This window comes from Crassostrea angulata, chromosome 5 (assembly GCF_025612915.1).
Source record: "Crassostrea angulata isolate pt1a10 chromosome 5, ASM2561291v2, whole genome shotgun sequence".
In the NCBI taxonomy this organism is placed as follows: domain Eukaryota; kingdom Metazoa; phylum Mollusca; class Bivalvia; order Ostreida; family Ostreidae; genus Magallana; species Magallana angulata.
The window spans coordinates 40,230,871-40,467,587 of NC_069115.1; the positions used below are offsets into that span (position 1 = coordinate 40,230,871).

The 236,717-nt window shown below is 34.2% G+C and overlaps 11 protein-coding genes across 19 annotated transcripts; 4 read left to right on the forward strand and 7 right to left on the reverse strand.

Annotated features, from left to right (window-relative positions):
- Positions 1–1,537: 1,537 nt before the first annotated feature.
- Positions 1,538–45,507, reverse strand: LOC128186155 (dynein axonemal heavy chain 5-like). Of its 2 annotated transcripts, XM_052855898.1 has the most exons (61): positions 45,115–45,507; positions 44,337–44,383; positions 43,949–44,041; positions 40,727–40,822; positions 39,447–39,515; positions 39,285–39,329; positions 37,323–37,710; positions 36,967–37,132; positions 36,714–36,807; positions 36,320–36,418; positions 35,876–36,057; positions 35,259–35,580; positions 34,922–35,017; positions 33,770–34,033; positions 33,599–33,664; positions 33,241–33,470; positions 32,854–33,005; positions 32,344–32,551; positions 31,944–32,116; positions 31,388–31,644; positions 30,174–30,206; positions 28,792–28,995; positions 28,316–28,396; positions 27,686–28,209; positions 27,219–27,518; positions 25,761–27,114; positions 25,239–25,411; positions 24,694–24,872; positions 24,136–24,323; positions 23,432–23,869; positions 22,871–23,170; positions 22,188–22,431; positions 21,306–21,844; positions 21,058–21,168; positions 20,539–20,661; positions 19,911–20,153; positions 18,533–18,826; positions 18,155–18,248; positions 16,875–17,023; positions 16,437–16,591; positions 15,420–15,573; positions 14,987–15,151; positions 14,385–14,573; positions 13,960–14,116; positions 13,162–13,658; positions 12,641–12,946; positions 11,321–11,578; positions 10,974–11,168; positions 10,425–10,580; positions 9,853–10,035; positions 8,254–8,497; positions 7,669–8,114; positions 7,089–7,256; positions 6,001–6,276; positions 5,503–5,667; positions 4,885–5,079; positions 4,311–4,573; positions 3,862–4,018; positions 3,252–3,593; positions 2,747–2,873; positions 1,538–2,373 (listed from the first exon to the last, which is right to left on the reverse strand). In XM_052855898.1, the coding sequence occupies exons 1-61, from the start codon at positions 45,221–45,223 to the stop codon at positions 2,087–2,089; spliced, it is 13,812 nt and encodes a 4,603-aa protein (XP_052711858.1). In that variant the 5' UTR covers positions 45,224–45,507; the 3' UTR covers positions 1,538–2,086. The 2 variants fall into 2 exon arrangements, with proteins under 2 accessions (XP_052711858.1, XP_052711859.1); XM_052855899.1 differs by lacking the exon at positions 30,174–30,206.
- Positions 45,508–48,074: 2,567 nt separating this feature from the next.
- On the forward strand, positions 48,075–52,661 carry LOC128186265 (uncharacterized). Of its 2 annotated transcripts, XM_052856063.1 has the most exons (3): positions 48,075–48,140; positions 48,721–48,850; positions 50,998–52,661. In XM_052856063.1, the coding sequence occupies exons 2-3, from the start codon at positions 48,725–48,727 to the stop codon at positions 51,490–51,492; spliced, it is 621 nt and encodes a 206-aa protein (XP_052712023.1). In that variant the 5' UTR covers positions 48,075–48,140; positions 48,721–48,724; the 3' UTR covers positions 51,493–52,661. The 2 variants fall into 2 exon arrangements, with proteins under 2 accessions (XP_052712023.1, XP_052712022.1); XM_052856062.1 differs by having other exon boundaries at positions 48,721–51,115.
- A 24-nt stretch (positions 52,662–52,685) lies between these two features.
- On the reverse strand, positions 52,686–57,800 carry LOC128186267 (uncharacterized). The gene is made up of 2 exons (XM_052856064.1): positions 57,700–57,800; positions 52,686–54,974 (listed from the first exon to the last, which is right to left on the reverse strand). The coding sequence occupies exon 2, from the start codon at positions 54,971–54,973 to the stop codon at positions 52,784–52,786; it is 2,190 nt and encodes a 729-aa protein (XP_052712024.1). The 5' UTR covers position 54,974; positions 57,700–57,800; the 3' UTR covers positions 52,686–52,783.
- Positions 57,801–104,834: 47,034 nt separating this feature from the next.
- LOC128184737 (uncharacterized) lies at positions 104,835–129,426 on the reverse strand. Of its 4 annotated transcripts, XM_052854314.1 has the most exons (5): positions 129,192–129,426; positions 123,574–123,694; positions 120,952–121,077; positions 110,233–110,259; positions 104,835–109,781 (listed from the first exon to the last, which is right to left on the reverse strand). In XM_052854314.1, exon 5 carries the CDS (start codon positions 109,755–109,757, stop codon positions 108,687–108,689), a length of 1,071 nt encoding a protein of 356 aa, XP_052710274.1. In that variant the 5' UTR covers positions 109,758–109,781; positions 110,233–110,259; positions 120,952–121,077; positions 123,574–123,694; positions 129,192–129,426; the 3' UTR covers positions 104,835–108,686. The 4 variants fall into 4 exon arrangements, with proteins under 4 accessions (XP_052710274.1, XP_052710272.1, XP_052710276.1 ...); XM_052854312.1 differs by lacking the exon at positions 123,574–123,694; XM_052854316.1 differs by lacking the exons at positions 123,574–123,694; positions 129,192–129,426 and adding an exon at positions 121,330–121,659.
- A 5,907-nt stretch (positions 129,427–135,333) lies between these two features.
- Positions 135,334–138,482, forward strand: LOC128184371 (peptidase M20 domain-containing protein 2-like). The gene is made up of 6 exons (XM_052853814.1): positions 135,334–135,963; positions 136,486–136,634; positions 136,736–136,878; positions 136,989–137,143; positions 137,231–137,471; positions 138,056–138,482. The coding sequence occupies exons 1-6, from the start codon at positions 135,598–135,600 to the stop codon at positions 138,190–138,192; spliced, it is 1,191 nt and encodes a 396-aa protein (XP_052709774.1). The 5' UTR covers positions 135,334–135,597; the 3' UTR covers positions 138,193–138,482.
- A 9,480-nt stretch (positions 138,483–147,962) lies between these two features.
- LOC128183290 (cleavage stimulation factor subunit 3-like) lies at positions 147,963–184,683 on the reverse strand. The gene is made up of 32 exons (XM_052852241.1): positions 184,438–184,683; positions 183,989–184,090; positions 183,524–183,619; positions 172,659–172,691; positions 172,330–172,427; positions 171,897–171,998; positions 171,525–171,651; positions 170,650–170,808; positions 170,280–170,361; positions 169,035–169,144; positions 168,494–168,610; positions 168,221–168,295; positions 167,926–168,069; positions 167,339–167,441; positions 166,964–167,130; positions 166,556–166,660; positions 165,416–165,560; positions 164,588–164,682; positions 164,311–164,371; positions 163,698–163,824; positions 159,120–159,272; positions 156,823–156,931; positions 154,338–154,480; positions 152,695–152,879; positions 152,158–152,246; positions 151,579–151,719; positions 150,912–151,082; positions 150,522–150,662; positions 150,015–150,166; positions 149,429–149,631; positions 148,918–148,971; positions 147,963–148,629 (listed from the first exon to the last, which is right to left on the reverse strand). Exons 1-32 carry the CDS (start codon positions 184,477–184,479, stop codon positions 148,547–148,549), a joined length of 3,714 nt encoding a protein of 1,237 aa, XP_052708201.1. The 5' UTR covers positions 184,480–184,683; the 3' UTR covers positions 147,963–148,546.
- Positions 184,684–186,500: 1,817 nt separating this feature from the next.
- LOC128184206 (transcription initiation factor TFIID subunit 13-like) lies at positions 186,501–189,194 on the reverse strand. The gene is made up of 4 exons (XM_052853577.1): positions 189,070–189,194; positions 188,852–188,918; positions 188,169–188,266; positions 186,501–186,991 (listed from the first exon to the last, which is right to left on the reverse strand). Exons 1-4 carry the CDS (start codon positions 189,091–189,093, stop codon positions 186,815–186,817), a joined length of 366 nt encoding a protein of 121 aa, XP_052709537.1. The 5' UTR covers positions 189,094–189,194; the 3' UTR covers positions 186,501–186,814.
- A 78-nt stretch (positions 189,195–189,272) lies between these two features.
- Positions 189,273–191,142, forward strand: LOC128184207 (cytochrome c oxidase copper chaperone-like). Its single transcript, XM_052853578.1, has 3 exons — positions 189,273–189,463; positions 190,578–190,673; positions 190,951–191,142. The coding sequence occupies exons 1-2, from the start codon at positions 189,354–189,356 to the stop codon at positions 190,660–190,662; spliced, it is 195 nt and encodes a 64-aa protein (XP_052709538.1). The 5' UTR covers positions 189,273–189,353; the 3' UTR covers positions 190,663–190,673; positions 190,951–191,142.
- Positions 191,143–192,523: 1,381 nt separating this feature from the next.
- On the reverse strand, positions 192,524–195,120 carry LOC128183542 (dnaJ homolog subfamily B member 13-like). The gene is made up of 7 exons (XM_052852596.1): positions 194,965–195,120; positions 194,538–194,644; positions 194,223–194,384; positions 193,944–194,101; positions 193,538–193,670; positions 193,250–193,421; positions 192,524–192,981 (listed from the first exon to the last, which is right to left on the reverse strand). Exons 1-7 carry the CDS (start codon positions 195,030–195,032, stop codon positions 192,828–192,830), a joined length of 954 nt encoding a protein of 317 aa, XP_052708556.1. The 5' UTR covers positions 195,033–195,120; the 3' UTR covers positions 192,524–192,827.
- A 152-nt stretch (positions 195,121–195,272) lies between these two features.
- Positions 195,273–224,441, forward strand: LOC128183541 (cilia and flagella-associated protein 47-like). Of its 3 annotated transcripts, XM_052852593.1 has the most exons (60): positions 195,273–195,543; positions 195,643–195,797; positions 196,031–196,238; positions 196,373–196,419; positions 196,543–196,771; positions 196,959–197,128; positions 197,367–197,509; positions 197,874–198,134; positions 198,437–198,595; positions 198,982–199,186; positions 199,555–199,707; positions 199,993–200,096; positions 200,425–200,507; positions 200,785–200,985; positions 201,322–201,434; positions 201,845–201,978; positions 202,115–202,225; positions 202,540–202,670; positions 202,932–203,054; positions 203,413–203,622; positions 203,818–203,886; positions 204,181–204,360; positions 204,681–204,962; positions 205,237–205,251; positions 206,313–206,520; positions 206,946–207,144; positions 208,419–208,510; positions 208,936–209,068; positions 209,291–209,390; positions 209,722–209,896; positions 210,018–210,270; positions 210,605–210,832; positions 211,148–211,370; positions 211,613–211,808; positions 212,205–212,302; positions 212,617–212,733; positions 212,969–213,103; positions 213,220–213,483; positions 213,764–213,781; positions 214,931–215,201; positions 215,440–215,691; positions 216,032–216,171; positions 216,559–216,681; positions 217,250–217,373; positions 217,661–217,857; positions 218,099–218,242; positions 218,441–218,559; positions 218,685–218,739; positions 218,834–218,982; positions 219,326–219,473; positions 219,672–219,847; positions 220,085–220,192; positions 220,345–220,561; positions 220,682–220,838; positions 221,052–221,280; positions 221,434–221,702; positions 221,991–222,162; positions 222,412–222,573; positions 222,938–223,106; positions 223,344–224,441. In XM_052852593.1, exons 1-60 carry the CDS (start codon positions 195,394–195,396, stop codon positions 223,560–223,562), a joined length of 9,675 nt encoding a protein of 3,224 aa, XP_052708553.1. In that variant the 5' UTR covers positions 195,273–195,393; the 3' UTR covers positions 223,563–224,441. The 3 variants fall into 3 exon arrangements, with proteins under 3 accessions (XP_052708553.1, XP_052708555.1, XP_052708554.1); XM_052852595.1 differs by lacking the exon at positions 213,764–213,781; XM_052852594.1 differs by lacking the exon at positions 205,237–205,251.
- A 961-nt stretch (positions 224,442–225,402) lies between these two features.
- On the reverse strand, positions 225,403–235,502 carry LOC128184114 (nucleolar and coiled-body phosphoprotein 1-like). 2 transcript variants are annotated; one of them, XM_052853459.1, is made up of 7 exons: positions 235,359–235,502; positions 235,152–235,213; positions 234,790–234,879; positions 228,962–231,464; positions 227,764–227,856; positions 227,527–227,613; positions 225,403–227,391 (listed from the first exon to the last, which is right to left on the reverse strand). In XM_052853459.1, exons 1-7 carry the CDS (start codon positions 235,467–235,469, stop codon positions 227,233–227,235), a joined length of 3,105 nt encoding a protein of 1,034 aa, XP_052709419.1. In that variant the 5' UTR covers positions 235,470–235,502; the 3' UTR covers positions 225,403–227,232. The 2 variants fall into 2 exon arrangements, with proteins under 2 accessions (XP_052709419.1, XP_052709420.1); XM_052853460.1 differs by lacking the exon at positions 227,764–227,856 and having other exon boundaries at positions 235,359–235,497.
- Positions 235,503–236,717: the final 1,215 nt, after the last annotated feature.

Genomic DNA, 236,717 nt, shown 5'->3' on the forward strand with positions numbered 1-236,717 from the left:
ACAAAACAAAGTTAAATATACATCATATTGTTTATGCATTCTAGTCTGTAGCTCTTTTTTGTTTCTCATTTCTTATATATTTTGTGTTTGTTATATGACTCCTCATGAAAAGTGAATAAAGCCACATTATTACATAAAAGAATTTTGAAAAATTGTGTTGTCTGATTTTAAATAACAAGTTTAAAGAATGGCTTCTTTATCTATTCTTATTTTGTCCTTTATAGGCCTAAACTTATATATCTAATTTTGTAATATTCTGCATTTTGTGGAATCATTGAAACAAGTGGGCATTAGGCAGGAATAATTTGTCCTTTGGGTACTAGAATATTTGTATTTATAGGGCTTGAATTGAGGGGCCAACATGGCTTTTTGCATTTCATGTTATTTTAAACCATTTACTAATTGACAGCTATTTACCATCTTTTAGAACTGGAAATATGTTCCCTATATTAAATAAATACACTGAAAACAACGTTGTACACTCCTCAGCACTAACGTGCCTCGGTCCATCCAATATCTTGACAGAAATTACCGTAGTTTTCTGATTAAAACAATCACAGGTGTTGCTGTTGACGAATAAAATTGGAATTGCCATTTATATATTAAAAATCTACATGAAACTAGCTGATGGTCAAACTTTTTCATTGTAAGATTCAGTAGCCTTTTTGTAAAATATAATCTTGTATTTTTATCATATGAGGTTGAGAATACATAAAATTTTGTTCCTTTTCATATTAATTAGTCTAGAACAATTATGACGTCATAATTGTTTGATGAATCCTTTCCCGTATTTTAGGACTTTAAAGGAATTGTGTAGAAAATAAAACAATATTTTGACATTCAAAATCAATAATTACGGAAAAAGTAGTCCCACTACCTATATTCAATTTGACATCATTTTAAAGAGAAGGTTAAGAGCTTGTATAATGATGCATTTGGAAAGACTCTATAGGCATTCTAGATATATTTCATTAGTGAAAAATGGACTCAACTCTGAGATTTGTTACTTTTATCTTTCATATTAATTTCATATAAAATTGTTGTTTAAAACATCGTGATTTTTTATCATGTTTATAAGAAATCTAAGCTCGGTACACCGTATGAAACAAAGATATTGTTATGAAGCATCATTAAAGGAATTTATATCTTGAATTTCATAAACCTGTTGGCACCTTTCATATACTAAATCTTGACCTTAAAATTATGAAAACTTTATTGTACTGAGATCGTTCAAGGTAAGGGGTTATCGTCAAATGAAATCTGAGGAACGCTTTGGTGAAAACACTATTTTTTGTGAAAGATGAAAAGCTTCAGACCACATACTGGCCACAATGCAGTAAATAAATGAATTATTCTCAAAATGAAAAACATTCAAAAAGACCCTTTTTTTCTTCTTTTCAATTTGTTCACCGTCAACAATGAAATATTTCTTCTCAATATTTCTTTCTGCAGCTGCATCCATCTTGTCCTTGCACAAATTTCCAATTTCTGACGATAATTGAATACAACATTAAAAGATTAAATGACCAACACTCCATAATGAGTTATATTTTATTGTTTCAAATCAACACAAAATTCAGCTTTTCTTTATATAAATGTAAACATGTAACAAAACAACATTTCTTGGTGCATGTATAACAACAAATGGAGTAAATTAATAAATTAAATAAAATATAAATAATGGTCAGAAGACAAATCCGTGTTAAGTTCGATAATTCATGTATATCATAAAGGGAAAATATTTAAAAAAAGAACACACCCAGAAATAATCGTACAAAAATACTGCTCTGGTTAGGAATATTACTGGACGGATGGCTAAAATATTTAATAATATTTAAAGAAAAACAAAGTCTCTCAACAATGTCTTGCAGACAGTGTTCATCGAATTTTCTTTCAAATATAATATATATCATATAGTCCAGGTTTAGCAGATACCGGTAAATATATTATATATGTATCACACATTTTATCAGGGGAAGTCAATCAGAAATGGCAAAAAAGAAAAAAAATCCACACTGTAGTGAAAAAGAAAATTTTTTTTTTTAAAGTTCACGTATTAACAATATTTTGAAGTTGGATTGCAAGTTTATTTGATGTCGCACAACAGAGCGACACCACGCAGGATCCAGTGGTCGGGGTTCTTGTTGGTCTTTAGAAGCAGCGGGAAGATGTAGGTCAAGTCGGTACGACGAGGTTTCTTGTAGACGGGACACTCATACAGGTTTGTGGCCTTGCTGGGCTTGTCCACGTTGGTGGCAAAAACGTGGGCGACCGGGAGGGGAGTGTACAGGACCTTGGGGGTGGGCTCTACCAGGCGACAGTTCCTGCGGTCCCAGCCGGCCCCATCCAGGAACAGGCCGTAGATGTACACACCTACAAAAGAAATAGTCATCACAGTCATTAAGAAACAGTTTTGAAAACCACATGGTCCATACTGAGGACTTAAAGATGGAATCCTTCTCTGACTGTCATTTTGAAACAGTTTCAGTAAGTTTATAGACACAGAGGTACTAATCTTTATTATTTCCATTATTCTGAAGATGTTGATGCAAAAACCAAGCTTTTTTATAATGGTTTTTTTATTAAATTGCTCTGCATTTGTCTCTTCAATCCATTCAAAAATTTCTGTCTGCTTCAGTAACAAGGGCCTTATTCAGGACTAGCTTTGATAGGTACACTTTTTTTAAAGATCTATTAAATCAGATTCCCCTGGCGGTACAGTGCTGGGTGTTGATTGGCTACTGACCTTCGTTGGGCGGGGTGTGAATGTCCTCCTTCATCATCCTGGTGATCTCGTTGTCCAGTACCACGGCGTCCAAAGCCCAGCCCTTGTGGGCGCGGGTAATCTCCTGTCTCATGGCAGTCAGGAAACCCTACACAGACACACAAACAGATAGTTAGTCATACATTCTCACATGATGCACAATATTCAAACCTACATCATCTCTTGATGCTGATTAAAAATCATGTAGTTAAGTTTTTGACAAAGAAAGCTGTCATCTCAATACCAAATACGCTTTGAGAAAAAATTATATTACTGTAAACAAAGTTTCTTTATACTTAAATCTAGCAAATATACCAAGCCCTGTTTCGTTAATTATGTATCTAAACATTCAATTTTTTTTTTTACAAAATATTGCGATGTATAAAAATGTGTATATTTTAAACAATACCCCTACGATGTATATGAACATGATTCCTGAATACCAAGTTACTCTGTTATAGCAAGAAAGCTACAAAGCTTGAATTACCTGAGGGTTGAAGAATCCGGTCATCCAGAAAGAAGTGGGTCGTCCATCAAACAGCCAGGTGGAGAACTGCTGGTTTCTGTCCAAGAGGTCGGTGAACCAGAACCCGAGGGTGGCCGACTCCCAGGAGATCTTCTTCCAAATGGTGGGGATACGGGCGTCGAACATGTTGTCCAGCGCGTCACGGAGGTTCTCACTCATGATGATGGTTCCGTCGATGGCCAGTTTGAGGTCGGACAGGGTGGTGCGCACTAGGGTGATGACCCTCTGCATTCTGTCGATCTCCTGGCGGAGGAAGATGTTGATGGGCTGCAGCATGCCCATCTTTCTCAGCCTGTCTTTGACCTGTAATTGGTAAATCCGATTACGTCAATCTTGGTCAATAGAAATCTTTTTGAAAACTTTACATATATAATATATCAACAAGCTGTTGTATGGTAAAAGTTAGAAAATTACAAACAAAACGAATTTTTTTTGTACATTGATGAATTAAAACTGTGTACTTATGTTGCATTTTTAAAAAAAAAAAAACAATGCATCTAAAACAATACATCTAAAACAGTCATGGATAAGAAGTTAAGGTTTTTTTGATTATGCGGTACACTCCGCGTACCTCGTGTGGTACATAGTCCTGTGGCAGCTTCTCCAGCATGTCGTCGGCCAGTCTGTACACCACAGCTTCTCTGGTCTCACCGCCACCACCGCCGGCGTCTTTTGGCTGAATGTCCACAATGTTGGAGAGCATGGTGTTGGATGTATTGGTCTGGTACCTAGTAATAACAAACAACATGATAGAAATATTCTCATTGGTTTTGGATAACGAATAAGCAAGAATTTATGAAAGAAAACAAATGAAGAGAAAACATAAGAAAGGTATCTTTTGAAGCCATCAGAGTCAAAAACACTCATTTTATTTTTAAGTTCCTGGCATAAACTTAAAATCATGAAAAGCTCACTTTTGCATGGATTGAAAGTGTGCTCATTGCAAGTCTTTTCACCCTGGAGTCTAAATTTAAGTTAATCTGAAAACAAAAAAATATGAAGAAACATGTAGATACTCACGTAATGTCTGCATTGGAGTGAAGACCGAAGCACTCTGGTGAGTCTCTGAGGGGCAAGGTCTCGATGTAGGCCCGGTACTCGTCCAGATTCTTACAGCGCGGGATCTTGTAGCCGGTGTAGAACTGGAAGCTGTCCGAGAACATGGCCTCACTGAACCACACCTTACAGTACGTGTTCAAAAGTCGCTTGTCATAATCGTCTGTGACACGTCCTCCATACTGTACCTCACCTGCCATGTATCTGACTGTGTTCCAAGAAACACCCTGTAGGACAGAAGTCAATCATTTAGAGATCCTCAGAATCCGGCTTAGTTTAACTAAAACATTACAGTTACTAGCTTTACAAATAAAACTGTCAAAAATTTGCACTTAGAATTTTTAGATGAATAAAATGTATAAGTAAAACAAATTCATAGTAATATGTAATGTAGTAAATCTAAAACATGTATTTCAGTGGCTAATTAACTAAATCATAGTTTTCTAATTTCAAAGCCCTTTGAATTAAGTTCATTAACTATCACAGAAATATACATATCATGCAAATCTCAAACCCCTTATAAAAAAAAAAAACCCACCTTCTTGGGGTCTATGTCATCCAGATGGTTCTGAATAAATTGGACAGTGGAAGTAAAGTCAGCCTGGTTGAACTCGTAGGGGATGTTCCATCCGATGGGTCCGAACTTCCTCCTCTCCTGGACGGTGGTATGGAGGAAGGCCACCCCGTACAGCATGGGCTTCCACTGCGGCAGGTTGGTGTACTCCAGTTGTTCCTGAAAGGCAGCCATCACAATTACCCATTAATTACTTCTTTTTTTTTAAAGTATGCAAGATAAAATAGCTTTCACTGCATACAGCTTTAGTTACATCAGACCAAAAAAATCACACTTTCATAGCTTTGTTTTTCTAATCACAAGATGTGATAATTCATGACCACATAAATCTATTGATTTTTTTTCTTCAGTTAGGTGTTCAAACTTTAAACAACTGCAGATTTTACTGAAGTCTTAATCAGGAAATACACATATCATCAGACGTATCCAATCAAATTGATCTGTGTTATCTCTAATAACTTATCTAATTATTTTTTTTTCAGACAGGTGGTCAGCTTTAAGAAACTGCAGCTTTCACTGCAGTCCTAGTCAGAGAACAAATGAATTTATCAGTTATTCAGTAGTAGAATACATTTTGATTACCTGTGTGATGAGGGCATATGTCCTCTTGAGTCCAGCTTTGACACCTTGTGGAGGTTCATTGGTGAACTTGATGGAGCTCTGCAGGAGATTGATGGGGAACTTCTTGTGTTCCTCAGTGGTCATCCATAGTCTGAAGGCATCGTTCACATTCTCTGCTGACGTAACCTAAACAGAAAAGATTACACACATGCAGACCTTATAGAATTTAAAAGCTATAACATTAGGCAAAAGCCTTCATAACCTTTCCCCCTGACCAAAATACTACCAAATCCAGGGAACAAATGAAAACGAGATATCAAACTTAGTTCAAATTTAATATGGGCATGTATATTAAATATTCAACAATAAAGGGATTTTACGTCATTATATTTAGATTCATGGGAATAAAAAAATCAACAATTTAACTTTCCACTTTGGCATAAGCATCAATTAATGATTCCCAGGACCATGTAAAGTAAAATAAAAATATATAAATATTAAATATGGGCAAGAACTCACAGAATCCAAGCATTCATCCATGAAGTCAAGTCCAAGATGGCAGTTCTGGAGGAGCACCCAGGAGCCGTCCTGCATGGAGGAGGAGATAAGACGGCGGGCGTGAACCTCCTGCCCTTGTCCCATGGAGATGTAGCCACACTTGATGTTCTTTTTCTTGGCCAGGGCCATGATGTTCTCTGTCGGGTCAGAACCCATGGACAGGAAACACACCATGGGAGTGCGGATGTTGGATTCCTTCCACATTTCCTCCAAGTTTAGGATGACGCTTTCCGCAAACTAGAAAATAAAGTTTTATCACCTTCTACTCCGTAGTATGGATTGAATAAAAAAAAACATTAATTTATTCAAATGAAAATCAGATGTGGATTTTACAGTGTATGAATGATCATTTCTACAACCAACAAGAATAGAATTCCTGGGTCCCCCGCCGTTCAAGCAGTATACTAGTATCGAGTCTATCGACCAAGGCTGATTAAGGAACTTGACCAAGATATTAGTGGTATAAACATTTGGTATAAATTTAATGAAAATCCGTCAAAATTTGTAGGCATGAGAGCGCTTACAAGGTCAATTTTTGGATAAAACAAAGTCATTATTGTGGTCAAAGTCCCATAACTCCAACAAAAAGTATCAACCAATGCTGATTTTCGAACTTGACCAAGGTATTAGTGGTATAAACATTTGGTATAAATTTAATGAAAATCCGTCAAAATTTGTAGGCATGAGAGCGCTTACAAGGTCGATTTTTGGATAAAACAGAGTCATTATTGTGGTCAAAGTCCCATAACTCCAACAAAAAGTATCGACCAATGCTGATTTTCGAACTTGACCAAGGTAATAGTGGTATAAACATTTGGTATAAATTTAATGAAAATCCGTCAAAATTTGTAGGCATGAGAGCGCTTACAAAAAAGTGTGACGGACGGACGCACGGACACACGGACGCACGGACCCACAGACACACGGACCCACGGACACACGGACACACGGACCCACGGACGGACGGACGCCCGGCATTTCTATGTCCCCGCACCGCGTTGCGGCGGGGGACAATAAAATGAACTAAATAAGACATCATAGGCACTAACCCTGGGTCCCATTGCCTCTGCAATGTACGTCTTTGCCATTGGAATTGTTCTGTCTGGGCACCAAGATCTGATAAGGAGCAGTTTCCGGAATGTCTCTAGAGTAGTGGAGTAGCCGTCAGGAATGGTACATTCCTCTGGGGCATCTTCATCAAACCATGCTTTCCAGGCCTACAAAAACAACACAATGCATTACTGTAAAATCATGCGTCTCAAAGCAAATAGTTTTTTACTTGCACATCTCCCCCGAGTAAATCATTATCAAATTACAGACAGTAAATAACAGTTTTTTAGAATTTCTCAACTTTTCTAGACGTTTTAAAAATGCCCTCTTTTGACATATAGCATAAAATCAGAAAGATGGACAGGAGTAAATCCCCATTTTATTTTAGTTCTAAAAGATGTTTAATCGGGGTTTTTTAAGTTTTGCAAATACAAGCTCAACTCTTGTTTTTTAAATTGCAACTTACTGTCATTTACTTGAACTTGACTTCCTTGTCATTAATTTAATTGTTCAATTCTAGAATAGATAAATCTCCTTCCCCAACAGAAACCAGAATTCTCTTGATCCAGCGAGCCTCACCTTGTCATTCCTGGCCACTTGACCACAGATCTGGCTGAACTGTCCCAGCTTGCTCAGCTCCACCAAGTTGAGCCAGGTGATGTCCGAGATCCACTTCTTGGGTTTGGGCTCCACGGCATTCAGATCCAGGGCGGCACCTCCCTTGATGAACGTCTGGAACTCCTCCATCCGGATCTTGCCCTGGTTCAGCTCCACCTTACAGGTCAGGAGGGTGGTGTACAGGAACTTGTCCACCTCATACAGGCCCCGGGCGGTGTAGCGGAACACCTCAAACGTCAGGTACTCAATGATGTTGTTAATACGCTTGCTGGTGATGGGGGACTTCTGGGAGTTGTGCATGGACAGGTCGAACAGCTCCAAGAACTGCTTCAGGGAGGTCTGGTACATACAGTTGACCATGCTCATCTCCACAATCACAAAGTACAGGATACTGCCTCTGTTGGATACTAGAGAAAAACAACACCAATTCTTTTACATTGTCGACACCAACTTAAAGCTGATCTTTGAAACGAGAACTTATGAACACAATTATTTGAAAGCCTTTTCTTTAGATAAAATACTCATCTTTTTATTATTTTCACTCACCAGGTCTGAACTCCTCACGAGCCGAGTTGATTTTGATCTCGGTCTCAGCAGCCACCTTGAGTTTCTCGCTGACATCTTCTGCTGTGGCCTTGGTGACCTGCAGTACTTGGATCAGGGACTCATCTTCCACCAGTGAGCCCTGAGTGGAGGTCAGCCTGTACAGAAGGTTGTCTTCCAGCTCCTGCATCTTCCTCTTGTTGGCTGTTACCTCTTCCATCAAAGACACTCTCTCCTGCTCCAATTCCTGTAGGATTCATCAAAGGAGAGAAAAAATTTACATACATTTATATAAAGAGCAGTAGGGTACTTTTTTCTAGCAAGTAATCAAACCTATTTCAAAATTCTTGTGAAAAGCAAGGCATATATTGCACACACCAAAAAATCTATCCAAGCTTGACTCCTAAAATCTAGAATTATTAACAACTAGAAAACTGACCAGTCAGGAAGGGCCCCGCTATGACAATTAATATAGAGAAGTGAAAAAAACTTTGAATTCCATCCTCTTTATATTAACAATGATGAAAAATAAATGCCCGGCAGAAGATGTAAAGAACTGGAATATATAGAATCTCGTGATTTGTAGTTGGATATGATTTTCATCCAACAATTAAAGTGTTTTTTTCTTGAGCCTTAGTGAGGGGATAAAACACACAAGTTGGATAAAAATCATATTATACTACAAATCATGAGATTCTATTTATCCCATATTTTATACACCGCAATCAATGTTTACACTGTTTATAAAACTCTACATTATTTTTACTTCATTATGCCTAGGCAAATCCCATTGGAAAGTCACAACTGTGGAATATCAAAAAAATATCCAGTGAGTCATATCCACGGGATAAAGTGGGTTAACATGGGATGAAATAAAATTTGTTAAAAAAACAAAGAATTGATACCAATGCAATGATACCTAGGCTTTGCCTCTATTCAATAAAACTATCATAAATCATTGTGTACGGTATTTTAACCAAAAAAAATATGAATATTATATTTCAAATCCATATTTCAAAGAATGTACACAATACTACACATCATTCAAAATTGACCTTAACTTCAAAACAAAGTTCATTTGCAGACACAGGCAGTGCAGTTATTAATCTCAATGTGACAGATAAAGATAAAGCTTAGGATTTTCTTCCTGTGGAAGGTTAATTAATCCCAAAGGACAAATATTGCACAGCCTTCCATGTATACAATTGTAACATTCTCAGCAGTTATCTCTCTTTGCCCATTCATTCTCAGCAGTTATCTCTCTTTGCCCATTCTTCTTATGCATAGTTAGGAATCTACCCCACCACCCCAGCTCCAAACCAGAAGACATAGAGAACCAAACTTAGCATCAAAATATGTATTTCTGCCTACTGAACTACCATACCAAATTTGAACTTGATTGGGCAACCATAAAAAAAGTTATTAGAAAAAAAACAGGAAATTTGTGGACGGAAGAGTGACAGACGGACGGACGGACAGAAGGACGGACGGACAGAGTGATTACTATAGGGCACCCGCAAATCCTTGCGGGGCCCTAATAAAAAAGAGAAGAGATGTTAATGATATCAACTTATATATGTTGCTTTCAATTCAATTCTGTACCTGTTTCTCTGTCAAGATGACAACACCTAGCAGTTGGTCCTCCAGACCTTTCATTGTGACAGTGAAATCTACGATGGAGGTGCGGGCGGACACTTCTGGGGTGTAGGTGGGGTTACCCAGCTTTGTGGTGATGTACAGACGGAATCCGTTCATCACATCAACCTCCTTGTCTCCCACTTTCACCTAGGTAAGAGAAAGAAAAAGATTTTCTTAAATCAAATGGAACTATCATAATTAAAATTTTTACATACTGTTGATTGCTTTTAATGACTTTATGAATGCAAAAACCATTCACCAAAAAAAAATTATAAAGGCTTTTAATGAAAACATTATTGTGGTTCTGTCAAGATAATCATCGATTTAACTTCATTACTTTGTAGATTCCACAGAATCAAACATTCGACAAAGTACAGCACATGACAACAATTTATCCTGGTGGAGTCATTTTCCAATGAACTGACTTATTCTTGAAACTGTATGCTTTAAACCATAACCCCCCCCCCCCCACCAAATTAATGCCAACAAAGAACAATGAAAACCCACAGAAGGCTAACTGTGAACAAACTGCTTACCTTGAAGGTGGAACCTGACTTGATAAAGTTCTTTTCCAGCACGTTGTCCAAGGCGGGGTCTAGCTCCTCACCCACGTCCTCAATAATGAGGGGTCGCCCCAGGGACAGGCTGTCCTCAAGGTGGGCTCGGAAGTACTTGTGGTTGAGGGCGGTAACCTACAGAGATGAACAGGTGTCTACAGGTACAGGTATATTTGTACATTCATTGCTTTTTTTCCATTACTTTGATCATTCCAATATATGTATAAATGGTATGATCATTTCTTAAAACCCATGTAAGCTAGGATGTCACTCTATTTTTAAATCTATGAGCCTTTATTATATATGCAAGATCCACCTGAACTTGTTTTTTTTTAGCTGAATATTCTTGATAATCTAGAAATGGTTTTTTCATAATAGATGGAAAGCTAATAATACCTTCTTGATAAAAAGTAAAATACAATTCATAGCCCCTTGGAACAACACATGTAAACAAAACACAAAAAAATATTCCTCCTTACTCCTCCATTCAAATCCCTATATTGTCAATCAAATGAAACACTGGCCTACCTGCAGTTCGTTCTTGCTCTCTCTCTTCTTGATCCAAGATTTGCCCTGGCCCTGTGGATCGATCAGCAGGGGGAAGCGTGAGGCTTTGGTCACGATCAAGCCGTTCTGAATTGACAGCTCATCATTGGGCAGACCTTCCAGATTCCACTCAGAGATAGTGGCATTATCCACCAACATAGACACGATATTCAGGTCCTGCCAAAAAGTTAACAGAGTTTCATTTTGCTAGAAATTTTTGTTTTATTTTTGTTTTACGTTTTTACATGAAATTTAAACTTATTTCAAATTGGTAAATTTCTAACTAAAACCTGTGAAAAAAAAAAAATCAAAAAACAAAAAAAACTAACATCACTGAAGGGGATTTTCTGGGCAATCATCTCTTTCTTCCAGTTCTTCAAAATGAGGTTACGGAACTCCTGGTTGAAGGGGCCGGTGTAAGACAGGAAGCCTGTACAGAGTAGGACGTCGCCCACCAGTCGGTGGATCTGGGCCTGGAACCCCTTACTGGCCTCAGTCCATCGGATTCTCTCCCCAGACAGACCCTGAATCAGGGCGGTCGCATTGTTCATCTTTCTCCTGCAGGCCTCAGCATCATCCACTAATGCCTACAAATTTGAAAAATTGTTATATTTCAAGTATTAAAAATAAAAAATGTGCAGTCATTTTCATGTAATTAATGATTTTCTTGTCAACTTTAAAATTTTTTGTGATGATATTTATATATCATAATATCGGCACACATCATTACCACAACTCCAACACTCCTCTAAAAGAATAGCTGCAATAATGTAGCCCTCTCCGATTTTTTTATATCTGATGTTTACTGGAGAGGGCTACAATTCCACAGGATCTCCGTAATGGTGCAAAATTAAGTTTTTAATGCGGCTGACTTCGGTCTGAAAAGATCGATTTTATATTTGTCTTCCTTGAGATAAAATGATTTTCTAATTCAGGTTGAACAAATTAATCATATATAAATCAAAACCAGATAAAATACATCAGCATGTTTACCAGTCGTCTTTTTCAGCAGCCATGACAGTTCTCGCGTGATTTTATGGGATGTACGCTTGGAGTTTTGATGGGCTTGATAACGCAAATGTCAGTGTTAATAATTGATCTTACCTCGTTATATCACTAAAACATTATTTAAGGAAATGGTATATAATGGAAAATTCATATTTACCGCGTTAATTATGTTTATAATAGGGGAATTCCTATATTCAGTTCAAGATCCGCTCCTGAATTCTCATTGGCTGTCCCAAAATAAAACCGGTCAAGGTCAGTAGACATGGCGGACAAATTCAACTTTCGTTGTTGACATACACGAAAAGTAACCGATATATGGACTATACTTGATATTTTTGGATTAATTTATGCCATAGACATCTACAACGTTTGAGGTCAGGTAAGAAATGCAAATGTTATTGTCATTTATAAACGATTTGAGACGAAATCGTTGCGGGAGTGAATCACTCCCGCACTTGCACCATTACGGAGATCCTATGGAGTTGTAGCCCTCTCCCAAAAAAAAAAAAAAAATCGGGAGAGGGCTACATTATTGCAGCTACTAAAAGAAGAGAGGAAATGGCTGCTATCAACTGCTTCTTTCCCCCTTCTACCTCTCTCTCTCTCTAAGGTAGTGAATTATTCACGACCGAACTTCTCACCTGTTTCTCTTTCATGGCCGCGTCATACATGGCCATTACAGCTGCCAGCTCCTTGTTCTTATCGTCAAGCTGAGCCTGAGCTTCGTTTAGGTCCCTCATGGCTGACTGTAGACGGGCCTCCTGCACTGCCAAGTTTGCCTTCAAAGGCAGGACTTCTTTGTTGATGCCGTAGAAGAAGGCCATGGCTTTGGTCCAGGAGCAGAGACCGGCTACGTCACCACAGACTTTCTGGGCGGTCTCTAGTGTGTAGTCCTCCATCATCAGGTAAGGCTGTAACAGCTCCACTGTCTCTTCATTAATTGTGTCCTGAAGTGAGTGTATAGAAAATCAAAAACCAACTCATCATTAATGGTTTGCATAATTTTAAACATATATTTATATTAGCATATCCACATTACAAAATAAAGTATCCACATCTGGTGATTTTTTATTACTATATAATTATATAACAGTATAAATATCTTAAAGAGATTAATATTATTTGCAAATTTTTAAGGGGTGTGTTGAACAAGTATAGATACCTTGTTAAATGTCATGAGACCGTTCAAGAAGCCACTGCTGCTCATAAGTTTCAAGGCATCTGACCATGACGGCTTGACACAAGGTCTCTCTGGGTCCTGTTGCACTGACTCCAGACGTTTCTGGAACAGCAACAGCACACAGTCCATGATCCTCATGATCAGGTGGGGGGGTTTCCCCAGCTTCCTGACCGTGGAGATGTGGGCGGGCTTGATGGTCTGGAGCGCAGCCTCGGCCTCCTCCAAGGCCGGCCTTGCTGCCTCCAGTTTCTCCTCAGCGGCTGCCTTGTCCACGGAGATGGTGTCTACGATGTTCTGGGCCTTGTCCTTCACCACCTGTACGTTGGCCTTCACTTTCTCAGCGGCCTGGGCACTGACGGTCACCTCAGCCAACACCTGGTCGGCCTTCTTGGAGGCCACGGCTAACTCCTTCTCCTTCACAGCCAGTTCTTTGGACAGTTCGTTCACAGACTCTGTGGCCTCCACTAGTTTCTTCAGACCTAGCAAGAGTCCACATTGTGTATACAGATGGACCAAAGTGATTAAAAATGTCTTCTTCTTAATTAACAGAAACTGATAATGTTAGCTCATGTTTATAGAACCATATAATTATATAAAGATATGGTAGTTGTTACATGTAATTCGTGATATTATTTTAATAAATTCATTTATTGGTCTTCTTCATACTTAATGCAATACACACATACCAACACATCTTAATAACAAAATCTTTTTTTAATTTTGCTAGATATTATATTAAAGAACAAGGAACAATTTAATGTGACACTATCAGCAACCTACCAGTATTCATTCTCTCGGCCAGAATTCCAATCTCGCCTTTCTTTTCGCTGTAGATGGTCTTGTAGCCAGCGATGAAGGACAGATAGGACTTGGGGGTGACATACGTCTGACGACGGAACCTCTGGAAATACTCAATGCACATCTCTGCCACAAGATCCTGTCAAAACATACAAATCATGACTGCATTTGTACATCCATCATCTAAACACTCCAACACACTGCTTTACACTTCTCCACGTTACTTTACACTTATAGGCCTTACTACTTTACATTCTTTACACTTTTCACACTACTTTACCATTCAGCACATTACTCTACACTTCTACACTACATAAGAATTCTAAAAGGAAACAGCACCTATACCTAATTAGCTGCTATAGTTAGGAGTCTTTTTTTTTGCTCGCATTTCTACTATAGATTCATACCTGGAACAGACCCATGGTCCCCTGGACAGCGGTTTTGACAGCTGGGGTGCAGGAAATGTCAAATTCTGCCAGGAAATGGTTGGAGACGGCAATCAGGGCATCCTTGGGCCAGCGCTGGAACCAGTTCATGGTACAGCCAGAAATCAGCCCCGGGAACTTCAGCGATCTGCTGCGGAACTTTTCTCCAACCTGTCGGCGAAGGGAGATAACGTGCATAAAGTTTAATATATTTTTCAAAGTCTTCACACTTTTTTCAGTTAAATGAATCCAAATGTGTCACAGAAATAAGTAATTACAAAAAATTGTTCTTTTTATCTAAAACTATCCAAAACATTTTGTTAACAAAATGAAGAGAGCCTATAGCCTTGTTATATAGTAAAAATGCTCATCTTGAGTTCTAGACCTAATGACTTACAGACTTTTAAAAAACACAGACCTGACCTTTAAATTTTGGTCAAGATAACTTTTCTGTCATGTTGTAATGACCACTGTTATAGTCCCAAAAACAGATCACAAGATAGATGGTTTACAGTTTACAATTATAACAGTTTTACAGCTGTTTACAATTACAGTTTACATTTATAGTTTTACAGTGTACATACAGGTGAGAAGCAGAGAGCCACGTGAAGATTCTGTCGACACCTAGACAAGTAATAGTCATACAGGTTTTCATTAGTGGGAGGACGGCGGGGGAAATCCTTCTTCATTTCTCCGATCAGTTCTTGCAAGATCTCATCCATCTCATCTCTGGCAAACAGACCAGAGACCTAAAAAAGAAAATAACCATGTAGTCAAACCTAACTTTTTCATGAAACTGTAAAAAAAATAGCAACACTCAATTGCTAAATATGCAGAACAATAAGTTTCAAACTACTCAAAATAATTACTTCCTAACTATTACAACCCCCCTCTTCCACTTCCCCAACTGACAAACTTTTAGTCCTGCCTTCCATAAAAAAGATCTGATAATAAATTCTTTTGAGCCAAAGTTTTCTTTGAGGAACCCAAGGAACCCTCTCTGGTCCTCGAACTCACCTCTCCAGAGGACAGAATGTTGTTCATGTACTCCAGGAAGCCTTCGTCCTTGATTTCGTTGTCTGTGAAGATGAAGGTGATTCCCTTGCCCTGCTGGCCAGCAGTGCGGTACAGGAACTTCAAATCCTCCAGCAAGTTGCTCACGTTGTACGACCTACAGAACACAACTCAGTATATCATACTTTCTATTTCCTCCTCTCGTTTTTTTAACGTTGCACCCCGTCTTTCATCTTCTCTCCCTTTCTCCTTGTACCTCTTTCTCACCTCTTATCTCTCTCTCCTCTGATCTCTCCTCTTTCTCTCATTCATGTTTACTACAGAGATTTTTTAGTGGCAATAAATGATTTAGAGTCAATGAGTAGTTTTACAATAGTGTCTGACAGTTTACTAGAGTGAAAATTGTGTTTGCAAAGCAATTGTATCACTTTATGCTGTGAAAAAAAACCCAGACAATTTAGCCTCCATCATGGTACGAATAACTGCAAAGATGAAACTATATACATGCAAGAAGTTCAGTGGTTTGGGTTTTTTTAACAGGCCTTTATTCACCAAAAAAAAAATTTTTTTTTTGGGGGGGGGGGGGGGGTTACATTTTATTTTCAAACAAAAAGTATGATATATCATGACACATATATTGTTACTTGTGAATTTTCTTAACATAATCAAATGCAACTATTTCTTTGGTGAAAGCAATGATGAACATTGAACATTTTGTGTGTGAAACACAACAGACTCCCCATGATCAACACAACATCGTCAGTCTTACCTCCTTAATGTTAGCAGTTACAACAAATCAAAGTTCATGGTTCTTACATCTCAGCTTCATCACCATTTCAAATTTTACATTATGCAATTTTTAGATGAATTCATAAAGACCAATGACCATTCTAATCTCATCAATATTCTCAGATTAAGAATTGCATGACTAACCATTGCTTATGGTTTCATTTTTTCAAATCAGATGAAACATTTTGCAGTTTTGGCAGAAATTAATTTTTTCTTTTAAAGTGTTTTTACCTGGATAAGGTGATCTGGAAGTTTTTGTAGCCAGCAATGAAGGATGCCAGTCTGGTCAAGCTTTGTTTACCGGACCCTCCCACACCCACTAAGAGGGCGTGGCCTCGTGGGGTACGGATCACTCGTGAGATCTTCACCAGATTGGTCATGGCGTCCTGTGATGTCAAAAAATAATGCTTGTTAATTTTCATTCCATAACTTTTAATACTTCAACATATTTAAATACAGGTTACTTAAAAAGGGTTGGAATTTTATAAAGTATCTATCAAAGTTTATAAAGTATCTATCAAAGTTCTATCAATATCCAACTTTAAATTCTGTAAAACACCTGTGATCATGCACAGATTAACATTTTATTCTTTAACTTGCATTGCATAATGAAAAATACCCTATATCATGAAACATTTGAAAAAGCAGAGAATAACCCATCCAACTCGCCTTGAAAAACACGAGATCCATTTTGGCTCCTCTGATGCTTTCATTGTACAGTTCTTGGTAGGACTTCAGACGCTCGGCCAGGAAGTCGAGTGAGGGGATAGGCTCGTAAATCTTGGGGGCCTCCAGATCAGCATCATCTGCCTCCTCACCTACCCGAGAAAAGTGAAGCGTTAAAACACTGTGCAAAGAGGGATGACTCCAAAAAAAAAACAAAAAAACACAATTCTTATGCACAAGCTCAAAAAGTGTATAATATGTATATATACATATATGCATATCAAACTTCGATATGTTGAAAGATGAAAGCTACAAAATGGAAGTTGTTCCCCATGTTAAATGATAACATTGATTTTCTTTTTCAAAGGAAATTTATTTAAAACAATCAATGATGCCAATTGAAGTTATCAAAATTCATTATAAACTGATTATCTTTTATATTTAGAATGATTTTGGCAAGATGTTTTTATTATTCAAACAAAAAACTGATTACACAACAAAACAATTGTCTTGTAGTGAGTGACATCATGCTTAATAGACTTAACATGCATTTTTTTTTTCAATATTTTGTTTATATCAGTGTGTAATAAACTGGACATACATAATTTTTAAATTGAATTATAATAAACATAAATTCACATTCACGTGAAGATAAACAACATTACCATCTAATTGTATAATAATAGCTAAAACTGTGATCCATTGTGTTTACAGGTATATGAACAACATTGACAATGATGTTTGACAGAAGAGTGAGAAATCTAAACTAAGTCTCTACTCTACGTGATTGAGATTTCTTTTTACTCTGCTTCTTGGATTTTCCTGGGAGGAAACATCATAAAATATTGTTAGATCCACTACTTGTGTCTTTATATACACCATGTCAAAGTAAAATGTTTCATGACACACCGATTTAGCTTTATGAAAAAAAAAATCTTGGTACACAATTCAAGTGGAAGTTAATCTTGCAATTTTAATATTATTCAATTAACCGATACAGTTTTAGAATAATGAGCGATATGAACACAACATACAGCCAAAATTTATTCCTCGCTTAAGAATTTTCTCTTAAAACTAAGAATATCAACAAATCAAAGTACTATTAAAGTGTTTTGGAGAGTTGCATTTTCTTAAAATTAACCATTTACCAGTAATGCTACAAGACTTCATTCTACACTAGATATTCATAAAAAAAGAAATGATTCAAATGACAGTGAAAACATTTTAAGTTAAAACAGAGCAGAGCCGCACCTGTCCACACTGTAACAGAGGGGGACATTTACCTGTAGGTTCAGGGGCCTCACGCAGGAAGTCTACAAAGTAAGGCTCAGCCTCCATTTCAGCCACAGCGGCCGAACCACATTCTTCCTCCGCCACCTACAAAGTAGGTCATCATTTACAGTTTGGATGTCTGTTATAACTTATATAATACTATTTAAATATGATCCTCCATTATGATAGAAACATGGCTTCTTCCATATGAAACTATACATTTGCTTATTTGATTTTAGCCTTGATAAAAGTACATGTATTTATCAATTTGTATTAACAAAAAAATTATCCAACGCAGATCTCATTGTTTATTTTGCCCCCAGTTTAATTGACAAAAAAGACCCAAAAACTAGAAAAAAAAAAGATGTCGAAATACCATCAAGCAGTACCTGTTTAATCGTCTTCTCAAACCAGTCCTTGTCAGAAATGTCTACGAATCTGTCCACGATGGTACGGAAGCACTCGTGTTTCCATAGCGACATCATTTTGCCAGCATTGTTGATAATATCAGGGGTAGTGTTCAACATTCCTTGCCAGATTCGGCTCAAGTCACGCAAGTTGAAGACATAGTGGAACTTGGCGGGGGTGGGCAACATCTTGACCTTGACCCGTTGCCACACCTTTCTTGTGGCAGGCACAAGGGAGTTAACCAGTTCACAAACCTCCTGCGGGAATTCTCTCCCCTGTTAGGGCAAAAAGCAAAATTATTATTCATAGATTTCAGAGTCAGATTTAGAGTATTATTTTAATCTGCATTAATTGCAAAAATTTTATTTTTTTTTAACTTTTTAACTTTCCACAGTAAGATTTAGAGTATGCAAGATATTTCAATCTACAATAATTACAAACTAATAAATAAATATTTTTTAAAACTTTTCTGAATTTCCAGCCTATCTGATATCTATGGTTATAATATCATCATACAATATTACATATTGGTCTATACAGTTATAGATCTAAAGTCAGGAAAAATTAAAGCGACCCTCTATTTGTCAGAAACCATAGAACTAATAAAGAAGAGAAAAAAAACAGGATAAATTAATGATAAATTGAATTTGATAACTAAAATAATGTGCACAATATAGGTGAGAAAATTCAAATAAAGTGTTTCAGGAAAAAAAATACCAACAACATAAAAATTACATGCTGCACATATTTCAATGAATTAACATCTTAGAATGACATTCCATCTGTTCATGCTTCACAATTTGTGCAGTAATTGATATTGATACTTGTATATGTCCCAGCAAAAATGATAGCATTGCATATCTACAGGTATTTCATAATATAATTTCAAATTTTGATACACATATTACCTAATAATAATGGATTATGACATACTCTGACCACAGGAGTTGTCATTTGAAAAAAAATTAAGATAAAGAAACAAGAAATGGTGGGTGGAATGGGGGAGGGTGAGGTGTTCGAGGGAATATAAAAATTACAACAAAGTGAAAAATTAATAGAACTTTTACAATGTAAATGTGTTAAACAACTTGGATACTCAACATACATGCTGCAATTAAAAAAAATAAAAGACAAACAAATTAGACAGGGTTATTTTTATTACATGGTAGGATATTTAGTTAATTACATAATCTATCAAGAGTTTTTGGGGGGGAACACAAATTTGACAATGGATTTTTTTTTCTTCAAACACATATATATAATATATATAATACATGACCTTCATCGACCATTTTTATCAATAATTAAATATAAATACATAGAAACTTTTTTTATCTTTGATTGAAAAGGAAAACTTACTGTAATGAAATATCCATTGCCGATGGTTTTGAAGATCTTGTCAATGGAGCTGTTTGAGGGCAGGGTGCAGTTGAAGATGTTGAAATGCCTCTTCAGACGGGAAGGGATGTCATTACGGCCTCCACCGGGGTGAATCATGGCTGCGATCATCTGAATGTCCACGATGTTGGTGAACTCTCCAGGCTTCTCCAGGTTGTAGAAACCCCTGGCCTCCATCATCTGTCGAGTGATCTCATTGGTCACCTACAAAAATTAATGTTTCGATCAAGTGATCTCATTGGTCACGTTCAAAAAATCATAAGAAAATCATTGTAGTAAGCTATAATTTCAACGGATGTCTATAAAATGTCAAAATCAAGCAATATCATTAGTCCTTTCCAAAAAGACAATGCAGTATCAAAAATATAAGCCATTTTGAATATCTTATCGCCCTTTTTAATTGGTCCCTTTCTATTATAATGCATGTAAAGACAAATTCACAAACTAAAGAAATCTTAGTTCTTTTTAGATGTAAAAGGCAGTACGGGTAAGAGAGTTTGATACTTTGGAATTTTCTTTCAGAAGAAAACTGTAAAGTACTCATTTTATAAGCTTGCTGAATGAGTATAAAATGCCATGGAGATAGTACCTGATCTCCCCACTCGTTGATGATGGGCATGTTAATGTCATCAACAAACACGGTCATCTTCTTCCCCGCCGGTGGTCCGTAGGTGGTACCCATCCTCTTGTCCACATAGCTCTCAATGGTTCTCTGAAATGGATAATAACAGTTATGAAAGAACACTTTTAATAGGGGCACAGATCATTGGAATAAGCTTGAGTGAGATTTAAGCAACTGCCTCTTTTCTTTCCCAAAGATGAGTTGTTTGAGTCTTTGGCATTACATTTTCAAATTAGACAGTCCCTTTTCCATTAAATGAAGTTAATTTGACATTGTGAAATATCTAGTTGAGGTATTGTAGGTATTTGGTAATGCTTCTTTATTCCCCCTGATATAAAGTGTGTTGAACATTGGATAATGCCTCTTTCCCCAAGAATTGAGGAACTGTGAGCATTGAGCACTGCCTCTTTTCCCTGCATGATAAGGTGTTTTGGACATTGAACAATTCCCCTTTTCCCCCCTGGATTGAAGTGTATAGTGACTTACCTGGAACATGTAAGGGGTACTAGCACTGGAGAAGTTGAAGCTCTTAAACATGTGTAGCTCTGGGTCAAATTTACCACAGTATCCCTGCACCATCACAGTTTTTGCTGTACCCTATCCCAAGATAAAAACAGACCAATGATCAAAATTGATAATTCGGTAACTTACAAACTGGTCACTATAAAAGAAAGAGACAACGACGCACAAAACAGAAAACAGAGTTAAGAAAATTGAAGAGAAAGTCTTCCTACCTGTTCACCAATCAGCAGAACAGCCTTGCCCTGTTTGGAAATGGTTCCGATGAGGTAGTCCGTCCTGACATTGTCCACGTTGGGGACCAGGATTCCGGTGTACTCGGGGATAGAGTCTGAGGGGTAGACATACTCGGGCACCAGTCCTGACCAGTGCTCCCAATCTCCGGTCTCTCCGACCATGTACTCAAAGATGGTGTCATCCCCGGACGCTGGAGGAAGGGGCAGGTTGCTGACATTCTCTTTCATCCAGTCCTCCATCTTCTTCCTGTCTTCCAGCTCCAGCAGAGCTCCCAGGGCCCACATGTGGGCAAAGATGATGATTCTCTGAAGATGGGGTACTTTAATGTCTTTAGCCTCCTCCCCTGAGGGAATCAGGCCCTCTAACAAGTCACAAAGCTGGCGGATGTACATACACTCCAGAATTTGCATCTTGGGTTCGTATTTCTGAATGACCTGCAGGTAGAGCTTGGGGAAGATGGATTCACAAGTCTGCATGATTGTGTCTTGTTGGTTGGCTGGCCGAGTGTTCAACCATCCTGTGAGAGAAATAATTAAATAATTCAGATTTTCACAAAATATTTATTTCCCAAACTTATCTTATTTTATATTTTATATATATCTTTTGCACAATACCTTATAATGAGGAACAAAGACTATCAAGTTAGAAAATCGTAAAAACATTCTTCTTTTCTAATGAAAATGAAATTTCAAATTCTATATTTTTTTTTTTTGGAAAATGAAGATATACATTGCTATGAGAGCTAAATGCGGATGGAAGATAATCACTGATGATTCCGAGTAAGGTAATATTGAATGAAATATTTTCAAATACTAAAAATAAATCCAAAGTTTATTGAAACAATCTCCAACTGCACCAACCTTTAAGGATGGGCTCCCAGTCGAGGATGGAGCTGGACATGAACACCATGCCGTTCCTGGACACAGTAGCGGGGGAGGCGTTGTCGATGTTGTGTACCTCAAAGATGATCTTGCAGTTTGGAGCCATGGGGATACGGTCTCCGTTAGCCAGGGTCAGGGTTTTATTGTCGTCCAGCACAGAGTTCAAGTTCTCAATCCAGATGGCATCTACAGGGCCGTCCAACAGCAACCACACATGCTCACCCTGCAGGAGTTGATAAACACAAAACAGATTTTAATTTTTTGTAAGCATTCTGGCCTCAGAGCCATAAAACCTAAGACAAGTTTATTTCTTATCTCAGCCTCACATTTCTCGGTACATGCTCTTTTGTAAAAGCCAGACTTCGATCAAAGATGTGAGCGAGATAAAAAATAAGCTTGACTTAGTTTTATGGCCCTGGAGCCTACAGTTAAACAAATATAGTTTGGGGTGTTCATAATAATTATCATTTTTGAAGAAACACTTAGTATCAACTCTGTGTCAAATTTCTGCTCAAAATAACAAATTGATACCAAGGCATCATCAATTACCCAATCATCAATATCAAATATTTTTTTTTACATCTGTGTGGTGTGCTTTTCAAACCAACCACAACAATGTTAACAACATTTCACTCGCATGTAGTAGCCCCTTGGATTCTGACCTTCTTAGTTTTGTGGGTCCTTCTCCACAGAGTGGAGAAGATTCCGTCGGTCCAGTCATTGGTGGCTACGTCTAGTCGACCAAACATCTGGGGGGCGCTGATGGCCTTGGGGTTCATCCTCAGTTCCTTGTGGGGCTCTCCACAGTCTGTCATAGCCTTCATCAGCATGTGGATACACTTGGTCTTTCCGGCTCCAGTGGGTCCGAGGGTCATCATGCCGTGACGGACACGCTGAGTCTCGAACAGCTGGATCAGTTTCAGTATCCAAGGGGCGTGGAAAATCAATCCCGCTTCCAGCACCTACAAACATGCATTCAACACTTTAATCTAAAATATCTTTTACATCAATTTTTACTTCAGCCATTAATTTTTTTCTTAGATTTTATCCTTAAAATCAGTATCAACAGTACTTTAAAAAGTGTTTTTTGTTTCATTACAAATTTCATGACCCAATTTTTTCCTTAAATTAATCATTAAGCCATCCAACTCTTTCTTACAAAATGTGTTTTTCTAATTTACATACTCAACATCATTTCAAAGTCAAAAGAAAATAAAACGTACATTTTTCTCAATGGCTGCCTCAATTTCTGGGTATCCTGCTTTGTCAAGGGTAATTCCCGGGAACAAGTCATCGATGAGAGACATGAACAGAGGTTCGTCCTCATCCACCAGCTTAGATAAGTTCATGTCACGCAACACTCTCATCACGATCACAGTTTCTGCGTCCTCTGGATTCGCTCGCTTGAATGCTCCCAAAGTACGTAAGACAGACAGAATGTTACGCAGACCGAAATCGTAGTGGACCTGCTTAGACAGCTGTTCCTCACACAGTTTGTAGAGGGTGAAGAATTTCTTGGCCAGAATGATGTTCTGCATGAAACCACAACTGGCAAGCTTGACGCGGATGATGATGGCTCTGTCAGGGACCATCATGGCCACTGTACGGAAGTTGATCTTCAAATTCTCAGGCAGCTCCTGACGTCCTGCGTAACCTGGATTCTGTGTACACATGAAAAGAAATAACATATCAATTATTCAGTTTCTGTTTGTAAATAACTTAATTAAACTAATTTTTGTTTGGCTAAAATTTGAAGTTCATACGTACACATATAAATGTTTAAGCAGATGTCACTATGACTTGTGTTTAAAATGTACAAAATTGAAATTCAGTAAAAATTTTATTCATTTCAAATCTTAAAAAAAAATTCATTTTGGGTTAAAATGGTGAAAATATGATTATTTTCTACTTCCTAAAAGCCACGTACCATTGTTAAGAAGATGCCAAACTCTGGGTCCATGTCTACATTGTCTCCGTCGGTGAAGATGAACTGCGACTTCCTCTCCTTCTTACAGAGCAATACAATGGCAATCTGCTGGGCAGCCACGGACAACACAGGCAACTCAATTCTGTTGAACTCGTCAAAGCAACCCCATGATCCTGACTGGGCCAATCCTATCAATAGAAATAATCGTATGAAGTCATTTTCATTTAACAAAATTTTACTATAAAATTCATTAATATCGTTGATTCAAATGCATTGGTTCTAAATAAAAATTTGTTGATACTCTGGATTAAAAAATAAAGTTTATACAAAGACCAGTCCTTTTTTTCAATCTTAAACGTATTAAAAAAAAGTATATATATATACTTTTATATATACTATATACTTCATGACACTTGATGAAAAATCTTATATCCTTCTTCAAAGTTTTACACATGTATCTTAAACATAGTCTAAATAAAGTCCAGGCAATTTCAACCTTCAAAATTAAAAAAACCTGGAAAGTCAAGCAGCAGCTTGTTACATAGAAGACCCCCTGACCTTTGTAGATACGCCCCAGTCCTCTGTAGTCCATCTGATCGGAGCAGTTGAAGACCACCACGTATTTACCCAGACAGCGACCCATGTCTTTGGTGGTCTCTGTCTTTCCTGTACCAGCGGGACCAGCTGGGGCACCTCCCAGGGACATACCCAGGGCCTGAGCCAGGGTGATGTAACATCTGAAATAGTTCAAGTGCAACTATGAACTAATGCTATAAACAATGAACTTATCTAGTAATCTTATAAAAAAAAATTAAAATTATCGTTTTCACTGGTATATTTTTCAATTATTTGTGTTGATACATTACAAAGACAATGACAGAATGAGACTAAGACAGGTCCTGGAGCCATCAAACAATACAAGCTCATTTATGATTTCAATCTCACTATTCCACTACATATTCTTTTTCTAAAAGCGCGACTGAGATCAAAAGTGAATTTTTCCAAGTTTGATGGTCCTGATTCCTGCTCCATTGTGACCAAGGTGAGACAAATCTGCTTTGCGACTGAGATGTGCATCTCCTGACCGAGATACAATCTTTTACCTGTCAGTGAGGGGGGTGATGACCAGACGGTCGGTACAGCCCAGGAACTCGTTCATGTAGGTAAAGTCTACATCTGTGATGGAGACCAGACACTGGTCCGTGTCCTCCTTGAAGTAGAAGCGGGACTGCTTCAGCCACTCAAAGTCGTTGGGCGACCGAATGTGCATCTTCACCTAAGAAAGGATGGACAAAATAGTTAACAACAGAGGTTACAGTGGTCTCCCATTGGTTCATTTAACCTTAATTTTGCACTATCTATCAAAGTTCTTATCCCTATGCCATACAACAATTTTTTTTATTAAGATAAAAATTCATTATTCAATAAGGGTATCTGACAATCACATTAATTAATGAACTTAAAACATAATCTTTGAAAAAGGTACACACTGTCAGGTAAAGCTTATTACACATATTAAAAATTATGTGTGTAAGTCCCAAAGAGAAAAAGTGCTACAGATCCATATATTGTGTTCATTTTTCAAATTTTTACAGAAATATAACTAAAAGATATCATTTTCTTACCAAGTCATCAAAGATGTCTTTCTGATGGACATGCACTGTAATGAGGGTCTCGTATTTAGTTCTCTCAATTTTGGTGAGCTCAGTGGTTGTCATGGCAATGAGCTCGTTCAGAATGTCCAGGAACTTCTGATTGGTGTTCTGCATAACTTTCTTGTCCACTCTAGCATTGTTCAGAGCCTCCTCGGAATCTCGGGTCCACAACATCTGGAGACCCAACAAACCGATCTGGGATGGGAACATGTTCTCGAACTCAATGAGTTTGAAGCTGGGATCTCCGATGCTAATGGCTGCGGATCTGGTGATACTGTGGAGAGACTTCCTGGAAATACGGAGCAGGTCTCCCAGCCAGATCTCCACGTTACCCTGAGCCATGACTGGTTCCTCCAGAGGGACGTTTTCTCCTTCCTGGGAGTTGAGAGCAAGAATCTTGTCGTACACCTTCTCGTCGAAGCTCACAGTCTTGGTGTTGTCAAACACGCTCAACAAGTGGGCTTGGATGGTGTGAGAGTCGCTGGCCTGACCCAGAATCTCCAGCAGGGCAGGGTCAGACACGAAGAAGAATCGGGGGAAGACCAGACGCTTCTTCTCCAGGTATCCAGTCAACGACTTCTGACAGATCTCCAGCTGTTCCAGAAGATGAGGCAGGAGCTGACTCAAAGTGTCGTCTCCCACGCAGCACTGCACCACATTAGGAATCTCGTGGGCCCTCTGCATGATCTTCATCCAGGACTTGTCAATGTTGCTGAAGCGCTTGGCTTCCTGAGGCAGCTGTTTGGCAATGTCACCGCCCACAAATACAGCCTCCAGGTAGATCCACAAGTTCTGCACCACCAGCCAGTTCTCAATGATCTCAGTCGTGCCGGTCAGTTTCTGGACCCACTCCTGGATTTTGGGCTTGAATGGAGCATTGTATCTGTTGCTGAGGAGGGATCCCAGCACCATCAAGCTGTCTTCCATCAGTGCCACCGTCTCGGAGGTGGTGTCACCTTTCAGGAGGAGCTCACCCCTGGTCTTGAAGCTAGAGAACTGGAAGTCCTGGGCACTCCAATCATTGACCACTTGCTTCAGCTTGGCTTCAATGTCCTTCTCTTTCACGGCCGAGATACACACATCCTCAATGTCCTCTTTATACTGTAACAGGGGAGCCTCAATCAGGTTTCTGAGCAGGAAGTTGTCAGCTTCCACATCAAATGTGTGTCCAGTGATCTGAGCGATGCGTTCCCAGTGGCGAGGCATCATGGCTTTGTTGGCCATCATCTCCAGAAGAGGACAGGTCTCGTTGAAGTCATCAATGGTCTTCTTCAGCTCCTCATAGGCCTGCCATTCCTTCAAAGCTTTGGGAAGCTTACGGCATCTAGATATCAAAAACAGAGATTAAACATTGAGCAAAATCTTTTTTATAACAAACGTTTCGTGAAAAAAAAAAATCATCATCTAAAATTGAAATCAAAGACAAACTTGTTGCCAAAATCAAGCAGCTCATTGTTGATCTTCTCGATATCTATCTCAACCCATGGGATATCCTGATATCCGTTGACATTTTCTAGGACGATGTTGTAGAGCTGATAGAGTTTCTGTAGAAGGTTCAGTTCTTTCCTGATTTTCTGTAGTTCTGGGTACTGGGTGACAGTCAGACCAAACAGCTCCTCACCCCCAGAGTATGTGGTGTACTTCCTCCATAACTCGTCGAATCGGGCCTGGTAAATGTTCAGTCTATCTGATGCTTCTCGTGGATGAATGCCGTCTTCCATGGGACCCCTGAGGAGAAGAATAGAGAAAATGATTCAAAGTGAAAAGAGAATAAATAAAACTAAATCATTTAATAAAAATAATTGGCATTTATCCATTTAACGCCACTTTCTAACTTTCTTTTTCTACTGATGTTTCTTATAGAGAAAGTTATTTGTGAATGAAAAAATTCATACTTAGAGTCGTAGTCCCCAACAAAGACATCATTGTCTTTCTTGAACTGTTCCACTCCAGCCAAAAGGTCAGACTTGAATTCGGGCTGAATCTTCAGCAGATGGTTCTGGACTTGCTGTGACTGAGCGATCAGCTTCTTCCAGCCGTAGGACAGGGTGTCCACTCTCTCAGCATTGCCATCATTAAAGAAAATGTTGTACTTGTTCAGCATGGCGTAGCTCTCTTCCATGGGAGTGATCGTCATGTCGATGCGGATCTCTGCCTCCCGAATCTCGGCCAACGCCGCCATGTGGGCGCGGACATCGTCCAAGTCCTTGACGGGTCGAGACAGTCGCTTGGTGAGATTTTCGATGAAGTCCAAGATCTCGTCCATCTCATGGGCACACTTTTCATTCAGGGCCTTGGCGTAGGCCATCTTCCAGTTCTTGGCCTCGGTGATCAAGGCCAGTTTGAGTGGTTCCGTGCTCAACAAGGTGGCTCCTACTCGGTAACTGGGTTGCATCTCTTCCTTCTCCGTCTCGAGTTTCTGTAATAAAACAACATTACTATTACTACATCCCTTTCTTCAAGCAATCAATTTGGTTGGACACCATATCCCAGACTTTCCGGAGTGTGTGGTTTAATAAAATTACCTGGTAATATCTGATCTGGGCTTCAATCTCAGTAAGTATAGGGTTGGTTGTCATGAATTCTTTGACGGTGGCTTCTGGTTCCTGTAACACAACAGAAAATCCCCCATTAGTTCAATATCCATGTAATCTCAAAACAATCTCCCAAAAGTTATTCATCAAATAATTAACTGTTCACACAAAAAGATGTCTTTTATAATTAACTAAAAATCTGCATTTGTATAGGCATCTTAGTTTTGTATAAAATATTACAAAAATATCATAACCTCTTTCATAATTTTTTGCTTTTTATAACCAAACATAAATTTTTGCATTGGCATCTGAACTTTTGTATGGAACATCTCATAATTCTTTAATATATTATTCTAATTTTTTCCCCTTATTGGGCTAAATCCAAAAGAACTCAAATATTCTCTAACCAGACACCAGGTAATATGATTAATAGCCCCCAGCAGCTGGTCAGGATCAACTATATCTACCTTATCCCAGAGGTGGCTATCCTTGGTGAAGATGTCGAGCACTTCTTGGGCCTCCATCTTGTTCTGAGTGATGATAGAGTTGAGCTGGATCACGATCTTGGTCACATCTTTGTGCTCGGCGATGATTTTGTGCAGTGGCTTGATCATGGAGTTGGGCATCATCTTGGCCTCCTCTCCTTGGTCAGCTGCCAACTGCTCCATTTCCTGTGTGCATGCAATAATATAAATAGGTCAAGACACAAATTTCTAAAAAAAACTTGATAGAAACCAAAAATCCATCAACTGTCTGATTATTAGGTAAATAAATATTTGTCTTTTTTTTATCAATCTGAAAAAAACTATTGTTTGAAACTAACTTCCATACATTTGACATCATTTATTAGAATATTTTTCATTGTTATGTAATATTTTTCACTGATTTATATATCATTAATCTGAAGAAGAAAAAAAAACAACATCCATACATTTGATAAGTTCAATATCATATTTAGCCATGTTTAAAATTTTCATTGTTTGACTATTTCATATTATTCAAATTATTTAATATCATTAATTCTTTTGAAACACTGCCAGGCACAATTAATTAGAGACAAAAAAAAAATTAAAAAATAAAGCTGAAAAATAAAAGATTTTTTTCATTTTTTATCCCAATATACAATTAAATAAAACTGTTACGATGATTAATACATAATGTAAACTTGATGGAAAATGTAAATCAACATGGCGATGAGGACATCAATGCCATATGCTACCCAAGATCAGTAACGGCAAGCAGATGCTAAAGTTAAAGCTTCCATACACCCCTTCTTCTTGTTACATGCGTCAATAAAACATATATCTATATTAAATTATATATTGGGGACACAATTCTACTTTCATTTTCCAATTTTCTTTTAAAATTTTCATGACAAATCTTAACTGAGCAGAAGAATTCTTGTATCATGGTGAATTTTTACTAACATGACTATCAATATGACTTTTTTTTCTATATTGGTGTTAAATCCTCCATTTAGAAAATATTTACATAAAATAAAAGGAAACAGAATCATCGAAAAGAAAGGACAGTTAAGAATGTATAATTAAATCTAACACATATTTCATGCATCAGCATATGTCTCTAAACTAATATCCATTAATTTATCAACTACACCATATAGTTTAACTCTGAAATTTAAACATATGTAGAGAATAGCTAGAAGTGTTATGAAAGGGTAGACAACTGTGAAAAAAAAAGGTTGTCAGCGTGGAGTTTTCTCCCTTTGAATTTTTTTTTTTTTTTTTTTTTTTGTGTGTGTACACTTAACCCCTTCAGTCCGATAGCACAACATTAATATAACATTGCCTGCCCCTTAGTGTGTACAGAAGCTGTGTAACACATCTACCTTTCCTTCACCTCGTGAGGACCTCTCAGGTATCTAGGACACGGAAATTCAAATCATTAAAGTGTCAAGTACTTCTTCTTTTTTTAAATTCATATCTTCTAAAACATCAAAACTTATTCTACCATGAAATTAATACATATTAATATAAATGAGATACAAAGTAACTGTATTTAACAGTTTTTAAAATCATCTAGATGCTAGAGGCGAGCTTGCAGAAAGCTTCATACGTTTACTAAAAAATTATTAATTCCCCCATTTCCATGCTCTATTCTAATTCCATGCATCGTATTAGATTATTTTCTTATATTCATACTGACATAAGACAGATTCTCGCCAAATACCTATCTTGCCACCACTTTATTTTGCGTGTTAAATTGTGGCATTTCACTGCAGAGGCTTGAACAGCATGGTATTTGGCGATTTTTCGTCCTTGGCCAGTATATATATTTAGCAGAATATAGCTGTCATACCTATTACAATATTTGTATACCACATGAATTATGGTATACCAATTACTGAGAAACTGAGATGAGTCTGAATCTAGTCTACAGACCTATAGATATCTACAAGTATCTAAGCTTACATTATTATAATTAATATGTATACACATTATTATAGGAGACATATATGTCTTGGTGCTTCATACAGATCCTGTTCCTACAAGAAACTTGCTAGTTACAGATTGACTAAGTCTTCTTCCCGCTAAGATTCAGAATACCTGATTTTGGGATATGTGTTGATTTACAAAAACAGCTGCTTTTTCTTTCTGTCCTATAATTCAGGTTAATTTGTGATTCAGTGATAAGATAATGTTTCCAAAAAAAAAAAGTATAAAGAAAACAATTGTACATAAACACACAAGCACTCTTGCATGAAGTTCAAAAATTCAGATACAACAGCCCCCCCCCCCCCCAATAAAAAGTAAACAAAATAAACAAAGAATCCATCAAAATCTGCTTCTTACCTTGCAAATTCTCTGGTTTTATGCATTTAAATTTATTATTTCATTACTATATTTCATTCACAGCCTACACATGCACATTTGTTTTAATTTTTAAACAAAATTTGAAAAATTTTAGATCTGAATTTTAGAGATGAGAATTGCAATCAATGGATAAAATTTTTTCAACCCATTCAACCATGGACACGAAAAAAAAATGAGCGCACATACACACACACAGATATATACACACAGCCACACACATCACGCGTACCTTTTGCTGCTGTTTCTGGTGGTAGATAAGGTGTTCCCACTGGGGAATGTCCTGGGAAGTCTTCAGTATCAGCTGCACCGCCTTGTTGAGGGCGGACTGAAGATCATCCAGGCTGGGCTTCAGGACCACGTTAGGAATGGCAAGCACAATGTCGGCCCGGAACAGCGGGGGCTTGGAGTCCATTTTGTCAGCATCCTTGCTGTACTTGTTGAAGATCTGGAGTCTCCTCTTGATGGCGTCCAGCGACAGACGGGTGCCTGATGGAGTTAGCAAAAAAATATCCCGATATAGCACACATGGTTTTACTTTTTTCACAATCCTCGGTGCAACTGATCTTAAAATCTTATATACACAATGTTTTAATATTATTATGAAAGACAAATAGGAATGAAAGGTTGCTTATATATAAGTTTCCTTCATAAAAATCTTGGAATTTCAGAAAAATTTGCGCAAAGTTTTGAAAAAATTTTCACAATCACCATTGGAACTATTATTTGAAATGAATAGATCATTGGCACTAAGTAGTTTCTATAAGATTGTGGGCTGTTGCTCTTACATTTGACCAGGGCCTCTGTGTTTCTCTGGGTGAAGTAATTCAGCAGGGCGTAATAGCAGTCTGTCTCAGATGTTCCTTCACCCTCAGCCAGGGCTGCTTTCTCTTTGGCATTCAAGTTTCCTTTCATTGTGTCTACTAGCTCATACACAGCCTTTTCTACCAGCTGGCTTTGACTAGAATTGAAATTTCAGCAATGTTTACAACTCACATTTGCTATGAAGAAAGAACTTACAATTTTGCTGCTTCAGAGAACAAATTTCATCATCCCCTCCCCTTTCCTCACACCCTCCTTAAAAACCATTCTAAAACAAAAACAAAAAACACCCTTCTCCCCACTGCAAAAAAAAGAAAGATTGATTATGCCATTTAATGAAGTCACTAGCGGATGTCATTGGCTTACTTGGCGAGTTGTTTGGAGGCGCTGTCTACAGCGCTGGCGGTCAGCTCCAGGAACTTGTCCATGGTAACGGGCTCGTCCTCCGGGAGGTCACACAGGGCGGTGACAGACATGTCCTGTAGCACTGCCTCAATGCGACAGTCCAGAATGTCCTTGACTGTCTTGGAGAGTTTATCCAGCTCGCCCATCACCTTGTATGTGTTTTCTATGTCTGCAAAAGCAAGACAATGGGGCTCTTGATACTTGTGCATCTTTTAAAATTACTTCAGTTTCTGATTTTCTTCATCACTTGCTTATATAGTGAATCATTTTCACTACATAGATTACTTGAAACTTGATTTTTTTATAACTTGGCTTTTACAATTACATGAGACTTGCTAATAGGCATGATTTTTCTCCCTCAAAGATTTATTTTGAAAAGGTGAACATGCAAAGCCAGGAAAAAGTAACATGGTTGAATTATGGATACAAATTAATATTTCAGAATACTAAGTGAAAGAAAAACTTTCTTACAGGCTTCCACATTGAGAGCTGTCCATGTAAGGGCAGTAACTCCTGGAAGAAGTGCCTCCTCTACTCGGTCACAGAAAGGCTTCATTGGAGGCTGTAACACGGCTGGGATCTCATCCCTAATCCTCTTGTATTCCAGCAACATTTCCCTCAGACTATTCCAATTAAAAGCAATGAATGAATGTAAATTCAATACAAAGCCAGTTTAACAAAGAAGGAAAAAAAGTTAAAAAGACAATGTATTAACAATTTTAGAAAAATTCTAATTCCTTTATTTTTTTACAAAAGCAATAAGTCATCACATAATATGCCTTTTCATCATGTAAACAGAGAGAGAGAGAGAGAGAGAGAGAGAGAGAGAGAGAGAGAGAGAGATCTGTTATGACTTACGAGACTGAATTGCTCTTGATTTCTTCTTCCTTGACAATCAGGGCCTTGGCCATTTCTGGAACCTCTAGTTTCAGAGCCTGGAGACACTTAGACTCCTGGATCAACTCCAACACTTGGGGGTCAAAGTTAACGTACAACTGGTTGGTCTCTGGGTGGCGGACCAGCAGGGAGGCATTGAGTCCCCCCTTAGCGGCCTCCACAGCCCTGCACCAGCCTCTGTGATACAGCATCTGAAAGTTTCCCAACATTTCAATTATTTTTAAAGTACATTAATAAGTCAATGAATTGCATGAAATAGCATAATTGATGAAAGTATTTTTGTGCAAGGGAAAAGGCATTTTATGTTCGTTTTTCTTACCTCATACTCTAACAAAACTCCAGCCATTTTGTTGTAATTCCTCACAATTTTCTTTGCCTCTGGATGCTGCAATTCAAAATAATGCGTTCAAAATTTACATTTGGATGTTGTAACAGATTATCAAAATTAAATACATGTCAAAATTTCATCATCTAAACACCAAAAACAAACCTTCAGAATCTCGGGCTTGGTCTTGAATACTTTCATTGGGTGTTCAATCTTCCTGTATAACTGTCTTGACCAGGCGATTCGGCCGGCCACTGGGGGCAAGTTCCTGGGAATCAGGGGCTCAGCCTTGTACTTCTGGTACGCCTTTCTGATGGCCTCCAGATCCTTCCCATAATTCATCAGGACCCGCATGTACTTCTCATTCATGTCCAGCTCTGCTCCTCCAATGCTCTCAAACTTAGTCAGAAGTTCCACTGCTTTCTCAGTCTGTCACAGAAATTGTTACATACTATGCTTTATTTGTTCTCTATTGTTAGTACTTTCTTTGCCTTATCCTGTCTCCTTCTTTCTCTCTTTTTTCCCACCCATGTATGTTTCTTTTTCTTTCCTACCTTTCTTTCTCAACATCTTTTAACCTTCTCTCTCTCTCTCTCTCTCTCTCTCTCTCTCTCTCTCTCTGAGCAAAACATGCAACTGTGATTACATGTACAAAGACAAGTGGCATTCCTGTCAATTTGTTTTCACAACATCTAACCTTTTTCATAATTGTGGAGTATAGATATACTGAGAAATCTTACTTGCATACTATCAAAGTGTACATGTGAATACCATCATACAAAAATCATAGAAGCACAATACATGTATTTATATTCTGTCCCTGATAAATTTCTTATCGATCATTGATAATCAAAACTTGAAATCAAAGGTAAAAAGAAAAAATTTCCAGGTTGGAAGTTACTCATAGTAGAAAAATGACAAATTCAGAAAATCTCAGAGAGATTTGCATGGATGAGATAGCTGACTTTACTACCACAATAATACAGACATGTATAGAAGATTCCTCAAAGTGATACTACATTTAACGAGAAACTTACCCTCACTCCCTGATCACAAACAATTATTAAAAGATATTAACTTAGGTTCTCCTCAGAACTTGCATATCAGTATTTGTATTTACAACACTAGTCAACAATATAACTCAACTTTTGTTTACTATTGAAACTTTTGAAGTTTTTCTTTACAAATCTGTTTGACATTTTTCTTAAAAATTTCTTGAAAATTAATATAAGTATAAAATGAGCATTAGAAAACATATCATTCATGAAATGAATATTTTTTTTTTTTTTAGTTTTTGTTGATATTTTGAATACTTACAGTTAGAGACCTAGAAAACCAAGAGTCCATGAAGTTTTGGATGTTTGCTCTGAGGGCATCAATCTGACTACGGAACTCAATGTAATCTACATCATACTAAATTGAAAAAAAAAACATGCTATTTCAAAACATGATTTATTTTCATCCAACTAAACTTTTCATCTCATTTTGGAAAGTAAATAATATTGTTACAAGTATGAAATTTTGCAATGTTATTCTGTATGAAACAAAAATACAAGATCTTATTTTTCATACAAATATAGGAAAAAACTCATGCAGGTTATTAATTTAACTTTACACCAAATTCTTGTAACTGAATTATCTCCCTTGTCATTACCTCTGTTTTCCTATGGTCAAGGATGTTATAATTCTTCTTCTTGGTGGCGTCTACAATTGTCTTGTACTTGACAGCGATGGTGTCGATCCCTTCAATCTTGACTGTGTGAAGGCTAGAAAACATCTCCATCGTGTTCACCATGTCAGCTATCTTCTCCAGACGCTTGCAGAATGTGTCAAATTTACCAAAGATGTAGTTCTCACTGAACTCGAACTGCCGCTCATTCGGGTTCTCTCGGAGCTTTTCCTTGGTTCTCTGGAACTGTTTCTGGTACTCCTCATTCAGTTGGATGCACTCGTTCAATCTCTGCAGGAGCACTGGTCTGTGATAGCAACAAAAAAATCATATTAAATAAATGCAGGCAAGATTTATTTATTTCTACAGTTATCTGTATATCATTTATATATAATTACTATTTTTCACTGACATATGGCATGATCTTATTTCACGGTCTTAGACACAGCCCAAAACCAATTTCAGATTAAGAATTGAAACACCTAGATACTGACTTTAAGTCTTTTTTGAATTTCTTAATTAAACTGACACACACTTTTTTCTACATTTACAAATAATTTTGCATTTCAAATCTGTTGTTACATAAGGGTAAGTAGACGTACCTTGGGATTTCCCAGATTTTACTGACATCATGCATAATGTAGGCCTTGCAGGTAGTGATCATCTGATTGGTGACCTTGACAAAGAGTGAGGTCATTCTCTCGGAGGTGTTATAATACTGAGAAATACTATAGATCATCCTGATGGCATTCATCAGGCTTGGAATGTGTTCCACCATTGTGGCCTACAATAAAAAAAACCATTCACATAACTCCTCAGATGGCAAAACAATTTTTTTAGTACCAAATTTTCTTTACTTCAAAAATTGTTACCCTACTGGCTTAAGACTAATTCTTGCCAAGTACAATTCCTTGCAATTGCAAAGAAATGTCATAATTTAACAGGCAAAATGATGCGGTTGCAAGAAAAGGGTACCAAGCGAGAATTAGTCTTTGGCCAGTAGCTTTGGACAGTTTACTTAGTAGCTGTTAAATATAGGTACTTACAGGTGTACATTTGACCAATGGACCAAAGAACTTGTCCAAGGTGTACAGGTACTTCACATTGTCCTTGGCTTCATTGGCTGTGTCTGTGATCTGACCATCCTGTGATGTAAAAGAAAAGCATAAATATTTAAAGGAACAGCAATGTCTAAGATAAAATTCAACAAAATTGTCATTGTTTTATGAACAAAGAAAAATTAAGCATTAATATTTTACTCCATTTTTTTTCATTTTTTGAGCATTTCGTGAGCAAGTTCATATTATTCTAGTCAACACTGCTTCTATCACTGAAGCTCAACACCAAAAACAGACCTTAGTTTTCACTTTTTTAGTAATGCAACTTTATCTTGTATTTTCAGAGTTAACCAATAGAATAAAAGAGAAGCTTCATTCTTACCAACTCCTTCCATCTACGGAGTGACTTTGACTTGGCAACTTGGAGCACACCAACTACAGCTTTACAGCGGGGACTCTTCATTTGTTCCAGCAAACTACAAAATATATCCAAAGTTTATTCTCATATCCTATTAAGTTTTCAAACCCACTGCAATACAAAGCAAAATTAATAACTTATTTAATCACAATCTGCCTAGCATTATCATGGATAAGATCAATGCTGCTTTGCTGTTCTTGAGAATCTTTCTGCATACTTGTTGAATTTGGCCATCCTGCTCTTCCAGTAAGCCAACTCAGCTGTTGGACCAATGTCGTCTGCTTCTCTCCTCATCTGCTCCGATTCAGCCAATACCTGTTCAATCTGCTTAGACCATGTGGCCAGGAGATTCTCAAACTTTTCCAAATATTCAGTGTTGGCAGCTGTAATAGAGCAAACAATTCTTTCTCTGAAACAGTTTCAAAATAATAAAGACACCAGTAAGAAAAATATTTGCTTTTCTTTTTCCCTGAAACATCGGTTTTAAAATCATATATTTTTAAGAATCTATGCCATTAATGCGCAAATCCGCTACAACTTAAAAATGGTTAAAATTAAACATTTTATTTATACCTGCAGCCTGGTAATCTTGAGGAGAAGCAAAGCTATCCACGACGTCCCCGATTCCGTTCTCTGCCAGAGTGACCTGTCCCTCCATGTTGTCGACAGCAGACAGCAGGTTGCTGATGAAGTTCTCCAAATGTTCCAGGAACTCGTCCACTTGGGGGGCAGTTTTCTTTTCTGCGTTTTCCTCCGAGGAGGAGGGCATGGAGATGGTGCCCCAGGCCTCAAGCGACTTGAGGGCGGGCAGGATGATTTTGGACAGGTATTTCTCCATGCTATTGAGGACGTTTCCTCCGGTGGCATCCACCATGCCAAAGTTGACCTCCTGTGCAATGTTGGCAGGGGTAATGGCCTTTGGAGATGTTCGTAAGAAGTACAAGCAAATGCCATGGAGACCCTACAAAAAAATTCATTTTCTTACACTTATCTTTCGAACATTTTTGCATTTTGTAGAAAAACTGGTGAGAATGAATGCCACCATTGTATCCTATCAACAAAAGATTTTTAAGAAATTACATTTGAAAAGCAGAATAGTTTATCAATGTGTAGATGCATTCTCGCATCTCAGAGGATGTATTCATTTTTAAAAATTCTAAAAGCTAATGTTATCTTTTCAGTAATACAGACAAAGGAGATTCAATGACCGACGTAACATCGTCATAAAAAATATCAAAAGTAATCAACCCTTTACAAAGCTTCATTGGTGAGAGCAAAAAAGTCACGTTTTAATATTAATTGAACACCCAATAAATCTGGATTCTACTTTTTCCCCACCATTCTGATTGCATGTTTAGCTACAGTGTAATTAACGACCAAACACGGCTGCTTTCAATAACCTTCTTTGAATGTATCGGAGGTAATTCATAATTCATTTAGTCCCCCGATTGAAGCCTTTACATCAGGTATTTAGCGGCTAGCATATTGATTAACAGTGTCACAGCATTCCCCCTTATAGAAGAGGCAAAAATATCAATAATTTCTCTACCCCTGGTGTTGATCAAAATCTGCCTTCACTCCTGACAACTCAAACTTGTGAACCAATCTTTGATACCAATGACCCAATACAGTAATTCTTCTCTTAAGACTCTAGGGACTACATAAAAAGCCAGGTTTCTTTTTTTTTCTTTTACTACCAAATCTTTGACTCGATTGGATATCACTTATCTAAAATGCCAAATCAATAGAAAGCCCGTTTTTCTCGGTAGGCATTGCATTTAGTGGTCTCTAAGTGCTTAACTTCCACTATCGGAAGTCCGAAACAGTTCGACAACATGTCAATATCAAAACACTTGGGCTATGAATGGCTTTTTTATGTGGGAACTAATTGATATTCTATGGTCTAGCTCTGTGCCCCGAGTCAGAATTTAGTTCTATTGACATGTTGTAATAAAGGAGAAGAGATCAAGAGCATCCTTGCTCGGCAGAGTCATCTAATATTAACAGGTTACCTCTACTATATACATGTCCATTCCCCTTATCCCAATCCAACCCCGTCCCCTACCCTCCTCCCCACTTCCCTTCCAATTTTTTTTTTACTTTTCAGCTATAAAACATGAGATTTTCTATTGACAAAGAACAAAACACAAACATGAGTATCTGGGATTAAAGGTATTTTAGATGCTAATTGGAGCACTGCATTATAAGATCCTTATTTATTCATGAAATCAATCTGTATTTGTTCTATCAAGACGGGGTGTTTCAATGAACCATGCTTTTGTTCCCTGAATCTAGTCCACTGCTTTATTCAGCATTGATTTTGTTAAACTGTCTTTTAGTACTTCATACACAAGGCTTTTTCATAAAAAGAAGACTCTATTCCGGCTTTTTAATTTGATCGAAGTGTTTCCTTTTTAATTTGATTGAAGTGTTTTCTCTTTAAAAATTTTTCCTCTCTCTATTCAATACGGAATCTAACATCAAAGCAATGCATGCTGATAAGAAAGATTTAGATATACATATATTTATCTATACCTCTGCATCTCCTGGGGTTAAAAAGAGTTTTTTCTGGCCATTTCCCTGATGAAGAAAAAAGACAAAAAAATTATTTCAATTCATTGTTTGTAGATGGGAATAGATTACCGGTATATGATATTATAAATATCAAATTGTAATCATTTCCAATCATGAACTTACTGCGTCTTGATAGAAGAAGATAAGTTTTCGTGTTCCATTCTCCTTGAAAAATGGCTCAATCATGTCAAACTAAAAGAAGAAATATAGGCATCATATTTATAACAGCAAATCAACATGTGTCAAAACTCTCCAACAAACATGCTCATAAATTTGGACAAGGTACAGAATACTTTTTACAAATAAAATTCTATTCATTTAATTCAACAAAAAATTGCTGTAGACACATCTTTGGGGAAAGTGGAGTGACTGTTTCGGAGAAAATAAATCTTCAAATCCTAACCACAATTGTCTTTAATTTATAGAATGAATAACACTTTAACAGTCACAAAATATCATTTCTGAACATTTTTTAATGACTTCTCTCTATTGATTTTTAATTCATGATGCACAATTGTGTCAGGTCAGAATTCCTACATGCCAAATTTGCTAGAAATAATCATTCCCACTTTGAACTCCAAACCCAATTTACTCTAATTCCCACATAACCCTTTAGCAAACAAGTAATGACAGAAAAGCAAATAGAGACATAAGAAATGTATCAGATTTCAACAATTTAAGCGTTAAACATTTAACAGTTTTCAAACCCAGATTTAATACACCTTAACACCAGGTAGATATATAGACCAAGCCCTTCAAAGTGTCACAAGATAAATATTGACCCAAGCTATTTGGAACTGTTGAGTCCACTACTGAACTATTTGATTACCGGCCCAATCCAAACTCAATCCGATAACTCTGTCTGTGATGAACACAGAGTAAGATCTTATGGTCATTGTGAATCAGGTGGCCATATATCAACAGAACTGGAGAGTCGTCTCTCCATAGAATAACATTTAGGGCTAATTCGAGGACATGTTTTCTTAACTTCTTCAGGACAAGAGCCCAATACTCCACACATTCAATAATCTTCTATTCTCAACCTGACACATCAGTACTATCATTTATCTTATTCTAATGACAATTTTCAAACGAGTTATCATGTGGAAATAATTTCCATATACATGTACAAGAGCTTGAGATATGTTAATTTATTCTGTAGTTATATATTAAATTTCTCGCCAAGTTTCTTCGAACATATTTATCTATTAAGTTCCCTAACTAAATATACTTTTGACTTATTATGATTTTTTATCCATACAAATTACAACTCCACTAAGAGCGCTTATTTTTTTTCCCTTAAATTAACCAAGTCTGTCAGACGTTTAACACAAGGACAGTGAAAGAATGTTGGTGGTACGAGGGAATATCAAGGAAAAAAGAAAAGATTCATTTTTACTTACCCTCTCATCTCCAAACAAAAAGTCTTCCACAGCACTGACTTCTAGGTTCAGGGCATTTGCCAGTTGTTGGAACATATGCTGGTGCCTTGCATCACACTGCAAAATAATTCAAAAGATACAGAGTCTATTCTTGTGTATGAAAAGCATGGTTTATCATTATTAATCGTTATATCATATATCTGTTCATTTTCTTTACAAGTGTTATTTAAATGGTTACTAGTTATTTCATCTAAATTCAACTTGTGTTTTTTCACAATACTTTTACAGTCCTGCATGTATGTAGTGTTGTCCCTTTTTTTTTTCTTTGGGGGGGGGGGGGGGGGGAGAATCCCACAAAGAAAGTAGCAGTTGAAGCATCATATAGCCTCGATTGTTGTCAAAGCATATATGAAATACCTCTTTCATAATAGAATAAAAGTTAAAACCCTAACTTGACTCTGATCAGTACAGTGTATAATAAAATACCTATTCACTGGCAATTCAGACCATAGCAAGTTTATTGCCTATACTTCAAAAATAAAATAGGTTGCATTGAAGGAGGTTATAAACTTGCTATTGGGTATTCATAGCCAGAAAATATTTCATATTTACATTATGTTTTGGTCTTATATGCATTTGCATTGGGTTTTTTTGAGTGGGGGGGGGGGGGGTACTTTCTGTCCCCTTCCTGTTAGTTTAGTGGTTAACTTGGCACTTCCACTGGTTGCATTTGCACAAATAGGGACTTCATATTACGTAATCAAATCAAAGTTTGAAAACCAAGTTTATACAGGTATACAATGGAGGTTTTAAAAGATTAACAAAAAGCAAGCAATAGTTGTATTCTGAAGTTGTTCGATTTTTAGGACCTGAATGAAATGTCTGTTAATAAATTCATCAAATGCAATAAATCTCATTCAATTCCAATGCAGACACCATTGATGTAATGTGAATAGGGGAAAATCACTTGCATACGAAAATGCCAATGCTGGTTTTAAAAAATATCTTGGCCAATATTTTTTTTCGGCCTTTTAATTTTGATGCCTTTGGTTATCTGATTATGGACCAAATTTCTGTGTACCGGTAAAGACCATCACGATTTTTACTCAAGATTAAATGCCGTTTAGTTTTAAATACATGCATTGTCCTTATATAAAGTGCTTAAACTTTAAAGAACTATAAACTACCAAGGTATTTTTTCCACTACAACCCTATCATCTTACAAGGTTAAATTGAATTTTCATCTTAGTCCTAGAATTGAACCCTGCACTGCATATCTACAATATCAACAAAATAAATCTATGGAGCTGTATTAATCTTCATTTTAGCTGTATTACAACCAGTTCTAAATGAGAGATTTCTCAACTCCAGGATTAATGAAGGTTAACAGCCTTCAGTTTTTTTTTAAATGGCTGGCAGATTTGGACCAAAACAATAGGCGGCTTAACGTATTAAGACGGTAGGTGTGCGAGTATGTGTGCACCCTTAGAACCGGTCTATGATGGCATCTACTGCATATATGTCTATAACGCATTTAAAAAGATTGATAAAGAGCTGTGTCCATGGCTACAATACAACAAAATGGGGGCCCCTGTAAAGTTCAACCTACACGCAGCGATATTATCAATCTCTAAGCTACCTCCTGCATTTTGGCACAGAAATAACAATCGTCCATTTTTCATATTATTCAAGAACAATTGCATTTATAATTCTAAGCCGAATCATTAAATGGAAAGATTAATCATGACAAATTTGTTACAAAAATTTCGTAACTTGGCTCCAATATGCGTCATGTCTGATCCAAAGGTTTTTCCTGCTTCTCAACTATTAATAAATATGATACTTGTATTTACTTTTAAAACAAGGTTCTTTTACCCAAGGTTAAAAAAACTGAAAGACACTTAAAAGACTGATACAAGGTTGCATGCATTTTAAAATTGCTTCTACTAGTAGGACTCTTTTATTTCTTTTGATTGAACCTTTATAGATGAAATTAAATTACTTCATTTCCAACCCACTGAGAACAATTCGTAGTTCTATTTACCAAGGTCTACTGGTAGATCTTGAAAAAAAGAACAAAAGCTATAGCTAATAAATCTAGTCTTAGCTCTGAACTTAAAACTTCATAAGAGAAATCTTATGCACCACTGACTGGAAAAAAAGAAACATTTCGAAACATTATCTAGATCTAAATAATAAATCACATGAATGATTTTCTCTGCTATTAGCTGCCTATTTAAATGAAAACTAAGCATTGAATATCCTGGAGTAAAGTTTGACAACTACTTGTCTTGGAGAGATATTTTTTAAAAATTCAAACATGATTGAAAATACATGTACCTGTGAAGAAATGCAAAGAAAAATGAAAGCTTTCGAACGAAAGACAAAAGTTAACTCTCACTGGAAGAAAATTGGTTTCTCCGGTCTATCTGGACAGATTTTGTGTTACTTAAGTAAATTCACACTTCATTTATCAAAGCCCTTTGTTGGTTCACAGAAAGGGTAAATATTGACTCAAGATTTAACACAATCAATTGTAAATAAAATCTAGACATACTGTAAAATGGTCTTTTTATACCCATTGGTAATAATCATTATGCAATTTTTTTTGTTCAAGCAAAGGGCAATTGAGAGCATAATTTCTGTATTTGATAGGAGGGAAATGTATGCGGACTGAGATCTCCAAATGATAAACCAACGCTACAGACCAAACATTAGCCGAGGTATTAATGCTGCTATAAAGACATTGTTAACTCCAACAAAAGAATACCAATATTGATTTGCGAAATGTCTAACATCGTAAATGTGTCTGCATACCCCATATACTCAATACATGGTCATTTCACGTTGGCTAGAGACAGGGTAGTTTAATTTCACTCAAGATTTCCATTCATGCCGTTTTCTCAGTGATATTTATTCTCAAATTTCTGACGTGGGATAAAAGTGGATAAAGCTCGCAATTTCAACAGAGAAATAAAAAGCCAAAGAGCAGAGTAAATACATGTATGTAATCAGGATTCATCCATTTCTTTATTATCTCCAGGATTAAGTGGTTTGGGTCTTTTCAAACCAACCACATGCATTTACCTCAATTTCATACAGCTTTGATAATTTTGAAAAGTTTCACTATCAGAAAACAGTTACATAAAATTGAAGTGGGGGATTTTACATACAAATAGCACATTAAACTGTAAAGTTCTATCACCTAACACTATACCCCCGTGGTGAGACTTTCATACATACCTGCATTTGTCTTTCTTCGCGGTTCTGTTTTGCCCGCTTCTGCATCTCTTTCATGGCCTCACTGCTGAGGACATTTTTCTTTTGCTGCGTAACCTAAGAAAGAAGCATTTTCATGTTTTAGTTTTCAAGACATCAATCAGGCAAGATTTTTTGGGCCAGTTAGGCAAGCTGTGGAAATATATTTTCTAATACTTAATTCTACTTCAGTCAGGCCACATTGATTTCAATGAAAATTGATGATTCTTTTGCATGTATTCATCTCTTTAAAAAAATGTTTTATGGTAAAGCTAGACGTTTTATCAAAAATTTGGTTTCAAAAATTAGAAAAGATCATCTATATTCTTTCATTTAACGTTAAATAAATTTGATACGTGTGAAAAAAGCAAACCTTTGGTTGCGCTGCTTGCTTCGCTGGTGGTTTCTTCTTTTCATCTCCTATTCAACCAGAAAAACGCATATTATACCAAGAAAAATATGTGCTTTCTCTTTGAGTCTTGCTTTAATTAATATAAGATGAACCAAGGAAAAACAAGTAAATGATAAATTATTCATTGTACAGGGTAGATCAAAGAAAAAAAGGTGCCAAACACTCCATTTGCTGTGTAAACTCTACAAAAGGTGAATAAACTATAAGGTATGCAGTTTTTTCCTTCCTTGCAGAATCTGAATTCAATAAAATCAGATGTTTAGTCCTAGGCTTCTATCTACAATTTACAGTAGGGGTGCAATGGATGTAATAATTCTTTTCATAGACTATTCTTTTAAGTCTTAGATACGCAACAACTCCAATGTGTTACCAATATCTAGACACCCATTCTCGATCTCTCCCATTAAAACAAATTTAACTGTGAACTGACAGAAATCCTCATAACATTAGAATAACTGTCAAAAATTTTAAGTTTCCAAATGTCAAGAATCCATCAATTCTATGGCATTCTTATAATTTAGGCTCTAATGTGTTGACTATTTTGATATTTGAAAATTGTATAAAGATTTACACATTTGATTTTGAAAAATGTTAATTCCTTTGATCAACTTCTAAAAATTAACGCAAAAATTTGTTTTCTCTCAAAAAATATTTTTTCCTCTGTTTCCTTTATTCAAATAAATACCCTCGCATACATCAAAATAAAAAAAAAATCTTCAAGGGGGTCTATCCTACATACCCTTCACAGATACCAATGGGGGTGCCACCTCTTGGTCAGGCTTGGGGCTGGGGGGTTTAGTGGACTCCTTTTCACTTGGTCCCCCATCCTGTTGCTCTGTATCAGCCATTTCGTAAAATGCACTGCTACAATAATCCTAAAGTAAACTACACTACGATCTACCGATTAGACGGGCGACATCCCCGTCCTTCACAACTTGAAAAAGTAACAGACCGTTTCCGGTGAGCGCGTATGAATACTCGCAACTCGTACGAATATCAAATCTTTTTAAAACGTGACCAAGTACGCTTCAAAATCAATGAATTTTCTACATAAATGTAAATGTACTTCTGACCAACAAATAAGCGTCTCTGTGGCAGATATTGATAAGTTTCACGAAGACCTTAAATGAACTTTTATCGCGGAGTAACATCCATAACGACAAGGTAGCGTCGTGTCCATAGAAACATGATGCTAAGGAGTAAGGTGCGCGAATATTCGCGGGAAATGTCATTATGGTGAAACACCATTACGTGAGATTTCTTTGTAGCATACATAAACACTATTGTAATTAATTTGTTAGATTAATGAACAAGTAAAGATTAAGCTTAGATGTTGTGTGGATTTTTTTTTTCACTTTCCATTGGCCTTGCTACATGTGGATTTAAAAAAATGATTCGACATCGAGTCACCCACGAACGTATAATTTATAGATTCTTACGTAATTTGAGAATCGAAACTATATGGGTTGTGTAAGCAAAGAAATTAATATTTAAAAATTTTGTAAACTGATATTTTAAAACACCATCGCTTGCGACAATATGCTTTGTAAAAAATATTTCTAAGACGGGAAGAGTTGTCATTCTTCACAAATATAACATTACCTTACAAAAGAACTTGCTTCATGTAAAGGCTTTAAGCCCATCAAGTTAACGTTGCTTTAAAATATGATATCAAGTGCTACAGTGAGACAAATTTTGGTCGCATGGAATATATTTTCGATTTGGATAGGCAATACACATCCTCTTTAGGTGAAAATCTCAAAAAGTTGGAAATTATAGAGTATACCCACTGCATGCATATAAATTCAATCATTCGATCCTGAAACGAAGTCGATGCACTTGTTGTATCTGTACAGTAATGCCAGTTGTTCAAAGGTTTGACCAAATGGCATGTAATTATGAAATTATTGGTCTCAACAAGAAATCAAACTTCATCCAAAATTCTCTAAATAAATTATATCCACTCACAAAGACATAACTTGGTAAATATTTATTGATGATTTAATTTTTGCCATCTTTACTCACGATGGAGCCAAATTTAAAATTCCACAAAATTGAATCAATATTTCAGACTTGAATTTATTATCTTTTTTTTTTAACACAGTTACAATATGAGTATTAATCTATTTTTTAATAAATAGATGTACCGGTATAACTGTAAAGTGAGTACTACATACATGTACCAGTAAATTAGAAAGAACAAAAGGCACTGTACATATACATATATATTTACATTATCCAGTGTCTTGTCTGTGATAACACTACGTATCCATTTTGTACTATATAACCCATAATACAAATGACGCCAAATTGAGGCGCCGGCAGGGTTTGCTTATTTATATTTAAAGATTTTTAAATCGTACGATGGCGTGATCAAATCTATCATAAGCCCTTCGGGCTTTGTTGGATTTGATCACGCCCCGACCAAATTTATCACCTCATAATACTCAAAGAATGATTCCTTATATAAACACCTGCTATGTTTTTACATGTACTTCTGCTGCAACTGCAATGCACATACAAGGCTGCAATATAGTTTTGCAAAAGTCCTTTTGTACATTTATTATTTAATCAAACAACTATCGAAATATTTAAGACAAAAATAAAATCATACAAATGTGTGAACATTAAGATTTTACACATTTTACACATTCAAGTACATGTATTATACTTCTTTGCATCAATTTGAAAATATAAACAGAAAATACTGTATACTTCTTATTTTTCCCTCACTACTTAACTCCACTGTTTTGCATCAACTCACTAAAATATAAAATTCTAAACATCAATTTCTTATTATAACTTCAATTTGCTCAAAATTGTCTGCAAAATAAAAGCCAGATCTGCAAGGATCACAATAATTTTGTGCGAATATTAATTACCAGCGTTTATTAAAAAGGGGTCTACAATACACTATCAGGTCTGGAAAGACTGCAAAGTAATCAAGAAAATGATGTCCTTTTGCAAAGATTTAATTTAAAGAGATACATGTAGTTTAAAGTAGATGAATTGACAGGGAATTTATGTTTCTGGCAATCTTTTTTTTTTACTCAAACTATGGTGCATGTACCTTCAGATAATTTTGTAGAAATATTTCTATGGCACATGCTCTCCAAAATTGACAGTTATGTACCAAGTGCTTTCTTTGTAGATAATTTTAAAGTAAAAACTTACGCTTCGTTCATCCTTTTTTTTAATGACCACAACCTAATTCTAAGGTCAACAACCCAAAAATTTAATTGCATGCTCTTGAAGCTGATATGCTGCCTAACTTTTCCATGATTGGTCCTACTGAGTAAACTGTATGAATTTTCTAGCTGAAGATTCTGAGTGGGAACCATAAAATGGTTTCACCTTTTCAAAAACATGTTGAATCAAATGTTCTGTCAACTTTTTTAATCAACGATGTTTTCAAAGAGCTTCCAATGACTGACTATTCTCAGAAGAGAGCATATATGTATGTGTGGTAAAGATACTATGAGGTATGAACAGTTAATATGATCAAATCACAAATAGGAATGGAACCCCCCCCCCCCCCCCGAAAAAAATTGCAACCAAACATCAATATCACAGTATACATTTACTTCCACAACACTTGAAACACATTTGGAGTTTGGCAGCAATAAGATGTCGTACTCTCTTTATTTACAGTCATTTAGGGTATTTCGGGTCATCCCGATTTTCGGGAGTCATCGGGGTTTTCCATACACAGTTCCCGTTAAACGTTACAGAAAAACGAAATATATTGCAGTCACGTCCATCAAGGTATGTTATATGCATTCACACAGTTACAAAGGAAAATATTGAAAATAGATGTCTTAATTAATACGTTGATTAATTGGCTTATGTGTCCCGACCAGAGAATTTTGCATGTCAAAAACGGAGACATCTTTTTTTCTTCGATCATGTGAAGTTTACGTTTGATAAAACATTACGTGTTATATACTGCTGGAAAGGAAATTTTATACGCTTTCTAATGCAACTAAACAAATTTTGGTTGCAATAAAATCTATTGAGGTAGTGGTGTATTCCTAGCCCCCTTCGGTTTAGGTTATTTCGGGTCATGTGCGTTTTTAGAGCCTCGCGTTTTCGTATGTCACATGTCGATGTTTACATTGTGCTTTTTCAATATTATCATGATTATAGCTTATTCGTATGTAGAAAATTTGTTATACTAAATTAAACATTATAAAAGTAATCATTTTATTAAGAAAAATCCATTTTTTTGTATGTGTGTATTAAATAAGTTGCTTCGACCTGCAATTTTTTTTTCAATGACAATGTACATGTAGACAAGTGGTGAACAAACATACTAAGCCCCTACATACACATTGCTTATTTTCAGAAGAATGGGGAGAACTAGAAAGAGGAAGGAAATTTGGACACCATCTAAAAGTCCTGCTCAGAAATTGGCAAAACAAATATCAAGAAAGTACAAGTCTCCCCACAAGGTTGCCAGGAAAGCATTGTATCAGGTATTCAATAAGCAATTATCTATTAGAAAAGCTGCACGGGAACATAATATTTCATACTCATCATTGCAACGTAGAACAAGTGGGTTGGTAGATGTAGAGAAAAAAAGAGGCCCAGAGACCATCTTCAACAAGTCTGAAGAAGAAACAATGGCAAAGTATTTGTCTGAAATGGCACAGCGTGGGATGGGTTTACGCCCAACCGAGTTCCTAGATTTTGTTGAGAACATAATGAAAAATGACAAGAGGAGAAAGACCTTCAAAGATGGTCGTCCAAGTTGGGACTGGTATTATGCATTTATGAAACGCAACAAACACATTGTTCAAAAGCGAAAAGAAACGCCTCTTGAAATTTCTAGAGCTAAGGTGACTACAGAAGAAGTGGATGGTTGGTTCCATAATTACAGAATGTTTATGTCAGACAACCATTTGATGGACAAACCAGAAAGAGTATATAATGCAGATGAAACTGGTTTCACGATGGGTTCAAAATCTGGTGAGGTCATAGGTCCTGCCAAAAAAGTCCAAAAGGAACCAGTCCCACACGTAAGTGGTGGAAGAAGTAAGGAACGAGTCACTGTTATGTACTGTGCAAATGCAGAGGGCAGTATCCTTCCTCCTTTCTTTGTTTTTGCAAGACCAAAACCAACTTCATATGACTTGTTAGCAGGTTCGCACAGGAATGCTCGAGCAGAGTTCACAGATAAAGGATGGATGGATGCGGAGACTTTCAGGAAATTTATTCATCATTTGCATGCACATGCTGTTAAAGAGAGACCAATAGTGTTGCTGATAGACAGTGTTGGAAGCCATGTTGACATGGAATCCTTTTCTGCAGCCAAAGAATTAGGAATTGAAATATATCGATTGGTTAGAAATGCTACCCACCTCATGCAACCACTTGATGTTGGAGTATATGGTCCCATGAAAAAAAGTTGGTACAAGCACCTGAGAGATCACACCAGGCACCACCCAGAAGACATGGTGAGGAAGCAAAATTTTGCCAGACACTTACAGGTTGCTTTCATGGATTTTTACAAGCCAGTAACCGTCCAAAAGAGCTTTGCTACATCAGGTGTCTTCCCTGTAGACAGGTCTGCTATCTCCGACTTGAGATTAAAACCTTCCTTGACATATGAAGAGGCCACATTATCAGTGGATACCTCTACCGCCTGTACACCAACATCTTCAAGAGCAACCACATTTTCCTGCGGGTCTACTGAAGAGCATTCAGGTTTAGATATCCTTGCACAAGCTGCTTCAGCTGTTGATTATGAAGCATCAGGAAATTTGCCATCCTCCATTCATGAACAAGTTTCACCACTAATTGTGTCTGCAGTTAAATTACCTACCATAAGAACAAAGACGGCTAAAAGGAAAAGACTTGCAGATGAGCTACCAGACAACCTTACTTCTGAAAATGGCATAAGAATGATGGGACTGAAATCACTCGAAAAAGCTAAGAGTTTCGCAAGTAAAGAGAGGAAAGCCAGGGAAAGATATCTGAAATCCAAGGAAAATGTAAGGAGCAAAGGCCAGAAGACAGGCAAAGGAAAGCAGAGAAAGAAGGTTGTTACAACACAGATGACATTAGAAGCGACTCGTTCTGATAATCAAGGTCCGTCCACCTCACATACTGACACCAGAGCAAAGGAGATTTCAGAAACTGAACGTTGTTTTGTGTGTCATGCAGATGAGTCAGAACCAGGAGATTGGATACAGTGTGATTTGTGCCGCAAATGGGAACATATCTTGTGTATTCCAGCTGCGCATCCATGGGACAAAGATGCAGCTGTTGACGAATCTGTTGAGTTCATATGCCACAACTGTACATCTATTTCATAGATATCATATGATATTTACCTGCTTGTTGCCAACCTCCTCTTGTATAACAATATTAGTGAATATCTATTTTTTTTAAAGTTTATAATCTGGATTTTTTTCCAAGCCACACATAAAATTGTATATTTGAATATTCTCTGCTTAGTGCATGACATTATTTATAATGCAAAGTATGTTTTATATAAAATATGATACAATGTAAAATCAAAATCAGAATATAATCTAAAAGATGGTTGGGGGGTTATTAGATGCATTAAGAATATTCTTTTTCTTATAAATCTGTATGACTGTATTTTTTTCTTTTACAGGAACCAAACAAGGAGATAATTTATATCAAAAACTGTGTAATTAAGGGCTATCATGAGTATAAAGTAAAGCCACTTGTGACAAGTGATTTGGAACTTCAGGTTGACAGAGAATATTCAAATATTCATGATACAGATGCATGTGTAGTCTGGGTGCCAGAAAATGTTCCAGAGAACCTGGAGAATTCAGTGAGTGATGGGAAGAGAGGCCTGAAATTACGTGACATAGCAGGTCTTCCATGTGGTCATGTTCCGAGAGGTTTGGCGAGTGCCTTTAGGTATGTGATGGATGCTGGAGGTGTAGTAACTGCAATCGTTACTGGTGAACCATTGCCCAGTTTTCCACCCTGGCCCCATATGCTGGAAAAAGGAGGAGGTGTTGTTATACCCTGCCAATACAAAGTGTGTCCCAAAAACTTCCATGCAGCATTGACTGTTATAGAGCAGCATATTGAAAATATGCCTGAAAAGTCTGTCATTAATGTCTCTGTGTCATAAATTGTGATTCTTTTATCAAAGTACATTTAACGAGGCTGGGGTGTCGTAGCATATTTATCTCCTATAAATGAAGAGCTATATATATACATGATATATAGAAAATATAGAAATTGGTAAACATTTTAGAAATTTTTCTTCATCAAATAATTGTTGACACATTTATAGACCATATCTTATTTTTTCAGCTAAATTTGATGGTTAATTAAATTTTTAAGACAACAACCCCCAGCCTCCTTAATAGAATGTGAAGTTGTTTTTATACATGTATGTCCAAAGTAGGACCTTTATTTTCAATGTAAAAGTTTACATACTAAGTTTGACATACTTAGTCTTAATATCATTTTAATTAAGATGCACATAAATTTGAATGTGAGAGAGAGAGAGAGAGAGAGAGAGAGAGAGAGAGAGAGAGCATGAATTTGCCAGACTTATGAGAGAGAGAGAGATATGCACATTTCCACTGAAAGTGAGGGGTGTTTTACAATGTAATACCAATGTGCTATATTATTACTATTATGTTTATTTTGTAAATCTATATACTTTTTATATGTTTATATTTTATATGAGTCCTAGCAGGACGAATTTACTTTTTTTTGTTACTGTATAATTTTTTTATAGCCTTTTACCATGTTTACATTCCTAGTCATTTTTCCGTTATTTAAAACCAGGTGTTTCCATTGTTATTTTTTTTCTTTGTTAAAAAGTCATTTTATTGAAATAAATAATGACATAAATGTTTGCCTCTGAATTAACAATCCAAAGGACATAATTCCATGGTCTTCAAGCTAGATCCGCCCCACATTACACACGGTCAATATAGTGTGTTGATATCAGCTTTCACCGTGAGCGATTTCCCCCACAAAAAATCATTTCTGTTGAAATAACAATTGGATATTAGCAAAACTAACTAATTTTGGTCATAAAACAACATTAAATGTAATTTTTGTTTTGTTTTGCACACGTTTATAAAGTGACCCGAAATAACCGGAAGTGACCCGCAGTTCCTTGAATTGAAGGTCTAAATAAAGCTCCCACTGCGGTCGTTTTATCAATGATAATCGCAATTTGGTTCGTAAGTCTTTTCAATCAAACAATAAACTTCTTAATAATGCCCAGGTTCATTAATAATATTCGTTTGTTTATTTAATTGCAGTAGAAATGTAAAAAGTGGCCCGAAAAACCCTAAATGATTGTATCACAACCAGAGCTCAAGATTTTAACAAAACTAAAAATAGCATTTTAATATGTAGAACACGAAGTGAATTTTCTTTGATTGAACACCAAATTATACCTAATATTCATAAAATCTGTCATAAAGTTCGTCCTCTTTGAGTATGGCATTTGCAATTTCCAATGGCAAACAAACGGACACCTGGGTCTGCTTCTCGTTGCTGGCAACACATGGAGCTTTCGCCAGATTTACCATTATGTGAGGTCCAAACTGATCGTCTTTTTCCTCAAACTCTCTACGACTTAACTGTTGAATGAGTGAGGATATCTTGTTATACTGTTCCTCAAATCGATTTCTCTCTGCTTCCACTTTTCTGGAATATTCCTCCCTCATAAATTCATCGTCTCTCAAGGCTATACATTGGAGATGATCAATTTGTGCCATGTGGTCTATCTTTAGCTGCATGAGTTGGCATCGTTTTACAGTTGGGTCTATATAATGATAATGAACAGATCTCGCTTCCATTTCTTGTTGACATCGTAGGTTTCTAATGCGATTTCGGTCAACAGAATCTTTCTCAACCATTTTCGATCTGAATATACATTTCATGTCCTGAAGACAATCAAAATGGTTCCGCTCTAATTCCATCATATCCATTTTCAGCTTTCTAATACAATCTGTGAGCGATCTTGTGTTTAATGCACTGTTGCTTCTGTAATTTATGTCACTGTTTTCCCCGTGCAAAGTTGAAAGATGAAAACCTTCCAGCCGACCTTTCACTCCATTGTTCTTTCTTCTAATAGTTGTCGCATGAGTCAAGTTACTGTCAGGATTATGAATACCATTCGAGTTCCATCTTCTCATCACACTCCTAGTCAATTCATTTTCATCTTTCAAGAAGGACCTTTCTTTATTATAATCTATTTCAGCGCAATAGCCCTCTTTGGCCTGACTGCTTCTAGAATCACACTGATCCTGCAAAATCTTGTTACCTACAAGAGGACTCACGCACACCGTAGGAATATTATTCTTTCTAGCAGTACTTGTCTGGCTTTTCTCTCTGTCGTCTGCTCTCAAAGTAATATCATTGTCCTCTTTGTCCGACTTCCCATCTAAATCAGATTCCGAGCTATCAATCAAACTTATTACCACATATTCAACATCAGACCCTGTTTCATCCTTCTCAACACCCTTTTTTGAAAGTCCTTCAGCTGTCACCACCTTCTTCGCATTTGACACTTTTGACTTCTTTGAATCATGTTCATCCTTTTCTACATCACTGTCCTTTCTCTTCTGACCAGTACACACAACATTTGCATTAATATCAGCATAAGTTGTTGCTGCACTGGATGTCTTTGATTCAGCAGGTTCTGTACTATGATTGTTCTCAGTATCTGATGTTGAATCTATCACAATGTAATCATTTTGAACTAGATGTAAGGATTTCTGATCAGGGTCCAAATCTTCCTTGTTTGATGCTTCAACTTTTGAGAAATTTTTCACAGTTTTGTCTGTCACAACAGTATCTTCTCCAAACAACAAAGTTTCTTCATCAAAATTATCATCTGAGTCTAACTGACTGTATATAAACTCATCCAATCCAAGAATGTCTTCTGCAAGTTCCACTTCTTCATCATCATCTTCTTCAAGAAGAAGTGAAGCTACAGGCGTTGTAGTGGAAAGGCCTGCAAATCTTCCAGGTGTTCTTTCCTCCAGTTTAGAATCTTCTGTGGAAGCCTCTTCACCTGTCATCTGCTTATCTTTAGTAATGTAGGACTGAGACAAAATGCTGTCCATGTTGATTTTGCTCAGCTGTGTCTGATTGAGGTTTTTCAAGGAATCCTCCATTTTTAACCTGGATGGTCCTTCAGAACTACATAGACTATTTCGTGGAAGACCACAGAGCACTGTTACTTCTGATAACAAATCTTCATACTTCATCTTCCTCAATTCTTCCAGCTCAGCATCTTCTTGATCCCCATCTTCCTCCACTTCCTCTGTAGCTCTAGCACATTCCTTATCTATTGAAGCAGGAGCAGCCATAGGACAGAGCCTTTTTGGAACTATTGGAGTACTGTGAGCTCGCATTGTAAATGTCATATCAACTTTAGAAAGATGAGGTCCCAGTAAACTGGGCGTACATTTATCGTCAACAGCATCTTTAGTCGATGGGGTATCCACTAGACTGGCTTCGTTCGCCTTTATCGGAGACAAATTTAAAGTCTGATCCAGTGTTTTGGATTGGGATTCATCTTCACACAGACTCAAAATGGAATTGTGCAACTCTTCCAAATCAGATTCAGACCCCATGCTACAAAGGTCAATATTTTATATTAAATCAAAGAATTAGATGTTAATTAAAGTATGAGTTAACATTGGCTCTTGCTTCTAATGTAGGGTCAGGGCTAAGAAAAAATCATTGAAGTAGCCCAAGAGGTCTAGTGTCTGAAAAGGTTAATGTCAAACCTTGTTTTTAAACAAAGTTTGTATAAAGTCATGAATTTTACAATTTGGATTCCTCTTATTATAGGGATATTTCAAACCAAAATTGGTAACAACTGGCTTTGTAGTTTGTAAGAAGTTAAAATATAAAATTGATGCACAATTGCACAATGACAAAGACCAATACCAATAGGTCACCTATGTGACTCATGTGACCTAAAAATCTACACTCTTATAGTACATAACAGTATATCTCACACAATGTACTATCATTGCTATGCAATCACACTTGTGTTAGTCTTAAGCATTCAAAATATTTCACTTCGATCTTCACAAAATTATGTCTCCCTATTCCAAACAAGTGGCCCAGGGGCCACATCATTCACCTGAGCAATATAGCCATTCTGATCAAATCAGCATTACAGTATCAAAATTAGAATATCTTGACAATTCAGCCCCCCCCCCCCCCTTTGTGGCCCCACTTTTTTTCCAGGAAATAATGGTTTGATAAAATTTTGATCTTGAAGCTTTTGTGCTATGTTTGGTTGAAATTGGCTGATTTATTCTGGAGTAAAAACTAAAAACGTATTAAAAAGTTTACAGACAGACGGACGGACAGAACAACGCCAGGCAAAATATTATCAGGAAAACTCACTTTAACTTTCAGCGCAGGTGAGCTAAAAATGCATTTGTATCAATTTGCAATTATCCAAAGAAATTCAACAAAGAGCCCTTTCATGCAATGCTAAAAGATTTCATTGAAAATGTATTACCCTTTGTGTTTGGTTTATTTTTAGGCTTTTTTTTGGGGGGGGGGGGGTTATTATTATTTCATTTTTGTTTTAATTTGTATAATACCGGTACAAATATAAAAGTGTTGTCAAGTTAAATTGATGGGGGGTTGGATAATAATATGTACATATATATAAGTACCCCCCACTGCTAAGCAGATTGGTACATGGAACTAAAAGTCTGTCTAACAAACATTAAGGGGAATTCACATCTGGTAAATTAACTACCAGGGTCAATAACAATTTGCAATTTTAATAAGTAGTTATATAAACTACATTGGAATTAATTAATCAAAGGGTCCCCTCCACAACTTCAAATCAAAATTTTATTTTATTTTGTATAATAAAAATGTTTTTCTGTGCATTTTGAATGTTAGAAGTCAAGTTACAAGCTAAATACAGAGGTAAAAATTGTATGTAAACAAAGCTTGACTCTTATATTTGTTTACAAATAATGTAAAGTAAGATTACTATTTCTTTTTACTTATGGGAAAAAATATAACATCATTATAAAATAATGATTTGATGTGTTCATATATACTACATGTATATTACAACAAATAAGAATCTATACCAATACAACATATATGTAAACAATAAAAAGACCAATGCTTTGTTTACAAAACAAAGAATTCTATAACTTTGTATCTTGCTTGTAACTCAATATTTGACTTTAAAATTTTGATAAAGCATTAAAAATACCCATACTAACTAATCTGGACAATAAAATTGAAAAAAAAACTTGAAAATTTTAAGCTCAGATCGTGTCAAGATACCTTTCAATAACAGTTAACTCTTTTGGTGAATTTTAAATTCAATACAATAAATAATGTTAAAAAATTTTCAAGCATTATCATTTGCTCCCGTTTTTATCAATCATTGAATGCTCTAAATCCTAATACATGTAATACTATATCATTGTGATTAAATTAAAAACCATTAATTGATGAATACATTGGCTCACTGCATGAGTACTAAACTGAGTTTCAGCTGACATCTTGATATTTGGAGTCATATGCCATCACCTGTCCAAATATCATGCCAAGCAAAATCTCAGTCAAGATTTACTGTGTGCAGGCAAATATTTTAGAAATTTGAAAGAAAAAAATACCATAAAAATTAAGTCCAAGGACAATAACTTTGAAAAAATGAAAATTATTCACTGGCCGAAGATTAATTGTTATTGAAAACTCAAAAAGAAATAAAATATGAAAACCTACAGAAAAATCGAATGACACATTGAACTGTTGAAAGCCAATCAGATATCATCTGAAAATTACTCAAACATACCATGATTTGTAACTTATAAATGCCTTTTTAAATTTGCATAAACAGTTATAATTTTAACTGTGTGTATTGCTATAAGTGATGAAGTGATGAAGTTATTAGATATCATACACTAATGTATAAACACACACTGATCTGTAAGAGGTGGGGGTATATATTCAAACTTTCCAATATCTTAGGGCCTGCATGCCCCAACTGCATCCATATTGTTCAAGATGTTGATAAATGGTCTATCCCCTAACATTTGCTCATGATCAAATGTTTTCTCAAATTGTAAACACTGACGCTTTTCTAAAACATTTAAAAATAAGTTAAATTGTACAAAATCCTTGCAAAATAATTTCAGTCGGTATCATTGTTATTTTTGATACACCTGTCCATCAACTTCATGCTGCATGCATGCTGACGGTTATGGTAAATTAGGTAACGTAACGGTCGTTTTGGAACTGGAAATGAAGTTTGCTACGTGTTGAGAAATTCGACAACTGCTTACTTTTTACCATGTTTCGGACTTACCTTTCCCTTTTCTCTCCCTCTTTCCCTTGACTTACTTCGGAATTTGGACGTCTGACACTTGATATCGTTTGCAACCTCTGTCAACACTTCCAAAATATGGCGCGCTACTTTCGGAAGCGGTGTTGCGTGAATTCGGCCTCCTGCTGCTGGACCAAAGGATCGAGGGGGGGGGGGGGGGGTCGAGTAATGACCAACACTGTTTCTGAATAGCGGGCCTCATGTTATGCATACTGGTCCTTTTGTCATCTTAGAACCGTCTGAATGCAGGCACAGGAATTGGTATGGTCCACTTTTGTTCCGTTTGAGGGTTTTTTAATGGGGGGCTTTGTTTTGTTGGGTTGTTTTATTGGGGGGGGGGGGGGGTTACAAAATACAATTGATGTTGATGTATCAATTATGATAAAATGCTCAAGTTCAACATTCTTTATACACTGTTTACTACAGACATTGAATACAATTGAATCTTTGGGAATCGTGATCAAGCTGGACTGATTGAATTTGATATTATTTTTGCATGGCATATATATTTACATAGGAAAAAAACGGCGTTTAAGATATTGGCGGTATATTTTTAATCTTTTTAAAGTAGTTATGTGCCAAGCGAAACAATCATATTTTAGCGCAACTTTACGTTGCAGAAATGACTACTGTACTTGGTATTTTTTTTTTATACAGTGCATTGATTCCAAACGGACATCCCATTATCATATCCGTAAGAAAAGCATGTGTATCAAACGGTACATTAGGATGATTGAAAATGTCATTTGTACCAAATGCTATTAAACAATTAGGCTAAATGTAGAAAGCAGAGAAACCATCCTGGTCAGAAATACGGAATGTACTGTCATCAATTATGCAAAGGAAAGACAAATGCCTAATAATAACAAATTTCCAAAATTTAGATTAGAACTATTTAATAAATCATTTATTCCTGATACTGTCAGAAGATGGAATGCCCTAAGTCTTAATACAAAGGAGGCAACCTCTATTAAAATATTCAAAAAATGTTTATACAATGATACGGTAAAGCCAGAGAAACATCTTTCATTTGGAAAAAGATTTTTAAACATAACACATACACGTTTGAGACACAACTGTATTTTAAATTCTGACTTATTCCGCTGTAACTTAATAGCCAGTCCAAACTGTTCGTGTGGTTTATCAGAAGATGCATACCATTTGTTTTTTGTCTGTAAAAAGTATACAAGAGCTCGGAATTCTCTAATGAATAAGCTATTGACATTAAGTTACGTACACATTATAGATGCACATTTATTATTATGGGGGGATGATTCGTTGACAAATATACAAAACACTGAAATTTTCAAGACAGTACAAATTTTTTTGAGTGAATGTGGTCGTTTTTCAAAAAATGTTTGAATTTATAAGGTGATATTATATATGCAGTAGATTGTTTATTCATGTATATTATGTTTATCCATGTATATTTATGTGTATTCAAAATTTCAATATATTTAATGTATGGCAATATTTATAAAATTTCATTACTAGGAGAGGACTATCTAAGTTTTAGAACTTGTGTCTTATCCTTTTGATTTATTCAATAAAATATGTTCAATTCAACAAATTTTGAATTGTGAGGGTAAAACTTTATACATATCCGATTTTGGTAAAATCATTGAACCAGGGAGGAAAAAAGGACCAATTTTGAATTTTTTTTTCAGTGAACGATAGACTACCAATATTTCACTTTAACTATTAATTTAGTAATTAATTTTTCGTATACTGGAATAGACTCGCGACCATACCCGAGAACTTATACAATGCACACCAAACAGTTATACATGCAGAGTAGCAACTGTACGAATTGGTACACTGTGATTTAAGTGTAAATTAAGAAAAACAAAAAAAAAACAAATAAAAAAGAATAATAGAAGTCTTTTCCTACAAAATCTATCTATAAAACAATCAATGTACAACTATTTTGATTTCTATAATCATTATATGGTTTGTTCCCGTTTTGCACACATCTGTAAATTAGGTATCGAAAAAATGTGTGCGAAACGGGAATTTGACCAGGTGAGATAATTGCTTAATTGCTATAGTCTATATTACAGTTCCTGCGAGGGCAATTGACAATAAAATAAATAAAACATATCTACTCGCAATTGATATCTACATTTATTTTATGTTACAATATTACTTGCATAAAATCACATAATAATTGACATCCATATTCATGAATTTGATTTTAAACATCAATTTGGTCATGAACAATTTTATTACTTTTTTTAAACATGAATATTGCAAAAATGTTGAATATGTAGCGCCTTTGTTTAAATTACTGCCTATAGTAAGTACATGTACATGTTAAAAGTTTGAAGAGAAAATATCATATGTTAATATTTAATAATTGCTTTTGCTGACATAAATGGAGGAAATGTGTCTAGTGAAAACGCTGCTAAATATTTTTCATTTATGTTGTGGCTTGAATAATCGAAGAAAATAGACAAACTGTATAATGATAAATCGGCAAATTTTATATGCTTCAAAAACTGTAATCATCTAATCATTATTTTTTTCATCAGTGCGCGGAAATTGAAGACTTTTTAATTATATCATTATCTTTATTTTATCAAACGAAAAAAAAAGGTGATAGTAATTAGTTATAAAACACAACAAGATATCTGTATTCTTCTTGTTCTATCGTTAAGGCGCTGATAAAACACAGGTAATCAAAGTACTGAAGTACTGACGGGAGTTGATTTTATCGATTATCATTTATTTTAAAATCAACTTATCTTGCATGGCAATTAGTTTCTAGTCTGTATTTGAATTACGCACTTTTTTATTATATGAATTTTAGACTTTTCCTACAAGAATTTCGAGAAACCCCATATGAATCATGTTGTTCAATATTTAAAGATAGATTTCAAACTATGTATAAGTAATCGAAGCAATTCTAAAAAAAATTATGGATCCATGCACTATTGATATCGAACGCTATCACTCTCGTTCAACCAGACGCTTGGCTGTCTCCGTTAATCTCCGACACGCAAGAGAGCCTTGCTGCTTGTCGGAGATTTACGGAGACAGCCGAGCGTTTGGTTGAACGAGGCTATATTAAACTCTGGCGTAGGAATACATGAGACTATAAAGATATCTTAGTTGTTCGTATTATATAAAATCTGACTATTTTCAAAGTGTTTATTGATAAGTTTCCTTGAAAAACAATGCTTCAGCATACATTACATCGAATTGTTTTATTATTTTCATGAACAAGAACTAAGTCTTCTCAGCGGCGATGATTTGTGCTTAGGTCCAAGCACTGTTTCACTTTCGGTTTGCCAGAGTAACTGCATAGGAGAGTTGAATAAAACCAACTCCCAAAAATCCAGGTAAAATCTTCGACCGAAAGCAGACTATAATTGCTATTACAACACAAATCACACCTATTGTACTATACCCAATTATCAAATGTGTGCAAAATGGGAACCCATTATATTTTACAGCCATTAAATTGAAACATTGATTAATTGTGATTAATAAGCATTCAATGATTTGATCGCAAGTCGTACTTGTTCTTTTGTAAAACGCAGCCCTGAAAATAAGCGGATTAAAAAAAAATTCCGGGGGAGGGGTTTGTGAAGGATATTATGTTAACCGGTGTGTGGGTGTTGTATAGCAGTTTTTCCCCCATAGTAGCTTTTCCCCCCGGAAAACCTACTATATAGTAGCCTTTCCCCCCGGGGGGAAAAGCTACTATATAGTAGCTTTTCCCCCATAGTAGGGTTTCTCCCTCACGTTTTTGGTTCAGATTTTATAAAAAATATTTATGGAAATCCAGTAAGGATTAAAATCAATGTTTCTACACTCCCAGGTTGCATACTTGTATATCTGCATTCATCTGTACAGGTTAAGTTTCGTTTTGCCGATTTATTATTTTTATAGACAATGCTGAAAGTTGAACATGTGTGTAATGGAATTACACATAGAACTTAATTTAGGTAATTTAGGTAATTTATTGAAATTTCTTTTACAAGTTATACACTTATATGCATAATTCTATGTTTTGAACTTGTATTAAAGGAGAATGTTTTAAGAATTTCTTGATAAATTTATCAGACTGTTTGTCTGTTTGTGAAAATTTCATCCAGGCTAAACCTCTGTTTTAGAGAAATTTTGTTTCTGATGTTTCAGAGCCCGATTTTTAAAATCCTATTATAATAATAATAGTGCATATTCTTTAGGGTCCAATGTCTCATAAACTAGAGATGACCATATCACCATATTTTTATTGTGGCAGTGGTTTACCACTTGAAGATGACTCTGAAAATTTCAGCCCTTTATATTTTTTAGGGCCCCATATCTCAAAAACTATAGAAGACCACATGAACATATTTTTACGGTCATTTGAAAGTAAAAACATCATTTAAAAATACACAATCACTCATATATTTCTTTATCAAAATGATTGAAAATTACGTTTAATTCTGCTGCTTTTTTTCAATTTTTGAACAAATTTTTTTAAAAGGGTACGCGGTTAAAATTCATTATTCTTCAAAACATTTAATCACTTCATGAGATGACTAATGATATAATAAATAATTAGATAAATAAATCAATTAACTTTTATTCATAAAAGGAGAAACCAAAAATCAAAAATATATTATTATAACCAATCTAAGCACATATACGACTTTTTTACTTGTTAGTTGATTAGAAGAACAAGCTTATATTTAATAAAGTCAGCTCATCACAATAGATGTGTTGGTTGTTTTTTTGGGGTTTTTTTTTTATTTATTTTTTTAATTACCCTTGTTTAATTGTTCGAAGAAATAATATGGTACACAAGTAAATCTTTATTGTAAAAATATGAAACAAATAGTATAAATTTTCTATGTAATTGAATCGTATATCTTGATTTATATGGCATCGTTTTCAAAAATGTATATTTATAAATCACGTTGCAAAAAATCAGCAAATAGTGAGTGACAATATAAACATAAAGTTAGTTCAGGCTCCATTTCACATTTTCAAAAGTAACCAGCAAAGATACCGACATTGTTCTGGTTGTGAAGACATTTCATTGCTTTTTAAAATGTTTACATCATAATATCTCGCGTTTCGTAGAAATGTGCTTAAAAATATGAATATGCGTGACTTTAAAACGAAATGGTTAACACTAACTTTACACATGCTTTTAATACATAACTAATATACCCCTTAACCATGATTTAGAACCCCATCAATCAAAGTAAAATTAAAACATTTCAGTTTCTCATCATATCATTGCATCCTGTCTCCCGTTTGATATTTAGAAGAAGAAATATATAATTGATTTTAAGACCGTCAATTCTAACGGTATTAATTTAAAATTGATAGCCTTTTGGACGAAGGGAGTAATTTCCACTTTTTATTCCCTTCCTCTACAAAATTAAGTCAAGATTGGTCAGTTAGTTCCTTGAGGGAAGCTTATAAATTGATGGTAATACATTGGAAAATTAAATTTCCAAACCGGCGTATTTTCACTCAAATGTGTTCTCACATATTCATAACGTCGAAGTCAAAACTGTAGATAAGCATCGATTAGATAAAAAAGATTCGAGGTATTCCGATATCCATGTAAATGGTGTTCCAAAAAGGGGTGAGAACAGGTGAAATAAACGACGATGACACATGCATGTTATGAAGGCACATGCTTAGTTCATATTTGGGGTTGAAAAACCATGTATTTTATTCTATGTATTAATAAATGACATAATTATCCTTTTTTGTGAGAAATTAATATCATATCAGTTATTGCAAATTATTGTCACGAATGGTCCGCAATAAACATGGCCGGAACGTAAAAATGGGGGAAAATCCACTATATAGTAGGTTTTCCGTGGGGGTAATCTGGCTATAAAAAGGGGGAAAGCCCACTATATAGTCAGCTTTCCGTGGGGGAAAAACTGCTATATAGCTATTTTTCCGGGGGGAAGAACTGCTATATAGCCATTTTTCCGGGGGGAAAGATGGCTAGTGGGAAAAGGCACTATATAACATGGGCTCAAAGCCTATTTTCGGCAATTTTACTGTAAATTAAGATATTTGATGAATTTTCCGAGGGGGGGGGGGGGGGGGGGCTTCGACCTACTCTAGATCCGCACTCGGAGTTGACTGTCGTGTCAACTTCATCTGAAAGTGGTAATAAAAATACCAAAATAGACATAATGAAATTAACTTAAAGAATTGAATGAATTTATAGAATGTTTGACAATTGTTGAATTGTGTGGAAGATGTGAGATAAAATTGTCCCTTCAGAAGCGTAGCATCAGTTGGGGTTTGGGGAGGGGGGTCGGGGGCGTCCCATTCTTTTTCGTTTTTCTTCGCAGCAAAGATTTTCCTTTTTACATATAAAAAAGTGAATTATCAAAGAGTTGCACCCCCTCCCCCTCCCCTGCGAAGAGTTAAAGCATGACCCCTCCCCCAACATTCAAAACAACGATATATACCTACGTGCCTGCCCTTGTATGACAGTAATTAAACACGTACTAATTTAACGTGTCATATATTCCCGATCTGCTATAATTTTTCCTTTTCTTTTAATATATTCTGCTATAAAATTTGAGATTCTTCTCTATTACTACTCTATTCTATGGAACGCCAAATTAACATATATTCAAATATTTGTACCTATCTTCAAATAATTGTACCTATCTTCAATTCAATTGTACCTATCTTCAATTAAGTTGTACCTATCTTCAATTCAATTGTACCTATCTTCAAATTGAATTAGAGATAGGTAAAAATCAATTATACCTATCTTTAATTCATTTGAAGATAGGTACAATTGAATTGAAGATAGGTACAAATGCAATGAATTGAAGATAGGTACAATTGAATTAAAGATAGGTACAATTGAATTGAACCTATCTTCAATTACTAAAATATTGGCAATAAATAATGAATACTCCCTGTATAGTACGTCATTTCCGTTACGTCACAACTGGCGCGAAATAAAATCGGGATCGGGATGATAAAATAGGCAATATGATTTTGTCAACTTCTCGAAAGATTGAGCCTTAAAACAAACAAAAACTCATAATAATTGTTACCGCTTTAATAAATAGAGTGATTATCAACTGAATTATACATTCTTTGATAAAATTATAGAAAAAAATAAAGCCAGTTTTTTATTTAGGTATATAGTGACCCTAACTACGTCACTGCCCTAACTCCGTCACTTTTGGGGTATTCGGGTATACAATGTACATGTTTTTGGCTTACTTATTGATATACATGTATATTTTAATAAGTAAATGATGCCTTTTGCAAATATATTGCCCACATATATATATATATATATATTTATTTCTTCTTTCATCTTCGTTGTTGGTGCTTCCCTCGTTTCCCTCCATGTTGAAATGTCTTCAAGGGAGCGTTCATTATTTTCAACAAAACACAAAACGAATTGAACCTAGGTATAATTGAATTGTACCTATCTTCAAATCCTTTGTAGATATGTCTGAATTGAACCTATCTTCAAATCAATTGTACCTATCTTTAAATGAATTTTACCTATCTTCAAATGAATTAGAGATAGGTATAATTCAATTGAACCTATCTTTAATTAAATTGAAGATAGGTATAATTCATTTGTACCTAGGTATAATTCATTTGTACCTAGGTATAATTCATTTGTACCTAGGTATAATTATTTACACCTATCTTCAATTCAATTGTACCTATCTTCAAATAATTGTACCTATCTTTAATTCAGTTGTACCTATCTTCAAATGATTTGAAGATAGGTACAATTAATTGAAGATAGGTGCAATTATTTGAAGATAGGTACAAATATTTGAATACATGTTAATTTGGCGTTCCATACTATTCTTGTATGCCATCGACAGGATATATACATGTACTATTTTCGTAGAAAATGTAAGCATTTCAGTCCAGTGTGACTGCTTAAGGACGTTGGATCCTGCGATCAAAAGTCTCTATGTTTTTTTCTAAGGTATTTTTTTAACATCTACACACATATCTAAACCAAAATTCAAATCAAAATTTTGGGGTCTATATGCTCCTTTCGGTGCTACGGTGTATTTGATATTACCTTTCTGCACTGAAAGTGCAAATTGCACATAAATCGCTTTTCCCTCTATAATTTTTTATCGAAATGAACCATGGTATCAAATACTTTACATTATTTAGAATTAATAAAATTAAAATTATCATAATGAAAAAGTTTGCAATTTCTTCACCTTATTGATATTTTGACCTTTTTGCACTGAAAAAATACTATTTTAATTCGTAAACGATTCAACATGCAACTAAATAATTTAAAAGTCTCAAACTGTTTCTCATATTATGACAGACTTGTAAAAAAAAAAAACCTTAAATATTCAGAAAATAAAACCAAAAGTATGGGTATATAATGTAAATATGGCATGAAATAAGCTAATTTTAGGGGAAAATTGGAGTTGATTTTTTCTTTACTTTAATGAAATATCACTTACACATGCCAATATATGTCAATACAAATATTGAAATATTGTTGAAACATGTTTTTTGAAACAACATGAAGATATCCCAATGCATAAACTATCTGAAAATTTGGTCTGCACGGAAAATAAGAAAGCTAAAATTACGGTACTCTAAAACAACTGAGTTATGAAAAATGTTCATGTTCTTTTTAAAAACCTTCCGCCACAAAATATAGTCCCATACTATACTCTGTAAATATGGAATTTTTCCTTCACTATTTAATTCAGTATAGTTTATTTGGCATTGTAAAAAAGGAATTAACAAGTAGAAGTCATATATGACACAGAATTTTTAGACTAGAGGTGACCCAAAATGGCTACCCAAAATCAGAGGATCGAACCTCTTTAAAGGACAGAAATACCTAGTATATAACCAGTTATCAAGAGGTTTTCTTAATAATCGAGTTATTTAACCACTTTACAACTTTGGTATGGTTCAATCATATATCAATACAGTTATGGTTGATTATAATACATTTCATTATCCTCCGTCGTAAATTTTTCGTGGATATTTGGGAAATGGAGTCTGCGCAAATTTTGAACTTGCAATTTCTATGCTGAAATAAAAAAAATAACAAATTGTTTTCAGACTCTTTCTTGATTTTGTGTATGTTTTTATGTAATAAAACAAATGTTAAAAGTGTTAGCACAATGACATAGATTCCGATTTTATTGATTCACATAGTAAAACAGCAACATTTAATCTGATGTTATTGATCCACAAATTAGTACAGCAACATTGATTTTGATTTTATTGATTTACATATTATATATGTACAATGATGTTGATTTCAACTTCATTGATTCAGACATTAGGCCTATAGTACTATTAATGTGCATATTAGTACAGTGGTGTTGATTCCGATTTTATTGATTCACATATTAGTACAATGATTTCAACTTTATTGATTTACACATTATGCCTAGTGTCCTTTCCGATATATAAAATGAAAGTATATAGTCATGTTGTATATTTTATTTGATAAAATGAAATATATCGGTTAATGTACATATTAGTACAGTGGTGTTGATTCCGATTTTATTGATTCACATATTAGTACAGATGGTTTACTTTGGTTTGGCATTTATGGAGGGTATTCGTGCTCAAAAATCCAGACATGTAAACTTGTAAATCCGAACATGCAATCGTGTTGATGTGTGAGCCTGAGCATGAATATGTGTAATTCTGATCGTGTAACCTATAAAACTCGGGCATAAACACGTGTAAGATTTGACTCAGGTCCTTCGCATGATGCACATTTTGCAACTTTATTGTTTACATTAGTTAATTAAACCTTCAACTTTGCACACTTTCAATCCGTAGTTTCTGCGTTCGTAACTTCAGGCTCGGCAATAGCACATCTGACATGATACAAATTGACAAATGTAAAGTCTACAAGTTTGTCGAATTTTGACATGACCTTATATGGAAGCAGTGACGTCAGTGATAGAAAAAGGCTAGCTGCAGGTAAAGGCATGCCGTAATTGCCGGAATAGGGACGGAATAAATAAAAAAAATATATTAGGTAAGCCTATAATCATATCATCTCTGGATAACAAAATTTCATAGAGTATTAATTTTTTGGAAAATTAAATTATGAGATTGGTGTACATTTTATCAATAGAATGTATAAAAGATGCGAGTAAAGAATTCGATCGGCTTCAGATATCCTCTTAGAACTGAAAAAAATTAAATTTAATGACTTTGTTTGAATACACGTGTATAAAGATATATACGCATTTTTATTCATAGGCGTCTGAACCGGGAGGGGGGCTTAGCCCCCCCCCCCCCCCCCCCCACTTTTTTGCCAAGTTAGACCTAACCATTAGGAACATAGCAACAGGGAGGATTCAACCCCCCTACTTTTTCCTCGCAACAAACAAAATTAATCCCTAAAAGACCTTAAAGAGAATGAAATATTAATAGTGATATTGAAAATTAGAGTCATAGTAAGTATACTAGCACACCCCCCCCCCCCCCCACCTCCACCACCACGCATTAGGAATTTCATGATTTGGTGGGGGGGGGGGAATTGGGCAGGTAAGATTGGAGTTATTGGTATACCCTCCCCCACGGATTAGAATTTTCATGATTATGGGAATTCTTGTCAATATTTTTCATGATTAGTTTAGCCCCCCCCCTTTCAATTTGCTTCCGACGCCACTGTTATTAGAGTACATGCAACAAATTGTTAAAGTATAGGCCTCGGCTGAATTAAGAAAATATCTCCAAATGCATCCTTATCGCTACCACAAAGTTGTGACAAGACCCCCCCCCCCCCCCCCCCCACGCGAAAAATTACACGGGGCCCGTCAGCTGAGTTGCAAAGTTATCGATAAGAAAAACAAACTATTTAAAGACATTGGTTTTGAGATTGTGATTACCCGGTAATATGAGACATAAGAAGCGACACCCTCTTTAAAAAAAATGAATAAAAATTCCAAAGATACGGTTAACTGTCGTGAAATTAAAATGTGTATAAATTATTTTAAGAAATGTTTCTTTGCATTTTCGGCAATATATAGGAAAAAAAGCCTATCATGCAGGTAAAAATTTACATTTTTTAAAAATTATTTTAAGCAATTATTACGGGATTGAGTATGACGTCCTGAATGCCGGTTCAATTGTTACAGAATTTTATGCTCCGTGTATATATTTTGTTTATATTTTTATATATCACTTACCCAGTATATTTTGTGTATATTTTATTCATATCAAATGCTATTTTAATAATGTTATGTTCTTTATTTGTAGATAAATTATTTTGTATATACGTTTTTAAAATAGAAAAAAAAAAAGAAGAAAAAAAGGGAATATTCAAATGTCACAATAATGATTTTACTTAATAATTAGTTAATATTATTTTTTATGTCGAAATCTTTAATTACTTATTTCTTTAATTTTCAAATTAACGTCAATTGTTAAATAAGCCTCACAGGACCGCTTAGTATTTTAATTACATAATTCAACCTGTTTTGACATCTTACCTGGCACCTGTGAGCGTCTTAATTACATAATTTGAACAGTGGTTATTAACACTAATTATAATGATTGTTACCTGTTCGTTTCATTTTTATCCACGCCCATAAGTAATTAAATATCCAATTATATTTTATATTTCGGGATTAACTTTATGGGCGTGACTTTGTAATTATCGTCGAAATAAAACCAAAAGCCAAACGCAAATTGTCACCTTTGACATTTGCGATCTAAATTAATAAACTTTATATTTTGGCCTTATTTCAATATTTGGTTTTATTTCGAAGGTAAATATATTTTCATTTTATGTTATTTTTAATTGTCAATTTTAAGAACTGTTTATATTGTGAGTTTAACCTTTGACATTTGCGATCTAAATTAATAAACTTTATATTTTGGCCTTATTTCAATATTTGGTTTTATTTCGAAGTCCCCGAAGATCCTTTATTCCCCGGACCTCAGCAAAGCGAGTAAACACAGGACAAACCCTGGTAACAAGTGGTGGAGAACCGATTTAACACAGATCCATGGAATTCAAAGACTGGGATGTGAATTCAAACCTGATGTTTCTAAAGGACTATGTGACATTGCTATAAAAGGTCAGTCATTCAGGATGAAGTCAGGAACTGAAAGCTTCACTATGACGAAGTCCTATTGACATACTAGTACTAATATGGATACAGCTCAGGAAATGAGGAATCGAGTTTTTGACCATGGATAGTTACTGTTTTAAACCTATCACATTTTGTATCTTTTTCCATTCAGTCATGCAGTTTTGGAATATTTTTTATTACAATGAAATTTAGTTTAGATTAATTTCGAAGTTACTGTCCTTGGCAAACGTAGGAAACAAAATATTTTCAGATCAATCTACGTTCATTGCATTAGTTTATTTCTACCCGATATGACCTGATTACTATGATAATTTCTGTGGTAATAGATCGCCCCATAAACTTCTCTGAGTTTTATGTGCCTACCATCAAAATTTATTCTTTCCTACTATGAAATGTCTTTATTTTATACGTCAAACATTAAGTAGATCTTCTACTTTTCATATGTGCTAGGGTTCTGATCAAACCCATGTAATTGGTTTTTCGTATATAATTCATTCATTCATACTTTGGCATCCTTTCTCAAACTTACCTATTTTCTTTGTAGGCAACATGTTCACCTTAGATTTGTTTTGTCTATGGCTAATATTTACAGTTAAAGAAATCGGTCGGGGTATTGAATATTTGTAATATCCTACATTCATATGTTTCATTCAAGATTCCCAGTGCGTGAATCATAATTGTATATACAGATTCCAAGTGCGTGAATCAAATTTTCATTCAAGAATCCCTGTGCGTGATTCATTGTTCATTTTCAGAATCCCAGTGCGTGATTCCTTATTCTAAATGCGTGATTAGTATTATGTCACGATGAATTACAAGTGTGTAAATTAATTGAGCAGTCGTAGTTCCGTTTTCCACCTTATGATAATAATGTTACTAAATTTTGCTTCATATCCCCAATGTGTGGATCATACTTTCATATGCGTGAACTGTAGTTGTATTTTGATTTTCCACTGCGTAAAGTAATTTGGAATTTGTAACTTTGTTATTGGTTCCTTTCATGCTTCAAGTGACAGTAACTATAGATTTGATCTCGATATTTACATTCATCTTTGCAATTCCTATGTTCTTCTTAAACTATATTCATATTCTTTTCAAAGTTGATTACAAGTTTTTTTTCCACATCTAATCATATTGTTTTACTACATGATAAGGCAAATCAATCATAATGTTTATAGTACTTCGGTATTTCTTTTTAATATGTATTATTATCGTGTTATTGTGTACTATGTCAATTTCAAACAAAAGCGTTGCAGCAGAATTATTAACGGACATTATCGTGGCTTCCAAAGACTTATTTCCAATGGACATTACGTTTATATAATAAGCTACACGTGTGTCAAGAACTGTGCGATATCTTTAGAAGAACCTTATTCAATGTGATTGTGATGGACATTCGCCACAAGATGGCTAGTAACAGTGTTTCATGATCACTTGAAGTGTTTATTCATATATATTCAGTGACGATTAATTTATTTCAATTCAAGATATTATACTTTTCATTCAATATTTATACTATAATTCATGTTTCAGAGTCGACTATTCCTTGGATTGCACATCGGAATTTCTATTGATGTGTATATCCCTTTTAGACATATGATGTTTTATTCTTTAATATGTCACATAATATGCTCTGCTCATTTATTTCCTTGTTTGTAAATATTGTGATGCCAGGAGGCATCAATTTGTTCGAGCAGGAGGAGCATTGTTACAGAATTTTATGCTCCGTGTATATATTTTGTTTATATTTTTATATATCACTTACCCAGTATATTTTGTGTATATTTTATTCATATCAAATGCTATTTTAATAATGTTATGTTCTTTATTTGTAGATAAATTATTTTGTATATACGTTTTTAAAATAGAAAAAAAAAAAAAAAAAGAAAAAAAGGGAATATTCAAATGTCACAATAATGATTTTACTTAATAATTAGTTAATATTATTTTTTATGTCGAAATCTTTAATTACTTATTTCTTTAATTTTCAAATTAACGTCAATTGTTAAATAAGCCTCACAGGACCGCTTAGTATTTTAATTACATAATTCAACCTGTTTTGACATCTTACCTGGCACCTGTGAGCGTCTTAATTACATAATTTGAACAGTGGTTATTAACACTAATTATAATGATTGTTACCTGTTCGTTTCATTTTTATCCACGCCCATAAGTAATTAAATATCCAATTATATTTTATATTTCGGGATTAACTTTATGGGCGTGACTTTGTAATTATCGTCGAAATAAAACCAAAAGCCAAACGCAAATTGTCACCTTTGACATTTGCGATCTAAATTAATAAACTTTATATTTTGGCCTTATTTCAATATTTGGTTTTATTTCGAAGGTAAATATATTTTCATTTTATGTTATTTTTAATTGTCAATTTTAAGAACTGTTTATATTGTGAGTTTAACCTTTGACATTTGCGATCTAAATTAATAAACTTTATATTTTGGCCTTATTTCAATATTTGGTTTTATTTCGAAGTCCCCGAAGATCCTTTATTCCCCGGACCTCAGCAAAGCGAGTAAACACAGGACAAACCCTGGTAACACAATACAGACTCACTTTGTGAAGTTGTCTGATAAAAATTTTCTGGAGAGCTAGTATAATACAACTTTACAGTCACTTGTGAAACAGCTGCAGGTCTGTAGCTCCCTGTCTAAAAATACAGATGGACGATCTTTGAGCTACAGTGCCTCCCATAGTAAAACTTCAATTTACGGCGCACAAAAATTTGTGCTAGTTTTTTTTATTTTTATTGAAGATTGTGTTATTATTTATCTTTCACTTACACAACAACAAAAAGTATAAATATATGTAAAGTAACATAAATTTTTCCGCAAAAAATTACCAAATCCTTGCAGGTCGTTTATTCTAACTAATTCAGAAAAATAACAAGAGTAAAAATGGGGTACTCTATATGCAATGTTTTTGCCCAAAAATGACTAAGTTCAACAGCTGATATTTTTATAAATTATCAGAAATCAAAATCCTAGCAATTTGCATACTTCTGATATATATGTATAAATGATCTGCAAAAGAACAACTTCCTATCTTGAGAACTGTTCGAAGCGTTATCGGTACAATAAGGGTACCTTTTTGACAGCCACTCGGCCGTCTGCAATTTTTACTATTTCAATAATCGGAAACCCGGTTAAAAATTCACTCTCAAAATTCTTAGAATTCAGAAGCAACGGAGTTACATGGGACCTCACGGCGGTCTTCGAACCCCATGCCGCTCAAAATATATTTACCCCCTTAGGACATTTCTTGATCCGTCTCATTTCTAGAAAAGAGTACGCATTTCAAAAATAAGCACATTCGTCACATCGGCAACGATTTTTTTTTTCTACATGAACCTCTTCCTGTTTGGTCCAGTTTCAATCATACCTCAATTTTTTTTCTAAAAATAATACCGGTGTTTTCGATAGAAAGGGTGTCGTTCATTAAAAGCTTATTGCAACAGTTTAGCTGAATATTCTGTTTATTTTTCGTTCATTCCGGTCCGGCGGTTACGGCATGCCTTTTCCCGCAGCAAGGCAGTTGCCATATAAGGTCATGTAAAAATTCGACAAACTTGTAGACTTTACATTTGTCAATTTGTATCATGTCAGATGTGCTATTGCCGAGCCTGAAGTTACAAACGCAGAAACTACGGATTGAAAGTGTGCAAAGTTGAAGGTTTAATTAACTTATGTAAACAATAAAGTTGCAAAATGTGCATCATGCGAAGGAACTGAGTCAAATCTTACACGTGTTTATGCCCGAGTTTTATAGGTTACACGATCAGAATTACACATATTCATGCTCAGGCTCACACATCAACACGATTGCATATTCGGATTTACAAGTTTACATGTCTGGATTTTTGAACACGATTACCCTGGCATTAAGTCTTTTTCATAAATTCCTTATTTTCCGCGGATATTTAAATCCTCGATTCTGCTCTCTTGTATCAGATCGCAAGAATTTAAAATCGCGAGCAGCAATATTTTGTAATAGTTCAAAACTGTCTGAAAAATAAAAGCGAAACTTTCAAAATCCACAAGGGCTGCTTTTTATGCGATTTTGCGCAGATATTAATTTTTCGTAATGATTCCATTTTCACTTTAGTACAATCATTTTTACTTCGCATGATTTATTTTTTATATTAGTACAGAAATGTTGATTTAATTTTATTGATTCATATATCAATACAGACATTTTGATTTAATGTTATCAATACATATACATGTATCTTTATTAGTACATTCATACTGCTTAAGATTTTACTGCCATGTTGATTCCGATTGGGCTGAATCATATAATAATAAGTCGATAGCTGACAAATTAATTGATTTTTACATTAGTAAAGTAATCATGTTGATTCTATTTCATTGACTCAAATATGTGTATAGGTATAATAACGTTGATTCTGATATTCCAATAGTTTAAAACATCAATAACGAAATCCAATAGGCCTTGCTATTTACAATTAAGATAACTGGATGCTCGTGGCCATTTTTAGACTTTATAAATCTCATTTATAAAAAGAGCATTGCACATAGATGTAGGAAAATACTCAAAATTTATAGAATTTTTATACCGGTAATACTTTATAGATTAACAAATGATATAAAAGATGATATAAAAATCTACCAGGTAGTTCTGATGGTTAATTTAATTGTTGACCATCCAGTCTCCTTAACGTTTACACCTAAGTATACATGAATGTAGTACCGTATATATAAAAGTTTGATCAGTACCCCATCCACTAACAAGAGGCCCATGGACCACATCGCTCATCTGAACAACAGTTCCTAGTATAATCTTATATAAGTTTTTTAAAACATTTTACCGATATTTCTATTTTAAACTTTAAACACCTCTTGGGACCCCTGTATTAGTCAAGAGGTTACAATTTAAGCATGAAGAATCTACATGATCTTAGGCTGCTTGCATTGTAATTTCACAAATTGTAGCATAGTAGTTCTTTAGAAGGAGTTTATTTAAAAGTTCCCCAATATATTTCTATGTTAAAATTTGAACTCCTCATGGGACCACAGTATTGGTTCGAGGGTCACAATTGTAACAATTTAGATTCTACATTATTTGAGGATGCTTGCATATTGTTGAATTGTGTGGAAGATGTGAGATAAAATTGTCCCTTCAGAAGCGTAGCATCAGTTGGGGTTTGGGGAGGGGGGTCGGGGGCGTCCCATTCTTTTTCGTTTTTCTTCGCAGCAAAGATTTTCCTTTTTACATATAAAAAAGTGAATTATCAAAGAGTTGCACCCCCTCCCCCTCCCCTGCGAAGAGTTAAAGCATGACCCCTCCCCCAACATTCAAAACAACGATATATACCTACGTGCCTGCCCTTGTATGACAGTAATTAAACACGTACTAATTTAACGTGTCATATATTCCCGATCTGCTATAATTTTTCCTTTTCTTTTAATATATTCTGCTATAAAATTTGAGATTCTTCTCTATTACTACTCTATTCTATGGAACGCCAAATTAACATATATTCAAATATTTGTACCTATCTTCAAATAATTGTACCTATCTTCAATTCAATTGTACCTATCTTCAATTAAGTTGTACCTATCTTCAATTCAATTGTACCTATCTTCAAATTGAATTAGAGATAGGTAAAAATCAATTATACCTATCTTTAATTCATTTGAAGATAGGTACAATTGAATTGAAGATAGGTACAAATGCAATGAATTGAAGATAGGTACAATTGAATTAAAGATAGGTACAATTGAATTGAACCTATCTTCAATTACTAAAATATTGGCAATAAATAATGAATACTCCCTGTATAGTACGTCATTTCCGTTACGTCACAACTGGCGCGAAATAAAATCGGGATCGGGATGATAAAATAGGCAATATGATTTTGTCAACTTCTCGAAAGATTGAGCCTTAAAACAAACAAAAACTCATAATAATTGTTACCGCTTTAATAAATAGAGTGATTATCAACTGAATTATACATTCTTTGATAAAATTATAGAAAAAAATAAAGCCAGTTTTTTATTTAGGTATATAGTGACCCTAACTACGTCACTGCCCTAACTCCGTCACTTTTGGGGTATTCGGGTATACAATGTACATGTTTTTGGCTTACTTATTGATATACATGTATATTTTAATAAGTAAATGATGCCTTTTGCAAATATATTGCCCACATATATATATATATATATATTTATTTCTTCTTTCATCTTCGTTGTTGGTGCTTCCCTCGTTTCCCTCCATGTTGAAATGTCTTCAAGGGAGCGTTCATTATTTTCAACAAAACACAAAACGAATTGAACCTAGGTATAATTGAATTGTACCTATCTTCAAATCCTTTGTAGATATGTCTGAATTGAACCTATCTTCAAATCAATTGTACCTATCTTTAAATGAATTTTACCTATCTTCAAATGAATTAGAGATAGGTATAATTCAATTGAACCTATCTTTAATTAAATTGAAGATAGGTATAATTCATTTGTACCTAGGTATAATTCATTTGTACCTAGGTATAATTCATTTGTACCTAGGTATAATTATTTACACCTATCTTCAATTCAATTGTACCTATCTTCAAATAATTGTACCTATCTTTAATTCAGTTGTACCTATCTTCAAATGATTTGAAGATAGGTACAATTAATTGAAGATAGGTGCAATTATTTGAAGATAGGTACAAATATTTGAATACATGTTAATTTGGCGTTCCATACTATTCTTGTATGCCATCGACAGGATATATACATGTACTATTTTCGTAGAAAATGTAAGCATTTCAGTCCAGTGTGACTGCTTAAGGACGTTGGATCCTGCGATCAAAAGTCTCTATGTTTTTTTCTAAGGTATTTTTTTAACATCTACACACATATCTAAACCAAAATTCAAATCAAAATTTTGGGGTCTATATGCTCCTTTCGGTGCTACGGTGTATTTGATATTACCTTTCTGCACTGAAAGTGCAAATTGCACATAAATCGCTTTTCCCTCTATAATTTTTTATCGAAATGAACCATGGTATCAAATACTAAATACATTATTTAGAATTAATAAAATTAAAATTATCATAATGAAAAAGTTTGCAATTTCTTCACCTTATTGATATTTTGACCTTTTTGCACTGAAAAAATACTATTTTAATTCGTAAACGATTCAACATGCAACTAAATAATTTAAAAGTCTCAAACTGTTTCTCATATTATGACAGACTTGTAAAAAAAAAAAACCTTAAATATTCAGAAAATAAAACCAAAAGTATGGGTATATAATGTAAATATGGCATGAAATAAGCTAATTTTAGGGGAAAATTGGAGTTGATTTTTTCTTTACTTTAATGAAATATCACTTACACATGCCAATATATGTCAATACAAATATTGAAATATTGTTGAAACATGTTTTTTGAAACAACATGAAGATATCCCAATGCATAAACTATCTGAAAATTTGGTCTGCACGGAAAATAAGAAAGCTAAAATTACGGTACTCTAAAACAACTGAGTTATGAAAAATGTTCATGTTCTTTTTAAAAACCTTCCGCCACAAAATATAGTCCCATACTATACTCTGTAAATATGGAATTTTTCCTTCACTATTTAATTCAGTATAGTTTATTTGGCATTGTAAAAAAGGAATTAACAAGTAGAAGTCATATATGACACAGAATTTTTAGACTAGAGGTGACCCAAAATGGCTACCCAAAATCAGAGGATCGAACCTCTTTAAAGGACAGAAATACCTAGTATATAACCAGTTATCAAGAGGTTTTCTTAATAATCGAGTTATTTAACCACTTTACAACTTTGGTATGGTTCAATCATATATCAATACAGTTATGGTTGATTATAATACATTTCATTATCCTCCGTCGTAAATTTTTCGTGGATATTTGGGAAATGGAGTCTGCGCAAATTTTGAACTTGCAATTTCTATGCTGAAATAAAAAAAATAACAAATTGTTTTCAGACTCTTTCTTGATTTTGTGTATGTTTTTATGTAATAAAACAAATGTTAAAAGTGTTAGCACAATGACATAGATTCCGATTTTATTGATTCACATAGTAAAACAGCAACATTTAATCTGATGTTATTGATCCACAAATTAGTACAGCAACATTGATTTTGATTTTATTGATTTACATATTATATATGTACAATGATGTTGATTTCAACTTCATTGATTCAGACATTAGGCCTATAGTACTATTAATGTGCATATTAGTACAGTGGTGTTGATTCCGATTTTATTGATTCACATATTAGTACAATGATTTCAACTTTATTGATTTACACATTATGCCTAGTGTCCTTTCCGATATATAAAATGAAAGTATATAGTCATGTTGTATATTTTATTTGATAAAATGAAATATATCGGTTAATGTACATATTAGTACAGTGGTGTTGATTCCGATTTTATTGATTCACATATTAGTACAGATGGTTTACTTTGGTTTGGCATTTATGGAGGGTATTCGTGCTCAAAAATCCAGACATGTAAACTTGTAAATCCGAACATGCAATCGTGTTGATGTGTGAGCCTGAGCATGAATATGTGTAATTCTGATCGTGTAACCTATAAAACTCGGGCATAAACACGTGTAAGATTTGACTCAGCTCCTTCGCATGATGCACATTTTGCAACTTTATTGTTTACATTAGTTAATTAAACCTTCAACTTTGCACACTTTCAATCCGTAGTTTCTGCGTTCGTAACTTCAGGCTCGGCAATAGCACATCTGACATGATACAAATTGACAAATGTAAAGTCTACAAGTTTGTCGAATTTTGACATGACCTTATATGGAAGCAGTGACGTCAGTGATAGAAAAAGGCTAGCTGCAGGTAAAGGCATGCCGTAATTGCCGGAATAGGGACGGAATAAATAAAAAAAATATATTAGGTAAGCCTATAATCATATCATCTCTGGATAACAAAATTTCATAGAGTATTAATTTTTTGGAAAATTAAATTATGAGATTGGTGTACATTTTATCAATAGAATGTATAAAAGATGCGAGTAAAGAATTCGATCGGCTTCAGATATCCTCTTAGAACTGAAAAAAATTAAATTTAATGACTTTGTTTGAATACACGTGTATAAAGATATATACGCATTTTTATTCATAGGCGTCTGAACCGGGAGGGGGGCTTAGCCCCCCCCCCCCCCCACTTTTTTGCCAAGTTAGACCTAACCATTAGGAACATAGCAACAGGGAGGATTCAACCCCCCTACTTTTTCCTCGCAACAAACAAAATTAATCCCTAAAAGACCTTAAAGAGAATGAAATATTAATAGTGATATTGAAAATTAGAGTCATAGTAAGTATACTAGCACACCCCCCCCCCCCCACCTCCACCACCACGCATTAGGAATTTCATGATTTGGTGGGGGGGGGGGGGGGGAATTGGGCAGGTAAGATTGGAGTTATTGGTATACCCTCCCCCACGGATTAGAATTTTCATGATTATGGGAATTCTTGTCAATATTTTTCATGATTAGTTTAGCCCCCCCCCTTTCAATTTGCTTCCGACGCCACTGTTATTAGAGTACATGCAACAAATTGTTAAAGTATAGGCCTCGGCTGAATTAAGAAAATATCTCCAAATGCATCCTTATCGCTACCACAAAGTTGTGACAAGACCCCCCCCCCCCCCACGCGAAAAATTACACGGGGCCCGTCAGCTGAGTTGCAAAGTTATCGATAAGAAAAACAAACTATTTAAAGACATTGGTTTTGAGATTGTGATTACCCGGTAATATGAGACATAAGAAGCGACACCCTCTTTAAAAAAAATGAATAAAAATTCCAAAGATACGGTTAACTGTCGTGAAATTAAAATGTGTATAAATTATTTTAAGAAATGTTTCTTTGCATTTTCGGCAATATATAGGAAAAAAAGCCTATCATGCAGGTAAAAATTTACATTTTTTAAAAATTATTTTAAGCAATTATTACGGGATTGAGTATGACGTCCTGAATGCCGGTTCAATTGTTACAGAATTTTATGCTCCGTGTATATATTTTGTTTATATTTTTATATATCACTTACCCAGTATATTTTGTGTATATTTTATTCATATCAAATGCTATTTTAATAATGTTATGTTCTTTATTTGTAGATAAATTATTTTGTATATACGTTTTTAAAATAGAAAAAAAAAAAAGAAGAAAAAAAGGGAATATTCAAATGTCACAATAATGATTTTACTTAATAATTAGTTAATATTATTTTTTATGTCGAAATCTTTAATTACTTATTTCTTTAATTTTCAAATTAACGTCAATTGTTAAATAAGCCTCACAGGACCGCTTAGTATTTTAATTACATAATTCAACCTGTTTTGACATCTTACCTGGCACCTGTGAGCGTCTTAATTACATAATTTGAACAGTGGTTATTAACACTAATTATAATGATTGTTACCTGTTCGTTTCATTTTTATCCACGCCCATAAGTAATTAAATATCCAATTATATTTTATATTTCGGGATTAACTTTATGGGCGTGACTTTGTAATTATCGTCGAAATAAAACCAAAAGCCAAACGCAAATTGTCACCTTTGACATTTGCGATCTAAATTAATAAACTTTATATTTTGGCCTTATTTCAATATTTGGTTTTATTTCGAAGGTAAATATATTTTCATTTTATGTTATTTTTAATTGTCAATTTTAAGAACTGTTTATATTGTGAGTTTAACCTTTGACATTTGCGATCTAAATTAATAAACTTTATATTTTGGCCTTATTTCAATATTTGGTTTTATTTCGAAGTCCCCGAAGATCCTTTATTCCCCGGACCTCAGCAAAGCGAGTAAACACAGGACAAACCCTGGTAACAAGTGGTGGAGAACCGATTTAACACAGATCCATGGAATTCAAAGACTGGGATGTGAATTCAAACCTGATGTTTCTAAAGGACTATGTGACATTGCTATAAAAGGTCAGTCATTCAGGATGAAGTCAGGAACTGAAAGCTTCACTATGACGAAGTCCTATTGACATACTAGTACTAATATGGATACAGCTCAGGAAATGAGGAATCGAGTTTTTGACCATGGATAGTTACTGTTTTAAACCTATCACATTTTGTATCTTTTTCCATTCAGTCATGCAGTTTTGGAATATTTTTTATTACAATGAAATTTAGTTTAGATTAATTTCGAAGTTACTGTCCTTGGCAAACGTAGGAAACAAAATATTTTCAGATCAATCTACGTTCATTGCATTAGTTTATTTCTACCCGATATGACCTGATTACTATGATAATTTCTGTGGTAATAGATCGCCCCATAAACTTCTCTGAGTTTTATGTGCCTACCATCAAAATTTATTCTTTCCTACTATGAAATGTCTTTATTTTATACGTCAAACATTAAGTAGATCTTCTACTTTTCATATGTGCTAGGGTTCTGATCAAACCCATGTAATTGGTTTTTCGTATATAATTCATTCATTCATACTTTGGCATCCTTTCTCAAACTTACCTATTTTCTTTGTAGGCAACATGTTCACCTTAGATTTGTTTTGTCTATGGCTAATATTTACAGTTAAAGAAATCGGTCGGGGTATTGAATATTTGTAATATCCTACATTCATATGTTTCATTCAAGATTCCCAGTGCGTGAATCATAATTGTATATACAGATTCCAAGTGCGTGAATCAAATTTTCATTCAAGAATCCCTGTGCGTGATTCATTGTTCATTTTCAGAATCCCAGTGCGTGATTCCTTATTCTAAATGCGTGATTAGTATTATGTCACGATGAATTACAAGTGTGTAAATTAATTGAGCAGTCGTAGTTCCGTTTTCCACCTTATGATAATAATGTTACTAAATTTTGCTTCATATCCCCAATGTGTGGATCATACTTTCATATGCGTGAACTGTAGTTGTATTTTGATTTTCCACTGCGTAAAGTAATTTGGAATTTGTAACTTTGTTATTGGTTCCTTTCATGCTTCAAGTGACAGTAACTATAGATTTGATCTCGATATTTACATTCATCTTTGCAATTCCTATGTTCTTCTTAAACTATATTCATATTCTTTTCAAAGTTGATTACAAGTTTTTTTTCCACATCTAATCATATTGTTTTACTACATGATAAGGCAAATCAATCATAATGTTTATAGTACTTCGGTATTTCTTTTTAATATGTATTATTATCGTGTTATTGTGTACTATGTCAATTTCAAACAAAAGCGTTGCAGCAGAATTATTAACGGACATTATCGTGGCTTCCAAAGACTTATTTCCAATGGACATTACGTTTATATAATAAGCTACACGTGTGTCAAGAACTGTGCGATATCTTTAGAAGAACCTTATTCAATGTGATTGTGATGGACATTCGCCACAAGATGGCTAGTAACAGTGTTTCATGATCACTTGAAGTGTTTATTCATATATATTCAGTGACGATTAATTTATTTCAATTCAAGATATTATACTTTTCATTCAATATTTATACTATAATTCATGTTTCAGAGTCGACTATTCCTTGGATTGCACATCGGAATTTCTATTGATGTGTATATCCCTTTTAGACATATGATGTTTTATTCTTTAATATGTCACATAATATGCTCTGCTCATTTATTTCCTTGTTTGTAAATATTGTGATGCCAGGAGGCATCAATTTGTTCGAGCAGGAGGAGCATTGTTACAGAATTTTATGCTCCGTGTATATATTTTGTTTATATTTTTATATATCACTTACCCAGTATATTTTGTGTATATTTTATTCATATCAAATGCTATTTTAATAATGTTATGTTCTTTATTTGTAGATAAATTATTTTGTATATACGTTTTTAAAATAGAAAAAAAAAAAAAAAAAGAAAAAAAGGGAATATTCAAATGTCACAATAATGATTTTACTTAATAATTAGTTAATATTATTTTTTATGTCGAAATCTTTAATTACTTATTTCTTTAATTTTCAAATTAACGTCAATTGTTAAATAAGCCTCACAGGACCGCTTAGTATTTTAATTACATAATTCAACCTGTTTTGACATCTTACCTGGCACCTGTGAGCGTCTTAATTACATAATTTGAACAGTGGTTATTAACACTAATTATAATGATTGTTACCTGTTCGTTTCATTTTTATCCACGCCCATAAGTAATTAAATATCCAATTATATTTTATATTTCGGGATTAACTTTATGGGCGTGACTTTGTAATTATCGTCGAAATAAAACCAAAAGCCAAACGCAAATTGTCACCTTTGACATTTGCGATCTAAATTAATAAACTTTATATTTTGGCCTTATTTCAATATTTGGTTTTATTTCGAAGGTAAATATATTTTCATTTTATGTTATTTTTAATTGTCAATTTTAAGAACTGTTTATATTGTGAGTTTAACCTTTGACATTTGCGATCTAAATTAATAAACTTTATATTTTGGCCTTATTTCAATATTTGGTTTTATTTCGAAGTCCCCGAAGATCCTTTATTCCCCGGACCTCAGCAAAGCGAGTAAACACAGGACAAACCCTGGTAACACAATACAGACTCACTTTGTGAAGTTGTCTGATAAAAATTTTCTGGAGAGCTAGTATAATACAACTTTACAGTCACTTGTGAAACAGCTGCAGGTCTGTAGCTCCCTGTCTAAAAATACAGATGGACGATCTTTGAGCTACAGTGCCTCCCATAGTAAAACTTCAATTTACGGCGCACAAAAATTTGTGCTAGTTTTTTTTATTTTTATTGAAGATTGTGTTATTATTTATCTTTCACTTACACAACAACAAAAAGTATAAATATATGTAAAGTAACATAAATTTTTCCGCAAAAAATTACCAAATCCTTGCAGGTCGTTTATTCTAACTAATTCAGAAAAATAACAAGAGTAAAAATGGGGTACTCTATATGCAATGTTTTTGCCCAAAAATGACTAAGTTCAACAGCTGATATTTTTATAAATTATCAGAAATCAAAATCCTAGCAATTTGCATACTTCTGATATATATGTATAAATGATCTGCAAAAGAACAACTTCCTATCTTGAGAACTGTTCGAAGCGTTATCGGTACAATAAGGGTACCTTTTTGACAGCCACTCGGCCGTCTGCAATTTTTACTATTTCAATAATCGGAAACCCGGTTAAAAATTCACTCTCAAAATTCTTAGAATTCAGAAGCAACGGAGTTACATGGGACCTCACGGCGGTCTTCGAACCCCATGCCGCTCAAAATATATTTACCCCCTTAGGACATTTCTTGATCCGTCTCATTTCTAGAAAAGAGTACGCATTTCAAAAATAAGCACATTCGTCACATCGGCAACGATTTTTTTTTTCTACATGAACCTCTTCCTGTTTGGTCCAGTTTCAATCATACCTCAATTTTTTTTCTAAAAATAATACCGGTGTTTTCGATAGAAAGGGTGTCGTTCATTAAAAGCTTATTGCAACAGTTTAGCTGAATATTCTGTTTATTTTTCGTTCATTCCGGTCCGGCGGTTACGGCATGCCTTTTCCCGCAGCAAGGCAGTTGCCATATAAGGTCATGTAAAAATTCGACAAACTTGTAGACTTTACATTTGTCAATTTGTATCATGTCAGATGTGCTATTGCCGAGCCTGAAGTTACAAACGCAGAAACTACGGATTGAAAGTGTGCAAAGTTGAAGGTTTAATTAACTTATGTAAACAATAAAGTTGCAAAATGTGCATCATGCGAAGGAACTGAGTCAAATCTTACACGTGTTTATGCCCGAGTTTTATAGGTTACACGATCAGAATTACACATATTCATGCTCAGGCTCACACATCAACACGATTGCATATTCGGATTTACAAGTTTACATGTCTGGATTTTTGAACACGATTACCCTGGCATTAAGTCTTTTTCATAAATTCCTTATTTTCCGCGGATATTTAAATCCTCGATTCTGCTCTCTTGTATCAGATCGCAAGAATTTAAAATCGCGAGCAGCAATATTTTGTAATAGTTCAAAACTGTCTGAAAAATAAAAGCGAAACTTTCAAAATCCACAAGGGCTGCTTTTTATGCGATTTTGCGCAGATATTAATTTTTCGTAATGATTCCATTTTCACTTTAGTACAATCATTTTTACTTCGCATGATTTATTTTTTATATTAGTACAGAAATGTTGATTTAATTTTATTGATTCATATATCAATACAGACATTTTGATTTAATGTTATCAATACATATACATGTATCTTTATTAGTACATTCATACTGCTTAAGATTTTACTGCCATGTTGATTCCGATTGGGCTGAATCATATAATAATAAGTCGATAGCTGACAAATTAATTGATTTTTACATTAGTAAAGTAATCATGTTGATTCTATTTCATTGACTCAAATATGTGTATAGGTATAATAACGTTGATTCTGATATTCCAATAGTTTAAAACATCAATAACGAAATCCAATAGGCCTTGCTATTTACAATTAAGATAACTGGATGCTCGTGGCCATTTTTAGACTTTATAAATCTCATTTATAAAAAGAGCATTGCACATAGATGTAGGAAAATACTCAAAATTTATAGAATTTTTATACCGGTAATACTTTATAGATTAACAAATGATATAAAAGATGATATAAAAATCTACCAGGTAGTTCTGATGGTTAATTTAATTGTTGACCATCCAGTCTCCTTAACGTTTACACCTAAGTATACATGAATGTAGTACCGTATATATAAAAGTTTGATCAGTACCCCATCCACTAACAAGAGGCCCATGGACCACATCGCTCATCTGAACAACAGTTCCTAGTATAATCTTATATAAGTTTTTTAAAACATTTTACCGATATTTCTATTTTAAACTTTAAACACCTCTTGGGACCCCTGTATTAGTCAAGAGGTTACAATTTAAGCATGAAGAATCTACATGATCTTAGGCTGCTTGCATTGTAATTTCACAAATTGTAGCATAGTAGTTCTTTAGAAGGAGTTTATTTAAAAGTTCCCCAATATATTTCTATGTTAAAATTTGAACTCCTCATGGGACCACAGTATTGGTTCGAGGGTCACAATTGTAACAATTTAGATTCTACATTATTTGAGGATGCTTGCATATTGTTGAATTGTGTGGAAGATGTGAGATAAAATTGTCCCTTCAGAAGCGTAGCATCAGTTGGGGTTTGGGGAGGGGGGTCGGGGGCGTCCCATTCTTTTTCGTTTTTCTTCGCAGCAAAGATTTTCCTTTTTACATATAAAAAAGTGAATTATCAAAGAGTTGCACCCCCTCCCCCTCCCCTGCGAAGAGTTAAAGCATGACCCCTCCCCCAACATTCAAAACAACGATATATACCTACGTGCCTGCCCTTGTATGACAGTAATTAAACACGTACTAATTTAACGTGTCATATATTCCCGATCTGCTATAATTTTTCCTTTTCTTTTAATATATTCTGCTATAAAATTTGAGATTCTTCTCTATTACTACTCTATTCTATGGAACGCCAAATTAACATATATTCAAATATTTGTACCTATCTTCAAATAATTGTACCTATCTTCAATTCAATTGTACCTATCTTCAATTAAGTTGTACCTATCTTCAATTCAATTGTACCTATCTTCAAATTGAATTAGAGATAGGTAAAAATCAATTATACCTATCTTTAATTCATTTGAAGATAGGTACAATTGAATTGAAGATAGGTACAAATGCAATGAATTGAAGATAGGTACAATTGAATTAAAGATAGGTACAATTGAATTGAACCTATCTTCAATTACTAAAATATTGGCAATAAATAATGAATACTCCCTGTATAGTACGTCATTTCCGTTACGTCACAACTGGCGCGAAATAAAATCGGGATCGGGATGATAAAATAGGCAATATGATTTTGTCAACTTCTCGAAAGATTGAGCCTTAAAACAAACAAAAACTCATAATAATTGTTACCGCTTTAATAAATAGAGTGATTATCAACTGAATTATACATTCTTTGATAAAATTATAGAAAAAAATAAAGCCAGTTTTTTATTTAGGTATATAGTGACCCTAACTACGTCACTGCCCTAACTCCGTCACTTTTGGGGTATTCGGGTATACAATGTACATGTTTTTGGCTTACTTATTGATATACATGTATATTTTAATAAGTAAATGATGCCTTTTGCAAATATATTGCCCACATATATATATATATATATATTTATTTCTTCTTTCATCTTCGTTGTTGGTGCTTCCCTCGTTTCCCTCCATGTTGAAATGTCTTCAAGGGAGCGTTCATTATTTTCAACAAAACACAAAACGAATTGAACCTAGGTATAATTGAATTGTACCTATCTTCAAATCCTTTGTAGATATGTCTGAATTGAACCTATCTTCAAATCAATTGTACCTATCTTTAAATGAATTTTACCTATCTTCAAATGAATTAGAGATAGGTATAATTCAATTGAACCTATCTTTAATTAAATTGAAGATAGGTATAATTCATTTGTACCTAGGTATAATTCATTTGTACCTAGGTATAATTCATTTGTACCTAGGTATAATTATTTACACCTATCTTCAATTCAATTGTACCTATCTTCAAATAATTGTACCTATCTTTAATTCAGTTGTACCTATCTTCAAATGATTTGAAGATAGGTACAATTAATTGAAGATAGGTGCAATTATTTGAAGATAGGTACAAATATTTGAATACATGTTAATTTGGCGTTCCATACTATTCTTGTATGCCATCGACAGGATATATACATGTACTATTTTCGTAGAAAATGTAAGCATTTCAGTCCAGTGTGACTGCTTAAGGACGTTGGATCCTGCGATCAAAAGTCTCTATGTTTTTTTCTAAGGTATTTTTTTAACATCTACACACATATCTAAACCAAAATTCAAATCAAAATTTTGGGGTCTATATGCTCCTTTCGGTGCTACGGTGTATTTGATATTACCTTTCTGCACTGAAAGTGCAAATTGCACATAAATCGCTTTTCCCTCTATAATTTTTTATCGAAATGAACCATGGTATCAAATACTTTACATTATTTAGAATTAATAAAATTAAAATTATCATAATGAAAAAGTTTGCAATTTCTTCACCTTATTGATATTTTGACCTTTTTGCACTGAAAAAATACTATTTTAATTCGTAAACGATTCAACATGCAACTAAATAATTTAAAAGTCTCAAACTGTTTCTCATATTATGACAGACTTGTAAAAAAAAAAAACCTTAAATATTCAGAAAATAAAACCAAAAGTATGGGTATATAATGTAAATATGGCATGAAATAAGCTAATTTTAGGGGAAAATTGGAGTTGATTTTTTCTTTACTTTAATGAAATATCACTTACACATGCCAATATATGTCAATACAAATATTGAAATATTGTTGAAACATGTTTTTTGAAACAACATGAAGATATCCCAATGCATAAACTATCTGAAAATTTGGTCTGCACGGAAAATAAGAAAGCTAAAATTACGGTACTCTAAAACAACTGAGTTATGAAAAATGTTCATGTTCTTTTTAAAAACCTTCCGCCACAAAATATAGTCCCATACTATACTCTGTAAATATGGAATTTTTCCTTCACTATTTAATTCAGTATAGTTTATTTGGCATTGTAAAAAAGGAATTAACAAGTAGAAGTCATATATGACACAGAATTTTTAGACTAGAGGTGACCCAAAATGGCTACCCAAAATCAGAGGATCGAACCTCTTTAAAGGACAGAAATACCTAGTATATAACCAGTTATCAAGAGGTTTTCTTAATAATCGAGTTATTTAACCACTTTACAACTTTGGTATGGTTCAATCATATATCAATACAGTTATGGTTGATTATAATACATTTCATTATCCTCCGTCGTAAATTTTTCGTGGATATTTGGGAAATGGAGTCTGCGCAAATTTTGAACTTGCAATTTCTATGCTGAAATAAAAAAAATAACAAATTGTTTTCAGACTCTTTCTTGATTTTGTGTATGTTTTTATGTAATAAAACAAATGTTAAAAGTGTTAGCACAATGACATAGATTCCGATTTTATTGATTCACATAGTAAAACAGCAACATTTAATCTGATGTTATTGATCCACAAATTAGTACAGCAACATTGATTTTGATTTTATTGATTTACATATTATATATGTACAATGATGTTGATTTCAACTTCATTGATTCAGACATTAGGCCTATAGTACTATTAATGTGCATATTAGTACAGTGGTGTTGATTCCGATTTTATTGATTCACATATTAGTACAATGATTTCAACTTTATTGATTTACACATTATGCCTAGTGTCCTTTCCGATATATAAAATGAAAGTATATAGTCATGTTGTATATTTTATTTGATAAAATGAAATATATCGGTTAATGTACATATTAGTACAGTGGTGTTGATTCCGATTTTATTGATTCACATATTAGTACAGATGGTTTACTTTGGTTTGGCATTTATGGAGGGTATTCGTGCTCAAAAATCCAGACATGTAAACTTGTAAATCCGAACATGCAATCGTGTTGATGTGTGAGCCTGAGCATGAATATGTGTAATTCTGATCGTGTAACCTATAAAACTCGGGCATAAACACGTGTAAGATTTGACTCAGCTCCTTCGCATGATGCACATTTTGCAACTTTATTGTTTACATTAGTTAATTAAACCTTCAACTTTGCACACTTTCAATCCGTAGTTTCTGCGTTCGTAACTTCAGGCTCGGCAATAGCACATCTGACATGATACAAATTGACAAATGTAAAGTCTACAAGTTTGTCGAATTTTGACATGACCTTATATGGAAGCAGTGACGTCAGTGATAGAAAAAGGCTAGCTGCAGGTAAAGGCATGCCGTAATTGCCGGAATAGGGACGGAATAAATAAAAAAAATATATTAGGTAAGCCTATAATCATATCATCTCTGGATAACAAAATTTCATAGAGTATTAATTTTTTGGAAAATTAAATTATGAGATTGGTGTACATTTTATCAATAGAATGTATAAAAGATGCGAGTAAAGAATTCGATCGGCTTCAGATATCCTCTTAGAACTGAAAAAAATTAAATTTAATGACTTTGTTTGAATACACGTGTATAAAGATATATACGCATTTTTATTCATAGGCGTCTGAACCGGGAGGGGGGCTTAGCCCCCCCCCCCCCCACTTTTTTGCCAAGTTAGACCTAACCATTAGGAACATAGCAACAGGGAGGATTCAACCCCCCTACTTTTTCCTCGCAACAAACAAAATTAATCCCTAAAAGACCTTAAAGAGAATGAAATATTAATAGTGATATTGAAAATTAGAGTCATAGTAAGTATACTAGCACACCCCCCCCCCCCACCTCCACCACCACGCATTAGGAATTTCATGATTTGGTGGGGGGGGGGGAATTGGGCAGGTAAGATTGGAGTTATTGGTATACCCTCCCCCACGGATTAGAATTTTCATGATTATGGGAATTCTTGTCAATATTTTTCATGATTAGTTTAGCCCCCCCCCTTTCAATTTGCTTCCGACGCCACTGTTATTAGAGTACATGCAACAAATTGTTAAAGTATAGGCCTCGGCTGAATTAAGAAAATATCTCCAAATGCATCCTTATCGCTACCACAAAGTTGTGACAAGACCCCCCCCCCCCCCCACGCGAAAAATTACACGGGGCCCGTCAGCTGAGTTGCAAAGTTATCGATAAGAAAAACAAACTATTTAAAGACATTGGTTTTGAGATTGTGATTACCCGGTAATATGAGACATAAGAAGCGACACCCTCTTTAAAAAAAATGAATAAAAATTCCAAAGATACGGTTAACTGTCGTGAAATTAAAATGTGTATAAATTATTTTAAGAAATGTTTCTTTGCATTTTCGGCAATATATAGGAAAAAAAGCCTATCATGCAGGTAAAAATTTACATTTTTTAAAAATTATTTTAAGCAATTATTACGGGATTGAGTATGACGTCCTGAATGCCGGTTCAATTGTTACAGAATTTTATGCTCCGTGTATATATTTTGTTTATATTTTTATATATCACTTACCCAGTATATTTTGTGTATATTTTATTCATATCAAATGCTATTTTAATAATGTTATGTTCTTTATTTGTAGATAAATTATTTTGTATATACGTTTTTAAAATAGAAAAAAAAAAAAGAAGAAAAAAAGGGAATATTCAAATGTCACAATAATGATTTTACTTAATAATTAGTTAATATTATTTTTTATGTCGAAATCTTTAATTACTTATTTCTTTAATTTTCAAATTAACGTCAATTGTTAAATAAGCCTCACAGGACCGCTTAGTATTTTAATTACATAATTCAACCTGTTTTGACATCTTACCTGGCACCTGTGAGCGTCTTAATTACATAATTTGAACAGTGGTTATTAACACTAATTATAATGATTGTTACCTGTTCGTTTCATTTTTATCCACGCCCATAAGTAATTAAATATCCAATTATATTTTATATTTCGGGATTAACTTTATGGGCGTGACTTTGTAATTATCGTCGAAATAAAACCAAAAGCCAAACGCAAATTGTCACCTTTGACATTTGCGATCTAAATTAATAAACTTTATATTTTGGCCTTATTTCAATATTTGGTTTTATTTCGAAGGTAAATATATTTTCATTTTATGTTATTTTTAATTGTCAATTTTAAGAACTGTTTATATTGTGAGTTTAACCTTTGACATTTGCGATCTAAATTAATAAACTTTATATTTTGGCCTTATTTCAATATTTGGTTTTATTTCGAAGTCCCCGAAGATCCTTTATTCCCCGGACCTCAGCAAAGCGAGTAAACACAGGACAAACCCTGGTAACAAGTGGTGGAGAACCGATTTAACACAGATCCATGGAATTCAAAGACTGGGATGTGAATTCAAACCTGATGTTTCTAAAGGACTATGTGACATTGCTATAAAAGGTCAGTCATTCAGGATGAAGTCAGGAACTGAAAGCTTCACTATGACGAAGTCCTATTGACATACTAGTACTAATATGGATACAGCTCAGGAAATGAGGAATCGAGTTTTTGACCATGGATAGTTACTGTTTTAAACCTATCACATTTTGTATCTTTTTCCATTCAGTCATGCAGTTTTGGAATATTTTTTATTACAATGAAATTTAGTTTAGATTAATTTCGAAGTTACTGTCCTTGGCAAACGTAGGAAACAAAATATTTTCAGATCAATCTACGTTCATTGCATTAGTTTATTTCTACCCGATATGACCTGATTACTATGATAATTTCTGTGGTAATAGATCGCCCCATAAACTTCTCTGAGTTTTATGTGCCTACCATCAAAATTTATTCTTTCCTACTATGAAATGTCTTTATTTTATACGTCAAACATTAAGTAGATCTTCTACTTTTCATATGTGCTAGGGTTCTGATCAAACCCATGTAATTGGTTTTTCGTATATAATTCATTCATTCATACTTTGGCATCCTTTCTCAAACTTACCTATTTTCTTTGTAGGCAACATGTTCACCTTAGATTTGTTTTGTCTATGGCTAATATTTACAGTTAAAGAAATCGGTCGGGGTATTGAATATTTGTAATATCCTACATTCATATGTTTCATTCAAGATTCCCAGTGCGTGAATCATAATTGTATATACAGATTCCAAGTGCGTGAATCAAATTTTCATTCAAGAATCCCTGTGCGTGATTCATTGTTCATTTTCAGAATCCCAGTGCGTGATTCCTTATTCTAAATGCGTGATTAGTATTATGTCACGATGAATTACAAGTGTGTAAATTAATTGAGCAGTCGTAGTTCCGTTTTCCACCTTATGATAATAATGTTACTAAATTTTGCTTCATATCCCCAATGTGTGGATCATACTTTCATATGCGTGAACTGTAGTTGTATTTTGATTTTCCACTGCGTAAAGTAATTTGGAATTTGTAACTTTGTTATTGGTTCCTTTCATGCTTCAAGTGACAGTAACTATAGATTTGATCTCGATATTTACATTCATCTTTGCAATTCCTATGTTCTTCTTAAACTATATTCATATTCTTTTCAAAGTTGATTACAAGTTTTTTTTCCACATCTAATCATATTGTTTTACTACATGATAAGGCAAATCAATCATAATGTTTATAGTACTTCGGTATTTCTTTTTAATATGTATTATTATCGTGTTATTGTGTACTATGTCAATTTCAAACAAAAGCGTTGCAGCAGAATTATTAACGGACATTATCGTGGCTTCCAAAGACTTATTTCCAATGGACATTACGTTTATATAATAAGCTACACGTGTGTCAAGAACTGTGCGATATCTTTAGAAGAACCTTATTCAATGTGATTGTGATGGACATTCGCCACAAGATGGCTAGTAACAGTGTTTCATGATCACTTGAAGTGTTTATTCATATATATTCAGTGACGATTAATTTATTTCAATTCAAGATATTATACTTTTCATTCAATATTTATACTATAATTCATGTTTCAGAGTCGACTATTCCTTGGATTGCACATCGGAATTTCTATTGATGTGTATATCCCTTTTAGACATATGATGTTTTATTCTTTAATATGTCACATAATATGCTCTGCTCATTTATTTCCTTGTTTGTAAATATTGTGATGCCAGGAGGCATCAATTTGTTCGAGCAGGAGGAGCATTGTTACAGAATTTTATGCTCCGTGTATATATTTTGTTTATATTTTTATATATCACTTACCCAGTATATTTTGTGTATATTTTATTCATATCAAATGCTATTTTAATAATGTTATGTTCTTTATTTGTAGATAAATTATTTTGTATATACGTTTTTAAAATAGAAAAAAAAAAAAAAAGAAAAAAAGGGAATATTCAAATGTCACAATAATGATTTTACTTAATAATTAGTTAATATTATTTTTTATGTCGAAATCTTTAATTACTTATTTCTTTAATTTTCAAATTAACGTCAATTGTTAAATAAGCCTCACAGGACCGCTTAGTATTTTAATTACATAATTCAACCTGTTTTGACATCTTACCTGGCACCTGTGAGCGTCTTAATTACATAATTTGAACAGTGGTTATTAACACTAATTATAATGATTGTTACCTGTTCGTTTCATTTTTATCCACGCCCATAAGTAATTAAATATCCAATTATATTTTATATTTCGGGATTAACTTTATGGGCGTGACTTTGTAATTATCGTCGAAATAAAACCAAAAGCCAAACGCAAATTGTCACCTTTGACATTTGCGATCTAAATTAATAAACTTTATATTTTGGCCTTATTTCAATATTTGGTTTTATTTCGAAGGTAAATATATTTTCATTTTATGTTATTTTTAATTGTCAATTTTAAGAACTGTTTATATTGTGAGTTTAACCTTTGACATTTGCGATCTAAATTAATAAACTTTATATTTTGGCCTTATTTCAATATTTGGTTTTATTTCGAAGTCCCCGAAGATCCTTTATTCCCCGGACCTCAGCAAAGCGAGTAAACACAGGACAAACCCTGGTAACACAATACAGACTCACTTTGTGAAGTTGTCTGATAAAAATTTTCTGGAGAGCTAGTATAATACAACTTTACAGTCACTTGTGAAACAGCTGCAGGTCTGTAGCTCCCTGTCTAAAAATACAGATGGACGATCTTTGAGCTACAGTGCCTCCCATAGTAAAACTTCAATTTACGGCGCACAAAAATTTGTGCTAGTTTTTTTTATTTTTATTGAAGATTGTGTTATTATTTATCTTTCACTTACACAACAACAAAAAGTATAAATATATGTAAAGTAACATAAATTTTTCCGCAAAAAATTACCAAATCCTTGCAGGTCGTTTATTCTAACTAATTCAGAAAAATAACAAGAGTAAAAATGGGGTACTCTATATGCAATGTTTTTGCCCAAAAATGACTAAGTTCAACAGCTGATATTTTTATAAATTATCAGAAATCAAAATCCTAGCAATTTGCATACTTCTGATATATATGTATAAATGATCTGCAAAAGAACAACTTCCTATCTTGAAAACTGTTCGAAGCGTTATCGGTACAATAAGGGTACCTTTTTGACAGCCACTCGGCCGTCTGCAATTTTTACTATTTCAATAATCGGAAACCCGGTTAAAAATTCACTCTCAAAATTCTTAGAATTCAGAAGCAACGGAGTTACATGGGACCTCACGGCGGTCTTCGAACCCCATGCCGCTCAAAATATATTTACCCCCTTAGGACATTTCTTGATCCGTCTCATTTCTAGAAAAGAGTACGCATTTCAAAAATAAGCACATTCGTCACATCGGCAACGATTTTTTTTTTCTACATGAACCTCTTCCTGTTTGGTCCAGTTTCAATCATACCTCAATTTTTTTTCTAAAAATAATACCGGTGTTTTCGATAGAAAGGGTGTCGTTCATTAAAAGCTTATTGCAACAGTTTAGCTGAATATTCTGTTTATTTTTCGTTCATTCCGGTCCGGCGGTTACGGCATGCCTTTTCCCGCAGCAAGGCAGTTGCCATATAAGGTCATGTAAAAATTCGACAAACTTGTAGACTTTACATTTGTCAATTTGTATCATGTCAGATGTGCTATTGCCGAGCCTGAAGTTACAAACGCAGAAACTACGGATTGAAAGTGTGCAAAGTTGAAGGTTTAATTAACTTATGTAAACAATAAAGTTGCAAAATGTGCATCATGCGAAGGAACTGAGTCAAATCTTACACGTGTTTATGCCCGAGTTTTATAGGTTACACGATCAGAATTACACATATTCATGCTCAGGCTCACACATCAACACGATTGCATATTCGGATTTACAAGTTTACATGTCTGGATTTTTGAACACGATTACCCTGGCATTAAGTCTTTTTCATAAATTCCTTATTTTCCGCGGATATTTAAATCCTCGATTCTGCTCTCTTGTATCAGATCGCAAGAATTTAAAATCGCGAGCAGCAATATTTTGTAATAGTTCAAAACTGTCTGAAAAATAAAAGCGAAACTTTCAAAATCCACAAGGGCTGCTTTTTATGCGATTTTGCGCAGATATTAATTTTTCGTAATGATTCCATTTTCACTTTAGTACAATCATTTTTACTTCGCATGATTTATTTTTTATATTAGTACAGAAATGTTGATTTAATTTTATTGATTCATATATCAATACAGACATTTTGATTTAATGTTATCAATACATATACATGTATCTTTATTAGTACATTCATACTGCTTAAGATTTTACTGCCATGTTGATTCCGATTGGGCTGAATCATATAATAATAAGTCGATAGCTGACAAATTAATTGATTTTTACATTAGTAAAGTAATCATGTTGATTCTATTTCATTGACTCAAATATGTGTATAGGTATAATAACGTTGATTCTGATATTCCAATAGTTTAAAACATCAATAACGAAATCCAATAGGCCTTGCTATTTACAATTAAGATAACTGGATGCTCGTGGCCATTTTTAGACTTTATAAATCTCATTTATAAAAAGAGCATTGCACATAGATGTAGGAAAATACTCAAAATTTATAGAATTTTTATACCGGTAATACTTTATAGATTAACAAATGATATAAAAGATGATATAAAAATCTACCAGGTAGTTCTGATGGTTAATTTAATTGTTGACCATCCAGTCTCCTTAACGTTTACACCTAAGTATACATGAATGTAGTACCGTATATATAAAAGTTTGATCAGTACCCCATCCACTAACAAGAGGCCCATGGACCACATCGCTCATCTGAACAACAGTTCCTAGTATAATCTTATATAAGTTTTTTAAAACATTTTACCGATATTTCTATTTTAAACTTTAAACACCTCTTGGGACCCCTGTATTAGTCAAGAGGTTACAATTTAAGCATGAAGAATCTACATGATCTTAGGCTGCTTGCATTGTAATTTCACAAATTGTAGCATAGTAGTTCTTTAGAAGGAGTTTATTTAAAAGTTCCCCAATATATTTCTATGTTAAAATTTGAACTCCTCATGGGACCACAGTATTGGTTCGAGGGTCACAATTGTAACAATTTAGATTCTACATTATTTGAGGATGCTTGCATAGTAATTTCACAAATTGGAGCATTGAAGTTCTTGAGAAGATCTTTTAACATTTTCCCTATATATTTCTATGTTAAACTTTGAACCCCTCTTGGGGCCCCAGTATTGGTCCGGGGGTCACAAATTTACCAATTTATAATCTACATTATTTGAGGATGCTTGCATAGTAATCTCACAAATTGTAGCATCGTGGTTATTAAAAAAAAGAATTTTAAATATTTTCCCTATTTTTTTCTATGTGAAATTTTGAACCCTTCTTGGGGCCCCAGTATTGGTTCAGGGGTCACAATTTTAACAATCTATAATCTTCACTATATACACAAGCTTTAATGTAAATATTTGCATTTCTGGTGCAGTGGTTCTTAAAATTTGTTAAGACATGCACCCTATTTTCACTGTTTTGCAATTATCTCCCTTTTAAAAGGGGATTTGCTCTTTATTTAAATAATTTAGAATCCCCTTCCCATAAAAATGCTTTGTATAAAGCTTGGTTAAATTTGGCCCAGTGGTTCTCGAGAAGAAGTAAAACAAGAGGCCCATGGGCCACATCGCTCACCTGAACAGCAGTTCCTTGTAACATTACATTTCGTAGCATATGCTTTTTCTATTTTAAACATTGAACCCCTTTCTGGGGACCCAGTTATGGTCCGAGGTTTATGGTTGGCTTGAACAACATAAATAGTAACATAGGAATGAAAATGTGTAGCACTGCGGTAGGACCGCATGTACACAACCTGAAAAACTGAACGTAGCAGAGTTCCACTTCAAGAGAAATAACTCTCAGACTGTACAGAACATCAAGAAAGATAACTCTTGGTTCCACTACATTAGAGTTTACACAATTTGAGGATCCTTGCATAATAATCTCACAAACTGTAGCATTATAGTTCTCGAGAAAAACTTTTTAAAAACATTTTCAATATATCTTTCTATGTTAAACTTTGAACCCCTCTTGGGGCCACAGTATTAGTCCAGGGCTAAAGTTTTAATTATTTGGAATCTACATTATTTAAGGATGCTTGCATAGTTATCTCACAAGCTGAAGCATTATAGTTCCCTAGAAAAAGATTTTTCAACATTTTCCCTCTATATTTCTATGCTAAACTTTGAACACCTCTTGGGGCCCCAATATTAGATTGAGGTCACAGCTTTTATAATTTCGAATCTACACTATTTGAGTGTGCTTACGTAGTTATCCGACAAATTGATGCATTGTAGTTCTCGAAAAGAAGATTTTTAAACATTTTCCATATATACCGGTACTTCTACATTTAACTTTAAACCCATCTTGGGTCCCTAGTATTAGTCCAGGGGTCACTATTTTAAAACTGTCGAACCTTCATTATCCAAGGTTGTATGCATGATAGTAATCTCACAAATTGAGGCATTGTAGTTCTCGAGAAGAAGATATTTTAACATTACCTTTATATTTCTATAATAAACTTTGACCCCATCTTGGGGCCCCAGTATTGGTCCGGGGGTCACGATTTTACCAATTAGGAATCTACATGAGCGAAGGCATAGAAATTCCACAAACTAAAACATTTTAGTTCTTGAGAAGAAAATTTTTAAACTTTTCCTTTATGTTTTTTAAAATGTTTAAATTTTGAACCCCTCTTGGTGCCCATCAATTGTCCGGGAGTTACAATTTTTTGAATCTACATTATTTAAGGATGTACATGTATGCATAGTAATATCCCAAACAGTTGCACTATAGTTCTTGAGAAGAAGATTTTAAAACATTTTCCTATATATGTTAAAATCTAAACCCCTACTGGGGCCCCACTTTTTTGTTCAGGGGTCACGATTTTTACAATCTTCACTATATATACAACCATTTGTATATGTATTGGCATTTTTGGTGAAGTGGTTTTTGAGAAGAAAATTTTTAAACATTTTTCATATGTAGTTCTATGTTAAACTTTGAACCCCGCCTGGGGCTGCAGTTTTGATTTGAGGGTCACGATTTCTACAATTTAGAATCTTCATTATACATACAAGCTTTTGTGTAAATATTGGCATTTCTGGTGCAGTGGTTCTTGAGAAGAAGATTTTTTAAACATTTTCCTAAGGTATATCTATGTTAAACTTTGAACCCCGCCTGGGGCCCCAGTTTTGGTCCGAGGGTCACGATTGTTACAATTTAGAATATTCACTATATATACAAGCTTTTGTGTAAATATTGGCATTTCTGGTGCAGTGGTTCTTGAGAAGAAGATTTTTTAAACATTTTCCTAAGGTATATCCATGTTAAATTTGAACCCCGCCTGGGGCCCCAGTTTTGGTCCGAGGGTCACGATTTTTACAATTTAGAATCTTCACTATGTATACAAGCTTATGTGTAAATATTGGCATTTCTGGTGCAGTGGTTCTTGAGAAGAAGATTTTTTAAAAATTTTCCTATGTATTTCTATGTTAAACTTTGAACCCCGCCTGGGGCCCCAGTTTTGGTCCGAGGGTCACGATTTTTACAATTTAGAATCTTCACTATATATACAAGTTTTTGTGTAAATATTGGCATTTCTGGTGCAGTGGTTCTTGAGAAGAAGATTTTAAAAACATTTTCTTATGTATTTCTATGTTAAACTTTGAACCCCGCCTGGGGCCCCAGTTTTGGTCCGAGGGTCACGATTTTTACAATTTATAATCTTCACTATATATACAAGCTTTTGTGTAAATATTGGCATTTCTGGTGCAGTGGTTCTTGAGAAGAAGATTTTTAAAGACATGCACCCTATACTTACTGTTTCGCAATTATCTCCCTTTTGAAAAGGGCTGTGCCCTTTATTTTTACAATTTATAACCCCCTTTCCATAAGGATGCTTTGTACCAAATTTGGTTAAATTTGGCCCAGTGGTTTTTGAGAAGAAGTTGAAAATGTGAAAAGTTTACAGACGGACGGACAGACAGACAGACGGACGGACGGACGACGGACAACGGGTGATCAGAAAAGCTCACTTGAACCTTTGGTTCAGGTGAGCTAAAAAGTGAAAAGTTTACAGACAGACGGACGACCAGACAGATGGATGGACCACAGACAACAGGTGATCAGAAAAGCTCACTTGAACCTTCAGTTCGGGTGAGCTAAAAAACTGCTTTGGTCTGCACACGTGAGTAAATAAACAGACCTTCCAATGCCCCTCTTCTAGATCTGCGCATGAACACAACCAATTACAAACAAATAGTACATGTATATTTATTTTGACAAGGTCAACACAATGGTCAAATCACTGAATCACATGACCAGAAAACCATATTAGTGTGAAACAAAACACAAAATTGCACATAATGTGAACACAAATGTAAAAATCAGCATCAAACACTGATAAACACTGAATCTATCAGTTATTTTTTGTACGTCAAACATTCAGTATGGATATATAGCAATGTACATGTACAAAAAATATATATATGTAACAGAAAGGACAACCAGCCATTTAGTGATTCAAAATTAACATTAAAACAGGTAATATAATATAGACAAGCATGATATATAAAATAAAATGTCGATAACACACAACAAACTGTAGGCCTCTTCAGCTAATTCTTCTTTTCAGCTTCCATCACTTACAACTATAAACCGACACAATCTAAAAAATGGCCACTATTGCATTGATGAGAGAATGCATTAAAATTTAAAGATATATAATTATACAAGTATTTAATCAGTTTGGAAATAATCGACGCAAGTCATTCCAAAAGTTCTGCATTCTAATCCTTCAGTGAGAATACATGCATTAAAATAAAGTAGATTTTTTTTTTAGATCAAACTGAAACAAATAAACAATTCCTTACAGAAACAGAGTATTAAAAAATTGAAAAAAAAGAATTATTCAAAGGATGCAAACCAATGATTCTTTTAAGGTACTTCACTACACCGAGACTTATACTTTTTAAGACACTACGTCACAAGATGGCAATTTAAATGTTTTGGTAAACTGTTTGTATCAATCGATTCAGATGTATATCGTCATAGCTCAGTGGTTAAAGTATCAGGCTTGTGAACCGCAGGTAATGAGTTCGAATCCACCTGGGGCTTTTGTTCATGTTTACTGAATGACATTTTTGAAAATATCATTTTTTATCTAAAATTGTACATTTTCTCGCCTCTTTGATATATATAATTCTTATCCATCATTCTTTCTATCATAATCAAGTAAATTTCTGCTGATTTGAGAAACTATTTCAAGGTGTAGTGAGGTACCTTAATTTGTTTATATTTCAATGGTTTTTTTTACACCACTTATCTATAGGAAGTTACAAATCAGATTGCTTCAAGTGTGAAAACAAAACAAGCATTCAAAAGGTTTTAATTATTAAATATATAGCTCTTCAAAGCATCTAATTTTAACAACAAAATAAATTTTGGGATTTTTTTGCACAGGTGTTTTAATATTCCATTTCAAGAGATATTGAGTTAATTTTAAGCCCTATATGAGAACAATATTATATTTTGCCTCACAAAAAAAAAGAACTTATTTACCATCTTATTAAATTTATTTACAAAATCCTTCTCCAATTTTATCTACATACATTTGACCAATCTGGATTCTTGTTTTGTTTTTAGTTCTACATCTAAGCAGTTTGGAAAATTCAGCAATTATAGATGAAAATGATCGATACATAATTATGCAAATTACATAATTATGCAAATGACATCTTGACCATTTGAGTATTCTAAACATACTCACTTGGATTATGTTTCTGTAATATCATAAATATCTGACTTACTACTGCAATGTTCTGTGTTTTGTTCTATATCTAAATGGAATGCCCCATTGTCAGATTCAACTCTACTCTATTTAATAAACTATACTCTGCTCTTAAGACTAAGATAGTTCCACTGATATCTATTTCACTTTTATGCTAAAAACATAAATCAACGTAAAATGTTAAAAATCTGATCAGAAATAGTTGATAAAAAAGATCTGCGGAATGAATTTTAATGAAAAAGAAATGTATGTGTCAGAGGATAAAATTTCCAGAAAAAAAAATATAAATGTAACTGAGATCTGTTCAGAATGTATATCTTGCTTATGATTGAATACCCCAGCCCCCTCCCCCTCCCCCCTTATACAATTTGTTTCATCAAATAGCTATGAGTATTTACGTACTTCTTTAGTTTGTTTTGAAACAAGCAAGCTAAATCTTTAAAATAATTATATTTTCCATCTCCGTAGTCATAAAATTCACTTCCCTATTTGTAAACCAATACCTTTCCAAGACATTAAAGACACATATCCTTAAAGACACGGGCGGCATCCCGGCCATCTTAAAACTGCGGCAACAGAATCAATAACCCAAATTAATAACACTGTCTCCTTCTTATTTTCTACAGGGAAAACAAATAATCAATATCTCCCAGAATTAAAGCATTATCACCATTATTTTTTTCTTTTTGAAATGTGCAACATCTGACAATATGCATTAAGACTTGTAACTGACATATTTCCTCATCTCTCTCTCTCTCTCTCTCTCTCTCTCTCTCTCTCTCTCTCTCTATCTATGCTTCATCCAACAAAAATTTCTTTTGACAATAAGCCCAAACTGATTCTGCATTTCTGTGCCAAAAACAAGAGTACAGCCAAAGAAGGAAGAATATAAAAGCCAGCTAGCCTTTGCAATCACTGGAAGGAATCCAGCAACAACTACATCAGAGATAATCAATGCCAAATTCAGGCTTATTCATACAGAAAATCCGCTATCTAATGGTACTTAATAGTGGTTTCACTGACCCAGTCATTATCCCCAATCTTACTGAAAATAAGTGCCAAAAAATCCTCCTCCCCTCTCAAAATGTTTAAATATTCATTCCATGACTCTATTTGTCCTACTACTGGAATGCAAAGATGTCAGGAAAATATATTTCAATGCACTTTCCCTCAATTATCAATGATTTTTTTTAAAAACACAACCTAATTTATCAATCATGCTAGGCAAAATAAAATATTCCCCGGTCCTTTATTATATATTATCTGAAATTCTCTTCTATCATTGATGCGTTAAGATGCTAGTGGAAAGTCTGAAGTCTTTATTACTTGGGTTGTTTTTTTTTAACGACATTATATAGCATTTTATGAAAACATGAAAACACTTTTTGATCAAACTAAACAAGAGGACTTTTGTTATAAGTGTACAAAAAACCCTCCCCTTGTAAAAAAAAACGTCAAATGAAAATCATGGATAATGAAATGCTTGCATGTATCAAATAGAAAATTTTATAAGCATAGATCAATGCGATAAGATGATTAATAATTTCTACCTTTGACTGAAAATGTCACATACATGTATAATTAAAGGATATACCTTACAACAAATAATATCCATATTATTGCTTCAGATGTTTTTATATATGCACATGTATAATAAAAGGAAAAAAAAGACAAAGTATTTTTTTCTGACATTGACTAGAAAACTGAAATCCTCCCTCTCTCTCTGCTTAACATTCAAAGCATGGATCATAATGTATGTTCATGTGCACTCAAAAATGAAGAAGAAATATGGTTTAACAGACTTAGTTACTATCCAGGTACTAAGGTTGTGGGAGGGGAAATGTCATTTTGGATTTGAATTCTCTTTAAAATTCCTACAGAGGGACCAAGAAAAGTTTATCATTCAAAATTTTTTGGATTTTTTTTTTTAATTTTTACAGAGGGACCAAAAAAGTTTATCATTCAAAATTTTTTGGATTTTTTTTTTAATTTTTAAATAAAACCCATTTTATTTTTGTTTACTTACAAAAAAAGTTTAGTCAAATTCATTAGTATTGTAAAATTAGTCACTGTGACCAGTTTACTACTGGTAAATTGCTAAATTAAGTTGTCACATTTAGTACTCTTAAGCTGATTTTAAAATGCATTCTTTAATTATATTCAATATTTTGATAAATTATAAATTTGATTATTGATTTTAGAGAAAGGTGGGAGTATTGAGTAGAAATAAAGGGAAATAAAATATCGAAGAAGGTGGAATTTCCATGATCAAATAAACACCGTAAATATTTATAGTCGTATCAGATTTTAAAAAGGTCATAGCTGCATGGCAACACTTGTTCATAAATAACTTATGAAGCATGTAGGTTTACATAGAAAGACCTGCAGTGGTGTCTGAAGTTAGCATTTCAATAAAATATTAAATCACCATCATATAGTTTCATTTCAACATTTTCAAACATTAAGTATCGGTATTTTACCTCTTAATATGGAATTAAGGAGTTAATTTTTTTTTGAGTGAGTTTGTATTTAATATGTACTTTATTTGACAAACACCTGTCTCCCACTGTTTAAATATTTCTCTGGTACATTTACTGAAGTTCAATAATTTGTCCTCTTATTACATGAATCAATTTATGAAACATGCTACTCTACCTACAATATACACAGAAACATATTTCTCAGTATGTGCACAGGCAATGCAATGTCTATTATCGGAAGTAAATGATAATTTTGATAATCTTATTGACTTTCAAACATTATGAGAGATAAAAAAAACAAGAGGCCCATGGGGCCACATCGCTCACCTGAGCAACAATTGGCGTTCAAAAGATATTGTGCCATATGGTCCCTCGGTAGAATAACAAAAAATAAATATTGTCAAGTATTCGAATTTTACAATTACTTTTGCATACACGTAATCTTTGACATTGTACCTTCATGAAATACTATTTTTTACCAGAATAAGAAAATCCTACGCAAGATATAAAACTAAACATTTGGTAGGGGTACACTGTTAAGTTGTTAACTTCCAATTCCCTATATTTTCGTTCTGCCCCCCCCCCCCCCCCACACACACACACACTTTGTAAAGCGATCAAAATATATGAGAGCATATAGGTACATTTGTCTCATCAACTACTTACTTGTTATTGTATTTAAAAAAAATATATAATAGTTATTGTATTTTATTTAAAAAATCCTTCATGTATAGATGTGAAGAAGAAAAATGTACCTCAATGTGCTCAATTCCTCAAATTAAAACATTCAAAAAATTAATTTGTTTTCCATTATAATTAAATGACTGTTATTTACCTCGCGTACAAACCAGATAATTTTCCACTGTGATATTTTCTTAGGAATAGCGATAATTATTTTATCCCCATAACAGAAATGTGTCAAAACTATGGAAACTGTTTTAAAGATGTCGTTTTTATTTACTCGTGTCTGAAAAACTATCAAAATTGATGTAGATTTCACATTATTTATTGTATAATGAGGGGACCCCAGAGAGTAGGTATATACAGAATATCATTCTTTTATTTTTTTTGTACAAGTATTTAACATACTCTAATTCATATAGAATTTCTAATGTTCAACCAAAATTTCAGCATCAATCGTAGAATTATAAGCAAGATACAGAGCTCACAGTTTCCCTAGGTTTGAGTCATATTTTGTTGACATGACTTTATTACATTCAGCTTAAGATTTTTAACTTGGTATTTCCTATTCAGCATTTAAAATGGAAAAAAGAATGGCCTAAGATTTTCAATTCTTTTATTCACTCAAGACCAGTTCATTAATTGGTATTTAAGGTTCAAAATCAGTTTATACAAATGTACACAAACACAGTCAAGGATCACATGTACAGTAGGAGTAATAATGACGAAAAAAGGTTAAGTTTACAATACAATAAGTTGTTAAAATTGGTTTCTGGAAGAACAGACTTTGAAAATTTTCTTAATAAATATTGACAAATTTTTTACTTTTTTAATCTTTAGTTTTTAAGATCTGTGTACAAACATAGAATTGTGAGCAAATCTCTGTATCTTAATTGCTTATAATTCGAAGCTTAACACTCAAATATGGTTAGTAAATAGAAATTGTAAACAATTAAACACAAGAAACATGCATGCACTATAACAAATAAAGAACACAATTTATTTTTTTCGAAATGAATCATATATATACATGTATATATACTTACATATTTCCTTCAGCGATATCAAACTCTATTTAAACTGAATAAACTCGAGAAAATGCCGAGCATCGATCTCAACAAAACCTATTGCATTAATCTACCATTACGCAAAAGATAATGCCGAATTACCGATAGAATGAATTGTATTTCAGTACTTTTTTGATACATCAGATTTTGCTTAATTTGCGCAGGTAAAGAGTTAACTGTTTGATCTACCGAAGTCTCTGTTTGAATTGATATGTAAAAATCACGAAATACGAGAGTTCCCAGGTTAAATTAAAAAGCATAAATAATGAATACGAAACGAAAATCAGTACAAGCTAACACCAACGTCATGTGTGAAATCTGTCAACGCATTGAAATATTTAGCCTCAATTTACTTCACAAAATCGGCACCAATATATTTTGCATGTTTCAAAAATTTCCCTTCATACACGAACTGTTGCATAAACAAGCAAATTCATCATAGTCAGATCGACCCTTTTTCGTATAATGTCATGGCTGCTTTAAACAAAGAACCTCGTTTTAGAAGTATAGGATATGAGTCTTGGTAAAATGGGTATGCAAACCCGGGCCGTGGCAAAATAAAAACCGGGGTAGATCGGCAATCGTCAATTCCAAATACGCATTATTTTGCGGCAATATTTACAGCGAATACAAATATAACTGGTCCATCAAATATCCTGAAATTTTAATGAGATTGGCAGATTAATAACTGCCAATCTTTTGTTTTGACCAGGCCAAATCTTGCCTACCCATTTTACCGGATGCCGAACCGAACCGAAGCTGAAACACGCCTTTCCTTTATCATTATTTTCGTAATAACTCAGATTTGAAACTGAATTAGACCTTAATTTTTGCAATTTATTTTTTCCTTCCCATAAGGATAATTTATGCTAAACTACGTTGAATTTGCCTCGGTAGTTCTTGAGAAGAAGATTTTTAAAAATGCACCCCCCTTTTTCTACAGTTTCAAGGTTTTCTCCGCTTTGAATACAGATCGTACTTTTATTTCTGCAATTTATATTCGCCATCCCATAAGGATGCTTTGTGCCAAATTTGGTTGAAATTGGATAAGCGGTTTTAGAGAAGAAGTTCAAAATGTAAAAAGTTTACAGACGGACGGACAGACAGACGGACAGACGGACGACGGACAAAATGTGATCAGAATAGCTCACTTGAGCTTTCAGCTCAGGTGAGCTAAAAAACTCAAATAAATAATACATGAAGTCATGAAAAGTCTGATGTGCTTCCAATACAAAAATGGACCAAGATAACATACAATATTGATACGCTAGATGATATGTGAGATGACATTAAATGAATTAAAATAAAAAAGGGTAGAAAGTAAAGCTAAAAATGAAGAAATAAAATAATAACATTGAAAGAAATCAAGAGTTACATTTTGCAGAATTAACAAGTGATAAAAGGGTATCATCACAAATTACGCAGCATAGTAAAAAGTAAAAAAAAATCACTTTAAAAAAAGAAGTGAACTTGTAGCTTGTTTTTCTTTTTTTCCAGTGTAGTTCTTATTGGAAAGGCACTAATGTTTTGTAGGATTATCAAAGGATAATATATATTCACATAAAGAATAATGCTCATATAGTTCACATGTGTTTGGCAATAAGTTAAAGGGTTCTATGTGAAACTTCTACACATTTATCTACACACATTCAACAATAATCTGTTCACATTATATACTTTCCTGAGAGTTTTAACATACTCACAGTTTTGATAAAAAAAAAATGCTGTTCACATTTTAAAATCATTTCATTTGTTTGTTTTTCTGCATATACATGTATTTAAAATACAATTTTCAAATTTTTCAAACCTTTTTTTTTTTTGGAAATAATTATCATGTATTACTCCACAGGAAAAACAATACACCTTTAAAATACAAAAAAAGGAAAAAAATTGCACCAATTTATGTAAATTATTCCTAAAAATCCTTTGTTCTAATGCTTCAAGATGAAAAAAAAAGCCTTCAGTAGATATTATTCACAAGAAATTGGCTAATTAGTCCAAGGAAAGTTGTGTCATTCTGGTTCTTAAAATGAAACTTAATTAAGTGTAACCACTTTTAATATTTTTATCAAAATATTTGCCCCAAAGTTATCATTTTGAATTTAATTACCCAGTATTCTTAAATAACCAAATATTGATCTTTTCTGCATTAACAGAACTTTGTATGACATCAATTTGAAAAAATAAAGTCTTGCCCAGTGTATTTGAGATGCTACGTTCAGATTTAATTCAAAATTTACTCAATAATGAAAAGTTTAAAATGAGATAAAATGTTTTCCTTAACTATCGACTATAATCATTTTTTAAGTTGGAACAAGAAATACACAATTTATTCATTTTGGATGCACAGAAAGACAGTTGAAAGAAAAGTCAATAAATGAAGACATGGACAACCTTAAGAACAGTTAATTGATAAATATAATGGATTATAAAATTAATGCTATAAAAATTCATACTCATAACAATATACACAATGTACAAAAATACTGAATTCATTTTTAAACACATGTATGGGGGAGGATAATTGGGAAGAAAAAATATCCACATAAAGCATAAAAAAACAGATACAACTCAACACCTTTGTTTGAAAGACAACATCATGTCAATATGAACATTAAATCTTACCATCTTACAATTCAATCACAAAATTAACAACCTTCTTTTTTTGTAGGCATGGAGAAATCTGGGTAAAAAACCCACTGATCGAAGTACATGTATATACACATATGTATTAACTAAGCAATACATGTACAAACTGATGAAAACAACTGTTTTTCTTAGATGGCCTTATAAAATGGTTAATATCACTAGAAGACTAACACAATTATTACCCTTTGGTAGCATGTACATATTAACAAATCCACACATTAATCTCTTTCTTGAAGGGGTGAAGGGGGATTAGTTGAAGGTGCTGTTGTGCCGCGTTTTGCGACTGCCATTGTCATTATCCTCATAACGACTGCTGACACGGTCCCTCTGAGTGTTCTGCAGAGCCTCCGACTTCGCGATGTCTATCACAGCGTACGTGGGTGGCTGCTCTCTGACCGGAGCGGGTGGGGCTGGGACAGCCTGTGTGGAGACTGACCCTGTGTCTACGGTTATGTACAGACACCCCTGCGGATCCATGGTCGACACGGACTGATTGCTGTAGTTACTCAGTCCGTTGTTTGTGTCTCGCCTGGTCATGAGCGGGGGAGGGGGTCTGGGGGGTTGCTTGTCCGGCTCAACATTCACATAGTTCTGCACATTGTCTTCTAAGAAGACATCCTCCGTATTAGCCGGAGATCCGTCTTCGGGCTCCAGACCACCATTCTCATTATTACACAAGCTGTCATCACTTGACGTGAACACTAGGTCCGTGTAGTTGATATTGGGCTGATCCCGACTCTGTGGGGGGATGTCCATGTGTAGGATATCAAAGATACTCTGAGTAGCATTAGCAGGGGGCATGGTGTTCTCATACTGATTTCTAATATCGACAGTCGATTGGTTCACATAATTCTCAGTGTTCGGGGGGACATGTGGATTTCCGTTTCTTTCCATTCCGTTTCTTTGGTTATCATCCCTGTTTTGGAAATCGGGGATTTCAATCATGGATGGGGGGCGGCTATTGCTATGAGTATCTCCCAAAGGATTGGCAGGTGGATCACTTTGTCCCGCCCTTCGAATAGACTCCTGCACTGTGTTGAACAACACTTCTGCTCTCTGACATTTGAAAGCGAAAATTCCAGGTCCTGTGGCGCATCGGCGGCCACTTTCAAATGAAAACAGTTCTTCTTCCCATCCGTAGCGCCTCAGGCAACGTAGCGGCCATCGAATCTCCTTCTGACGGTGATAAAGAATTAGGTCCGATTCTGTCACCTCAATTTTCCCATTGTTCAATTCTTCCCCGTGCTCGTCCACGTTGTACACTCTGAATATCCTGCGGTTTCTGCCATTTCTTTCAGGCTTTGTGAAAATGCATCCCATGTTTTGAAAGATTTATGGCATAATCTGCAACAATCAAAATCAAAACACTCAAAAGTTGTTTTAACAGGTAAAATGAATTTTCATATATTATGATGTATAAATATGTATACAGAGTTATAATAACCCTCCCCCTTTAAAATCAAATATCAATCCCCCCCAAATAATTTTCTTGTCATGAAAAGTCTGAGTTAAGTTGGGTGTATTTTCTGGAAGTAATGAACTTCAAAAATTAAATCATTACACATTTTTCTTACATTGTGCCAGAAGCATGTTTGAAAACTGTTTGCACTGTGATCATTAAAATCAAAAATCTTTGTCATTAAATTTTCAAAAAATCCCTCAACTTAAACATTTCCAAATCATATACAGCATCTTTCAACTATAAGTAATTAATTAACTAAATATTCAGTCTGCACACATTGTCTGTATTTTACTAAATTTGGTAAGAAATAATTCCTGCAAAACCATTACTCACCCAGATATTATGCTTTCTCATTTTCATCTGCAATGCAAAGATAATAATATTAGAAACCAAACCTGTATGTAAATATTGTAAAAAAAACCCAAAAACATCAAATATCACATACACCTATCAACACGAGGAATGAACACAACTAACATATAAATAAACCAATCAGGCCTGTCTAACATCATCTTTAAACCTAGTTCTTCACTTATTTGTCTGCTTTATTTGTGTAACAATCAACCTAAAGAGATATAAACCTTTGTTGTGTGACAGTTTCTAGATGGAAATATTACAAACTGAAGATATACAGCAAGGGGCTTTGCAAGCTGAAGAAACAAACCATGTTTATAACAGGGGCCACATCGCTCACCTGAGCAACAATAGCCAATAAAGGCTTCATACCATGTAAGGGTATCAAATACAAAATATTTAGACAACTTAGCAGAGAATATTTTGATTTTTAAAGATTTTCAAATTTTTTTCCAAACATAGTCTTAAGTTAAACATTAAGCTCCTTTTGTTGTTTCCATTTTTGAGAATAAGATTTTTCTCTATTTATTCCTATGTAAAAATTCAACCCTTTCCATTGAGTCCCTACCCAACACCCAGTGATCATGGTTTTGCAAACTTTTACACTACTTGAAGATGCTTCAACACAAGTAACAGCTTTTTTGACCTAAAATGTTTTTAAGAAGATTTTAAAGATTTTTCTCCATTTATTCTTATGTTAAAATTCACCCATGTTGTGGCCCCACCTTACCGCCAGGGATCATGACCTGAACAAACTTAAATCCACCCTGAGGATACCTCCACACAGGTTTTAGCATTTCAGGATAATAAATGGTTTTTGAGAATCTTCTTGAAAAATTCCATTAAAATTTCAACAATTCAAAATTATCTTCCCTTTAAAGAAGGTGTGACCCTTCATTTGAACAAACTTGAATCCCCTTCCCTAAATAATTCCTATGCAAAGTTCGATTGAAATTGGTCTGGCTGTTTTGGGGAAGAAAATATAAATGACAACAATGACTGACAACAGACAAATTTTGGTCAGAAAAAAATCACTTAAGCCTTTGGCTCAGGTGAGCTAAAAAGACCAATAGATAACCAAGTTGGGATCTTAGTTGAATACTGCTAAATGCTTTCAAAAAAATCATGTCCCTTAACAGTCGCCATCTTTGGGGGGGGGGGGGGGCGTTCTATGGTCTTAGAAGTTTTGAGGTTTGTAACTTTGTCATTTGACATTTAAAATACTAATTCATTTCAATCTTGCATTTCGATTGCCCCAGGATAGGCTACCCATACAATGAAGGGAAATTCAACATTCAAAGAGAATTTATCACAAGATGCAACTATGTTTGGTAACAAAAAGAAGTAAAAAATTGTTTTTTTGAAATCTTTTTAACACTTTAGATGATTCCGCTAAGGGAACTAATTGTGTTTTTGTGTGAGATTTTAGTGTCAGAACAGCAAGATATTTTTTAATACAGTTTATTGTCATGCGAATGATGTCAATCCATTTATATAATTGTACAATGCCAATTGCAACAAGGGCACCGCAAAGCGGAGCATCCCCTCCTGAAATGAAAATATTGTGTGGGGAAATGCATTATTCAGAAATAAACATGTAATTGAGGAGACCAAATATTTAACTTGTTAAAAACCATTTGAATTAAAATATTTCGTTTATTCCTATTCCCATGCATGCTCTGTGCATATCCATGGGGGATGGGTGCATTTACGTGGTTGTACAATTGCTCCCATAACTAGGAAAAACACACCACAAACATGTTAAACTTTAGTAATGTAGTTTAATAAATTCTCTTTATCCAGTGACATACATTATGCATGTAGAAGATTAGTGTAGGCAAATTTAAGTTTCATTTTGAAAAGGAAACGTATCTAAGATCTGACAATTTATAGTCTGCTATATGAGAAAATTCAAGTTAACATGTCGTAATTTTAACCCCAATATCTTAAAGCTGACATGAACTCATAAAAGCATTTGGTCGCCATATTAGTTTCGATCGCTCCTCTACTACCACTGGGATATATATATCGGTTGAGAAAGTTACGGTCGGTTGCTTTCCGATTGAGGCATTCGGGTTGCACGTACTTCTAAATGCATGAACTACACATTGTAGTAAAATGTTTGTTGTAAAGAATAAAGAAAACAACAATCAGTGAAATACAAAATATGTTTATTCTGTGAAAGGATTTTCCAGATATCTTTATTATGTTGCACATACAGTGCTGCCTTACTCCGCATTCACATCGAACACGTGTGCCGTTCATACAGAGTGAATAACGTCTGCGTCTTTTTCGAAAACCCCAGTGGCACTACATCGAACACAGTAGATAAATGATAGTAATTCCAAGAAAATGACAATGTAACATCGTTTCAATCCGTTCCCCGTTTCTAAAATCCATGCGATCAATGACATTGCTCGATCTGCCACAGTGTGTTGTTTGCGCATGTGCAATGTTATAACATACACAGGAAAACGGTCCACAATTATCGAGGAATTTTATAAGTATCTGCGTCTGGATTTCAGTCTGACTTGTTTCATCGTGTATTGGATATATCTTGCCAGTGCAGTGGTTGTCATTTTATTTTTTCTTCAAAACGCGTTTCTACACGTCTTTTCGTCCAAGGCAACGTGTTCGGGTGCATGAAATACCTGAATGCGGTGAAGCATGAATAGTGCTCTCAGCTTATATAGGGGGTGGGTAGCGATGAGCAGAACAATAGAAATCAACAACTAATATGGCGGTTATCGGAGATAAAAGGGAAATAATGCGTATTTATGAATTCATGTCAGCTTTAAAAAGAGTAACATATCTTCAGTGATTAACAATGAATTCCCGGTTAATCGTGTTGATGATATTTGTCAAAGTCTCTTCTGAATTATGAACCTGTTCTTCTCTAAGTAATTTGTTAAATACAGACCGAAATTTGGCTCAGACGGCTGCTTATTTCAATTAAATTAGGGTGAACTTAATCTCCTGCTTGCTTCAGTTTTTCACATTGGACATCCTTTAAACTCCCCATTTCTCAAAAATGTGTGCTTTTTACCTTTACAGGGCTTACATCCAACAAAATATCAAGTTGTTTACTTTCTCTAAATTTTGCTAAAAAGGCTGAAATGGACACACATATATACATACATATATACACACACACACGCACAGCAGCGATGCTATATCCCCCTCGCAACAAGTTGTGCGAGGGGATAATAAAGTGTGTTCTTATGCTGTCCAAAGTTAAATCTGTATATGTATATTCATATAACATCACCTGAACACATTAAGTTTTAGAGAAATTATCGTTTTGAAGTTTAAAAAAAAAAAGAAGCCCTATTTCAATATCATCATTTCCAGTTTGGTTTTATTTTTAACTTCTACCTGCATGGTGGTGAACATTTTAATTTGTCAAATCTGTTTAATCTAGCTGTCGAACTGGATAGGAATGTCAGGGCATCATGTAACTAAAACAGTTGCAATTAGCACAGGATAGAGAGTGGCCTCTGTCCCAAAAGGGATATCACTATCAACAGTAGGCGTAAGTTTTAATTTACTTACGGAGGCTGGGTGGTCACAATTTAACCATCAGATCTTCCTTAAACTTTCAGAGATGATTTTTTCGTAATTATTTATCTTTTTTTTTTTTTTTTTTTAAATTCGTACTTTTAAGCTTTAAAATCAAAACAATTTTCTCTATCTTATACAAAGCTCTCCTACTTAAGGAGATCTATATATATAGTCAAATAAAATGGCCATGACTATCCAGTCCTCTTCAAGGTATCGACCAATCAAAATGAACTTAGAGGTATCACACCGGTAATCGACCAATCAAAATGAACTAAGAGGTGTCACACCGGTAATCGACTAATCAAAATGAACTTAGAGGTATCACACCGGTGTCATATAATATTTTGAACCCCGCGATATATTGAACCCGGGTTCAAAATATCGCTGCGTTATATTGAACCCCCCCATAAAATATTGAACCCAGGTTCAATATTTTATGGCCGCGATATTTTGAACCCCCCTCTATTTTTCATTGGTATTGGAGAGGGGGTTCAAAATATTATGGCTGCGATATATTGAACCCCCTACTTATTTCCAATTCCAATTGGATATGGGGTTCAAAATATTATGGCCGCGATATTTTGAACCCCCCTCTATTTTTCATTGCTATTGGAGAGGGGGTTCAAAATATTATGGCCGCGATATTATGAACCCCCTTCTATTTTTCATTGGTATTGGAGAGGGGGTTCAAAATATTATGGCTGCGATATATTGAACCCCCTACTTTTTTCCAATTCCCATTGGATAGGGGGTTCAATATTTTATGGCCGCGATATTTTGAACCCCCCTCTATTTTTCATTGGTATTGGAGAGGGGGTTCAAAATATTATGGCTGCGATTATTGAACCCCCTACCTATTTCCAATTCCCATTGGATAGGGGGTTCAAAATATTATGGCCGCGATATTTTGAACCCCCCTCTATTTTTCATTGCTATTGGAGAGGGGGTTCAAAATATTATGGCCGCGATATTATGAACCCCCTTCTATTTTTCATTGGTATTGGAGAGGGGGTTCAAAATATTATGGCCGCGATATATATTGAACCCCCTACTTTTTTCCAATTCCCATTGGATAGGGGGTTCAATATATTATGGCCGCGATATTCTGAACCCCCCTCTGTTTTTCATTGCTATTGGAGAGGGGGTTCAAAATATTATGGCCACGATATTTTGAACCCCTCTATTTTTCATTGGTATTGGAGAGGGGGTTCAAAATATTATGGCTGCGATATATTGAACCCCCTACCTTTTTCCAATTTCCATTGGATAGGGGGTTCAAAATATTATGGCCGCGATATTTTGAACCCCCCTCTATTTTTCATTGCTATTGGAGAGGGGGTTCAAAATATTATGGCTGCGATATTTTGAACCCCCTACCTATTTCCAATTCCCATTGGATAGGGGGTTCAAAATATTATGGCCGCGATATTTTGAACCCCCCTCTATTTTTCATTGCTATTGGAGAGGGGGTTCAAAATATTATGGCCGCGATATTTTGAACCCCCTACCTATTTCCAATTCCCATTGGATAGGGGGTTCAAAATATTATGGCCGCGATATTTTGAACCCCCCTCTATTTTTCATTGCTATTGGAGAGGGGGTTCAAAATATTATGGCCGCGATATTTTGAATCCACTACCTTTTTCCGATTCCCATTGGAGAGGGGGTTCAAAATATTATGGCCGCGATATTTTGAACCCCCCTCTATTTTTCATTGGTATTGGAGAGGGGTTCAAAATATTATGGCCGCGATATTTTGAACCCCCTACCTTTTTCCAATTCCCATTGGAGAGGGGGTTCAAAATATTATGGCCGCGATATTTTGATCCTCCTCTTTTTTTCATTGCTATTGGAGAGGGGGTTCAAAATATTATGGCCGCGATATTTTGAACCCCCTACCATACAGGCTGATGTCAGCTATGAAGGGAGCCAATTAATGTTTACCTAGCTACCACCGGTGTGTATACGCAGTACACAGGTGTTAGCCCCCTTTTCTCCCACCTGAGGACTACCATTTAGAGTAACCTCCAAGGATACCCTATTTTCTTGGTAACAAAAAGAATCACCAAAAACAATATGATTTTCATTCATAATATGTTTTATTACAAACTGACAATAAAAGCACAATTATACCCCCCCCCCAAAAAAAAATTGAATTCTGTATATGCATGAAGTAAAGATTTGGGGGGGGGGGGGAGTGGCAAAAGCAATAAAAGAAGGGGGGGCATTATTATTTATAATTAAATTTTACAGCCATTAAATTTTGAAACCCCTAGATCTCCAATAGCCAGTGATAAGAAGGGTTTTCAATATATCGCAGCCATAATATTATGAACCCCCTCTCCAATGGGAATTGGAAATAGGTATGGGGTTCAAAATATCGCAGCCATAATATTTTAAACCCCCTCTCCAATAGCAAAAAAAAAAGGAGGGGGGTTCAATATATCGCAGCCATAATATTTTGAACCCCCTCTCCAAAGGAAATTGGAAATAGAAGGGGGTTCAATATATCGCAGCCATAATATTTTGAACCCCCTCTCCAATGGGAATTGGAAATAGGTAGGGGGTTCAATATATCGCAGCCATAATATTTTGAACCCCCTCTCCAATAGAAAAAAAAAAAGGAGGGGGGTTCAATATATCGCAGCCATAATATTTTGAACCCCCTCTCCAAAGGAAATTGGGAATAGAAGAGGGTTCAATATATCGCAGCCATAATATTTTGAACCCCCTCTCCAAAGGAAATTGGAAATAGTAGGGGGTTCAATATATCGCAGCCAGAATATTTTGAACCCCCTCTCCAATGGGAATTGGAAATAGGTAGGGGGTTCAATATATCGCAGCCATAATATTTTGAACCCCCTCTCCAATGGGAATTGCAAACAATAATATTTTGAACCCCCTCTCCAATAGCAAAAAAAAATAGAGGGGGATTCAAAATATCGCAGCCATAATATTTTGAACCCCCTCTCCAAAGGAAATTGGAAATAGAAGGGGGTTCAATATATCGCAGCCATAATATTTTGAACCCCCTCTCCAAAGGAAATTGGAAATAGTAGGGGGTTCAATATATCGCAGCCAGAATATTTTGAACCCCCTCTCCAATGGGAATTGGAAATAGGTAGGGGGTTCAATATATCGCAGCCATAATATTTTGAACCCCCTCTCCAATGGGAATTGCAAACAATAATATTTTGAACCCCCTCTCCAATAGCAAAAAAAAATAGAGGGGGATTCAAAATATTGCGGCCATAATATTTTGAACCCCCTCTCCAATGGGAATTGGAAATAGGTAGGGGGTTCAATATATCGCAGCCATAATATTTTGAACCCCCTCTCCAATAGAAAAAAAAAAAGGAGGGGGGTTCAATATATCGCAGCCATAATATTTTGAACCCCCTCTCCAATGGGAATTGGAAATAGGTAGGGGGTTCAATATATCGCAGGCATAATATTTTGAACCCCCTCTCCAATGGGAATTGGAAACAATAATATTTTGAACCACCTATCCAATAGCAAAATAAAATAGAGGGGATTCAAAATATCGCAGCCATAATATTTTGAACCCCCTTTCCAATGGGAATTGGAAATAGGTAGGGGGTTCAAAATATCGCAGCCAGAATATTTTGAACCCCCTCTCCAATGGGAATTGGAAATAGGTAGGGGGTTCAACATATCGCAGCCATAATATTTTGAACCCCCTCTCCAATGGAAATTGCAAACAATAATATTTTAAACCCCCTCTCCAATAGCAAAAAAAAATAGAGGGGAATCAAAATATCGCGGCCATAATATTTTGAACCCCCTCTACAATGGGAATCGGAAATAGGTAGGGGGTTCAAAATATCGCAGCCATAATATTTTGAACCCCCCCCACCAAAGGAAATTGGAAACAGTAGGGGGTTCAAAATATCGCAGCCATAATATTTTGAACCCCCTCTGCAATGGGAATTGGAAATAGGTAGGGGGTTCAATATATCGCAGCCATAATATTTTGAACCCCCTCTCCAATAGCAAAAAAAAAGGAGGGGGGTTCAATATATCGCAGCCATAATATTTTGAACCCCCTCTTCAATGGGAATTGGAAATAGGTAGGGGGTTCAATATATCGCGGCCATAATATTTTGAACCCCTTCTCCAAGAGCAATGAAAATTCGAGAGGGTTTCAAAATATCGCGGCCATAATATTTTGAACCCGGGGTTCAATATTTTATGGGGGGGTTCAATATATCGCAGCGATATTTTGAACCCGGGTTCATAATATCGCATAATATATTGAACCCGGGTTCAATATTTCGCGGTATCAAAATATTATATGACACCGGTAATCGACCAATCAAAATTAACTTAGAGGTATCAAACCGGTAATCGACCAATCAAAATGAACTTAGAGGTTAGGGTTAGGTAATCGACCAATCAAAATGAACTTAGAGGTATCAAACCGGTTATCGACCAATCAAAATGAACTTAGAGGTATCACACCGGTAATCGGCTTCAGAATTATTTTTTTCCTTGACTGCATTTTTACATTTTCAATTGTAGTTCCATATTTACTTCAGAATTATTTTTTTCCTTGACAGCATTTTTACATTTTCCTTTACTCAGTTTTAAAACTTGTTGTACCACTGAGAAGGATATTTCATGTATTTTGTGAGGTGATGATCTTTTTTCACAGGGACTACTTCTTTCAGGGCACATGCAGCAGCTTCCTGGAGAATGTACAGTCTGTTTGTATACAAACGGAAAACACATGGTTTTGAGGGTAGACCTGTTTGGAGCTAGGTATTTTGAGAAAATGCCATATCGCTTGCCCTTTTTATGGTGTTAGCTGATGAGATAGGTTACAAACAACATTTCCTCTGAATATTTTGTCATGAGAAATGCAAACTGATTTTTAAGAATTTTTTCCCCTCTATAGTGCTATATAGTGAAAACAATTATCGGTGCGATACCTTAAACATCCAATTATTCTCTCAATTTTGAAAAAAAGGACAGAATCTGATGAGAATCGCTGCCCAGCAGTGTAGTGAAGTTTTGCAAAAATCACCATTAACTGTATGATATTTCATAATAAATATGTGATTAGGGAGTCTAAACCATTTCTATTGTATTCTTAAACAAGGTCTATAATACCCGCTTTTTTTAATAACAAAAACAGCATCTGGTGCATAGATTGAATAAAAGATTGGCTTGCAGAAGAAACTGTCTAGAACCATGTTTCATTGGTCAATATATAACCCCTGTTGATAACATGTCCTTTATTGTACATCTCTTTTTATCTATTTCCTACTTTGATTATTCCAAAATCAATTTGCTCTTCCATTAGCTACTCTGTGTCCAATCAAAGTAGAATGGGTACATGTATATTGATAAGCGTAATATGGGATCATCTTACAATTAAGGTTGCTGTGAAAACTTCATTGTTAGGACAAATAATTATCTGATCCAACACAATGGATGCTGAATAAATTCATTCTCTTGCCTAGTTTCTTGACAAGTTTATTACAACTACGGCAAGCTGACTAACCAATGAAAACTAGTACAACGTATCTCATTTAAAAACATACGCAAATCAAGAAATTTCAGGAAATACACAAAAGCCACGAACATTGGTCCCCCACGAACAATGACGATTGCACAGTACACTATATATTATTTAAAAATGTGATAAACTGTATTGTTGTACATCTTCAAAAAAATTATTTTTCAAATTTGAATATAGGAAAATCAAAATGTTTTCCTAAATTTGGGTTTTCTAAGTATAAAATTTAAAGACCTTATTTCTTTAAATTAGAGAAACACAAAATTATGAATGAGCTTGGTAAAATGCTAATTACAATCCAAGCTTGTTGTGAAACGTCGACGTGATTTGTAAGTAATAACCACTTATTTTTTAAGTAATTTACTTTCATATCTCAAAGTTTTTAAACAGTCCCATCTAGTTCGAGATAATGAAGCTTGACTGTAATGACAAATTGCTGTTAAGGTACATAAACTGTTGACTTTAAATTTGTAAGCACTATATTGAAACAAATTCATAAATGTCTTTATGGATAGAAAAAGCTTGCTGCCAATAGGAATTTGATCCAAACTCTAAATTGCTACATGCGATCTTTCAGTCACAACTTATGCAAAATATAATACTATAACGCTGGTACATCTAACCTCTACTCAAAATTTGATTTCTGTTGGCCTGTGCTTAGTGAAGTAGCAGCATTAGATACTCAAATCCCATTTCAACAAATTAGTTTTAGTCCATGGCCAGGAGAATGAAAGTGGGTCTAACAAGCCCCTGGGACAAGCGTTCGACAACAATTATGGAAGTTAAGCAACCAAGAGCCAAAGCGTCTCCCATGAAACACATGTGACCAATGACAATCGGTGGTTCCAATATCCTTCGTTTCATGATAGAAAGCCTTGACTTTGGACAATAATTGTATAACAGACACGCTTCTGTCCACAAATACACAGACTTGTTAACGTCCAAGTCAATTTACATGGATTGCCTGGTAATGATTATAAACTTTTAGAAATAACAGTTTTAACATATTGCCTTTCTGTATGAATTCAGGTGTCAAATTCATGAAGACAAAACTTATAAATATAATAGACCCATAAATTTACCAATCGCCCATTAACTTTACCTTACCCAAGATCATTTAAGGTACACAATATGAATGCAAATATGCATTAACTTATCAATTATTCAAAAGTTTTCCAGAGTGCTTTAATCATTATTAACTGAAATACGTGCAGATTCAATCATGATTCAATTAAAGATACAACGCTTCTAACAAATATACTTGCGATAAAACCCACAGAACAGGATGATAATTAATATTTAAACAAAAGCTTATCACTGAACAAATAGACTACAAAATGAATAAACAATGTGAAAATTATCAATTTCAGTACCCTAATTTAAACATGACAGTAATTTCAGGCTGTTTTATAGTCTTTATCCATCATTTTAAATTCTCACAAATTATAAATCACATTTGAAATCAAAATTGAAATTTCCCATACCCAAAGTTATTTTTTAAATTCATTTATTATCACATTTAAGGATATGATGGTGTTATTTCAAAAATGCATGTTCAATTTCACTGTAATATTTATAAATTTAGATTTACTTACAATTATAAAAGAATAGGCCAAAACCATAATCCAAATTGAGACACAAATGCCCGTTCAAGAGCATTATTTTCAGTCGGCCCTGTCTTTAATGTTCAAGGATCACTCCAAAATAGATACAAGACAAATCTGGAAGGAAACATTTAAACATGGAAAATACTTCATGTAAAACTCAACTTTAATTGAATTAGGTGGCCTAGAAACCCACAATTACGGTAAAAACACGAGAGGCGGGGACATATCCTTCTTGAAGCACTTAAAAAGGTTGGAGCAAAGAGCATGATTGATACAGAGATGGAATAGGACAAGGAGAAGATAAAAAGAAAGCTTGATGCAGACCTAGATTGCACTCGAAACTGATAAAAACCTTTTAATAAATACCCGAACAAAAAGATGGTAGCGTCTACAGAACAATTGTTTTATCTGATAGCGGGGCAACACCTTCCTGTATAAAAATCCAATAATCTCTCCAGTCGACAGTGAAAGTCTGTGCAACTGCTTCCAACTGCTAAACAGCGTCTGCTGTGGAAATGAGCTAATACAATTGTAGGACACGCATGAAAATCATCTCCAATTTGTCTGGATGAGCTACTACCGTTTTGTGCTTTCAATGAGCTTTTTCTCTGTGTGTGTTTTTCAACATGCTACATTGCTATGATCAAAGTTTTCCTATATTACAGGAACTAAATCCATCCTTATACACCCCTTGAGCTCCCTTCTTTAATTAAATCAACTCCCCCCCCCCCCCCCCCCCCAAAAAAAATATCTGGTATTTTTTTAAAAATTTGAACAAAAATGAAACTTGATTAAAAATACATGTGCATGTATATACAGTTGAACTTCAATATCTCGAACACTGATATCTCGAATACAATGGATATGTTGAAGTGATTTGTAAGTCCCAATACTCAGATATCTCAAAGTTTTTAAACAATCTGATCAAGTTCAAGATAACGAAGTTTGACTGTATGTTTTTAATATTAAGCTGGGGAATCAACAAATTACTGGTACTATACCTATCAGATTCAATTAGAATTGTCTAGCCATACATTAACAATTCAGTACCTAAAAAAACTACAAGTGTTACCTTTAAAATTCAATCTATAGTTTAAATCTATACAGAACACTTTTTTTCAGGAAGGTTTATAAAAAATGTTCTGTTTTTTCTTCCTGCAACATTCTGATGATGAATAAATGCCCATTCAAATTTTAGGGTAATTTTTCTCTGGTTAATTATATATTAACCCAATCTGATCAAAGTTTCAACCTGCTTTTGTTATAAATATCTCTATGATAATAATTAACATGTAATTCAATTGGCAGACGAAAAGAGCTAGAATATGATAAATGCTTAATTTAGTACATTGTAGAGAATGAAGACTGACACAGATTCTAAATATTTATGTCAGATGTCACCAGTTATCCTAGAATTCTATACCAATTATCATCACGCTTAACCTCAAATTCCACAGCCAATGGATCGAATTAAGGTACCTCACTACATGTACATCTACACTTATACTTTTTAAGACACTACATCACAAGATGGCGATTTAAATGTTTTGTTAAATTGTTTATATCGTACGATTGGGTTGTACGATTGGGTTGTATATCGTCATAGCTCAGTGGTTAAAGTATCAGGCTTCTGAACTGCAGATCAATTGAGTTCGAATCCGCCAGGAGTTTTTGTTCATGTTAACTGAATTAAATGAAAATGTAATTTTTCATCCAAATTTGCACATTTTTTTTCCTATTAGATTTGAATGCTTCTTATCCATTATGAAATCTATCATAATCAAGTAATTTTTCGCTGATTTGAGAAACTATTTCATGGAGTAGTGAGCCACTTTAACCTTAATCCCAAATTCCATATCTTATATGTCATCCAAATTCACTGTAAAATTTAATTTCCAATGCCAGCAAAGTCAATCTGATTAAAATCAGATCTTTCATTTGATCTGCTCTGACAAATTCGATGTCACTTTGTCTAGCAACAGAGCCAATCAAAAATCTAATTAATTAATCAGCTGGTGTAATAGTGCTCCTGAAAATTTACATCTTGTACTGTCAATGGAAACAAAATACTCAAAAAATGCATTTTTTAAGTATGAATGAAAGATATATTGGGCAAAAAAAAGAAAGGATATAAACTTGCATAACAAAGTAATTTTTCATGTGAACTGAAAATCCAGCCTATTCGCAATTTTTTTATTTCATTGTAACTGAGTATGATGTAACCATTCCTGGGTAATTTCATGAATTCTGATTGAATATCAAAGAATATTCAATGAATTTGTCAGAAATGCTGTAATGCAATGTCAATACTAATCTATAACAAAGTCAGTTCTTCTTCCGTGTTCTTTTAGTGCAACCTAAACCCCTTCCCCTTACACATGCATACAGACTTATGAATAATGCTTCTTGGTAATCATAATAATAAACTAAGTGATGGAGAAAGCCTGTAACATACATAGTTTTTCTGATATTCATTTATAAAGGCAATTATAATTATATTCACTCTCAAAGAGCTGCAACATAAACAATGCATAATTATATAAGAGTGCGATTTGGAGGTCTGAATATTTCATGACTAAGTCGTAGTAAAGATTTCAATAAAATATTCACCCCAAATTAGTGTTGTCTGGGAAATCTATTACCCATTTCCTTCTCAGAGTTTGCGCTGGTAGACATGAGTGTACATCACCATGTTTACTGTCAATTCAGGAGCCTCAAAATCCCATTGCCACTAATGAAAAGCCACGGTAAATTCATTAATACAATTCCATTGAGAAACAAAAATTCACATTCCTCACCAGCCTCCATATAGATATATATGTACTGGTAACATCAAGTGATGGAGAAATGCAAAGAGAGGGAGAGAGAGAGAGAGAGATTGTGTGAGAATGGCTGCACAATTTTCAAGCAATTTGTAGGCCAATATTCTTTTTTTTATTTCTTTTTTTAAAAACTATTACGGCACAGCCCCCGTTGTCGAAAACAACTTTACGGTAGTTGTCTGGTGGTTCACGAGGGCCATTATACTTACTTAAGTAAATTAATAGGACAAGATAAATGACTGTGGGGTGCAATGTGTCACTTTCTGCAGACGACAGGTGTTGAAAATAGTCTAGGCGACAACAGATTCCAGAAATAACTTGCCTATACATCCTCCTCATGGCTTTTTAGGGTCTTCCGTTTCCAACGGAAGACCCTCTTGTTTTTCTTCGGTTTCTTTTTATTATTATTTTATTTTTTATTTTTTTTCTGACTCCTTCTCGGCTTTATATCTCAAACAGTTTTCATCCGATTTCAATGAAATTATCAGAGCTTTTGTAAAGTAAGCGTGCCTAAAAGATATTAAAGTTTCAGCATTTACGTCACTTCCGTTCAAATTTGGCCGCCATTTTTAAATTTAAAAAAAGTGATTTTGTCCGGAAGAAATCTCCGTAAACTTTAAAGATATCGCTTTGAAATTTTCACTGATGATAGATGTATCAATTCTATAATGTACTGGGGGGTTTAAAATTTTGTTCGTCAATTTTTCTCAAAACCGGAAGCAGTTCCAATTTTTGGAAATTTTCATTTTTTTGAACAAAAAAAGACAATACTACAGTCTTATAAAACTTGCCATGGTGAATTCAAATCTGAAATCCGTTTGAAAATCGGACGATGCATTACAGAGATATCCGGGTTTAAAAATTGATTTTTCCGGAAATTTTGATTCCGCGACCTTGGTTTAAAAAATAGCGTAATGTTCAAAGTAAAATAAATTTGTACCAAAAATAATTGTTAAGTAGTACTTGAACACATTCGGATTTTTTTTTGTCAAGTCGTTCTAAAAATCAGAAAGGTTTTTGTTAATTCGTACTTAAAATCATTCGGGTTTTGTTAAGTCGTACCAGGAATAATTCGATTTTTTCATCTTTTTATTTAAGTTACTCTTGTTGTTGATTTAAGAGTTCTGCTTCTTACAGGAACTTCCGGCTTTACTTCCGACATTAACGGAAGACCCACTCGTTGCTTTGCAACGAGCTTTGCTCTAGTCTCTTTTTATTATTTTGAATTTAATGCAGACTTTCTACAAATATACTGCATGTAGGATGATGATGTAAAGGGCTTCTGGCAAATCTGTCTGTCCGAAGGCATTTCTGTATTGTTTGGGGAGAATACAAATCAAGTCGGCATCATGATATTTGCATGCAGACATCTTGTTTCTTTAGAAATGAAATGTTTTAGAGACAAAAGAACACATTCTATTTCTGTTAAATTTTTCTTCTCCTCATCTCCCAATAAAAAGAACTTTTTTTAACTATTATCATTCCTTTTTTTCTTTTGAAATTCAATTTCAATGTTTGTTGACACTTGTACCTTGCTTCATTTATAACCAACATTTGTCTGAGGGGGGATGGGGGAGGTTATTACTTGGGGGAGGGGGAAGGGGGAATGGGAGGGGGAGAGGGAATAAGAAATTTAAAGGTATCAAAATTATTCTTGCATGTATATCTCTATTCATTAGACATACCGGAGGAATATAATAATATTCATGATGTTCAGAATTCATAAACATCTCTGCACACACTCTCTTTGGGAGAGTGGGGAAAGTTTTTAGAACTTGTGCCAAATCCCATTTAAAATTATTTACAAAATCATGTTCTAATCAAATTACACTCAACTATATAGTTTGGATTGGATGCACAAAAGATGTTACTGACACACCCCCTCCCCTCTATTTTTCACGACTGTGTTACTAATTTAAACATGGTCAAAATGGCATGCATGGTACATGAATTATTAAATGAAAGATGAGAGGTTAACATGTTCAGCTGATCAATCTGAAAATATCTGCATCATTTGCCGGTTAAGGAGGCTGGATGATCAACAAATTCACCATCAGACCTACCTAAAGATTTAAGATATGGTTTGTTTACATATAAACTATTATTTAGTAAAGAAAAAATCCATATATTTTACCTTTTAAATTTGGGCATTATTTTCTTTAATTATGATATACAATTCTTCAAAAGGAGATCAATACAGTCTAAAAATTGCCGCGATCATTGAGTCCCCTTAATTACAAGTCATATGTAAATCAATTTTCACTTATTGATTTTTTTCTTGCAGCAAGGTTTCTGGTGCTATAAATGTACATACACATGTACCTATATTATCTGTAAATTTAAGATATCAAAATGAAATGATTAAAAATAAAGACATTTGCAAAATTTGGATATTTACCCCAAAAAATGAAAAATTCTGAACTTAATTTTATTCTATACACAATGAACAGTTTCAAACAGCATGCATTTATGATTTTTTAAAATAATAATGATCATAGACAAGAAAATAAAATCACAGGTGTAAAATTAATCCAACACAAATAATTCCTAATCAATTGTCCCAATGAGATTTATTTATCAAAGAGCCGCTTTTATTTGCATGTACTCCATATGAGATTAATTAAATTATAATCTCAAACACTTACACACACAAAAATCTAGAGCAGGTAAAGATTTCTTCCTTTTAAGATTTAATTGCATTGATTTACAAAACGAGAATCGATAGGTCACTGACCTCCTCTCCATTTAATGGATACATTGGTTTGGATGTTGTGACTATTTCAGAGAGAGAGAGAGAGAGAGAGAGAGAGAGAGAGAGAGAGAGAGAGAGAGAGAGAGAGAGAAAGAGAGAGAGAGAGAATATCTGAAAAATTGAAATTGAGAAAGAAGAGAACGATGTGTTTCCTCTCTTTTTTATGGGGGGGGGGGGGGGGGGGGGGGGGGGGGGGGGAGAGAGATAGGGAAGGGGAGGGAAGAGGGTTCAAGTGTATGTTATTAAATAGGTTACAATACAGAAGAATTGTTGTACATAAATAATAAACTTGACACTCTTTTAGAAATCAAGGATGCAAGAAAAAGGAGATAATGGACACCAATCAGTTTGGATAAAAAATTCATAAACTAAATGGTTATAGTTAAAGGACCTACATGTGAATAATTAATATCTAACCCTAAAATTAAAGTCAGATCTAAATAATTCTTTTATAGACAATTTTTTACGATGTGAAGGCTAGTATATAAAACACTCTCACTGACATATTTTTATATCATACATTTTAAAAAAGATAATTTGTCTGGAGAAGAAAACACTTGATGGATAGGAAAGAAAGCAGACAAAATAATATCTCTTTTTTACTATTAAATGAAAATGCCATAAACTTTTACAACACTAATTATTCTTTTCTCAACAAATTTGAAGCCTCGACTACTATACATGTAGATTAACTCTGAGCTGCTTGTAACAGCTGTTATACAGTAAAGTGAATTAATGGTATGGTGTGGTACTAAGCAAAACTTTGACAGGACTTGGAATCATACCACAATTATCTACAGTTGAACTTCGATTTCTCGAAATCTGATGTATCGAAAACAATGGATATGTCAAAGTGATTTGTAAGTCCCAACCACTTATTTTCAAAGTAGTTTACCTTCGGTATCTTGAATACCCGGATATCTCAAAGTTTTTGAACAGCCCCATCTAGTTTGAAATGAGGAAGTTTGAATACAGTTATCATTGTCTGTCTGATAATATAGCTACAACTGGGTTACCCACGTATAAATCCCCTGTCCACACAACCCAATTAAGAAAAATTATCAAATGTTCATTTGTTAATAATTAAATTTTAGTTGTAACACATTATCTGATTGGTTACATTAAAAAGATTTGTCTTTATTGTATAACATAACTTGCTTACATCACTTTATGACGCCTGTGCATTAAGATATATTAATCCACTTGACATTACATATAAAGTTGGTAGAAATTAATGTCATTTTTATTGTAATGCATCTTATTTTCTAAACTTACTACATGTAATAAAAATTTAAACTCTAAGAATTCAGTTGGATTTAAAATCTACACCTATGTTATACGGGTATATCATGAATTAAAGACAGTTTATGCTTTAAAAAAAAAACTCTTTACCCTTTATGCCACCTTTTGAGGGAAAAAAAAATTTGCAGTTTTTTAGGCATTAAAATAACTGCCCAAAGTTATGTCATACATGTTGTAGGTAGAAATTAATTTATTCCTTAAATAAAATGTTAAAATCTTCCCTGTTAAATTGAGTGATATAAGAACACATGGATGGAAAGTTTTGTGTTAAAATAAAATCTTTTCTACAAGCTACATGTATCTGTCACATAGGGGTGTAAGGAGACAAACGAATTAAAATTGTTAATCTTGGATTTCTATTTCCCACCTTCCTTTGAATTTAGCAAAAAAGTTTTCAGTTGTTTGAGTGATGTTAATGATCCTTAACTGTAAGCTAGAAATGATTAAAGCATGGAGGCTTTGGTTAACAGCAATAAATGGGCAAACAATAACGAGCAAGCAAGTGATCTTTCAATATACAAGCATATGTGAAAGAAGCAAAATCAACAATATGCAAAGATAAACTAAACTGTATCTAAGATTTTTATACACAAGCTGAAATATTTTATAAAAATTCAATCTACATATTAAGCACAGTTTAAATAAAGAAAATACAAGAAATACAGTCACAGTGGGGTTTTTAGGTGTTTTTTTTGGGGCAAATTAATCTCTGAACATGAAAGCTAGACTTTTTCCTTTGCCTTAAGATATTCATATTCCAATTTCATTTTCAGAGGAAAATAACATAATCATAATTCAATGCACTCTGAATTCTCACCTTAATACAGCTTGCTATGCCTCTCAAACAAATGAATGAATGAATGAAAGACATGCAATAAAAGTATTTTGAATGACATTTCGTGAAGATATTTGAACTTAAAACTGCGTCGTTTGAAATTGTAAATGCTAAACATCTCCCCCAACATGTTCAATAACCAGCTGATAACCCACGATTTTTGGCTACAAAACCCACTGTGTAGGGTGCATGTGGGTGGGTGTTGGGGCTTGGTGGTCGTCGGAAAAGCAAAGATACCAAGAACCTGACATTTAAAATCTGCGTTGTAAAACTCAAAATAAAGAAACGGAGTCGACATTTTCAGCCTCTTTCATTATTGTCCGTGACTTTGCAATTAACCGGGTCTGTATACATATACATGTACCATGATCAAAATCATTTTTGAACAAAGACGAGTAAAATAAGATCGTAGGGCTTGGTTAAACACACGAGCCTTCATCTACTATTTTACAACATTTATCAATAAAAACATTTTTTCTTATAATTCATGTAATTATTAAATATAAAGCTTTCTTACCTTTTACATCGCAGTCAATTCTTAATGAAATCTTTAATTCATTCGCACTTTGGACACGGGTGGTGCTAATTTCAGTAAACACCAATACACAGTAGAATTGACGAAACATGTACACTGTAAAAAGTATGTGTATGGTATTCTTGTTATAAACTAAATTCGTGCAAAATAATAAAACATGAACTCGGATTTAACAATAAAATACTAGTTGTATAATAAATAATCATCATTTTATGATCATGGTTCATTGTGGTTGTTCCTACACCTCGAGCCCGATTCATACTGTTGAGATCGTCCTGACAGTGGACATGCATATAATAAAACACAACCATTCAATGTTAGAGGAAAAAAACCCCACAAAAAAACAACCACAACAACAAAAACAAGAAAAAAACCCAGTTAACACTAACTTTTAAAAATATGTATGAACAGAGTTAATTTTTTCTACTGTAATTTTTAACCCTCATTCCAGCCTTCTAACATTTATTTTGTGATGTCACAGCTAGGTTAAAAATGCAAAAAATCTAAATTTATGTTGAGTTCATGCTATTGTATCAAATATATTGTCTTAAAATCGAAAAATATCTTATACTGGACAAATATTTATCAGTTTATACATTTAAAATTCTATAATATACGTTCGTGTAAATGTAACCGCATGAAAAAAGAGTGTATTATATAATATATAATATTTGTTCAACAAGTATTTAAAAAGAAAACCTGCGCAATAAAGTTAACAAAAATAAAATAGAAAAAAAATATTGAATAGAAAATAGAACACCATCATAATTCTATTTTTTATTAAGGGTAGCACTATTGGAACATCATTCATATATACAAGATTAAGATAAAATTGTATTTTTTAAATAAAGATCTGTTTAGATGTAATGCTCTTGACAGCCCCCACTATTTTTTATAGAAGTGAATAGAAGATAACACTAACCTTTTTTTTTTGTAAAATACAGTTTTCCGAGAAGTGAATTGTTTAATGCTTTTTATGATAGTTAAAAGATTGTAGAAACCCATATTTTGTAATAGAAAGATGGTCTTACAGAAAATAAAAAATTATTTTTTTCCAACTACAATTAATCGTTTGTCGTTTAGTGTCATGTACCGTATTTGCATGTTAAAAATTTCAATATCTCTAACGTTTCAGTCAGTTGAGAGAGAGAGAGAGAGAGTTGTCGTTCGTTACACACTCAGACTCCGATATGGGTAGAGAACGTTAACCCAATCTACATGTATGTACGTATTACCCGCTGGGGCATAACACAAATTTTTAACAATAAAATGCTTGTTTGGTGATTCATGCGGGATATGGGGGGTAGCAATATTTCAGGGAAAATACATAATCTGCATTAGCGAGAAATCAGTGTTTAAAGAGTTAGATTCTATATTCTGTGTAAGTAAAGATCATGCAAAACAATTTTGAACCTATCATATTGCTCTTGCAATTTTATTATTATTCTTCAAAGTTGGCTAAAACAGCATTCTCTCAGTTAAATGGTATATTTCTGCATGGCTTTTGGCCTTGATATCCCTCAGGACCGACCTACCCCTAAAAATTTCTTAAATATTAAAATTTCGGAAATTGATTTGTATCACACTAGTGGTCTGTATTTATATCAACATGAGTTAATTCTGGATAGCGGAGTAGATTAATCCGCTGACTATGTAATAAAAGATTTTTTCTTTTTTAAAAACCCGCTGGCTATGTTACACAGGATGTGTTTTGTGCCCTGGTTCGATTCCATCTGTGGGCATCATTTTTCTTTTTTTAAATTATTGGCCTGCATAAACAACTTTTCATTTTTATTTTTTTTTTATGCAGGGTTGTTGTTTTTTTAATTTTACTCCGATTTTCTTCCTATAATGCACGTTTGCTCTTCCAATTGAAGACATTTATGACAAAGTATGTACTGAAATGAAACCACTTAACCGTAACTATACCTTAGTGTAAGCACGCTTTGTTTGAGGACAAGCATCATCCACGTTGTGTTACTCGAAACAGGTACCACTTAAATAAAATCATGCCCAGTAAAGATTTTGCGTTTGCCTTTCCAAAAAGAACATCTATAGGAAATGGTACAAGCATGGGAGAAGTATTGCAAAGTAGATGCAATTTGTTCTTTGCAAAGAACGTGTGCGTTGCAATTGGTGACATTTTATGCCTAAAATGCAGTAGGAAGGTTTATAGATTAGAAAAAATGTGGATGGGTCAGTTAGACAATTGACAACAAGAACTGCTAATTTATTTTAATGAATAACCTGACAATATTTTTTAACCTTATCCTGTTCAAGCTGCAGGGCTACATTTCAGTATCGACACACTTCTTAAATTTCTTTTTTTTTTAAATATATATAATTTGCATTTCTTACACCAATGACATTTTTCAAATTCAATGTATCATCTCCAAAGAATTAAGTTGTAAAAGGACGTATATACACTAAGGGGAAAAGCGACTTCTTTACCGCCATATTAACATTTATTTCAGAAAACATCATGTTCAAAACTGAATGTGATATACATGTATAAGGAAAATAGGTACCCGATTTTACCGTCATTGTGGACACGGCATATGTTAGAATTAAACCATCGTAATTATAATCCTATATGGGAACGAAGTGTTCGATCTTAAACTACTTGAAAAGTGCTGCTAGAATCCCGTGCTTCGTTGCTGTAAATAAAAAATACGTAGTATTTTCAATGAAATTGATAAAGTCGAGGGGGTTTCCGATAAAAAATGACAATATTTATTTTATGCGATTAACAATAGGATTCTAGCAGTAAAACTAATAAACATGAACTAATTGCTGATCGAATAATTGTATCATATATATATATATATATATATATATATATATATATATATATATATATATATATATATATATATATATAATATCGACGGTCATTTAACTCGGAGTTGCCTTTACCTACTCGCGCAATGCAGACAAAAAATATTCCAGCGGCTCTGGCTGTGTTCTTAGTTAACATTCTGGTCACGTTATGTGGTTTTCTTTGTATACCATTACCAAATACTAATATCAATCACAAAAAAAATTGCCAATCATGTTAAGCGTGCGCAGAAAAATAACAATTTAATGTTTTGTCGTTTCGTCACGGGTAAGTCATTTCAAACGGCGTTGTTTGATTTCATATGTGCTATTGATAAAAAGATATATCAGTTAAGAAATGTTCAAAATTTCACATCATTTTATTTCAAAATTCAAAATTCTTCGTTTTATCATGGTGAACACTTAGAAGTTTTGTAGAGTGTATGGTGAAATAAGTTGTGTATGTTCAGGCACGCACATCGTTTTTATTTTATAGGGGAGGGGACAGACTTATGCGAAATCAATCATGACAAGCAAAAAGAAAAAAGGTAAACTCTTTTTAGCCAGATTTCAAAATCCTTACGCGGGGGGGGGGGGGGGGGGGGGGGGGGTTCTCTTCAAACGTAGATATAAGTACATGTAATGAACAACAATGTTAAAAGATTCACGGAGTAATGAACTTGGTTGCCAAACAAGTTTACATTATTATAAAGTATACTTTATTAACACTCAGTTAAGAGATCATTTTCCAAAATGTTTATTTTTTATTTTAACAGTGGGTCATCTCTCCACGTATTTGTTGGTTGGAATCGGTTTGATTTCCTTTAAACCTTATATAGAATATCACAAAAATATGGAGCCCAGACCCACTCTATGAAAGAATTTGGAGGTTTTGACACGCATATGCCGGTTTTAATCAACCTATTCCAAATATTTACCGGTTATAAATCGATGTTGTGGTAACTATACATTGTTTTCAATAATTTAGAAAGAAATTATGAGAGTTGTTCATATTTTATTTTTATAGTATCTTATCTAATCCTCATATAGGCAGCTTATATATTACACGCCTTATTCACCCATCTTCTTTCCATTGCAAACACATAGGGGGAAATACACAACAAATGTAAATAATTATATGAATTAAAATTTAGACAAAATTAATCCGTAAGCCATTAATTATCAAACATTTCAAGAATCAACGTAAAGCTAATTGTGGCATATCTCTGCCCCTTCTGTACAAGTTATTTTTCTATCAAATATGTTGACATGCAAGATAAATATGTTGACATGCAAGACGGTTATGTCAACATGCAACATAACTATGTCGACATGCAAGATAATTGCAATCAAATGAGAATTACTAAAAAGTGTCAAATATCGCCAACATATGACATCCAAGATGCGAAATGCAACTTATTTATGTCGACATGCAACTTATTTACGTAAACATGCAAGATAAATATGCTGTCATGCAACTAATTTATGTCAACATGCAACTTCGTTATGTTCACATGCAACTTATTTATGTCGACATGCAGTTTAGTTATGTTCACATGCTACTTATTTATGTCAACATGCAACTTAGTTATGTTCACATGCGAGATAAATATGTTGACATGCAACTTATAAGTTGCATGTCAACATAACTAAGTTGCATGTCGACATAAATACGTTGCATGTCAATATATTTATCTTTCATGTTAACATAACTAAGTTGCACATCTGCATAAATAAGTTGCATGTCGACATAAAGAAATTGCATGTTAACATAAATAAGTTGCATGTCAACATATTCATCTCGCATGTAAACATAAATAAGTTGCATGTCAGCATAAATAAGTAGCATCTAGCATCTTGCATGTCACATGTGAACGAGATTTTAGATTTTTTGAGATTTTATAAAAATTTTATTTGAAAGCAATTTTCTTGCATGTTGACATAGATATGTTGCATGTTGACATAACTATCTAGCATGTCAACATATTTATCTTGCATGTCGACATATTTGATAGAAAAATAACTTGCACATAAGAGGCAGAGATATGCCACCATAGTAAGCCATTAATTATCAAACATTTCAAGAATCAACGTAAAGCAAATTTATGGTGGCATATCTCTGCCCCTTGTGTGTAAGTTATATTTCTATTAATTATATCGACATGCAAGATAGTTATGTCAACATGCAACAAAACTATGTTGACATGCAAGAAAACTGCAATCAAATAAGAGTTATGAAAACTCTCAAATATCGCCAACATGTGACATCCAAGATGCTAGATACGCTACCTAGTATATTGATGTTAACATGCAACTTATTTATGTTAACATGCAACTTATTTATGTTAACATGCAACTTCTTTATGTCGACTTGCAACTTAGTTATGTTAACATGCAGGATGAATATGTTGATATGCAACATATTTATGTGGACATGCAACTTAGTTATGTTGACATATAACTTATAAGTTGCGTGTCAACACATTTATCTTGCATGTAAACATAACTAAGTTGCATGTCAACATATTTATCTCGCATGTCAACATAAGTAAACTGCATATTGACATAAATAAGTTGCATGTCAACATATTTATCTCGCATGTCAACATAAGTAAGTTGCATGTTGACATAAATAAGTTGCATTTCGACATAAATAAGTTGCATGTTGACATAAATAAGTTGCATGTAAGCATATTTATCTTGCATGTTAACATAAATAAGTTGCATGTCGACATAAAAAGGTAGCATCTAGCACCTTGGATGTCACAAATGGGCGATATTTGAGATTTTTTGAGATTTTGTATAATTCTTGTCTGATTACAATTTTCTTGCATGTCAACATAGTTATGTTGCATGTTGACATAATTATCTTGCATGTCGACATATTTCTATTGCTACGTGATGTTATACACTGCACTGAGATTATCTATATCCTTTACACGTATCAAGGTTGCCTATGCATGCAAGATCATGTCTGTACATATCATAGCCCATTTAATTCTATCTAAGGCCGCCCAAACTTAATTCTACGTCTAATGTCACTTCAAAAACACCAAATCTATGAGGAAGGACGACAAAATTAAACAAACAACATTTTCAAACAAATGATTCTTATTGTCCTTTTTGATCAAATAAAATATATCGGAAAGGACATTATCTATTCATAATAATACTGTGAGTATTACAGCTACCAGCTACCCCTGTATTAATGATCTTTTTTGACAATCCCATTGAGTATCTGATTTATATAGTTAATAATATGCTTTATGCCTTTTCGAGTTTCTACAGATTGCAGTATTTTAGTCTAATCAAAATAGGTGTTTGTATGTTTTTTCTAAAACACAATTTCTCTTATACCTACGCACGCGGGTTAAATTACGTTAAACGTAGAATTAACTTTCGACAGCCTAATAGCTGATATATAGTTACAAGTTCATGCATAGAAGTTAACTTTCACCAAGTCAAGCGATAAATTATAAATGTAGATGACCCAGTAGATATACACAACCATATAAATGTCATAAAGAGATAGGGGAATGAAATAAAGTTCAGAAGTTTCAAGGCAGGAAAGATGGCGGATTTAAAACAGGTCGCTTGTAGTGCTATAGATAAACAGGCCGAAGATTTGAGTCTCTTGAGCAAGGAGATCTGGGACCACCCTGAACTAAACTTCAACGAGGTTTACAGCCATGATTATTTAACAAAGTTTTTAGAGGACAGAGGATTTCCCGTGGATCGGAAGTACAAAAATGAGACAGCTTTCCGGGCCGTTCTCGGGGACCACTCTTCCGGTCCTCACGTGGCTGTTCTATGCGAGTATGACGCACTTCCGGAAATTGGACATGCCTGTGGACATAATCTTATAGCAGAAGTCGGAGTGGCAGCGGGAATCGGTATTAAGGCGGCTTTTGAAAAGGCCGGAAAACCACTTGGAAAGGTTAGCACATGTACATTACTTCATATATAGGTGTTGGCGTCATCGTCCTCCGCAGAATATTTTTTTTTTGGGGGGGGGGGGGGTGGTCTATTGGCTCAATTCTCTAGCAAATCTCTAGCAAATTGTTATGTTAAAAAATGCGGTTATATAAACCAACGCAACAAAACAAAAATTATTTTTAAATAAAAAGAAAGAAAAACCAAACATTTCTAACCAAAATTAACTGAGGTAAAACTATGAATATAACGATACATGTAAGTGGGTCAGTTTGTCCAAGAGAATACCCCTTTTACCCCGGGTCATGTGTTAAATAGTATACAAGTAGATATTGTAATTGGTTTTTACTTATGCGACTTTTTAAAAATTAAAGTGTACATTGTTAAGAAAGAAATTAACAAGGATAATTTTGTTTAATGGCCATTGAGTAGGAGGTACATTATCCCAGCCTCAATCAAAAGACGTTAATCGTAAATATAAATAGTAAAATGTTTTTTGAAAATAACTTGATCATGATCTTTGCAGTTATCCGTGATTGGTACGCCAGGAGAAGAAGGTGGTGGTGGCAAAATTATCTTGTTGGAGGAGGGAGTTTTTGACGATGTTGACGTAGCTATGATGTCACATCCGGCACCAATTGACGCACTAAACGTCGGCTTTAACGCAATTAATACGCAAGTATAGAGAGAGCATCAAGTTTACACATCGTGTGAAAATGGGTTATTTTTTAAATCTTTATTATGCATTCTTAGTGCTTGTATTCTTTTTGAAATAGTGTAAGGGTCACTTACAAAGGAAGAGCATCACACGCTGCGGCGTTTCCATGGGAAGGCGTCAACGCTCTTGACGCTGCAGTGACCGCATATCAATCCGTGTCAAATCTGCGTCAACAAATGAAACCAACATGGCGGGTTCATGGCAAGTACTTGAAGGCTGTTATGGCATCAAATGAACAATAGAAAGAAGTATTAACCAAAAAATATTCCACACTATACGTTATTGATCTCAATGTATGAATTTTATTTTAGGAATAATTTCAAAGGGCGGGGTTAAGCCCAACATCATTCCGGAAGAGGCAGAGTTAGAATATTACATCCGAGCACCAATCAAAAAGGAATTAGACGTTCTAACGGAGAAAGTCATAAACTGTTTCCATAGTGCTGCCAAGGCAACCGGCTGCACTGTACGTACGTCATCAATTTGATTTTTAAACTTAAGTTAATGATAACAAATACCGGGAAATATTATTTTAAATCATTTCCTTTAATAGGTGGAAGTTAAGTTTGAAGTACGACCTTATCTGGATGTTATTCATAATAAGTCCCTTCTGAAGACTTATGAAGAAAATATCAAAACATTCGGACATTATGGGACTCTTACGACATCGGAATTTCCGGCCGGCGGATCCACGGACATGGGGAATGTATCTTATGTAGTCCCAAGCATACATCCAATGTATTACATAGGAAGTGATGCTTTCAACCACACACGAGAATTCAACACAGCGACAGGTATAATTTGTTTGTGTCAAAGAGAAGTTTGATATACTAAGTAAGCTTGCCAATAGTAAAGTTTTTGTTAGCCATTCATGTCGTCTTTGGCTTATGGAAATCAACAACATTTGTTAGTCCCTATATAACCATGTACATGTGAACTATCTAGACATTTACACTATACTGCTGAATTCCATGGTCTACTTATATGGCTCTGAAAGTCCAGACTCCATTGTTCGAAGCAATTTGCAATAGTTTACGCCAAAATGGCAGCTGCAAATTTGTAGCTAAAAAAATTGGATGGACGGGCATCAAATCCCTTTTATTTATTTTTCATTGCTGTGAAAATTCGTATCTTTATTAAGAGTCAAAATTGTATGTTTTTTTTTCTTTTTCAAAACTATGTTATTTTTTTTCTTTGCAAAACCCGTAACCATTATTAAACTTATTATCTCATGAACCAACAACACCAAAAAAAAAAAAAATAACGTCTTTGATACTTTTATATCTATTTCGGCTTCTTATGAATCGCATAATTAAGGATTCTTTAAGGGCCAGTCATTTCGTTGTTCTTTTTAATCAGTCATAACATCTTTTTACAGGTGACCCAGCGGCCCAGCCCTTTACCTTGTCTCAAGGGAAGGCCCTAGCAATGACCGCCATTGATGTTTTCACCAATCCGGAGCTACTTCAGCGTATCAAGGTCGATTTTGCAAAAGACTTACAAACCAGGAAATAACCGAATTCGAAAGGGACAAATTCGACCTCCAACATCTGTGAAATATTACAGGGGGCGGCCTATGATTTTCTGTACACATCATGATGTACTAGTATGTGATATTGCCTTTCATTTTGTACAGCGGTGATCAAAAATTCAACAACTGGCATAATGGAACAAAAACCAGAAGCTTTTTTTTATGAAAGAAAAGAAATCAATGAAAGAATTAATCAGTTTTTGTATTCATACACTTTTAAACATGATAATATTGTTACACTATTTGAAAAGCATATAATTATTATATGTTTTGGAATCAATTCTACTCGGAATATAAATCATCCGTTTTTCATTTAGACTTTGGAGACTGGACTACCTTATATTAAACAACCTTTTCGTTAAACTTAAATTTTATCATAGGTTAAAGATGCCAATTAGTGCAGTTTATTTCTTGGGAGATCTTTGTAATTAATTAAACAAATAAGCAGGAAGGCCTAATTGTAAGTACAGCGAAATACTTTTTAAAATTTGAGCCTAATGACTGAAAAAAATCAATCAAGTAAAATAAGTTAAAATATGTTTAATAAGATGACTCTTTGTACTGTGTACTGTATCAATAGTACAGAAAGTTATCTTAACTTGTAAAGTTGTATTTCTAAGGTTAGGTGCCTGTGCAAAGTACGGATGTTTAAAATTATAGATCTTCGTTAGGGTTAAAGATTCTTAACTGTAGCCTGTAACATAATGTCAGTGTGAAATTAGTACAACAGAGATATGACATGGTCAGTACGGGTCAAACAGGGTCAGGAAACGGCCGCCCTGTCCCTCTACAAGATGATTAAGTAGTAGAAATGCATGTTGTTATCTATTGACCAGAGAGAGAGAGAGAGAGGGGGAAGGGGGGGGGGGTTAAACGTGCAGGTGTCTCGAGAAGGCACAAAAATAAATTGAGTATACATGCATGTAATTCATCACTATACACTATCTCAAAAGCTCGACTTTTTATGTCGAGTGATCATCGGACATTCCAAGTGCTCGAATTTTCAATTCCTTTGCAAGGCACATCAATCTTGGTAGGTTGTCATAATAATCTCGAGACCTCGACCCAGCATAATCATCATATTTTTTTCGAGTGCTCGACATACCGGTATTATCTAATGTGGTTGAAATATTTTAAAAACCTCCAGTGAGTTATCGGATGAAACCTTGTGTAGACGACATACTATTTTGAGGATTGGACTTACCATCAAAAGCGGTCGGCATGATACATCTCACTTCTGTGATTGATCTATCTCGATTGCTCGACATACTAAATGTTGAGTAGTCGACATATTCTTTCGAAAGCTTGACACACCATTTAGATTATACGCTTCATTTTTATTTAAGAAAAGCTCTGCAGAATGAATAGTGCTTGACATATCAATCGGACATACATGTCATAGGAAAATCGGATATACATGTCATGCGTTTAACTTTTCGTTTCAGTTTTTATCTGAAAAACTTATTTTTACCTAAATTCATTGAACTATACGATACCATGACCATCTACAAATTTGACAAAGAAGTATAACTGTTTTTGCTACAGAGATGTCAATTAACAGCGTTCAATAATAATGTAACTAATCAGGTTATACAAGATACAGGGTTCAATTGACCCTTTATTCCCTTATCACGCATGATTTGGTTAATATTCTATTCATGGTCAGACGACACGTTCCGCGAGGATTTTTTTTTTATCTCCTTGTAATAAAGAGTTACAATATAAAGAATTTTTATTTTTATAATGCTATTTAAAATGATTAAAATTTACTTATATATGAATGCATGCATAGATGGTCGAGTAGTTAGAGTCGTGGCCGCTCTCTGCCAGGAGTATAGATTCTAGAGGTTGTGAGTTCAAAGCCCGGCCAAATATAGTGAATTTCGCTATGCTGTATTATTTATTTTTATACCAGCAATTCAAGTATATTTTCAAGAAGATTATATAGGAAATTGCATTCTTTAGTATTTTGAAGAAATGCCTGGAAAGGTATCCTAATTTTTTTGCTAGAAAGCTTGTCAGAGTAGTAGTAAACCATTAACAAATTCCTGGAAAATGTTATTTAAAATTGAGGAACATGTCGTCTGACTTTATGTATCTGACCACGTTTTATCATCGAATACTCCTTTGAGAAGCTGATATATAACCCCTACTCGAAACACTATGAAAATATGACTGGTAAGTCATCATCCAATAAGGCTGAAATTTAGAGGCTACAGAAAAGCATGTGTCAGACTAGGTAAAGACTCGAAAGAAATTTAAAAGAACTGTGTGGTGTGTATGGAAACAAGTGTATGTCATTGAGACAAGTTAACAAGTGGGTCAGCAAATTCAAAAATGGCCAAACAGACTTTTAGGGTGGCAACGTCCTGGAGCACCTCGTACATGTAAGGCTTCAACGTATGCAAAACTTGCAAAAATAGCCTATATAATTACTAATGATGGTCGATTAACCATTTAACAAATAGCAAATTTTGTAGGCATTTCATCATTTTTCATCATTTTATTTATTCTCATATTGTATAAAACAACATAGAGAAAATATACAATACATACAATATTATACAAAAAGCAAGAGTGTATGTACTGTACACATCAACCTGGAGAGTTGACTCTCTTATTAATAATATTGATAATATTGATAAAGTTACAAGTTATTAATAACAGCTAATTTGTTACATGAAAATAATTCAAAAAATTTGAAAGCATTTGGTCGTCTAAAATACATTGATGGTAAATAAGGTTTTCTATATTCTTTCAATTCCGGTCATATCATAATATAGTGATATTCGTCGCCAATGTTATTTTTACATAAATTACAAAATCGTTGATTTCTAGGTATATTGTTCCATCTGCCTGTCTCAATTGACAGTTTATAGTTGCTTGTTCTAAATCTAACTAATGTAGTAATGTTATTCATATAAGCACCAGAGTTTATGTAATTTCTAGGTACAAAAATGTTATTGGTAAACAAGTTATAGATCAATCCTTTACTAGATGCGTTACAATCAGAGACCCATTTTTGTTGAAATTGGTCAATCAAAGTTTGCTTAACAACATTTAAAATCCATTTTTCATTTTCTACATAATGCGTCAACCAGACATAGCTTAGACCACATTCATGTAAAATATTCTGTATACATTCAACCCATTTGAAAATATAATTGTTGATTTGTGTTAGGCTATGTAAAAAATTATACAATATATATGACAATTTTGATTCTTTACCTTTCAACAATCTTATCCAAAAATTCAACATTCTAATTTTTACTTTCACACACAATGGATATCTAGCAAATTTATCGTAGATCATAAAATTTGGTGTGGACGTCTTAAGACTTAGTACAAGTTTACAAACTTTAAGATGCAATTTTTCAATGATACATAAATTTTCAAAACCCCACAATTTAGAACCATACAGTAAAATTGGAACAACCATTTTATCGAACATATCAAGTTGACAATCAATCGATAGATTTAATTCTCTTGACTTTTTAATTATTGCGTACATAGCTCTGATAACTCTCGTCACTACATATTTCCTAGTACTGTAGAAAGAGCCTGTTCTTGAAAATATAACTCCTAAATATTTAAATTCCTTGACGATTTCTATTTCGTGGGGCAGTGTTAACAATTTTAACGAAACACCTTGGCATACGAAAGGTTAGTGCAAGATGGATACCTCATCTATTAACAGAAAAACTAAAACAAAAAAAGATTGCGGGTTGAAATGTGTAGAAAAATACTTAAAATCGACAAAAATTGAACGGCGTTTATCGAAAATTGTTAGAGGTGATGAAACATTGATACATTATTTTGAACCTCAGCGGAATTGATAACAAGATGTGCCCTGTTATAGCAAAACGATGCCAAAGTACAAAGAAAGTATTATATTTACGAATTCTTTTTAATAGAGAAGGTCCTGTAGTTCAAGTTGGTATTCCGAAAGGCCGATTAATCACCGAACATGCATACAAAAATTATGTGCTGAAGAAAGTTAAGAAATAGACCAAGGCCTGGGATTCGCAACATTCAATGATATCTAATGAGGAAGAAGGAATCATTTTTTTAGTATTATGAGGTGATATTCCAATGTTGGTGTAATCACATACTGTGGTTTCATCAATATTCGTTGAAAACCAATTTTCATGGATTCCGTTATTAAGTTGATCCATGAAATTAAATGTTCATTGAAACGCAATTTCTATTACCATATTTAATTGAAAGTGTCATTGGCCACGAATTTACGTATCCTTGAAACTGTGATTTTCACTTTATCCACGAAAATTTATACCCTTGAATATTAATGAAACCACAGTAATCGGGGGTATTTGTTAAAAATGAGTATAATACATGTACATAGTAAGTATAATATACATATGAATTATTGTATACAGGGAAATATTCGTCCCTGATTAGTTTACGCCCTCCTTGTGATCGGGCGAATTTATGAATAGGCGAATATAAATGTCTTACAGTTCTCTAAATACAAAAATTCAAGACGAAATGAAACCGTTTGCAAGTGAAGACTGGCTAAAATAACGCGCGGCAAAAATAACCCTGTATACAGTATATTTATCATTTGGAACTGCAGCATGTAATACGTTCATGTATGTTTTTCTTTTCGCAACCAGAGTCTATGTAAGGACTATCTACTCTAAAACTTGGTCAAACACAAGTTTGTCATTATCTATTTTGTTCCGAGGCACCAACTCCCAGTTAAAATCATCAAAGACCAGAAAATACTCAGTGTGGTGTGCATGAATGTGCATGAAAAAAAGTGTGACGTAAAAACAATTATGATCCAGTATACATAAATAACAGTTAGTGTTATCTGTTGAATAAACAACATCCTGCATGAGGAATCTAGCATAATTATACTAATTAACAAACATATTTTGTGCAGGGATTGTCGGCTGATAACTGCGAAAGAAAAAAAAACCTGTATACATATTAGGGCTAGTAAAAGTCGTGACATAATTTTTCACAGTCGCGCATGTATTGGTTGCGAAATAGAATTATAAAATTTTATTTTTATTAGTTTATCTGATTTTACGCCTCATTTTGTCTACATGGTCAAATACATAATAAAATAGCAATTTTTCTTCCTTACTTTGTATGAGTGTTTGACCCTGGTAATGTCCCTTGATATCTCGAATATTCGGATATCTCGAAGTTTTTAAATCGTCCCGTCTAGTTCGAGATAATGAAGTTTTTAAGACTGTATTTTTACAATATTCTCAGTATTGCAAAGGTTGATTTTTGTTGTTTTTTTATTCTAATACGGGACCTCTGTCAATTAAAATCCAAAACCAGTATTTCTCATGGCAGACGCTTAATGTAAGTACTGAAACTGAGCCATTAAAATTTGCAATCGGAACATCGCCCGACCTTTTCCGTCAAGTCGACGACTTGACGGAAAAGGCCGGGCAATGTTCCGATTGTAGAATTTGAGGTTGATGTAACCATATAGATAATTAAAACTTCAATTACCAACAACATCGATTACAAGTAATAGATATATGTATTTCATAACCCACAGTTTCTTTTTAAAGAAGATTTGTTTTATTTCTTATAAAACATACATAACATTAACAACAAATAATATTGAACAAAATATATTACATTAAACAAAGTTGAAAACTTTCCTTTTGAAGTTCCCTACAAACAACCATGTTAGACATGCGTACATGTAACAACGAAAACAGAAAAAAGCCGGATTAGGAATTAGATGGATAATAAAGTAAGTATAATAAGTATAAGTAGAGACCTAACTAGTCTTATCAATTAACTTCACTCATTGAAATAGTCTCCAAATGTTTCTCAGAAATTCCCAGAATCAAAATATACGTACAATATGTACATGCATTGCCAAGTAAAAATTAACTTTAGCGTAATTCCTAAAGATGTTAAAAATCACCATATAGATGAATATCATAAATATTATATTAAAGATAATAATTTTTTTTTTTAAATTTCACCCTTTTATTCATAAAGAAAAAACAATCGGATAAAATTATCTCAAAGTTCATTTGAATTTAATAGTTACATAACTTGCCAATAAAGAAGATTCTATTTATTTTCATTAAATGAACTGATAACCAACGAGAGAGATTGCAGCATTATCATAAATTATTTCATCTTGAGCAACCCCCATAAAGGTAATGCTCTGGCTCCCAAGTATGAGCATGACGAAAAAGAACAAACATGATAAAATCAATTCTCACATATTTTACAGTACCCTTCATAATGATCAAGGTTTTGGAACAGAGTTAAAAATTTGTACATATTACTTAAAATGAAAAAATATTTTGTGTCTTCGTTGTTGTTGTGTTTTTTAAAAAATCTAGCTCTCATGAAAGGTTAATACATTTCATAAAAATTAAGCTGGTGAAACTTTAAAACTGGTTACATATATGCAACATGATTTCACAGTAAGCACCAAAACATGTACAGAACCATCATAAATATAAACTTATACCATGGTACATGTAGTTATATGATGAATTCTCATCCATTGGTTTCGTGAAAATTTAGACATTTTCTATTTTTTTTTATCATGAAAATTGTTTATATCATCAAAAGCATGTCAATTTTGTGAAACAAATAACTGGTTTTTAGTACAATTAAATAATTCCACCCTTACTTAATTTCAGCCAATAACAAAGAGACAGCTTAGGCACACTTAAGAGGGCTCAATGATCGTGTCCACTTTAAGGCTGATTTGATCTCCTTTATAAGGAGAGCTCTATAGGAAAATATAGGAAACATAACCAAATTGAAAAGAAGGAATATCTTTTTTCTTTACTAAATAATAGTTCATTGCTAAACATTGAAATTATATCGGAAATTTTTTGGGAGATCTGATCGATGGTTAATTTAAGTTAATCATCCAGCCCCTTAACTTTCTTGTTTGTTCAACGTACTTTACCACTCATGAAATAAACATGCCCTTGACATTTAATCAAGGTAAAAACACCAAACTACTAGTATATTGTGACAAAATAGAAAAGAGTTTAAATTATTTAAAGATTCACAGCATTTGAGCTTTCATGACCTTGACATTTGCACTAGATCTTATCTCAATTTCATTTCAATGCTATTTTCAAATTGATACACATGTAAATAGGACATTAAACATTTTATGTTTTGTATTTCTTGGAACTAAGATGATAAAACACTTTAGGAACTGGTAACTGTTTTGTCCTTTGATTTAGATTTCCATTAATATTCGTAAATAGCTTTAGCTGCCATATTATAGAATGAAATTGATTGTAAAAATGTTTGAAAAAGTCCCATACTTAAAAAACAAATTTCATTCATGCTTTTTATCCCCAAAACTGAAAGTGAAACCACCATTAATAAATTTCTTTTTTTTTTCCACTTTCTTTATAAAGTTTGAAGGATGAATACTAGTATCATTTTTACGATGAATAAAATATTTTAAGGCTGAGAGTCGGAGAGCCTTAATCAAGAAAAAGCGGTTTCCAAATTTTTTTCCAAATTAATTTGTTCACTTGAAATTGATGATGATTTTACTGTAAAATAAAACTAATTTTCCCCCAACAATATCAACTATAGTTCTCTTAGAAAAAAAAGTTTTAACAATAATTGATTGATCATATTTTAAAGATAAAAAGGAATAATACATTTACACAGTATGTACTGGTAATATGTCAATGCTCTTCTTACACAGTGTGAAATTATGGATGGGAAAATAAAAGTACATGTACTAACAAGCAAATAAATGAGATCCTACTTGGATTTGAAGACATTTGAAACAGTTCTGGGTTTTATCTATTGGAAATTTATTTTTATGAGACACCCAAGAGAGTACATTTATTTCAATATGTTTGAAGAGCACTTGGAATGGTAGATGTAATATGTTCAAATAACTTGCAAAAACTTGTGTTACTGACAATTTGTTTCTTCCCCCCTGGTATGAAAATACAGCATGTGTTTTCTGAGATAATGCAAGCGCAGCTCGCCGGCAAGCACTGCTAGCTCTATTGACAATGCTTGGGTGAAGAGAAAATTTAAACAGGGTACTGCTCCCTTTGACATACTGAAAAATCTGTTACCAAATTTCTACCCACAATTCCATGTAGATGGCATATGGCTACCAAATTTCTTGCGAGAACATGTAAAAATGTATTTCAAGAATGTCATGCATTTAACTGAAGATAAATAAAACATTCTTCTGATTCTAAACACTTGGTTGCAAATTCTTGTTTAAAGCTATTTTCTTTGCAATTTTTGGAGCATTGTAACTTTGATGGAAATTGTTGAGTGATGTTTGCTCTACTAACTGATTGTGTTTTTCATTCAATTAATGCTGCGCTCGCACCAATCGCTGCACCGTAAAACATATAAAAAATTCAGATTTCGTTTCAGTAAAGGTGCATGGATAGGAAGAAACAATACCTAAAACAAATATCAACAGTTTGATAATGTTCTGTACACATACCTGTTAACCCTCCCGCATTGCGCGGGAGACTCCCGCAAAACGGCCTAAAAATCTAAGATCTCCCGCATCCAACCTATCTCCCGCGCGGGAGACAAATTTCTCCCGCAATGGTATTTGTCTTCCCCATAGTACCCCCCCCCCTCCCAATTCTGAATCTTTTCATGCAAATTTCAACAACGACTGCGGGTTTTTCTCCGATTTTGAGCTAAAAAAGCTGCTGTGTAGCTTGAATATCAAAATCCATCCAAGTACTGTCTACCGTGATCATAGTATGACATGTTATAGTCCAGTTTACTTTTTACGATTACTTCCGGTTTTGACTTAAATCAGTTACGTATTTAGTTATGCATAGGCCTTATAAAAAAATAAGTGAAAGCTTAAAACATCTTGATTTTACTCTGTAACACCAAAGAAAACAATACACAGCCAGTGGTGTCACTTAACAGGTGCACAGGTGAAGCACCCAAGCCACGTGCAGTAAGTCGTGACTAATTCTGTCTGGCCAGCACGGTCGGTAAAAATCAAAGTGAGTTTGGAACACTGAGTGTTTATACAAGCTACCGATAAAAGTGAAGCTCGAGGAAAAAGTGTAAAAGCATTTCACAAGAGTTTTTAAAGTTAATAGTACCGGTACTATGAATTACAGGGATGCTATAGACATTACAACTGAGATCATTTTTAAATAATACTGGAGAAATGCATGTTGTTTTGTGAATTAAAAATCTTTCCTATATATAAGGCAAAAAATAATTTTAATGAACATTATTTACTGGTATTTTCTTAACTGGATTTCACTGCATATTCAAAATACGCAAAATAAATTTTCTGTGTTTACCCTAGATGTCAGTGATGGTTCAATACTCAACAATAAGACTTAATATAAAAAGTGGCACTATTGACTTCTTGTATTGTACCATGCGAACAAATTAATAGTTTTCTAAACACAACACAAGTTGTAATTGCACACTGGTAGTCAAAGAAATAATAAAATTTAATATGATTGCAAATGCATTAATTAAATGGTAAAATAAGGTATCTAACAGTATTTTTAATATATATTTGCATTTCACGTGAAAAAACATCGTTTACACAAAATCTCCCCCTTAGCCAAGTTGGTAAGGGGGAGATTCTCCCACATAGCAGCTTTGAAAGGTTAACAGGTATGTGTACATTGTTATTTACAAACACTTTGTGTTGGTCAATTACCACGCAGATGCTTGTTTTTGTTTGTTTGTATTTTTTTAAAAACTGTATGAAACAAATGTCTTCAATAAAACAGTCAAAATATGTAGAGACATGCAAAAGTATTGCACTTTAATGTTTTTTCTCTCCAAATTTGAAGATTCTGTCATTCAACTAAAATCTTCAAAATTTCCTGGAAACATGTCAATTCCAAGAATTATTCCACTCAACTCACTAATAATGATGGAGTTAACCTTTCATTATAAAATGTCCGATCCACTTCAAATTTCAGCACAATCTACATTTACGATATATCATCATGATCAGATATCGCAATTTCCACTCTCTCAAAAGGAGAGTCCATGACACTATATCCCACGTGATCAATAACATTTGCACCAAGGCTGATGAAATATTTACCATTCAGTAACTTGCACAGTAGTGTCATTTTGAGAAGTCTCCCTCAACAGTTGAAGTTTCTGACACATCAATAATGCTCATCCCCTTATTTTGGTGGGCTCCTAACGACAGTAGAAGTTTCTACAACAAATATATCAACTTCTTGTTTGTGGACTCCTTAGAAAAGTAGAAGTTTCTACAACACATCAATGCGTTCAATGTTCGAAGTCTCCAATCACCGGCTCCTCTCGCTATGCCGCCAGGAACTGTTGCTGTTGCCCTTCCTCTTCCTATGCTGACATCTGGCTGTGGTTTCCACGGTCAGTGTTTTCCAACATGGCTACCCGTGATGGATGGTTCCCAGAATGCATTGCTGAAATAAAACCACAAAGTATTATGGGATTTCCATAACAACCTACGACTGGCTATGCTAGTAACTACTAACTAACAGGATTAATGTATTTGTTTTACTAGATTTTATTAAGTACCAACCGAATATATACTATACATGTCCAATTTTTTTTTAAAATGCCTAACTTTATACTTTAACTAAAACATTGTTGCTTGAGCCATAGCTTAAATGAATAAGTATTTGAATAAAACCTTTTTTCCTTAGATCAAAGTTAACATTTTATTCTTGACAACCAACACATTAAATTACCTTTTTCGTGCTTGCTGTAAGGTTCTTCTGAGTGGATTTGCTTAGGAACAGATGCTACAAAGACAGAAAGATAACATCAAGATTTTGTCAACATACAGACTGATAATTTCAGGTTTTCAACCCTGTAACCAAGTATGTGACATAAATAATGTGGTTTTATCAATATTCATAATCATTATATTTATGTGGATATCAGTACTGTGGATTTAAGTAAAAAGTACATTTTCAAAGTTATGTAAATTAATTGCCAACGATCCTGCCAATACAGTGTGTTATTAAAATTGCATTTCAAATAAAGATATATTTTTGTTGATCAACTTCAAAACCTAATAAAATCCACAAATAAATTGGTAATTAATGAGTAAATAAAAATTGATAAAACCCTTGTAGTTTCCAACTTGGAACTGTTGGATAGATAGCTCAGGTCACTACCATGTAATTAATAGGTAAATAGTTTCCAAAATCAACACATATCTTGAATCTGTTTGACGGTCTACAGTCAGACAATTACCTATGGAGGCGTACACAGCCAGCTGTTGGTACACCTGCTTCATGCGCCCCGTGTTCAGTTTGCTGACCTCCGCATGGTTCACCATGGGCACTGGGTAGTCTTTGCCGATGATACACTTGGCCGCACGCTGGACACTTTCTGGGGCTGTCCATGGCTCATAGATGTACTTGGCTGGGTAGCCTTTAAGTACTGGCAAATATGTTCTACAAAATAAATTGATCCATTTAAGATTCTAACATACCATTAATTATTTTTCAAATACCGTTTCAAGATCATTCTTATTTGTTCTGCAGAGAAAAACTGATCAATATTTGATATCATAATGTAATTTTGGTCATTGAGGAATTCTCATGTACAAAGTGTATGTCTTTTTCAATAAAATGCGCTGCTTGCTTGTTTATAATGATAAGAAAACCACACTGACTTCAAATTGAAATACTCAGAACCTGAGATGTATAAAATGCATAGTCATGCCAAGCTTTCATTGACACACTAAAATCTTTGACAAAAATTATAGTGAAGTTTTGAAATACAGTTTACCAGCAGACCACGAAGTGACCACAGCTAAGATACATGTATAAAGTACCTGATAAAGTCGCCCGTGGGGTCGGCCCTTTTACCAAAGCCGACGGGACAGTAGCAGTGGAAGAACTGCTGGAAGAAGGAGCTACAGGACAGCCACATCCACATGCCTGCATTGACACTCCAGTCCGCGTCCAGTAATAGCTCCTCAAACACCTGCCAACACAACACACATAGTCAGTGATGGGAACAAACACCAAACCTTGATATCATGGGCCTGTTCAGCAGAGTGAGTGCTTGCAAGCACTTGCTAGAAATCCCTATGACCCTATCCCTAGAACATGAATGTTTGAGATCACTCTCTCTATTAAACAGGCCTCAGGGCTTTGTTCCCCACATGAGCAAAATTGCCCCCTTTTTGACCAAAACATACAATTCATTTTACCATATCATTACAAACTCAAAATAACTAGAAAAGTTATTTGACATTTGACTGTCCCTGGCAGAACACATGCTAGTTCCAACAACCGAATTCCTTCATAATCTATGTACAATGATTATGCCATTTTACCTTCATTCCTTCTTCCCATGAGATCCAGAGGTCACCGCGGGTCAGAAAGCAGGCCACTGAGTGACGGGCCAAGTTATGAATCCATCCGGTCTGTCTCAGCTGCATCATGATAGCATCAATCCACGGGAACCCAGTCTTACCCTGCCAAGGAAAGATTAAGATTGCTATCACATACCATCAAATCTACATGTATGTCCCAACAATCATTTACAATACATGCTAGACTTTATAATAACCTCTTGGAAGTGAACTAACTACTCCCAACCACCCCCAAATCTTTCACCATTACCGCCAAAGACTTGTTTTCAAAAGAAATATAGTCTAACAAATTAATAAGTCCATATTAAGAGATTTGTGAACATTTATCTCATACTTCCCCTATATATTTACCTCTGCCCATTTCGCCAAAGCTTCAGGGTTCTTGTCCCAAGGTATCTGCACACAGAGAGGGTTATCTTTCATTCGGTCAAAATTTGGGTTGTTTGTGGCCACCGTGTAGAAGAATTCCCTCCATAACAGCTGACCATGCAGGGACAATGGAGGGTCTTTTCGCTTTTTTACCTGAGGATATAAAAGAGCACTTTTATTTACTATCTTCCCTCTGTTGTAAAGGTCACACGTTGGATTTAAAAGAAATAATTCCAACAAACTAGAAAATAAAATCTTTTCTCTAATCTTTAACTTGTTTATTACAAGCCTATTAAAATGTTTAAGCATCTAACACAAAATAATTTTCCTTTCTGGTCCTGGATCACAATGAAGTAATTCTTTGTGGACCACACTTTGAAAAAGATTTCTATCTTTCCCCCTGCTGTGAGTGAAGACTGACAGTTTTGACACCACAGACAAAACCGTCAAGATCACAGTTTATTAACTACCAGAAGCCATCAAACAATTAATATAATTTGAACAGTTGGCAATTCTGCATACTGACGAAAAAAACCAATAAATTTCACAGTTTGCTGGGTATTTCACAAACTTCAAGGTCAAAAATTTGCAAAACTAAAATCTACGAATTGATTTTCCTGTGTTTTGAGTGCATGAATAAAGCATATACCTTTCTGTATAATTCTCTCAGCTTCCAGTAGAACAGGCGAGCAGACAGACAACCGAATCTAAGGTAGGGACTGAGGACATTTTGACTGGGAAACAAGGACTGCTGGGACATCTTGGGTCGCTCAAAACTGGCTACCCAGGCCTGGTGAAAATCAAAGTACCGAAAGTATAGACAGGCAACAAGGCAAGTGTTTTCATTTCATTTATTCTGACCAGAGTGGTTTTAGAACAGGTTTATTTGCACTCAGCCAGATGCAACTTTAGAGTATGTCAGAAAGATCTAAGTTCTTCATACTGTACTTAAAAACACACTTCAGGTATTATATATCTAGTTGCTGTTTGTTTTAATTATTGGAGGAATTCAAAGAGAAAGTGCAAATCCTATATAATGATTCATTAGATGTTAAGCAAAATCATGAGGATAAAAACGACACTGAAATTCTTCATCATGCGAATGATGACATCTTCAAAGTAAAGCAGTTTTTCCCAATGATTTTTATTTAATTACTAACATCAGGGAGGTTTACCCTCTATAATTATGTAATTCTATCAAGATCTGAATGAAGTCTGTTGCCATTACCTTTCGTTCCAGGTGTCTCTCTAGTCTGGTTAAAGCCTCGGCCTCCCCGCCATGAAACACTGCCGGACCCAAACCTTCTGTATCAAACCCTGTGGGGGAAAAAACCAAGATTCACCATTAAATATGCCTGAATATACTTTTTCAACTTCAAAATTTGCTTCATTTATGTTAAAATCAAATAGAGCTCATAAGAAGTTCCTTTACTCGATCATCAATACAAAATACAATATTATAATTGAAGAAGACATTGATACAATGTATCATGAGAATTATATTAAAGCAAAAAATAGTAGTTATAGTACATAGTCTTTTTGTCACTTTTTTCACAAAAAAGACACTGATGTTATCAGAATAAGAAGTCATGAAATCAAATGTTGTCAATAGCCATTCCATGATATAAAGTACAACTTTTAACCTTTTTTAATTTGAAGGGTTTTTGAGTTAAACTAAAATCTTTATTCGTAAAAAACCAGACTTCAATTTCATTTGACTACAGAGCTGAACGATAATGCCATTTAAAAAAAAAAATGTTCCCACCTAATTCCTCTAACGTGGGTACCCCGTATTTGTCGTCGTGGTCCTCTGCGATCGGTGTTTTCGTTTTCACCAGGAATTCGCTGTTGATGGTTTCCTCTGGTTCGCTAGGAGCCTCCATTTTGGCGAGGACTGACTGAAAGCGTTTGTAAGTCAGGGGAGGTGAGCCTCCATTCATAGCGATTATTCTGAACAGAGAAAATAATAAACAGTTGACATTCAATCCACTTAAAGAATTACTTCAGATTTACGTGTACCGATGCTGATGAACCGTGCTTGCAAATCCCTGTACATTATTGTGTATTACAATGAGGGTTAAAGATCATATAAAAGAATTTAAAGTGTGTCAATTTCTCGTTTTTCTTTACCAAGGTTAATGGGTTTTATTGCCATTTAATGTTAAAGATGCCCCAAAAAGCATAAGAATCTAATTCTTTAAACTGATATGTGATCATAATTTAATTCATTTGACCTACATGATTCAAATTCAAGTAAGGATTTTCTAGGAAAAATCATGTGGTTGCATGATGACATTCTTGGATGGTAAAAATACTGGTACTGCTGAATGTGCCAAATACTATGAATTTCAATGTGTGCTTTTGAATGTTACTCCAGGCTCAAAATGAATTCCTTACATTTATATTCACAAAATTAGTTTTCATCCCCTAAAATGGACTGATTTATAAAGATCATGAAAAAATCTCATCTAAAACAAATTTATACACATTGCTATCAACAGTGCTTAATAAAATGATAAATAAATTTAAAATAAAAGGCTAATGTATTAAAGCAATATAGACAAACTCTGCTACCAATAATGCGTAAATACGACCCGGGAGCATTTAGATTAATCAATGAGAAGCTAACAAAGGCTTAGAGTGTTAAACAACATAGACACATTTAGCCACTATTGAATATTAAATGAAATGTTAACGAAGGCTTGATTTGTTACAGGGATTTTCCTAGTATTTTGTAACATGTTCTATGCTTAGTAGAATTATACACTGATACATAAACTGTTCAAATTGGAAACACTTCAGAAAGAAATGTATGTAGTAACTGTTTTATTATTTATGCTCAACAATAAACAAAAGTGAAGAAAAAAGTTATGTTGCATTTCAATTATCACCAAAACATGCAAATGAAATTACTAAATATGAAGTGAACCTTCAAAAAAAAATATTATGGACACTTGATTAAGGTACTTCACTACACCCAGACTTATACATTTTAAGACACTACGTCACAAGATGGCGATTTAAATGTTTTGTTAAACTGTTTGTACCAATCGATTCAGATGTATATCGTCATAGCTCAGTGGTTAAAGTATCTGGCTTGTGAACCGCAGGTTATGAGTTCGAATCCAGCTGGGGCTTTTGTTTATGTTTACTGAATGAAATTTTTTAAAATACCATTTTTTATCTAAAATTGCACATTTTTTCGCCTATTTGATATATATACTTCTTATCCATCATGCTTTCTATCAAAATCAAGCAATTTTCTGCTGATTTGAGAAATTATTTCAAGGTGTAGTGAGGCACCTTAAGACAAAAATCTTAAACTGGGAAAATATCAATGATTTTTTAATTGGAAATAGACCGAAAAATAAGCCAGGAAACCCCCAGTGTAAAACAAAAGAGACGCACTTTTGAAGGTCGTAGAGCGTGTGGGAAGTCTTGACGATGACCTCCACCCCCGCCTCCTTCGCCAACATCTGAATGGCTCCATCCCGCTCCTTGCCAAACGGCTCCGGATCTTCCTCGAATGACAGGGTTGTGATGTTCCACTCCTGTTCAATGGAAGAGGTCATACACGTGAAAGCATAATTAACATATCTAGTACATTCGTCCCAGACAGGTAAAGTTGTTGTCGTTGTTTTATGAGAAAAAATCTCATTAATTATACATTCCCTACAGGAAGAAGTTTTTTTTATTCAAAACTAGACATGTCAAACTTGTACTTATAATGACTGGTTTCAACAGGTATTAACTATAAACAGAGTAAACATGTCATTTTGACACAAATACTTTTTTCCCGCTACCAATGTCTTGAATTTTTTTCTTTGCATGTATAATGCAAAATTCTAACTGTCAAATTTTCAGTTTCTGTAAACAGTCAATGACAGGTTTTGATGCACTACGGTAGTTGTAATTAGATGAACTACGGTAGTTGTAATTAGATGAACTACGGTAGTTGTAAAACTTTGAAATACATTGATGTCAAAAGCCTATTTTCAAATCAAGTTACTTTTGAATCTAGCAATTTTTTTTTTACCTTGAGGGCAATACAACAGTAATCATTGACTGTATGCAATGGTGTCAACAGATTTCTTCAAATTGCACATATACAATGAATCTGTAATTTCTAGACTACATTTAAATGACGACAGTAAGTTACCTTATATAACTAATTTAAAACACCTTTACGTAACTATGAATACAACAATTTGTAATTTTTAGAATAGACATCTCATTAACCTTGAACGTAATACAAGAGTAAACAATTTTAAGAGATGTCAACAAATTATGTTAAAGAAGCTAATAAGTAATTAACATTTATCTCATTTAAAGCCTAGATTAACATACTGGTAAGGTAAACAATATGCCAGTGATGTCAACATATCATTTAACATATTGCCTACTAATCAAGTTATTGCATCAGCTAGTATTTTCCAGAACACGCATCTCATTAACCATGTATGTAATACAACAGTAAACAATGATAAAAAGATGTCAACTTGGTCATCTAATTAACTTATGTAACCATGAATCACTTTAACCTTGTAAATCGATTCAGTAAAGATTGAAGAATGATTCTTTATCATAGAACTCATCAATTACTATTAGAGATGAAGGCTCCTAACTGTGCTTTGTATCAAATGGTAATAAATATTTAGAAACCATTCTGAAATATACATGAGTGGTAATATAATTATATATCGTAGTATCAGGTAATAAGCACAAGTTTCCCACGTTTCCTGCTTCCCACAAAAGTTAAGCAGTTACTGTAGATTCCTTACACTACGCAAGTACTTAATTCCGCGATTCAGCCGTTTTTTATCAAATCGCGAGTACATAAAATCGCGAATGCCAAATTTTTATAATAGTTTCATAAAGTTTACATATGTCGAAGAAAGCAAAGCGAGAATTTTTAAATTTGCAAGATGCACCTCTTGCGGTTTTAAGCAGATTTTAATTCCTCGCGTTTAAATAGGAATCTACAGTATATTCCAATATTGAGACATTTGTGAGATTATATAGCACTGTAGTGATCAACATCTACCTTACCAACAAAACAGCAAAGAACATAGTAACACTAACAATAATTGAAAGCAACGATGAAAATGAATAAGGCAACGCCAATAATAATTGAAAAACAGCAACAATGAACACAGCAACACTAACAAATATTGATAACAGCAGCAACAATAAACAAGCAACACAGAAAAAATTGACAACAGCAACAACAATAAACACCAACAAGTTGGCAACAACTTCTGAAAATGACAACACCAACAATAAACAGCAACACACACATAAAAACTGACAACAGCAACAACAAAAATCATAGCAGCAGCAACATCAACTGAAGACAAAACAACTGACAATAAAACAACCAGAAGCAATTATCAATATTGCAACAACTAGAAAAAGATATGACAACAAGAACGGTTGACAAGAGCAAGAATTAAAGCAGCAACAATTAAAATATATCAATGTGCAGCAATACTAATAAAACAACAGCAAACATCAATTAGCAACAACACAAAAATACATAATAGCAGGAACAATATCCAAGCAATGAAAAAAGTTGACAGCAAACAAAGAAATTATAAAAACAACAGCAACAAATAGATGCATAAACAACGATAAAGACAAATACAACAATAGCAGCAGCATCAAGAACTAAAGCAACGGCAACAAAATAGACTGACACAACAATAGCAGCAGCAACAACAGTAGATGTATAACACTCCCTGCAGAAGCAACATGAAAAATAGCAACCAGTAGCAATAACAACAGCAGTAGCAATAACACTAGAACATAGAATTATAGACAATACAGCAACATATTTATGAGAATAGCAGCATCAACAACAGTATCTATAAAAACAACAGCTAGGATACTGTACCTTAAATATCTTTGGGAATAAGTCTGTGGGTTGGCCCCGTAGAACAAATAATCTGGAATTCAATTTCCGCAGAGATGTGTCAAGGTCCTCCAAACATTGCAGTAAAAACCTGATTAAAAAAAAAAGATTATTAATTAGTTGAACTCAGAACAGTTTACTCTCTGTTGTGGAATAACAATATAGTTTACCTCAGAATAATAGCATGTGTAATAATGATGAAAAACAAAGCAACTTCAAGAAATTTGTCCTATTTTCTTATTCTACATATTAATGTATTTAGGAATATGATAATTAATGCTTTATAAGCAGATCACTCAAAATTTTACATAACTTGATTACCTTCAGAGTTCAGATTATTTGGAAAATATATTTTTTGTTGATGCAATTAATTCCTTTTATCATAATTAAGGAAGTGTGGTTTCTAATTACTTTTAAAATTGAGTATTGAACACTAAATACAATATCAAATAGGATTTCTTTAATTTCATAACAGTTATAAATCCCCCGAATTCTGATTTTAATGTCTGAAAATTAAGGAATTTCAGGAAAAGGTATTTTGTTTGATCATATCAAATTTTAATCCACAGTAAATTACAGCGGATCTCTAAATTAAATCAAATAGTTAAGACAGATAGCCTTTTCAAAAATTTGAATAAATTCATACAGAACCATACATGTGCATGTGTACCAGTATATATAGGCTCTTTATGAAGCAAAATCGATTTTGCTTTTTCTTATACAAGACGAAAAAGCTGTACAGTGAATTGAAATCCAAATTAATTCTTTGACTAACATTTCTGTGTCATTCAAATCACACATGGGGACCACCAAGTGGTAAAGACAATACTGGAATTTATATAATTGGCTTGCTGTAAGAAACACAAGAAATAAATACCCCCATGTGGCAATAATAAAAAAGTTACAACCTTTGTACAAGGTTTAGAGGGAACAAACAAGGATTTTGAAGATATTGATCAGAGAGTAGCTAGCTTTCTTTGTCTTAGAGTGCTGCAAAATTGGGCCTTGAACTTTGACCTTATGACTTCAAAATTAATATAGGAGTCCATGTTTTTATTATCATGTGAAACATTACATGGTTCCTGTGAACAAGTTTGATGTTAGCTCAGCTGTCATATATAAAGAGTTAACAAATATTGATTCCATAAAAGTTTGACTTTTGACATTGCAAAAGAAATTATATCAAATTAGGGGCCATTTACTACTGTATGCCCCCTATTTTGCAAATATTCATTACTCATTAACTGAATGCATTTCAACAAAAAATGATTACTAATAATTAATTCATTATTATAAATGAATACAAATCTTGATTTCAAATCCAGCTAAAAATTTTACTTTGAGAGATGTATGTATAATGTTATAATGACTTATATTCAAGGAACATAGCATCAAGAGGAGGGGGCCCCAAGGGGGACCTGCGCCCCTTCCCCCAAGTTTTGGTCACAGCAGACAGTTTTCTTACCTATATATCAAAGTGAGCTATCATGGAGTTGCCCTCCACCACCTATACACACACGCCTGGTTTAGGCTTCCCATGATTTAGGGTACATTTTTTTTTTTGCTTGTCACGGCTTTTTGATGAGTTGTAACAAAGACACTTTTTGCCATATACCGGTACATCCGACTCTACCACAGAGTCTCCCCCCCACCCCCAACACTTAAAAAAACGGTGCTACCTGTGCAATATTGTAATATTTTTTTTTTGGTGACAATTTGACACTTCCTCAGGCCTCAAGAAGCAAATAAGTACATTATAAAAAAAAAACAACTCCTAAAGCTTACCTCCACTAGGCCACTCTGAATATATTATGTTCAGTTTGAAATAAACAATTTAACCACAAAGTACTAAATGTGTACTGGCAAGTGTCCTATACTTTAAGTACACGAGTCATGCTTAATCAAAGATGTCTTATTAACTATTGTGTTAATTATAATATGCTTATGTAACAACAATCATACACTGCCAAGAAATTTAATGGAAGTGTGGAGTAAAATAAAACCAATGCTATAATTTTATAGTCATAGTAATAGTATCAACTTATGCTTTTGCTTTCATTCAGAATATCAAAATCAGACAAAACATCGAAATCAAACATATACCTCCCCCCCCCCCCCAAAAAAAATCAAAAAATGTGTCACCGGTTCACGTGAATATAGACCCCCGAAGTCGACCTACTTTTCCGATCATTAAATTATGTAATAACAAAAGCGGTAAAAAAAAGAAGAAAATATTCACACCAAATTATTTTTGTGACATTAACGATGTTATTACTAACCTCCATTTGTTGATCCCAACCTGCGATGACCCAGCAAACCAAGGATCGAGGATGTAAACACACCGATAAGACAAACTACCCTTCAACGCCTCGCGTAGAGATGGGTTGTCGTGTAAGCGAAGTCCTTTCCGAAACCAATGCACAACGTGTTTTCTTTTACTAATTTTTGACATAATTAAAGTATCTTTTCCCCTTCGAACTGTGGCACTCTATACCCCCACTACATCATCAAACACGACACAGTTTTTTGGAAACATACCGACGATATCTGCGCCATATTAGCATGCCAAATTAAACGTGAGGGAAATTTATTAATAGATTGAAATAGCAAGACACGTGGTGTCCACACTCAACTTTCATTGGTTACTCCGTCAAACGCTAAAAATAAGTCACGTTGCATCTGGCATGGTAAACAGCCAGGTAATCGATAAAACAACAAAGTACGTGCGTCATGACATTGTTCTGGTGGCTTCGGTGATGGCTTTGCATTTGGCAATTTTGTGTTTTCTTGATAATGCTCTGCGATGACGCAACCATATATTAACTATGTAACATACAAAAAAGGCTTAATTATCTTTTCCCTCATTTATCATGCATTTACACTAGGACCAGGGACGTTTATACTAACTAGTATATTTAGATATTTTTAAGTACTAACTATACTAGTATATACGTCCCTGCTAGGACTAATTTGTTTATTGTGAGGTATGAAAGCATAAGGTGGCATATATAACTCTGCCCCTTGTTTGCAAGTTTACATGCAAGATGAATATGTCAACATGCAACATAACTTTGTTGACATGCAATTGCATTCAGAAACTGAGAATATAAAAAAAATCCCGAAAACATCAAATATCGTCCACATGGGACTTCGAACATCCTACATGCTACTCATGCAACTTAAATTATCTACCCCCCCCCCAAAAAAAAAAAACCCCAAAAAAAACCATACTGATCTCGCACCTATGGTGGCATATCTCTGCCCCTTGTGTGCATGTTATTTTTCTATTAATTATGTCGACATGCAAGAGAAATATGTTGACATGCATTTTCTAAGATAGTTACAATTTTACACGCCTTATTCACCCAACTTCTTTAAAATATTGCATGTTGACATATTAAACGTTAATTAAATCTCATGCTCGAAAATATTATGCATGCCAAATAATTATCTCGTATGTTGACATAAATATCTTGCATATCTACATAATTATCTTGCATGTAGACAATTATCTTGAATGTTGCATGTTGACATATTACCGGAACCGCTTTAAGCCTTTTGTTGGCTTTTTTGGATAGCGTCACGATAATTCTGTCAGCTACGTCATGCTACATATAAGTAAAACAATACCCGCGTCAACCAAAGCGGCTCTGATAATAATTTATCTTGTATGCAGGGACATATCTTGCATGTCGGCATAGTTATGTTGTATGGTGGCATATTTGATAGAAAAATAACTTGCCACAAGGGGAATGTATAGTGGCATATCTCTGCCCCTTGTGTGCAAGTTATTTTTCGATTAATTATGTGGACATGCAAGATAGATATGTTGACATGCAAGATAATTATGTCAACATGCAACATAACTATGTTGACATGCAAGAAAACATTCAATCAAATAAGAGTAAAAAATCTCAAATATCGCCAACATGTGACATTCAATATGCTAGATACGCTACGTATTAATGTCAACATGCAACTTATTTATGTTAACATGCAACTTATTTATGTCGACATGCAATTAATTTATGTCGACATGCAACTTAATTATGTTAACATGCAAGATAAATATGTTGACATGCAACATATTTATGTCGACATACAACTTATTTATGTTGACATACAACTTATAAGTTGCATGTCAACATATTTATCTCGCATGTAAACATAACTAAGTTGCATGTCAACATATTCATCTCGCATGTCAACATAAGTAAGTTGCATGTTGACATCAATAAGTTGCATGTCGACATAAATGAATTGCATGTTGACATTAATAGGTAGCGTATCTAGCCTGTCAGCATATTTATCTTGCATGTTAACATAAATAAGTTGCATGTCGACATAAAAAGGTAGCATCAAGCATCTTAGATGTCACAAGTGGGCGATATTTGAGAATTTTTGAGATTTTGTTTAATTCTTATCTGATTGCAATTTTCTTGCATGTCAACATAATTATGTTGCATGTTGACATAATTATGTTGCATGTCAACATGTTTATCTTGCATGTCGACATATTTTATAGAAAAAATAACTTGCACACAAGGGGCAGAGATATGCCACCATATTTATGACATGCAAGGTGCAAAATGCTATTTATTTATGTCGACACGCAACTTACTTATGTTACCATTCAATAAAAATATGCTGACATGCAATTCATTTACGTCAACATTTAGCTTAGTTATGTTCAGATGCTACTTATTTATGTCAACATGCAAGTTAGTTATGCTGACCTGCAAGATAAATATGTTGACATGTAACTTAGTAATGCTGACATGCGAGATAAATATGTTGACATGCAACTAAATTATGTTTACATGCAAGATAAATTATGTTGACATGCAAATTATAAGTTGTTTATCTTATAAAGAAACTTATAAGATCGGGGTCAACCCATCATGCTAAAGTGTCCAGTCATTGGCTAATTGCTTTCTTTTTTTATTCATTCGGGATATGAAGGTAGCGATATTGCAGGAAAAATACATAACCCGCTAAAAATTTTCCTGCAATGATCGCTACCTTAATAACCCATGTGAATCATCAAAGAAAGCATTTTATTGTTTATATTAACATCTTTCTTTAACTAATTAATAAATTGATTATGAAAAGTAAGTAAAATTCACTAAATTACTGTTAATGTACATACTCGTAAGTACGTTAGCTAAAAGAAACAGCCAAATCGTCTCCTGCGAGACTTTGAGTCTGACATCATCATGATCATTTCGTGCAGTCCGTGATTTTACTTAGGCGCTGTAGGTTCAGACCAATCGATGAACAGGGCGTGTCAATTTCAGTCATGTCAGTGTCAGCCGCTGTAGATTTCGGCCAATCGATAAATGGGGCGTGTAGATTTCAGTCTGGCTGATAAAATGCTTTCGCGGGTTATGTAATTATTTTCTGCAATGATCGCCACCTTCATTACCCGAATGAATCATCAAAGAAAGCATTTTATTGTTTATATTAATATTTTTCTTTTAGCCAATTGATAAATTGATTATAAAAGTAAATAAAATTCACTAAATTACTGTTAATGTACGTAAGTACGTTAACTAAAAGAAATAGCCAAATCGCCTGTCTCCTGTGAGACTTCGAGTCTGGAATCATCATGATTATTTCGTGCAGTCCGTGATTTTCCTAGGTAGTTGTAGGTCTCGACCAATCTATAAACTGGGCGTGTCAAGTTTGGTCCTGTCACTTTCTTGTCAGTTTCAGCCGCTGTAGATTTCGACTAATCAATAAACGGGGCGTGTAGATTTCAATCTGGCTGTTTCTATATATGTATGAATCCGTTGAATGCAATGTCACTTGTCCGATTTCATACAGGGCTAAATATTTTAGCTGAGGCGGCGTTATTTTCACACAACATCGCAAATAGGAAAAACTATCTGATTTTGACAGCTCTAATACTTTTTTACTATAAAAAAATAATAATACAAAAGTTCTCTAATGCCCCACTAAGCCTTAGACAAGAATAGACAGTCCCACTGTTTCAGTCGAACTATTACTGTATAGAGGGAAATATTCGCCCCTCATTTTATTTCCGCCTCTTACGCCCTCGTTGTCAGCGGGCGAATTTAAGACTAAGCGAATTCCGATATCTCAAATTATCGCTCTTAAAACCCAAATCTGTCTGCATGGGCGAAATCAAGACGGGGCCAAACTATTTGCAAGTGTGGAAGGGTGAGAATTACAGGGGATGAAATTACCACTGTATACAGTATTATACTACGCTGATTTTAATTATACGTGTATGCTAATTGTTAGATTATATCAATTGATAATATCAGCCTCTTTGGCAATATCATACAATAATAAATAATATACACAGAAAAGAAATTGAAAACATCATTTCTTTTTCTACTTTCAACTGAAAGTAATCATTTAATATTAATGGTAATTCTACAGTGCTATCTTGGTACATCTTTTCCTATCCCAACAGAGATGAAGGCATTCCATGTTTTCACCCATTTAAACAGCTGTGAAATTATCCTTTATCAAAGACATTTTGTATCTAAATACAAAATGACTCTCTAACTTCTTTGACTCTTTCCAAATCATCATGATTGATTCCACACATTAAATGTTAAAGTCAACTTGATGTTTCCTTTATTCTACAACATGTAGGTGATGGAGTGAGACTTCAACCATGAACAACATTTGTACTAAAGTGATGCGATTTTAAATCAATTTTTCTGTTGAGATCCTTGTCAACACAGTGTGTAAACTTGGTGTTTAAAACTTAAAAAACATAAAAACACACTCCTTTTTAGATGGCGAGTGGAGTAATTTATTTTGCACGCTTTTGTTGGCGACTACGATAAATGTCATGAACTGGTGGGGCCGTGACCTCTGACCCCTCTTCATCACTATCCTCGCCCTCTGTGACTTTTCGTTTTCTGCCCAAAGCGAAGTCTATAGAGAGCTGTGTTCCCGGGTCGAGTTTAAACGTGCCGTCAATGCCATTTTCTGTTCCAACTGGAGCTAAAACAAAAATTGACTCAAAATGTTATCCGTGTACCATCAGAGATTCCAAATTTAAATGAATATAAATAATGGTCTAAATCAGGTTTTTTTCTACTAAGAACTCTGTAAACTTTACTATCCATGTAAAATATATAAATGTGTATTTTTTTGGCAACACTTCAAAATAAATTTTCGAATTAAAATTTTTTTTTATTAAAGACAAATTAAGAGTTGAGAAAACAAATTTTCTTGCAGTTTAAAGTTTACTTCAATACAGCCAATATTAATTCCTTCTATCTATGGTATGTTCATCATATTAAAAAGTATTCTCAAGCAAGGTTTAGGGTTGGCCCGAGAGCAGCAATCATTGCCGAAAAAATTTACATAACCCGCGTTATTAACCCACTAACGCAGGTTATGTATTTTTTCCGCAATGTCACCACCTTCATACTCTGCATGAATCACCATTTTATCGTTTAAAGTAATCTCTCTCCTCTCTCTTACCTTCTGGAAGCACCAGATTGTTGAAATGTTCTATAAACTTATCCATTATGACAAAAGGACCCTGAAATAAAAAATCGAGTCACATGAATGATATAATGCTTTAAAATAAAGAATTTGAAATAAATAAGTCTAGCTACATTTGTATAATAAAATAATATGTCTTCAAGACCTATTATCTATTGATTTCATTATAAATGTACAAATATGTAATACAGTCGTCATTCAAGCGAAACAAAAAAGATTTCACGGAAATTGAATGGACAAGAGGTGAACTTACATGAAAACAGTCGGGTGGTGGTAGCTGTGAGATGAGGTTGGCGGCGGACGGGGGTGGTGGAAACTCTCCCCCAGGGACCGGGTGGGCCCCCACAGCTGTCAACATAAACAACATCATTTCATCATACAGTCAACATCAACCACATCATTTCATCATAGTTAACATAAATAACATCATTTCATTATAAAGTCTACAGAAACAACTTATAACTTATAATGATGATTACTGGTACATACATGAATTTCACCACAAAAATGGGTTCTTCACAAGATACATTGGCAAATAATTTATAATTTATCGGATACTGGACAAATTACATGCATACTATACTCTGTCCCAGATATCCTCGATTTACAATTAGCTTAGTTACTTGAGGTATTCAAAGTGACTTCCGAATGGAGAAAAGATGTTAATATTTACCATTATAAAATCTCCGTATGAAATATGTTTTAGATCATGTGAATTTTTCCGAGTGAAAAATGATAATGTGTCAATAAAGATATTCGGGATATTTTCCCTTTTATCTACTTAAATTGTACTTCTTTCCCAGGTATGTGTATTTTTATTAAAAATTATCCAATTAAATGTGACAGTAAAATAACTTGGGACAGACTATAGGTGAATGATTTCATATCTGTTACCAAAAAATTAAGAAAATAAGAAAACTTGTTATCTGTCCCTAACGTTCATTCAATGTTATTTTAGCTATTACAAATTCATTGAACAAAAGAATTCCTTGGAATCATTTCAGGACAATTTGTCTGGACTTGAAATCTGAAATCTGTTCTTTAGAAAGTACAGGTAAATGTTTGGTATTTTGTAACTTACAAACAATTTGCCTGGGTTTGAAGGCTATCATCTGCTCTACATCCGGTTTGGGGTACTGTGGTTTATTCTTGCTCTCCTCCTCCTCCAGAACAACCTTTGTCACCGAGTTGGAAGGCAGAGTGACTACTTGCTGCCGGGCTAAATCCTTAATGATTAAAAAAAAAATCACGTCATTATAATATGCCAAAACTTAAAAGCGATGGATGGTTGTGGCCAATTTCAGACTATACATGTATTACTGTAGATTCCTAATTAAAAGTGAGGTGGTAATATCCGCGTAATATCGCGAGAAGCAAATCTTGGGAATATTAAAATCTCGCTTTTATTTTTCCAACATTTGTCAAATTTGGCATTCGCGATTTTATGTTCTCGTGGTTTAGTGGAAAATGGGTGAATTGGGGAATTAAGTACTCGCGTAAAATAAGAAATCTACAGTAATATCCTTTAGACAAACTGCTTTACATAAAGATATAAAGGAAATAGTCAAACTTTGAACCTTAATATTTGGATGTTTTCTTTACAAATAAATAGTAAATGGTTAGAAGTTCTTAAAATTTTAAAGCAGGTTTGTTCCTTAATTTCTTGACCATCTAGCTAGCCTCTTGAGGTGGTATGATGGGACATCTGTCAACATTAATGTAGATTAAAGTACATTTTAATTAAACTACTTTCACTGGTTTTGAATTTTTAAATTTTACAGCATTTAACCAAAAAATACCTTTAAAAAATGTTGGGAAAGGTAAAAATTAAAAAAAAACCCGAGCGTGATTCGAACTCATGAATTACAGTTTTGTAGTTAACTCTCTAACCCACTGCATTACCATGTTAGTTGACAATTTCAGGAAAGATATTATTTATAAAATAACACTTGATTTTATTGTTTATTTTGATAAATAGTACGTCACAACATGGAGGCATCCCATTGACCCATACCACCTTACCCCCCCCCCCCCCCCAAAAAAAAAAAAAAATTTTCAATAACATTTCCACTGATATACATGTAATTCTCAAATGATCCAGTTTCATAGATTCTCATATTTGTAACGACTGTCCTTAAAAGAGAGTGATTATTACATGTACCACTAATTACAGAAGTCTGTCTTAGAAAAAATGGAGATGGCAAGTGAATGGTAAACTTACGAAGTATCCCACAGCCTTGAGCTCACTTGTGGTACATGGGTAGAGATCTAGGTATTTGTACCGGTCTATTAACAAAGCTGTGTCTTTGTCCTCAAATTCCTGGACCTGCAATAAAAGAGCCAATTCAATAAACAGTTCATGAAATACATCTACCGGTAACAGGTAGTTACTAAAGAACTTGATTTTAAAAGTCGAGTGTAAGCGACCAATTTCGAATTCTTTGATAAAAGAAATATCTAACTTATCCCTCTAAAATTTGGATCAATATATTTCTTGCCCAATTGATGATCAAACCAATGAAAGAATTACAACTAGCAGTTATGGTAAATTCTTTTTGTTTGAAAGTTTATTAAATTTTTTTTATTTGAAGTGGATGCAATTAATTTTCGGTGAATTCTACTCCCGGACCTTTTCGATGGCTTGAGCTCGCCTCTTCTCCACCTTCTGTATACTGGCCAGGTCCCCCACCTCTGACTCAAAGGCCAGGAACCGACTCCAGATCTCAATGGATTTCTCAGGGGGCACCTGCCCAGAGGACAGGACTCGCTCGTACAGGACTCGAGTGTTGTTGTCCTCTGGAAGAAAATCATTTTACATGTGTTCAGTGCATGAGCATTGTGTACTACACAAAGTTCAAGACAGTATCAAAATGTACTCATTGAAATTATTGAATGCAGGCTTGAATTTGGAAATCAACAAAAAATTCTTACTCATTTTATAATTTTACTAACTTGAAATAAATTTATGCATAACAAACTTGAATACTCCCAAGAGAAAAATTACCATTCAAATGAGACATAAAATCCATATAGCATAGCAGATACTCTGGAATTCCACCATATTTCTTTAAACCAAGCTCAAAGATCTTCAAAGCAACTGTCTTTTCCTGAAAATGAGAATAGTAAGCATGTAAACTTAAGTGGTCCATTGAAATCTGTCGTTACGCCATAACCATAGTTCTGTGTCCTTGGAAATCTTTCAGATTTTTACCCACTGGACATTAAAAATATGCAAAAGTACTGGATACTTATTTTTTTTATAAACCAACAATACAGTTTCATTGTTTTCCATATGATAATCAAACTGCCCTTTTGTGATTCTCTATCATTTGTAAATATCAATCCAAATAGCTGAGGTTATCTTTGAGAGAAAAATACTCTGTATTTTATATCATTTTTATAGATACATGTATAACCATAAACTTTCTCATAAAACGCTGCAGGACCATCAAATCTAAACCACTTGAGCCTCATTTTCACATTCATACTACTATTACTTCTGTAACTAAATGTGAGACTGGTATTAGAAGAGGACTTCCACACCTGTTTATAGCACCTGAGTCAGGTGTTAACGAGTTAAAATAAATTTACCTTGCTACAGTAATACTCCATCAGTGCAGCTGCCACAAATACTTGGTAGTTCGTACGATTGTCTTCCCGGGCCATCTTAAAGATCTGTCTGGCTGATTTTATTCCCTCTGCTCTCCTAGCAAACTTCATGTACTGAATAAATGCCTGAAGAGACCAAATGTTAAAAAAAAATTACCATTTTCACCATTTCAATAACTGGATTTTTCCTTTGGAAAACCGGGTTAAAAAGGTTATATCAAAGTAAAGGTGAAGTTAATTGTTTTACTTACTTTACTTTTACTTGATGTCAACTTACCAAAGTTGGATTGATGTCTTGAGCAGCCAACAGTTTCTTATATATACCATGTACCTTTTCATACTTCATTCTACTCTGTAAATGTTATATAATTAGCTTGAATGCCAGACTCATTTACAGGTAAATGCCAAACATGCTATACATCAAATATTCCGATATAATATTGTAAAACTTTGATAATTAAAGAAAATAGACACTTGTGACCATTTAATCATGGAGATGACATAATCTTCATTTTGTCACCAGATAAATACAGTATGCATGCAAAAGTACCTCTTCAAAATCTGCATAAGCAAAATACACCAGCATGTTGTTTTTCATCAGAGTTGTGACGGCTCTCTCATAGACCGACCCAGCTTCATCCGCAAACATTTTCCCAGCATTCTGGTCCTGTTAAAAGGTTGGGGTGGTATTTTTATTTCAAAGACAGGTGTACATTTTTACAACAGAACATGATATTAATCTGAGGTTTTTACATGTTTTTGAACATAAACAATGAATTTGAATTTTGTAGTGTACTATTCAACTTCTACAAGTTATGCACAGTTGAACTTCGATATCTAAAACACTGATATCTCAAATACATTGGATATGTCAAAGTGATTCTTAAGTTCCAACCACTTATTTTTAAAGTACTTTTAATACCCTTGATATCTCAAATACTCAGATATCTCAAAGTTTTTAAACAGTCCCATCTAGTTAATGAAGTTTGACTGTATATGTTCTTTAAATTACCGAACGGCAAGAAATTTCTGTACAGCTTTCTATATCAAGTCCTGTGGTATTTTATTAAGCGTAGTATATAGTCACATACCCCTTTTTCTGTTAAGATCTTGCTGGACTGTTCAAGGTACGTGGCTGCTTCGTACCAGATGTCAGGGTGGTGCCCCAAACACAATAGACACTGCTCATAGGCAAACATAACTGAAACAGCACAAAAATTAGTCACCCTATTGTCTACAGGTGGTTTTTGAGCACCACATAACATGCATGAGATGTATTAAAGTCAAAATGTGACGGGTTTAATTTGTTGTGTAATCTATATATTCATTAAAAGTGTCGTTCCTTATCTTCACAAGCCAAGGGTTTTGTCCACTCTGCTCACCATATCAGGGATTATTCTAGGTATTTGTGGAAACGACCAATGCAGAAGAAATTGGGAAAATCATCTGGGGGTAACAGCTCCGCTGGTGGGCCCAGAGGGTCAAAGCCCCCTGGCCGAAATTGAATTTGAGCATCTATATGACCATTTAGAGTGAATGAAATGCTCAAATCAAATGCTCACAGAAATTACACATTTGACCCTGTTTAAAGTAGCTATAAGCACAATAAAGAGAAAACATATACATATATTTTATCTTTTATCATTGTATGGGGAATTTTTTACTCATCAAAAGGAGGAAATAAAATGTTTAGGGGAAATTATTTCTTGGGGGAAAAAAAATAAATATCGTTAATAAATATGCCCTAGATTAATCTCTATGATGAGCAGAGTGGACCAAAAACCGTTGGCAAGCAAAGATGAGGGCACTCTGACAGATGCTAACATTTTTCCAAAAAAAAATATATTTACAGTCCAAAAAAAGAACTCAAACACTCTGCTTTCATTGATGAATAAAAATAAATATACATGTATTGAATAAAACAATGGATCTCTATTGAACATGCATTTGCAAATAATGCTCCTTGAAATTTTTTTCTCTCTCTCTCTCTTTCTCTCTCTCTCAAGTTTTGCTATCTTAAAGCTAATTAAAATGACAGTTAACTGAATACATGTATATGCAAATGTATATGCAAACTAAATACAGGGAATAGACCCTATATATCCTTGAAGGGTCCTTCTTAGGAACTAAAAATTTTTACAGCAATTTCAAAACAATAACACCAAAGATGTCTCTGCATGATCATGAATAAAGAGCATGACACAATACACCATGCGAAGCCTTAATTCTCCCTGATTTGGTGGTATACAAGATTCCACCTTAATTCTCCACAATTTGGTGGCATACAAGATTTCACCACCAGACACAAACAGTTGAGGGCCTCCCTCCTGTTCTACCTCGTTTTGTGATTAGGGCGTGATCCTCTGTCCTGAGGGGATTACCCTTTTCCCAGGCGATATACTTCTTCCACAAGTCAACCTACAATCAAATACATAGATATCATTTATGCTGTGTGAATTGCCAAAATAATACATGTGCATGGACACGTACGAGGAACATTTAAGCAGTTATTTCAGTAATTTCAAGATGAAAGACTTTGATTTGGATTTGAGATCTCCTGTTCGAAGTTTACACTTCTTTTTGTTTAACTGGATTGGTTTTAAAAGAAAACTGTACATCAAAATGATGTCCAGGTCTCAACCAAGTGTTTTACTGGATAAATTGGTTTAACTACAATACTAATGACCTTCATGATAAAATATTTACCTGCTGGGCCTCATCTGGGTTATTCTGTGGGGGCACTGAGGGGAGATTCTTGTTGAGGCCCCTCGTAACCGCCTCATACTCTTTGGCCACCCTCCTGGCATTGATATACTCCCTACCCCTGTCCTCTGTCATTTTTTTGGCAATTAATGGGTTTATACTCTGAAGTGAAAAATAAAAAATCCTGATTGAAAAGAAATGTAGCTTACTGTAGATTCCTAATAAAACAAGAGAAGTTAATATTCGCATAAAATCGCGAGAAGCACCCTTCGCCGATTTAAAAATCTCGCCATTATTTTCTGAGAGTTGAGAACTATAAGAAATAAGGATTTAAGTTCCACATTCATGATTTTATCTTCTCGCAATTTGATACATAATTGCGGAATCGCAAAATTTTGAACTTGCGTAATATAAGGAATTTATAGTATAAAAATCATTTTCATGTTAAACAATTTTGAAAATCTTTTATATATGAATCCTTAAACACTAAGACCTTTTGGAGTGCTGTACAAAGATTTTTATTTTTGTTTTGTCTTTCCACATATCTTGCATCTATGCTGATTATTCCAAAATTTGTTTAATCAAGCACAAACGAAACAGATATAAATAGAAGTGCAAATAAATAATAAAAGTGTGTCTTTTTTAGTAGTTTATCATCTATAGTATAGATTTCTCGTCTTTTTTAAATGAATTTTTGCTTTGAAGTAAAACACAGTTCTAATGAAGCGTATTTATTGAGGGATTTTGTAGGGAGGTGAGGAGGAATTTTGATTAACTGTTAGTTCACTATAAATGTAAATTCATTATAAGTGTGTTCCTTGTTACTGTGTTTTACTGTATGGGGCTCAGTAGATACTAAAACAGTAAACCCATCGCACCTGTTCATATTGACAATAGTCCTTCCAGAGTCCCTCTATGTTAATCATGGGATTGACCACGCCCCTCTGGAACACTTTCCTGACTGCCGTAATCTGCTGGTTCTCTGCATACGAGCCCACCGCCTCCCTAAAAAAAAAAATACATTATAGGAATATTACACTTTTTTTTTTTAATTTACGAATCTGAGTTTGACAATACCTCACGACCCCCTCCCCCACCACTACTACATGGTGAAAAAGCACATTTCTATTCAATCATTCAAGTAAGTCTGTCATGATGCCCCTTTACCATGAAAAAAACCCACCAATGATCAGGACAAAAATCAGGGCAATATAAATTAGTCCATGGTACCATGGATCACTAAATCTTACACTGATTTGAGGAAGTTGATGTAGTCGACCCAGATTTGGTATGACATTATGTCCATCCCCATCTTGTCCAGGGCGAAATCATATGCCTGGGCCATCTTTTCTCTACAAACATTCAAAATACATGTAGATAACATATATGAAGATATGTTGCCAGATCCAGAAATCGTTTATACAGGCCAACCATCTGTGTCTAAAACTTGAATATCTTGAATACAATAGGTATGTGAAAGTTAAAAGTCTAAACCAAATGTTTCTTGATCTATTTTTACATTGATGATATTTCAATGTGTTACCTATCACGTTCAGTTTAATTAATAAAGAGTTTTTAAAATTTTTGTTTATTTATTCGGGTGATAAATAATTCAATTTTTCAATTGCTAATACTGGACTGTTATTTATATTGCTAAATAACTATAAACCTTATTGTACATACCTATAGGATGGAAGTTTTCCCTTTGTGTCTTTGATATAGTTCAGATACAACTTCCAGAGATCTATACTGAGAACCTTGACGAGGCATCGCTGAAAGAGCTGCAAACATCAAAGTGTTAGAGAGAATTCACCACAATTTTTTAACAATTTAACTTGATCATTCATTATTACGATTAAAGCTTCTAAAGAGATAAAATCTTTATTTAAAACAGAAATCAAGATATAGCGCATTTATGTTCTGAAACATAAAAAATACTTTTCAATCGTAAATAATTTTTCTCATATCAAAACCATTAGTTTAAAAAAATCAACTTTAAATTTGATCCTTACCTTTTCAACCCTCTCAAAATTCTTCGCTTTTAACTGAAAAGAATATTTCGCAGCAAGGTTAAGTAATGGAAAATATTTTTATAGCATATTATGTATAAGGACAAAGTTTTCTGCTGCTTATTGTTTTCCAATTATGAATGCAGTGAAACCTCATTTTTTCAAGGTTCATTGATGCATAGGTCAACAAAAATCTTTTGAGGTACGTATCAAATCCCCGAAATATGTTAACAGCCTAAGACTATCAAGTTGCTTAGTTTTTTTTGTGTATGTACCATTGAAGAGTATTTCTCTAGTAACAAGAGATGTTTGTGAAACACTTATGCCCCCCTCCCTTGGAAACATCCACAAAGAAAATGAAAATAAACTGCAAATATTTGGAATTTTTCTAAGTCCAAGGGGCATAACTCTGTTGGAAATTGCTCTATCATATCCAAAATCAAACTTGACCTAGATATTATTTAGATAAACCTGCATACCAAATTTCATATTAATATTGGCACCCTCTGTGAAGAAAATGAGCGGAAACTGCAAATAACTCGATTTTTTTAAAGTCCAAACGCCATAACTCAGTCGAAAATTGCTCGATCTTACCCAATATCGAACTTGACCTCGATATTATCATGATAAACCTGTATACCAAACTTCACTTTAATATGTTCATCCTCTGTGAAAAAAATGAGCAGAAACTGCAAATAAGTCGAATTTTTCTAAGTCCAAGGGCCATAACTCTGTTGAAAATAGCTTGATCATACCCAATATCAAACTTGACCTAGATATTATCATGATAAACCTGTATACCAAATTTCATTTCAATATGTTTATCCTTTGCAAAGAAAATGAACGGAAACTGTTGGTGGACCGACAGACAACAGCAAAGCAATATGCCCTCCCTTCTTGGAAGGGGGACAATAATATTATAATGTCACCATTAATTGTCTGTGAGGAGTCTCAAATAAGAACATAGACCACTGAAAAAATCCTAACCCTTACCAAACAATGACACAGATCCTCAGTAGCGTGTCAGGAACCACAAATGTTCACCCTGCATTGCTTATGCCTATGAAAAAAGTTACGGACCACAAATGTTATGAACTTTTGCCTATGAAAAAGTTACGGACCACAAATGTTAATGCTTATGCCTATGAAAAATTAGGACCACAAATGTTAATTGCTTAGGCCAAAGAAAAAGTTATGGACCACAAATGTTAATTGCTTATGCCTATGAAAAAGTTATGGACCACAAATGTTACTTATTTATGCCTTTGAAAGAGTTAGAGACCATAAAAATTCACATCTTAATAATAAATCTGCTACAAATGTTTATTGCTTGCTTATGCCTATTGAACAGTTACATCCAACAAGTGTTAATTGCTTATGCCTACATAACAGTTACCGACCACAAATGTTAACTGCTTATGCCTATGAAACAGTAATGGACCACAAATGTTAATGTTTGTTAACTGCACGTGCTTTCGAAACAGCAACAGATATTCATTGATTCTGCCAACACACCTTTAGCAATACATTGTCATTCGAGGCTATAAAAGCTTTCAAGCCTCATCTTCACCCAGTATCATCTGTTCATAAATGCGAGACCAAGATTAAAATTCAACTTGTCTGTCATTTACAACCTCTGAGATAAGTTTTAACTTAACCGAGTACCCGGTACTGTTGTGAACATTTGAAATGGATGACATTAGCTATGAGATTCTTAATCTTTTTCAAGAGTCCATAAAAATTTCTTAAAAGCGAGATGACTTTCAATCTGTGTGAATATGGCTATATTAAGGTACTAGATTTTAGTAAAAGAACCAAATTTAATTGTTATATTTTAGATCAGCTAATTAATGAATATTCACCACAATATAAAATGTTATGTCAATTCTTTTGATTTCATTTTTCCTAGAAAATAACCCGCCAAATAATTCAGGCATTCTTTTTTCTAGATGCTTTATATCTTTTTTCCAGATATCAAACGACTGATAAACTATAGTTTACATATATAAGTTGCCCAATTCCTTACAACAGGTATATTCCAGAAAATATTGAAGCTTTTGTGGGTGGACTGGTGTACTCATTATAGATGCTTTGCATTACATAACAATAGTTAACATAATATATACATATATGCATATATATGTACCGTACATAAAATATTTATAAGTATGTGCCAAAGATCAGGCCATTGTTCTCGATGAAATGCCAAACCGATATGTAATAAAGTTAACACCTGTGAAAGACAACCGTTTAACTTTAAATGTCAAGAAGCTCTAATGATGTCATCTCCTAAAGATATAATAAAAAAAAATATATTTCAGTGACGTTCAAAGATGTAGGAGTGACATAAATGGCTGTTAACTGTTCAAATGCAACATATAGTCTGCTATAAGATTATTTTAATATACTTTCAGGTTAAATACTGAAATCTGATTGGTTTAGACACAGTTTATAATCCATTCTATTACCCTCAGCGTTAGCAACACATGTGGCAATGGGTATCATCACGAATTGTTACATGCGCATAAATTATGTGCGTACGGTTCCCATAGAATTTACGTCAAATATAAAAGCAGCAAGGTTTTCTTTAAAATTAAGACATTCTTTACCAACGAAATCCTCGAAAATTGGTATTCAATGAATATTGATGAAACCACAGTAATAAAATTAATAGTGCCTGTTTTGGAGGGTAACAGTTGAAATTTACACCCCTTGAAAACCATTGACAACCTCCACTTTGCGACAGTTGACAATAGTTCAATTTCAACTGTTGCCCTCTCAAGCAGGCACTTTCTATAGAATACCAATGATCAACAACATTTATTAAAAACCCTTTGAGCTAGGTTATGGTTAAAATCATATAAAAAATGCAAATACATAAAGTGTAATAACCATAGAAAGTGATCATAGACATCAAGAAATGTTGCCTGAGCCGCCAGCAACGAAGGTAAGAAATTGATACACCATTTCACAATATTTTTTTCTACATAATAATATTCTCTGTTCACCTCGACTCCATGCAAAGAGAACTGAACTCAGGAGAATTGTAAGAAAATATGGAGTGTGCATCATACACCTTCGCCCTTCAGCAAGCACACAGACCTATTTCATGTCACCTTGCACCACGATAACTTCATTTCAAACGTTAGAGCTAATTAATCCATAAAAATATATTTTTCTGTAAGAGCTCATAATATCAATTCTACTAAATATCTACGTTAATCTGGAAAGTTAGTAAAAATGGTTTCAGTTCATAAAGTTTTGTTTCAGCTTCCACTTTTTACATCTGAATTTTAGAGCTGGATATAGGCCTAGTAATTCCTTTCTATCTTGTGGCCTTTACCTCCATTAAAGTCACCTTAAAAGGTCAGTAGATCTGTTACCATTGAATCCTACAAATAACATGGCTCTCCCCCAAAATTTAGATACCCTTGGTTTTTATCCAAAATTAAAACCAAATTGCCCTACCATCTTTATAGTAAAATATACTATAATAAACAGCACATATCAGAAAAAAAATTGTCTTTAGTCTTGATAATTTGAATAACTGATTCAATATTTAATAAAAACAAAGAGGCCCATGGACCACATTGCTCACATGAGCAAATAGCCATAAAGAGCAGAAGATTGGAATTTACAATGTGTCACTTATATATACTGGAGGACAGAAGTTGACCTCTGTCATCCTCCAATGACCACTCATTCATTAATAGGAAAGTAATTTAAGACATAGCACCATATCTATAATTCGTAATTGAAAAGAAATTAAGAAAAAAATTGTACATCATATTTTTAGCATGTTTCATTTATTGCATACATTCATGACCAAATAAAGAACTAAATTAATTTTAAATTTTTTTAAAAATCATCGGGGGGGGGGGGGGGGGGGGGGGGGGGAATTTCACTTCAATTTCACTGTTTATTTCCTTATTTTCAATTCAATTTTTTACTTCGTCACAGAAAGGGGGGGGGGGGGTGCCAGACTCATCCAAAAAATCTTGACAAGAAAAAAAAAAGGGAAAAGGTTACTTTCCTCCAAAATCCTGAAAATCATAATCCGTGGGGGGGGGGGGGGGGGGGGGCAACTCCATGTGTTAATTCAATTTTGTGTATGTAGATTTAAGAAAAATCTTGGCTGTGCAAAAAAGTGGGGGGGGCCCCTGATGCTATGTGCCTGAATACAGAAATTGATAAAAGTTGACTGTATTGTGTATACCGGTAAGCACATAATATACATTGGCTTACATGCCCCCCCCCCCTTCCAAAAAAAAAAAAATCCACCAGAATTTCATCATATATCATAAGAAGGGTGTAGTTGTTAAATTCGTAATTGAAAAGAAATTAAGAAAAAAATTGTACATCATATTTTTAGCATGTTTCATTTATTGCATACATTCATGACCAAATAAAGAACTAAATTAATTTTAAATTTTTTTAAAAATCATCATATCATACAGATCGATAATTCAATGAATTATAGATAACCAAATACAGTAAAACTCATTTTGTACGAACACGGTTATAGCGAATTCTTGGATATAGTGAAGTTTTTTTGAGTTCCCCGTAAAATTCTTTACACTTTAAAAAGTTTGCACTACTATTTAACAAAATAGTTTGAATAAATTAATTTTCATCAATATTTTTTAATTCACAATCTGAATATTTAAGGTATCAAAGTAATGTATTTTTTTTATTTTAAGCCTCAATTAACAAATATTATAGTCTTGTGAAAGAATACATGTATATAGTGAATTCGCTATAGATATTATTACGAATTCGTTATCCGTTATACGGATATAACGAATTACGAATATAACGAAATAATTCCACTGGTCCCTAGCGCTTCGCTATAACCGAATTTAACTGTATGTTGGTAATTAATAAGGATTGAAATATTTAAAAAGTTTTACAACATCATTCATTCTTCGCATTTCTTTGACCACGTAAATGGACCATTTCCTACCATTTCTCATATACATGAAATATTACTCAGTTTTCTTCATATTCATCAGAAAAAGTGTAGAGCACAATCAATATTGCTTTAAAATGACTTTCACATATTTAATTGTTCATATTAATTTGCATATTGTTGTATAAATTGGTATTGGGGCAAGAATACGTGTGAAGTTTCCTCTTCAAAAATTGATAGGCAATACCAATATTTTTGGCTTATATAATAAATATGTACTATTGTAGATTATTATCTTTATATTATATTTCTAGTTATTATGACATCGATAAGACAATCCATTTTTAAGAACATATATTATACATGTTTAAAAATTTTATGAAACATCTTACCAAAGCTTTATTCATAATTTTAATTTTTGGGGCTTAAACACTTGAATAACTCCTGCATACAGTCCTTTACATAATACCCACTAGTATATTAAATAATAAGATTAGTAAATGTATAGGGTTGTATAATGAAGATAAATCTATAAAATGATATCATGTGAATATGTATATGTAATATAATAGGATTATGAACATTTAATCTCCATGATACTAGTACATGTATTAGTTTTGGATCACTTTTTGGTACATGCATTAATTGAAAATATGACAAACTTTTAATTAATCTACTTTTTTAAAAATTCAATGTATTCTTGGAACAGGAGAGAGAGAGAGAGAGAGAGAGAGAGAGAGAGAGAGAGAGAGAGAGAGAGAGAGAGATTTATTTTTTTAAAAATCTGCAACTGTGAGTAACTTTTAGCATTGTTTTATGCATCATAAAGAATTAAATGATTTGAACAGAATAAATTAAAACTTAACTCCCTAAAATACTCTTCTCAATATCACATTATTCATTTATTGAGGATAGCCATTTGGTAGTTTTTCTTTTTAAGGGATTCATCATTTTAGTTTAAGCTATTGAGATATTACATGAAGGACTATACGGTACTTTTCATTAAGTCATGATTGGTGGAGAAATTACTACCCATCTTACAATAAAGAGTCAATTTTTATTTTTCGCATGCTAATTTTCACCTTTATTGTTGTGCTTGGACAAAGAAGATGGGTGAATAAGGTGTGTAAAATGCCCATATGAGTAATGATTAGATGCTGCAAGATTAAAATATCATCAAATCCGATAATTTTTTTTCACAAATAATTAAAAACAGTATATATTAAATGTAATATCGGTTTGTAACCCTTAAATATGTTTAATACTTGTAATAGGTTGATTTAAACTGGTGTATGCATGTCAAAACTCCAAATAGTGTCATTTTTATAACTTCAATGCCTTTTCTTTTATAGAATGGGTCTGAGCTTCATATTTTTGTCATGGTCTAAATGCGGTTCAGTGGAATTTAAACTGATTTTAATCAACAACAAGTGAAAAGCTGTCAATGTGACAGCAAACCGGGTTTTCTTTTATGTGAACTGTACCCATAATCCATGTCAAACCGTATCCAGTGAAATGGAGTACCCTATATGCAATATTTTGCCAAAAAAAGACTAAGTTCAAAAGCTGGTATTTTTTTCATAAATAATCAGAAATCAAAATCCTAGCAATATGCACACCTCTGATATATGTACAATTGATCCGCAATAGAACAACTTCTTATCTTGAGAACTGTAGGAGGAGTTATCCGTACAATAAGGGTACCCTATATGCAATATTTTTCTAAAAAATGACGTAAGTTCAAAAGCTGGTATTTTTTTCACAATATATCAGAAATCAAAATCCTAGCAATATGCACACCTCTAATATATGTACAATTGATCCGCAAAAGAACAACTTCCTATCTTGAGAACTGTAGGAGGAGTTATCCGTACAATGAAGGTACCCTATATGCAATATTTTGCCAAAAAATGACTAAGTTCAAAAGCTGGTATTTTTTTCATAAATTATATGAAATCAAAATCCTAGCAATATGCACACCTCTGATATATGTACAATTGATCTGCAAAAGACCAACTTCCTATCTTGAAAACTGTATGAGGAGTTATCCGTACAATGAGGGTACCCTTTTGGCAGCCACCCGCCCACCCGCCATTTTAATAACCGGATTTTTCTGTTGGAAAACCTGGTTAAAAATGTGAGAGATGACCCACTATACCGGTACTTTAAAAATGTCATTTTGTAGCCCAGCAATTGAACGTTTTAGAAAAATAATACAAGTCCGAAAAATCATGGCCAATATCTCTTATAGCTTTTAAACAATGCACTTTGTTGTGAATGAAATGGCTCAGTGGTTAGAGCACCAGACATTAGGTTACTTTATAGAACATGGGTTTTTAGGTTGTGGGTTCGATACCACTAAAACATTAGGATTTATTGCTTTTTTCTTATCGTTTTTTGAAATATTTCAAACTGAATAAAGTAAAAAATTACCCTTTAGTAAACTGTATTACAACATATCAAATTGAAAAAATGCTAAATTTGAAATTGTATTTTATGACTAAACCGAATGGGCAGTTGCGCCATCTTCTTTCATAAAAATTTGAAATATTAGGTACTAGTATTTAAAATAATAGGTACCAATTATTAACTACATGTACACACACCTGTGGATTTCACATAAAATACAAAATTCCACACGATGACTTATTCTAGAATGGTACATACAATCATTTCAAAATGTCTGAATGTATCTCATAATAAAAATAGTATCCCTAATTTTACTTTTATTAATAGCATTTCTAATTTGAGGCCCAGGGGCCACATTGCTCATCTGAGCAACGATAGCGATAACTGATTAGTAAAGCTTTGGCCTGTCTTCAAAGTATCAAATGCAAAATATCTCGACAACTTAGTAGAGTATATATTGTTTCAAAAGAGTTTCAAATTTTTCTCCACATATTTTTAGGTTAAACAATTTTTTCTACACATATTCTTGGTTAAACATGAGCTCCTGTTGTTAAGTTTTTCTTTATTTATTCCAAACCTAATTCTCCCCTGTGCCATAGTGGCCCCACCCTACCCCCAAGATAATGATTTGAACTATCTTTAATCTACATTAGCTGAGGATGCTTCCACACAAGTTACAGACTTTGTGGTTTTTGAGATTTTTCTCTATATAGTCTTATGTTAAAATCCAATGCTCCATTGAGGCCCCACCCTACCTCTTGGGATCATGATGTGATCAAACTGAATCTACACTACATGAGGATGCTTCCAAACAATTTAAAACTTTTCTGGCTAATTGGTATTTGAGAAGATTTTTCTCTTTACATTTTTGTTAAAATTAAACCTCATTGTGGCCCCACCCTACCCCCTGGGATCATGAAGTACCTGAGGAAGCTTCCATGCAAGTTTCAGCTTTACTGGCCAAAACGGTTTTTGAGAAGAATGTTTTTGAACAAGAGAAAAGCTGTCAATGTGATAGCAAACCAAGTTTTCCTTTGTGTGAACAGTATCCACAAACCATTTGTCAACCCTGAATTGATGAACACTACCTATCTAGAGAAATGGGGTACTCTATATACTAGTACATGTACAATATTTTTGCCAAAAAATAACTAAGTTCAACAGAGAGCATTTTTTCATAAATTATCAGAAATCAAAATCCTAGCAATATGCACACCTCTGATATATGCACAATTAATCTGCAAAACAACAACTTGCAGTCTTGAAAACTGTAGAAGGAGTTATCCATACAATAGGCCTCAATGCAATATTTTGCCAAAAAATGACAAAGTCCAACAGCTGGTATTTTTTTCTTAAATTATCAGAAATCAAAATTCCTTTCAGCAGCCATCCATCCGCTCAAACGCCAGTCTGCCATTGTCACATTTTAATAACCAGATTTTTCCTTTGGAAAACCCAGTTAAAAATACAGATTTTTTTTTTAATATTCAATAAATTTAAATTTGATTTCCAATGGCCAATAACTGCATATAAAGTTGAATTCATGAAAGTGTGTATTTAAAGTGTGCATGTTTATCAGATGTTTGAAATCAGTCTGTATTGTGCCAATCTGACCCCGCAGTCACAAAAATTTTCAAATCACTTAACTCGGTCCTCAACTTCAACTCAAATCCTTAAAAGTAGAGTGTATAAATTTTTTAAATCAAAGTGCAGACTTGAGCCTGAGTATTGACTTGAGGAAAGTTGGTGACAGCGGGGCCAGTAATTCCAAATCCTTGCATCTTATAGCAGATTCCACCGCAATAAAATCTGGTTTCAAAATATTATATCTTGAAATTTTCATCATCTCTATCAATTTGATAAATCTCTTTAGAGTTCATGTATATATAAGAGCAATCAATTGCATGCATTATCATGCATGCTTGATTCTGTTTCACCAGTATTGTGTGTAAAAATTGAACAACAAACACAGCAGAAAAGACAAAAAATACATCTTTGAATAAATTTTGGGATGTTTATTTGTATTTAAACATTACCCAAAACATCTACAAATGTGATAGCCTAAAAAGTAAATAATTCAAATTGACAATTAGTACAAAGGAGTCCCCCCCATCACATACATACACACACACTTCCGGTACTTATCAATAAAACAATACTAAAACTTGAAGTACTGTCTTGCTGTAATTGATCTAATCAAAGATTTTATAAGGCCATATGTATAAAGTGCATTAACTCTAATGTTCTGGAAAGACATATTTATTGATCATATCTAAACAGTTTACTAAAACCAAGACCTATTTATCTGTCAACTTATTACTGTAAACCAACTTTTATTAGCAATAACTTGACTTTAATTATTACACAATTAACAAGTGGTAATTTATTAAAGCTATAGACATTTGCAACTTCTTACACATGAATATTAAAGTTGGTTTAAAATACCTCATTCATAACACTGTTATATCAAATATATGCAATATTCCTCTTTCCTTTTAAATATATTATGAAAAACTTCATCTTCATTGACCACTCAAATTGATCACTTAAATTGATCTTACAGTTGAAGTTTTAATGAGCAGTATTCATTGCACTTTTTTACTCCAGACAATATGGGTTTTCTTTTTTGAAGTATGGAAAGAGAAAAGTACATCCCCTATGAAAATTTATTTTTTATTATCGGTATTATTTTCAGGTTTTTTTTCATATTTTATATCAGTTTGCAAATACTTCACATCAAAATTGACAATTCATATTATTTGGCTATCATTTTAATCAATTTCAGGAAATATCCACGCAGTCATGAAAATGGTTTAACTTTACATAATGTATAATTCAAATTGACTTCATGTCAAGACTTACTAGCATCCAAGGCCGATAATTTTGATTTTCAAAATTAACAATACTAAATCCTACGATAATGTAAATGATTTATAAATTCATTCTCTTGCACTTCCACTCGCACCAAGGGAAGAAAATAACACAAACACCACAAAAGAGCCAGAGACTTCAAACTTTTGTAATGATTTATGCAGAGCATGAAAAACAAAAATAATTGTGATATGCTCAACTTCATTACAAATATTTAGAACACTGCAATTTATATACAGTTTCTAATACATCAGGTAAGAGAATCTAAAACCTCTTACCTTCTATAAAGCTCTAAGCATTTACATGAATGAATATTAATATTGGTACACCAATGTAGAAAGTAATACCGGTATCTGTCTGCGTGGTTGGGGTACACATGAAAAAAATTTCTGTCTGGTTTTATTTTTCTTTGCACCCCCTCCCCCCACTCCATGCACCCCCAAACTTTATAAAACTTTCAACTATAGGTACCCCAAACCACAAAACAGATACTGTGCGGGCTTATTACAGCCCAGTGCAAACAATTCATCAAATTGAAAATTGGCAATATGACAAAACCTATTAATTCATTTGTCAATTAATTGAAATGTAATGGTAAAAATTGATTTCCTTAATATTTTTCCCCATAGCAATCTTAAGTTAAATAGTTTACGTATTAGTGAAATATAGCTGAATAAACCTCTTGTTCTATATAAATCCTCCAGTATTTGCCTGCATTGGGAAATTGCGTGACCAGTCTCTCGTACACCTGCCTGGCAATCTCGATGGGTTTCATCTACAAAACAGTGATCATTTTTCAGACTTTTTAAATACAATAAAATCAATGCATGATCATATTATACATACATTGTACTTATATCCTGACATTTAAAAACTTTACTGTATAGTATACCAACTTTTATATGGAATGACAAAATTTTGTGAGGCTTAACAAAGCCTCACCATTGATTAATAATTGCCTTAAACATGTCTTGTTACGTTTTGGGCAAGCAAACCACTGTTAAAATGCTGTGAAACTTTATTTTATTTACAGCAAGTGAATTTTTTAAAAGTTTTGCATGCATGTGAATGTATGGAAAAGACATATCATGATGTATAGAGAAAGATAAGTAAATTTTCATAAATTCAACATGAACACTCTTACCTGTGCATCTCGAATAAGGACACTCCATGCTTCAGTGTCGTATGGGAACGCTTCAATACGTTTATCTGCTTTCTTTAACTTATCAGGGATGTAACCTATTTGCTAAAAGCAAATTTAAAATATTTCATCAACTTTCAAGTACAAATCTTAATCAAAGGACAACAAAATGCTACCTAGTTTTGAAATTCATAATACATTGAAATATCATTGATATGAATATATATTGCACAATACTTCTTTGGGGGTAAAAATCACTCTTGAAATGGCAATAATGAAATTAATTCTTAATAGAGATCTATTTCTTTATTGTTGTTATTGTGCAGTCCAACTCAATTTCGAGGAAATTCTAACTATCGCGCTTTCATAAATACAACCACGCCTATTGCTTACATTATTCAGCATTTTTTTATAAATTCATTATTTAAGTAGAAAAAATAGGACATTCTTACCTCCGGTGGCAGCACGCCACCGGCGTTAGAACCTGCCGACATTTTGGCTGAAGCTTTCCAAACACACCGCGATGTATCAAAAAACAACCATGCGCATCAAAATAACAAAAAACAACTCTCAAATAACAAGCAACTTAATCTCCAGAATGCAGATTGATTTATTTGATGGTCATCGCGCTCACATTACTGCAAGTATTTCCACAATATTTGGCACGGTTTCAAATGGTAAACCTAACAGCGCCATTATTGCACCTCGTGTAGCGCCACCGCGCAATATCGGTAGTTTCCATATTTAACGAACGATAACTCATCGATAGTTTTAAAAAATCGACATAAAAGCAGGCAATTCTAATTCTTAGAAATAATAAAAAAAATATTCCAAATATTCGACCAACTATAAATTGATTATTTTAATTTGAAAAAAAAAACCCCACAATGAAGTCATTTCAGTAGCAAAACAAAAAACTTTTACGGCACAATATAACGCGCAACTTTTGCGTTTAAACGCGCTACTTTTGTGATATTGAATATTGTGATGAGAAAGGGATCTTTCCTTCTTCTTCTTTTAACCATATACAGTGATCGGCTGTTAAGGAATTATACTGAGTCCTTCATAATTTTTTCTTCTTTAAATTGTTCGTTTAAAAAAAACGTTAACTTAATTGATGTTAATAAACTTCCCTTGCTTCGATCATTATCGACTGTTTTTAATAAAAAATTCTCCTCACATATGAATAAAATCGGTAATAATTTCTGTTATATAATATCAGAAATTTTATTATGATGTTAATCAATCTATATATGTTTATATTTTTCCTTTATTTTAGAGTTTGAGTCCTATCCAAATGATAGATTTTTTCCCTTATATACATGTACCTGCAATGCAAATCTTATTTGATGAAAATTCACCAAAATAATAAATAAAAAAATATCAAAGTTATTCAAGAGGTAGAACACCCTTTTCAATTATTTAGCATATTTTTATACTCCAAAACAAATTACGGTCCTAAAAAAGAATCGTATAGAACAAAGGGAAATCTTTTAAACCATTGTACTGTTTAAAAATGATATATACTAAACAGTTCTAGTATTTTGAGTAAATGACAAAATTCAGAAAATAAGCATACAAGTAAAATTATACATGTATATATGCGTAACTCTGTATTTAAAAGTTTATTTTTCTGAATTTATCTGTAGATCAACGCTCTGCTTTACCAACACAGTAGTATGATTATAATATAGATTTACTTATTTTTTTATGTATCGTTATTTTTATTTCAGCTAGTGGAAAATACATGTTTAAAAAAATTGGTACTTAGGTTACTTGGTAATATATACAGAATGTTATAAAAATTTGTCAAGTTTTATTTGGAAATGCGCTACATGTACATTGTAACTCATGTCGTAGGTTTAGAAATTGCAAACGTTTCGCATACATTAAAATACTGTAGTAGTAACGTTTTATTTTAAAAAAGAATGTTTTTTAAGATTGGTTAAATTATTGTGTTTATTATATCAATTTTATGCATATTGTGAAAGTTTTGGCTTTATTTGTAAAGTTATGCGTTGGGGATAAACGATATGAAAATAAGCTAAATGGACATTGATACTGTACAACAGCTGAGAGAGAGAGAGAGAGAGAGAGAGAGAGAGAGAGAGAGAGAGAGAGAGAGAGAGAGAGAGAGAGAGAGAGAGAAATTACCCTCTCTTTTTTGAATGTATTCATAGCAAATGCATGCAACTTCATTTTGAGTAGTTTTTTAAACAAAGTATTTTTTATGATATTTTAATTTCGGGCCTGAAATTTTGAGCAGAAGTTTAAGAGGAGTTGCAGTGTTAATAAAATAAACCAACTAACAGAATAAACAAGAAATTGCAAGGAATACAAAACTGATCCCTGACATGTTAGATAACTGAAGTACAATATATTGAATTCATTTAAATAACAGCTGACCTAATTTCAATTATTAGTATGCAATGCTGAAAATTTGCATTGAAGAAAAGGTAAACTTCAACGCAAAAGTGACGTGCAATTCACACTGCATTTAAATAAAAACTGCAAAAATGGTAAATCCGTTTATTTAAATTGTTTTATATAAAATGTTACTTTAATAGTAAAAAGAGTTCATATCAGTTTACTTTTCTCAATGATGATATATGTTTTTAAAAAAATAACAATGAAAGAAAAGCTTACTGCTGTAATAAACAGCTTGTAAACATTTTAAAATATGTCAATTTCATGAATATTCATCTTCTACCCAAACAAATCAAATTACAAACAGGCCCAGGCAAGTTCATACAACATCCATGCTCTTTTAGAACCAAATTCCATAATTAAAGGAACTATGTTCTTCTTCAAGAATCGAGAGACATCTTTTCATTTGGTTGTCGCATATTTAATTTCATCAAAGGCCTTTCTGGCTTTTCTCAGTTCCTCATTCATCATCAGAAGTTCTTTTACGCGGGAATATTTCTTTGGGTCTTTTCGAATCAGGAAGATGATGTCTTCAACAGATATCCTTCCTGGGCGACCAACATCCATTGCTTTTTTTGTCTGCAAAACAAGAAGATACATGTACTTGAATCTTAAGGAGGCTGGATGGTCGACAAATTTAAAACCAGCAGATCTACCTTGAATATTAAATATAATTTTTTTTAGCCATAAAATATCATTTAGTCAAGAAAAATTCAAAAACCTTAGCTTTTAGGTTTCAAAATATATTTATTTAGAGCAGTTTAAGCATATTGCAAGCATATCAGAACTGATAAAATGCATCTTCGCTAGCCAAGGGTTTTCGGTCCACTCTGTTCCCCATTAACTCTTGGCGGATTTCATTACGAAAACTCGGTGATGTGGTGGCGCTATCTAGCGAGCAACTTGAGTTGCGCCCCTTGCATATTTACATTTTAATTGAATTAAACAATGGGTTATATACACACTGCGGCATTAATACAACTTGAAAACATGTTGACTACCGAATATTGGAATATACATGTAATTAACGATGTTATTAAATACAAATTAAGTTATAACCTAGGGAAAGCACGGGATGTTTATTCATAGTGTTTTGTAAGGACCTGTACCAGGTGTGAAAAAGTCGCCGATTTATGTTAAAACTTTTATGTCATAAAACCAGGTATCGTTGTCCTGAATATTGCGGACCAAAGAAATTAAATAAAACACAGCTTTTTGAACCCTTAAAAGTAAAAATCATTAGTAGGAATTAACGTATATACTAACGGGATAGGCAACTTCTACATTCGCCAGGCCATGTTTACTTCCCATGCTATCACGCGAGCCTTGTCAAGTTTGTAGAACTATGTTCATTCCCAGTAAAATATAAAGGTTTTTAAAGCGACCTGGTTAGACCATCGTTGGGGATGCACTGTACTGGAGAAATTGTGTCTCAACTTGTTGAAAGCACCGAATGTTTTACCAAAGATCACACTATCGTATTCTTTTAAAGTTTATATATACCAGCGCTGCGATTGGATCAGCTACTCGCAGCTGCAGCCAATCATAAAACGGAGCTTGTCACCGAGTTTTCGTAATGAAATCCGCCAAGGTTTATGGGGAGCAGAGTGGACCGAAAACCCTTGGCTAGCGAAGATGGATAAAATGTATCACAATGTAATATTTTTTGTCATCAAACCTGAATTCATCAAAAGTTGGTTATCATTGCACAACCCTATTGATATAAAAGAATCAATGATTCACATCTTTTTTGTACCATTTCTGTGATGTACTCAATCACCAGATCTTCAAGCAGCTCCACACTCTCTGTGTAAGGGTTCCTGTCATCACCAAATCCATACATCATACAGCGCACTGAAAAAATAGAACACAATCAGTGTTTATAAAGATCTTTAAAATTCCCTGATTCATTACAGTCAGTGTTACAAATTCACAGTTATGTATTTACAACACTTCCTGTTCCATCATTTGTTTTCAATGAACTAAGCTAAACTTTCCAATGCGCATGATATAATATCTCAGCATTCTGCAAAATATAATGTTATCACTGTTACAGATCTTTTCATGATTCAGTAAACAGTAAGTGAGATAAAACCTAACCAACAAATATTTTCAACTACAATATTGGAGGCCAACTCTCTTTAGAGAAGACTATGCATGTCGAGAATGATTTGACAGCGGATAAATGTTGCTTTTTCTTGTGATGCTGAAATCCTTTCAATAAGAAAATAGCTGATGAAGCTAGGCGGTATCCAAAACTGCGTTCTCCCTTGTAATTTTCCTCCTTAGGTACCCCTTTTTTTAAACGATTTTTCTTATTTCTACACAAGCCCCTGTTCCCCTATTAAGTGGTATACTTGATCCTTTAAAATCAAATTTGTTTCTTCAGATATGAAATAATGTGCTGTTTTAATCTCTTGACAAAAAATCATGACATACATTCCTTCAGAAATATTTTCTTTCTCTTTTCTAAAGGAGCATCATCTTCTACTTCATCTTCATCAAACTAAAATTAAAAAATTTACAACAAAATTTTAAAAATATTGGTTCTTTTCAGATATATGCAAAAACCGATATATAGATATTACAATAAAAGGTGAATTTTTTTTAGCCTCTCAATAAAAACATGTTTATCAGCAGTATATTAAAATTTTTACCTGAAAATCTCCACCTTCGGCCATTTTGGAAATTCACTAATAACAGGAAAGCTTCAATATTTTTTCCCGTTTACATAAAAAACCCATTAATGACCTTATAACTTCCATACCATGATATATTACTTTTTATGTTTATTTGAAATCTAATTTGAGACTACATTTATAAATAATGCTGTTTAAATTGTCTTTTCTTCTGTCTGATATTAGCTAAACCTTTCTTACTTCCGGTTTCACTTTCGAAGGTCGCACGTTGGTCCTAGTTTCATAATATTTGTAAATTCGCAATGGGTTCTTCTGAATCAACTCCGAGCAAACAAGAGAGCTCAAGTGAACCAGAGAAAAAATTAAAACCATGCTGTGCTTGTCCAGAAACGAGAAAAATAAGAGATGAGTGGTAAGGCTTGATTATCTGTTTCTATCACATTTAAATTTAGTTACTTTCAGTTTCTGTAATACATCAAGATTGTGTAACCTCTTTATGTTGTTATTCGGAATAAAATATGCCAGTTTTGCAAGATTTTTAAATGAATTTGTTTACAGTGCTGTCATTTGGGAGAGCATTGACTGTAAAATGTAGGCTAATAGTGTCGACTTTTTCATTTCAATATCTATATGCACACCATCAAAATATTGAATTTTTAATTAATTGGATTGTTATATATTGTCATTAAGAGCAGGTCACATTGAAACAATCATGTGAATTGAGTGTTTGATGTATCTATACTATATATTTAATTAAGATTGGACTTGTTAAACTGTATAAATACAAGATCTAACAACAACCTGTATGGGGGCTGATTGCCTTTTGATTAGCCAATGAAGTCACTACTGCCGAAATCACAGCTGGTATTTCAAACATTAGATTCCAGTTCATTGACATACCTAAATGCCGGGGATGTCTCATATAGTACCAGTGAACAAAGTCATTGCAAAGTGTCTGTGTTGAGTTTGCTATTTTGATTGCATAACTCATGAAAGAAAAGATATTTGAATAAATTTTTACATAATTTTGGTGGAAATACTTAACAAGATATAAATTAGATGACTGAGCTTTACATAATTTTGGTGGAAATACTTAACAAGATATCAATTAGATGACTGAGCTTTAGCGCTGTAAGAGATAAAACTATAGAGCAATTTTTTTAAAGATTTGTTTACTGAAGCTTGAAAATCTAATTTGGAAACAAAATGGGTATTCATTCTTAAAAGGTCAAGGTTCCTCTAAAATGACATTGGAATGGGCATTGATAGATTTTGTGTAGTGTATCAAAAAGAAGCAGTTTTACAAGTCTAATGTTAATTAGATTGACTTCATAATATTTCTAATAATGTTGGTTATTCAATGATATCATATTGATTTTCTTAGCTTTGTGATGGTCAGACCAGTTTGGTACATTTAGTAGGTAATGCCCCTGACTAGAAGAGATTCAGGGGTCTTGGGTTTGAAACCAGTATCATCTGATATCTGATTGTAATTTTTTGTCTGAATTCAAGTTCTTATTTTGTAGCATTTTAGAAAATGGAGAAGAAAATTGCAAAGAAGCAATTGAAGCACACAAAGAGTGTTTACGGAAATTGGGATTTAAGATATAAAAAGATCTAAGGTAATTGTCTTACTTGAAATAGCATTTCTGTGAAGGTAAATAAAGGTTAAATTAATTAAACTTATAGCAGTACATATATGTGAGTACTGTTGATTCTGTATTTTACATGAGTACTACTTCTTTATTCTGCCTTTTAATGTCATCATATTAACAACAGTCAAACAATTAAATACTAGATTTTAAAATTTACAGGAGTTATTTCTAGCAATTTAACATATGTAATGCAGATGTTTATTCAGTATTCACAGTATTCAAAATTGTCCTTTTTTTCTTTCAGAAAGTTTGAATGGAGAGTTTTATTATAACCTTGATGAGTGAGAGAAGACCCAGTGCTGTGTGTGCTCAATTGATTTGTGACTAATCATCAGTGACTTTTTTAAATGCATTGTTGTGTTTATTTATTAGTGTGTGCTCCCATTTTTGAGATTTTCTTTTATAACATTCATAGATAAAGTGTTTTCAGAAAGTGTTACAAGAGTCTGTTGTCATTTTATCAAAAAACTATACATGAACTATGAATCTTTGTTTAGAAATAATTGGATGAGTATCTGAGTATCAATTAAACACTCTTTGATCTTTATATACATAATAAGAGTGAATGCGACAAGTGAGTAAGTGTTCGAAACTGAGATGCAGTATAATATAATGTTTAGAATTAGTACATTGAAAGTTGTATTAATCCAAACATTTATTGCACATTCTTAGGAGGCCTTGGATCCTCAAACTACCTCAGATTGTGCAGTCATTTAGGATAGGCACATTTCCTATCTGTATTAAGTGTAGGCAATCTAGTGTAGAATTTTGAATTTTGAAAAGTTTATAGGTCAAAGCAGACCTACATTTAAAACCCTTTCTTAGACCAATATTTTCTTCTCTTTTTTGCTTAATCTGGCTCTCACTGCACCTATAGAGTGTCTTTGCATTGATAGGTCAAGGTCATAGCAGACATCCATGAAAAACCATTGTATCCTAGCAGAACACTTTTAAATCCATATTGGGACTATTTTCTCTCTTCTTTGCTCATGCTTAAATATAGACTGCAGATAGGGAAGTGATATGCAGTGACCTTGAATCAAGTCTATTGAACAAAACTCATTGCCCCGGTAACCAGCAAACTTCTGTGAAAAATCTTTGTCTGGATCATATTTGATTTCTCCTTGTTCCAAAAATTGCTAGGACTTTACCAAAAGACTGCTTGTAGGAAGGCAGTAAGGAGTGACCTTGAGCCACATTTTTAGAGTTGGTTGCTGTCGTAGCAGAACTATCTGTAAATCCTTTTCCAGACCATAATTTTCTCCCATTTAGGTCAAGTTAGGTTCGTACTTCATCTATTGAGAGTCTGCAGGTAAAGAATATACATTGACCTTATTCAAAGTTTCTAGGTTAAGATAAATGTCATGGTCACAGCATACTTCTGCTAAAACCCTTTAATCAGAGCAGATCAGTTTAAAATCCATTTCAAGACTTTCCTCTCTTCTTAGTCAAATTTTCCTCAAACAATAGAATGAGAGTAGGTGAGGGGTGATCAGTGACCTTGAACCCAATCTCTGGTTAATCTCAAGGTCATAAATTTTTTATTCCTTGTTTTGACAATATTTGATCTCTCTTTGTGCCAATCAGGCTCAGATTTAACGAAAAAATTACTGTAGGTACAGGGTATAATGTGACCTTGAACCAAGTTTTTTTTAGGTGAAGGTGAAACCAAATCTCTGTTTCATCTCTGGACCTTAATTTTTGTTCTAATCTGTCTTATACTATACTTTTTTTGTCATTCATCATTTTCAAATGTTAATAAATTGCAATAGTTATATATGTACATGTATATAGAAAAAGAATCTTTTAAATCAAAAGTAAATATTTATCACAGTTTTATTTCATGATTGGTATACTTCATGTAAAGTACAAAGATCATAATAATAATATTTGTAAACAACATATAACAGTAAAAAGAAACCTGCTATACAAATAGTTTGTAAATGTCTTTGAAAAAGTGTGATACTAATTTCCTTGATCACATATTAAATATCCACTATATACGACTTTATAAAAACAATCCAATTTCACATTTTGCACTTATAAATATTAAAAACAACCAGTTTGTTCAATAAAGTCCAGCTTCTGATGTTTTGAAGAGATTGATAATAACTCTATAAGTTAATGGAGGAGCGCCTTTTTGATCAGGTCCTTTCTGTCGGGGGTCAAGGACGTTGGGAATTCAATGTCAAATTCTATCACTAAATCTCCCTTCTTTGTGGGATCAGCTGACACTGGCATTCCCTCACCTGGGACTACTTTTGTATATCCTGGCCTGTAAGTGAAAATATTTACATAAAAATTACAAATTTTTTTTATAAAACTTTAAAAAATTTTCCATGTCAAAATTCAGATTATGAATTGAAATATATTGTACAAAAAAGACAAAAAAATATATCATCCCCCAATAATCTATGATATTTAGAATTTAATTCCAATTCTAACAACACAATTTTAAGGTAGTTGTTAGTCTGAATTATGACATCAAAAAGACTTGGTAAGCAAAAAAGAACACATTTAAAAATATTTAGATGTTGACCTACTTGATGATATCATTGATGGGAATATGAAGCACCCTCTCATCCAGAGTGATAATCTCCACTGTGCAGCCTGTCAGGGCTTTCCCGAGCGGAACTTTGGCAGTGTGGATCAGATTGATTCCCTGTCTGCGGAAACGAGGATGGGGCTTGTCTTTTACAATAAATACGATGTCAGCTGCAAACAAAATGCGGATTTTGTAGACAAACTGAAGAGCACTTATATGGTATAGATGTTTTTGGTATTTCTCCAGAAATCCCCAAATTCTGAATTTTGTAGTGACTGTATCTTACCTGGGACATTATTTGGACCCTGGTCGCCTTCTTCTGGAAATGTGATTTTTGTTCCGGGTTTCCAGCCTTTTTTGACAGTTATAGTTAAGATTTTCTCTCTGATACTGGATGTGTGACCATCTTCATTCATAACCTGTTAATAAACATTTTACAGTAAAATTATTTTCCATTATCAATAGTTGAGTAAACCATGCATACTTTGTATAGTATGGTATATATATGTATATGCACAACAATTAAATCTGTGCAAAATACATGAAATGGACATTCTAGTTATCTGGAAATGAATTGGTAAAGATAAATAAACTGCATGACTAAAATGCTAAGTTGATCTAGATCTTCAGATTTTACTTAATGAAGAAAGCTTTGTGAAGTGTATATATACAACAAAGAACTATGTTCCTACCCTTCTTGTGATTTTCATTTTCTTTGTACATCCATGGAACACCTCCTCTAGGGATAAGACAAGGTCTCTTTCTATAGGTGGATCCTGCTTCTTTCTTCCTCTACCTTGTAGCCCACCAAAGCCCATGCTAAGATCCCCATCCACTCTATCATAGAATTCTGACAACAAGAAACATACATTTCAAACTAAAATCAATGAACCAAACTTTCTTTTGATCAATGTTTACTCTTTCTCAAAATTTCACAAGAGTGTTAAACTCAGTGTTTCTGATTTCTTTACCTTGGAACGGATTATCACCACCAAAGAAATCCCTGAACACCTTTTCTGCATTTCCATGGAATGTGTATCCTTGCGTCCAGGCCCCTGCTTCCCCGCTACCCTGGGGCACCCCATTTTTCAAACCTTCTTCACCAAACTGGTCATATGTGGCCCTTTTCCGAGCTAAATGAAAACATTTAGGAATTGATCATTAGAAAGTACTTAAATACCACTTACAATTATGTTAATATAATAAACGCAAATTGTTTTCCTTTTCCCAACCAAGTTTTAATTATCATTAACAATTGTGTGTATACATTGTACACCAAAACTTACGATCGCTCAAAACATCATATGCTTCTGCACACTGTTTGAATTTATCCAAGGCATCCTGATCCCCAGAATTTCGGTCAGGGTGATATTTCAGCGAAAGTTTTCTGTAGCTGCAAATTATTTAAATGTAAATTTTTAACAGCCTTAAATCTTCAAATATATATAGTGAAACTGCACTTAATGGCTTATTAAATGACTTGAACACCTTTTTGCAATAAAATTATGAACTTAATCTTTTGCAAGCACAATATTTTACACTAGGTTTTGAAATTAATTGTAAGAGTTACAGAAAAAAATCATGAGATTAAATACAACAACTAAGGACAAAAGCATTTTAAGTGTATCCAGTGAAAGAGTAAACTTTATGTCCAAAAAATCATTCGAAGCATGGAAAAAGAGTAAAAATGAAAGATCACTTAATTTAACTTACTTTTTCTTTATATCGGCATCGGTTGCACTTCTGGTAAGCTTTAGGATATCGTAGTAATCAACCCCCATGTTTACAATCTCTTCGTTCTTTCTAACTTGTTTACAGTAATGGCGGATCACATGGCAACATGATAGCAACACACAATGAGCGTCATTTACGTAAATAAGTTTGTCAATATCTAAATTTGTTGAAGCTTGCTTTTGAATAAATTTAGGGTAATAAAAATAAGTTAATGTAAATTAATGAATTTGTTTCCTTCGAAACACAGACTTTCAAAATCTTTTTGTACGAAAATATCACTTAGTTTAGAGGGTTTGGAAATCTCCGAGCAACAGCGTCAAACAGTATGGCCGAAATGATATGAAACACTTTTTCACTGGAAGTTTAAAAATATTGTGATAGCCATATGCTATAGAAAGCATTTCCATCATGGAGGGTGATGTTTCAGGGGTTAGGATATCCCCACCTGTTGTCGAATTTTACGACACAGAACCAAATAATGTGCATCAATTAAATGTTACGGTGTCAAATATTAGCAAAACAAGCAAGAGCATTCGATTCTATGGACCCAAAACAAAGGTAAATGATACTGAATGATTGAAGAGTGAATATACTTTTTATGCAAATAATATTTATATGCATTAAAAATTCTTTAATTGTATATCTGTTATTCAACAGTATTTTCAACTACGAGTGAAAAATCCCAACAAGCCAATTGCACCAGGTTTATGTGTACCAGCTGTAGTTGAATTTGAAACAATTGAACCAAAAGAAATCAAAGACAGGCTTGTAGTCACCATTGATGGGGATGTCATCGAAATCCCTCTGATAGCGTAAGTCTGGGTTAATATGTATTTTGTTCAATCATCAGTTTAAATATTCCTTCCCTTTCCCCCATCAGCATATTGGAGTGCTTTATTATATTTGAAGAAACATAATGATAAATGTTGGTCTGGACAGGGAAGTGGTGACAGACATGAACATAAACTGCAGAAAATTAATGTTTCTTGTATTGTTCGGAATATTATTGTACTATTAATTAACTTAACCCTCAAATTTCTTCCAGTTATCCATGCCAGCCTGTGTTAGAGATAGAGGAGGAGATATATTTTGGAAATTTAGTGGCCAACAGTAAGACCATATCAAAGGAAATATCCCTTTTCAACCATGGTTCCAAATCAGGAGAATTCAAACTGAAATATTCTGGTGATAAACCCATTGCCATTATGCCAAGCAGTGGATCTGTACCACCCAAAAGTGTACAGTTAATCAAGGTATATATAAAGGATCTCTCTGCTATAGAAAATGTCTTCATTGCTCATATTCATTAAGCAGTAATCATTTAATATTTATCGGTACTCTTATTTCAAAAAAAAATTTGATATTTACGATTTTGCACCTTTTTCAGGTTGAGTATGTAACAAAGGAAGCGGGAAAAATTGATGAAGTAATCAAGTAAGTTTATTTTTATTTGATCATTTTTTTCAAAAATCAGAATAGCATAATGCAATATAATCATTTAACCAAACAAAGCTTGAATATACTCGTTTTAATATGTTTGAAACTGTTGGATTTTAGAGTAAAACTAGAAGGACAAGACACTAAATCATTACATGTCCGAGGAGTTCTGGTGGACAGGGCAATAGAGGTTCTCTCCCTTGAGACAGAGGAACAACTGGGCTGTGTTCAGTTTGGAGAGGCGTACTATGGCTCCGATAAGACAGAATGCGCGATTTTGTTTAACAACGGCCCAGAGCCTGTCAACTTTGTTGCAGTATTAGATGAGGACGCTATTGCACAAGAAATGGTGAGCAGTGTTAATCATGGATGTATTTGTTATATTTTTATATTAAAAAACAATTCGAAGGTGTAGTATATATAAAATGAATAGTTACTACTGTTAGAGCACAAGGATTTAGTGACAATCCCATATATTACAATGATCCCAGTATATTAAATGATAGAGTAGTAAACTGAAATTTGGACTCCTTCAGGGTGTGGATTTGACTCGAAGCACTGATGTTGCCCTCGCTGACGAGATGACGGGGGGAGAGCGGGCCCAGGGCAGCACCAACGTCATCACCTCCCTTATCACTGCCATTCCAAACCAAGGGGTCCTCAAGCCTTTTGAGAAAATCCCCGTATTCTTCAGATTCAGTCCAAGGTAAAACATACACATTTTGAAATAAAAAAAAAAATGATTAGAACTACAAACAGGTAAAATAAAATTGGCTGTGCTTCATATCAATGTTTAAAAAGGACCATTTAATAAACTTATGATTTGTCTTAATGTTTTGAAATAGGATTTTCTTTGGTTCTGAGGTTATTGAACAGTCAGTAAAATATTTTAAACTGAAGTTTGTTTTTAAAATACTGGAAGTTATTTTTAAAATCTGTTACAGGTGGAATGCTTCAAAGGAAGGATGGAAAAGCCAAGTGGCTCCTCCTCCAAGGAAGGACTTTGCCTTGTTCATGAGGATACAGATCATAGGATCAAGCAACTTGTCTGATAGCAAGAGATCGGGATCTATGAACACCAAAGATGGTATAATAGCTTGATATTGATTAATTGTCATTACAATTCAATAATATTAAAGTGAATTACTGTAGATCAACTTTTATTCACGTTGACTGAACTTTGTAATTAATCAGAAAAAAAACCTGTTGCAAGATGACAAATTTTTGCCACAGAGCCTATTTGGAAAAAATTCAAATAAATATGAGATGCATTTATTCCCAACAGGAAAATTTCACAAGAACATTGATCTCATACTAACTAAAGTTGATTTTACAATATATATTCAAAAGTTAAAGCAGATAATTATATAATAATTGTTTCATTAAAAAAAAGTATTGACCTTGATGCATACATGAAGTTTACAGTTGAATGCATGCTTTTACATTTATAGGGTCAATGGTAGAAGTAGCCATGACAGGAACAGCCCTACCTGTCCTTTTGTCCATCTCTCCATCTTACAAGTTTAACTTTGGAGAGTGTCCCGTGGGGGAACATGCAGATGTGTTGTGTACAATCAAAAATGAGTCGAATGTTTTGCCAGCCATCTTTCAATTCCGAAAGATAGCCCATTTTCTTACTCATCCCCCCAATGGAAAAATTCCACCAGGGCAGAGCCAGGATGTTATTTTCTCGTTTTCACCAAATCAGATAGGTATGTCACAATTTACATTTCAATAAAACGACCTATGAAATTTATTCCAAGATGCTTTTTACAATTTTGATAGAATGTTTTTATTCTACTCTTTAACTCTTTTTGAATGTCCGTGTACTTTGAAAATGGTGGATATAAAATGTCATGAATTAACGAGAGGAAATTGAAAATATTAATGATTTTGCACCCTTGACATGTAAACACTTTGCGGACTTTGGTTAAGTTTACCATCTTTCTCATATTAATGCTGAAATTTCTGTTTTTTAATGTGGAAATAAAGTTATTTATCTTCTTTACCTCAGGCACATTTAAACCCAAGCAACTCTTGGATGTGATTGGTCATGTAGCGGACAATCAGAATCCAACCATTTCACACCTACAGGTCATCCACACTTATCCGATTCTGTTTTGTGGATCCAGCGACCCAATACCTGTGGATAGGAAGGCCAGGTTTAATCCAGGTGAAAAATTAATTGAATACCTTCATTTTATTAAGTTTTGTTGTGCTTTCATATATATTGGTCTTATCAGTTACTTGAGCTGAATTCACAATTACAAAGGTCAAGAATTCAAATATACTTGTTTGATTATGCAGTAATTTGTTATGTAACTTGAGCCTTTTTTATACAGTGAAATGGTATGGCACAATCATTGAGGCCTTATCTTAAAATTAATTGACTTTGGATTTTAGAAAAAAGATGCTATCTCACCTTGGAGAATTTGCTCATTATATAACATTTAGATAAGAAAATTAAATGAAATCATGTGCTTGTAAAGATATATATCCCAGACAACAACTTTAAGAAAAGAAGCAGGCGTCTAAAATCTGTTGTGACTTTCCTTATAGGTCTCACTCCCTATATCTCCAATGAGGTTGGAATGTTTGCGGAAACCAAAATGTCTAAACTAAACGGCAGCCCGAGAAACGCAGTGGCCGGGGGTCACAAGACTCAGATGCATAGGGTGGGTTACTATGAGGAGGACCCTGAGGCCAAAGTGGCTTTTCCGAACGATCGGGCACAGAGCATCCGGCCAGAGCATGACAAATACAAGTAAGTCTAGAGGGCAGAAATAAAGCGTAAAACTAGACCTTAAAAGTCACCCCTGGAAGAAATGTAAACATGTCTGTTCATTTTTGCCCTAGCTTTATTTTTATCCTCTCAGCACACAGCTTCAATTTGTCTCATTCAGATGCAAACTTAGAAAACTAACTCATTAAATATCAGAATTTGAAAACTGACTGTTGACAATTTAAAATAAAAAATTTACTGATGCCAGGGGAAAAAGAAATAACAGGGGGCAAATTCAACCAGTGTGTAGGTTAAGTAGAGAAATCAATCAATATTAACTGAATTAATTTTATCACTTCCGTGCTGTAGATATGTACTGTCACTTATGACTATTTTTCTTTATTGTGCAGGACGATTTTCACAAAGAGTGACAGACACGTGTACCGGGATCCCGACTACATGTTGACGGAGGAGGAGGGTCAGATCAAACACTCGCACCGTGACAGCTACGTCATGATGCTGAGGGAGATGAGGCAGAAACGGATGAACCGTATCAAGTCCAGGTAACTCAACCATGTCACGTCAATACGTTTTCTTTCCGTCAACTTTTAAAACAAAATTTATTATTGATATTTTATTTTTAATTTCCTTTTTTTTTTTTTCTTAATTTACTTCATTTTTTCTTAGATATATATACAAATGAAAACACAATTACAAGGTACACCAGGTACAAAAAAAACCCACACTTATATACACACAATGTATCAGCACCAACTTTATTTTGTTATGTATGTAATAAAATACTTGGGTCAAAATGGACTGACTTTTTCTTGTATTTAAATTTGTAGGGAATTCAAAGTCACCAACAACAGTGTGGATATTGGGATCAAATCTGCTGCCGGTTTAAGACCCAAAATGCTTAAACAGCAGGAAATTCAACCTGATCCAGAGAGTGAGTAAATTACATGCATTCAAGGCAATTAAGTTTTTTGTTTAATTAAGTTGTTTAATCAATGAGTGAAAAAATCACACCCATTCCCCTGAAAATTAAGAAGTTAGTAACTTATAGTGCATTTGGTATAGGAAAAAACTTCTTGCATTTATCACGTATATTATATATCTGTGATTTTACAGAAGCCTTTAAAATTGAGACTGTCACTTAATGCTTAAAAGAACTTTGTTAAAAAAATTAGTTTTTTGAAAAATATGTAGATAATGTTTTTATGAGATTTGCAATGTTTAAATGAGTTTGTTTGTATGTTTGTTTTTGTTTGTTTTAGCTCCCCGTCCTCCCAATGCTGATTTCAGACTGCTCAGTTCCAAAGAACTCAGTGAAGCTGAGAAGGAAACTAGTGCCAAACCGGTATGTACAGTTATCTCCCTTAACACATCCAATTGTTTGAAAATATTTTAAGGTAGCATCATCCCACTGATAAAAGAGGTAACTCTCACTGGGAATAATCCCCATTATTGCTTTAAAGGTATCCTGATTTGTATGCATTTCAACTGCAGATAGTTTTTTCTTTTGTAAATTGAATACTATAATCACTTAAGAAAGCAAATTTTTTTAGCGTTACCAGAAATGTTTATGCAGCTTTTATTTAGTGCTTCATATTCAACTTGGATGTAATGATTTGTAGGTATGTGAGGGGCTGAATGCTCTTCCCACAACCAAGGTAGAGAAGGCAGACTGCTCAAAATGGCTGTCTCCACAGCAGCTCCACCAAGTGGTAATAGGGCCCGCAACTCTGGACTTTGATAAAGTGTGTCTCCGATCAGTGGTCACCAGAAACCTCAGCATTATCAATAACTTGGATCAGTACATCCACATTGTGGCAGAGGTAATTTAGGTCAAGATGATCCAAGAATATTGTAAATTTAGAATAATTCATGTGTGTGTTGTTTGGCAGAAATTAAATTTCCACTAAATAAGCATATATTTAAAGTAGCATATTTCTGATTGTATTTATTAACATATATACATTCATAACATTAAGCAATATACTTGATTAATTGGAAACCATTTTCCTCCAAAAAAGCAAAATAGAATACACAGTTAAACGTAATACTTTTACAGCACATTCCCAAGAATATTGAAATTCTTCTTATGGAGAAAATGTGTAGGTCATGATTTAATGTATGGTGCTAAATATATAATGAATTTTTTTTCTGAACAGATTGATTGTCGTGAATTGCGTCAGAGCAGTCCCCTTTCACAAGTGGTACCTCCCAAGTCCAAGGCCAATCTACCCATTGTGTTTGAATCCAATGTCAAAGGCAATTTTCAAAGGTAAACAATTAACTTCCTATTTAAGCATGCTGTTTACTGTTATGGGACTCTATTAAAAAATTAAAAATCATAATAAGTAATAATATCTGCAATACAAATGTTCTTCTTTTGAGAAATGTCATGAATATTTGTAAATATACACACATAAATTTCTTTTTTTTTTGTATATATATAGTTTCACAATTCACTCCTACTTATAGTGCTGATTTAGCACAATATTAATATTACAAATTATGATTAATACCTTGGTATTCTCCATTGAAAATCACACATTATCTACATGTCAAACCAGAACAAAATATTAGAAACCTAGATTATTTACATATATCCAGGTAATATTGTTGAGTTTTATTGACAATATATATAGAGCATGATATGAATTTTGAATACCCCATTGCATTTGTTTGTAGGTCTGTATCGTATACAGTAAATGGATTTTACAAACATCATGTTACCGTGGTAGCAGAGGTCGTTGCCGTGTCATTGGAACTTTCCACAGAAGAACTGGTTCTCTACCCCTCCTATGGCATGCCTGCGGAAGCTGGTGAGAACACACTACCAATATTTGTTAAATCTATGTAAAATCCTCCAAAAGGAACCGCCTATATAATAAAACTTTGCAAGTTGAAATTTGAAATATTTGTACATTGGCTCCAGTAAACACTAAGTTTCTTCTGTAGGCCTGAGAGGAGTGATCACGTTGAAGAACACCCTGAACTACCCTGCAGAGTTCACCTGGGCTCCGAACCTGGGAGAAAAAGGGACAGCTTTCTCCATCAGACCTGCCACTGGTAAGACAAGAAAAAATATCAAATTAATATTGAGTTCTTCAGGCCAAAAATATATGATATTGCAATTGATAATTAATTTTGAATTATTTGTAAAGGGGAATAACTCATATCCTTAGAATTATAAAAATGATGTATTCCCCCTTTTCAATATGGCAATAAAATTAATCAGTGTGGCAGCATTTGATACAATGCAGCAATGCCTGAGAAACAAAACTTAAATCAATTTTTATAAGTGTAAGTTTTTTTTCATTACATCATTTACTGTTTGTCTGTAGAATGAACAGCTTTTCATCGATGTCTGGTTTTGTTTACAGGGACAGTGGACGCCTACAAGGATTTGGACTGTGAGGTGGTGTGGCACCCCTCCTACCTGGCCCCCGAGGATGGGTCCTTCTCCCTGATGATCCACGGGGGACCCACCCTCCAGCTTCAATGCCGGGCAGAGGTACTGACCACACTCATATTATCTTAAAGTCATTTTGCCTGTTCTTTTAAAACAAATATTTTATTAATTGCTTGAATATCAGGCACCTTGCAAAAATTGTGAAAAAAATTCTAAGTACCTTAAAATTATCCTGTATTGTTTGAAGAATTTGATAGCAACCCCCTTTTCCCACCGAACCTTCACCCCTAAACTAATGTTATAAAATTTAGAAGAAAAAACCTTTAAACAATATTTAAATAATTGTTGTTTTCTGTTTGTCAGCTGGGAAACACGAGTGTTCAGTTTGTGGAGAGGAGAGTGATGTTTGGTCAGACACCAATCAACATCACCACCACCAGGACAGCTCTACTGGCCAACACAGGACAGACACACGCCTACTTCCAGGTAAGTAGACAACTAGGATAAAGGAACGCATCAACACATTAACGTGGATAGGTTAGATTAATAGTGTTAAGTCATCCAGTCTGGTTGAATGTACCTGATTATTTTCTTAGAGGCAAAAACACATGCTCTAATTATTAAGTTAAAAGGTAATTTGTTGAAGTAAGTATTGTGTGTATGAGAAAGAAGGTTTTACAATAAGTTTCTAAAAAAGCGCCACAATAATTTACAAAAAAAAATTATTATTATTTGCATGAAAGTGAACAGTTACATGGGGGGTTTGTGTGCAATTAAATTAATCAACGAAAACAAAATAGTGATCAATGAATGATGTAATTTTTTTCACAAATGAATTGAATAGGTTCTGGACCCTAACCCCTTCCCTGGACTGGCAGTGAGCCCCATCCATGGGGTGGTGCCTGTGGGAGGACATGCAGAACTGAAGGTCCAGTTGACCCCCAGTGCTATTCTGAAGTTTGACACCAAGATACAGGTGGCCATTAAAGGAGGCAAAACTCTGGAGCTAAGAATGGGTGGCAATGTGGAACCACCTACTGTGGATATTGATGTGGTAAGGATTCAGTGAAAAAATGGATATCAATTGACAAAAGTTTTGAAATAATGTACTGATTGTGCATATATAAAGTGACCAGAGTATTGACTAAATATCCTAAAATTACTAATATTATGCTCTAAGCAGATAATTATTTAAGATGATTTGGATCATAAAGATTTACAAATTATTTAAAATTGTCTCTTTCCGCAGGCTACATTTGATTTCAATGGTGTGTACTGTGGATCTGGGTCCACCATCACCTTCAAACTGAGAAATCAGGTAAGAGTTACTGCCCTTAATGATTCTCATCTCTTGATCACAGATGAAATATTTTTTCCTTGTTTATTGACGTTCTCTCTTCGTAACACCTGAAACAGTTTTTAAAAAATGCTTCCGTTAGCTTCCAAAATTAACAATTAGAGACCATAAGAATTTTATTTGTCTGGTCATTTGACAATGCAATTGCAATGATTCATAAAAATATCTTGCTCTTTAAAAATTTCATTCCTTAGAAAAAATTTCCAAAGAAATATGTTCATAAGTCATAATCTTTCATTGTTTGTACTCAATCAGGCTGTGACAAAGAGTAAGCTTGAGTTTGATCTGACGAGATTCCGGGACTTCACTCTCAATTTTCCCGGCTACCAGACACAGGACGACTACAGCTACCAGCTGCTGAACCCTGGGATGTTTACCGTTACCATGGCACCAGAGGAAACTATTGAGGGCGAGCTGATCTTTATGCCTACAGAGGTAACAGAATATTGCGATTTTACTCAAGAAGGCAATTTTCCTTTCTTTAAAAGTATTCTATAGACAAAATATGCTTCCCTTTTTAAAACCTTATTCATAAAAGTAAAAAAAAATTATATTAAGCAATTTCTTCATTGAAGACCTACAGAAATTTTATTTAGGAAAGAATTAGTTTCAGATGCAGGATAGTTGCAAAAAGTCATATTGGTGTTCTTGGATTTAACATAACTTTTACAAAAGAATATTCATACAGATCAACTGACTGACTGAGATTGGGGCACCTTAAGGATGTTACTGATGGACTAACCTTTTGTTTTTAGGTGGCAGCCTATGACTTTGTGATGCCAGTCATCATCAATCAGATCGGTGCCCCCTCCCCGGCCCCCACCCCCTTCCCCCCGACTCCAGCCCCCTCCAATAAGAACAGTCTGCAACATATCATTAATCCCCGCCCACAACCCCCACAAGTTGCCACCCCACGCAAGCATGTGATCGCCACGGCACTGAGACAACCTCTCCAGCTGTCGAACAATAAAATTGAGTTTTCTCTTCCGTCGACATTTGAAGATCCTACTGCATCAACAGGCATGGGCGTTACTAAGGTAATTTCTTGTAATGTTTGAAAAAAAAAATTGTTTGTTACTTTAAAATCACATTTGAATAGAAGTTTCCTAACAGATTTTTTAAATTTTTATTTTGTGTCACTTTGACTGCAATGTTTTGTTTCATTCAAAATTTTGAATACCTATATGTTGATGATATGTATTTTATTCCACTTTTTTTGTTTTCACTTTAGTTCAGTTTTCACTTTTATAGAAATATTTTTTAAAAATTATTATCAGTAGTCTTCTATAAATTTTATGTTTTTGATTACAGTTTAAAATGATTGAGGTAATTAGATATGCCAGCTGTATGCAATTCTATGCTTCCCAGATCTCTTTCATTGGGCTATCATGCATACATATGTATATTGTCTTCTGTATATTCAAAGTGTATCATATTTTTTTCTTCACTTATAATTGAAGTCACAAACTGGAGCTTTTGTATACATTTATGTTTTCGATATTTCTTTTTGGAATTTTTAATGATTTATTTAGACTTACCTTAATCATTGTTTTTGTAATGTTGAAGCTGCATGATTTTCTCTCTTTACTTAAAAAAATATCCTTATTTAAAAATCAATATGAAAGCTTCGGTTTTTGTATTCAGTTACAAACAACATATATTATGGATGGTGACGGTATGATTTTATTTTACTGCAGTTATTTTCTTTGGGTTGTATATATCACAACAATACCTCATTCCTCAACGAAACTTGCTACCAGAATATAATTAAATAAGTTATCATATTTCCTCATTTGTTTTCACAAGAATCAAACATTTTTTACTTCAGTCCCTTATATTACTCTAGGAAACAGGTGGTCTACTTTCTATTTAATTTTCCTCATTGAAAATTAGGTTCAGTAAACCTTTTCTAGATTTGATACCCATTTAGCCTTTACATTTTTTTGGCTAGTTGGATTTTTATCAAGATATCTTTGCATGCTATCAGTTTCCTTAAACATATATTTCAGGTCAAAATTTTTCCTTTCAGATTTTAATATAGGCAGTGATAAGTCAAAAATAAAATGAAAACATTTGAAAAAAAAATGCAATAACTCAGGGCTCATAAAGTTTTCTCATTTTAATTTGACAATTGACAATTTTATAGTTCTACTTGTACTTACCCCTGGTATATTATTTTGATTTTCTGTATATTCAAATATTTATTTCGCCTTGTTATAGATTTACAAGATAACAAATTTAAAGTCTAAAAATATAAATTATTTTGTGTTTTGTCTTTTGATGATTTATATATTATTAAAGATGCATGTGAACAGGAAATAATAAATATATCTTGGTTAGAGATAAAACTTAATGAATATAATGACATTGTTTTCTATTTTATTCAGGGTACAATTTTGGTCAACAACAGTGACAAACCCTTAAAATGGATGTTTAATCTGTCAGAGAAATGTGAGGCCCTAGATGAGGGGATCTTTAAGTTTACACACCCCTCTGGGGTCCCCTTTGTAGTGATGAGTGGAGAGGAAAGCAAAGGAATTGAAGGAACCCTGGAACCTGGGAAAACCCAGCAGATCTCTGTAATCTTCTGTCCAAGTATGTATTCCAAATTCTAATACAACACAATATCATACACAATTATCATTGAAGCTGTCATATGTTTCAGGGTTATTTTGGCATCAAACAATTTTGGTGAATTTTATTTACAAAGGAATTTTGAAATTTATTAGCACTTTAAATTTGGAGAGATTCTTCTTCATTATATTTTAATGTAATAGATTTTGAAACTTCTTTTTTTTGGCGTATTAATTAAATTCCTCAAAAAAGCCAATTTTTGAGAATTTTATTAATCCTAGTTAAAAAATAGTTTTAACTGCTCATGAACTGGTAAATTACCAAATTAACAGTATTTTGATGAGTATGCAAACTGGAACGCACATTTTCATAAGAAATCAGTACCGGTAGATTACCCTATACATTTATCTGTCATTGAACTTAATATCTTTGTCTGTTTTCTACAGAAAAACCAGGAAAACACGAGTGTGTGATCCCGATCTACATCAATGATGACACTCAGAAGCCCTACCAGTACCTGCAGGTGGTCGGAGAAATGAAGTCGCCCCGGATCTGGTTTGACCCCCTCGCCATAGTGATGACCCCTGTTCCTCTTCTGACAGAAGTCTGCACAGAGTTTACTGTCCTGGCTTCTCAGTACACTAAGTGAGTACAACCAAAGACCTTAACAGGAATTGGGTATTTTTGACATATAAGTATTGGTTCATAATACTATTTATGTACTTATTTAAAAAGCTTTAAACATTAATCTTTTCTTTATGAAATTTTCAATGGGTCAAGAGATCATATTGTATACTGTAGATTCCTTATTTTACGCGAGTACTTAATTCCGCGATTCAATAATTTACCAACAAATCGCGAGAACATAAAATCGCGAATGCCGAAATTTTATCGTAGTTTCATGTAGTTTTCATGTGTCCCAAAATTAAAAGCGAGATTCTAGAATTCGCGAGACGGGCTTCTCGCGATTTTACGCGGATATTAATTCCTCGTGTTTAATTAGGAATTTACAGTATAACCTCATTATGTTCATCACTATAGCTTATAATTGATTGATGTATTATATGATTTATTACCGGCATATATCGTAAGCTAATACACGGCATATATAGTAAGCTAATACACGGCATATATCGTAAGCTAATACACGGCATATATCGTAAGCTAATACACGGCATATATCGTAAGCTAATACACGGCATATATCGTAAGCTAATACACGGCATATATCGTAAGCTAATACACGGCATATATCGTAAGCTAATACACGGCATATATCGTAAGCTTATACACGGCATATATCGTAAGCTAATACACGGCATATATCGTAAGCTAATACACGGCTTATATTGTAAGCTAATACACGGCTTATATCGTAAGCTAATACACGGCATATATCGTAAGCTAATACACGGCTTATATCGTAAGCTTATAAGCTTATATCGTAAGCTTATACACGGCATATATCGTAAGCTAATACACGGCTTATATCGTAAGCTAATACACGGCTTATATCGTAAGCTAATACACGGCATATATCATAAGCTAATACACGGCATATATCGTAAGCTAATACACGGCATATATCGTAAGCTAATACACTGCATATATCGTAAGCTAATACACGGCTTATATCGTAAGCTTATAAGCTTATATCGTAAGCTAATACACGGCATATATCGTAAGCTAATACACGGCATATATCGTAAGCTAATACACGACATATATAGTAAGCTAATACACTTCATGAAATTTGTTATTGTGAAGTGTCATATTTAAACCACGTACTACAGAACATTACTGCTCTCCTGATGATAATGTGTTGAACAATTATATTAAATTGTGCATAAATTTTGATTGATCGAATGATAATTCCGGTCTTGATAATTAACAAACATTGACATTGACCTTTCAAACAGGGCCTCCAACATCACGGTGGAAGTTCCTGAGGTGGAGAGTGAGGACGGGAGCATCATCACCCCCCTCACTGTCAGCTGGCCCGAGGGATCAAGTAAGGCCTCACACTGCTCTCATACAGTCAACACTGTTTAGGCCAATACCCATCTTTATTTTCTCAGGCTATAAACTTCAAAAATACTATGCATTAGGCAGATATTTTATATTTAAAGAAAGATTTGCAAAGGGGAATAACTCAATTTTCACACTTTTTCTTAATTTTTGAAATACGAATGATGTAATGGTGCCTGAGAAACTTAACATTTGACATAACCATGATAAAACTTTATCATTATCTTGAACAATCATTGTTTTTGTTAGAGAATATGGAAAAAATAGAAAGTAGTAAATATTATCATAATTGCAAAACATGTTATAATCAGTATCATTTGATAAAGAACAATTAATTCTGAGCAACAAACACACATTTTTGATTAGTTTTTATGTCCGGTTTTGACTTGATCTTTATATCTATTACAGGTGTGATCAAGCCGTGTAATGGAGATGACGGACAGATTGAGCCATGCGCTTTGTCCTGTAGGATTGTCTTCTCCAGCCCCAAACCTGTCTCCTTCTGCCAGCCTGTCAATTTCATTGACGACAGTGGTACAATGTAAGTCATTATGGGATTCATAATTTTAATTACAGTAAAAGTACCATCACAATGCTATGAGTGAATAACCCTGCAGTTAAATTTGAATTTTTTTTTTGATATATCCTTTCATATATTATCACTTACATTGTATTGATATTTATTAAGGAAACAGCAAAACTTTCCGATTTGATTATCTTTATATTTGGGTAAATGTTAAGTTTTTCTTTCTGTTTTTCGCAGCTTTAAGCTGATGGTGACAGCAACGGCTGACAATTGTCTGTTGACCTGTTACCCATTCCTAGCTCTCCATAGAACCGACTACCAAATTGTGTGTGAACAGGTAAATAATCAAAGTATTGAAAGTATTCAATGTAACTACCCAGTATGACACAATCAAAATATGGAAGTTGGAATTATGACACATAAGATAAAATAAGAGTCCTGAAAGTATTTAATGAAACTATAACAAGATCATAGTAATTGGGAGTGTTTACCGTCATTGTAAAGCATTTGGACTTGTGGTAAATTAAAGTACTAAATTTACCAAGTATATGTGTGAATAAATCAAAACAATGAAGTAATGAAAATTCAACTTACAATCTTAATTAACTGTGTAAAATGAAATTGGTATAAAGCATTCAAGATTGTAACTCTGTGAATGAATATTTCAGGGTGCATCCCCAAAAGGCAGAAAAGTCGTAATGGCCAAAGACAACCAGAATGGTGGGGAGGCCGTTTTTATTCCCTGTGCCTCGCCCCAGCACACTAGCCGACCTTCAACCAGTGCAACAAGTTCAAACTTTCAGATATCGTCCTCTAGCTATGAGTCTTCTGCGAGTGTAACAGGTATGATACAGAAAATGTTAAGATTGAAAGATGAAATATATTGTGTGGATACTTCTTTATCAGTTTTGTGAGTATTTTTCAGTCATTTAATTTTCTAACATCATATCCCTCCTTTGTTTAGATTCAACAGATGAGAGCACTCCACTGAACCGTGAAGGAGCCATGAATAAGCCTCCATCTGGATCAGAACACAATGTCAGTCGAGGTCAAATGGACCTAGCCTCAAGGTCACTGGGATCAGCCATGTTCCCTGATGAGGACACAGAGGAGGGGATATTTCACATGGAGGTTCTGTTGGCAGTCCAGCGGTGGTTCTCCTCTCAGGGATGGCCTGGGGGACAATTCCCCATCATCATACCCCACTCTCTGCGCTGGTGAGCACAGACAATGTGTTCATGCTGTAAATTTTGAAAAACCTTATAAAGATGTAAATCTAAATATCTTCAGTCATTCTCAATGCACTGTATATACTTTGCATAAGTGGTACATTTTTGAAACTGGAACGCTCGTAATACTGAAGAACTGAGATATAACTTAAATTGGAAATGATAAGCAACAGGGAAGAGCATATAATATTGGCATAAAGATGATCTTGATAACAGCAGCAGTGGCAGCTTAATTTCTTCCTCATCCAAATTATAGACGTAGAGCTATGCTTTTTCTTGACATGAATTTATCTCAGAATTCAATTCAATCTTTTTTTTTCAGTGGTATAAGCAGGAAACCGATCAATGACGACTCCCCAAAGGCCGCCAAGGCCGGGAGCTGGGACACCAACAACCTGAAGAAGGAGTTCAAGACCATCTATGACATGATCAGTAACCTGAGTGGCCGCCCCGTCCCTGGGATCCCCATCAACTCGCCCCTCCCCTCGGACCCCATAGAGAGGGTCAAGCAGATCTACTGGCAACACGCTACACTTCTGACCTTTTTGAGGTAAAATGTTTGTCAAAATCATAGCTTTTCAAAAAGATGTACAGCATCTTTAGCCATTGCAGTATTATTTTTATATCATGCATGCTATTTTATACAAGTATGATAATTATAATAAATGTTTCATGGTAACAAAAATTAAGATCCTCAAGGATTCATTTATCTTCCCTAATTTTGTGTGTCTCATATTTCAAACATTTTAAAGTTTGTTTTTAACATGGCCTGAAGAAAAGCTTGGCAACATATGTGTTATATGATCTTGAATTTTCTTGTTGAATCTGACGAAAAATACCATAAAAAATTTTGTTCAAATTGCAGATGCCAGGGAGCTTGTGTAGCCTCCGTCAAGCCCGAGTACCTCCTGGAGCCACGGGATTACCACCTCTGGAAACAGATGCAGAAGCAACTGAAGCTAGAACTGGCAAAACAAGGGGAAGAAAATCAGGCCAACAAGATGGAGGAAGAAGAAGAGCTCGAGGAGGACGTGTTTGAGGCGGTGTCTAAACGCTCCTGGACCGACGTCCTATTACAGCTCCTCAAGGTAAAGGATGGAGCTGTGTTACATATCAGCATCACACTGTGGAATCATTAGAATTCAGGGCGGCTGAATTTTAGTCTATTTTATTGGTACCCCTCACCTTCAAATTCATATCCCCAAATAAATTCTTGTCATAGTCTTTATTCTATATACATGCAAGTGTGTCCATAAAGTTATATCTCTATGAAGCTTTGAAAGATTGACAATACAGAAAAAACGTATGATGTATGGTATTCCTTTTGCAGACCCTTATTTTAGCCAAGGTGACCCCCCGCTCCCTGAAGAACACCCCCTCACCGGACAAGAACATTGACCTGCCCAGCATTAACCAGGACCCCCTGAGCTCCAACATCTACAGTGTGGGAGAGAGGATCATCCTCTCCTGGCTCAACCATCACTACGAGACTTACAGGGAAAGAATCTGGACAGGATGTTCAAAAGGTTTGTAATTTGTTTGATAATATAGAACTAAAAAAATAGGTATATTCCTTTTTTGAAAAGAATAGTCCCCACGGATGTTAAAAAAAAAGAAAGAAGACAAACCAACAAATTTCGATGTGATGTTCAATAGGGTTACTTAGATATTTCATAATGTAGAACAAAAAACTTATTTATGTTCATTTTTTAAGGGAAAAAATAAAAAAAATTGTTTTGAAACTTTCTACTATTTGAAGATTGGCAGGAAATTCTCTTCTATAAAATAAATCACTTTTGCTCATTCTTTAAAATATGAGCAGATAGGGATCGATACTTTGTCATTTTTGGAAAACAGTCATAATTTCGGACATATTCCATGGTTGATATACTTATTTCTTACGGGTGTATTTTTTTTCCTAGGTGGTGTACCTCCCTCCAGGTGGATCGTCAACTACGACTTTGATCTGTTGGATGGCCTGGTCATTGGAGCTGTGTTAGGGGCACATATGCCATTCCTGGTGGGTGAAATGTTGTTAATTCCTATACTTAAACGCGAGGAATTAATATCGGCTTATAATTGAAAGAAGCATCCCTCAGAGATTTTTAAATATTGCTTTTATTATTCTGTCAGTTTTGAAATTTTAAAAATCACAATAACTCAGCACTTGCAAATTTATATTCTCGTGATTTTGATATAAAAAGGTGGAATCACAAAATTATGTACTTGCTTAAAATAATCAACTTGCACACAGAAAAATATTTCATTGAAAATTTTATAAATCCAGTTTAAAACGCCTAATAGTATGATGTATTTTTATTTTTATTTACATAGATAAAGACCCACCTTCAGGATATGTACACTCACCCCTCTACTGCTGAACAATGTCTCCACAACGCCCTCAAAATCGTCAACGCCATGAGATACGTAGGCGTCGACTATGATATTCAGGTATTTAGAGACAACTTTACTTCTGTAACCACATCCTTATGAATCAAATCTCAATGTTAATAATTTTCCTTTCTCTAGGTAGCCATTATAAAAATTTTAATGTTTACTAAAGGTTTAGAATTTTAGTTCTAACCAAAGAACATTTCTGCTGCTGCCAGTTTATTCCCTATAGTTCTCATGATACCTTTGCCAATGTTTGCTTGTAAACATTATTTACATCATGTTTTACTTGCAGGCCATAGACATCACAGATCCGAACCCCATCGCTCTGCTGATGCTGTGTGTTCACCTCTATCAGAAGATCCCACAGTTCCTGCCAAAAGCAACAGTCGAGTTTTCTGGTCGCCTCCACACCACAGTCTGTAGACAGGTACAGTACTCTCCACAAGTTGTCAAGTCCACAGATCGGGCTGTGAGGGTCATAAGAAATAGAAAATCTGCAGGTCATTTTTGAGGTCTCAATGTTCATTTCTCCTTTCACTCCAGGTTAAACTTAGTAACCCAAGCGGCAAACCTTTACAATACCAAGTTCTGGTGGCGGGCCACGATGCCAGGGATTTCTGTGTCCCCAAGGGTGACCAGGTGACTATACCCCCCAAGTCTACCCTCCACCTGAACGTGGAGTTCACGAGCCGCTTCCTAAGGCCCGCTGAGGCCATTCTCGTGCTCGTCGGTAGAAGGCATGGATCTGCAGTTGGTTCAACTTTGACCTTTAACCTTCGAACTCAGATTGACAACATCACTCCAAAGGTATGTGCATTTTTTCAACTATGTTTTTTTCTTCTCTTTGTATTATCATCATTTTTTGTTGCTTGGTATTTGAAGTGTTGGATTTGTAACCGGGGAAGTTTTAATTTTCATGAATCATATCCTTTATAACCAAGAAATGCAGTTAAGGGGGTGGTTATTGTATTTTTAAGGGTGATGAATGTAAACTTGTTTCAGTGGCCAGTATAATTGCTTGCTTTTTCCATGCCTTATTTATGATTTTAGTTTTGCAATCATCTCTTACATGTTGTTTTGTTTCCAGCATTTACATAAGTCTCAGGTACATGTATACATATTTGCACAATTTATCCAGTTTGTGCTAACATCAATGATCCACTCTTCTCTAGCTTGAAAAAAAAAAATCTAATATTTTAAGTTCCTAGTGCTGGAATATTATAAGGGTTCAATGTATTTCGCAAAAAAGGTATATTCTATCCCACTACCCCCAGTGCTTTGTTGAATTACTGTAGATGTGTGCTGACCAATTTAAGAGAACTATTCTTACCCTACAGATGAGAGAATAACTTATTATACTAAAAAATATTGCCCTCCAATCCCATCACTTAATGAAACATTAAAATCCCATGATGTTCTGTAACATGTAATTGATCTTTCATTATTTAGAATTAACTATACCTAGCAAATTTACAAAGGTCGAACCATTATCCCTACATTAATGGCATGATATGATGTAATTGATCTTTCATTATTTAGAATAAACTATACCTAGCAAATTTACAAAGGTTGAACCATTATCCCTACATTAATGGCATGATATGATGAAAACTTATCAATTTCTTAACACAATATTAATGATACCTGATAAATGTCCCACACATATTATTAAATTATTAAGGATATTGCAATTAGTACAAGTAAACGATACATTCTTAAATGTTTATACATGTATAATGTACTGTTAGATGTTAAAAAATGTTTTAAAATAAGAGATCATCTTGAAATGGAAGGGCACCTTGCTTGTTATATCTTTCACATCCATTATTGAAGTTTCATACAAACATGTACACACACAAACAATGCACTCATTCATCAATTGTTAATTCATGTCAACACTTTCATAGAGTATTCACACATAAGGATTGTGTTCATCAATTGTTAATTCACATCAAACTTTTCATACAGTATACCCATAAACATTGTGTCCATCATTTGTTTTATTAACAACATTCATAATCAATTTTTGTTAACCATTAACAAACAGTGAAATAATGTGTTTATTGATTTTAATATGAATTTTTTGGAGTAGTCAAATTAGGTAGATTAAACCTTGTACAAACAAAACAAATCCTATAGTATATTGAACCTGAAGTAGTAGCTTTATAATCACCTTCTGTATGCCTTAAATATTTTTCAATCATTTGACAAATGAGAGAAAACAGACTTTTAACTCATCTTTCCTCCATTGCAGCATGTCATCAAAACAGAGTCTCCTTGCTATGAATTGGAGAGGATTCCCCTGAAGATCACGAACCCGTTTGATGAGGGTGGGGAGTTCCGTGTAGTGTTAGTAGAGGCCAGTGCAGACCTTCTGGATCCGAACAAGCCTGCCAACCTGATGAAACCGAAGGAGAAGAGGCGCAGAAAGATTAGGGCCAGGGTGGACCATGGAATCAAGCGGCCAGAAACACCGCCAACTCCCCCACCACCGAGACAAGAGGACTCCTTCTTTAAGAAAGATGGTACGTCTGGTTTTAAGTTATTCAATTTTCCCCCCGAAAGGATACGACAAATAAAAAGGTGGGGGGGGGAGGATAATTAAAATATACCCATATGGATGCAAAATGAATTAGTTGTGGTATACTCATATGTATCAAATATATCAAGTAAGCTATAATGGCAGGTGTTAAGTAATTCTACCAGCTTTTAAAAAGAGACTCGTCATGTTTTTCCATTCATTTTTGTTCCTTCTTTCTCCAGAACCTCCATTAATGAGTGCGTTCTACAGCCCAGTAGCAAGTCTGTATTTGGAAGCGCATGACTCAGCTAACATAGAAATTCATTTTCTGCCCTTCAACATTGGAGAACGCCAGTGCTCCATCATCTTCCTAAATGAGACAATTGGAGAGTTTCTGTACTCCATTGAGGCCACCGCCACTCTACCACTACCGTCAGAAGTACCATTTGTCCGCACACCACATAGTGTCCGCATCACTAGTGCCGCTGCCGCAGGTTTGAAAATTTTTATTTATTTTCATTTGAGTTTCAGCAATTTTGGCAGTCTTTACTCACTGGATTAACATGTTCAAGACATGCTATATATTATTTACAAGGTTAAATTTACTTGTATCACATTTGCCTTGGAAATAAAATATGATTTTGGGCGGAAGTCACAGTGGAGGTCAAGTTGGTGGTCACTTAAATCTTGTATAAAATCTAGAACTATAACCCATTTTAAATTGACCTGCTTTCCAATTTGCCATAAAATGTGAGGGAATAATGAGAACCCCATCAACTATGCCACAAATAAACTTTTAAGACAAGAGTGCATTAGTTCTTTTTAACCCCCCAGGTACTGGGCGTGGCCTGTTTGGAGGAGATGACAGGGTGGTTTACTGGAAGTGTGAGTCAGGGCAGACCCTGAAGGAGAGCATCCATGTACCAATCACAAACAAGGCCAAAGAGCGAGCCCTGCTCATGGCTGCTCAGCAGGTAAAGCCAATCACAGTCTATTGAAATACTGTAAACACACTGTAAACATATTGTAGACATATCATACATGTATTTAGTGTGTGTATAATATTTGGCAGAAATTGATTTTTCAACAGATATGTGTAGACATTATTTAGCGCAATGGAAATTTCTTTATTCTTACACATTACAATTGGCAATATGCATGTACTTGATTTAGTAGAAGCCATGTTCTGCCAAAAATTGCTAAATTGAAGATTTACCACCAAATTTTTTATGTTTATAGAACTTGCAATGCAAAAACACAGTATCTATTGAAATGAGTTTAATCTACATGTTTCATGCTTAATTGTTGTTCAAAATATGATGCATAATAAAATAGTACAAAAGATAACTTTGTTTTTACAGCGCATGTCAGATAAAGAGCTACACCGTCGACTGGTTACCGGAACCATCAACACTTGTAGCGTGACGGCCAAAACTGTCACCATGCTCTCCACCAACGCTCAGAAGAGTATCACTCAGGCCAAGGTATGGCTATTGTTTGAAAAACGTTACTGTTAATTCGTAATTAAATGGGAGAAATTAATTTTGCGAGAAGCACACCTTACAGATTTTAAAATCTTGCTTTTTTTCCCTGAAAATATGTTAACTAGTATATAAAAACTATGAAAAACTCCCACGTGTGCGATTTTATATTTTTGCAAAATGGCAGAATTAAGTGAAGTCTACAGTGTGGCAGCAAAATGATAAAGGGAGAAGTTGTGAAATATGAGTTAATAAGAATTTGTTGAATATTGTAATGTAGACAATATGAAAGGTGACTATTGATCCATTTAATTCATCAACAAAAGTTGTGTTCTTAGCAAAATGCAATTACCAGTAATGGTTCTACGTACGGCCTGACGATGAGCCAAACACTTAGTGAATAGCAGTTGCTTTTGTATATTTGCAATGAATAGGTCTCAAATCATCCAAACCTCTTGCACATAAAGCAATCTCCCTACTAATGAGCCACTGCAGTGTTAAACAATAAATTTGTATGTGATACCGTATTGTGAATTGTGATGATACATGCTATCTTTCCTCTTTTTTGTAGACCAAATCCCCTCAAGGTTATACCTACAAGGTGAAATGGGACTCTGAGTTTTACAAGCTTCCCGAAAAGATTGTTGTTCCTCCCCCTCTACAGAGGTCTAGCAGTGCCCCAGTCTCCAACAACGGTATATAAAGTCTGACTTCTGTGAAATCACTGAAATTCATGGAATTCATTGATACCTGATCTCATCCAAGAATTTACATCCGCAACAAATTTTGAAACTCAATTTTTGTTCATTCATGAAATTATGTACCCACAAACCTGTTAAAAAAAAACCTGGCAATTCGCAAATTTAAATGATTCCACAGTATTTCTTGAAAATCACATTTCTACCAGAAAAGAAGTAATATTGACAGGTGTTTACTGGTAGTTTAACAATGGTTGATTGTATAATTTTGTCTGGTTTTGCAGGTAAAGATTCCTGTGTTGAGTTGCCTATACAATTCACAGCCAAGGATCCAGGGCACTACCCCTGTCAGATAGAGTTATGTGCCCCTGATGACGTGCGTGTTTACAAGGTGGAGTGCACGGTTAATCCAGAGGGCAGCACTGCAGAGCTGGAATTTAAGGCTCCTGTCCATCAGTCGGTCACACAGGAAATTCCCATTGTAAGTTTACTGGAACCTTCAAATTGCCTTAAAATGAGATTTTTTCAAAATGCACATTCAAAAGGATTTATAATTTGACATAAAAAGATACTTAACAAACCTTTGATAAGAATCATAACTGATAATCCAAGAATTAATGATAATAATGGCAAAAAAACCATTTCACTGAGAAAAAAGAGATCATCAGTGCTCCATATACCAGATTATTGGATTAATTAATGATCCGATTGTTAATCCACAGGCCAACATGACCAACCATGACTGGCCACTAAGAGCTGCCATTCAGGGCCCTGGCTTCTTTGGACCTCCTATGGTTCTGGCCAAGGCATACAACACCACTAAGTATCCGCTGGTGTTCAAGCCCCAGAATGAGACCATTGTCCAGGTAAGATCCAATATAAACAGGGTTTTTTTCCAGAAAAATTACTTTATATTATTAATAAAGATTAATTTTTTTGTTGGATCCAATATAACTTACAAGTTTTGAAAATGAAATTATTTAACGTTAAAAATGGGGCTATAGTCTTTAGGCTAACCAGAATTGATACGAAATAAACTAGTCCTGTGTCTTTTGTATCTGCAGGGAAAACTGGTTCTCTCCAACACAGAGGATGGGACGGACCATGTATTCCACCTGTGTGGTAAACCCCAGAAACCTTTAGCTCTGGACCATGTGGTCATTAGGTGTGAGGCCAAAAAGGGGTAAGTCTGTCTGCTCTGTTTCTCTCTGTCTTTCTCTCTGTCTCTCTCTCTCTCTCTCTCTCAGAACAAACAATATTGATCATTTAAACTAAAGCAGACTTATTTTTTATTCTTTATAATTACAGAGTCCAACACATTCTGTCTGTTCCTAATGTGACAAAGAAGAAGCTATGTTACAAGGTAGGATATTAAGTGAAGACCAAGGGAGTGGTACTGATTGCAGTACAGCTGGTATTTGTATGTAACTATGTATATATCTTGATCTATGTTGTAGGTGGAATCTGACTTCTCCTTTGTGAGTGGTAACAATTCCCTGACCGTTTTACCAGGACAGACCGGGACCTATGGCATGGACATCACCCCCAGCAGGAGGGGTGTGTACAAAGGACTCATTGCATTCATCGCCAGCAAGAACCCTGTCGTGTGAGTATATCTGTATTTATGTTACTTTACTGAAGGAATGGGAGTGACAATAGGATGGAGGTTAAGTCTGCAATTGAACAGAAATCATCTAACTTATTCTTAAATACCCCTAATTCTTCCTATTAATTATCTCAGTTTTCTTTTGGATGATGTAAATATATATATTACAATTACTGGGAGGTTAATACATGTATTATGATTATAGCAAGGTTGACATTGTGATGACATTGAAGTTGATATTATGATTACATTGAGGTTGATATTACAATTACAGTGAGGTTGATATTATGATTACATTGAGGTTGATATTGTGATTACATTGAGGTTGATATTACGATTACAGTGAGGTTGACAGTGATGGTGATGAAATCCCCGATGAGGAGGATGAGGAGAGCAGAAAGTACTATGGTTACAGGGTGTGGTACTCCCTGGAGATCCACGTCAAGCCCAGTCCACCTGAGAGGATCATGGCTGTCGAGTGCTGTTGCCAGGTAAGGGACTGTCATGAATTGTATTAGATTTATGAGTTTTATTTTCAACAGAAGTGTTCAATTTTTGAACACATGTAATATGTTGGAACACTGGTCAGACTTTGTTTAATTTTTTATTCAATATATCAAATTCATATTTGCTGATTTGATAAGTGTGTTTGGTGTTCAAATCTGTGACACCTTTTTCTGACTTTGCAGAAGAAGGCAGTGCTGGAAGTCATTGTGAGAAACCCGACCCCTGAGGATATCACGCTGGAGGTCACCATTGAGGGGCGTGACCTTAAGGGCAAGGATTCCATTACACTGAAGGCTGGGGAGAAAGATGTGTACACTCTGACATATGCCCCTGCAGTTGTAGGAAAACACAGAGGAAGGTAGGGAGATAAAATTAATCTGTGCATCTTCTCTTCAAAAGGCTTAAAAGATTACTATATTTTCCCAGATACATATGATAACATACCTCAAACAAACAATTGTACAAGGCTTGAAATAAACAAGCTTGACATTGATATTGTCACATGTTTGTATATAATATTATGTGCAAGTGTAATCATGTGTTGTTTTATTAAAAATCATCACAAAATAACCTGATTTATGATTTTGTCTTTCAGTTTGATATTTTACCATAAGAGTGTTGGAGAGTTTTGGTATGATCTCCGACTGAAGGCAGACCCTCCACCCCCCACCACTCTGCCTCACATGGAGTGTGACCTCGGAAGGTAAAATATATATGTATATTTCAAGGTCTTCAAAAGTCAACTAAAAATCTTGATTACAAATACCAGGTATTTTGTTTAAATCCTTAGAGTTAAATATCAAATGCAATTTGATATTTTTGAAATTGAACATATCTTTCTGATTTATAATTTAGATGGACAAAGCAGATAATAGTACTTAGCAACCCTACTGATGAATTACTCGAACTGACACCAACTATTTCCAACTCCAATAACTTCTCCCTGGAGCGAGATAATGAGCGGCCCCTTGTGCTTAGGCCTCATTCTGAGATTGAGGTTCCCATACATTTTATGCCCTCTACATTAGGTCAAGGTGACCATTTGGCCAAGGTCATCTTCCACAGTGAACAGGTAAATATACATAGCAGATGATTGTACCTGATGAGTTGGCTTATTGAATACTGGTAATCATAAATATCTTAGCAGGATTCAAAATTGCTTATGCATTACTCTTTATATTTGGATTATCAGCTTGGGGAGTGGGTGTTTGTGGCCTCAGGGACAGGTTTGTTACCCCAGCCCCAGGAACCAGTCAGTGTGTACACAGAGGCGGGCTCCAACACCACCATGATCATCCCCTTCCGAAACCCCATGGACCATGCCGTCTTAGTGGACGTCTCCTTGAAAGGTCAGTGCCACTGTTGTCTGCAGGATCTTAACAAAACGGAATGACTTAAATAATTTTAATGGAAATAATATAATACATGTAGCTTAATAGCTACAGAGACAGAGAGAGAGAGAGAGAGAGAGAGAGGGAGAGAGAGAGAGAGAGAGAGAGTTATTCAATAAATAAAATCGATTGGCATCCTAAGTTACTAATATCAATGTTTTACTCTTGTAGACACTAGTATCGCCATGGAGCAGATACTAAACAGTTACCCAACTCCTGATGCAGCCTTCTGCCTCCTACTGAAACAGAACAGCACTATCAGGGTGGGTCCCAAGTCCACCCTGGATATCCCTGTCTGCTTCGCTCCCACAGAGATGACAAAGTATGAGGCTCTGTGCTCAGTCATTGTGAGAAAGGAAGATGGCAGCAGATGGCAGTATGCTCCAAAAGACAGCGAGGGGTAATTGAAGTTTTGCTAACAGTTTAAAAACTTTTAATTAAAAAAAAAAAGATTGATACTTTTTGTATATTAAGTAAGACACTGAGACATATATTGTTTTAAGATTTTGATCATGATCTTGCTTTTCAAATTCCAATTTAATTTGAATTTTAGATACCAGTTGTCAGTCACAGGAAATGAAGGAATAAAGGAAATAAGATGGCTGTATCCAATCCAGGGAATTCCAGAGTCCAAGCCCATCAAGGATTCGCTGGGGGCTGTGGTGGAATGTAAAGCCCGTGACAGACTGGAAGAGAGGCTAGAGGTCACCTTGTCTGGAGTGGCCCCCTCATCCTCTGGACCCCACAAGTCTGTCCTGACCCGCTCCATTACCCCCAAAGGAAGCAGTACCAACATCTCCGACGGAATCGTTGTGGGAGAAAGTAAGAGACACTGCCTTAAAAGTAGTAAATAAGAGGCACTGCCTAAACAAGAAGAAATACTTAGTTGTAAACTTACCCCACTATTACCCAAAATTATCAAATTGCTCAACTCTGTCCTCAACTCAAATCCATAAAAAAAGTGCATAAATTTGAGGTCAAAACTCAGACTTCGGGCTAAGTATTGACCTGAGGAAAGTTGGTGGCAGTGGGGCCTCCTGATATTGCTTGCTGATTCACACATTGACATTAGCTGGTGTCTTATTAATTTAATTTTCTTGTTATTTCCAGCACTAGCTACAGCCAATGAGTTTGAGTATGAGTTGAACTTCGGTGATCGGGATTCCCAGGAAAACCTCCAGAACTCGGTGGCCCTGACGCTTGTACGAGCGCGCAGAGAAGAGGTGTCTGGACTAGTAGTGCTGGTCTTTAATGTGGTGTTTGCTCCTTTCAAAGCAATGAGGTAAGACATCAAAGCTTCATTATTCTAATAAAAGAAAAAATTCAGAAATGTGGCATAAAAATTTTTCATGACCTTGCTTGTTATGTGTTATAAATTATGACTGATTCATTATTCATAAGGGATGTTGAATTTGATTGGGTAAGAGGTACTCATGAAAACTCTACAAAAAACTAAGCCCTGACATATATTAAAAATATTTTAGAATGTTAAAAATGATATTTTGTGCATGGATACATTTACTTATTGCAGTCATAATGTGGAATTGGTGGTAAGAGCTGCCACAGGTGGTTTGTGGCGTTTCCCTGTGAAGTTTGTGGCAGCAGAACCGCCTGTAGATGACACCATCACAATTGAAGCCACCGGACTTAACAAAGAATCCAGTGTTGGTTTCCGACTTACAAGTCAATCTAAGTAAGTCTAAGATATTGAGTGTGTTTGTAACTAAAGAATTTATGACCAGTATTCCTGTACAATTGATTTTTGAAATATTGATACTCCTGTACATTAATTAAGAAGGACTTAATGAATGTTTGTGTTTTCCTTTATTTGTTATGTTATATTTGATAGAAATTGGGTTTTTGAAAAGAAATTTACCAGATTTTGATAAAACAAGACTTTATTTCGACACTCAGGAAGAATAAATTGGGTTTTTAAAATGAAATTTAATAGTTCATGTATTTAATAAAACAAGCCTTTATTTCAACACTCAAACAATGTTCAAGTCAGTTATGTATAACACTTGGAAATCAATTATTGATTCCCTTCTCCTTTGCAGGCACCCTGTGATGTACAATGCATACTTTGGTGCCGGGAGTGACCCTGAGTTCACTGTCACCCCCCAGACAGGGGAACTCCTGCCCCAGGGAACCAATGGAACCCTACTGGCCATCAAATTCAAACCATCATTGTATGGCAAGATCTATATGGCTAAACTTGTCATTCAGGTAAGATTTATTTCTTCATATTTTAATGGAAGAAGCTTTTATTTTACCTTGATTTTAATAGGGCTTGATGATTATTATTAGGCCATCTTTAGACTATTCTAACTTCTTAGAAAAATGAATATTTTATATTTGTTGGTAATTCATGATTACCTAAAACCACTAGTAAGTGTAACAATCAAAATGAAAAAAAATCAGATTCCAAATCAATGTCAATTTGTTATTTTTAAAAATTTTCAGACTCCAGATATGCAGTGGAGCTATGATGTCAAAGGAGTTTTGCCTCATTACTCCCCACCCCGGGGCAAATCTGCTCAACCCATCGCTGGCCCTCATCCTGACCCTCGAATGAGGGGCGATAAAATGAATTATATCCGAGAGAACCTGAGACTAACCACTACAGCCGTATCCTCCCCGATCAAGGGGGCTCCCTTACTGACTAGATCCATGAAACTCTGATGTTGGTTTTGAGACTAAATTGAACTTTTCAACAACAAAAAGAAAACCTTTCTTCTTGTTACAGAGGAGTAAAAAAGATGGAAGATCATTCAAATTAACCAAAAATTGCTCCTTTATTTCTTCGTTGTCTGAAGTAAACTGTATATTGAATGAATTGGTTGAGGTCAAAGGTCAAAGGAACTGAGATTTATCCTTGACTTTTGACCTTCTGTTGCCCATAATATCTTTTTCAGAGACTGAAGTATTACATAGGTTACGATTTTAACTGTTTATGATGTTTATTGAAAATGTTATATGCGCTATCAAGGTCATGACAAATCAATGTGCTATTGTAAAAGTATTTCTATACAGGGTTTTTCCGTCCATTGTGTATTGTTATCCCAAGTGCAACAATGCTAAAGATGTAGTTTTCTAAGTCCAATTTTCCAGATGTGTACAAAAGAATTTATTTATTTTTTATATGTTTTATGTATAAAATAATTATATTATTATATACCTGATCTGCATTTCTGTGATTTCTGCAAAACTGTTTGTTGTTTTTGTAACGAATTTGTGAAAGTCGTTTAGGAGGAAGGTTGTACTATGCACTTAATTTTATTGTGTTTTAATTGTACATAACAGCATCCACTAAAAAGAAAACACCTGAAAAAATCCAAACAAACTCTGATCATTCCATCTGAAATGATGATACCAAAGTGTCAAAAACCAGGAGTTTGCCAAATACCCTACACGTCTGCTTTTGCTGTGGAATAATGACTGTGATAATTAAGTCAATCTGATTTATTATTTTTTTTGTTGAAGACAAATTTTTCACTGTACTTATATTACATGTATATTGATATTTATTGTCAAATAAACTTCTTTCAGTAAAATCATTAATTATTGTCTATATTTGGAATTGTGGGTATACATGTACATTTACATCTCCTGTACATTTCTTAAGAAAACAGATTGTAATTCATAGTTCTGTAGAAACTAACAGGACTGAAATCTTCACGATCAAGTTCTAACCAGTTTATCAATCGCCCTAAACCTTCAGCAACCTTAGAAAAATCATGGATTGTACGAATTAATCGTGATGATGTCAGACCCAAATCCGCATATACATGCAATAACAATTGGGCTTTTTTTTATCCAATGTACTGATAATTTACATACTTTTACTTACTCTTTACAATAAATTCACACATTTTTAAAAAGAAATATGTAAATATAAACAATAAAATACTTTCTTTGATGACCCATGTGGGCTATTAAGGTAGTGAAAATTGCAGAAAAGATTATCCCGCAAACTTTGGGTTTTCTATTTTTTTCTGTAATTAACGTCGCTACCTTCATACCCACATGAATCACCAAATAAATCATTTTTTTGTTGAAGTAAAAATGTCTAACTTCTGTTTATTACGGTAACTAACTTTTGATGAATAAAAAAAACCTTTGATAAAATATAATAGAGACGATCTTGTTCTATTCCTTGTAAATTAACCACTGTACACACATGCAATACAAATGCGATTGCAATGCAAGCTTTTTTGAATACTCAATTGTTTATCTACAGAAGTCAATGTCTATGTACTGTATATGACTGACTGGCAGTTAAGATGGTATGGGACACCTGTCAACATTCATGTGGATAAAAGATCACAATAATCAAAATACTTTCAATGTTTTAGACGTTTCAAATTTCACAACATTTAACCCCCAAAAAAGTAAAAATTATAAAATTCGAACTCGGGACTTATTATAGGAATTATTTATAATGTGAATCCACAAAACTCAACAGATTCCACGTTGAATATTTCCCATTGATATTGTACTCAAACAAACACTCAATCCAATACTCATTGTAAGGGTTTATTTTTATCCAGAGAGATCTTAATATTTGATACAAGGATACCGGTACATGTATTTCATATTGATGGAAAGATCTAGCATAAGTTATCTCTGATACATCTCAAAATAAAGTGCAACAACCTCATTTTATACATCATATGTTTCTATGGTAGAAAACAGAGTGTCTTTAAAATACTCCAACAAATTACCAGTGCACAGGTGTGATTCAGCTATCAGCAACTCAAAACTTCATCATAACAAATTTGTCAGCAGTGATGCACATAAATCAATGCTTCAATAAAAATTCATGGGTGACAATAACAAAACAAATATGTATAAAGAAACATACATTATGACATATCTCTCATTGCTTCCAACTTCCCAGATTTCCATCATACGAACAATCAATGATCTCTTCACATACCCCTCCGACAGACCTTGTGAAGGGAAGGCTCAGATGGGTTCATATACATGTTGGGAGGCTTTATCAGGTTCATATACATGTTGGGAGGCTTATCAGGTTCATATACATGCCATATTTTGCCATATGATTTTGTCATGCATGACTTTTTTCATAATTCAGTTTTATACATATCCTACTGATCATTTCTGATCTTGATGTTGGTTCTGATAAAAAAAAAAATACAGTGTTATCGTAACAAATAAAATTCAACAATTCTAAAAATCAGTCAAAACATTTTATAACAGTGAACACAAGTGAAGTCAAATCACCCAAGTAACATAATTAGCCACAAATATGTCTAGCAAAGTTATGCAGAAAAAGAAGAACAAAGCAAAAGGTTGCCAAAGGAAGAGCCTTCAACATCATTTAAATCTCCTACAGAATCTAGCCATGACCTTTAACCTTCAAAATATTGTGGTCATGTCAATCTGCAATTGAAATCACTACAAAATTAAGTCCATAAAAACGGCTTTCGCTTATTACTTTCGCCTATTACATTTGATGTTTTAAAACGCAATACTGTAAACCAACTTTATGACGACTCTACTTTCTGATTAGTATATAGTATATTGTATACAGGGTTATTTTTGCCCTTTTTCACTTCCAAACGGTTTCGCCCAGTCTTGAATTAGCCCAGACAAAGTTGTGAATAAGATGGATTGACACATAGGAATTCGCCCAGTCTTTAATTCGCCTGCTTACAAGGACGAAAGAGGCGGAAAAAAACCGGGGCGAATACTTCCCTGTATACAGTATTGGTTCACCCCGACTACTGATCAGCAGTGGCCTCTTTCAGTAAGAAAAATAAAAACAAGATATCATGTTAGAGATTTGGTCTACTTAAAGAAATATGACAAGCCTCTGGTTACCACCAACCCTGCAAAATTGTCTATCACTTTAATATAAATTGGTTTACAGCAAGTCTTTACAAAAATTAAGTGTCTGTGAATCATGGCTCATTCATAAGTACAAAATTAAAAATACATGTACATAAGGCAGATTCTGAAACCAATACAATTATCACCCATGTTTCAAATTTTTTTTTCTATCTTCAAACACAGATCAATAGAAGTCATTCATGTACAACCAAGTTACAACAATTCTCAAACAAGACCCTTTTACAAAAAGCTTTTGGAGTGAACCTTATTTCTTGCAACAGTCCATTCAGCATTTCCAGCACACCATATTTTGTGGACTTTTGTAACAACAATTATATTACGGCATCAAGCCATTACCTGTACTGTCAAAGAATTTACACTGCAACATAAATTCAGCTCAAAAATATTTTGTGCAAATGAAATATCATTAACAAGAGATAAAGAGCTCGATATGTACAATAAGAAATCCAGCATGATGTCTCCTTCTTGTTATTTTCTACTCGCTGTCGAATCTGATGGAATACACATTGGTATCGATGGCTCCTCCTGCGTAACTTCCCCTCTTTTTCTTGGTCTTTTCATGCCTGAATGATTTGCCCTGTGTATACTTGAGGTCACGGTTGGCTCTCTCCCCCCAGGAACCTGAAGCTCCCCTCTACAAAAGTTCACCAAGCATTCAGCTTCATTCACAAAATATAATGATACAAGCACTGTGCAACAAGATAAAAAGAAAATAACAATTGGATGGTTTATATATTTCTTGACTTGTATTACTGTATACAGCACTTACCTTAGCTTCGAATGAATTGTCCGCCACCCTTGGATCCACCGCAATTTTTTCAGCCTGCACTCTCCTAAAGGGGGTGTTGGTGCTTTTCTACAAAAAATCAATCAATTAAACTTAATTGTTGTAGAAATGACTCCAGCAGTGATATTGTTTCTTAATTAAAAGACCGTTACATCTACTTAATCAACTATGGAGTCAAAGTTCAAAGCCTGAATAATGGAGACATGGAATTTGTGTAACCTTTTTATCACTATTAGGGGTATTATTCGCCTTGGTCATTTTCGCAGACCCTGTATCGGTCTTTTGTTTTGAAGAATTATCAGAATTCTCCTCCTACAAAAAAAGAGAAAATGCCAAAGAGCATTAAACATGGTGTCAAATTTAATTCTTTGACTTTCTGAAAAATAAGTGATATATAATAGGTAAAGAGTACATACTAAAATCATCAAATCCCCATTGCAATATTTTTCAAAATAAACAAGTATTCAACATGTTCAAAGCTAATAATATCTTAATTAAAAGTATTAAAGTATGCAGAGGAAATAAAAACAAAAATGTTTTTTCATCAAAAGTCACAGTAACAGGTAATTGTTTTCTTCAAACTTGTTCATTTCCCATTGCCAGACAGTCAAACATTACATTATTAATTTACACTTACCATCCTTTACAACATATTCATAAATATCAAAACAAGGAACTATGTGATTTCAAACGTAAGCCCACAAACCACACCAGGAAAAAAATATCATGAATGAGAACTGTGTGTGTCATTGTTGGTTTGAATTAAATACGGATTAAAAAAAATTCCTTTGAGATGATCTAGATAACTAAAATTGATAATATGATTCTCTTAAAATTGATACCAAAAAATTAGCAGTACATTGTACTGAGTATCTATTCATTTCTTGAGAAAATAATCCAATTATTCACAATTATAAGTAAAGTATTTCAAAAGATTTCTCACAAATGTTCATAGGTGTCGTGAAAAAATAATTATATCTGCATTAAATTAGTTTATGTTTAAAAGATGAAACTTTTACATATCTAAACAATATTATAAAATGTATTGTTGCAAAGATAACACAGTAATTACTGTAAAAGTGGCTATTTAATACGCTGGTGGTTAAGTACGTGTTTTCTCTAGTCAAACAATATGTGTGGGTATTAAAAACAGGGATGCGCGATTTACAGCTACTGTTACCATACATTTGGGGGTATTTTATGTGGTTTTAAGCTTACCATGTAACTAGTCTAAATTTCCCCCGCATGTAATAACCACTTTTACAGTACATGGTCATTGTTATGTCATGTTTTTGAAGTTAAGCAGTAAGACACTGTATAGCATCATCTGGTCATATTACAGTTTGCTTTTTGTCAATGTCAAAACCCACAGAGATTGTAACAATGTAAGTAAAATACCTCCTCCTCATGTTCTTACCTTGTTAGAGGTGTACACTCCCGAATCATCATCTGATCCAAATCCATTCACGACACCATTCATAATGGGGGTGGAGGTCGTGGGAGCCTTGGATTTGCTCTTGCTTGCTGGAGTTTTCTTTTTAGAATCCCCCTCCGAATCATTCGAGTCTGAAGAACTAGAGTCACTACTGGAACTGTCTGCCTTTTTCTTTGCATTCACGGCTTTGCCGCTGGTGCCTGCTCCAGCTTTGGAAGTTTTTTTAGGTTGCTTTTCATCCTCGTCAGACGAATCTGAGGAATCACTACTAGAACTGTCTTGTTTCACTTTAGGCGTGGCTTGACTTGAGCTGTTGTTCTTTTTGGCAGCACTTGCTGCTTTTGGCGTTACCTTAGGAGTTGTGGGTTTCTTTGTTGCTTCTTCATCTGATGAATCACTACTACTGGAACTAACCTCTTTCTGTTTTTTAGAAGGTGTGGGTTTGGAAGGAGTTTGTTTTTTTACTACCTTGGGAGTGTTTGATTTTTTGCTAGGTTCTTCGTCTGATGAATCTGATGAGTCACTGCTAGAACTCTCTGCTTTCTTCTTTGCAGGTGTTGATTTACCAGGGGTGCCTGCTTTTGGTGTTACTGCTTTCTTTGCAGGTTCCTCATCTGATGAATCGGATGAATCGCTGCTAGAACTTTCGTCCTTCTTTTTCTGTGCTGCAGCTTTGGTTACAGCAGGCTTTGCAGTTGACTTGGGTGTTGCGGTTTTCTTTGTAGGTTCCTCATCAGATGAATCAGAGGAACTGCTTGAACTTTCCGCCTTCTTTTTCTGTGCTGCACCTTTGGTTACACCAGGCTTTGCAGTTGATTTGGGTGTTGCGGTTTTTTTTGTAGGTTCCTCATCAGATGAATCAGAGGAACTGCTTGAACTTTCAGCCTTCTTTTTCTGTGTTGCAGCTTTGCTTGCAGCAGGCTTAGCAGCTGATTTGGGTGTTGCAGTTTTCTTAGCAGGTTCTTCATCAGATGAATCAGAGGAATCACTGCTGGAACTCTCTGCTTTCTTCTTCTGTGTGACTGGTTTAGTTGCAGCAGGTTTAGAAGCTGATTTCGGTGTTGCGGTTTTCTTTGCAGGCTCTTCGTCAGAAGAATCAGAAGAGTCACTGCTAGAACTCTCAGCTTTCTTCTTTGCAGGTGTTGATTTACCAGAGGTGCTTACTTTAGGTGTCACTGCTTTCTTAGCAGGTTCTTCATCGGATGAATCAGATGATTCGCTGCTAGAACTCTCAGCTTTCTTCTTTGCAGGTGTTGTTATTTTAGTTGCAGCAGGCTTAGCAGCTGATTTGAGTGTTGCAGTTTTCTTAGCAGGTTCCTCATCAGAAGAATCAGATGAATCACTGCTAGAACTCTCAGCTTTCTTCTTTGCAGGTGTTGTCATTTTAGTTGCAGCAGGCTTAGCAACTGATTTGGGAGTCGCTGCTTTCTTTGCAGGTTCCTCATCTGATGAATCTGAAGAGTCGCTGCTAGAACTCTCAGCTTTCTTCTTTGCAGGTGTTGTCATTTTAGTTGCAGCAGGCTTAGCAGCTGATTTGGGAGTCACTGCTTTCTTTGCAGGTTCCTCATCTGATGAATCTGAAGAATCACTGCTAGAACTCTCAGCTTTCTTCTTCTGTGTTACAGGTTTAGTTGCAGCAGGCTTAGCAGCTGATTTGGGAGTTGCAGTTTTCTTAGCAGGTTCCTCATCAGAGGAATCTGAAGAATCACTGCTGGAACTCTCAGCTTTCTTCTTCTGTGTAACTGGTTTAGCAGCTGATTTGGGTGTTGCAATTTTCTTAGCTGGTCCTTCATCAGATGAATCTGACGAATCACTGCTGGAACTTTCAGCTTTTTTCTTCTGTGTTACAGGTTTAGTTGCAGCAGGCTTAGCAGCTGATTTGGGAGTTGCAGTTTTCTTAGCAGGCTCCTCATCAGATGAATCAGAGGAACTGCTTGAGCTGTCAGCCTTCTTCTTTGGAGTTGCTTTTCCATTTATTTTAGCACCTACTTTGGGTGTTGCAGTTTTTGCTTTTTGTTCTTCTTCTGAAGAATCTGAAGAATCAGAGCTTGAACTGCTTGATGCTTTCTTTACTGGAGTTTTCTTGTTCTGGTCTTGTTTCCGTCCATTTTTTGTACCGCATTTACTTTTGTTCGTTGAAGATGGTGGAGGTACTGCATTGTATGATGTATTGCTCTTAGATTCTTTCTTTTCGTCTTCTGAATCTGATGAACTACTCGAATCACTGGTCTTCTTTACTGCCTTTTTTACAGGTGATTTCTTTGCTTTAGGTTTAACATCTTCAACATCAGAGCTTTCTGAGTCTGAATCAGAATCAGATGTTCCGCTTCCTACTTTGGACGCTTTAGCTTTCTTAGTGCCTTTTATGCCTGCTGTTTTTGCTTGTGGCATTGTTTTCGTCTTTTTCCCTGGTTTAGCATCAGAATCTGATGAGTCACTTTCTCGAACCCTTTTAGTTTGTTTGGGTGCATCATCATCAGAATCACTAAAATTAACAAAGAAAGATATTAATCATTTCACATAGATCCATCATGTTGTTCCAAATTAGCTGATTTCTAATGACTTGGGATTTGTGCAACTTCAGTGATGGGCAATTGGACTAAAAACCATAATCGATTATCGGAAATAATCGGACACATGTAATCCATTAATAATCGATTATAATCGGAATTATCATAATTGTTAAAAGTGCATTATTATAAATATAGCAGAGTTACAACTAATAACTTCTGTATTGATTGCTTCCTTTGATCACAGTTAAATAAATCTAAATTTCAAGTAACGAAATTTAGTTTATAATGTCTCCAAAAAAGAATGTTTTAAAATCTAATGAAATTACTTTTAACATCACCACCAACACTCTCTATGGAGTTCTTAAAACTAGGGGCGTTTAGGTAACTATTTCAATATCCTATAATCTTCTGCAGTTTTTAAAAATTATTTATTTGAAATAACAAAACACTTCATAACTATAAAAATCTGTAAGTGTATTTGAATATTGAAAAGAAAGAGTATTTTTCAGTATTTTTCCAGACATGCAATTTTTACACTGTCTGTGACTTGCTATCCAACTTGATTTCTGTTTGAGGGTTTTTTTTTTAATTTGTAGAAAATAAAAAACTCCCAGATATCTGACAATGTAACTCCTGAGGATGGATAATCAACCCGATCTCCTTTATTTCTCTGAAAATTGTTACTGTTACCATTCACACTATCAACTACCGCCATTTTGTTTTGAAATGCAGATAATAAAATCTGAACCAAAAACTGGCCAAATTCCGGATGTTTTTTTTTTGGTTAACGATGTCGGCGACTGTTATTTTGAAATCGATTAGCAGCATCAGGGGTTTCAGAACTGTGGTAGAGTGTTATTTTTAATTTGTTTTTATTTAAATGATTAAATAGCAAATGCAACCAATAATTTCTACAATTCGCGTTTTGAATATCCGCGATGATTTTCCGTAATTAATAGCGAGCGCAGCTCGCCGGCACGCAGCGCCGGCGCGAAGCGAGCTCTACCGGCAAGGCGTGTGTGAATAGAAAATTCGGACTAGTTGCACATTCATTCAACGGATTTTTTTGGCGTCAGTAAATCGGACCAGTAATGCATCGTTTTAATCGTCCCAGTAGTTCCCTGTAAACATGGCAATTTTATCACTTCACACTCTCACGAGAATCAGCAAGACAAATTTAGACAGTAAAAACAATAACGATGTAAGCGATATACAGTCAATGTTACCTCTAAAGTTCACCTCAGTACACTTTCAATCAAAAATAATCGTGTGACGTCACAAATGTTTACACATTGATCCGATATATTTTTTCGGAGTCAGTAAATTTTGACCCACAATTCATAGTACCAATGGTTTCCAACCTCACGTTCCAACATCACGTTCTCCCGAGAATCAAAGTAAAACCTTTGAAAAGCTTATAAGATGTGTAATTTTAAGAACATCATGCTTTTTAAGTAAATAAAACAGTATACTTCGCATACTTTTATTCCTAAGGGGAGTTTTAAAGAGTAAGACGACACTTAACCAACGTCAGCTTTGACGTCACAATAAGCACTGATAAGGGGAAATTACTCTAATTGAAGTTATTGTAAATCTGCTGAAATGACCAAAATCCTCTTAAAATCTTGCAAAGGCTAAGATAAAGAACAACTGACGAATAAGGACATTTCTTCAGATACAGGAAACAGTTGTAAATTGCACTAATTTGGATGAATGCTCACAAATATTTTATTCACTATAAAATTTCCTGAAACGTAACGTTATACGTAGCAGCGCCTTTTTTTAAAGGGGGTGGGTGGGTGGATGGCAGCCTCATCCAAAAAATCTTTGCAAGCAAAAGAAAAATAAATCATGAAAATTCTAATCCTTCAGCTCTTTAGCAGTTCAATGGTTTCTTTATTTTCACCGCAGGGGGGGGGGGGGGGGGGGGGGGGGGACAACACCATGTTCTTTTAACATGATAAGCAAATATTTTTAAGCGTAAATTAAAAATAAAATTAAACATTTATTATTTTTTTTTAAGTGGAGGGGCAAATCCATGGTAAGTCGATTTTCTATGTATAAATTGACAAAAATAAAAAAATTTTTAGCATGGGGGGAGCTCTATGATGAATCAAGTTTTATATGTAAGTTTAAGAAAAAATGTCTGCTGCAAAAAAAAAAGGGGGAAATCAATCAATCAATCATAATCACAATCACTTTAAAAGAGGAGATGCAGTGCAATGAATATTTATATATTAAAATCTTTATTATTTAACAACATTGTATCTGAGATTAAACTATTGTTCTACTTATAAATAAATAAATTATAACAAATCTTATAAACGATGAATAATGAAAATTTACTGAAAAATAGGTATGTTTTATTTTTTGGCATTCAAATTTCACGTTGTTAATTTTATTTTATTAATTTATTATAATTCATTGTTTGATCACATGCTGTGCTCGCCCCAACGGTCGCACCGTAAAACATATTAAAAGCATACAATAGTTTTGGTTTTCTTTTACTTATTCATTAAAGTCCTGAGGCTAGTTATTGAAATCCTTGATTTTCAGTGGTTGAGGGAGATTCCCGCCAAGTTCTTGGTACTGGTCAGTGAGAGCGAGAAATATTTTCAGCCAGTTGTGAGGTCAATCTTGGTTCCTGGGTTATTTGACTTTATATATATACATTAATTAATTACGAAAGACTCCAGGACATTGACTGTAAGTTGACTTCTTTTTCATACTAATTCTTTATTTTCCATTAATTAATCTGTTTTTTACCTTTAATGTAATTTAAATGCAATATACTGAGTTTCACTTAGTAGTGATCAAATTGAACTTTGTTTGAATCAAAGTACATGTATATGAAGTTTGTATATCGGTTTTATATGTTTATTAATAGGGCTATTGGCCATTCAGTATTTTCACCCATTAATCGGGCCATATACCTAATTGGAACCCTGATCCATAATCAGGTATACATGTATAGAAATATGTATCATATTTATTATGCATAAGAGCTGTATAACTCTTATGATTCTTTTGCATAATTTACTCAGTATATATTGTCAACTTTTAAAGAAATTAATTCATGTATAATTCTATGAAAATGTCATTGTATTAATATAATATGTTTATTGTTATAATGAATGCTTATACGCTATTGTTGACCTTTTACAGGGTTCATAATGAAATTAAAATAAATCCATCGAACCTGAGACGTGGAGTTTTCATTTATTTAAAGAAAACGCTACTACAGAATGATAGATAATCGATCATCGGCGACAATCGTTTCATCACTATGCAACTTACCTTGATGAATCATCCGAAGACGACTCTTTCTTCGCTTTCTTAACTGCAGGAGATCCGTTGGAATTTATCAGTTTTCTCTTCTCTCCTAACCTGAAAGATTAAAATGAGTCTTAAAAATATATACACAATATGTTTATTTCACAATCAGGTTGGTACTATACCATGGTGAAAATTATAACATATATAATCTTGCCTTTAGGCTCCCTAAATAAATGCAATACATAAAACAACACTGAAAAAATATATTTCATCAAAATAACCGATATTTACTCAGATTTTATCAAATTAGCCCATGTCATTCGTCATGAATCAGGATGGGGAATACTGTATGTGTGCACTATTGAATAAAATCAAAATCTTACTTTTCAGCAGACCACTGTCCATATATTTGTTGAAGCTTTGGTGAATCTTGTGGAGGTGGTTTCTGGAAAAGGAATGCGCGTGTTAAATTATCAATTGCAACATACACGTGTACAGGGTCAAAACACGTGCTTTTGTTTTGGTGTGTTTAACAAGCTCTTAACGTAAAGAAACGATATCATCACACATTGTTATCAATTAAAACATACCGTTTTTAACTTTTTCTTGAAACTCTCGGCAACATCTTGACAATATTCTTTCAAAAAATCGTAAACTAACGGGAAAAGTGCCTTGGAGTTGTTTTCACCACTTGATGCCATTTTTCAAGCGCGGAAGAGACACTGAAATCTGAGTGGTGTGAACGCTTAGAGTAAAAAATTCCGGTTACTCTTACTAACTTTGAAAAGCCTGTTGTTTAAAATATACAAATAATTTCTCAGCAAATTTATAAGTTTACATTTTTTCCAGTATATTTTGAGTTTACTAAGTTATTCCTAATTTATTTTAAAAAAAATCAATTTTATCGATACATAAAAGAAATCCAAAAAAAGAGGTCTTTATTTTACCAAATTGGTCTTTTCCCGCCATAAAGTGTTCATGGGATCTCAGTGCGGCAAATTTTAATTTAATTAATCCAAAATCAATGCTTATATCTCAGAGAATAGATGGTATGGCTGTTCCAGGGTATGGAATCGTTTTTCAACCGGTTTTGGAATGGGCGTCCAAGAAAAAGAAAATACCGAAATCAATCAAAGATTCAAGACATTGTGGTCCCGTAAGATTCCTGTGTACATAAATTTCTTTATGCTCGATCGAGATCTTTCATATTGTGAAATTCATAAAATAATGATCGATCTTGTATTTACATCAGAGACATGGGTATTTATATCTCTGATTTATATACAAGGTGCATTTTTTATTGCATTAGATATCACTGAATAAACAATATTATCGAATCACGCGATTCACACTAAAGTCATTTAAAGACTGAATTGCGTTTTGTGCACAAGCGCTTGAGGCTCTACCCCCCCCCCCCTCCCATTTCAAATTTGTTTTAATAGAAAATATCCGAGGCCGACATGCACTCACTTTCTTCCTATGAAAACATTTTAATTTGCATATATCATTTTACAGAAAATGAAACGTTTTTGACTCTATGAGCTACCTACAAAAATCACATTTTTCGACTGACATGCAAAAGCCTTTAAAAACATATTTAAAATGGCGAATAAGTAAACGTTACAATATCAGTAAAGTAAAATGTATATAAATTGAAAGTTGAACTCGTTTCTTTCTTTTGAATTTCCAAAAAATAAAAATGGGGGGGGGGGGTATCTATATGTCCCAAGTTCCTGAGATTTTAATAATTGAAACTACACTGTATCTTATTTCTCCACAATAATTTAATGTACGTCTATTCACTATAGTTCAGTCTGAACTCCATACTTCGAAAAACGTGGTGAGTCCTGCGCGAATCAAGTACCGGGGGTTGGGGGATCCGGACCACCTCACCCCTGAAATTCAGCTGCAATTTTACGAGAAATAGGCATGGGCTCCTCCGAGAGCGT

Bases quoted from the DNA above. Each gene is read 5' to 3' on its own strand.
- LOC128183290 (XM_052852241.1), bottom strand. From the start codon at position 184,479: ATGTCGGCAGGTTCTAACGCCGGTGGCGTGCTGCCACCGGAG. The intron at 164,683-165,415 runs GTAAGTTACAAA...TTATGTTGACAG, and splicing joins CAAACCCAGGCAAATTGTTT to CTGTGGGGGCCCACCCGGTC. The intron at 151,720-152,157 runs GTAATGGCAACA...GATTTTCACCAG, and splicing joins AGAGACACCTGGAACGAAAG to GCCTGGGTAGCCAGTTTTGA.
- LOC128184737 (XM_052854313.1), bottom strand. From the start codon at position 109,757: ATGGGATGCATTTTCACAAAGCCTGAAAGAAATGGCAGAAACCGCAGG.
- LOC128183542 (XM_052852596.1), bottom strand. From the start codon at position 195,032: ATGGGGGTTGATTACTACGATATCCTAAAGCTTACCAGAAGTGCAACC. The intron at 193,671-193,943 runs GTAGGAACATAG...GTTTATTAACAG, and splicing joins AAATGAAAATCACAAGAAGG to GTTATGAATGAAGATGGTCA. The intron at 193,422-193,537 runs GTAAGATACAGT...TTTTGTTTGCAG, and splicing joins GGGTCCAAATAATGTCCCAG to CTGACATCGTATTTATTGTA.
- LOC128183541 (XM_052852593.1), top strand. From the start codon at position 195,394: ATGGAGGGTGATGTTTCAGGGGTTAGGATATCCCCACCTGTTGTCGAA. The intron at 196,239-196,372 runs GTATATATAAAG...CACCTTTTTCAG, and splicing joins AAAGTGTACAGTTAATCAAG to GTTGAGTATGTAACAAAGGA. The intron at 196,772-196,958 runs GTGAGCAGTGTT...GGACTCCTTCAG, and splicing joins ACGCTATTGCACAAGAAATG to GGTGTGGATTTGACTCGAAG.
- LOC128186267 (XM_052856064.1), bottom strand. From the start codon at position 54,973: ATGGGGTCTGAATCTGATTTGGAAGAGTTGCACAATTCCATTTTGAGT.
- LOC128186155 (XM_052855898.1), bottom strand. From the start codon at position 45,223: ATGGCTGATACAGAGCAACAGGATGGGGGACCAAGTGAAAAGGAGTCC. The intron at 40,823-43,948 runs GTATGTATGAAA...ATTATTTTGCAG, and splicing joins GCGAAGAAAGACAAATGCAG to TGTGATGCAAGGCACCAGCA. The intron at 22,432-22,870 runs GTCAGAATCCAA...CAACTCCTGCAG, and splicing joins GGACCCACAAAACTAAGAAG to GGTGAGCATGTGTGGTTGCT.
- LOC128184206 (XM_052853577.1), bottom strand. From the start codon at position 189,093: ATGGCCGAAGGTGGAGATTTTCAG. The intron at 188,919-189,069 runs GTAAAAATTTTA...TTTTAATTTTAG, and splicing joins CCGAAGGTGGAGATTTTCAG to TTTGATGAAGATGAAGTAGA. The intron at 188,267-188,851 runs GTATGTCATGAT...CTATTTTTTCAG, and splicing joins GAAAATATTTCTGAAGGAAT to TGCGCTGTATGATGTATGGA.
- LOC128184371 (XM_052853814.1), top strand. From the start codon at position 135,598: ATGGCGGATTTAAAACAGGTCGCTTGTAGTGCTATAGATAAACAGGCC. The intron at 136,635-136,735 runs GCAAGTATAGAG...TTTTTGAAATAG, and splicing joins GGCTTTAACGCAATTAATAC to TGTAAGGGTCACTTACAAAG. The intron at 137,472-138,055 runs GTATAATTTGTT...ATCTTTTTACAG, and splicing joins AGAATTCAACACAGCGACAG to GTGACCCAGCGGCCCAGCCC.
- LOC128184207 (XM_052853578.1), top strand. From the start codon at position 189,354: ATGGGTTCTTCTGAATCAACTCCGAGCAAACAAGAGAGCTCAAGTGAA. The intron at 189,464-190,577 runs GTAAGGCTTGAT...CTTATTTTGTAG, and splicing joins AGAAAAATAAGAGATGAGTG to CATTTTAGAAAATGGAGAAG.
- LOC128186265 (XM_052856062.1), top strand. From the start codon at position 48,725: ATGGGGAGAACTAGAAAGAGGAAGGAAATTTGGACACCATCTAAAAGT.
- LOC128184114 (XM_052853459.1), bottom strand. From the start codon at position 235,469: ATGGCATCAAGTGGTGAAAACAACTCCAAGGCACTTTTCCCGTTAGTT. The intron at 231,465-234,789 runs GTAAGTTGCATA...TGTTAATTTTAG, and splicing joins TCTTCGGATGATTCATCAAG to TGATTCTGATGATGATGCAC. The intron at 227,614-227,763 runs GTTACACAAATT...GATTTTTTGTAG, and splicing joins CCCCTAATAGTGATAAAAAG to AAAAGCACCAACACCCCCTT.